General features: G+C 38.7%; 1 protein-coding gene and 1 non-coding gene across 2 annotated transcripts; both read right to left on the bottom strand.

The window, feature by feature from the left end:
* Window positions 1-19,717: 19,717 nt before the first annotated feature.
* LOC127206746 (small nucleolar RNA SNORA17) lies at window positions 19,718-19,854 on the bottom strand. Its single transcript, XR_007832846.1, has one exon. It is a non-coding gene; the product is annotated as a small nucleolar RNA SNORA17 (small nucleolar RNA).
* A 52,385-nt stretch (window positions 19,855-72,239) lies between these two features.
* On the bottom strand, window positions 72,240-176,461 carry Plppr5 (phospholipid phosphatase related 5). Its single transcript, XM_051165673.1, has 6 exons — window positions 175,200-176,461; window positions 132,696-132,828; window positions 128,940-129,190; window positions 100,114-100,290; window positions 91,038-91,172; window positions 72,240-73,076 (listed from the first exon to the last, which is right to left on the bottom strand). Exons 1-6 carry the CDS (start codon window positions 175,434-175,436, stop codon window positions 73,044-73,046), a joined length of 966 nt encoding a protein of 321 aa, XP_051021630.1. The 5' UTR covers window positions 175,437-176,461; the 3' UTR covers window positions 72,240-73,043.
* Between the last annotated feature and the right edge of the window lie 111,897 nt (window positions 176,462-288,358).

Here is a 288,358-nt window from a genome sequence, read left to right as displayed (position 1 = left end):
ATAGTCATAAAATGGAATGTGAATATCAAGAGAGTTCACTGGCAGAGTTCCATGTCAAGTCAGCTAGAGCGGAAAGAGTATGAAGATGAAATCCGCATAAACTCCACAACACAGAGGCAAGCCAACATCTTGTGAGGATCAGCTTAATAATTAGTACAGTGAACAGAAATAAAGACTTAGAAAATTAGCTCAAGTTCAGTGCTAATCAAGGACTACAGAAGGCCTGTCGAGCTACTCAGTCACCACGGTTTTAAAATGATCCACTGTTAAAAATTCTGTGTTCAAGTACTCATTCTGAAACAAGAAAAATAAAAGAGATGATGAGAAAATATCTGTGGAGTGGCAGTTCTAAATTTGAAAAAAAAATCAATATTTATAATCAATATTTGGTCTGTTGCACCCATATTCCAGAGGGAAGATAAACTCTAGGAAGTGTGTTTCCAAACTAGGAGACATTTGGACATTCCCAATAAGTCTCATCCAGTTGCTGTCTTCAACGGAATACTAAGATTTGTATTAGTTTAGTCTTTTCTGTTTTAATAAAAAGCTATCCCATGTACACTATTTAGAAAGTGATTAGAAGATGTGCTATCTTTATATAAAATACCTTTGAAGAGAACCGCTACTCCGGCATCATCTACCATTCTGCATCTGAAAACCTGCCACCTGGAGCTGCTGCAGCAATGCTTTCAGTGAATGATGCTGGCACCTTTGAAGAGATTGGAGGAATCCACCTTAGAGGGAAATGATCCAGTTTAGATGTGTTAGACCTGACAGCGTTTTTTATCATGTGGAAGCAACTCTTCCTATCTTATAAAATGGTAGTGTCCAGACCTTATGAGAGACAATCTAGAGCCCGGGTCCTCTGGAACTGAGGGACAAGACTCTCCTTGGGCTGTGTTGGATACCTAGAACACATTCCAGTTGGGGATTGAGGTAAAGCTAGATAGAGAACTTTTTCAGCAATAGATAACATTGTAAGACACCAGCAACATCCTCAGGATCTCAGATCAAGATCTGCCCATCATCATAAAGGTCTTATCTTTTCTTCTAGGTTTTATTTTCTTTATCCATGCTTTTCACTTTTTCACACTGGGAAATGCATGGAATAGTAATCTGTAAGTGATTTTGACAAAAATGTATTCTCTCTCTCTCTCTCTCTCTCTCTCTCTCTCTCTCTCTCTCTCTCTCTCTCACACACACACACACACACACACACACACACACTAAATAAATAAATAAACCCAACACAAACAAACAAACAAAAAAACCCATAATAATTACTGGATTTGTGGATATGAATTGGGAACTGTCTGATAAAACAAAGTCTGCATCTGAAAAGTGTAAAACTATCCTTGATGCTTTAAGCATGACCACTATTTTATTCTCCATCCTCACTAATGATCTTTTCATCTTTCAATCTATAACCTAACTGCTATTTAATATAGAAACCTGTCAGGATGGTCCTGGAAAAAGACATCTTGTGTTTCATACCCAGATTCCCTATGTGAATTTGATGATCACTTATGAAGTATTACTAGATTGAATTCAGTAGGGTTTCTTGCTGCCAGATACAGTTATGAATTTTCCCAGCATATATTAGAAGGTCCTGAGACCTTCTAATTGCACCTAAGAGCAAATTTTCCATTGGACTTTTCACAAGAGTTATAATAATGAACTGCAGGAGAAGATATATAACTGCTCATCATTCACTTCTTCTTAGGTGGTCTTGGTTTCTATATCAAGAGGCCCTATATTTCTATTTTGGGAAATGTACATCCTTTTTTCCTGCATCTGTGATGGTTCAAATCATTTAATATAGCTTAGTTTACACAGGACTTTTCCTAAAAGTTCCCACAATATTTCTTCTAATCAGTGGTCAAGGTGATTAACAATACAAATTGCTACCTATTGATATAGAATACAATACGCTGCTTTCTACTTAAGGTCCCATTAGACTCCGGGAACATTTTTGGTGTCAGTGGCATGTCGTGTCTTTACTTTAAAGGTAGAAATACAATGCTGACCCTGTTGAGTAGGCACCATGAGCCAAGACTATCTCCTGAACAGACAAAAATCTTGAACAAAAAGTTATCATATACAAACGATGTAGACAATGAACTCATGATTTCTCTGGATATATGTGCCCAATCTTCGTTAAGCTGGAATTAAAATCTAGGCCATTTCCAACCCTCTGCTTTATTACTATATCTGGTGAGGCCAGCAACTCAGTTTAGCTTCCAACTGCACTAGCATTTTCTAGTTGCTGAGGATTTGAATTTTGTATAGTTTAGGTGGAGTGTTTTCATCCAATGTGATGATAATCTTCATAAATAATCATATAAGGTAGACTCCTAAGTTATGGCATAATGAACAGAGACTTCTCTCCAAGAATCACTAGTAATCAAACCACACATATCAATTCATTATTTTTTTAATTTATTTGTTTTAATATATTTTATTAATTTATTCATATTACATCTAAATTGTTATCCCATCCCTTGTATCCTCCCATTCCTCCCTCCCTCCCATTTTCCCCTTACTCCCCTCTCCTATGACTGTGACTGAAGGGGACCTCCTCCCCCTGTATATGCTCATAGGGTATCAAATGCAAAAAAAAAATCTGGAATAGTAGTAAAATCGTATTGTTTGCCCATTGCTTTGTGATTCCAGGAGCTAGTCTTTACATAATTATCTTCTGAGTAACACACTTCATTTCTAAGAATTCTGGAGTCTACTCACTCTACTCCAAGGGTGGCATTTTGGTTTACAGATGTTTTGAGACATCAATGCATCAGCAAATTCATATTGGTAGGAGACATGAATATTTCAAGATCATATTCAGATTGTCTTGGGGGGAAATTGTAATCTGGATCCCACAGCTGTTGCTAAGAGAACCAGTGGGGTTGTTTTTCCTCTGGCTAAACCAGCAGGGGGTTCCCAAAGCCTGTCTCTACTGCAAGATACTCTCTGTATTTTTATTACTTGCTGTAACTTCAACAACTGTGTTTGCAAATGCATGCGTTTTAAAATCCACTTATAAATTATTTATGTTTTCATCAACTGGGAGTCATGCTCATTCATAGGTTCTGTGGGAGGAAAAAATGGAGGATTTGGATGAAATCAGCTTTTTAAAATAATTTTTCAAGAGATGTTGTCAAATGGGATAACTTTTCTAAATAGCTTGAGAGTGTTTGGGGTGGTTTCATAACATGCACCATGCAAATATGCTCCTGAGGGTTAGAACAGGATTCCCACTTTTACCTACTTCACTTCTTTTGCACAGCACTCCTTCAACATCTGACTCCAGACCTCAAGGACGACAGGCTCTATGGTTCTGAGTAGTTGTAATCTATGAAACAATGACTGCATCACATTTCCCGGGAGAGGATTTTCTAAAAGTAGATAGGGAACAAGTGGCAACTCTGTGTGCTGAGTCATCACTCTACACCTGCTAACAAACCAGTTATTTGCATGTAATTGAGTCTCTGCAGACATCTGCCAGACTCTTAGAATCTTTGCTTTTTGTTTTGAGGAATTCCTTTGGTTTGTTTGTTTATTCTGATTTTGGACCACAAGTAAGTACACATCAAGGTATATTATCAATATATAGTTTTACATTATTAAGACACCCACCTCTGGATGTACCAGCTGCTCTGGTTTTCATAGAACCTGATTTGGGAAGAAATAGAAACATCAAGCTTTGCCCTAATAATAGTCTTCAGAGGAGGCATTGGATCTTTCAGCCACACTCTTATAAATTTGGCTATTATCTGGTGTGTGTGTGTGTGTGTGTGTGTGTGTGTGTGTGTGTGTGTGTGTCCATATGTGACGAGAGGCCAAATGTCAATTAACTCATTGTCACATGTCTTGTTGTATGGCGTCATAGTTTAGTTTTTGAAACAGTCTCTTATTGAATCGAAAGCTCACTGATTGGCTAAACTAACTCGTCACCAAGCCTCAGGCATCTTTCCTTCTCCATCTTCTTAGTGATAGGGTTTCGAGAGAATGCCTTAATGCTTGGCTTTGTACGTGGGGCCTGGGGATTTGGACTGAGGTCCCCATGCTTACAGCACAGCACTTTATCAAGTGAGCCTTTTCCATCTGTAGTTCTGATGACCTCTTGCTCCTAAAATGCACATAGTCTCATTTTTCTGTTGCCTAATGGTACAAGAATGAGTTAATGGTTAAAACTTGCCTGTGGTCTAGTAGGCTGGGTGCTATGGTTTAAGTGCAAGGAGTGGAGCTGATATAGATAATGAGTCATTTATTTCAGTAGCAGTGTCCTTCCTTTGCCAAGTTCTGAATGTGTTTATGAAGAGGATGTGAAAGAGGAGCTAAGAGAGAGCATGGCAGTCGTTCCATACTCTCCAAACGCTGCTGTGGACATGTGCTGCCATCTCCCCAACATTTCTGCTGTTTTAATTCAGATTAGACTGGGCTCTTATCAGATTAATAACAGACTGAAGGCAATTGCAATAGTACACACTGTAACATCTTATCCAGACCATCTTATCTCTTCTCTGCCTGCAATAAGACTGGGACAGGACTCCATGAGACAGTAATCACAGGGCCGATGAACCAGGGACAAATGGATGCTCTGCTGTGAGATGTTCTGTTCCTGAGAAAGATGCAATCAGCTCAAGCTGCTTTGAAGTAATGTTTCAGATTCTGGTCTTGTAAACGGGCCAGAAAATAGCCAGTTTTGTTTTTTTTTTTTTTTTTTTTCCTCTCTCTCTAAGACTGTAAATTCCTGTAATTAAGATATGCTTGAAAAATTAACCCTAAAAGACTAAGGATTAGACGATGGAATAGCCTTCTGTGCTGAATTACTAGTGGGAGGAACGGAGCACTCTGTTCTTAGGAGGAAGCAGGTCATTAGAAGAACCACATCTAAATGCCGTGTGTCAGAAATGAGGGGAAAATGGAGTTTCCTTGGTGCCGAAGAACCATATAATTACCCGGGACAACAAGCATTGATATTTATTGTAGTGGGACGCAAGGAAAATACTGAAAAACAAGACTCCTGGTGTCTCTGCTCCACATCTGCCCAATTAATTTGGGGGTAATTTTATCATTTTAATCTACATGAAGCTCCTCCTGGGTTGCTAAAGTACCTCAGCGTATACCAGATGTCAGGCATTTAATGAGGCCTCTGAGCCTCAGGGAGGGTTTGAGTGCAGGTGTTTAATGCCTGCCAGGCCTCTGGACAAACCCACAAGAGAATGGATGTTTCCTGGTTTGCTAGGGATACAGAAGACTCCAGCCCTCAGTAAATGTTAAGGGCAACTCTTGCCACTAGGAGGCGCTGAAGGCTACTCCATTCTCTGGTTGACTTCACCTGAGGCTGGTACGTAAGAGGAAACAAATTGAAGTACTGGGAGACTGGGGAATTAGAATTCCGAAGATGGAATTAAGCTCCCTTCCTTATGACAAAGTAGGGCCAGTGATTTGCTTAAAGGGGGATGACTAGGTATTACTGTTGGACAAATTAACAAATATCTACTAAGTTTTGTTTTCCCCACCTTTGGCATTCAAATAATATCACTGATTGTTCTTAAGTTTTATGAAAATAGAGGCAAAATAATCCACAATGCCTGGCTTTGTTCATGAGTGGTGGGTATTTGAACTCAGGTCCTGAAGCTTTCAGCACAACCATTTTATCAGGTGATCATGCCCCCCCCCCCCATTAGTTGCTAATTCTTGTTCCTAGAACATGTTGCTTCAGCTCTCTCTTGAATAATGACACAATGGTGAACTAAGTTAAAAAGTTAGTTTCATACCTAGTATAGCATTAAAACTGTCCTATTTGTGTATGTATGTGTATAACTGTGTGCATATGTGTGTGTGCAACTAAACAAGGTTCAAATTATACACACATCAGATTGTGTGTGTGTGTGTGTGTATAATCTGAACTTTGTTTAGTTATATACCCTGTCTCATAGTCTCCCCTCATGCATGTCTTCCAGGAATTAGAGCTCATGTGCTTATTCTTGGACATTGCTTGTCCTTGGAGAAGCAGTTTGGTGCAGCATTTGAAGCACTGGGCTGGAGTTTTACAGACCTGTCATAGACACTTGATTCTATCATCTAAAAATGCTGGGACCTTGAAAAGTTTACTTAACTTCATCACTCTCCATCTTCATAATCCTCCAGTGAGTAAACCACTGTCTTTCAAGCACGTTTATTTTAATTTTTTGTCTGTTTCCTACATGTATGTAATGTATTGTGATCATACTCACATCCTGCATCTATGCTGTGTCCTGATGATGCTCCCTCTTCTTTCCATTTGTCTTTTTATCACATAGTTGTTACTCAAGTGAGCGACTGACAGTGAGTAGTGTAAATCAGGGATTGCTAGCTTTGCTACTGCTAATCTCAAAACACCACAGTAAAGCTTTGTATTTTCTCTTCTTTTAATTTTAGACTTTCAGAAGTTCAAATTTTATTATGGGACAAGCAAAACACTTCCCCTGAGCCCATACTTGCCCTTTTAGTCAGATCATCAGCCAACAGCAGTCATTTAATTATTAACTGTCTGCTGTAAACACATGATCTTCAACATCTTGTTCTTATGCCTTACTTTTGTGGGACACACACACACACACACACACACATACACACACACATACATACACACACACACACACACATTTGTGCATACCAAGCCCAAGGACATGATAGATTTTGCACTGTATGGAAAAATATTTAGCATCAATTTTCTTCTCATTCACATGAAAATAAACAATATCACTAATGTCACTGTTTGTTCTCTCTTGTTTTTTATTTTGATACAGGATTCTGCTTAACCCAGTCTATCCTCAAAGTGATTATGCAGCTGTGGATGTCCTCAAACTCCTAAATATAGACTAGTGCCACCAGGATGTTGTGTTTTAAAACGAGCCTCTAGGGAAACCACATTGCCTAGCATAAGGTTTGCCTTCAGGGTGTGCTGGATCTTCAGAAAGTAGGGGGTGAAACTTTACCTAACCATAACCCTTTTCTTCCTCCCTAGCCCCAGCCCAGTCCCTTTGTTCTTGCTCAGCCTTAGTATCTCCACATTCTGTGTTATGAGAGTGAAGCCACAAATACACCAGATATCACATATGGAATATAAATCAATGCTCTCTGTGTATGGTGCTTTAGTATTTTCACTGCTGATAGGAAACACTCATCCATTGCCAAATGCATTGATTAAAATCAAACATAAAGACACTATCATACTAACAGTGAAAACTATGGCCCATTTATTATAGATGATAAAAGTCCAAAAGAAAATCAGCAGCCAGCAGAAAGGTGCCTGGCCATCTGTGTGAAAAGACTCTGGAACAACTGCTGTGCATTAAAGGTATAGTGTCATCTCATGCTGGTTTCTTCCTAGAAATCCTTTCATAGATGATTTGTCTTAAAGTTTGGTTTTTGCTCATTTGAAATGAAATTTTGTATAAAAGTTGAAGAGAAAAAAAAAAAAAAAACGGCAAAACAAAAAGCCTCTTGTCTCTTCTGAGAGATCAGAGCATTTTGTCAGCAGGTGGCAACCACTTTGAGACTGGTCAGTTGACCGGTGCCTGAAGTCTGCAATGAAAGCTGAAAGGCAGAGCTGATAAGCCAGCACTGTCTAGTTAGAAGAGGACATTACCCCTTAACTCTAAAGCCGTGGTTCTCAACCTCCCTAGTGTGATTTCTAGTGCAGACCCTCTTGTTGTGGTCACCCTCAATCATAAAATTTTTATTGCTAATTCATAACTGTAACTTTGCTAATTTCATAGCATAAATTTGTTGTGAATCATAATATGACTATATATGTTTTCTGATGGTCTTAGGCAACTCCTACAAAAGGGTCATTTGAGCCCACAAAGGGGCTGCCATCTATAGAATGAGAATCATTGTTTCCTCTGTTTCACATATAGAAGATGATCAATGATTACATGTGAAATGAACTCACATTTCTTCTTAAAATTTTACCTGAAATGGGTCACTCAGTTGGAAACTCTCTTTGCTAAAAGGTCTTCAGTTTAGCAAATGGTGGAGGCTGGAAATAGGAACATGTTAACCAACTTGAAAATAACTCTGAGTGACTCTGGAAGTCATTTCCTGTTAGTTCACCAGGCCCCTTTCCTTTGGTATTTTCTCACAGCTATTGTAACTCTGGGTCACATCTGCTTATGTAGGGACAAATATAGAGTAAATAACACAGAATTTAATGAAAAAAATATATTCTACTGTCTAAAATATTAACAGTATCAACTATGTTGCATGCTATGGGAAAACAAGTAAATGAGAAATGGAGCCAATTTACAAGGGCATTTCCATTTATAAAAGATACTAGGGATTAATACACAGCAATTAAAAATTAAAGATTCTCTGATGATTGTCCTGAACAAAGGAGAAGAAATTATTTTCATCTTAAGGTTTTGGACACATATCAGAGTAAATATTGTAACACATGGAATGGGTGTTAAAATACAAATAATGGGATGAGAATGTAGTTGAATAGTACAGTATTTATGTAGCATGGTGAGAGTCCTAGAAATCTTGGAACCCTGACAAAGAAAGAGAGAAGGAGAGAGGGAGGGAGAGAAGGAGGGAGAGAGGGAGGGAGGGGAAGAAGAATGAAAAAAAAGAAAGAAAGAAAGAACAAACACAAAGAAAGGAGGAGCAATTGTCTAGTTTCCTTTATGATTGTTTTTAACTTCAAAGGTTAAAACACATGATTAATCTGTAAATGACAGCCCTGTATAAAGTATGTCTAATATCTCCTCCTGGAAGGATAATAAAGGTCTCACTAAGTTCTTCTGCTGCATAATTTTGTCAAGAAGGTAGGGAGGGGATTCCCTGGGACTCCAAGAGAAGGGAACAGGTGGAAGAGTCTAGATGGACCCCTTTGAAACATAGGGTAGCACCTAAAAAGTATGAAGTTGGGTCTTCATTTGCTGGTTTGGCAATTTTTTTTTTCAATTTCCATTGTCCTGTGTACGGCTATCATTAATTCTTCATGGTTCATGCTGGTTCTACTATGAGTCTGTCACTCAACTGCACGCTCCGTACATTCCAGTGTACTGTTTTATTTATTTTGTTGTCTTCCTTTCATGGAAGGGAGCATGTCAGTCATGTATGATCAGCCCTATTGCTTTTTAAGGCTGTGTAATCCCCATTTGTGAAGTGTTATCTTGGAAATCTTGACGTTTTCTTAAGATTTCTGGCCATATCATTCATCTCCCTCTCCAACAAATACTCTAAGGCAATTGTTACTTGGCCAAAGCTGGGGAGATTTTTCAAGCAAATTGCGACTGGAATTATAAATTTCTGGCAATCATTTGGTCAAACATGCATCCCAATAATAGATAAATAATCATAACTGAATGCTTTTTTTTGTTGTTGTGAAACCTCTGGAGAAGATATTAAAGCCTTGCCTTGTGATCTCTAACGTCATGCCTTCTGTTGGCAATGTGACCTTTTGTTATCATATTAGTTCAGTTCGTTTTATAGATATACCATCTAAATCTATTTAATGGAATTTTCCTACTAAATGATATTAACATGGGTAGACAGACAGGGAGAGCAGGGATGGTCCATTCTGGGATGCCCCAGTGCTCTTATTTTTCATTATATGTGTTCCATGCCTTTGGTGGTCCAGTAACTCCATGGCAATCAATTCATAGACAATGACTATAAGCAAATCTAGCTGTAACAATTGCTTTTTTACAAACTGATAATGAAGGACTAGCCTTCTGTCCAAATCAATTCTTACACTAACAAAGGATTGGCTTATTGGATTGGGAGTTGGGATGCTGCTTGGCGTACACAGAGAAGCAAAAAGCAGAAAACTTTGAGAATTGATTTTACTGATCCAAAATAAGGGCTTATGGAGATGTTTTGCAACTGGTCTCACCTTTCCAGTGGGTAGTGACATAAGTGTGATATTTCGTGGAAGTGTTGAAGAATTGCTACCAGACACATTCTCTGCATCACATATTTCTATGGCTTGTGAAGACACATCCACTGTTCTTAACACTCTTTATGAAAGTTTTCATCACCCTGTATTGGAAGTTACCTCTTGTCACTTCCACAGTACTGAATATAGATATCACCACCCACTGACAGGAGTGTAAGAGCTTAGGACCAGATACACAGGTGATGGCCATTTTTGTACATATAACCAATCATATCCCGCCCTCTGGTCACAACAATTCACACTGCACTGAAAAGCAACTTATATCCATCTTTGCCATCAGGCTTCTATCCCTCATCCCCTACAGCATCTGCCTCAAATCAAGTATGAGATCATTTAGATCAGGAGGATGCATTGAGGAGGTGGTTCCACAGTATGCCTTCTTCCTATAGTCCCTCTGGTCTAAAGACATGAGAACCAATGGAGACAAATCACCTGTGTCCTTAGTGTCCCAGCTTCAATATACAACTCTAAAACAGATAAAACATCTGCTGAAAAACATAAGGGGCATGATGCAAACTTTTCACTGCTTCCTAGCAATTCCAAAATCCAGGGAGGCACAGTTTGCTAATTATTCATCCACCTACAACGTCTCTTATTCTCTGGTAGTAGGGCACAGTGTCTTTGGGGTCTATCATCTGGTCTTTTCCTTTTGCAGAAGAACATGTATGTGGTTTCAGTCAGGAAAATTCACCAGCCCGCTTCATGCATAAACAAGTTTTGGGTGCCATGGCTTCTTGTGCTTTGTCTTGCCTCTGTCCCTTTCCATTTTTCTTTTTTTTTTTTTTTTTTTTTTTCTTTTTTTTTTTTTTTTTTTTTTTTTTTGTAGTTTCATTTATTTGGAATATTCTTTTGTATCTTTTTTGCAATATGGTATTGTTTATTCTTGGTGAGGTATGTTTTTTGGAAACTTCAAAATAATGGATTTTGTTTTTTAATCCAATCTGCTAATCTATCATTTTATTGGGTGATTGAGACCATTAATATTTAAAGTTATAATTTACACATATGTGTTTATTCCTGCCTTTTGTTTATTTGATTTTGTTTCCTTTTTTTTTATTTTTTATTTTTTTATTAATTTATTCTTGTTACATCTCAATGTTTATCCCATCCCTTGTATCCTCCCATTCCTTCCCCCCCCCATTTTCCCATTATTCCCCTCCCCTATGACTGTTCCTGGGGGGGATTACCTCCCCCTGTATATTCTCATAGGGTATCAAGTCTCTTCTTGGCTACCTGCTGTCCTTCCTCTGAGTGCCACCAGGCCTCCCCCTCTAGGGGAAGTCAGCCTTTCCATTTTTCAAGGCTGTGCCAAAATGATTTTCTTAAAAATGGTGACCCACTTCCCTGTGAGTCTCATTAAGGCTCACTCTAATACTCAATCAGGAGTTGTTACTAAGAATGGCCCTGTTCCATCGTCAGCTCCATGTCCAGCAACTAAAAGACAAAGTCTTGTAGATTCCTACAAGCCCTGTATTTGGAACCGAGAGTCTACTAGACACTCCCTTAGGATTTTGGAAGTATCTTCTATTTAAGCGTATTTATTTCTGAAGCACTGTAGTAAAAATTCCTGAAGTCCCAACAAAGAAGTTTACCTGGCTTTGAACTTTGGCATTATAATTTAATACAAATATCACTTGCCACCTGCAGAAACTGTGTGTCGGGTCCCAGCCTGGGGGAAAAAATCGAATCAGGGTTCACCTGAAAGAGGAAGTGGAGATTGAAAGTAGGATACAGAGATGCGAGAAATAACAAATCAAGTCAGGAAATTTCTGATCAAGATTCACTTTATTGCCGACTAGCAGGAACATATATAGGGCAAGGTCAATAGGGTCTATTCTTATCCCACTCACTCTAGCCCCTGGGCAAGAATACAATAGCCTAAATCGCTCCCTGTAGAACTTTCTAGTTCTCTGAGTAGTTCCTTGTAAGAACTTCCTAGATCCTCTGGGTGGTTCCAAGTTGAGACTTCTCTACTTCTTTCAAAGGTAAATAGTCCAAGGATAGCCTAGAACACAAGATCTCATGAGGTAAAGGTCAGCAACTCGAAAGTTACAACATACAGCCTAAGCACAGGATTTCTGACATGGCAGAATTTGGTATGGGTTCCTACAACTGGGGATGAGAAATGATTTCGTTTTCAAGTCTTGTTAAGTCTTAACTCCTAAACACAAAAGAAGGCAGGAAGCAATTTTAATCTTATGCCTGGAAATCTCATCTGAAACAAGGCATCCATCCAGGAAGCCCACTGTTTATTTTTCACCTTATAGTAGGTAACAGTATTACCGAGCTTTCAGTTTCTGCCTAACAGTGAACAAGGCCTATAGCCCTCTGTAATATCGTTATAGCTTCTATGGAAGCCTCTACTACTAACCTGTGGGTTGTGGAGACCCTATTTGCAACATCATTGAGTTGCTTCAAGATTTTCCTAACAGATTTAAGCTCCATCCAGCTTCAGAGACTGCTATACCTTTCACACCAATACCACACACTTTAGGTTTTGATTTAGACAGGGCCAATCTTTAGTATCACGTGATAGAACAGATGCACCTTGTCACCTAACAAATCATGGAGCTTAAAAAACAAAAACAAAAACAAAACAAAACAAAACAAAACAAAAAAAACCAACCAAAGATTCATTTTGTTTGTAACATGAAATGTGGGAAGAGGTAACTCATCTCACTCATCTCTCCACTTCATATGCCATACGGAACAGTTGTAATGTTTTCCTCAATGAGGCTGAAGCTCAGTCTGCAGAGTCATTAGTTTGTGGCCTTGCATTTTCCCAGAGGATCTTGGCACTGGCTGCTTGGACTTCCTCAAAACATGGCGGCTATGCTCTGAGACTAAGGATTCCTAGAAAGTGGGTGTTAGTGGGTGGTGGTTTCTAATCTGTATCCAGCTATCATTGTGCTAACATTTGAGTTGAAATCATTGGCTGTGGAGTCTCAGGATCAAAAGGTAGAGAGACTGTCAGATACTGTTACAGCTGCATTTGGGAAACATTCCTGCTTCAGATAGTGTTTCTTACAAACGTTCCCTGTCAGCAAGCCATTTACGAATTACTTGGGCATATGTATTGTATACCTTCAAAATTTTTCTTTTAGGAAAATTTTATAGATATGTACTTATGCTTTGTATATAGAAATTATTAATTTTCTGCTTATCATTTGTGTTGCCAATACTTCCCACCAGAAATTTTCTTTATACGTGGATTCCCATAGCTTTTCAAAAGAACCACTCTAAGGCAGCTATCTCCACACTGTGAGGCAGGGCTTTAGTTTACAGATATTTCAGATCCTTTCAGTTCTCATTTGTTACACATGTGAACATTAATAATTTATGAACTAAAATAAGAACATTATACTTGCCCTGTGGCATAAGAAGCAATTTTATTCTAATGAGATATTTAAAGAGATAATTTTCTAAGAATAAGTCATTAACATATTTCTTTTTGCAAAAATTAAATAGTGCCTGGTATGCAGTCAGTACTTGTCTAATGGAGAGTTTCCTTTCTCTTTCAACACTAGTAGTCTTCATTTGGCATTTCCCAAAAGATGATGTGGCCATGAGTAGTTTGAGAAGTTTTTCTACAAGGTAGAATGGAATACTGGGAAAGAAGGAGACAGAGATGTGGTTTGACTTGAGGGCCAAAGTGGGCAAGTGGAACTTTATCCTTTGAGGCTCTTTTAAGTGCTCTACAGGTCACGCTTTCAGAATATCCTAATCAATATGTGAGGAAGCTGGGGTGTCCAACCATTAATTCTAGCCCCACACTTATTGAATGATCTTCCTGAAAGGAGGAAGCACCTGAAACATCCAGATATTCCTAAACACAGGTATTTGGCAGAGTCTTTGTCATGCATGGCTAGCACTTACCCAGCTGTGGTGACTTCCATGGAGGGCAAAGATGTATGGGTGGGACCAAGAAGAATCTTCTGAAATGATATATGAAATGAAGAGGAAAGTTAGAGAAACACTGCAATGATCAGAAAACAGAAACAAAGCTAGGAAAAAGATACCCTTTGATGGAAGAAAAATTAATTTTCTTAATGATTTTCAAATTATATAAAATCAACATCTGCTGCTATTTTGATTTTTAAGCATCATAATAACTGAGTTAAGAGTTTAAAAATACTTAATACTTAAGGTGAAATGAATGTGTGAAGAAGGACATTCCTGATTCAAAGTAATAAAACTTCACCTAAGAAATATCTTGTGACAAGCAACTTCTTAAAATGAAATAGAAAAGGCACTTGTTTACTGGGGATAATTTCAAGAATTTATTCTAACCAAGTGAAATCACAAAAGGCAATGAAAACCCTTCCTCCCCTTTCTCCCTCCTTTTGCTCTTTCCCTCCCTCTCTTCCTTTCCCTTATCCATGCCTTCCTTTCTTTCTCTCCATCAAGAAAATGTATTGAGGTTCTAAAATGTTTTTTTTTTTTTAAATCTAGGTTGTGAAGGATAAGGAAGACTTTTCTTGCCTTCCTTCATCTTCCTAACAATGTACAATATGAAGAATGCTAGCATAGATGACCAAACGCAGGCAGCCTCTGCCACAACTCTTCCTTCTATTTGTTATGTTATCCTGGTATCTCTAATGTTAATGACTTTCTTCTGATTGTTGTCTGTCATTTCATCTCTATTTGACCTTTAGAAGCAACAGATATACTCTTATATTAGCTACAAGCTGCCATGAGTTAATATCCCATTCAGTATGGGTTTCCCTGTGAATGATAATAAAATTAGCTTAACAAACATACAGAGTAAAACGAAATGTCAACTTTTAGGATGTACTTTACCTCCATCTGCTAGAGTGATTTTTAAATGCCACCTTTAAAAAGCGAAGATGTACCAGCCGGCCTTTCAGTAGGACTTGCACACTACACAGGGCTGCCTGAGGCATGTGGATTTTGGGTTCTACACAGTGGCTCAGAGGACTGCAACTCTGGTCTGGCGGTGGCTTTGGACTGCATATGGCAGTAATCCCTGGTCCATCTGTGTCTTTTCTCTGCCTAGGATAAGCTGTTCAACTATTATGGTTGAGCAGCTCTGTTCTGTCCTTCTTCTTTGAAAAGTTTCTTGGATGTTGAATCTGGTACCCTGTTGGCAGACATTCCACTTCTCAGGAGAATGCTGCCTTACCTCTCTTCTTTCTGTACTGCTGTGCTCTTGATTTTGAGCCAGTAGTGCATCACAAATTTGGGATGTGGGGGCAATTGTTTGATGAAATATGGATGTTTGTGAGCTATCTCAAAAGCATCTCAAGAATTTCTTATTTTTCAATTTTATTTTTAAAATTTATTTTATGCAATATGTTTGGGGAATAGTCTTTCTCCCTCTCTCCCTCAACTCCTCCCAAATTCATGCCCACTATGTTTCCTATTTTTCTCTCTAAAACAAATAAACAAGGATAACAAAACACACACACACACACACACACACACACACACACACACACACACACACACACACCCCAAACCAAAAAGGGGAAAAACCCTGGAGTCTGTTTTGTCTTAGCATACAGCCTATCCTGGTGTGTGGTTAATATTCCTAGTGCCACTCCATATAAGGAAAACAGATTTCCCCTTTCTCAGCAGCTGTCAACTGCTAATAACATTCAGGAATAATTGCAAGTAACATTCCTGAATAAGTCAAACAACTTGATGTGGGGTATCAGCAACCCATAGATCAGAAGTCAGGACTTCAGTCAGAGCCATGGCAGTCATTTTTTTCATATCATTCATTAATAATTGCTTAATGTGCATTTTCTCCACATTTCCCCCATATACTCTCATTAGTATCTGAGGCTTAAGAAGGCAAGGAATCTGTTTTGGTTTTTTGGTTTGGTTTGGCTTTTTTGTTGTTGTTGTTGTTGTTTGGGTTTTTTTTTTTTTTTTTTTTGATTTGTTTTGTTTTTTGTTTTTTTGGTCCAAAGACACTTGTAGCGTTTTAGATCACAGCAAGTTCCCAATAAGAACTCTTGAATAATTGAAGCAATGTCATCTTACTACTTGTTGATACCTCCTACACACTATAAAAGGTATCTAGGCTGAAGTCAATAAAGTGGTATGGTGGTTTGGGCAGCAATGGACCCCATAGACTTGTGTATTTTGAATGACTGGCTCATACGGAGTGGCACTCTTAGTAGGTGAGGCTTTGTTGGAGTAGCTATGGCCTTATTGGAGGAAGTGTGTCACTGTTGGAGGCTGGCTTTAAGGGCTCATATATGCTCAAGTCTGGTCAGTGTCACACAGTCTCCTGTTGCCTGTGGATCAAGACATAGAGCTCCCATCTCTTTCTCCATCACCATCTCTTCCTGCACACTCTCATGCTTCTTGCCATGATGATAATGGACAAAGCTTCTGAACTATAAGCCAGACCCAATTAAATGTTTTATTTTACAAGACTGTCCATGGTCATGGTGTCTCTTCAGAGCAACAGAAACCTCAACTAAGACAAAAGGATAAGAACAGTGCCCACATCCCTAAGAAAGCTGATCAAGCATTGTCACTGAAAATTTCCCTGAGCAGTTCTTACTTTTCCACTGTAGCATCTGGTGAGATTAGTCCATGAACAAATCACCACCTGCAGAAAGACAAGTACAGTTCTAGAAGACAGCACCCAAATTCCCCTGAGTTTGAGGAAGTAAGACACCAGATCCTGTGCCTGCATTTCACAGCTGGCAAGTGAATAATCCAAAATATAGTTTCACAGGCTCCAAAAACTATCAATATGGCTACAGAGACAGAAATATTGAAAGAGAACGTATCCTGAATCAGGAGCTGTGAGAATGGAAGAAAGAATGGTCAAAGGTCCATGGGAGATGTTGCAGAAGTTTTCAGCTTCCAGAAGGCATGTTGAACTGCACATTGATTTATTTGGTCACAACAGAGAGCAAGAAGTGAGTAATGTGGGTCTATAGAGAAGGTTCAGTGAGTTAAAGCATTCTCCACACAGTGTGAGGACCAGAGTCTGGATGTCCAACACCCTCATAAATGCTAAGCAGGGGTAATAACCTGCATGTATCCCAGCCTTGGAAGCCAGAGACAGGAGTTCCCCTGCGCAAGCTGCAGAAAGAGAGACTAACACAAATAACACAACCTGTGAGCAATTGGTGAGCTATGGGGTCAAGTGAGAGATCCTGCCTGAATATATAAGCTGAAGAGTAAGCAAGGGAGGCACTGTATATCAACCTCCAGATTCTTCAATGGCACATGGGCACACACACACACACACACACACACACACACACACACACACACACACACGGAGAGAGGGGGGGGGCGGGGTGATGTCCATATTCTTCCTGCCATTGGAATATCTTGGCTATTTTGGTACTGTGATGACATACAAAAACAACTGAAAGAAGGAGAAATTTACTGTGACTCACAGCTTAAGGGTCACAGTCCATCAGTTGAGGAAGGAATAATGGTGAGAGAAGCTCCGGGCTGTGTTATGGGAGGCTGCCTCCTTCCATCTTGGCAAATCAATAAACAGATCTCATAAGCCATAACTCATAAGCTCTGCCTACAGCCATATGTCTGCTACCCAGGTCCCATGTCTAAAAGGCTCCATAACTTCCCCAAAACTAGGAACCACCTGTTCCAACATATGAGAATTCCAACATATGGAAATTTGCATCCAAACTATACAAGAAACTTTAATCAGACTTCCCAGAAGCCTTGGAGAGATGAACCATTCCACCTTGTATAATAACTTCCTCCAGAGCAATGTAGCTTTCTTTTGGACACTGTTCCAACCCTTGTCAAGCATATGATGCTAGCTGCAATACTCCTGGAGTGTTCAAATAAGAGTCAAATTTGTTTGTATACAATGCTGGTTTTGCAGAACTTAAACTACACACATTCCTTTATGATTTTCTTTACTGTTTATTTCTTCTTTGTGAATTTCACATTATGCACCCCAATCCCACTCACCTACCCATCCCCTCATACCCACCCTCCACCCTTACAACCTTCCCTGCAACAGACCAAAAAAAAAAAAAAAGTCTTGTTGTGGAAGCTACAGTGGGTCACAGTGTGTTCCACAGTATTCTTTTTTTGTTCACATTTCTTTGCTTGCAATGACTTGGTGAGGTATGAGGCCTCTGGCTTCTGCTATTCTATTGTTACTAGAACCTCAGGAGTTCTCTCATACATGTTTCTGTGCTGTGTCATGAGGTAGGTATTGGGGTGAGCCAATTTGAAGGCCTAGATTTGGGCTTGAGAGGTCTCTGAGCTGGGCAGCTCACAGATTTTCCTGCTCTCACACTCTCAGGTGGTTCACCAGCAACCCCCACTACCAGGTCCAGCTCTAGGCTGATACCCAGGAGAGCTGCAGGGTCTGCTCTCCGAGCCTTGAAACCAGGGAGGGGCGTGACTTCCACTCTCATGACTCTGAGTATTGAGAAGGGAGGAGGTAGTCACCACCCAGCAGACAAAAGGCAGGGTCAGCTCCCCTACACCCATGTCCTCATGGAAGACTCACCTGCAACCCTCCCCCTGCCCAACACACACATCCAAGGTCAGCTCTATTGTGCTTTCCAGATGAGGTTCAGGGCCTGCTCCCTTGAGTGCTATAGCAGGTAAGAGTCAGGATCAGCTCTCCCCATCTGATGATCTCAGGCCAGCTCTCCTGCTTGCTGTAGGTGGCAAAAGCAAGAGAGAGAACCATCTCCTCCACTCCCATGTCACCATAAGGCAGGCAAGTTCCTGGGACATTTCTCCTAAGCTTACAGCTTTGGACTGTCTCACCTGTGACCCCATCATCAGGGTCAGATCTAGTGTGAGGCCCAGGTGAGGTACAGGGCCTGCTCTCCCAAGTGGTGCAGCAAGTGAGGGGCAGGATCAGCTCTCCTGCTCTCATAACCCCAGAGGTAAGTCTCCCACCTGCAGCAGGTGGTGATGGGCCAGGTAAAAGAGTGTATCTCTCCCTGGTCCATACCACTTCACAGGAAACACATAGTAGGGCCAGCTCTCCTGTTCTTGTATCTTGTGGGTGGAGGGCTCACCCACAGCTCCCACAAAGTGGAGGGGCTGCTCTTCTGAGTATTACAGCTGGCCAAGGGTTGGGTCATCTCTCCTGCTCTTATGCCTTTAGGGCCAGCTCTTCTAGGATGCCCAGGTGAGGGTTGAGACCAGTTCTACTCATCCCTCAGTCATCAATATGTCCCCAGGAGGCAGCCCAGACTAGGAACATCCACCTAGCCTTTGGTGGTAATAGACACCTGCTGCCTCAGGGCCATAGACCCAGATGGCAGCACAGGCCAGGACTCCAACACGGTCTCAAGTGGCATCACCGGCTACTCAGATCAGGTTGCTTTTCACTACTGTAGGGTCTCCAGTTCTGCCTCACCTCATTGTGCCTACATCCATATATTTCTTGTTCTCTTCTATTTTTCTACCACTTATTTGCCCAGGGTCTCTGAGTGTCTGGGGTTGTCTCATGAGTGGTCTCAGGGATACTATGCCCACTCGTGAATTATGGCATAGGGAAGGGGTCACCTTGGACATGGTCTGCTCCACCAGGCCTGAGTGGCACCCACCTGATAGTCATCTCAGGCTAACTCCCTGTTTTAGCCCCATGGCGCTAGCCTGTTGGTCATCTCATGCCCAGCTTACATGAGTGACCCCATGCAAGGGTCATCTAAGCAGCTGGGGCACTCAATCCCAAGGGAGGTTTTTCTAAGTCTCTGGCCTTAGGGCTCTCTGGGCCTGCACAGAGCCAGACTGGTGGTAGTCTCAGGCTAGCTTTTTTCAGGGACTGTTAGGCTACCTAACCATTCAGATGTTCATAGGTCAATGACAACTGAGTTTAGACTTAACCTCTCTCCTCTTTACCACCTGCTGACACACATGTGACACAGCAGCCATCTTTTGGTTTTAATTATTTAGGGAATGATGGAACAGATCTTGTCACTCTTATACATTACTAATTTCTCAAAATTCTAGCAGACTGTCAGCATTTCCTGTTTGGTGAGAGAAATTAACTATGGTGGCTATATAAAGCAATCTCTAATGTCTCCAGGGTCTGAGAATCATGAGAACTTATTTAATCCTAAAATTTTAGAATTCTTTTCTGATACTTATGTCTACTCTCTCTGAAACATGAAAACTTCAGAATCAATTTACCAGAGGGAGAAAAAAAGAGCCAGAAACAAAATGTAACCATCAGTTACTTGCCCTTAAAGTGGCACACATTTCAGAGTTCTGGCTATAACCTAACTGGAAAGGACTGTGGGAAATTTGGAAGATTACTTGAATATCTGATTAGCTCTGAGTGCACTGTCCACTACATGGTTCCCTCATTTCTTTTTAATAGTAGTTTCCAATTGACTAGGTTTCTCAGAGCCTTAAGATATTTAATTTGTCATTATTTGTTATAGTAAAGAATGACATTTGACCATGTCCCCTGGAGGGGGAGACCTGGTGGCACTCAGAGGAAGGACAGCAAGTAGCCAAGAAGAGACTTGATACCCTATAAGAATATATAGGGGGACGTAATCCCCCTCAGGAACAGTCATAGGGGAGGGGAATAATGGGAAAATGGAGGGGGGGGGAGGAATGGGAGGATACAAGGGATGGGATAAACATTGAGATGTAACAAGAATAAATTAATAAAAAAAAAAAAAAAGAATGACAAATACTGTCTCATTGCCCAATCTCTTTCTTATGTGTGCCATTTGGCTAAAGCTCTGGCCTGTAGTGCCATTTTCACTGCACACCATTGTACTCAAGCATTTCCCATTATAAAATCGAGAGGCGAGGGGATAGGTAAATAGGATATTAGAGTAGTGCAAGAAGAGTGTGAAATGATGGGGGAAAGTCTAGGCACACACAGCAGGAACACTCAGCTGCAGTCCCCTGAATGAAGCCATATCTATGTTGGGGTTATTAAGATCTTGGGGGTTAATTAGAGTTAGTCAAGTAGAAGAAGAAATGGGTCTGGGTATATGAAGGCGGAGGGAAAGGCATGCCTCTTACCTGAGACTTTGACTTTAATAACAACCATATTCATTAATTTATTAAGCAAGAAGATAAAGGGACTGCGATGTGGATAGGTAAGATTCAGACTAGACCAGAAAGGAGTTTATTCTAAGGCAGGAGAATCAATTATGTGACCATCATAGCTATGCCATTGTGAATATACAGAGTTGGCTATGAGAAGAAAGAACAAAACTGAGGGCACTAGAGAGATGCTCAGTGACTAAGGGCAAGCTCTACTCCAGAGGAACAGCTGAATCTGGTTCCAAGAACCCACACTAGGTGTCTCACAACTGCTTATAACTCTGGTGGCAGAATCCATGGCCTCAGCAGGCACTGGGACCCATGTCCACATACCCACAAAGACATACAGATGCACACACATAATTAAAAATCAAATGAAATCTTCATAGGAAAATGCATAGTACAGTACTTTTAATATATATAATTTCATTATTAAAATTACATAGCAACTGTATGTATTTATGGAGTGCGTTATGAATTCCAAATGTCTATACGATGTACAGTGATGACCTCGGGTATCTGCTATTTTTTTGTGTTTGGAAATCTTTTTTTTTTCTTTTAAAAATATGTATTTATTTAATGTATATGGGTATTTTGTCTATGGATTCCATGCAACTACATTTATAGAAGGTTGTGAGCTGACATGTGGGTGCTGGGAATTGGACTCAGAACATCAGGAAGAGCACCAGCTCTTAACCACTGAGCCATCTCTCCAGCCCACTGTATCATCTTTTATACAGGAAGGTAACCATATTTTGATGGTGTGTTTTTAAACATTTCTTTTCATGTATATGTGGGGTGTGTGTGTGTGTGTGTGTGTGTGTGTTCATGTGCAAGCATGTGAAGGACAGAGATTGATGTCCAGTGTCTTCCTCAACTACTCTGCTTACTGAGGCAAGATCTTTTGTGCAAAACAGAGCTTGCCAATTTGGCTAGTCTTCCTAACTGGCTTGCCACAGCATCATGAATCTAGGTTCCAAACACTGGGATCACCAGTGGGCTGCCATACCTGCCAGCATCCAAACTCTTTTCCTCAAATGGTCAGAACAGTCTCCACACTTGAGTGGAGAGTGGGATATGACTTTCTCACGTACTCTGGTGCCTCACATTTGACCATGTCCCCTGGAGTGGGAGACCTGGTGGCACTCACAGGAAGGACAACAGGTTACCAGGAAGAGACTTGATACCCTATGAGCACATACAGGGGGAGGTAATCCCCCTCAGGAACAGTCATAGGGGAGGGGAATAACGGGAAAAGGGGAGGGAGGGAAGAATGGGAGGACACAAGGAATGGGATAACCATTGAGATGTAACAAGAATAAATTAATAATAAAAAATTAAAAAAGAAAGAAAGAAAAGACAAACAACCCTGTCCTGAAAAAGAAAAAAAGAAAGAAAAGAAAAGCAGCATCCAAACTACGACAGCCTCGGGTGGACAAAAATATTGCTGGGCCTGGAACTGTACCTCAGTGGCCGTGCACTTGCCACTCATACATGAGGCCCTGGGTTCAGCCCAATAACTGAAGAAAGGGGGGTACAGTTGAGAATGTGACTCAGTAGGTAAAGTGCTGGTTGTGTTTGGAAATCTTAAAGCCTCTCCTGCTTTCGCCAGCCTAGCAGGGATAGTACTTTTTGACATGAGTAGGGAAGCCTCATGATTCCTGTGTACAGGAGGAAACAGTCAGTAAATGGATGTGTTCTGTACGTGGTAGCTTCTCCTACACACAGATCTGCAGATAAGTTACATTGGCCATTTGCTCCCAAGAGGAGCCATGTCGTGCTTGCATAGTTAACACTGATCACACAGTCCTGGCAAAGAAATGAGAGTCTCTGTGGGAGCTGAGTGCTGCCACTGTGTTGAAATTCTCGTTAAATTAAGGTTATCCAGACGCACTGAGGAGGAAAAGCCATTTACATATTCACACCCCGAGATCTTAATTTTCTAGACAAACCTTAATAATATTTTATACCAGGAAGCAAAACTATTTATTGCAACCATTTCTCTTCCTTTTCTACTGATATTATATAAAATCCAACACAGTAACAACTGATATTCTTAACAGATTTTAATTTTCTTTTTTTTTTTATAAGGAAACCTACTACTTTATATACAAACTTTTTAAAATTAATTCTTTTATTACATACACATTTACCTTATTACACACACACACACACACAAACACACACACACATATATATATGTATATATAAAATTACATACAGCAAGAATAACCACAAAACAGCCAGGAATTATTTTATAAATGTTACATTCATAGTGCTTTGGCTATTTGTATTTGGAAACTTTGAAGAAAACATTTTTCCTATCTTGGTGCATCTAAAACTCTGAATGTAAATCAATATCTATCATATCTCATCTCTATCAACTTAAAACGTCTATCTAGACCTAAAAACATCTTAACACCCTAAACAACTTAGTTTAATTGTAAAACTAAACTATCTGGTCTTCAACCCCATCAGAGACTTGAGAAGGAATAAAATTAATTACTTGAGTAAACAGAAAGTGCAGGTTAGCAGCTTCCAGGGTGAAAAAGAATGGCAGAGACAGTACGCTGCCTGAACAGTCACCCAAAACCCTGTATAATGTTGGAGCATCTTCTTCAGACTTCTGGCCCAGTATATTTGACAAACATATTTGTTAGGCAGGAACTATTGAGGACTTGCTTACTATGTCTTGGAAGAGTTTGGCTGTCTACTCTGCCAGCACCCAAGCTTGCCCATTTTTAGGCAGAATTTTGTCTGTGACAGAAATGAGAACATTTTGCCCAGTGGCTGTTTTGCCACATTTGAAGCCATCTCCATAAGGAGGTTCTTTGATGCTTAGCATCTTCTTTAAGGTAGGCTGGATGTTGCCAGGAGTTAACCTGTCTTATTGTCAAAGAATCTTTAAAATAATAAAAAAAAAAAATCTTTAAATGCCATATTCTGTAGGACTCTGAGGTTTTTGAAGACCTTGTCTAAATATTTTACTTTATCTATCTATAGAATCATATCTATGTGTCAAACCTAGGATGTGCATTCTTGTGAAAAAATAAACTAGTAATTGACATTACCATGATTTGATCAACTAACAATTGTATAACTTACTTATCCTAAACTTCAAAGTATTAGAGGTAAACCTTGTATTTTACTTGAGTTTATGGGTATAAAACCCCATATTAAAGTAGAAATACATATAATGTGTGTGAAGAATAATCTTAAATTTGTATTCTATGACATTGTATCAAAATTAAATTTATTTTGCATCAATATACAAAATCCTATAGCAATGAATTAAAAATAATCTTGTGAGTAACAGTTAAGGCCTTAAGTTGAGGAGTAGATTCACTAATCTACTTTTTGTCCTATCATTCCTATATATTTCTACACTCCTCCTTCTTCCTTTTCAACCTCTAACTCCAAACCTAAGAAAGAAATATAAAGGAAAACTGATATATTGTTGAGTTCAACCTCATTTTCTGAATAAGACCAATAATAACATAACCAACTCCCAATGAAAACAAACATCTATAACCCAAGAAATCAACCAAAAACCTACCCAAGCCCTCTTAAGGGAGATGGAGTGTAATTCTCTTAAGGTTTCTTCCAGTTGAGTGTTTTAGATTGAAGACATTTAGCTTTGGAAAAACAAGGGTATAAGTAACAGTTTGGGGGCATGCAAATATGTACAAAAAATACTCAAGTGTGAGAACAAAAGTAACTAATATTTTCTATGATGTCTACCAGACAGTTCTCATAGTAAATATTAATCTTATGATGTTAGTATTCCCGGCTTATATAAAAAAGTATGAGAAACCTTTACTTTTGGAACATTACCGAATTCAATATAAACCATATATTTTATATAAATAAATGTTTAGTAAATCCCTCATTTGTTTGGTATTTTAAGAAAACATGTTCAAAGAACATGTTACTTGTATTTTTAAAAAATAGTAATTCAAAATGTAAAAGTCCTCTTCATTTTGAGTTTTGAAGAAATGGGTTCAGGGAATGTTAGCCTGCCTGTTTGTTTTTTGTTTTGGGTTTGGGTTTTGTTTGTTTATTTGTTTGTTTGTTTGTTTTTGCGTTTTGCTAGTTGACAAACTAACAATGTTTATCTTTGTTCTATGTGAGACATTTTCAAGCATTTCATTGTGGTTGTTTTTTGTTTCATTTGTTTTTAATGATCACAAAAATACTTTATGTGGAAGATATTCCTTTGATCTTCACATGATCTGAGCTTGTGTTGCAATATTTACACTCGGGGATTTGCAAGAACAAGAATGTGCTATTTGTAGTTTTGGGTTGTTAGTGGAGAAAAGTCCCACTTCTACATGACAAGCAAGCATTGAAAATTCCGCCTGACTGGGTCTCTGAGCCAGCAGTCATGCATCAAGGACTGAGATGCTAATTGGCATTCACTCTGTACTTTGGTTTGCATACAAGAAAAACACAAATTAAACAAAACAACCTTCATCGAAAAAAATGATAAACATGAAAACTGTATGAAATCTCAAGGAAGTGGACATGAAAGCATTAATTGGAGTGAATTTTAAATAAAATTATAAATACACATAGACAAAGATTATAAATTAAAACATGACACATCCAAATAATTCACTAAGATTTAAGATTACGTCACCATTTTTCTGTTCATAAAGTTCTATTCAAATTTCCCATAGGATTGTCTTTTCCGTCTTTATTTGTGGCAACAGTACAGTCTAGTGCTGCTTGTCAGGAAGATCATCCCGGCAATGGGAAGAAGTATCCAGGGAGGTCTTTGCAAAATGGCTGCATTGCCTCTGGCATAGCTGCAGTGACTGTTCTCTAATACAGACTTTCTCTTCACACTAGCTCTGCTCACTTGCTCAGCAGCAGACTCTTCACTTGTATCATGACCAAACTATTAAGTGTATGTAAAATTAATTTTATATCTAGAAAGAAACATTAAACCGTGTGTAATAGGTATTCGGGAAAGATTTCAAACAAAATAAATATTATCAGTGAGAAGGAAGAAGAAATTGAGGTAGACATACCAACTACTGCTAGTACAAATGAACTAAACACCCTGCAGGATATTTTGAACTGTTTTTAGAAGTTCTTTTCTGAGAAGTATTTTTAATTTCAAAGATTCCATGTTAAAATATTATCACCTGTACAGGCATAAATCATGTCTCATGCTAATAACACTCATGACACAAGGTTCTCAGGATGTCCACCACCGCTGATTTGCAACTGCGAAAACATTAGTAATTTACAATTATTTTATTTCATGAGAGGATCAAAAGTTCTTCTCCTTGAATCACATTTTCCTAAAACAATAGGTAATAATATTTTTGAGAAGCAAACACAAGTGGTATACACAAAATGTCCTGTTCATTTTTCAGCTTTGTTATCTAGATATGAATCTTTCATTTTAAGAAACACGGTAGTCAAGTTAAAAACTACAATGCCAGCTCTCACTGTTGGGCAAAAGTTTGATAAACATCTTCCTACCAAAAATAAGAAACTGAGGGCTGAAGAGGTGGCTCAGAGATAGGAGCACATAGTGGTCTTCTAAAAGACCCACGTTCAGTTCCTAACACCAGGAGACTCATAACCACTTTTACTCTAGTTCCAGGGGACCTTATACTATTATACCTTCTTTTATCCTCTGCAGACACTCATGTCAACATACAGAGAGCTAAACACCTGCTGCACACACACACACACACACACACACACACACACACACACACACACACACCTAAATTAAAAAATAAATTTCTTCTTCATTTCATCCAACCAAGTAACTCACATATATTATACTTTCTGGGGATGAGAAAAAGAAATCAGTGCTTAAGACTATGCACTGCTCTTGCCTAGGAGCATAGTAAGCTTTCTAGGAGCAATGTTGAGAAGTTTACAATTGCTTGTAACACTAACTCTAGGAAAATCTGGTGTTTCTGGCCTCAGCAGGCAACAGCACTCCCCTATTTGTTTAATGTACAAACACTCACACACCAAAATAAATATAAAAATAAAAATCAATCTTTAAACATTTTTCTGTTGGTAACAAAATAGTGGACATGATAAGTAGTTACAAAATGAACAAAGCAAAAAGAAGACCAAATTTGATCTATAAGTGATGAACCTGGAGACACTAGGTCCTAAAAAGAATAGCTCTTTTATGAAACACACCAACATACACACATATGCACACACATGCAAATGCACGCACACACACACACACACACACACACACGTGTGTGTGCCAGAACTACTCAGAAGGCAATGTTGACATTATTAAATACACAAGGGGGGGGGGGGCGATCAGCTCATATAACAGTAAGCATCCGAATAACATTGGGCACATAAAAGATTTAGAAAGGAGGCAAATCACTGTTCTGGAACGAGCAGTCAATAATATGACAACTATAAAAGGGCCATTTGGAATTCAGAGATCAAAAAACAGTTGTAGTCTTTGCAGCCCCATTAGGAATCAGTGTGCAACTACTTCCTTCTTTATGACAGCATTCAACTGTGCGCTTTAGATCTCCCAATTGAAAGCATAATGAGCCTCCACAGGGCCACGTTACCTGCCAAGAAGATAATCCGTCCTCCAGCAGCCCAGTGACAATATTCCTCAATGCTCGCTGGAGAAAAAAAAAAAAGTGTAGAAGTGTTGTCATTCAAAAGCGCCCCCCCCCCCGGTCCCCCGCCCCCATTACAATCCTCACTGGCAACCCTGAGGAAGCTAATGAGGGAAAGGCTGAAGCACACAAAAGAATCCTCATCTCCAAATTCAGAAAAAGAAAAGAATTAAAATAAAAAGATGATAAGTCAGCAAATCAATAACTACCTGTCAAAAATGACCTTCACGAAGTGCAAACAATGCCTCTTGTGGCTTCTCAAGTAAGCCAAGCAGGAGAGCTGAGAAATCAGCAAGAGAGACATGGGGCTTTGACTCATTGCCCAGTTAATGCCCAATCTGTCCTTGCGGTGATTACTGCCGGTGCATTTCTGAGATACACTTATGACTAAATAATCTCCTACCCATGGAGTGAATAAATCTGATAATTAGAGCAATAGCAAAAAAAAAAAAAAAAAAAAAAAAAAAAAAGCAGGGTTTTTGTTCTGTCTCTTTTTTCATCTTATTTATCTCTTTCACTAGCTATGTTTTTTCCTTCTATTTTATAAAATTTATATGTGCGTGAAGGTCAAAGGGTAATCTGTGGGAGTCAGTTCTCTTCTTCCACTAAGTAGGCTCCAGGGATCAAACTTAGATTTTCAGGCTTGGCAGGAAGGACTCTTGCCAACTAAAGTATCCCACTAGCCAGTCTTTATTTTTTTTCATCAGACATTAATGTTATTTTTACATTTAGACCACAAATATTTTAAATTTCTCTCAGGAACATCTGAAAATCAATGTATATGACACCAAAAAGGAACAGTATACCAAAAAAAAAAAAAAAAAAAAAAAAAGCTTATGGTAATGAGCAAAGCTTCATATTTTCCCTAAAATAATTTATACTATACTTTTCACATATATCATGTCCCAGTTGTTTTCTTTTTAATCATGTTGACATAAGCTAGCATTTGCTGAGAAGTAGAAAACATAAACAAAAAAACATTGCCATAAGATTGGCCCATAGGCAAGATTGTGAGGTATTTTCTTAATTAGTGGTTAATATGGGAAGGAACGGGCCATCGTGAGCAGTGCCACCTTGGGCAGATGGTGCTGTGTGTATAAAACAAAACAAACAAACAACAACAACAACAAAAGCAAACCAGACCGAGCAGGCCATGAAGAGCAAGGCATTAAACAACGCTCCCCATGGCTTCTGCTTCCATTTCTGAGTCTAAGTTCCTGTCTTGAGTTCCTGGCCTGGCTTCCATTGATGATGGACTGTATGTGGAAGTGGAAGTGAAATAAACTTTTTTCTTCCCCAAACTGCTTATATCTATGGTGTTTTATCACAGCAATAGAAACATTAACTAAGACAGATGTGTACATTTTAAAAATATTTATTTTTATTTTAAATTTTATGTGTCTGTGTGTCTTTGTGTGGGTATGTACATGGATGAATGTTATTCCCTAAGAATTCCAGAGGAGGGCAATAGATCTTGAGTTGGAGTTACAAGCAATTGTGAGCTGCCCAATGTGGGTTCTGGAGACCAAACTCAGTACTTCCAAAGTACTGATATTAAGCTCTGCCCTAACACCTGGGCCATCTCTCCACCCCCATGTATAATAGAATTAGTGAAATATAAAGTTCACTAATAATAACTAATAGAATTAGTTAAATATAAAATTAACAAGAAAATATAAGAATAGAGCAGTATTGCTTGGAAAAAGTAGTATTAATAGAACATTATAGTAAACAACTGTAGAATACCATTTTTTTCTATAATTACATATGGAATGTTCCTGAGAATAGACCATAGCTGTACCATAAAAATAAATATCAAATTATTTAAATATTTGAAGATGTTTTATTTGGTCTCAATGGAGTTAAATTAAAACTAACTATGAAAAGCTACCCAGAAATGTCCTCAATTTGGCAATGTTGGTGAGAAACACAGTTCTCACTTCAAGGGAAGTAAGAGAATTTGTTAGAGGCCAAGTAAGTACACATGACCCTGGCACACAGAATGAGCTTGCCCAAATCACTATATTTCAAGGTGGGAACAGTTTCATGAGGCTTAGTAATTATTGAACAAAAGAAAACTGGGATCAAGACACTTTTTCCGATATGTCGGTTCACACAAAGCAGTGAAAAGATCTCTACTGGAAGTGTTCCATGCTGTCTAATGACACCTTTCCTTTTGACTAGGGTGTCACATGATAGTCATAAGGATGTAATTTTAAAAAAAACATCAAAAACAACTTAAAAGGAAAAGATGTACAATTCCAGCTCACTGCCCATCATTGTGTAGGACTCAAAACCAGCCAGTCACATCGCATTCCCAGGGAGCTAAGTATTCCTGTATCAAGTAACTTAATTATGACAATCTCATCAATGCATACCCACATGCCAAACCAGCGCAGACCATCCTCCTTGAGACTCTCTTCCCAGATAACTCCAGTGTCACCCTGACAATTCAACGAACCCTCACTGTCAACCTGAAATCATCACACTCTTAGAAATTGCTTTAGGTTCAGTTCCCCCTAGAGAGCCCTGCCTAGCATATCTGCGATAGGACGTGAGTGATTTTTTTTCCTTGTTTTGACATGATACAAGCTCGACTACATTTAAAGTGAGTGGAAAATATATTGCGAGACTTAAATTTTACCTGGAAGTTGGGAATTGCTTTATTTTGCATATTTGCTTAACCCCTCAAAAGTTTCAATTAGTAGCTCCATCAATTGAGTAACTAGAATGGGTGGTCAGGATTAGAGAGGAATTTAGTCCAAAAAAAATGTTCTTTATGGCTCTTTTGGGATGGAATTGTGAATTGGCCAAGTCCTTCCATGTTGGAGAAGAATGAAGGGAAAGAATTCTTTGTGTTTCCTAATCTCAAATAACTGAAGTTCTTTTTACATTCTTTGCAGAATCCATTCACATCTCAGTCAGTCTTCATTCATTTCTCTTGTGAGCCAGGGATAGTTGCTTAAACCAGTATAGTTTGACTCTAGTTTTACAATATCAGGTAAAATCAAGGCCTTTCTACAGGAAACAAAGAAACTCTGAAGCTCTGAGAGGTGGCTCCTTACTACCAAGGATGTTTGTTAGTGGACAGAGGGCCAGATGGTTTAATGCCTGCTTGACATGATTAAGAGGAAAATACTAAAATCAGAGACATTTTGGCATGGTTTCTTTTGACTTTGCAAATTCCCCTCTCAGAAGAGAACATGGGCTGACGGTCGTGGAAATAAATGTTTCAGATGTGCATTTATCATGCGGTCAGTAGTGACAACTGAGCCCCCAAGATAGAAGAGTCTATACGCCTAGGCTTTATATGGAACTTTACTATTGATTTTGGAATGGCATTTAGAATATGTTTATTTGCAGTCACCTGGCTTCTTTCATGAAAGATGAATCTTAGAGTAGAATAACAAATTTATTTCTCCAGTTCTCTGGGCTTCATATGATAATCCATTTAGTAAATATGAATTCATACTACTTTAATGCACAAGGGGAAATCAATAAAACTCTAAATGGCTCTTCTTGAACTCATTTTTCACATATGTCTCTTGGCTTAGCTGGAAAGTAATGGTTTTTGCACTGCCAATGTGCAAGGAAAACATTACTTTATGATTGGGTGAAAAAGTTAATGAGATGACATGTACAAAAACCAATCATCTGTGAAGGATTGCCTGTTCTCAGTAGTAAGTGGCTTGCTTTCACTATTTATTTAATTTTTTCTGCTGTGATTGAAAGTGTCTCTCTCATAACCCAACATCAGGACACTACATGAGACTACCAGGACTGTCTACTGGTTTTAACATTGAGCTGAGTTTCCATATAATCTTAAAAAGTGTGGTTACAGTGATTGCCTCACTATTTGCTCCTGGATAGACTCTCATTTCTGTACCCTAACTGGAGAGTCTCTGGGACCTTTTGACTGCTGGTCTATCTCTAGCCTGAAGGAAATGACCCTTACCTCTCAAGGTCATCGAACTAGAGTCATTGAGTACTAGAGCAATAGAGAGAATAGTTGTCCAACCCAAACTTTGTTCCCATCTCTAGTAATGGGGAGTTGTAGTGTAAATGGTTTCACCATAGTCATACACTGTGTATAACTCCCTAAACTCAGCAACAAATTTCTTTCTACCACACCTTTTATGTTTTATAAGAATTAAAAGGAGGCCAGGCTGTGGTAGTGCGCTTCTTTAATCCCAGCACTCGGGAGGCAGAGACAGACAGATCACTGCGCATTCAAGTCCTGGTCTCGATAGCCTGTCTACTGAGCAAGTCTAGAACAGCCAAGGATACACAGAGATTCCCTGTCTTGAAAGACCAAAAAAAAAAAAAAAAAAAAAAAAAAAAAAAAAGAATTAAAAGGAAAACTGGGAAGGTGGTGACTATTATAAAATTATTATAATAATCTCCATACTGTTTTATGTTTGTGACTTCTACTTCTATAGCATGAAAGTTATAAAATTTTTGTTCTGTTTCTTTTCTTGACAATGAGCAGAAGTTTTATTTTGGAAATTGTGGTGGCTTAACTAGGAATGGCCTCTAGAGATTCATGTGTTTGAACGCTTGGCCACAGGGAGCGGCACCAGCGGGAAGTGTGGCCTTGTTGGAGGAGGTAGAAGCCCAAGCTCCTCAAGCTCTGCCCAGTGTGACACACAGTCTCCTTTTGCTGTCTGCAGACCAAGGTGTAGAGCTCGCAGCTCCTTTCCAAAACCACCTGTACCCGGACACTGCCATAGTTCCTACCATGATGATATTGGACTAAACCTCTGAAACTTAAGCCAGCACCAATGAAATGTTTTCTTTTATAAGGGTTGTTTTGTTCATAGTATTTTTTCCACCAGTGAAATTCCTAACTAAGACAGGAATGTAAAATTCGTTCTTGTAATTTATCATGTAGACTTATCATCTAGTATTTTGTTGTTGGTAATAAGACCTTCCTTTCTTACCATGAAGTGTTAACCTTGCATTAAATGTTTAGGGTCACATTGGTAGATTATAACTTGATTTCCTGTACCTACAACATTTGAAATGCTTTAGATTTAGTTGTATAAAAGAGAACTATTTTTATGAAATCCTACTAACCTCGTTTGATTTAGCAACCATTTCATGGACATTTGCAAATCCTGTTCCCAGTAAGTGCCTCACACTGGGACTAATTTTGCTATGTTCATTCTCATGGTTTATTTTGATACTATACTTTTATACTAAATTTCAATGTTAAAATTTTTATTCAAAGAATTCTAATGAAATAATTAAGTAGCTTTAGATTTTTAAATGCTGCTTAATGTTATGAGCTTCTGTATTAAAATAATGAAGAAAATTTTGATTTTAGGTATTATATGGCTATAAGCCTTCATAATATTTGCTCATAAAATTACAGATGCCTTATTTTTGTATTTTTGTAGTCATAATAAAACACAATTCTCAACTCAAAAGGAATAGGAGTTTATTTTGAAGCCAAATATTACTTACAGTGACCCAGAATAACCCCAAATCCCAAAGTTGACGTGATTTCATGTTTTATAGGAAAGGAACAAAGTCATAAACCAAGACGCATTCCAAATACATTCATAGAAACATTATGTAAGTGTCAAAGTAAAGCAGAGAGTCCTGTGCTACAGGCCACAGATGCTCCTCAGTAAAAACAAAACAAATAAACACCAACAACAATCTACAACAACAGCAACAACAACCAACAACAACAAAAACCTATGAAGTCAATGTACTCCAAAAGGTTTTTGTCTGTTAGTTGTAGAATGTTAGGTAAGACACAGGTAGGCAAGAAATGGCAACATAGGGGCTAAATATAGCACAGAATAAATTGTCATTACATTCTAGACTTGCAGCAGTTCAACTTCCCCATACTCATGACTTCTTAGAAGTTATTCAGCCTTTTTAGATGACTTAGCAGAAGGTACAGCTTCCTTCTAGGAAAATGTTCTTTTTTAAATTGTGAGGGGGCAGGCTCTCAAGTGTCCAAGGCTAGTCTTGAACTTGCTATGTAGTGTAAGATAACCTTGAACTTCAGAAGGGCAAGCTTATAAGTTGATCAGCCTTTCAGATGATTCAGTGGATGGTACGGTACAGCTTGTTTCTAGGAAAACTTCCATTAACATTACACAGATTTTTAAAAATTGGGTGAGGGGATAGAGCCCCGGTGTATTCAGGGCTAGGAATGAAACTCAGGGCTAAATTCTCAACAGGTAAGCACCCTCCCAACTGCACTACACCCCCCGGTATTCACAGAATACAGTTTTAAGGAGCATCAGTAAAGCAGCTCTTGAGTCATAGCAAATGTTTTCCACATGGTGGTTTCTTTACTTATTAATCGCCATAGTTTAAAAGAAACAATGCTACTTGCTTAAATTTTATGTGCTAAAAAAAGTCATCTAGGAAACAAGAGGAAGCCTGCACTTCTGTTAAAAAAAAAAAATGTAACTATCAGCTGAGTATGTAACGCAAATGACAGAGTGTTTGCTTAGTTTGAACAATGAATGCTCTGGGCTCTGACTCTGAATGGTATAATCTGGTGTGGTGCTGCATGCCTCTAATCACAGCACAGGGGAACTGGAGGCAAAAGGATTTGAAGTTCAAAGTCAGCCTCAGCTACAGAGTAAGCTTGAGGGTAGTTTTGGATATATAGACCCTAACTCAGAACAAAGAAACAAATATCATAATGTAATAACGTTAATACAAGGAATTACTTTAGTTTTAAGTGGGATGCAGTCGGTTTAATTATTCTAGAAAGACATTTTCTGCTGGTTCTCCTTTGTCATGGAATAGTTAGATTTAGGAAATTAATGCTGATGGTGGTATATTTTCTTCTGATAGCTTCTGAATTCTTCCCATGGGCATGGGATCACCTACAAAGCCATTTGGCTGTGCCTATTAATTCTTAGAAAATGCATCCATATCCTGGCAGCTTTCTCACAAATCTGTAAACCATGTACTGCATCTCAATGAACACCATTTTTAGCAATGAAATGTTGAACTCTGTATACAAAAGAAAGCTGTTCAGTAGCCACTGCTGACCTAGCTAGTCTTAGGAAAAGGTCTTCCAGAAGTCACGTGGTGCTACTAAACGTTCAGCTTGCTTTTAACAATCTTCTGTCAAGCAAACTAATGAAAATTGTAAAACTCAGCCATGCCTGATAACTTCAGATGCTCATGGCTGCACCAAGCAACTCTCTGCAGTTTTATGTTCAGCCCTCACCTGTTATGCTTGAGTAGAAGTGGAACTTTGCAAAAACATTTTAGCAATAATCTGAAATTCTATTGAAAGACTATTCTGAAATCCTTCATTACTAACCATACTCTGAAATAGGGCTTAATAAAATGGCCCCTTCCCTATTTCTCCCCACAGCAGGCAACATTGTATGCTTCATTTGAGAGCAGTGGTAGCCTTTTAAAAAGTGTGTGTGTGTGTGTGTGTGTGTGTGTGTGTGTGTGTGTGTGTGTGTGTGTGTAAGAGAGAGGAGAGAGGAGAGACAGAGACAGAGATAGGGTAGGCATCTGATGCACTAGAGCTACAGTTACATGCAAGTGTTAGGTGCCAAGCAGTAGTGCTTGGAACAGAACTGGGTTCCTCAGGAAGAACAGCAAACATGTTTTATCACTGGATCATCTATTTATCCCCCAGACAGTAGTTTTGAAAGTGGTCCAGAACTCTTGAGTTCCAATTTGGAGCTATGAGAATAGGGGCTAGTGAATGTGAGTGTAGCTCTATGATCAATTACAACTCCTCCTTGCACAGTTAATGGGTGGTAGGAATCTGTAGAACCAGGGACAGAATTTCATGTTCCTTTTGCATCCTTATTAAATAATCATATCAGTAGGTACATGAGCCAAAGCAGTTCAACTCCTCCAGACTTGAACTTTTTTTTTTAAATCAAATGGTCTTTTATTGAAATATTTTTATCTTGTTGCTTATTAACTAGCTGAGCATTCCACTACACCATTGCTGATGTCATCTATGATGTCATTGGGTGGCCACGCACCATTTGCAGGGAATGGCATATGAGTGCTTCACTGATGGAACTCCATGTGGCAAGTCCCACAGAAGCCCCTTCCCACTTGTCAAGGACCTCTGGTGAACTTTGGTGACCTCTACGCTTGTTGCCTAGGTTGTTTTTGTTACAAGCTCTCCTCCCTTTGCTATGCTGTTTATGCTCATGGCAATAGTTTGTTTCACTTCATCAGTCACAGACAAGGCAAGGATCATGCTCAAAACTTTTTCTAGGGTAAAGCCCCCATTCACCCTTCAGTTACCTCTTTTGATCCTCCATATGTGACCATTAACTATGGGTATTTTGAGCCACATAACAATGTCTCTAGATAAATAGCAACAGTCACACTAAGTAAGTGTGTGTGTAGCAGTGTGGAGGGCAGTGAGTACTGCTTGCTTAACTGTTTTACAGAGGTTGTGTCTGATCAAGAGAGACTTAAAACATGGTTTTTGGAAAGATGGTATCAAGAATTGATGAATTCATGTTTATCAAGAAAGGTTGTTTGGTATAATGAGCATGTCTCTGTCTGCAATTAAAAATATATGACAATGGGGTGCTATGTGATAACTGGAAATATATCCACAAATGGTTAGTCTGCCTCTAGCCTTGCATAACTGTGTAACTGCATTGGCTGCCAGCTGTGTATATGCTCATGTCCACAAGACATGCCTGGCTAAATATTTATTGTTGGCTTGCCAAAATTGTGCTTTGTAGTACAAAACAGTTAGAGGGTGTTGACCCAGCAGAATTGGGAAGGAGGAAGGGAAACTGTTAGGGGCTTTTGCAATGATGGAAAGTCTATAATGCTGATTTTATCATTTCTTCAAAAAGAAAAATAATAACACCGCTCAGGCAAGGAGGCTTGTGATTGTATAAATAGGTGGCTCGAGGTCTTTGGGGGATCAGTTGCTTAAACACCAGCTGGTGGTCAGTGTCTTCACTTTGGTGACATGTGACCCATCAATCCTCATTTCAGAACCCTGCTGTAGCACTGGCTGCTGTCTTTTAACGCTCTTCTGCTCCTTTCTGTTCTTGATGTCTCCTTGAGAGCTCTGATGATCAGGGCAGAGGCAGACAGCACCACCTCCTTCTTGGTCTGTGTGTCCTCTGTTGTCAGTTTCACTGTAATCGTCAGAACTTGCCAGTCACCAGTTGCCTTGGCAATGGCACCACCAACTTTTTATTTATTTATTTATTTGTTTATTTATTTATTTATTTATTTATTTTGAAACAGATCCAGAAGACTGGTATTGGGGTCCAAGGCAGATGTGGGCTGACCTCTCCTTGGTGTGCCTCAAGTACATGACTTTAGTCTAGTTGGAATTGACCATGGGCACTGTGGTGGAGGTGGCTGGTGTACCGTGAACTTGGATTCAGAATGACCACAAGAGTTACAAAGTTATATTGTCGCCTCCTCTGGGCTGAAAGCCAAAAAGCTGGATTTGAACTTTTAGAATATAGGCATGCCTCCTCCTCCTCCTTCCTCTTCTACCTCCACTTTCTTCTCCCCCTCTTCTTCTTCCTCATCCTCTCCTCCTTCTGCCTCTTTTCTTCTTCTTTCTTATATATTAGTTTTTAAGTATTTTATTCCTATTCTAACTCATTCTTATTCTTCTCTCCCCTTGTCCTTGTTCTCACTATTTCATCTTTCTTCTGTTGCCTAGAAGAAGAAGGGAGGCCCTAGAGATTTCAGAGTCACACTGAATGAAGTAAAGCTGTGCTATCTGTGCAAGAACCATCATCCTAGACACTTGCTTAGGAAATTAACTCTTATTAGTGTGCCCATGTGAATTGGATAGTTTCTTTGCTACCTAACAGCAATAGATTCACTCATTTTATGTGTTTCCCAAGAAGAGTAGATGACTTTCTCATTTTTAAAGACATCTTACTTTTCTAGTTTACCCTAGTGTATGCCATGATATTTGTAGTTACCTATTCTTTGAGAGTTTATTTCCTTTTATTTATTTATTACTTACTTACTATTTCCTTTCTACCATCATTCATTGGTCAGTGGCTCCTTCACTCCATTATTCTTTTTTATCCTTTTCCCTATTCCAACAAATTCCGTTTTTTTCAAATTCCCCTCCTACTTTTATCTTTGTGTATGTGTGTGACCCACAATGTTTAATTAAGGTTGCCTGTGTAATTTCTTCTTGTGCTAACTTAACTGCCTATACCGCTTCTGGGAGTGGTGGAAGCTTATGAATTTCTCCTTCCATGTTAGGATGTTGATGGACCTGTTTTTTGTTTTGTTTTGTTTTTGTTTTTTGAGGTATCTTAGAAGCTTCTCTGAGCAAGACTGAGAGTGGCAGCAAGAGGGAGGGAGGAATGGGAGGGTGCAAGTGATGGGATAACAATTGAGTTATAATCTGAATAAATTAAAAAAAATAACTTTAAAAAAAAAAGACTGAGAGTGGCACTGAGGTATAGGTATAAACCCAAATACTTAGAAGGCAATATGAAACCATGTGTATTTACCCAAATAAGCATAGTGGGTTCTACCATAGGTCCTATGACCTCCCTAGCAAAGGTTTTGATCAGGTTTACAGTACCCAGCATATGTTCCTCCTGTGGAATGAGCTTAACATCCATTAGGATAGCATCTGTTTACCCTGATAACCTCCACACCATTGCAGCGCCAGTAGACATATCTTCCCTGATTGGCATTATAGTCTATAGGGTTCACAGCTAGAGAAGACTGCTGAAGATTTTTCTCCACAAATCATGCCTAGCATCTCCAGCACTATGGAAACTAGCCATAATGAAGGAAGATTCCAATTTGATTTCTCTATATCTTGCAGGAAAATTACATGATGTTTCTAGTAACAGAGTCTTATGCTCTAGTTCTGGTGGTAACCAAGAGAAAGCCAATAATCAACAAGTGATAATTAATCTATTGTTCCATCCTGTGCTATGACAATCATCATGTTAAGAGATTTTTTTTTTTATGTTTTATGTAGTCATGCTTATAACATAGCAGGATGGTGCCACAAGAACTGAAGAAGTCTGTTCTCAAATCTCCCTGAATGTGGAGACATTAAGTCACTTTCTCAAGGTCAAGAAGTTAGTAAGTTCATAATGTTTGATTTCAAATATTTTTCTCATGCTAAACTAAATTGTATTTCAAATGCCAGTTATTAAGATATTTTTCTGGATCAGCTTTGTATTTTGTGCAAATCATTTCATTTAATCCTCCAGGGACCATTTGCACAAAGTATTCAATCACAGCTTGTACATGCATATCAGCGTCCTTAAGTAATTGCATTGTAAGGAGGATTATGACATTTGAAACTTGGAGAAAAAAAATTGCAATTTTATAAAATGGGTAGGTGGCCAAACACTAATAAAAAGCCAAGTTATAAGTGTTATCTGTGATTGGAGTATTGGCTAGTTATTTCCTGATTTGTGGCCTCCTATTTGAATAATTGAAATAAAGAGTCACAGGGATTTCAAAGTAGCAAGGAAAATTCATTCAAAACAAAGAAACAGAAGAGGTCAGAAAAAAATGTGCTTTTAAAATTGGCATTGGGCCACATGACGGAAGGTACGCAAGGGTATAATTATTGCTACAACGGTTTGCTTTTACGGAGCTTGTCTTAGTTTGGGTTATGTTGCTATCATAAACACCATGACAAGAATCAACTTATGGAGGAAAGAATTTATTGGACTTACACATCTATATGATAGCCCAGCACTAAGGGAAGTCAGGATAGAATCTCCAGTGGGAACAAAGACAGGGACCACATGGTGAAGCTGCCTGCTGGCTGGCTTAGTCTGCTTTTTCACACAACCCAGGGGAGGCATAGCTCACAGTGGACTGGTCCATGCCATATCGATTAATAATCAAGAAAATGCTCCCAAAGGCATGCCTGAGGGCCAATCTCAGGGAGCAATTTATCAGTTGAGATTTCCTTTTCCCATGTGACCCCAGTTTGTGGTAAGTCGAGAAAGGCTAATCAATACCTTGTCAACTTGAAACACAAACTCATCATTGTTCAATCATAAACTTTCAGTTCCTATCTGTCCCTAGATCTCATGAAAATATTAGTGCTGCGATATAAAACACTGCCCAACTTTTAAAAGTCCCACATTGAATAAAATTCCACCACTTAGAAGTTCAACGTCCCCAGCTAGAGATAAGGCTCAACAGTTTAGCATAGCATAGCGTAGCGTAGCGTGGCATGGAGTAGCGTGGCGTGGCATAGCGTGGCGTGGCGTGGCGTGGCGTGGCGTGGCATAGCGTGGCGTGTGCGTGGCATAGCATGGCGTGGCATAGCATAGCATAAGATAGGATAGCATAATATGATATAACGTAATATTACATACCATAGCATTTGCTGCTCTGTTTAAGACCGGAGTTCAGAGCACTTATGTCCAGAAGCTCACAATCATTTGTAATTCCATCTCCAAGGGATCAAACACTCTTCTGCTATCCATGGACACCTGCCCTCACGTGCATACAGCCACACACCGACCCACATGAAATTAAAGTAATACATTTACTAATTAAAAGTAATAAAATTAAATACTGGAAGGTCAAAGTCTCTTTGAAATACCCAGTCTCCTACTGTGACCTATAAAATACAAAATGCATTACATAAAGTTTTATCTCAAAATGGAAAAACCAGGGAACAGTTATAATCAGGCTAATACAAAACCAAAATGCAACAGTATCAATAGTTGTATGATTGTATGATTGATGCCTTGGACTCACTTATGAAACTTCTGAGATCCAAAGGGCTTGAGTAGTCGCAGTTCTCTTATTTCACCACCCACAGAAAATGCATGTTGTCTCGTAGACTCAGATCAATTCTACTCCACATGTGCTGTCTTTGGTGGCTGTCACTTTGATCTCTGCCTTCCTTACAGGGCTTCTTTAGAAATGTGAGTCCGTCTCTTAATTTCCCCTTTTACTAAGAAAGTCAGCCATACTTGATTAAATCCTATGCTAATGACTTCCTTTTAACTTGATTTCCTTTCCAAGAACACTTGTAACTAAATTCAAGTTTTGAGGTATTTCTGGCTAGGAATTCATTATATTTGTTTGATGAGGTGAGGATGCAAACCCATCAATATTTGTGCTTGTTGAACACTCAACATCCAAATCCCCACTGGATTTGTTGCCAGTAGGGCATTGTTTTAATGGAAAAAAAGCAATGAACAAAATAGGTAAAATCTCATTCAGGAGAAATGAAAACATATTACCATTCATAGCTTCCATTTGTTTTGCTTTCTGCAATTGTCAAACCTGGGTCCCCACCTTTCAGAAGTACTTCCTAATGCCTGAAGTCTTAGATGAGTGTCCACTGCTGCCTGTGTCTCTAGTGTGGTATTCACTTCAGTCCCATCACTCACCATCACTGACCATCATTCAGGAAAGTTGCAACTTCTTTCCCTGTTCTGCTGTGCAACAAACTTCTTCAAGATGAGAGCTACATCTTTTTCATCATGTAGACCTAGTGGGAGAACATGAAGGGACTTGCTTGTCAAGAGAGAAAATTTAGAAGAATAAACCTGTCATCTAGTTGTTTTTCTAATAATTCTTTCTTCTGTTATATGCAACACACAATAGAAAATGAAGCATTGGTAAGAAAAATGAACAAGGGATTTCTTGTCACTACTCTGTCGCTCACAGTTGGATGGTTCTTCAAACACAAATGTAAAAGAATAATTGTCTTTTCCACCTCACTGGTTGCTTGGTGTGTTGATTGCAGTGAGAGATGACAGCAACAGCAGAAACCATGAAGTAAATGAACCCACCAACCAGACAGGGAAATGAGCAAGAAACTAACATGCTTTTTCTGGGACCTTTTCACATCTCAGCTGCCCATTTAGGCCTTCCTAATAATTCTCTGAAATGCCCACTGAGAGATATGGCTGTTCTTTGATTCTGGATGAAAACGAGTTGACAATTCTCTTTGGTTACCTTAGGATTCATCACATCCCAGTTGGCATTTTCAGGAGTATTAGACAATCGCCTGCTCCAGGTTCTTGGTTTCTCATTTAACTGTCATGAACTGTCTCATAATTTCTTTGGATACCTTTTTCTCTCAAAGGAGGAGAAATTGAGTTGGTTGGGTGATTAAGAAATAGCTTCAAAGGAAGAAAGAGAAAGAGATGATCAAAGGAGAGGAGAGGAGAGAGAGAGAGAGGGAGGGAGAGAGAGACAGAGATAGAAGGAGAGAGAGAGAGGAGAGGGAGAGAGAGAGAGATGAGAGAGAGAGAGAGAGAGAGAGAGAGAGAGAGAGAGAGAGAGAGAGAGAGAGAGAGAGAGAGAGAGAGACCTTGCTCACCACACAGGCTCATCAAAAGGCATGAAGTCTTCTGGTTGTCAGTGATGCGGCAGTGTGGCTGTGGGGTTGGCTGAGGGTGCAGGAGATTCAGAGCGAGTCTCCTCTCAGCTCCACATGAAGTGTTGAGACTGAGTAGACAGCATCCTCAGCAGCCAGAAAAGCAGACTCTCTCCTGGGCTATTTTTAGACAAAGAGTGTTCTGTCATCAGGAACACATTTGAAGCTCGGCTTTTTCCTGAGACTATCCCTGTCCTCTGATTCTTCTCTGGGTGACTGCTTTTCTTCCCAAACTTGTACTTTATAAACATCTACTTCCGAGCCCAGAAGTAATGTGAAATCATCTTCATCCTATTGTCTTTCCTAGACTTTTCTCTTCCTTTCCCAAGTTCTATACATTATATGTTAATTCCATGTTGTCAGATCCCCAGTTATAACAACCTTAGAGCTGAGCATGTTATGCCTGGTTTGTTATCACTCAAACCTTCCTTACTTCTACTTTAACCTGTTACTGCAAGACTTGCCAACACTCATAGAAGTTACTTTTTTTAAAATTTTTTTATTTTTATTTTTATTAACTTATTCTTGTTACATCTCAATGTTTATCCCATCCCTTGTATCCTCCTATTCCTCCCCCCCCCCATTTTCCCATTATTCCCTCCCCTATGACTGTTCCTGAGGGGGATTACGTCCCCCTATATATTCTCATAGGATATCAAGTCTCTTCTTGGCTACTTGCTGTCCTTCCTCTGAGTGCCACCAGGTCTCCCCCTCCAGGGGACATGGTCAAATGTGAGGCACCAGAGTACGTGAGATAGTCGTATCACACTCTCCACTCAACTGTGGAGAATATTCTGACCATTGACTAGATCTGGGAAGGGGTTTAAAGTTTACCTCCTGTATTGTCCTTGGCTGGTGCCTTAGTTTGAGCGGGACCCCTGGGCCCAAATCTGCCTATCATATTGTTCAAATCCTAACATTTGTTTCATTATCCCCAAACTATTTCTGACACTCATTCCATTTTAGTTAAAAAATGGCAACAATGGAAATCGCTCCACAAGCCTAAATCCTATCATGCTTGTTTCTGATAGTATCCCTTACCTTCTCTGTGCCCTCCTACTAAGGTTGCCACTTGTTGGTTCAACTTGTTTATGAATTGAAAACCTATAATTCTAATTACTCACCTTGATTCCTTTCTTCCCTACAATTCCACTGCCAATCTTATTGACTCCCTTCTATTGCATGTGTGTCAATGCTCCAATCCTGGCATAGCTAACTCTCTGCCTACTTCTACTTGTGCCTGCTCAGGTGAACATTTTTTGAGAAAGCCAATTACCTGAGTTTACTCACACATTCATAATTAATAACCTTAACTGGGCTGCTAATGGCATCCAACCCAAACACTCTGTTTTTCTACTCCATTCAGTCCCCTATTTTCTCAAATGATGACATCTTACCTCCTCTTCTCTCCTGAACCGTCAGACTTCTAATTCCCTTTCACTATCTTCATTCTCAGCCTGATTAATCAATCAGAAAAGAATTTCTCAAGTTCCTTTCTTTTGCAAACACTATATGTTTCAACAGGGCTGCCTGTTGTATGAGTAAGGACAACCCCTCTTTATGTTTTTGTTGTTGTTGTTGTTGTGTTCTTGCACCCTTTGCTACTCACAGACACCTTTCAACCAATCATCTGCCATCATCTATGAGTTGTTAGTTGTTTTTTAAATTAGGCTTTCTTCATTGTTGTATTCAAATGCTATTATTTCTCCACCTTGAAAACTACTTTTAATCCAACCTCCCTTATCAGATACTAGCCTATTTCTACTTCTCTTCGTTAGGAATTGTTTTTGGTAAATCAAGATAGTTGTCGGAACAACGTTTTCTCAATCTTTCTTCTCTATAGCTTATTGCAGTTACGCTTGTACCCTCCAATTTCACCATAACTGGGATTTTTCCATTCAAAAGTTGACATGAGCTAAATCAATGGCCAATTACAGTTTTTAATCTACGGGACCTATAAGCAGACTTGGCAATGCTGTTCTTTCTGCTTCTTGAAGTGTCACTTGACATCTCAAGCACCACATGCTTTGTCCTACTAACTCACTGTCCAGCAGAAAACAATTATACAAGAAGGTACTATAACAGTCGAGTGAAATTGAGGGCTTTTACATCCTTTTAGTACTTTTTTATTATTTTAAGCACTATGAAGTTGTCTTATCCAGTTACATATTTTTAAGATTTTTGTAATCCACCTGGTGAGCTAACATTTTGGCAAACACAAATTGGACTCCATGCTTTATTGTTGTTGCTGGTGTTTTGTGTTTGCTTTTTTGCTTTTGTTTTTAAGAGAGAGAGAGAGAACATGAGGTTGGGTGAACAGAAAAGGGAGAGGATCTGGGAGGAGTTGAAATAGAAAGAATATGATTGTTAGGGTTCAGGAACAGCCACACAATGACCACTCAAACTCCAGACTCAGACTGACAGAAGTTTCTTTGAACGCTGCGCTAAAACTGAACAAAACTGAACATAAACTGGACACAAGCTCAATATAAATTGACTGGTCAGGGCCACAGTCTGAGCTCAGGAGCCAGGCTATGATGTTGGTCTGCTTCTAAAGCAGGCTATTTATAAGGAAAACTGTAACCAAGTAGCAAGCAGGTAGCAAAACTAGATAAAAACAAACAAACAAACAAACAAAAAACCCAAAAAAAGCAGGTATTAACCAGCTAACAAAATCAAAACCACAGCTAGATAACAACCAGGTTTCCATGTGTAGGGAGCAACATTGCATCATTTTGACTAGCTAGGCAAAGCATTTGTAACTGACCTTTAATTTGATCGAGGTAACAAAATATACAAAATTTAGGGAAAAAACATAGAGACATAATCATTGGAAGGCGGAGCCTCGAAACTTAGAGTTAAGTTCACCTTATAATCAAGTATATCACTTCTGATATGCTAAGGGAAATATCTAGAGTTAGCAGAGGAAGCACAGTTATGCTAGGAACTGTAATAGGTCTCAATGGAGGGCTATAGAGTTTAAGCAGGTTATAACAATGATCAAAATATACTATATGAAGTTCTCAAACAATAAATGTGAACATAAAAAGAGCACATACAGTATTGGGGGGCAGAATTATTGGAAGGGGTGAAATAAAAAAGAATTTGATCAAAGTACATAATAAATATTTAATAAATTCTCAAACAAATAACCACTCCTTGTCTATGTAGTCTGTTTGATGGATCTCAATTCAGACACATTAAAATTGTGATTTAAACTTATGGTATACCACCTCCTATTGTTTTATTTCAGCATAACTATATCTTTATAAATAACATTTATTTGAGACTATGTTTTTTAGTCTGACAGTCAATGCCCTTTAAATAAAGTAATTTAATAACTTTTGGTTTATTGTAACTACTGCTGTAAATGGGTTTGCATTTCTTACAAGTCTCAGGTGGCCTTCATTCTTTTATTATTCAAATAAACATATTCCTAGGACATTGTGAAAATGATCTTTACTATTCAGTGTCCTGCACACAATCCCAGGCAGGTACAGGCTTTTATCTATGAACATTTTCCTTCATCCTAAAACTTTCCTCTTATTGTGTAGCTTCTTTGCTGATATTGAATTTACTAAGCACCTATTTGTCTGGAAGGTCTTCATTTTGCCTACTTTTGTTGTTGTTTTGTTGTTGTTGTGTGTGTGTGTGTGTGTGTGTGTGTGTGTGTGTCTGTCTGTCTGTGTGTGTCTGTGTTAGAGAGAAAGAGAGAGAGAGAGAGAGAGAGAGAGAGAGGAAGAAAGAGAGAGAGAGAGGAAGAAAGAGAGAGAGAGAGAGAGAGAGAGAGAGAGAGAGAGAGAGAGAGAGAGAGAGAGAGAGAGAGAGGCATTCACAAACCTGTTCTGGTGTATTTAGGGCTATGGAAAACATCAGAAAGTTTTCCTCAATCACTTCTTAGCCTTACTTTTTAAAAAAGGGTTTCTCACTGAACCTGAACCAAGGTTAATATGACTGGCCTGCAAGTTCCAGGAATCAATACAGGGGGTGAAAGATACACATCACCACACATGGCTCCCTATAACATTTTCCTGTGCCTTTGTATTCAACTCTCTTCACTCTCATCTCCATGAAACTATTGATATGCTTTCTGTGACAAAAAAAAAGTATATTGTGTTTTCTATAATCTGACATAAATAAAATGTAGAGGATGACTTATTTCTACTTGATTTCTTTCACTGAGCATAATGGTTTTCATATTAATTGGAGCTGTGTGTCTTGACAATACTTTTCAATGTTGAATTACCATCCACTGAATAGATCTACAACTGCTTTTTATATGCTTTGGTTTTATTGCTTCATCTAACATCTAACTGTTGATAGTCATTTGGAATGTATCAAGGTTTGGACTATGACAAATAGAGCCCCATAAACATTCTCACTAACCTTGGAAAGAGCATCTTTATCCTAGTGTTCCTTTAGTAAACCTTGCGGATGGAATAGATAGATAGATAGAAGGTAGGTGCATATTTAAATTTTTAGAAACTACTGAACTGTTGGCCAAAGTAACATAGCATTTTTTTCTCAACAGTGATCAGTAACTACTTATTCTACATACTGAGTGAAATATCATTTTGTTAGGCTTTTTTTTTTTTTTTTTACTTTAGTATAAAGTTATTCTAATGAGTGTTTATGGTGTCTCATTGTGGTTTTAATTTGCATTTCCAGAATTTCTTTCATGAGGAGCTGTAACATTTCTTTCTGTGCTGATTTGCTATTCTTAGTTCTTCTTTGATTACTTAAATGTCTATTCAAACCACTTGTAGATTTTAATTGGGTTGCTTGTATCATTCAGCTATATTGAGTCTGTCTTATATTTTACGTGGAAGACTTTTTCTTAGATAAATTTCTTAAAGATTTTCTTCCAGCTCTGTATTGACTCTTCATTTTATTAATGCCACTTTTCAAAAAGTAACTAGAGGAACAGAAACCAAGATTCATGTATGTCTTGCTTGAAATTACCCAGCTAATATATGTCAGGTCTGGGATTTAAATCTATGTCTATTTGCCTTTTTCCCAGAGCTCTTAGTTATTATGCTATTTTCTAAAAGAAGCATGAAATAATTAATTTATATTAAGACATAATGTTAATGACTGTCTACTCCTTTGTAGTTTCAGTTCTTGAGAACATAGACTAATGTACAAAACTTGGCCTCTGTGCACCCTCAATCAAAGACAAATCTAGGGAGAAAAGAAAAACAGAGAAAGATGTAGTAAGTATAACAATGAATATGAATAGGACAGAACAGGCAAGGACTTAAAATACAGAGTCATTGAAAAGTTGATCAAATTAAACAGGTGTTTGGTCAGAATCTGAAAAGATATAAGTCAAGAGATGAGAAAAATTAATCCTCTTCAGAATGAACCTGATACCCAAAAAGGTGTGAGAATAATTAGGGGGCTGGCTAGTTTTATGTCAACTTGGCATAGTTTTGAGTTATATCAGAGGAGGACATAGCTGCGAAAATGCCTGCATAAGATCAGGCTGTAAAAAAAGCCTGTAGGATGTTTTATTAGTTATTGATATGGGAAGACCCAGCCTATGGTGCATGGGACCATCAACTGGACGGTGGTCCATGATGCTTTAAGTAAGCTGATAGAGCAAGCCATGTAGAGCAAGCCATAAAGCAGCATCCCTCCTAAAACTCTCCATCAGTTCTTGCCTATGTTCATGCCTACTTTGAGTTCGTGGCTTGGTTTCCCTCAGTGGATTGTGATTCAGGATATGTAATCCACACAAATGAGAGAAACAATAACTATGACCCCAACTCTAATTCTGCATAACTGGAGCAAATGTTACATTGCTGGGAAAGTAGTAAAGTTTCCATTTTTTATATGTGCTGAGCCCTGTTGGCATATTTTCTTATCTATTTTATTTGGATTTTTATACCTCTACCTCCTTTTCAATTCTTATTCCACCTTAAATCCTTACAACTCCTAACAATAGGTAGGAGAAAAAAAATAGCTTAGAGGGAAAAGTAGGTATAGACATCTATAGACATTACTTCTTGCTGATTAGGGGCACTGGGTTCCTTGGGGGCAAATCCAGTCTTCTTCTTCAGAATATCTATCATCACAGCAGACCAGCCGACCAGTGAACCAGAAAAGGCAAATGCAACAGCAAATGCAGCAGCAGGACAAACCAGAAGCAGCAAGGAGCAACAGCTGCTCCTTAGAAGTGCCCCAAAGCCCCTCTCTGGGCTCTGGCATTTATACCTTCTCAAAATCCCACAATTAAACTATTTGCAACTGACACAAACCATACTCCTGACAGAGCCCAAGACACATTATATTTAGCTGCTGTAGACAATCTAAAGCAGTCCCATATCCCTCACCTGAGATTAAAACAAAACATATTCACATAACATAATTGGGATTTTTAAAGAAACCAACATTTTCACTACAGATCCCTAATCATTTGTGAAATTCTTTACAAAGACTTTATTTTATAGACAACTAACTATGAATAGTTATCTCAGTCAGTATAATAAAGCTATGGTTTAAAAATATTTATTTGGATAGCTGTGACAGTTATTGAAAATGCTTATAAGATTTGAGGTCAACTTACTATAATTGAAGAATGGGAATTAAACTGACAGAAACTGATACACTAGAGTGAAAGAGCTTGATTTATGAGATAATTTTTAAAAAATAACTGGTAATTCAAATATAGAATAAACAACATGCTATTCAAGTACAGTGAGTAAGGCAAAGCAAAGTGATCTATGAGGTTATTAGCTGAAGAACTGCAAAGGAAAAAAATGAAACACTCTACACAGTGTGTATCTGGGAATCATTATCTGATAATATGCCTCAGGTATATAAGTGGCTCAAAGGCCACAAGCTGAAAAGAAATCATGGGCTTTAATAATGAAAAGCATAGAAAACTCCAATATTAAAAAATATGTATATGACTCACAGAAAAGCAAGGTTATTCTAACATTATACAACATTTTAAATTGTCATGACTGCCTTAGGCATTATATGAGCCATAAGTAGAGGCTATCATCACTATTAATCAGATGCCACATGACAAGCTGTCTAACCCACGCTGGCTGGTAAACTGTGTGTTCTAACCTAGAGAGTCAAAAGCCTTAAACAGCCAAAGGCTACATGTGTCTTGAGAAGAGGATCATCTTAGTGTTGGAAGCCAATGCTTGAACATGACATTGGGTACACAAAATTAACTTATGTAACCTAAAACAATTTGTAAAATCCAGGTCAAGAAGAAATTAAGAATCTGTCCATCACAATAGAGATTTCTTGATTCTGTGGTCATAGGACATAACTCAACAGCTCAATATTAGCAGTCTAGCATGCCCATATACTCTATTCATCATTGAAGTAATATTTACATGAAGGTCGATGAACTGCTCCTACTTCTCATCTTCTGACTCTTGTATTTAAATTTATAATGAGTAGCTTACTTGGGAAGTGAAGTTCCAAGTTCCAGGATACTCTATAGCTTTGTCTTATAGAGATAAAATTAGACCCTTAAGAGAAAGGGAAATAAATGTTTTTAAATACATATTGAGGTTCTTTGAGAAATGTTATCATTATGAAGATTGACCACCTAAAAATAGATTCAACTGCATTAGATAAGTAGACTTCCTAAAGATATCCTATTGAAAATTGAAAAGTGGCTATATTTCTTTAGTTCAAAAAGGCAATCTTTTTCATATGCTTCCTTTTGTCTTACCAACATTCTATAACAACAGATTCTCTATGTTTTCTGATGCTTCTTCAAGATATACATGTGTGTATTTGTAAATATTTAATAAAATATTTTTACTTGCTTAAAACAACGTTATTTTATACTTATCCTTGGCTCTAGTATAGGATGCTGTTAAATGTTTGGGATTTTGATCTATCCATGTATCCTATCCTATCAACAAATGTGAAAATTGCTATAGAAACAGATCTGAGAAGACCTTTCTCAACAGTGAATTAAACTCAATGATAAGAAGATATCATAAGAGTGGTCTCCTTGGACAATGGACATAGCAAGTGTGAAGGCAGAAAAGACTTTGGCACACATGCTTGAATCAGAACTAAAGGCAGTAAGGCACAGGGTAGCGAATGCTGGGGACATAGTTCGCACATATATGGCTTACTTCTCATCTCATGTTCCATATATAAAAATAAAGAAAATAACATCTTTTCCACTGGGCAAACATTAATTATTATTGAGAAATATATAGTGACCAGGAAGAGTCACTTCTAAGGGACTGTGGCTCTTATTGGGAAAAAGAACAAAAACCCTGTGTCACACAGGAGCAAAATGTCTCAACATCCAGCATATTTGATAGCTTCTTGAAAAGCCTTTCATGTTGAATGGGCATTTATTTTTCTCCTTGTGTGATTTCCTCTGACTAATGTAGCAGTAATTATTAAGTACCTAGGTTATACACAGGAGCAATCTTTTCTACTAGTTTGAAAAAAAAAATGAATCAAGTCTAATTTGTGCATCCAGCATATCCTTAGATATGGGGCATTCCATGGGAGCACAGTCCACTTACCAAGGATTGTGTGCTTTTTCCTTTTAATTTTATTTTCTGAGACTTTCATACATGAGCACAGTAAGAGTAATGGTTCTCTAAAATAACAGAACTTATATTAAGAGGATATTACTAGATTGACTGATAGAAAATACAGTCTAGGTAGCCCCACTATCACTGTCTCACAAGGGAAAGGCTGAGACCCCAGCAGTTCTTTTCAGTCTATACAACTGGCTATCTCTACAGTGCCAAGCTGGCTCTACAGTCCAGGAGGACTCCAGGAGACCTGCTTGTTTTCATGTATATTAGAATCCTGAAGAAGTTGGAGTAATACTGGCTGCATCAACAAGGTGGATGAACTTGCCTATGAGAGAGGGAGCAAGAAGGCATTATGCTTTTAAGAGGTATGGGGTTTCAAAAAGGCCCTAATACAAAGTCAGTCTAGAGCATTTTTTAAAGAATAACTTATAATACACCCCTCCCTCCAAGGTGCCATAACATTTTTGAAGAGGAAGAAAGATGATAAGAGCCAGAGATCTAATAGGACTGCAACAAAATAGTATCTTCTGAACATGACTGGATATTTGCACTCACAAACTTAAAACTTCTGTTGTTTCCCCACACAAGACCTGAACAAGGTGAAGCCAGTAAACATTCTGATATGGATAAGGGAGGGGAACATGAGTCTTCTCCCTTACCTAAGGTCGGAGACGGAGAGATCAGAGATGTGGTCTCTCATATATTGACAATGTTCCAGTGGATAGAGCACAACTTATGGATACATAGGTAGCACTAATGGACTCAATGAACTATTAAAAATAAGAAGGAAAATATGGGTGAACATGACCAAATCATATATGAATAAAATGCATATATGTATGAAACTATCAAGTAATAAATAAAAATATTATTTAAGAAAGAATAATTGATAACAGATTATATATGAATTTATAGTCTCAGGAATAGCAATATTGACTTCAAGGCTATCTTCTGCCTGCGATATTGGGTATTTCAATAAAGAAGGTCCATTGACCAATCTCCAAGAAAAATTTTTAATATTCTAATATGCACATTAAATTCAACTTTATATTAGCATCATTTCATATTTTCAAAAACACTTGTAAATATATGCTGCATGCAGTGGCTCATGCCCATGATCCAAAACTGAAAGAATATGGTAGAAGGATTACTGCAAATTTGAGTCCAGCCTGGGCCTCATGGTGCGTTCAAGCCAGCTGAAACTACACTGACACTCTGTCATACCTAAAGAGAAGGAAGTGCTACTCTGACATCTCTAGTTGGAGTATCTGCCAGAAATGAGCCTATTCTGTGAGAAACATTGGTTTCATTGACTGCAAATTGCCAAATGGTTCCAATTTTCCTTGATATTTGGCTACTGGAAAATATAGACTCTTTAATTTCAATTTTAGCTATTAATACTTATTCTCATATCACCCATGATACATCATACAGCAAATCTCTGTCTGTGGATATGTGTGTGTTATGTCATATTTCATAACATATATTCATGATAGAGTAGTCACTAAAGGGAAAAAGAGGTTGGCATGAATTTCAAATTTAAAGAAACCTTACTGAACCAATGAACATCAGAGGCTCAGGACTGAGAAGTGTAAGAGAGTCTATGTGTACAGGTGGAGTAGCAAACCCTGTTGGAGAGTTGCTGGACACACTATCAATGACTCAAGTTCCAGAGTCTAAAGTTGGGGTCAACCTCAGGGTTGAATTAAACTGTGCATATGAAGTGCAGGACCTTAGAGACCCTAGAGGCAAAGTGAGGGGCCAGGACCTGCTGTTAGCAGTGGGGCCCCAACTGAGCTTAAGCCTCTAGGACAGTCAGGAACTCTCTGCCTGTCCATTTCTTGATGGTCGCACTGACTGGTAATCAGATGACTGGTTGATTGTTTTTCCCATCAGAATACTACATTAAGTGACCTCCTTATGGCATCCAAGAGAGAGTTTTTACCCTTTCTTAGTCTGATGTGTTCGATTTATTTTCCTTTGTGGTTTTTCCAGACATGCTTGAAATACAAACATATGCTTATATTTCCAAATCTACTTTGATTAGTATATAGATGCACAATGCCTTATAACTGATAAATTAACTATCAGTCTGTTCTTTATAGATCACGGGGTTTGCATGCACAATTATTAACAGTCATCCTGTCTCTGTATACACATGAAAAATTGAGACAAATGGTGCTTGTAACACGAAGCTTCTAACGACAGCGAGGCACATCCTGAAGCCACTGTTTTACATAATATGGAATGACTAAAGTCAGGGCCCAGCCTGATTTCCACATTGCCTAAATTATTCAGAATTAAGCTGCACAATTTGTCTATTTTCCCTGTATTTTTACTTAGCTATCATTTATTTCTGTCTGTGCGGGATCATCAGCTTTAATTTTAAATTTGGAATCACATTACCACACCATGTTATTTACTTTCATCTTCAAATTGTTCTAACTTTGGCAACATCCCACGTGACTTGGATATACTTCCATCATGTGTGATGGCATTTAGAATATATGACCTATGAGCATATAAAGGGGAGGAGGCCCCCTCAGGAACAGACATAGGGGAGGGGAGTAAGGGGAAAATGGGAGGGAGGGAGGAATGGGAGGATACAAGGGATGGGATAACCACTGAGATGTAATAAGAATAAGTTAATGAAATAAACTTAAAAAGTTAAAAAAAAAAAAAAAAAAAAAGAATATACGACCCACAACATGGCCTTATCATTTGGGAAAACAGCAAAAGCAGAAAGATGTCTTCCCTGATCCTTCACTTTTCCCCTGAAACAGATCTTAGATACTCATTCAAAGACATTTTCTATAATCAAAGAAAGAACCACTTTCACCTTTGCACCCATGAAGACTGTAGTAAGAAACTCAGGAGATGGACTTTGGCCCACTTCCCTTGGCTTCTTACCATAAGATCATATCCCTTGCACAGCTGTGTTGCTCCAAAACTCAATAATCTCTCTTAAACCTACCCATAAAAACACAATGTTTTCTGCTTTTAATAGCTCCCATATCACAGGATGCTCAGCTTGCATGCTTCTCTCTCATCAATCTGCTCTGTGTTCTAGGAACCTCCAGCAAAGAAGCCTGTCAATGGGGGTGGGTAGCATTTTCTTCCTCCAAGTATGTTTGCCATTTATTTCTGTCTGAATATTTCCTGCCTAGAGTCAACCATTTCTCTCAGAATGTGTATCTAAGAAGAGAATGTTACTGAATATTATAAAAAACACGTAGGCTTTGATTTTCCTTGCAGCAATTGGGGTATAGCGGCTATATGCTATTTTCCTTAGTCACTAATTAGCTCTGTATATATTAATCTTTGTAATTCTCATGGAGAAATGGATAGGTAGTATGCCACTTGGCATGAGTGAGGAGGGTGCTATGAAATTAAGAATACTGGGCAAAATATCAGGGCTGGGAAGTAACCTAAGGGGGAGGTGTTCAAACTTGTTTTTAAACTCTATTTTATATGTGGTATTGAAGCCTCTACCTCCCTTCCACCAACCCCCTACTCCTGGATAAGAGAGAAAGAAGGATAGGGAGCAAGGGCACACAGACCCCTTTACTTCTCCAGCTGTTTAGGGTCAGTTGGGTTCTTTGGGGGAAATACCTATCTTCATCAACAGCAAATGTAGCAAGCAGTCTCCTTCTAGCCACTGTGTTCTCTCTGTCTGCCACACCATGGTCTCTAGTTTCACCAAACTGCTACACACTGCACCCCACCACTGCATGCCACACTTTCTCTCTCCAGGCTCGCCTATTGTCTCCCTCAGAGACCTAGACTACACCCCTCTCCATGCTCCACAAGGCAGACCATTAGCACCTGGCAAAGACCATGCACCTTCCTCAGGAGGCAGTTATCAACAGTGGACATACTAAAGCCCAAATTAAAAGCCCAAACTTGAGATTAAAATAAAAGCATATTTACATAACGTAACTGAATTTACAAAGAAACCAAAACTCCCATTATAAGGAGCACAGATAGCCACCCAAGGATCCTGGGCATGTTTGTAGCTAAAGTGAATGACTGAAGAAATGCAAGACATACACAGCTCTAGGCAACAGACAACAGAAACTAGGTCTCCATACTTTGAGCTAGCACCTAGGCCCACATCCAGGTCTTTGAGTTGGCTCACCTGTACATCTGCTCCATCTATGAACTGCTCGAACACATAGCAGGGCCAGTCATGCAGATGCAAAGCTGAAGCAGGGCCTCTATGAAACAGGGCAATGGCAGGCTATTCAAGAAGAGTCCCAGTGAGAATCTAGTACTGACCGTGTAGCAGAAGGCAGAGGTCTCGAACCAGACCCATGACTCACTGCAATGAACATTTGCAAGTAAAGATATGTGGACAAAACTGTATACTGTGTGACATATCATGGCACACTGTAGCTCCCATGATGAGATTTTTAAATTCTTTTTTTTTTTTTTAACCGTTTTTTGCTTTCTTTCTAGGGGGCAGGTTGCAAGGGAAGAGGTATGATATGAAGGGACAGAAAGATGAGTGGGATTGGGGTACATGATGTGGAATTCACAAAGAGTAAGTAAAAATGTTGAAAAAAATAGTAAGAGGAGAATCTGCCCACCATTGGAAGCCACGATGATGAAAGAATATGTGATGGAAAGATGAGAAAGATGGGAAAATCAGACTAGAATGCGTTATGCGGTGAGAGGCAGAATGAGAAACAAGACAGTGTTGAGTTCCAAGTTGTTGTGAGTAGCCTGTGCTGCCACCTGAGGCCATGTTGATGCCCTGATCCATGCTGCTCAAGGCCATGTCTGGGTCCAAGGTCCTACTGCAGCCAGGGATCTGTGTTTATGTCTGTGGCCTGTGTTGCCCCTGAGGGCCATGTAGATGCCTGTGGTCTGTGCTGCAGCCTGAAGCCATGTTGATATTTGTGGGCCATGAAGCCTCCACAGGTCATGTGGGTGTGAGTGGCCTGTATTGCTACCTGATGATGTCGTGGTGATATCTGAGACTCAGGTTGCCTGGGGTGTTCATGGTCTGTGCTGGTGTCAGAAACCATAGAGAAGCCCTACTGCTCCTACTGATTGTAAAAAGCAAGGAAGCTGCTTTCACAGACATATTGATGGTTGTAGATGCGTAGTAGGGAAAGAGGGACATGGAAGGCTTTTGTGACAAACCCTAACCCCACCTGGACTTCCATCTCCCCAGAACATACCAGCCTAAATAGGAAGGCATCTAAGATAACTCTTAAGAAGGGTTATAAGGTTGCTAAAGTTAGCTCTCCACAATTGATGCTTTCTGGAGGGCAGTGCAAAGAGGGGAAAGACTCAGGTCCGGTTAAGGGGCAGGTCACTGAATGAATATATATATATATATATTCTTACAAATTGCACTTGTTATTTACTTAGTTACTTACTTATTTACTTATTTACTTATTTGTGTGGGGTGGGCAGACAGGGAAGGTGTGGAAAATGTGTGTGATAATATAAAATTTGTCCCAAAATCAATAAAAATATGTTTATAAAAGAAAAAACAGTAAGATGACTTTATTTTATTTTGTTTTAGCTTTCATTATATCTCTGAGGAGACATGAAAAATTAAAATAGAAAAATAAATTATAGCTATAAGCTATTGGTAACTGTCTCTCCATTTATTCACTTTCTTTCATAATTACTTTCAGGAGATATTTTCAAAAATATTGTTGTGGTAATGTTTATATATAGCTTCTTCATGTTTCTTTTATATTTTTAATTTTCAAATAAACTTTGTTATAGAAAACCTTACAAACACATAAAAACATGACTCTTCTTTCCTCTCTTGTTCTTTTTTTTCTCCTTTTCTTCTCCTTCCATAAAAACTACCAAGTTTTGTCTCCCATTTTTTCTCTCAAAACAATTCTGTGCAGTTGGGTAAAAACCTACAAAGCTTCATTTTACAATCAGGCAAGTTGTCGCACACACAGGATTTACATAACTAGCTAAATGTCATCTTTCCTAATGGTGGAAAGAATGCTACAAGCTAGGTTTCTTTGCTGAGGAGCTCACAAATCACCCCAGGTTTTCTTCAGCATTCGTGTTCTTGTCAGGTTGTTTCAGACAGTTCATTGGGAGTTAACCAGGATCTGTCCAGCACATGGTAGGATATTCAGTGGCAGTACCCTTGACTTCTTAACACTGGATGCCTTGAGGCACACTTGCCTGTTCCCGAGTTGTGACAAGGATATTTGTTGTCAGATGTCCCCTAGGGATATATGATTTGTATCTGAAAAGCCTCAACCCTTAACAAAGTAACTGAGAAATCATGTAGGATAAATAATCTTCTCTGGGAAGAATACACCAATTAGTTATCCAATATCAAATGGTCACTCTTAAAAACACACACACAAGTACCTTTATATGGACTGAGAAGATTATATATGAGTAAAAATGTACACAACACACACACACACACACACACACACACACACACACACACACACCAAGAATCAATGAATAAAACAGGCCATGGAATTGAAAGAATACAGAAAACAGTGTATGGAAATGTTTAGATGGAGGAAAGAGAAGGGACCTTTTAGAATTATATTATAACCTCAAGAATAAAAGAGTCACAAGGGTATAACCAATGTACCTAAAAGTTTAAGGTTCCCATTTTAATATAATAAATGAAAAATATTTTAAGGCTGAATATGTCAGTACCGAAATTTCAGTGTTCATACATTTGTTTAAGACAGAAATCATTTTTGAATATGGCAATTACATAGGTGGATTTTTTTAGGAACATAAATTACTACAGAATAAAGTCAGTTAAATTAGGCCAAGCGTGAATTAGGATTTCAAATAAGATAAAATAGATTTGATGGAGAGCCTTATTTTCCATGGCTCTCTTAGTTATAGTTGTGAATTCATCACAGAATACTATAAAAATATATCTTAAACATTTGCTAGAGGTAAAAAAAAAATCATTAAAATGTATGTTTTAATTACTACAAATTAGTACATGCTACATTTCACATTTTTACATTCTTTTTAATCTCATGCTTTTACATACATGATTTTTACATAATAGTAATCACAGGGTATAATTTGCCTCTTTTCAATTTAAATTATGTCATAAACAGTTTTCTCATTGCTACATAATGTATATAATTATAATTTAATGTCTACATAGTATTCTGTATAATTGGTAAGCCATAATCTATTTAATCACTCCCCCATTGCCATATATTTAGATGTTTCTGCTGTCATAAATAACACTGCAACAATCATCTCTTTGATTATTAAATTATATTAATTTTGGAGCCAGACTCACAGAAATGAAATTATGGAGTGAAGGCTATGAGCATTTTCATGGTTTATGAAATGTGGTGCCAAACTGCATTCCAGCAAAAATACAGGTCTGCACTAGTTAACACTACATCCTTTCCACAATTGGGAATTTTAATCTTTTTTTCTCCTGTGTTTCAGAGTCAAATTGTTGAAATAGTCACTATGAGTCTCCTCTCATTTATGCTAATGTTAATGTTGCCTGGAGTACAGGGAAAATTAAAGGGCATTTCTGAGGCACTTACATGTACAATCACTAGGCTAGGAGATTTGCAATCATTGCCTAGAATACCCACCTTACCTCTGCCTTCCTGATCTCTGCTTTACTCTTTCTTCACAGTGCTTATGAGTATCTCAATTCATATTGTGCATTTATGTTTCTTTTAGTTTTTCTGAGCATTGCTTTATATACTGCTGTTTGGCACTTACATCTGTGAGAGTGCCTGGCCTATGATAGGGATTGGATAAACATTGTTGAATGAGAAATTTGATTAATCAGTTTCTATTTATTAATGCATCAGTTCTGCCAGATGATCGCTGGGACTATTTGAATATGCATGGTCTCTCCATTCCTACCCCAACACTACTGCTTCTTAGCATGGCCACAGAAGTTTACTTTGTTCAGTAAAAGCTTAGTAGAAATGATATGTTTTGAGGCAGAGTATATAATCATAGCATTCATCAATTTAGCCGCTCTGCTTGCCACAGCTAGTACCTGTGTTCCAAATGGGATCTACTCTGATAGACTGATACCATTGTAAAACAGCTGTTTATATACCAGTGCTTCCAAATGAAATTTGAGGAACATGTACTAAGAATCCAAGATAATGATCATTCCTGGAGCCTGAGATTTGTACTCACTATGCTATAGTCTACAGTAACCTGAATGTGGCAAGATCAGGTAGCATAAGCTCAATCACAGAACTAGGAACTAGCAGTAAGGATGCCAAGACACACACTTGAGGCTTATGCCTTTCCCACTATCCTAGATTATCTTGGAGGCAAACAGTTGCATTAGATTACTAGGGCTGAGTACCACAAACTAGTGGAAGTATATTGTCCCATAGGTCTAGAGGATGCTCCAAACTCACTTGTGGGCTGAGTATATTATCCTACCAATCCCTTCAATCCTTGCACTAGGAAGCCAGAGGTCCAAAGATGACCTGAGCCCTAGAACGTGAAACCAACTTGGAAAACAAAAGAGACACTTTCTAAAAATGAATTAAATCAAGTTGTCATCATATTGGTTCCTTCTGAGGCTATGAGAGAGTATCTTTCTGTCGCCTACCTTCTGATCATCCAGTACTGGCTTTCGTAGGAATGATTGTCATTATTGTTGTCTCTGATCTCATCTTTATATCTCTCTCCCTCAGTGTGTATATGTAAATTCCCCATCTTTATAAAGATACCAATCATACTGGACTAGAAATATATCGTACTACAGATTGGTCTTGTTTTACTCTCAGTTTAATCGTTTAAACAGTTTACATCTGATCTACCTACCCTATTTTCAAGAAAATGTCACATCACACTTTTGAAATGATAATTACAACTTGCAATCAATGTCAAAAGCACAATGTTCACCATGTAGCAGGAGAAACAAAAGTGCTTGATTGACCAGTTGGCCAAAATTGTGTGCGTGTGTTTACATAACTCTATCTAATACGTACATGTGCACACCTGTATATATAAACACAAGTGACAGGTGTTTTATGAATATGTATGTGTTAAAAATTATCTGAAATGGGGGAACTTCAATTGAGAAAGTGCTTCCATAATACATGGCTATAGGGCATTTTCTTAATTAGTTATTGATGAGAGACAACACAGCCCACTGTGCGCGGTGCCATCCCTGGGCTGGTGTTCCTAGGTTCCATAAGAAAGCATACTGAACAAGGCATGAGAAGCAAGCCAGTAAGCAGCACCCCTTTATGACCTCTGTGTCGGTCCTTTCTCCAGGTTCCTGCCATGTTTCAGTTCCTATGCTGGCTTCCTTCAATGATGAACAGTGATATGGAAATACAAGCCTAAATAAACTCTTTCCTCCCTAGCTTGCCTTCGGTCATGGTATTTCATCATAGCACTAGCAACCCTAATAATACAAATATAGACAGTGCACTGAAATTATGTGATAAAATATAGATTAAACTGCCTAAAAGATAATTAGCTCCATGTTGTTTCTGTTATCAACACAATTTTTCTGGAAATTTATTGAATTCAGAAGAGCTAGAAATAATGAAAAAATGGGAATCAAAATACAGTAATGCTATTTTTAAATATATATTGTTAAAAAGAACAGTGTTAAACTTTCAATTAATGATATACCAGCTGTCATGTCCATATGTCTTCAGTATTTTATGATTAGCACCAAGTATTCAGAATAAATACAAAGACATCTGAAATGGAATGGCTATGATCCCAGGAGCCTTCACCATATGTTATGAATTTCCCATTTAAAAAAGAAGACCAATTTCACTTGACTTATAATACACAAGTTGTTTTCCTATAATAGAATACACTGAAATCTACTTGAATATCACAAGTAGAGCTAGCTAACTGTGATGGTTAATAGTGATTGTCAACTTGATGCCATCAAGCCTTGCCTGAGAGACAATCCTCCAGGCCTCTGGGTATATCTGTAAGAGTATTTAGATTAGGCAAGCCTCTGAGAATGTCTCTGAGAGATTGTCTTGCTAGGTTAATTGAGGTAGGAAGACATGGCATAGAGAGAATAGCACCGTTTCCTTGCCTTGGACCCTGACTCACACAAAAAGGAGGAAGCTAACTGAGCATTCAGCATCCATTGAGTTCATCTTACTTTTTTTCCCAAAATTCTCTTAATTAGGTATTGTTTTGGTGTTGAGTACTTTATTTATTTTTGACATTTTAAATTGTGTTTCTTTTTATCATATATATTTATTTTATCACATGGATAAAATAAACTACACACAGCAAGAAGAACCATGAGACAATCAGGAATTATACAAATGTTACATTCATAGTGATTTGGCTATTTGTATTTGGCAAACTTGAAGTAAACATCTTTCCTATCTTGTTGGGTCTAAATTTCTAATGAAAATCAATATCATATCTAATCTCTATTAATTTAAAGTATCTATTTTGATCTAAAATCATCTTAACCCCTAACCAACTAAGCTTAATTGTAAGACTAAACAATCTGGTCTTCAACCCCATCAGAGACTTGAGAAGGAATAAAACTCAAATACCTGAGTAAACCAGAAGTGCAGGTTAGCAGCTTCCAAAATGAAAAAAAAAAAAAAAAATGACAGAGACAGTTTGCTGCCTGAACAGTTACTCAACAGTCTTTATGATGTTGAAGCATCATCTTCAGGCTTCTGGCTCAATATATCTGACAGACATATTTGTGAAGCAGAAACTATTGAGGACTTGCTTACCCTGTCTTGGCAGAGTTTAGTCATCGACTCTACCTGCATCCAAGCTTGCCCATTTTTAGGCAGAATTCTGCCTGTGGAAGAAATGAGGGCATTTTATCCAGTGGCTGCTTTGCCACATCTGAAGCTAACCCCTGGCAGTGTGGCCTTCCCAGGCAACAGAGGAAGAGGATACAGGAAATACAGAGGACGCTGGATAAGCTCAGGTCAGAGATTAGGGGAGGAGGGCTCCCTTTTCTAAGGACTAGGGGACAGAGACAAAGGGGATGACGGAGGGAATGGGATCAAGAGGTAATGAGGGAGCAGGTGGGATCAGGAGGTGATGACAGAGGGGGCTACAACTGGGATGTAAAAAATTAGAACTGCTGAACAAGCAGGTAATTTATATTGCTAATCCCAGTACATGGGATTAGCTCTAAGACTGGCTGAGATATAAATGTTATGCATATGGTCAAAGATTCTCTGTGACTTATAATTAGAGGCCATTCTTAATATGGCTTGAGTTCATCTTTCTAAGTATGCAGTGTAGCCAGCTATTTCAAGGCAGGTCATCTTGACTCCCCTACAATGATGGAGTATAAGATAGAACTATGAGCCAAAACAAACCCTTTTTTTCTAAGGAAAAGAATTGCTATCTGAGCAAGAACTTGAAATGACCTTGAAATTTCCATAACACTGATATTTCACATCCCAAAGGTTTAAAATTGTAAAAAAAAAAAAAACCAGTCTTAACACATAGCCAATCATTTGATACCTATTAGGTTTCTTACAAACGTCATGGCATCTATAAATCTATTTCATTTCTTTTGTTTTCACTTTTACTACTTGTAAGAAAGAAAATAACCTACTGTAAGATATACCAATTTATAATAAGTATATAATCATTGCCCTACATGATTTAATTTGCATCTTAGGAGACACCTGAAGTACCACACATAAGCTAAATTAACACCAGAGAAAGCACTTATCACAAGCCCCAACCACAATATTTTATAAGAAGAATAGAGTCTATGTTATCATACCTGGCTTAAGTCTATATGGTTATATGGCATCTGGGATGCCAGCTTTGATTGTTCACTTTACCAATGTAGAATCAGTTGTGTAGAGAAAATTCCATAGGAAATTGTCCAGATTGGATTGCCTTGTGGACATGTCTGTAGGGAGACAGTATTTAGTGCATTTGTTGAAGTGGGAAGATGCATGCACTGTGGGCAGTGCCATTGCTTGGACAGAGCATCCTGGACTATATAAAAAGGCGACCACTAGCTGAGCACTGGCATGCAAACATTTATCTCTTTGTTCTTGACTGAAGACATGACTAGCTGCTTCCAGTCCCTGCCTCCTTGACTCCCTGCAGTGATGGACTTTAAACTGAAATTGTAAGCAAAGATAAACTCTTTCTCCCTTAAGTTGCTTTGTTGTTGTTGTTGTTCGAATATTTTATCACAGCACCATAACTGAAATCACAGTAGCCTTCTTCCATTTTCCTATGGGCTATAATCATAGGATGAAATTTTGTAACAGTGGAGAGCTGCCGTAACATCTACCCAAATTCATGTGCTGCAACCTTAATCCCAAATGTAACTGTGCTTAGAGACAGGGAGTTGGGTGGCATTGAGTGGGGACACAAATGTGAGGCCTTCATCTCATATTATCAGTGTTCTTATTAGAGGAAGAAACTAGTGATTTCTTCTTCTGTGGTAGCTGCCCTGCCTGAGAGACAGAGCAAGAGGATGTTCTTCTCTTTAAGGTTACCTGGCAGGAGGAGATGTTAAACATTATCAGACAAAAAAGAGATACCAAAACTGTTAATTCTATGTTAAATATTTGATGTGTGTATCCTCGATCTCTCCTTTAAGATAACAGAAGCTGTAAAGCTTCAGCAGTATGTTTGCTTTATTGAAAACTGCTAGTCTCTTCTGCCATGAAGGGTTACAAGAGTAGTTTTCTCTGACTGAAACCATGGAATTACCTCAGGGCAGGCAGAGATGAAGACTGTCGCTGTCGCCTTCATTCCTGATTGTTGAGATCTTAATTGATGTTCTCTCACTTTGGATGACCTACATGGGGTAAAGTGGTGATTGCAACTTCCACTCACCATTTTCCGAGATGTCCAGAGAGCTGTCAGTCACCCATTCCTTCTTGCACAGTTATTCCATCTGTTCTGAAATCCTCTTGACTGCCAAGGGGAGATTGCACAGCAGATATAAAGGAAGCCAAACTAGCTCTTGTTAGGGAACCACAAAAACTGAGGTGCCACCTAGAGCCATGACAACTTTGAATGATACTTAGATGACCCTCAATATAGGTCAAGCCCACCTTCAGCTTCTCTGGATGTAACTATAGCATATTCTAGCCTAGTCTTAAAGAGTGTGTCAGCACCCATGGCAGTTATGCACAGGCTTACCTAGCTTGGTGAACACACTCCAGCCACACTGGGGCAGTCGTCAGAGAGACCTTCTCCATTTGTGCTGGGGCCCACTGCAAGACTGGCCCCAGCATAAGCACATCCTGAGCCTTTGGTCTTTAGGTTTGTCTTTTTTATCCCTGACACAGTGGACTGAGCTAGTGGCATAACAAGCCAGGAAACATACAAAATAATCAGCCCTGGGCATATCGAGCAGTAGCTAAAGGACCAAAGAAGAGTTCAGGAGAGCAGCGGGGAGCAGGGACTGCTGGGAGGCAAAGGGTGGTGAAGAGTTGAGAGCAAGAAGGTAAGAAATTACAAGAAAGAGAGAGCTGAAAATGGAAGGGTTAAAAATGCTGGATCCAGGAGTGTTCCAGAAAGCCACCCACAGCTTGTAACTTCAGCTGCCAAGAAACAGTCCAGATCAGTAACAGCATTCTAACCTCCCAGGTACATACCTGCAGCATCAGCTGCTATCTTCTGGGTTCCTGATCCCCAGAACACAGAGCTACTGTCACAGCACAAGCTATAGTTCACCTTTTGTGATTTCCATCCAAATGCAGAGATACTCCTCAGCCAGTGAGAAACACGAATCCTTTGAAATCAAACCTTTCTATTGACAGAACATTGAAAATAATAATAACACTTTTTAGTTGCTTTCAACATTCTCTTATGGCAGACAGTGATAATTTAGCAGAAGACTGTAGGCATGGGGGAGAGATCAGAGGAGGTGGTTTTAAAGACAAGAAATAATGAGAATTAACAGCAGAGGGCAGAGAACTCCAGAAAAAAGCAAATAGGAAGGAGGATGGTCAAATAAGCAACCAGAGCATCTGAGATTCTTTACATCAGGACAATGAGCTCTCTGACTCGCGACACTTTCCAAGAGTTTTGTTTTATTAGAGCATAGGGCAGAGTGATTCATGGTCAAAAGCTAAACCAGAAAGTGAGCAATATAATCATAAAAGATTGCTAAATACAATAAGCCCAAGATATTCAGGGACGATCTATTTCTCTGATTCCTCTTCCCCTCCCTGGCAATGAATCGTCTGGACAGCTGGTTCACTGCTAATTCACATACTTCTTGACCATTGGTAAGGCTATTATTGCTTGATTTGACTTTAGAAAAGAAATTAACAAGCAAAGATTCACAATAAAATTAACACGAGAAAGAAATTTTGCTTCTATATGTTAATATAAAATATATGTAATATTTTAAAGGCTCTATGTAGGAGTATTTATATGTGTCTTATGCACTTAACATTTGGATGTGTGATTTTACACATGATAATACCCAGATACATATCTTCCTATTTCTGTATATATATATATATATATATATATGTGTGTGTGTGTGTGTGTGTGTGTGTGTGTGTGTGTGTGTGTGTATACACATGCATTCATACATATATTTATACAGAAAGACAGGTATCCCTCACTTTATATAATAGTATGGCCATAAGAGTGAACATACAAGCTGAATAAACACAAAGTAATCTCTGTGAGCAAAGGAGAAAACTGGAGCTATTCTGTTATGTTTAAAAAAATCATACTCAATACATTGAAAGTCTTATATTTTTGAATGTATTGGAGAATTGTTCTTTGAATTGTGTCAGTGTTTTTTATTAAATATTTTTTATTTTTTACATATACATTTATATTATTACACATATATACAATAAACTACCTACAGCAACAAGAACTATGACATAGTCAGGAAGTATATAAATGTTTTGGTTATTTGTATTTGGAAGGCTTGAAGAAAATATCTTTCCTATCTCGGTGCCTCTAAAATTCTAAATGTAAACCAATATCTATCATATCCCATCACTATCTACTTGAAACATCTATCTAGACATAAAAACATCTTAACTCCTAAAAAGCTAAGCTGAATTGTAAAACTAAACTATCTGATCTTGAACCCTATCAGAGACTTGAGAAGGAATAAAATTGATTACCTGAGTATACCAGAGAGCAGGTTAATATAGCTTTCTAAATGAGAATGTGACAAAGACAGTTTGCTACCTGAGCAGTCACCCAAAACTCTCTTTAATGTTGGAGCATCTTCTTCAGCCCTCTGGCCCAATGTATCTGACAGACATATTTGTGAAGCAGGAACTATTGAGGACTTGCTTACCGTGTCTTGGCACAGTTTGGCTTTCAGCTCTGCCTGCATCCAAGCTTGCCCTTTTCTAGACAGAATTCTGTCTGTGGTAGAAACAAGGTCATTTTGCCTAGTGGCTTGTTTGCTACATTTGAAGCCATCAAGTATACAAGCCACTGGGCATGGTCCCACATACCTTTAGCCCCATCATTCATGAAGCAGGGGTAGGTGGATCTCAGTGAATCTGTTGCCAGCCTGGTCTCTACAGTGAGTTCCAGGACATTCAGAGTTACATAATGAGACCCTGTCTATGATAGGTAGATAGAAACATTGAGAAAGAAATGTTCCAGCTTAGCTTGTTCATTTGTTTAGTTTAGTTTTTTGTTTGTCTTTTTTTGTTTGTTTTGTTTTTGTTTGTTTTTTGCTTTATAAAAATAACATTGAGTAGTTCTGTCAAGGACAATGTGTTCATTCCCCCTTCCACCTATTCACATGCCAATATTCCTGTCCCCACTGTGATATAACACGGAATTGGGACCTTGGGGAGGTCATGAGAGTGGGACCCTTCTCCTGGGATGTACTAGTGTCTCTCTAAGAAGCAAAGGGGAGCAGAGCAAAACTTTCCTCCTCTGTGGAAATATTCTCTCTCTCCCATTTTCTCTACTTCCTACCTCTCTCTCTTCTTTATGTTACTACACTGAGAAGGCAGCTTCAGCAGAAATTGATAATGTCAACCAGTAAACTGATTTCATAACACAGCAGCTGTAATTACGATAAATGAATGTGTATATTTTGGGTTTTTTTTTGGGGGGGGGTTGGTTTTTCGAGACAGGGTTTCTCTGTGTAGCCTTGGCTGTCCTGGACTTACTTTGTAGACCAAGCTGGCCTGGAACTCACAGTGATCTACCTGCCTCTGCCTCCCGAGTGCTGGGATTAAAGGCATGCGCCACCACACCTGGCTTGTTTATCTTTTAAAACATCTCTCTCTCTCTCTCTCTCTCTCTCTCTCTCTCTCTCTCTCTCTCTCTCTCTCTCTCTCTCTCTCTCTCTCTTTCTCAATCCCCTGTATGGTGTGTGTGTGTGTGTGTGTGTTATATTTGCATGTGGGATAATTGAAAGAGAGTCTTTCATGAGCCTGATGCCAGGAAATGCAGTTATCTTCCTGTTTCCCTTCCAGGTGGTGCCAAGGGTGCATGGCTGTGATGGCACACCCAGTCTTTTACAGAGAGGCTGGGGATTTAAATTGGGATCAGAATGCATGTGCAGCAAGTCCAAAGGTCTGTTTCTAAACAACTTAGACTATGCCATTTGGACACAAGTCCAAGATAAGTTAGAATAGGTTTTACAGTTTGTTCTTTGTGTCATTTAACTTAGCCTAGGTCTTTCCTACAACTTACGACTTTTTTTTTTTTTTTTTTTTTTTTTCTGTTCCTAAGTTTGGATTGGCTATCAGCATTTTATCTTTTTCGGTGTTACACGGTATTTCAGAGAGTTTCAGTATTCAGAAAGTTTTTGTAAGAAACACTATCTATAGGGCTCTTTTTTTGTTGTTTTTAAAGGCAGGGTCTCAGATATCTCAGATTGACCTCAAATTCACAGTGTATCTGCAGATAAGTTTCAGTTTCTAATCTTCCCACTCCAGAGCATTGAAATAATGGGCTTGCACAGCCACATCTAGTTTATGTGTGGTTAGAAACTGAAAGCAAGGACTCTCCCAATGGAGATCCCTTTCTCAGCCTCAGGGACAAATTCATCCTTTCCATCCTGATCGACTTTCTTATTTATGCCCACAAGCTCACATCAACTGAGTGTCTGTGGCCACAGTTTTTAAATCTCTTAGTGCTCCACCATTAATACGAACACTTACATTTCTTGTGTCTCTAAACATGCCCTATTTCAACCCCATTATCTGTTCTGCCCTTGCTTTTCTTTGCTTGGTTTCATTCTCATTGGTCAAATCCTCTTTCAATTACACACTTCGTAAAATGTCATAAGAATATCTCACTCATGTGAGACAAAGATTCCACCAGTTGCCTTTCTATGCTTTGTGTGTGAACAGAATAACAAATGCTCAGTGATCGATCTGAAAGGAGTGATGTGATTGGTCACTGGCTGTGATGGTTAATGTTAATTTTCAATGTGACAAAATATATAATCCCCTGGAATATTGGTCTTCAGGCATGCCTCTGAAGAACAAGCTGGATTATATGTATTTGATGTGGTTAATTTGAGGGGCAGGGACATGTCCAGAACAGGGGCTATATACATATATCTGTATATATTCCCTATATATAAATGTTTATACCAATACATCTCACATATATAATACTATATTACACACCTCCCAAAAGATTTTATAAGATGAGGAAATCCATTGATCATTAGCAGTTATTTATTGTGCTCTGTTTTCTAAGTGTGGATTCCATATGACAGCCAGTCTCTTGCTCCTGCCACCATGCCTTCCCTGCTCTTCCCGTGCCTTCCTCTCCATGATGGGTGAATGATATCCCTCTAAAACTGTAAGCCAAAAAAGAAACCTTTCGGTGCTTAAGTTTCTTTGTTGGTATTTTATCACATTGATGATAAAGTAACTAAGACATCTGTCCTCTATGCTTCTAGTACCTGGAGGGCTGAAGATACATATAATCAATGCATCCTACCTATCTATGTATCGTCTGTCTGTCTGTCTGTCAGTCTATGGTGTGAGTCACTAACCTTACCTTTTGCATGCTGGGTAAGCATACTTAACTTACCACCGAGCTGTATCTTCAGCCCTCACTATAGTCTTATACTTCTCTTTGTTTGGATACAAAATTATGTCTTCTTGCTTTATTATTGCTTACAAGGATGATGTAAAATGTTTCCCTCTAAATTAAAGCCTCATCAAGTTTTCTGATGTGTTAAGTACTAGAATGAATGTTTCCCTAAGGAGTCTGACCATCTGTAGATGTAACTGGTACCTGGTGGAGGGGCTATCCTTTTTCAGTTATCGCAGCTTTTGTTTGTCATTGTCCTGTGTGGGGGCTTCGTGCTTAACAGAGTCCTTGAAAGTGGCGAGGAATTCAAATCAGGAAGACAGTACTTGAACATTTAGAAGCAATAGAAGTTTGCTCCAAATATAATGCAAAACATCCATCTCAGCATCCACTCCATTATAAGTCCCTTCTTAAAACTGGTCCTGGGTCTCTTGAACGGGAAGGGCCACACTGATGAGGCCTTCTGGTCCCTGATAAAGTTTTAAGGACTACATGGAGAAGGTGTCATTTTCTCAAACCATTGAGTACCAGCATATAATCTGATAACTTACATGTACAGGAGAAAGGCTGTGTATACCTTTTTAACTATCATTTAGTCAGTACATGTGAATCATTTGATCACAGAATCAATCACTAAAATGCTGGATGGATGAAGGCTTGATTTTGTTCACAAGGGACAATATCTCCAAGGAAGCATGACCAAAATGAAAATTTACCGTTCGATTTAGAGGAACATTTCTCTCTTTAAAAATGATTCAATTTAAATATATTTTATCTTTCTTCTCAAAAGGAAAAAAATTGCTACCGGTTTTTAACTAATGACAATTTTGTAAGTAAGAATGCGATATAACTGCATATGATTTGCATTTTGTGAAAGTGTTGTCAGTATCACCTTTCTAATGAATGGCACAGATTTCAATTCTTGTCTGAACAGTGGAAGTCACTGTGTGCTCATTCATCTATGTTTTCCTGCTTGAAAATATTTGGGTAAAATGTGAAGGATAGCAGTATGAATTTAAAATTAAGATCCTATGAATCAGTCAGAACATAGGAATGATGATTTGGGGAAACAGACATTTTATCACTTAATCAACCATATCCTATGGATTCCTTAAACTGAAAAAAATAAAACAACAAAAAACAAAAAACAAAAAAACAGCTGTACTCTAAATTGAAAGTGACAAGAAAGAAAAATTTTCTTCTTTTTCTTAACTTGAGATGTGGTCATTTGTTATCTGCAATAAAATGCCTTGATTTGTGTTTTTGTATTTTTAAAAACATAATTTATAACATTTGCACATAAAAAAGGCAATCTTAAGGCAAATTGTGAGGTCCCTGTTTTCACAAATAGAATCATTTGCCACATGTTGAGGGGAATCTTTCAGAGCACACAATGAGACTTTAATAGATGATGCCAGCGGGGATAGGATGAAGGTTGACATTTGCTTCTTAGATCCTTGTCATTCACAAAAGAAGACTAGCTATAAGTTACACACTTGGCGTGCACACATTTGGTGTCCAAACTAGTTTCAGGACGTTTATGGCTTGTAACAATGGAGCTTTATCAGATCTCAGGATGGTTCATGAGATGTAGGGACCATTTATCTGGTGTAGAAATCATATAAAACAGCCAATTTGGGCATTTTAAAGCGCTCTTCAGACAGTATGCGCACCCAATTCCATGCAAATTGAAAAATTATTTTTATTCCTCGACCCCAATAAAGACCAATTCATGAGGAAAAAGAAAAATTTTTAATTTACTTTTCTGATTTTATTTGAAAAATACAATACACAGCAGAGAATTATCTCCTCCCCCACTGTTCTTTCACAAAGGAAACTATGAGAAATGTAACCGAGATATTTGGCTAGGATAGATCCTGAGAAAAAGAGAGGCCCAGTTAGAAGTTGGATAGACACACTCTGTCAAAGAAGGTTCACCTCTCTTTTAACATAAAAGAGCCTTTTAAGTTACCTTAGGCATCAGATACGACTTGTGCAGAATTTCTGCCATGCAAAACAAACACTACTGAAGTTTTCAGTTTGAACAATTTACAGTGACCTGGGCCCCAAGGAAGTAGAATAAAATTGAAAGTCTCTATCAGAAAGGTGTGTGATTGCCTGCTTTTACTAGACTGTGTATGTACATATTTATATTAGTGGTTTCTTTCACAGGTCCTCAGGATGGCACCCAGGCCCTGTGCATGCTAGGTAAGTGCTGTACCACTGAACTCCAGCCCCAGCCATCGTTCTGACATCTTCTTAATGGTTATTCTCAGTAACAGCATCACGATTAAGTGTTCTCTGCTGGGGTCGGTTTATTCACATGCATCTTCATTTTTTCCTGGACTTTATCATTGCACAATCTTGGGTTCAGTATGCTTAAATATGATATCAGAAGTGGGTTCACTCTCATCCTGGTTTGTTCATTATAACTAACTCCTTTACTCCAACCAGGTTAAAGAAGATGAAAAAATTCATCGCTGACTTTGACATCTTTAAATAATGTTAAGGCCTTGGAGGGGAAAAGCAATCCTGCTTGGGTCCTTCTAAAGTGGATATAGAGCAGGTAGACTTCAGCAATTGTAAAGGCCTGACCAGCCACACTGCTTTTGCTTGACCTTATGTTCATACCGTTTTTTTCAGTTCTATGAAGCAAATTGGCCATTGCTAATGCTTTCTAATAACTGTCCTTAAAGATGGCCAAGACATGCAAAAGTTTTCTTTAAATTTACAAAACAATTAAATTGCTATGGAGATCTGCAATTTTTAGACATGAGAATTTTTTTATTTGGCTTTTGTAGAAATGTTTTGACTCCAGCAGGACTGAAATTGGACAAATGAAATCCCTTCGGAAGTAATGGAAAAGTCTTTGGCTTTGATTATTTGTTGAGTTCTTTTAAAATTAGAAGGTACATTACATTAAACGTTTATTTTCAACTATCTTTCAAGACTAAAAAAACTTTAAAAAAATTAATTTCTGCACATTTAAGTCAAAGTATATTGTGTTAGCTTTAGAGGCTGCAAAGTGACTCATTATTTCATCCTCCTTATTGTGTGGAGATCTTTTTCATGTTTAACCCCATGGTTACCATAAAGTGCATCTACCAGCCCCTTCCTGTATATCAGCTGAGGTGCAGAGCTGAAACACTTGATTTGGATTGCTCTTTTATGAAGAACCTCACATCTATATGGTGGAACTTCATGATTATTAAATAGAATCCTAGATAGCTTTGTATTTGAAAAATATGTTTTATGTTCATTCATATAAGGTAAACATTTAAAATACTGCAGACCTTCTGTAACCATATTTTGGCAGTTCTTCTTCTTTTTTTAAACATAGGTAGTTGCTCAGGACTCTAATGGCCTCATAATGGCCTCAGTGTCATGAATGTTGAGGCAGCTGTGGCATATTTGAGAAAAATGCAAGCTTCAGAGTAAGTCTGAACTTCCGATTTAAATTTCCTCTTGACTAGTGGTATGAGATTAGGAGTGTTATCAGTCTTGGCCCTTATTTTTCTCATGAATAAATAAAGCCACATTTCAATATCTATAGTGATTTCTGTGAGGATAAATAAAATAAATATAAATACATTTTAAATTAAAGTAATAGACAATTACAGAAATACATTTATCATCTTTCTGGCGTCTTCATGAAAGTTTTCTAAGTTGTGGTCCTTTCCAATTTAAATAATTTGAATTCTTGACCAGTAAGAAAGCTAAAGAATGGCTACAGCCATTCCTGAGACACTGTAAATGAAGAGGAGTTACTCAATAACAGGGCATCATGGCCGGATTTACCTCAGTCTGTTCTAAATACTGCCTGCATTCAAAAACTGCAACTTGACCATTAAACCACAACTGTCGAAGAAAAAGTCCAAATAAATAACTTTAATTATGATACATTACTCAATGACAGTAAAAATTGGCATTTTCCCCTTTAAAAGCAGAAGCACCAGTCTTAGAATGTGTAGTGTGAATGGGTTTTTTTTTTTAGGTGAAATATAGCATAATATAATGAGCAAACAATTTAGTGTAGGACATACATTCTAAAAGTAAAAGGGTTTTTTTCACACACTGAAATCTGTTAGGATGGAAATAATGTCATGCTGCATAATAAAAAGCCCCCATGACTTTCAAAATCCACTTCAAATTAAATGTGCTGAACTGCTGAATAGATACATGAAAAATTAAAAAGGCTTAACTAGCCCAAAATAGAGTGTTTCTTTTATACAAATATAACCCACGTGGAGGTTTCTTTCCACATAGTCACAGAGATTCTTTTGAGAAACTAAAGCGACCATTTTATTTGAGAATTAACTGTTCATTTCTATCATCGCGTTTTTAGTGAACACCCACACTTTGGGCTGGGTGCTGGGGATACAGGAGAGAAAGCCATGGTCCTGCTCTTGAGGAGCTCACAGTCTAGTGGGGGGCGGGTGGGGAGGGGCGCAGAGAGGGTGCTATTGGGTTTTAAAATTATAAAAAGTCTCAGACAACTTTATAAATTTCCCATGTAATCAAATAAGCTTGGTTATGAATGGATGGTAAAAAGGGATGACGTCCAGTGCAGGGAAAATCCGTCTGCTTCGACATCATGTGACTTCCGCAAAGGCAGCGATGTGGTTCTGCAAGAGAAGAGGGGGTCCCGAAGTCAGAGCCTTGGGCAAACTGATTCCGTGAAGTGTTCAGCATTTTCGATGAGCAATTATTAAGTTAACATAGAACTGTGGCCCACATGTTTGTTGCCAAAACACATGCTTGTCAGTTCTGTTGTCATAATGTTTGCTAATTATATCCTTTATTCGGTGCGCTTAATTAACTGAATAGATTACAGCGTTATACCTGCTTTGTTCAAAATTAGCACTAAAATTTGGGTACATAAAAACAGCAAAGGCAGCTGTGTTAATAATATTCTCTTCCCTGATAATGGAATTTCGATGTGCGTTCTGTAGTTTCAGACTAATTGCTCCCTGTGAGACAGACGGTGTAGAATGAGGTGGGCAAATGCACAGACTGAAATAGCATTCTTTGGTCTAAAGGGATCAGCACAAACACTTCATTTCTGAGGTATGAATTCAGACTGTTCGCTACAGTCTGTGGTTGTGGTTGTTGTTGCTGTTTTCTTTTGCTCCAACCACAGCACTCTTTACAGCCCCTCCCCTTTTGCTTCCTCTCTTAAAAGGCCATCAATTAAATTACAGAGAAACAAACTTTTTAGAATGACTAATACTGAAACAGATTCAGGCATGCAGTGTGCTATGTCATAGATGCTGAGATATTGTCGTAAAAATTTGGCAGTATGTGATTAATGCTGACAAACCTGGCATTATGTAACATTACAAAAAGGGCCCCCCTCATCACACAACCCATTCAGAGTGACTGTGTTCAGAATTACACAGAGAAATTGGGTGTGACTATGACAGAGATTAAGGCCAAGGTGCAGAACAGAATTTGCTAACTATCTATTAGCAAGTGTTCTTTCTAATCCACAGCACACCAACAGGCAAAAATACCGAGGCTTGTCCTTGAGTGCAGGGGTCCCCTCGGGGAACAGTCACTATAAGTCATTTCACATGCTGAAATTTAGAAAATTTAAGACAAGTTTTTTACTTTCTACATGTCTGAGCTGCCCAGACATAGGAGCTGGAACCCAAACTAGGCACTCTAGTAGAGTAATAATTGTCTCAACCACTGAGCCATCTCTCCAGTCCAATTTGGTCAATTTTAATGCTCCAAATTCCACATGAAAAACTCCATTTTTACTATTTATTTCTCTATTTATACAGATTATCCTGTGCAAAATAATCAGAATGTCATGAAAGCCAAGACATGGTGATGGCTTGCTATTTGACGAGATCTGCCACTAAGCAAATTCCTTTTTAAGAAATCAGATACATGTAAAAGAACGTGCCAGAAAAGTATTCAGAATCAAACGATTTCACAAAATTAATTTTTAAAAATATTGTCTATTTCATTAAGGAATGTTACATTTCCTCTGAGAAAAAATAAGTAGCTAAGTGGTGAGGTGCAGACCCCTGCCCTGCGGTTGTGCTGGGAACCTGCGCAGAAGGACAGAGTTCTCTGTATTTGCTCTAGCTTTCCAACTCAGTTCCAACACCAGTGCGCTAATGCGCACATACGTTTATTGCCTTAATTGAAGGTGTTCGCAGTGGCTAATCCCCACCATCCAGCCGAAGAGCCTGGCGAGGCAGTCTTTAAAGGACCTCCCCTGTGAAGTTTCTTCTGGGTCATCTTCAGTGCATTGATTTTGGAATGCCTACAAAACGTGTTTTACATATGATTTAAATTTTAGCTTCTTTGCTTCAGTGAAGTTGCTTCAAAGTTCTGGGTTGTTACATTGTTAGATTACACCCAATGTTTAAATAAGGATATTAAAGGCATCCTAAAAGGACAGTGAGTCTGTGACCCTTGCTAACTTGTCCTGTGACAATTTTTTTTTTCCAAATAATAGGATGCTGAGTCTTAACAAGAAGCTATACAGTCAGCTTTAGTTATTAAGACAAATGAGATACTTGTGTTTCATTCACTGACTTGGGTATTAGCCCTCTTGGGCAGGAGACTCTGCAGGAAGATGGGTTGAATGTCAAGTGTTTACATGTGGGCTCCATCAAAAAGGGAAATTGCCAAGCAATTTGACCATCAAAAAAAAAAAAAAAATCCAGCTTTCTCCCCTACAAAATACAATATACTTACTTGAACAGATTTTTATTAATGTGAAATGACATATACATAATCTTTCTTGTGCCCATTCCAACCATATATTTGTGATATATCTGCCATTTATTTGTGGTTAGTAAATTCAAAGAGCTAAAAATAAACATTTCAGAGAATTAAAAAGGAAAAGGAAGGAAAGAAAAACAGAATTAAAAATAACTAATCAGTAGTTTACAATTAAAATCCACTGTTTGTCTTTCTATCATAAAATTTACAGTTCAGAAAGCACACAACTGTAATATCTAAACCAACCTTAAAGTCTCAGCATTTTTTACAGGAAGGATACGAATTCATTTGATGGCAGAAACATAATTAATGATAGAAGACAATCTATGTTCTGTGTTTTGTTACATAAGCAAAAGTCTTTGATTACATAGTTATCCACATCTCATGACTGCGTGTGTAACAGGATACATAGTTTTATAAAAATTCAAAATATTTCATAACCTGAAAGACATCTGGTACCAATAATTCTGAGTAAGGCATTGTAGACCTACTGTTAAATTTACCAGTGAGTCCACTGTTAGGCGAATGCTGCCTACATTTTGCCAGAGAAAGTGAGAGTGGATGTCGTAATCAAAAATATGACCGTACTTCACATCCCATTTCTTTCTTGTTTCATTCATTGTCTGAGTTGAGACAGAAAGCATGAACAGAAGAGAGAAAAGAAAATGCCTGATGCAGGGGCCCACGCTTATAATCCCAGGAAAAAGACAGGATACAGAGTTCAAGGGCAGATGTTACTACGTTGTGAACTCAGGACCACCCTGTGCTACCGAGACTCTTCCTGGAGGAACAAGATAAGCAACAGAAGCAGCACCCCAATGTCACCCAAAGTCTTCCTCCTGATGATTTGAAAAAGGAGCGAGATGATTTAGTAAAAAGAAACTGTTTTTAATAATGAACACATGGTGAGAGAAATTCAGACATGGGCTGTGGAATTGGTTATAAAATTCAAAGTAAGCAATTGTTTTGTTTAAAGAAACTGGGAATAAAGCAAAATAAAACTCAGACAAGCTTCATTGGACTGGATGACCTTTTTTTTTTTTTTTTTTTTTTTTTTTGACAGTTTCTCTCTACAGTGCCTTTGTTTCATGCAGGTTTTTGTATTAATCCAGAGTTTTGCCTGGAGAGATAGCTCAGAGGTTAAGAGCACTGACTGTCCTTCCAGAGGTCCTGAGTTCAATTCCCAGCAAGCACATGGTGGCTCATAACCATCTATAACGTGATCTGATGCCCTCTTCTGATGTGCAGGTGTACATGCAGGCAGAGCACTGTATACATGATAATAAATAAATAAATCTTTAAAAATATATATTCACGGTTTTCTTCCCATTCAAGAATTTCCTTTTTTTTTTTCTTTGTGTGTGTGTGTGTGTGTGTGTGTGTGTGTGTGTGTGTGTGCAGTTAAAGGGGGAGGAACTAAAATCTAATTTTTGAGAGACTCTTGTCTTCCTAAGACGGGGTCTCTGGATGGCTTTCTTTACCAAGTTAAATGAGAGACAGGTCTAGGTTCTACTGAAGCTTGAGAGTGCTTGAGAGGCTCAGTAGCCAGAAAAGCTGCAGTTCCCAGCCCAGATCTTAAGTTACACTGGTGTTCATCCTGAGCTTCAGGTAGGAGTTTCAGTAAATATAGCCACAACCCCAGAGGCTTGGATTTAATTGGCTCACGGTCTCTCTCAGCCACCGGAATGCTGAAAGCTCTCCAATTGATCCTAGTGTGCAGCCATTATTGAGAGCAGCTACAACAGAAAATCAGCTGACACATTTACATGGAAGCCAAGTTCAGGTTTAATAGCCAAATCACCCAGGAAGCCTGCTGTGTAGCCATGTCAATCTCCAGACTGAAGCCAGTGCCCATTGCAGGAGAATCCCTGGGCTTGCAGCCCAGAAATTTGACATTTTGAAAGTGCTATAAAAGGTGGCCCCTGGTGGATATAGGTATCCAAATACTTTGTCCTCTAAGTTTCTAAGGCTCAGCTCTTTCCAGTCTATTACACCATTAGTCCACAGTTTTGCCTGTGTCCCCAGAAACATATCATGTTTGGAATATAAACTCCTAGTTTCCCTTGTCTGAGCACAGAGTTTGACCATGTGGACGTTTCTTGACTGCTAGTTTCTACATCCACCCCAGTTTTAGGTTCTTCTTTTTCACTCATCTGAAGCCCATGGTTGATCTCACAATGGTTAACAACATCTTCAAGCCGTTTATGCCCATGCACACACTTTACCTGTTGGCAAAGGATTCTTCCTGTCTCTTAGGAGATGCTGTGACATGTACGTGGGTGTCCCCTGCACGTCCTCATCTACCACCGCTCTCTGCACTGTTCTCTGTGTGTGCTTATGACACAAACTCTCTCATCACTATATTGCAATACCACAGGGCCTGGGAAATCTACTACATGGGCCTTTGCCTTGATATTCATGCAAGTTTCATTTTTTTCATTTTATTACACATGTATAAGACAAACTACATACAGCAGGGAGAACCATGTGACAATCATGAGAATAACGAGTTCTATACATGTTACATTCATAGTGACTTGGCCATCTGCATTCGTCTTGTTTGAAGTAAGTGTTTTTCCTGTCTTGTTGGGTCTAGATTTCCGAATGAGATTCAATATTTATCCTATCTCAACTCTAATAGCTTAACTTCTTTATCTTGATCTAAAATGATCTTGTCCCCTAACCAACTAAGCTTGGTTATAAAACTATACTACCTTGTCTTCAATGCCCCTCAGAGACTTGAGAAGGAATAAACTTAAATTCCTGAGTGAACCAGCAGTGTGGGTTAGCAGCTTCCAAAATGTACAAATTGACTGAAGACAGTTTACTGCCTGACCAGTCACCCAATACACTTTATAACATTGGAGCCTCATCTTCAGCTTTCTGGCCTAATATCTCTGCCAGACTTGTTCGCAGGGCAGGAACAATTGAGAATTGGCTTACCCTGACTTGGCAGAGTGCAGCCGTTGACTCTGCCTTCATCTAAGTTGCCCATTTTTAGGCAGGTTCTGTTTGTGGCAGGAATGAGGACATTTTGCCCAGTGGCTATTTTGCCACCTTTGGAGCCATGACCATAAGGAGGCTCTTTGATGCTCATCATCTTCTCTGAGGTCAGCTGGGTGTTGTCAGGAGTTAACTTGCCTTGTTGTCGAAGAAATTTAGGATTGTAAGAACAGCTTTAAATGCCATATTCTGTGTGTCTCTGAGGCTTTTGAAGATCTTATTCAACTATTTTACCTCATGTATTGAGTCATATTTTTTTAAACCCCTAATAGAAATCACATTGATGTTCTTAGTAACTGAACGTTAGCCATACGTTGTTTTCATGCTTCCTTCACGTTAATTTAACTTAACTAGCTGCAACCTTGTTTGTTTACCTCTTCTTCAACCTTTGAAAAATGCTTTGGGTTGGTTGCATAAGCAGACAGCAATCCCCAACAAAAATGAATCTGAGGACATAGATAAAGATGCAGGTGCTTAATAAACTCCTCTGTAACCAGTTGCTGATTACCATCAAGAAGCTTGTCTGTTTCCACAAAACTGCACTAGTCAGTAAAAATCCAGATGGCCCACTTTCCTTTCCAGGTGTGTGTGTGTGTCTGTGTGTCTATAATCTATGAATGAATAAAAATGTTTATTCATACAAAATCCTCTTCATTAATATTTATATCAGCTGCATTCATAATTTCCTTCAATGACATTCAACCCAAATGCCCTCCAGTCGGCTGATGGGAAAAGGAGCTGTGATACATTCACACAACAGAATGCCTCTCATCAATTAAAAAAAAAAGAAGGGTGGAAATCCCACTGACATGTCCCCAAAGATTCTAGATTCAGTTCCCGCACACTGCATCAGCCCATTCATGACACCCTGGGAAAGGCAGAATTACAGGGGCAGAAGACAGATAAGTGGTTACCAGGGTTAGGTGTTAGAGGTAGGCTGACTATTAAAAAAAAAAAAAAAAAAAAAAGGAGCTGTTATGGGTGCATCAAAAATTCTATAGCTTAATATTCTTGATGGTTACATGAAAGCCTGCATTTGTCAGAACTCATAAATGTTGAGAATTTTAGAGAATGGGGAGGTATCCCCATATGTTAAGTGCTTGCTCTGCAAGATTGAGGACCCAGGCCTCATCTGCAGAGCTCACTTCAAAAACATCAAGCGTTATGACACACGTTTATAACCCTAATGCTGGACAAGTAGAGGCAGACAGAGAACCCGGGGCTTACGAGCTAGCCAGCCTAACTCTGTTAGTTCCATGGTGCTCAGAGATCCTGTCTCAAACACAAGGCATATGACATCTAAGAAAGATACCCAAGGCTGACTTCTAAACTCCACATATACATGTACATATTCATATATACCTGCACACACGTAAGCATGCACACACACAAAGGCAATTTTACAAGATATAAATTGTTTTCTTATTATATCTAAATTAAAAAAAAAAATAGGACTAACAGCCATGAGCTGTCCAAAACCAAGGTATTAATGTCTAGAATTTGGGTATTCAGATGTGGAATCATTATTTCAACTTCTACTTGTTTTATTTACAGAAGAAAATACAATAAATGTATTGGAAAATATTCTAATAATACATTTAAAATGAGCTACCATATTTGTTTGTGTCTATTGAGCTGATGAAAGTCTCAAGAACAGTTTTACACTGTCCCAAGCACATAGATTTATTAATTAAACCCAAAGTATTCACTTTCTATTCAATATTTCCATTCCTATGAACTTAAATCATTACTTGACCTTCCAAGAACATTTATTTATAATGTTTGCCTTAGTATTGTTAGTAATTGTCCGAAGTTGGGCCATAATACAAAAAGAGGAGAGAGCAAAGAGGGGAGGAAATTCTCTCTCTCTCTCTCTCTCTCTCTCTCTCTCTCTCTCTCTCTCTCTCTCTCTCTCTCTCCCTATACATATGTATATGTTGGGGTATGTATAAGTATTTGTGTGATTATGTACACATAAGAATAGAAATGTAAAGAGAGAGAGAGGGAATTTCAAGTTATCATTATAATTAGATTTATAATTGTATATGGGCACTTTCTGTTCATTTGTTGTTTTTTTAATCTGAATACTTTTTTCCTTCCATCTCTCCTCTCCTCCCCCCTTTGCTCTCTCCTCTTTCATTCCCATTTATTTATTTATTCAATCAATCATTCATTCATTCATATGGCATATCCAGCCATATCCAGGATTTCAAGCATAGTAGGCAAATCAACTAGTAAATGTCAACCTCATCCCTGCATTTTAACTTTTAAAATGAGACATTCAAATATCTGACTTTTGCTTTTTGACTACTTCTTTACCAAAAACAATAAATTAAAAAACAAAGGATTAGTTCCATAAGACAAGGGGCCTGATTTACTGTTTATTCTCCTAGTTGTAGGGTTTTTATAAAAAATATATTTTCTATGCTGAAAGTTTTCATCATTCTTAGATGTTCCGCACTGAGGAGAGGTTGGTGGCTCTGAACACCTGCCTGTGTATAAACACATGTGCGGCTGAGATGAGATTGTTCCTCCACCATCCCACAACTGCTCATTCTTTGCTAACTAATGGCTGAGTGACTCATATCCTCTTAAGCTATACTCATCAACCACCATGCCATTGAAAAGTAATTCTCAGAAAGAAGCTTTTACAAAAGGCTCGTGGATAATGGGGTTGGGGGTGTCTGCCTCTTATTCTTTATCTTGTATAGTATGATTCATATATGGTGTGGAAAAGTCAATCCTGACTATGCAGATGGAAATAGCAAAAACAATAATCTGAAACTGTGACACAAGTTGCTTGTCTATCTAGTGTGTAGTTAGTCTAAAAGATGTTAATGGCTGCAATTGTTATTTCTTTGCTTGAAGTTTTTTTTTTTTCATATAATATATTTTGATCATATTTTCCTTTCCCCCAACTCCTCTCAGATCCTCCTTACTCCCCATGTACATAATTTAATCTATCTATCTATCTATCTATCTACCTATCTATCATATTGTATGTATGTATGTATGTATGTATGTATGTTTGTTTGTTTGTACTTATCTCTGTCTCAAATCAAAAACAAAAATAAAACCTGGAAAAACACACATAAAATTTTTTTTTAAAGATGAAAATCAAAACAAGTAAATAAAAGCATCCCAGGAGTAGATGTCTGTTGCATATTGCTGGTTTCTGTTTTCAATTTGGGTTCTAAAGCAAAATAAAATGCATGGGAAGAGCATGAAAATTTGTATTTCTTGTTATTACTTTTCATCTATGCTCAGAACTAGCCCTGAGCAAATAAAGCATGAGTCAATTTGTTCCCACTAGCTACTGCGATGTCTAATTACTACTAAAACTGTCTTGTGTGATCCTATAGAACATTACATACCATTTACTAGTTCCATGGAACAAAGATTTACTTATAGAAAAGCAGTTGAATCTTACCTAGATGGCCGGTTACTCATGACAATGGCCTAAACCTTCAAAAGGATTTCTACCAGGGGACATGGCAGTGTATAACCATGCTTGTCTTAGCAAGAAAACACACATGGTATACTGGGTTTAAAGTACAGAGAAACTGGACTTCAAGGCTGGAATTTCAATGTTGAAAATTAGCTCCCCCCTTTCTCTCCCACACAGACACACAGACATATAGACGCCCACAGACAACATTATGAACAAATTTTGGCTCCTATCTCTTCTTGACTCCTGTCATCCTATAATCTGCTATCAAGAAAATGGGAAGGTCAGTGCACAGGCTTTCCTGATCATTGGGAATTCTTTTAGACTGTTTCTATTTATATCATTTGCTTCTGCAGTTACTATGATATTATACATGGTGATTTTCATTCACAATGGTGCATATCTTTGGGACACCTGGAAATTTCTGGAACCGTAGCTACTGCTCACCACTTTTCATTCAACTGATGGTTTGGTTAATCAGAGTGTTCACATACATGGCATATTTCATTGACTAGCATAGGTCTGTGATAAGCCATTTATCCTAAGATGTCTACCTGTAAAATATTTCTGCCAGTACCTTTCTTTTCTTGTTGGCAAAATCAAATTCTTTTCCTCAATTAATTTCTTATCATCTAAAGAGAAAATTATATTTATAGCTCACTATCTACTTTATCTTTCTTTGGTTCCTCAATATGCAGACAGCCTTTATAGGTCCACCCATTTCCAATCTAATAAATTCTGCTTTATGTTAGACAACACACACGCACACACACACACACACACACACACACACACACACACGCACACACACAGACATGCACACACACACTGCATGGGTTTCCTTCCGTGTAAGTTCTAATGTTGGTTTCAGTCCCACCATGTCACTACCTGTGTTCATTCAGTGGCTTCTAATCACATGGGTTATAGTTTATCTTCCATCTCACGTGTTCTGTTTAATTTCCTGTACTGTAGAAAGGAGATGCTTTTGAAAATGAATGTAGGTCCATTCCTTATGATGTGCATGTGTTGGGGGGGGGGGTTTACAGTGTTTGTGCAAATGCGTGCTTAGTATGTGCAGGTACAAGGACACTTGATAGCATGTGCACAGGCCAAAAACCAACACAGAGTGACTTCTTCAATCCCTTTCCACCTTATTTTTAGACAGGTTGCTCCCTGGAAGTAGTGATCCCCAAGTGGTTAAAATAGCTTCTGTTTTTGCCTTCCTAGTACTGGGGTTTTAGACATACATGACAGTACCATATGTGCACAACAGAGACCTAACTTAGCTTGATGCTTGTGGAGCAAGCTCTTTACCAATTGTAGCAACATGCCCCCCTTAAAAGGTTTACATTTTCTTTCATATTTGCCACAAAGTCATTTTAATGGATCTAAGTTCATGTCCTGATTATTCCTACTTGAAGTAAAGTAGATTTAACTCAGCTCAATTTCCTAAAATGTGTGAAGAAAGATACATGAACAATCAAAACATTCCCATTGGTAGCCATGGGATCTTCAACCTCTGAGTGAAAGAACTGAAAGATGTCGTTTTCTGTCTTCGTTTAGATGGGCTGTGAGGAGACCCAGGTGGGCATTGTAGAAAGATGACATTATTTCTATATAGTTGTATTCTGTGTTTGTTGACCCACTACACACCACAGTTCTGTGGACCTTAAGTTCTACTTCATAAAGTAGATGGAATGCTTGAAGGCAATTGTTTCTCTTGCTTTTTATTTGCTTGGTCATTTTTAAAGATATACGTGTTTTTATTTATGTGTTTGAATGCTTTGTGTTCAGCTGCATATGTATATCATGCATGTGCCTGGTATTCAAAGAATCTAAAAGATTGTATGTGTCTAATTTTGTGAAACTGGAGCTGCAGATAGTTGTGAGCTGCCAAGCAGGTACTGAGAACCAACCCTAGGTTTTCTGGAAGAGCATACAATTCTCCTAACCACTGAGCCATCTTATCAGCTGATTGTTTAATTTACATTTATTGTTTTGAATAAAAATAGTTACCTACTTAATTTGGAATGCTTATCTACTTTAGAAAAGGCACCTTTATCTGGCATGAATCAGCAACAGAATTTGGGTTGGGGAGGAATTTCCCTCAGCGTGGATTTATTTATGCTGTATCTAGTAGAAATTCCTAACATTTTGCTATAATTCGCACTCTGATAATCAGCTATTATGAAACCAGGGCCTTCTTTATTCTTTCTAACATAGGATATAAAAGATAATAGAACTATAAACGGTTGCTTCTCCATTTCCTAGAAGAAAACACAGATCCTTGATTCTTAGATTCCCAGGGGAAATTAATAGTGCCTTTAAGTTTCTGGAAACATCCCAAAGCCAGCAACACTGCCAGTTCGGCTGGAAATGAGCCTTGAAGGAGGAAGCAAACAGAATGAGCTTGGGAAAAGGGGTGATGTGACATCTGAAGAAAGCTGACTCCCTTGGAGTGAGATGGTAGGGACTTCAAGATAGTCTGCAAAGGAAAGACATTGCAGATGCAAAAGCCATAGCCTCTGTACTGAAAGAACTTAAGGTGGCTGCAGGTAGACCAAGGAAATCTGAATCCTGAACTTAACACTTGGGAACTACAAGCAAGATTTCCATATTCAATTTGGCAGAGAAAAATAAACAGAGGTCTTTCAAAAGGATTATGTAGATCACAAGGTAATAGCACAGAGATGTAAATTATACTGGAGAAATCCCACTGACCCCCTAGGGAATTTTGGTCAGTCTGAACATATCATTGTGAGTCTAATAAGAAAGCATCACCAGAACCTTCTAAAAATCAGCTTAAGAAAATGAAATATTTAAAACTGTAATTATCTTTAGCCATGCATTTATTCATGAGCAGCATAGTATCTGATTATAGAGAGAAAGAGGGAGGAAGTGAAGAGAGGGAAACAGAGGGAGCCAGAAATAGAGACAAAGAGAAAGAGGTGGGGAAGAACTAGAGGCAGAGAAGAAAGAGCATAAGGAGAGTCTGGAAGTGGGCATAAAGTCTTGTTTTAATCACAGTTTCTCTTAAGGTTTGAGAATGACTGCATTTATTCTCTCTGTGTTTCTATTTCTCTGTGTCTCTGCCTCTGTTTTGTCTCTCTGTCTCTGACTTTCTGTCTCTCATGTGTGTGTCTCTCCCTCACTTCATTGCCCTCACTCCTCTCTAGATATGAAGGAATATCTTGTGTAGTATTTTGAATAACTGCCTTCACTATGCACGTGCACAAGATTTTGTATACACAACTTTTCTTTTGAGTCAAATGTGGTGGTAGATCCCTACAATACCAGAACTTAGGTGAAGGCACAGAATTAGGCATTTGAGGCTTTCCTAGGCTATATGAAAAATTTGAACCCAGCCTGGGTAACACGAGGCCCTGTTGTAAACAACCTAACCACTAAAAAAAGTTTATTCTTAAAACAATTTGCAATAAATATATCCTTCCTCTTGATGTACATGCTCCATTTTGCTGCCGTAATGATAAGAATTAGCTGTTGTTGGGTTTCCTAGGTTCCAGACATTTTTAAGGAACTCCCAGAAATAAACAGTTTATACAACAACAACAAACAAGAAAATAAATAAGAATACAATGTTTAGCAATGTTGGCAAGATTTGGACGAAGCTAGGAGATACTTCCCTGAGGGTACCTTCCCCAGAGGGTTTACTGAGAACTGAAGGCAGAGGGCATCATCCTACAACCTGCCCTGGACTATCATAAAGGAAAAGGGGAGAAAGTTAAAAGGAAAGCAGCTTTCACCTTTCTCTGCTTCCTGACTATAGAAGCAATGTGGAAAGACACCTCACCCTCCTGCCATTTCTTCCTTGCCATGGTGAATTTCACCTTTGAACTATGGCCAAAATAAACCCTTCCTCTTTTAAGGTCCTTCCTGTCAAATATTTGGTCACAGCAAAACAAAAAGTGATTAATTCACTAGTCCCTGATCTCAAGTAAGTTGGCTAAGGAAAATGTTTCCAAAATTCCCAGCCACACTCCTTGGAGGTCCACAAGCAGAAGCATTATCTTGTGTGGTTTCTATCATGGGGCTATGCACCACTGATTTAATAATCCTCCATAATTGCGCATTCAAGCTCTTCATTACTTAATATGATAAAACCTATGAACAGAGTTATTGGCCGCTTCAATGTTTAGTGCACATTGGACTCTGATTAGACAGTTTCCACAAATGAATCATTCTTCCATAAAGTGGGGTGCATGTTCAGACATCTTTACTTAATTAGCTTTTGAGAGAACCTATGACTTTCCTTCATAAATGATGGTATTTCCCCATATGACAAACTCCCTACAATTAAAAGATAAATCCCTAGCATAGGAATGAAGTGTGCATGGGTGTTATAATTACACTGACTGTAGGTTAGAGTTCATCAAATGTGTACTTTAAACACAAGGGGCTTTCAATTTTACATAACTTTCAGAAAAAACACACAAACATGAAAATAAAACAATGACATGGCATGATGTGAAACCTATTGTCCCTGCCTACCCACCAAATGTTAACAAAGTCTCTTTTCTCTTATGAGAGGACCACTGTGAAGGAACAAATGGCATCCTCCAAATATCAGTTATCAAAATCAAAGTACGAGGGAAACTTTGCATGCCCCCTTCTTTGTTTTCTGCAATGTAAACCATAAAGAAAAGCAATGTACTTATTCCACACAGCCCTTAATGAAAAGAAGAAAGAAAGAAAGAAAGAAAGAAAGAAAGAAAGAAAGAAAGAAAGAAAGAAAAAGACCTCTTGAAGCTTCCTTCATGTGACTGCCCTCTAGTTCTTGTTGAGGAGCAGAGAGAGGTACATGGCCCTATGACAGTGAAGCGTCAAAGAAAAAGATGGAATCTGCTTCTAGTATATTCCTATCATTCTTGCTATGATCGTCCCATTGTGTGTTCAGAGACATAGGTCATGTTCAGTGGAGAAAGCATTTTGATTGGGAACAGAAATAAAAAGAACAGATAGAAGGCAGTCTCTGTTTATCCCATCAAGCAAGGAGGCACAAAGCCTGCTTCATCTCAGTCTGAGTAGAACAATATGATAGGCAGATTTGGGCCCAGGGGTCCCGCTCAAACTAAGGCACCAGCCAAGGACAATACAGGAGGTAAACTTTAAACCCCTTCCCAGATCTAGCCAATGGTCAGAATATTCTCCACAGTTGAGTGGAGAGTGTGATACGACTTTCTCACGTACTCTGGTGCCTCACATTTGACCATGTCCCCTGGAGGGGGAGACCTGGTAGCACTCAGAGGAAGGACAGCAAGTAGCCAAGAAGAGACTTGATACCCTATGAGAATATATAGGGGGACGTAATCCCCCTCAGGAACAGTCATAGGGGAGGGGAATAATGGGAAAATGGGGGGGGGGGGGAGGAATGGGAGGATACAAGGGATGGGATAAACATTGAGATGTAACAAGAATAAATAAATAAATAAATAAATTAATTAATTAAAAAAAAAGACACAAAGCACTTGTGATTTTTATAGGAAACAAAATTAATAAAAGTTTAAAAACATTGCTCTCTACCAATTTATAGATTCTCATGGAAAATTCAGCTCATTCAAGAAAATATTGTAAAAAAAAAGTATAACATAAGCAATAGGAATTTTGAATACAGAAAACCTAGTAAAGAATATAAGAACATAGTATAATGCTATGGAGACAATAGATGCTACCTGACATCTCATGGAAACAAGGAGGCAAAATGTAGACGCCTGCTTGCCACCATCAGTTATCTTTGCTACTACAAAATTTGCTTTATAAGTTGTTGTGGGGAATGAAAACATACGTGTAGAGAGTAGAACTGCTTTTGTGGAATACACAGAAATTATCATCGCATAAGCCTGAAGCCACTGTTAGTACTTTGTGTCGTTAATTATTCATTAGTATTCCCAGGCTTACCTCAGTTCCCTCCACAGTATCTTACACAGTGGATTTCATATCAATTTAGGAATTCCTATAGTGAAATAAAATAATCTCTCTTATATTCTTATACCTACATTCTCTTATTTTGTCCCATGTCTGACCTTAGCATTTCTATAGAGCACATTTCATTCCTGCCTTTCATATAATTGATACAATAGTCTCTCAGACACTTACGGGAAGGTCTTGCTTCTTCATGAGTTCTTTTTCTCTAAGCATTTCTTATTCCCCCAATAACCTTCATGAATCCACATTTCACACAGGGCCAACTTCCTGCCCCATCTAAATCATATCAATAAAGCCAGGCAGGGTGGCTCAAGATAGTTAGCCTGCATGCGGAAGTCTGCAAGAGGAGGATTTCTGTGATTTCAAGGGCAGCCTGCGTTACATAGTGAGATTTAGGACATGTGAATTTCTATACACTGACTGAAAAAAACAAAAGCGTACCACCAACAAAAAGCACAGTAGACCCTAAAGCCAATCAGGAGAGTGACTGGTTACCATTATAAACAATGTTGCGACTATTGCGCTTGTGGGAGCTCTGCCTGGCCAATTGGTATTATAGCTTATCTGGCCTATTGTCAAATAATACCGCTGATACGCTTTCCCCCCAGAAGACTGCATAGTGCCTTATAGTACTATGAAAATTAGCCAGGAAAGAGAGAGTTTCCAGGTCAGTTCAAGGCTGATATTCCTATGTTTAGCAGGCAAAATGAGTGGCATCTTCAGCAATAGAGCTTTGGCCTCTAGCTTTAAAGAGAAACCATTCAATGGCAATAGCCTGCATTATTTTGGATGTCTCTGATGCTTCCTGAACAATCACTCATAAAGCTTTCCCTTGGTTCCTCGGTTTTCCATCCTCATCAGTCATCTACCCAATAGAACCCTTCTATCCCCATCCTTGCTCCTCTTTACTTTCATTTCACCTACATGCTACTATTTCAGCTCCCTGAGTTCATTCATTTTTGTGACAGTGGCTTGTTTCTAGTTTCTGGGATTCCACATACACTCCAGGTTAAAAAATGTTTGAAGCTGGAATCCACATATGAGAGAAAGCATTTGGTTTTCTTCTTTAGGGACTTGAGTCCCCTCAACAAGTATAGTTTTTTTCTATTTCTATGCATTTTTTTTCTGAAAATTCAATTACTTTAGTTTTTATAGTTGACTATATTTCTCTGTGTGTGTGGGTTTGAGGTCTGTTCCACAGGAGGAAATTCATGCCTGGTATTGTAAGCATGGTCAAAACTCATGGCTAAGGCAGTCACTAGATTTAGGGAAACACTTACTGATGCTGTTTTCTAAATGATTATGTTGTCAAACTAGCTTCTAAAAAAATCTATGGCTACATCAGTCAACTTGTGTTGCTTCCAGCCTTCATCATGGATGCTTCTTATTGCAGGGGGAATCAGTTAATTCAGAGGCTCATTACTGTTCAAAATGGAAGAATAAACATTTGTAAGTGCTCCGCCATAGGCCGGTTATCTGTTATCAACTCTTTCCTGAATAAATCTCAGGGAACAGCATGGAGGATGGAGTGGAATGTCAGAGCCAGAGTATGGAAAGAAATATAAAGTGCTGTCATGCAGCCACGATATGGCTGTTGTATACATGAACTCAAGGTAGCACTGAAAACCTGCACAAGATCAAGCCCGTTAAAATTTCAAGAATTGGACAGACCAAAGCTCCGTAGGTCCCATCCATAGGTGAGGAGCCATGAGTCATTGATTTCTGCTGAGGGAGAGAGTCACCATTTTTAATGGAGTGGTCAACAGTAAGTTAGTTGTGCCTTGGTAGATTCCACAATTCCACAACCATTGCATAGAGGAAGCACAAATTGGATTCAGTTGGTTTTTTTTTTTTTTCCAAAAGTAACTTTTAAAGGAGGACATGAAGTTGAGAGAGATGTAATAGGGATACTAGAAAGTGTTGGAGTAGAAGAGTGAGGAATGGATATGACCAATGTCCAAACAGGATTCATCTGATCATATGTGAACACATAGGATCCCTCACCAAGAATACTGTTTTCCATAAGTAGAACAAATCATGTTGGTACCTGTGTTATGCTGTGACACATGCTTAACAGTGCTTTCCTGACCCCATGAGCCTTAAAATGTGATAGGTAACAATGTACCCTACCCTACACATTATTCCAAGAGAAAATGTTTGCTTTCTCTACAGTCAAGTGTATCTTATGATTGTCTTGTAAGAAGTTTTATTCTGAAGGAAATAAGGCAGAGTGGGGGACTGTCTGAGAAAAGGAAGATAAACAGCTGGTGGACAGTCAGAAGAAAGCAATCGGGGGCGGGGGGGAGTACAAATGAGAACAAAGTGTAAACACACACGTGGCGATTTCATGACGAAACCCTATGTTTTCTATGCTAATTATTCTTCACACTGTCTACAGACCTGTTTAGCATCTGACTGCAATCCTCATGGGAGACACTGATCAAACCATGGTTTAAACAAATTATATTTATATATTTAAATGTGTGTGTGTGTGTGTATGTGTGTGTGTAACAGCAATTAAGAAAAAGAGGCATGAATTTGAGAGACAGTTCATAGGAAAGGAGGAAGGGTGAAGAAGAAAGAAAAAGGGAAATGACATAATTATATTTTAATTAAATGCTTAAAACATATCAAAATATGTGGGCACAAGGCTCGAGAGAAGCTGTGAGCTAGCCCTTGAGTAAGCATTTAATTACAATGGTAAAGAACAGTAGCAACATTTAGAAAACATTCCCCCTATCTGGCTCAAAGAAGTGGCAAGGACAATTTTTGTAAAGTGCTTGACTTCTTTCTCTGTGCAACAGTCATTGAGGGCTGGACATGCTGCTTAGAGCATTGTCTGTAGACAAGTTCTGACCACCCTGACTGGCAGGACCCCTTCCACCAAGAAAGCCCAGCTGGTGTTTGCATGCTGCCTGCTCTTTGGGCACTGAGACTCAGTGTGTGGCTCTTTCACACTAATTGTATGATGACAGCTCATGAAGCACTTTCTCATGGACAGAGACCATGGGAGAAACGGAGTATACTTTGTGAATAAAGATTTGTGTATTTGGAAATACACACACACACACACACACACACACACACACACACACACATAGATGATAGATAGATAGATAGATAGATAGATAGATAGATAGATAGATAGACAGACAGATAGATTGTGTGTGAGGCCATTGAACAGTATTTCTTAGATACTCTAGTAAAGTGCTGGATGAGTTCCATACATAGTTACCAGGTTTCCAGCTTGAATGGCATCCGTGGGTACTTTATATGAGATATGCATTGTATAAAATGGCCTTTCCAGTGGTAAATTGTTGCTGAATGACATCTTAGATTCTGAGATTGAGTAATCAAAAAGCAAATGGGCATTCTCTAAATACACAAACAAAATAACCATTGAATTCAGTCTAAATGATGGTTGTGTTTTAGGATTGAAGCTATGAATCACCTGCATAGATGTTACCTTTTCCAAAGGGCTTTCTACTCGAGGAATGTTGATCATCGGCATCCGGGCCACATTGTCCCTGTGCATGTGCCCATTTTCTGGTTGTCTTCCTTTGAAATTATTTACCACACACACAACCTAAAATTTTAGGAAACAATTGCAGTTAAGTTATGCATCCTACAACTGTCAAATTATCTAAATGGTACATGAGTAAAACTCTACACCCAGACTTAACATGAATAAATTTGAATAGTTATTCGATAGGTTTAAGAAAATTCACCAAAGAACAATATGATAGGCAGATTTGGGCCCAGGGGTCCCACTCAAACTAAGGCACCATCCAAGGACAATACAGGAGGTAAACTTTAAACCCCTTCCCAGATCTAGCCAATGGTCAGAATATTCTCCACAGTTGAGTGGAGAGTGTGATACGACTTTCTCACATACTCTGGTGCCTCACATTTGACCATGTCCCCTGGAGGGGGAGACCTGGTGGCACTCAGAGGAAGGACAGCAAGTAGCCAAGAAGAGACTTGATACCCTATGAGAATATATAGGGGGACGTAATCCCCCTCAGGAACAGTCATAGGGGAGGGGAATAATGGGAAAATGGGGGGGGGGAGGAATGGGAGGATAGAAGGGATGGGATAAACATTGAGATGTAACAAGAATAACAATACCAATAAGCGTAGCTGAGTGAATAATTTCAAAATGCTCATTAATGTATAGACAGTGTTCAAACCAATCAAAAATTAACAGCACAACCTTTTAAAAATTCACAGCAAGCTAACCTCTTCCCAATGTGACCAACCTACAACTTAATTCTCATGCTCATTATTTCCCACTGTTTCAAAATTATTATATTCACACTAATCCTTGACAGTTGGCAGTCTCTAATTTATTAACATCCCTTTAATTATACTAGTTTGCTTTCTATTGTGTCATATATATTTATATCTATATATGTATGTAAGATTTGAACAATAGATTACCAGAGTTACCACAGAAATAGAAGACCCCTCACATAAAGGGAATTGATCCTTATTTCAACTGATTACATCCCAGAAGTGAAGTAATGTGAACTGAACCATGCATATAAATTAAGTTCCTGTAATGTTAAAAATACACATGTCTCATCCATCTCTTAAAGTTTCTGATTTAGTATGCAAAGAATAAAGTATGAAAGATGGAACTTTTAAATCTATTCCAGAAGTTCCTGGTGCAGGATACTTAAGAAATAATGATTTAAGCAATGCAGAAAAATTATTTCCTATAGTGAGTTTATATTAACCACTGGATAACATGTTATTTCTTTTCCTGGGCTTTATATTCTAGAACAAATAATACTCACTTATAGTTTCAACTTAATACTTATTTTTGACTAAGTAATTTCTTATTCAATAATGATATATTTAAATTATATATATTTACAAATTCATCATCAAAAGTTCTTTTGTTAAACTCACTACTGAATATTAATTTTATTTTTAATTTTAAAAATATTTATTTTATATTATGTGTATGAGTGTTTTGCATGCATTTACATATGTGTATCATGTGTGTGCCTGGTGCCAGAGGAGGTCTTAAGAGGAAGTCAGATATCCTAGAAATAGAGTTAGAGATGGTTGTGATCCAATATGTAGGTACTGGGAACAAAATTTGGGTCTTCTGAAAAAGCAGCCATCTCCCAAAGCTCCATAATTATTAAATAATTTTACATACCAATTAAAACTTGATTACCCATTCTTGAATAAAATGTACAAGTGTATGAAATAATAACATATAAAATGATACTTTATATCACAAAATTATTTACATTTTTTCTTTAACCTTCCTATATCCTAGCAGAATGTCCCCTGGAGGGGGAGACCTGGTGGCACTCAGAGGAAGGACAGCAAGTAGCCAAGAAGAGACTTGATACCCTATGAGAATATATAGGGGGACGTAATCCCCCTCAGGAACAGTCATAGGGGAGGGGAATAATGGGAAAATGGGGGGGGGGAGGAATGGGAGGATACAAGGGATGGGATAAACATTGAGAAGTAACAAGAATAAATTAATAAAAAAAAATAGGGAAAAAAAAAAAAACCATAGATCAAACCCCGATGACACAATACCACAGTTTTTCCTGCACCATGATCTTTAAGTAAAGATGGTAAGAGCTTGGAGGTAGCTATTCAGGGCTTTTCCTATCTTATGAAGTTGTCACTTTATGAACCCACTAAGGAGGAAAAGAAATTGATTGCTCAAGCAATAGAGGCACAGTGTTTTATCTTTTAAAGGAAGCTATTAAGCAATATAGTAAATGTTATTGTTGTTTTTGTTGTTGGGCCATAGTCGCTGACAACTATTCAAGTCTTTTGAGAGGGAAAGATGTGATCTCACAGGAGAAGAGGCATGTTCAGACTCTGATAAGGTTCTCTCACTAAAGCAGGCAGCAGTCAAATTCGGTCTGCAGGCTGCACTTCATGAATGAGCACTATTCTCACATAGAAAGGATAGATCTCATGACTTTAGGTAATAATTGCAATGAAACAATGTTTCACATCCATATCAGAGCATACACACACTTAGATATTTTCATTAGTATTAAAGTTATTAGAAAATTGGGTATTTGAAGAGAATTGCTAAAATATTTGAAGTAACATAGGTAACTGTATACTTAGACATATGGAGTTCAGTGAGCACCAGTGTGGGCTTCTGAAATTAATGGAATAACTTTACTATTTATTTATTTTGTATTTAGAAGTTTCAGATTTAAGTGTTATATATATATATATATATATATATATATTGTCCAAATATTATATATATGTATATGTTTGTATGTATATTTGGCATTGTATAGTCATAGACAATGACAGCTACTCAACTATTACTTTTTGAAGGGAAAGCAGCAATTTTGTCATAGGAAAAGAGGCATGCTACCTTCCAATGAACTTCCCTTAACACACTAGGCATCAGGTCAAATTCAGTCTACAGGCTACATATATCTATTTTTCATGTATGGTTGTGAATGTGTGTGTGTGTGTGCATGCATGTATGTGTGTGTGTGCATGCATGTATGTCTGTTGGGGGTTTGGGGTGTTTAGAAAACTCTCTGAGAGCATCTTGGTTATCTCTTTGTTTCAGTGAAAATTCAGGTTGACATAGAAGCAACTAGAATTTATCTGTGAAAGGCTTAAACACCTAACCCATAATAGATACATACAGAATGCTATTTATTAGCATAATTATTAACCTTAAATTTTTTTCTTTCAACTACAAGGGAAAAACTAAATTTTCTTTAGTTGCTTAATCAAATAAATAAAAGTTTTGTCTGCTAATTTCAAAAATCTAGAGTTAATGTCCCACTAGCAAATAACTAAAAGCAAGAAGCATGTGTGTGCATGCACGTGTGTGTGTATGTGTGTGTGTGTGTGTGTGTGTGTGTGTGTGTGCAGGCATGTATGCACATGTGCCTAGGTTAGAGGTTGACATCAGATATCTTCCTAAAAGCTCAGAGTTCACCAAACCCCCTAGTCTAGCTAACGAGCTTGTCCCAGAGGTGTTCTTTTTCAGCTTCTGAAGTGCTACAACTACAGCCAGGCCATATTTCTCACCCAGCAGCTTTAGAGATTATGGGCATCTGAACTCTTCACGTATGTGCAACAAGCACGTCATCTCCTGGCCATGTCATGGAAGTCTCCCTTGAGCCCTCAGCTAGGAAAGCACCAGTCTCAGTGTGACATTTCATACTGGATAAGGACATAACTTTGATTTGTGTCTTTTCTAAGATTCTACATTGCACAAATCAGGAACCATCTCAAGTTTTCTCCTCTGTAGCCACTGTCACTGAGAGTGAAATAATTCATGAATGAGCACACTAATGAGTAAGCATATATTCAGGTTACAAATTTTATGGTATATGTCTATAATTTATAGTTAATTTCCACTCAAACTGTAGATTTAGATCAATGGTTTCCACTCATGTAAATCTATATTCTCCTATAAAGTTTACACCTATATTCCACCATGGCACACATTTTTGTTTCTTTATGTAGCATTAATAATAAATTTATTTACTTATTATCTTTTCTTCTTCCTATAACTATTGCATTATGAACCCTGAGAAGTCAAACAGTATTGACTCTTAACTTCGGAATCTTGTATATACTAACTTTATAAGCAAAGATCATGGTCAAGCTATTCGATGTGACTAAATCTTACTTTTAATCTGCAAATTGAGGGCAATATATCTCAATAAAATGCTACAATGATTTTTACTCTCATGTAAGATAACATGACAAGCTATTATTGGGATCGATAAAGCTGAACACTTCTGCTTAACAACACTATGTATCACATTTGGAAGACTTTCTAAGTCATCTACTTTTATAACAATAATAATCAATCAACAACTAGTGCTCAAGAACTATTTGCTTTGCATTTTGCTAAGCATGATGATTCCTTTCTTTACCCTTGAGCAAAATGTGTAGGGATGAGTGACAGATTTAGAGCACAATGTAATTCCTCGCAGGATGCTAACAGTCCAGACTGATGTGTGGTATAAATTAATGGGAGAACAAGAGAGCTAAATGATCAGCATCACTGCCTAGGAAACATGGGGCTTGTCTGAACAACATCTCAGCTATGTAGAGGATGTGAGTATAGTTGTAAGGGGTGGGCATGATAACCAATGCAACAAGGCTATGCTTACTACACAAGGAATTTCACTGAGTCTTAAAGAACTCGGGGCAGCAAATTAAAGTTATTTATTTATTCTGCCCATATACCAGACCCTATTCCAGATACTTGCAAAGATAAGCAGTGAACAAAATGAACAGATAGTTTTCTCTACAGAGGTTTATATGCAAGGGACGGATTGTGAAACAGAAACACAGGTGTGGTATCTAGGAGTTGTAGTGTGTTATGGAGAAACACAAATAATTAAATAGAGGAGATGTTCTGAATATAACTAGGGGAAGGTCTCACTGAGGAATAGTGAGATGTTAAGTGACAACGGCAGGGTCAGATGTCTCCTTTTCTCACTTGCAACTGAAATACACAAAAGAAAGGGAATTCCCACAGAAGAAATGTATAGAAGCCCAGGGATTGTTTGTGATAAAGAAAGGAAGCTGATTCAGATTCTAAATGAAAAGGGAATGATACCTTTCACTGGGAAGTAAACAGAACATTGTGGGCCCTGGAAGTGTCTGCAGTTGATTTATCAGATGCTTTGCTTGTTACTGGCAACATATCACTACAATATAGACAGAACCAGCAAGGTGGTCATATGAAGGATGTCTGAAGCAAAGGATCAGCAAGGAACTCTCGCTGTACATGAGATAAGAACAGGGCAGCTGTGGTCAGAAGGACTGATATAAGACACAAAAAGAATAGTCTGGGTAGCAGAAATGAAGCTGAAGTAGATGAGCACTGGCTGTGGGGGGATGAACCGGAGGATGAGTCAGAGGCAAATGCTACATATGGATAACGGTGATGGGAGCAGCTGTGCTTCAGCCAAGACAGCGGCTTGGAGCAGACCGATGTTAATTTTATTTTTGGGATCATTTTAGAATCCTGAAAACACGGCAAGGTAATTGCAGGACATGGCAGAGTTGGAGTCACTGCACAAAATAAATGCTCTACTGGGCCACCTAAATGCGGAATCTGGGAGTCATCGCAGGTTGTTTCCTGTACTTCATCCAAATCTTGTGTTCCACGGCTCTCTTTCCTCCCCCTTTTTTTCCAAAGGCTCTCTCTTCTTTCCATGTCTTTATGGTCCAATTTACACTGTCTTATTTCCCTGGTTCTTCATAACATGTCTTCTCTATCTTCACCAGCAGTTTAATTCTAGAGTATATTTTTAAAGCACAAATTTCATAGGGTAAAAGGTAACGAGTGGAAATGAACCATCATTTATGGAGTTGTACTTCAGTCGCTCCTGTGGCCATTCACTAAGCATGTACTATTCTGTTTAAGCTTCTGTAAGTTCTAGAATGAGTCCTTAGGGAGGATGTCATTACCCTCATTTAAGGAGAAATCTGGGAGCACAGAAAAGCTAGTAATGTACTCAATGGGGAAAAAAATTGAATGCACTAAGAAGCTGGGACTCAAACAAGCTTGTTAGATTTCTACTCATTTGAAGGCAGTAACTCCTAATTCACCTACATTTTTTTTTAAAGTCCACGTTATTCTCCAGACTCACAAAACCTTTCCACACCTGCTGTCATTCATGATAAAGTGCCATTCCAGGATGCTATGCTTCCTCATGCATAAGCTATGTCATGTCATGGCCTGTACTATAGGAAGGGCTCCATGCGTGCTGCCATTGTGCAGCCTTTCACATTTGTTCTGTGGTCCTTGATTTGTTCTCCTTCCTTACACAGAGTTCAGACCTATCTACTTTATCAGCTGTCCAAGCTGATACATCACTTCCCCTTCCTGACTGGTGCAGCATCCCAATAAAGTTAACATCTCCACACTCATTGGTAAACTGTATTTAATCCACTATAAAGCTCCTCATCTGTTTTCCTTTTGAATTGTAATGGATTTAAGTATCTGAATTCTCTTTTTTTCAGATATCTATTCACATCACACAGCACAGCACTTGTATTAGAGGACAGCCTGGGCAGCATTCTATTTTATGATGGAAGAGAGGGAAGGAGAATTTAAGGGAATAAGCTAATCTACACACACACACACCAAAAAAAAAAAAAAAAAAAAAAAAAAACCAGAAAACCTAATTACCACTGGAGATGGGCCATACTTACATGAACTTCCTTGACTCACCAATTGTTATCAATCAGCATTCATACTCAGAAGCTATCACTGACAAACACATAATTCATATTTAGTTCATGGATGAAGTACTGTTTTGGTGTGACCTTTTCATGGAGTCACATGTCGTACTATTAAAAGGAAAATCTTAGGGTGTGCATAATATGCATTCTGTGATTGAATATGCACACTCGAGGGGCTGGAGCCACAGGATAGCTCTTCATTTATCAAGTTCTCAGGGATGGGTCTGACAAGTCTCTAGGGCTCTGGTTTTAAAGGACCATGCTAAGGCACTGTGATGCTTTCTGAAAGAACAGGAAGATTTCAGTAGCCAGCAGAAGACCAGCAGGAGGCTGATGAGGAGCCAGGGACGATAATCTACACCTAAAGAACTGAGTGGTGTGGGCATCATAATTTCCATTAAATTTTGTTTTGTTTTGTTCCTTTTAAACATTAACCAGTTTCAACTGTGGCGAGTAAAAGCAGGGAAAGTTTGGGATCGTGCTTTGTCCTGAGTTTCCTGAGAAAGAAGGGAATTCAAAGAGGCAGAGCTGGTAAATGATAATTTTAGCCCAAGTCTGATGCTATAGTTGGATGATGAAATTTAGCCAGACGTGCCTGCAAGACTCAACAGTAAACAATCTGTATCCTATCTAGGTGTACATCTGTAACCAAGCAACTGAATCCCAGCCATTCACAGTAGCTCGATCTTTAGCCAATCAGAAGACATGAGCTGCCAGAATGCTACCATAAAAGGCAAACGCTGGCTGTAGGGGATCAGATTACTTTGCTTCTTCTGACTCTAAATGAAAACTCAATCTGTGATAGGGAGGGATATTCTGAACTTACTACTCAAATCCATCATAGAATTTATTTTTTAAAGCTTTCAATTCTGAGTCTCCCGGTAACCTTGAGAATCACAGTGAATGACATTACAAGAAAGAAAAAGGAAATGAAGTTCAGGATGTGGGGTAGACATGAGGTTATGCCTATGAATTTCCTATAGAAGGTTTTAGAGGAAACATTTTATTTCAAATTCCAGGTACATAAATTGTACTCAAACATAAACAAAAGGTTCATACACATTTTTTTGCCTACTCATCATTAGCTAGAGAAAGGAGTGTAAAGAAGGAACGAACAGAGTGAGAACAACTCAAATTGAATCACAATGAAAGTAAAGCATATCTTTAATTATGTGTCTCTGTAAAAGCCTTTTGATTCATAAACTATACACTCGGTCATCAAGGTAATTTGGTATAAAGACCCACAAATAGTGGTCTGATAAACTTGAAACTCAGACTGAAATATTCTAACAAACAAAATTATATACACATTACAAATAGATTTTTTTTTAGCAGGCATACAGGCGGCAGTCCATTAGAATGTCCTTGCATGCTCTTCACTGTGTGGAAGACAAGACTAAGATGGTAGTCTCTGTCACTGTCTCTCACTATTTAATTTCTGTGGTGAAGTGATGCATTTTACAGTCCTGTGCTGTGGGAGCATTTGTGGCACAGCTCTCTTGGAGAGCATGGATTAAAGGTATGAGGCACTAGGGTCCGTGAGGATGTTTTAATAAACAAGAGGAAAACTATCCTGAGGAATCTTGTAAATATACCAACAACCCAATATACAGTACTAATTGAGGAGGGACATGTGAGTGGCTTAGTGGATAAAGGTATTTGAATGCCTGAGTATAACCTTCAGTCCTCACAGGTTGGTTTTTGTTTTTGTTTGTTTGTTTGTTTTTTGGACCTTCATATGCATGCCATGGCGCAAGAACTCACACAGACACACACGGACACACACACACACCACACACACACATGGACACATACACAGACACACACACACACAGACACATGGACACACACACGGACATACACACAGACACACACATATGGACACACATGAACACACACACACATACACACACAAATAAATGTAAAATATACTATTTGAGGAAGACTATGTGTAGCTCTTCTCCATTTTATATAAAAGTATTTTAAGTGTAGAATTCACTTACTATTCTGCCACAAGCCTCATATTAAGAACAATAAATGAGCAAGGAAGAAGAAATGAGTAGTCAAAAACATACATATTATTGGTGTGTATATATATGTATATATATCACAAGTAGTAAATCACCCTTGCATTTTCTTAGAGATGATTTACTGAAAGTTTATTAAAAAACAAATGCATTCTCAAAAAAAAAAAAAAAAAAAAAAAAAAAGCAAATACATTCTCTGGTCTACAAAGTCTCGAAAACAAAAACAAAACAAAACAAAAAGCCCACATTCTTTAAAATTATACTTACCAGAAATACTGCTATAGATATTCCAACTAGAAATCCTGCTATAACATCTGACCAATGATTTCTATATTCTGCTACTCTGTTGAGTCCAGTAAGGAAGGCCAAACACATTAATCCCAAGCATAGAACAGGCTTAGCAAGTCTGGTTCCTTTGGCTTTGATGGTGTTGGTAATGTACATCTGAAATAGCAAATAAAACAAGACTTTTCACCAAGGCAATTTCTTAAGATACACATGAAATACATTTTGTATAAATTACAAAAACATATTTACTAACTATATATATGTTTATATGGCTTCAACAATCAACTACTGTTTATGATTTTTGTAGTTTAAATACACTGTTTGCTGTTGAGTGATGTAGCCCAGGCTGGCTTCCAAGTCCCTTTGTAGCTGGGGATGAACTCAAATGCTGGGTAATAAGGCTACCACATCACACTTGGAATGAAATTGTTGATAGTGATTTTCTATTTTTATTATATATATTATTAATTTATTCATATTACATCTCAATTGTTATCCCATCTTTTGTACCCTCCCGTTCCTTTCTCCCTCCCATTTTCCCCTTATTCCACTCCCCTATGACTGTGACTGAGGGGAACCTCCTCCCCTGTATATGCTCATAGGGTATCAAGTCTCTTGGTAGCCTGCTATCCTTCCTCTGAGTGCCACCAGGGCCACCCCATCCAGGGGACGTGGTTAAATATGGTTTAATTTGCCTTGTCTATTCTGGCTATATTTTACTAATGACCATGTGTGCACATGAATGCAGGGAGTGGTCAGATCTCCCGGAGCTGGAGTTATAGGAAGTTGTGAGCTGTGAATGTGGGTGCTGGGAGTCAATGCTGGGAGTCTACAACAGCAGTATGTGCACTTAAATGCTGAGCCATTTCTTTAGTGTTATCTAGGAGTATGAGCTCAGTTATCCTACATACCCTCCATCCTCCACCTCACAATCAATTTGAATGCACTTTATTTCACCGGAATGTATGTGTTATATCGCTCTCAAGCACTATGGTTAGAAGGGATGTGCTGGTGACGCAGCAGTGTTTCCATCTGGATGTGCTGTATGGATAGGGTATAGACCTGATCAAATCAGAATTTTAAAACTAACTAGAAAATATTAAGTTGCGATTTGTACCAAATTGACATGACTATAAAGAAGGTAATCTAGGAAGTGCAAAAGCAAGTCTGGCTTCGTATGTTCTTACCGGAAAATGTGAGATTACATGCCAATAAAGAACACAGAATGTCAATTGGATATGCTAAAGGAATTATATTCTAGTAGTGAGCCAGCATGCTCAGGAATAATTTGGTTCTTTGCCCATCTCATTTATTTTATAGCTTCGTCGCCCATAATTTAAATCACATATTATTCTATTAGCAAACCTATTGGCTTCAGGTGGATAGTGTCAGTTAATGTTCAACTATACAGAAATTATGAAAGAGGTGGGTTGAAAGTACAACTAGATTGTATGATGCTAATATCAGTAAAGGTCTGGTACTGGCCATGCACTTAGAACAATACTTATAGATGGATATAACCTATCTATTATATTCTATAATCTTGATTATTATCTTGAGACAATTGAAAATACATTTCCTTATGAGAATAAACCTAAAGAGCAGTGTCCCAGTTTTTTATTTATAATGACAACTTTAGAATACTATGAAATCCAGTAATTATCATCTTTGCTTTCTTTCTCCCCCCACCTCCCAGCCAGAAGCTGTATGCACACGCAAACAGTTGAAACAATTCTTATCTTCTCAGTAGCCTTTGGTACTCTGTTCTAGCCTTTGGTAATCTGTCTCTGGATGAACTATAAAAAAAAGGAAGACAGATTGTTTCAGTTGGCCAATGACATTTGGAGCAAGTTCTGCAGATTCTAAGCCTGTGTTCAAGCTCTTTAATCATTTCAGTTATAGGGAACAAGAATACTCAGGGAGCGATGAGAAAGAGTAAAGGATGTGTTTGCCCTTGTGACACAGAGTGTTAAAGAACTCTGCCCACAGGAATAACAAACACATCAGCCCTGGGAGGCTTTGCAGTGTTGATGCTAAAAGGGTACTCCCTCTTCTAAATGGTGTGAGGAATTTGGGTCCTCATGAGATTTTCTTTAACACAGACAGAAGGTTGGTTGATAATTCTCCATTCATTCATATCGTCCCATCTGTAAAGCTCAAAGGTAACCTAACCTTATTAAAATAAATCTCTGAGTTAACTGATAATATGAATCCTGCTAATATTTATTATTATTGAGCATGTGGTTCTTGCCCAAGGCAATGTTTTTAAGACTTTATCTCACTAAATCTTTAAAATAAAGAAAAAAATGCATCAAGACAAGGCTTACTGTGGACCACACAACTTTATTTTTAAGGTGGCACCATTGACAATAAATGGAAAGGGACTGTGAACAAAGAACTTAAGTATTTCCTGATCACAGGCTTTAGTGTGTTTTACTTGCACTGATTTTTTTCCCGCTGAGTCTTTTTTTTGGGGGGAGGGGAGGGGGTGAGGGGAGGATGGCCATGATATTTAAACAGAGTATCAGACAATGCAAAAGAGCTGTAACTGAAAGCAAGAAAAAGATACCACCATAGCATTCTAAGAGTGACAAGACAGCCTGCTCCATCATTAGGAGGAATATGAAGAAGGACAAAAATCCTGATGTCATCTCTGTGGACTTGGGCAATGCTTGCCATCATTCCCCAAAGGCCATCTCAGATACAAGTTAACTCTTCACTTTGCCAGTTCGAGTCTAGACAAATTATTGGCTTGGACCAATCCTGCTTAAAGTACAAATGATAACTCATTTCCTAAATTATCTATTGGCTCAAGAAGGCTCACAAAGAGCCCCCAATCATGCTAACCAGTATGCAAACTAATGAAAAAGTGCTTCTATTATAAAATAATCAAGTTCAGTTTTACTTCTATTATATTCAAGACCACAGATTTCCAGCGATATGAGAATTACAAAGGTTACAAGATTTTAAAAGCCATAGACATAACATTAACATTGATCATAGCAATGCCTTATAAAGTACACGTTTTGTTGAACCATAATCACCATAAATATCAAAAAGACAAAGTAGAGAATTTTTCATTTGAATTCAGAAACTCTCTAGTGCTTTATGAAAACAGGTGCCTTTTAAACATTCTATTTGTGTTATCTTGCAGAAAGACTATTACAGCTATTCTGCAGAAGGGGAAATCATAGCGTAATGACCTACCAAGGAAGCTGGATATAGAACAGGAATTGATTATTTATGCTTTCTTGGTTTCTAATTCACTTATGAAACCATCTATGATAATCGGATGTGAAAAATGTAGCTAAAATAAATGCAAACAGAAGGAGGGTGTGATTTGAGCAGAATAGTTTCCTCCATCCTCAAGGGTCTGTGGATGCTTACAGACAGCTCATTTAGATGTATTATCAGTCCTAATTTACCTATTACACACATGCCTGGTAGTAACACGATGCAGAGGGCCAAAGTTCATCATTTGATCCATTAATATTCCAGTATACATTCTTTCATGATTCTCCATGCATATTTAAATATATACAATAACTATTGCATATATGCAGGAGCTTGGCTACCTGGCTAAGTGTTTCCTAAAAGATAGAAACAATACTCTATTATTCTGTAATGTGAGTGATCTTACTTGTCACAGTAAACATCTTTTTTTTAAGTCAAATTATAAGACATACTTTTTATAAAAAGAAGTCTTATAGCCAATAAAGTTAAGAAAATGTACACATGTTTATTAAAAATACACTATGTGTCAAAGGCTGCATTAAATTTCTCCAAATAGGAAACATGTAAGGGTTGACCCAGAAGGACATACATGGGAAATCCAGGGAAGGGGAAAGTGTTGTGGGGAGCTAGCCTAGATACAGGAGCCAACCCATGTAACCCAGCCATGTGCTCTCAAAGAACCCTGCCCATCTTCTTGGGAACTCTTGTCACTATATCTTGTCTGTCTTGTTTCCTTTACTCCAGGGAAGACATAGAAATCAAGACCAGTACTTCCCTGTAAACTCTGGGCTTGGCATGTTGTCCAACTTCTACGGAGCTCTCAGTAAAACTAGGAAGAATAAAGAGAAGACTGACTGAGGGGCAGATGCTGAGCTATGAGCCAGAGCACACAAAGTACTGTAGAATAATGTATATAATATTAGGCTTCTCTCTATTAGAATATTCCAGTATAATGTAGCCTTTGTCTAGTCACTGCTATATCTGAAATGCACAGAAGGCTTTTTACTCTACAGGCATTCAAAATTACTGCATGTAGGAAGCATGAAAGGCATGGTTAGGGAAAGGTAAACTGAATTCTCATTAAAAGTACATCACTACTTAAAATTATCTTGAATATGTATTTGTTTACTAGCCTGTCTTTCTCTATTTATTTACTTATTTATTAGTTTTAGTTTCTTATAATTTATTCAGATCACATCCCTCACTTGTATCTTCCTGTTCCAACCCTCTCTCCTTTTTCCACCTATTCCCTTCCCCTAACCTCTAACAGAAAAGAACCTCTTCCCCCACCATATGACCACAGCCTATCAGGTTTCATCAGGATAGCCTGCTTCCCCTTCTTCTGAGAGTTTCCAGGCTGCCCACTATGGGGAAGTGATACATTGACACAATGAAAAACTACTCAGCTATTAAAAACAAGGAAATCTTGAAATTTGCAGGCAAATGGGTGGAACTAGAAATGATCATCTTGAAAGAGATAACCCAGACCCAGAAAGACACGCATGGTATATTCTCATAAGTGGATATTAGCCCAACATAGATGTCCATTTAGAGACTCCACCCAATGGAGGATCAGGACAGATGCTGGACTCAAGGTGAGAGTGGTATGGAAGAATGGGTCAGTGGAAGGACACAGAGGGGTCAGGAGCCCAGCCTGTGGATCTGGACCCGGGGCAGGGCATGGGGGGTGGGCTGCACAAACTGATGTACCAAACAAGGACAACGCATGCAGCAAATTTAGATCCCTGTTCAGCTCTAGCCAATGGGACAGCTCATTCTCCAAGGTTGTGAGGAGAGTGGGAACAGACTCTTCCATGAACTCTGGTGTCCCCGATTTGATCACTTTCTCCATTTATTATGTCTTGTATTTCCAGGAGCAATGTCTGGTGTGGAGTAGTCACTTGTGACGAGAAGAATACGAGCCCCCAAAGAAAATCTATGACTCTTTGGTCCCTTGCTATTTATTGTGAATATGGCACATAATCACATGAGTCTTTAAAAATAAAGTGTTCCCTTTTTGTAGCCAGAGAGAAAGATTCTGTGAAGCCATGGCTGGAAGGAACACAGCTAATACTCTGAGAAAGCTAGGAAAGGTAAGGGACTAATTTTCTACTGGAATGTCCTCAGGATTGGCAAGCCGATGACAAGTTCACTTTCCACCAAAGAGACCCATATTTGACTTCTGACCTATAAAATTCTAAGATAATACACTTGATTATTCTAAGTTGCCATATTTGTGGCATTTCCCAAGATGAATAGAAAACGAGTATAATCAGACAGTATCTGTTTAATGTATGAATAATTAAATCTGGGATTTGTAAAATGTTCTATGGGGTAAAATAAGTGTGACACAACAATTAGAACATGCACTTTGGCGCAAGAAAAAAAGGAGGGAGTAGTGGAATTCCAACTCTGACACTTGCATAAGTCAAGCTGTGGCTGTTTGAACAAGAATGGCTCCCATAGGCTCAGTCATTTGAATGGAGGTACCTAGTTGCTAGAGCTGTTGCAGAAGTGTTAGAAGGGTGTAGCCTTGTTGGAGGAGATGTGTCACTGGAGGGGGGCATTGAGGCTTCAAAAGTTCTTGTCATTGCCAGTGAGCATGTAACCACGGCCTGGCAGCCTCACGCTAGAGTAGATAATCTAAGGAGAGGCACTTGTGTTCCTCCCTTTGGCTTACGGATTATTGAAAGGCTAGACTCCAAAGAATGTTTTAAAATCACCAGGAATTTTACACTGTACAATTTCACACTATTAGGTGTGGCCTTGCTGAAGGGCATACTTTCCTCCAAAAAGGCCACACCTCATGATAGTGCACCCCTTATGAGCCTATGAGGACAATTTTCTTCCAAACCACCAGAATCATGCCTTTAGCCTGGGGAGGAACTTGCCTCGCAGGAACCGATTTCATACAGTCCTGAGTTTGTCTTTGTCAAGTTATCCTATGTGTTAGTTACTTCCTTGCTGCTATAAGAAAAATGCAATGACTTATAGAAGGACTGGTTTATTTGGCCTAAATTTCAAGAGGTATCTGAATCTGTCATGGTGTGGAAGCAATGATTTGAGCCATAAGCACACAAAAAGGATAGCACACTGGAAAGGACAAGAATCTTTTACCTCTCAAAGCCCTTCTTCAGGGATGTACCCTACAATCCAGCCACACTGCCTAGGCCTCCCAAACAGGAATTCCTGAGGATGTTCCTGAAACATCTTGTCATTTAAGCATCGTGCCATATGAATATCTGTTGGCTCTTTCTTCTTCTCTCTCTACTAAATTCTACACACTGCTACAGAAAAGATTTTTTTTTAAATGCAATCTTTTCCTCCTGGGTTCACACAAACTCAAAAAAAAAAAAAAAAAAAAAAACCCAATATATTTTCATTTTACAATTTCTGATTCCTAGTCATTTAAGATATGTAAAGTCTGTAAAGCAACTTTCCAAATTTAAGTGCCCAGTTAATGCACCCACTCACTGTTCAACCTAAGGCACAGTGTGGCTCTTCTAGACGGCAAGCTATCAGCCCAAATCAGTAGTCCCTATTTGGTAATTAGATCAGGGTTGGAATATCTTTAAATGTCTTAATTTTTAACAGCTTTGATTAATACAATCTAATAAAATCCTGGGGTTTATTTCATAGTCTCATAACATTAATGATCATATTATTCTGTCTGTGGTCAACTGAATCATCTATGAATGAAGATTAAAAAGTCTTTATTACAGACATCTAGAAGTTTCTCAAAGTAACATTTACCCTTGTCAAAACTTCCTTAAACTTTTATCCTGCCATTTATGATACTAGCTCTTCATTAGTTTCTAGTTAGCTAAAGGAAGTCCCTCAAATGACAAACATCCAAGATGGAGCATTGTTTGCAAAACAGCCTGGCAACTTTAGTGCAAACAAACCTGAGCTCAGGTTTGAGTCCTGGAAGTCTTATTATAGCTATAATTTTACTTCATATTATTACCAGAATTAATAAATTTGGCCAAATAGTAAAGTAAAGGAACCTGAGAATATATTCAGAATAAATATAAGAGAATGTTGCAATGGTGGGTTTACCAAGGGTTTTACAAGACAAATCTGTATTCCAGTAATCAGTCACTGAGGGCTCTAATAAGGGTATAGTAAAACAAGAAACAGTGATATGTTGAAGTGTAGAAATTCAAATGATGATTCCCAAGTGTCTCAAGTTAGGGTTTTATTGCTGGGAAGAGACCTCATGAGAACATCAATTCTTATAAAGGAAATCATTTAATTGGGGATGGTGTATAGTTCATAGGTATTATTATGGCGGGAAGTATGGTGCTACACAGGTAGACATATTACTGGAGAGGCAGATGAAATTTCTTTTTTTTTTTTTTTATTAATTATCTTGTTTAATCTCAATGTTTTTCCTCATCCCTTGTATCCTCCCATTCCTCCCCGCCCCATTTTCCCATTATTCCCTCCCCTATGGACTGTTCCTGCGGGGGATTATCTCCCCTTGTAATTCTCATAGGGAAATTTCTTTTTTTTTTTTTTTATTAATTTATTCTTGTTACATCTCAATGTTTATCCCATCCCTTGTATCCTCCCATTCCTCCCCCGCCCCCATTTTCCCATTATTCCCCTCCCCTATGACTGTTCCTGAGGGGGATTATCTCCCCCTGTATATTCTCATAGGGTATCAAGTCTCTTCTTGGCAACCTGCTGTCCTTCCTCTGAGTGCCATCAGGTCTCCCCCTCCAGGGGACATGGTCAAATGTGAGGCACCAGAGTACGTGAGAAAGTCATATCACACTCTCCACTCAACTGTGGAGAATATTCTGACCATTGGCTAGATCTGGGAAGGGGTTTAAAGTTTACCTCCTGTATTGTCCTTGGCTGCATCTGGATCCACAGGCAGCAGGAGCAGACAGTGAGATGCACTGGCCCTGGCTTGAGCTTCTGAGACTTCAAAGCCAGCCCTGGAGACATACTTCCTCTAAGAAGGCCACACCTCCTAACAGTGCCACTCTCTATAAGCCTATGAGGGCCATTTTCTTTCAAACCACCATACGAAGTCAAGAATATTTGACACGTTGATTGGAAGTAAAGCTATTAGAATGTCTCAGAAACAAAATTAGTCCCTTTTTATTCTGCCCCTGTGTCTTATCTCTTTTTCTCACCCAAAGGAAGCCATAAAACCCAAAACTTCTATTTCCCAAGACCTAAAAAGAGATCATACCTCATGTTCTGAGATTCACTTGGTCCATTTAAATTCACAAACAATGAGCATCTTTCCATCTTCAGCACATCTTTTTTTCTAGTCCCAAGGTTCTAATTGTAACAACCTCATCCATTGTGCTATTTCCTATGAATATGTTACCTAATCACACAAGTCCTTATAAATAGACAATATTCCCTGGTGGTAGTCAGAGGGAGTCCCATGATTCCATGACCCTCTGTTTGAATTGTAGAAGGAACACATATAATCTAGACAATACTGGAAAAAGTAAGGGCTGGCTGTCATCACCCATCAACAGCTTTGCTATTGCAGGCTCGCATGGCAGCTATCTTACTGGCTCTTATTGGCTACCCACCTTCTGGTATCAGAGGCTATTTAAGTTAGGTGTTCTCCCAGTTCAATCCAGAAATCAAGTACAAGTCCCTCCATTCTTTCTTATCCAGGAACAATTTTATTCTCTGATGGGGCCTAACTTAAAGACACACACACACACACACACACACACACACACACACACACACACACACACACACTCACACTCACATTCAACTGCAGAAGACAGCATTTGGTTCTTCTGCTCCTCAAACAACCTCCCCACCCCACAGGGGAGCAATACTCTCTTTCCCATATATTAATTATGCTCTGCATTCTCTCTCCTATTGGCTTAAGTAAAATCTTTAGATCTCCCAGTTTTGCTTCAGATATGCACAAATTAGGTTTGAGATTTAGAAATGTCTGTTCTTTTGGCAGCCACAGACTAACTTAACTATGAACTAAGCATTGGCTTCTTTTTCTGATTGGCATTGAATCCCCTTTTAAAGCCTGCCCTTCTCTGGGGCACTGAATTCAATATAGAACCTGTAGATATTGCAGCTAATGACTCCTTCCACTGTGCCTGGTTTGACTACGTGACCAAATCTTTTCTTCTACTTAATTAAATTAAATATAATTGAATTAAACTAATCTCAAAACTATTACTTGATTGAGCTATCAGGCAGTTTTAAAGTATGTTTAGAACTAGTTGGGTATGCAAACTTATATTCTACACTCTGAATTCCATGTAATCTAAATGTGGAGCAAATATTTAAGATGAAGACTCAATATCTGAATTAATATGTCAAATATGTGCTGGCTTTAAAAAAAAACAAAAAAAGAATAAAAGACACATATAATTAAATTTATATTGTTACATGTTAAATGAATATTTTAGATATACTGACAAATGTTTTCAGAATATCACAAGTTTTATTTCCTTTTTAAAATTTTTTTGAAATATATTTTATTAATTTATTCATATTACATTTAAATTGTTATTCCATCCCTTGTACCCTCCCGTTCCTCCCTCCTTCCCATTTTCTCCTTACTCCCCTCCCCTGTGGCTGTGACTGAGGGGGACTTCCTCCCCCTGTATATGCTCATAGGGTATCAAGTCTCTTCTTGGTAGCCTGCTATCCTTCCTCTGAGTGCCACCAGGCCTCCAAGTTTTATTTCCGTAAGTGTGACTATTAGAAAATTTAAATGTCATAGCTCACTTTATATTTTGTGTGTGTATGCATGCATGTATGTATACCTCAAGTGTCTTCCTCAGTCTCTCTCCACCATAATTTTTAGTCACAGCTGAACCTGGAACTCAGCAATTAGGCTAGCCTGGCTTACCCACCAGCCTCAGGGGTCATGCCACCATCACCTCCCAGATTACTGAGGTGTGGACTTTTTTGCCTAGAACTGGGGCTTCTGGTCTTTATATTTTGCGACATACACTCAAGTATCAATTGAGATGTCTCTTCAACCCCTCACTTTATATTTCTATTAGATAGTGCTGACCTGTCAAAAACACCATAATTTAAGAAAAAGAAAAACTATCTTTGAATTATCCTAGAAGTTTACAATTGTTCCATCATTTATTGTTACTATGTATTATTTTACTTATTGCATTGGTTGGTGATTACTACTAAATTTAAAGCCATTCTTCATATCACCTTTAGTTCATTAGACAACAATTCTACATATCTTCTATGATGTTAATAGTGAAAATTTCAAATACCACACACTCTATTAAAATGCAATTGTGAAATTATTTGCTCTAAGTTAAACTTACACAGCCTATTTTTCATATTTTAATTGTCATAATAGCTACTAAAATTCTTGCTTCAGTGAAAGTTAATGAACTGTTTTATATTTTATGAATTTAATAATCTAGGCAAAGTCAATCTACCACTGATTAGCTCTTTGACCTTAAACAAATTACTAGCCCTCTCTGAGCACTGCTGTATCATTGACAGGTGAAAATGTTAATGCAATTTGTAGGATATAGCAGTTATCACATAAGGAGGGTTTTTATTATTATCATGAGCACCTGAACACCTGTTTACTTTGAGACTAGAATAAAGAATTTAATTGATATACCAAAACTTTACAGCATTAGTAACAATTTTAATTATATAACTTTGGCAGGCAGGCTAGCGCAATAGTAAAGGCATTTGCCATTAAGCCTGATGATCCGACTTTGATCCCTGAAACCTCCACCTATAAACCATGGCACATGAGTTTGTACAAACATATAAAATAAATAAATAAATTCACACGAAAATTTGCTTGCATAATTTGTAGGCACAGGGCAAAGGCTTTCTATAATATCTTAGAACTCAGAGTTTAGCGTCCTTTACTCTTGAATAGCTTTAGTGGACCTCTAACAAAGATTACATCATCCCAAATGCAGGACTCATCCTGTCATTGACATCCTTGAATGGGTAACATTAACGAGTCTCAAATGTGAAGTAAGCAACAACCACCTCAGTGTTCAGGACCAGCTGGTACATGCAGTTACGGTTAGAATACGCTCAGCAACTCAGCTGCCCCTGGCACAATAGGTAATTGATGGCCACACTGTGAACAACAGCCTCTTCATCACTGCCTCGGTCACCTTATCCCTGAAGCGCAGCAATGGCTGCCTTCTCATGGAGACCATTTCTCTCGCATGTGACCCCTCCCAGTAAATATAACGTACACATACTCATTCACCCATCAGATAGAGTAACAGAAACACTCATTGTCATCTCTGAAATCAATATCACATATGCTCATCTTACATACATTTGTTTCCCATTTACCAAATAAAAAGCAAGGTAAAATTTTCCATCACCTTTCCCTCACTTCCTTTCTCTTATCCTCCTTCCTCCTCCTTCTCTGTCCTTTCCTTCCCCTCCCATGCCCCTTCTTGTGGGGACATTTCTCTCTCTCTTGGATCTAGGTATGAAAACAGCAAAATCTGTCTTGCTGACCCAAAAACCCTATTACTCTGATATAAAAGAGACTTGTACATAAACAGATTCATTACTAGGTAGGAGCAATAGCAGCAGGCGACCTGGGCTATATAACAACAAAATCCTGTCTCAAAAGAAAACAAAACATTAGAAAAAAAAAACATAATCGTTAAGAGTAATTGAAGTGAGCACAAATGATAAATAGAATCTGCAGAAGATAGAATTCAGAGAGATCAATAGTCTATTCTAGGCCCTCAGCATAAAAGTAACACCTGTTCTTACTGAAAGGGGGGGAGGGCGGGGTAAGAGGCTTGCAGTAGCACCTAACAATTCAGAGGAGGGAGAGCTAAGCAAAACCTCTCCTGTAGGTTCCTGTAACAAGAAGTTGAAAGATGAGGGCACAGGAGAAGGTAGAGGTGGGGAGGACTTCAGGCGGAGGAAAATACCTTCAGAGAATCTTAAAGAGACAGTTACAAATTCACTTACCTTAAGGGCATGTCAGGTAATACAAATGGGCCCAGCAGTCCAAACCCAGAAACAGCCAACAGTAAAAAAAAAAATCGCAGAACATGACTTAAGGGACCCCAGCACCATGCCGTGGGAAACAAGTGATGGCTGAGGCCAAGGAGAACTAGCCTCTCCTAGTGGACAAAGATGCCCTCAGCTCTCACTAGTCAACACTGCTAGGGAATATGCATGACTCTCATTTCAAGAATAAGTTAAATGAGAGCTCTGACACTAAATGCATTGACTTTAAAGCTGGCTTAACGAGTACAATTTAATAGTGTATTATCTACTAAACAACCTTGCTGGTTCCCCTTGGTGGGCGCCATTAATTCATCTCCTTAAGTGGTGCTCAAGAGTAGGGGAAACTCCCTGAAGGGTTTACGACAAGTAATTGTATAGCATGCAGTCTACAATGAGGTCTAGTTCTAAGGAGGATGTAAAGGTACCTCTGATGTCACCTTTAGTGTTTCTGTAGCCTTATCTCTGCTCTCATTACCCAGGGTCTACACTTTTACCACCCTGAACTGCTGGTGGTGCATTCCAAGACATGCATGTACTACCGTTTCCTGCCTTTCCATCTCATCCCCCTCGCTCCTTGTATCAGTTGAAAGTGTCTCCGTGAAAAGATATGATAAAATCTTAATCTCTGGAACATGTAAATATCTACTCATTGGGGAAGAAAAACCATCTTGGCATATGTAATTAAATTAAGGATTTCAGGATGATATCAACCTGGATTTTGGCTGGACTCTACATTCCAGAGGAATTGTGTTTGAAAGAAAAGAAGATATAGACAGAAGAAAAGAATATGTAGAAAAAGCTCCTGTGCATGTGGCTTTGTGGAGACAGACTGAGAATTGGGCTATGAATGTGTTTATTAATTATTTTATTTGTAGCATTGGATGTTCACTCTCATCTACGCCTGGGTGCTGATCTACCTCACATCAAAGACTGGGGCTCTTGTCTGTAATGCCTTTGATCGCCTACATGCTCAATAGCTGTTTGTTAAACTGACTAATCTATTAATGACTCAATGGCCATTTCTTGTACTTTAAAGTTAACCAATTTATAATGGCGTGGTTTTATTTTTTTTTTTTTATTTTACTGTGTGTGTGTGTGTGTGTGTGTGTGTGTGTGTGTGTGTGTGTGTGTGTGTGTGTGTGCATGAGTGCAGGTGGGTGCTAATGTATCATGGACAATCTCCAGGAGTTGTTTATGTCCTGTGCCATGTGGGTTCCGGGAATTGAATTCAGGTCACTGGTCTTGGCAGTAAGCACTTTTATCTGTTGAGTCATTTCACCAGCCCTAATTTTATCACGTACTATGTTCTACATATGGTGTGATCGCTGTAAGTTGACATTAAAACAGAGTGAAGTAAAAGTCTATATATTACAAAGCCTTCTCAAAATCTCTATTCAGACATTAAGATTAGTGATTGTGAGAATGAGTAAAACCAGCAATCATTCTCTGTGATTTTAAAAGAAACGGTAAAGGTTTCTGCTTAAGAAATAATTCAGGAAATGGTGTAGAGACCACCCAATTAATAAGACAGCAGCCTGATATGATGTGCCTGATAAAGCCAGCAAGCAATAGTCTAACAGATAAGAAGCAAGCAAACAAACAAAAACTAAAGCTGTACTTGGCTTAATTTGGGCATGTCTCTGTAAACATTAGACCCTTCCTTGACTTATTTTGATGGTTTTATTTGTAAGTTGTATAATCTAAGAAATAAAAGGAACTTTACAGAAAATTCACCTGCTTCTAAACCATGGTCCAGAATCTTTCTGAAATTTATCGAAGGACTCCAGACTCTCCGGGTGTACAGATGTTTAGAGTGGTATGCCTGTGATTGTATGTAGCTATAGAACTAGTTTCATCATTGGGAGGGCCAAATATACAGTGACAATGAGGGACATCATGTTAAACTCATTAAGGACTGAAAGACAAAGGTAAATTCAGCCTGGGTACTTCTGAGCATAGGCACAGAGTGAATCCAGTTTACACACATTTCCAGCTGGCTTGGTGTGTGAAAATTACTTGAACTTCTGAAAGCTACTTGAACAATTGCATAAAGAATGAATAGATCACACCTGGCACAAGTAGACACTATGTAGAATTTTTATTAGTAACTCAATCTAGCAATGATGGGGCCTCAACTAAGGCTGCACAAATGGGAATGACGTTTTATCCCCCTAGAGAAGTATTTTATTGAACAGTTTGCCTTTACTATTTAATTTTGTCACTTTAATTATATTTGTAATAATCCCAAACTTCTAGGCAGAACTACCACAGAGTGTAGAAAATTAAAGGTGTTCAGTAAGAAAATGGTGTGGGATAAGGCAAACCAATTATAAGGCAAAGTGAAAAGCCCTTTGTGGTTATGTTAAAAATAAAGCAGCTGAATGAGAGGCCACTGAGAACATTTACATATATTATCTGTGCTTGCATGCATGTGTGTGCGTGTGTGTGTGTGTGTGTGTGTGTGTGTGTGTGTACTTTCTTTCATGGTGTTTGTCTAGTGGGCTCACTGTGATGTCTTGCTCAATCCTTTCGAAGAAGGCACCTTTTACTAGAGGGTCCAAGAGAAGGAATCAGGAATTCTACACTGCATGAACCCTAAGGCATGTCCTTTTAGTTTGCTGACTGCATAGGGCATGCAGTAGGATAGGGTCACTTAAAGAGTATACTTGGAGAGCATGCTGGTTTAGATCCTGGCTCCAGTATGTACTGGCTGTGTGACTTGGGTCAGTTGCTGAGTTCCTCTGAGCCTCGGTTTTCTCATCTTTAATTTAGGAATTATGGGAGCACTCTAGTTTGATTTACTACTACTGTGATGAAACACTGACCAAAGGGAACTTAGGGAGGAAAAGTTTTCTCTCGATTTACAAATTCTAGATCACAATCTACTTTTACGGGATGTCAAGGCAATAGCTGTAGGTGGGAACCTGGTGGCAAGACCTTAAATGATGATGGATAAACTCCTCTTTCTGGCTTGCCACCCATGGCTTACTCAGTTACCTTCATTATATAGCACACATAGTATACGTAAATTATTTATTATTCAGCTGATCATAAAAATACAGTGTATTCTTTTTCTAAACTAAGGATCAGAAAGTGGCAAGTGTTAGGTCTTCTCTAGAGTATAAAAGGATTCTTCTGTATTTCTCCTCCACCCAAGGAGTTCAAAGCTGAGCTCTACAGAATGTTGGGGACATGGCCAAAAGAACCCAGAGAGTCATCCAGGGGCAAGGACCTGCCCACCAGCCAGCATCTCTAAATCAAACTCATCTGTGTCCTCAGTCACTAGGGGTACCTAGGCTTGTCCTTGAGACAGGCATAAGTCCCCCTCAGGCAGAATACGTAACTATGAGACTGACTAAAAGTGCTCTAAGATAAAGAGATGAAGCTATTATCAGGCAGATGTTGGGGGCCATGCATCAGTGTCAAGGTGTATTGCATTTACTTCTCACGGGTCTGATAGAATTGGCAGGAAAATGTAAGTACTTGATTCATTTAAGGACCAGGAGCTATTTATTCAGAACCATCAATCCAGAGTTTCATGAAGTTTCTTTTCTCCATTAGTATACTTTGAGATGATAGATACATATATGTGTTAGAGGAAAATGCAGCTATTTAAAACTCAGAGCTCCAAATAATAAGCACTTAATAGATGGTTGCAGCTGTTTGAGCCAATCAATATGTTCTCCTATGTCTCAATTATATCCAAGGCATGATTACCATCAGGGTACCTCTAAAATAACGTTCTGTAGCCTCAGGCAATTTGTAATTTATATGAGGTAAGAATATACAAACAGCTATAAACAGTTCATCTTAAGCCTTATTAAGTGCTATATGGCAGGCCTTTGGAGACTAAAATATACACAGGGACATGTTATGAAAAGGATCCATCCCAAGTGCAGCTAGTAAAAGTTTGCACAAATAAACCTTGCTGAATATCTGTCTGGTCTTTTATTGTTTCCATGCACTGGGTATTCTAAATATTACCTATGAGAACACATCCCTGCCCTCCAAGGACTTTCAATGTCAAAGATCTGGATCAAGGTGGTTTTATTGTTTTGTTTTGTTTTTGTTTGTTTTTGCTGTGTATGTGTGTGTGTGCGCGCGTGTGCATGTGCATGCGTGTGTGTGTGTGTGTGTGTGTGTGTGTGTGTGTGTGTGTGTTTTGTTTTGTTATGTCTTTTGAGTCAGGATCTTTTTGTGTAGACCTGAGCAGCCTGGAACTCATTATGGAGAAGATGCTGGTCCCAAACTCCCAAGTGCCAGGATTAAAGGTGTTGCACACCACCTGGCTATGGATAGTATTTTTAAAGGTTACGATAGTTCCCTGTGCTCATGCCTAGCTACATTCCTGCTGAAGGAAGCATCCAGCACTACTTATTCAGGGAATACGCAGAGACTTGTGACTTGCTTAAACAAATGTAGCTAATATAACAGTATGAACTCTTAAAAAACAGATGAGGGTCTTGAGTGAAGACTCAGAAAAATGCTTGCTATACACCGTGAGCATCTGTGGTCAGATCTCAAGCATCCACATAAAAAAACACAGTGACGATGAATGCCTGTAGTATACAGGCTGGGAACCTTCTGGCACATCTGTGCCCAGGTCTTGTAGGCAGAAAGACCCTATCTTCTGCACCACTATGGGGAAGTTGAAGCAGATGGGTTATGTAATTGATCTCTGTCTCCATCTCTCCCATCCAAAGCAAATAGGGAGATGGACAATCTTCTGTTGATTCTAAACCCTGACTACAGAATCCTGTCATCTTGTCTCTATTCTGAGCCTTAGATGCAGTAGAAACCAGAAACAGTGTGAACAAGACAGGACCACATTGTGCCTTTTCCAATTATCTGACCTACAAAGTTTGTGAGTGTGATAAATGGTTGTTCTTTGACAGCTTTGGGGTGATTAGTTATATGGAGTGGTATTAAGCAGAATGTTACTTTAGGGTGAAAAAATTATTGTACTTCTTCCTGCATGGTGATATGTGTAGGTTTCAATTAGCACATTTTATTCCATAATTGTGAATACATACTGTATTGTACCTTGAAGTTAATTCAAAGAATGCCCAGCAACCCATTTATCCCTGGCATGTGGACTCATCTATTCAAATCTGTCTGGAAAACAGGCTGGGAAAAAGGCTGGGAATCTTCCAAATGCTTAACAGTGACATTTAATGTTCTCAGGCCCCAGGGTTTCCATTTAAATGGCAGGTTTAATGGGAAGGAAAGCACCAGTGTGTTAGCATGACTATTAAAAATGAAAAGGGACAATTTGTGTAATTCAAGTCTTCCAATCTATGTGATTACTTAGAGTACTTAGTTATAGCTAAAATTCAAAACAATGAAAAAACAAGAATACACAACATAGTATGTTCTGTTGGACAAGTGCAAATTTCAGTTCATATGTGAATTAAAGTACTAATACTCCTTTACAGTTAAATATATTTGTATTTTTGTATAATCAAAATATAACATGTATTCACGTTTTTATTTAATACTTTGGTTTTCAAATATTTTAAATAGGCACATGTATATTTGTGAGTGTATATATGAGTTTTGCGTTGGAGTGAATGCTTGTGTGGCAGAGATAAACATATAATGTTTTTCTCTATCACTCTTCTGCTTAAATTTTTTTGAGACTAAGTTTTTCACCAAACTTCCAGCTTGCTAATTTGGCTACATTGGCTGTCCAATAAGCTCCAGGAATCATCCTTTTTCTACTAGCCCACATCTGAAACTGCAGGTAAATATTACTGCAGCCTGACCTGGATGCTGAGGACTGAACTCAGGCCCTCATCTTACCCATTGAGCAATTCCCCAGTCCCATTTATATTTTTATATACTCTTGATTTTATAACGTAAAAATATACATGATGTAGATTTCTAGGACCCTCTGTATCCTAAGTAGAACAATATGATAGGCAGATTTGGGCCCAGGGGTCCCGCTCAAACTAAGGCACCAGCCAAGGACAATACAGGAGGTAAACTTTAAACCCCTACCCAGATCTAGCCAATGGTCAGAACATTCTCCACAGTTGAGTGGAGAGTGGGATACGACTTTCTCACGTACTCTGGTGCCTCACATTTGACCATGTCCCCTGGAGGGGGAGACCTGGTGGCACTCAGAGGAAGGACAGCAGGTTACCGAGAAGAGACTTGATATCCTATGAGCATATACAGGAGGAGGTAATCCCCCTCAGGAACAGTCATAGGGGAGGAGAATAATGGGAAAATGGGGGGGGGGGGGGAGGAATGGGAGGATACAAGGGATGGGATAAACATTGAGATGTAACAAGAATAAATTAATAAAAAAAAAGAAAGAAAAAATATACATAATGATCAATAATCAATAATCATTATCACCATTACATGGCTATTATTTAAAAGTAGTTTTTTTATCTAGAAAGGATGCTAAAAATGACCTACTTTAAATGTAAAATATGTTGATATACTACCAAGAACAAAAAGATTACTTCCAATCAGATGAGATAGATCTTCAAAAGGAAGCTTAATTTTGATAGAGATTAAGATTTTTCCCATAACATAGCATCTTGCTGGGATTATAACATTTCTTTCATGCATGTAGCCTTATAGATGGGAAGCAATTATCTACCACCAGAACAAACATCACCTGAGTATGGCCTTCCTAGGTGCCCCAGCAGACAGGCGTCTGACACCTGGTGCATACTCAGTTGTTACTGTGCTAGACATGGAGCGGACATGGAGAAGCATCCACCTCCTTGGGAAGCCTGATAGTAACAGGGCAGGTAGAGGCATTGATTATGGAGAGTTGCAGTGCCAGTGTGGTAGAGTCACAGCACTATGCTTTATTTCACTTGCTGGCTACTACCTAAGGTCCAGTGGGTCCCACTAATTCCGGAGCCTCACTTGTCAGCCTGTCCTTTTACATTATTTTCCTTGGCTCACTCTCAGTCATTTGTAATGCACAACACAGACCAGAACATAAAGTTGAATGGAATTTTAGCAGATTATAAAGGCAATGGAAATATCATGGGCTGAGTGAATCTGAAAGTAAGAGGATACAAAGGGAAAAAAGCACTATACTTAGCAGATGGTAGAAATGTCCACCCAGAACAGAATTCACATGAATTAAGAAATGAGCTCATGGACAACCATGAAATAGAGGAGGTACCCTAGTTGGTCCGATCACTCACAACAAAAATGACAAAGATTGGTTGGCTTAAACTACAAAAATGGTTTTCACAATTCAGGAATAGTATTGATGCATCCTTTCAGGGTACAGAGAGACAAGAAGGAAGCACTGCAGTAATTTTTCTTACAAAGGCATTAATTCTATCTTGAAGGTCTACTTTCATGACCACACTAGGTGCCTGGAGTAGCATGAGTTTTAAGTACATCTCTGTTTGTATAAAAATTCTCTGAAGCTGGCCCAATAGTTTATGGTGTATTCAAGGCCCTTTTGAATATAGCTGAAGGCTTTTCAAAAAGCCTTCCTGCAACATTGGTTGAACTGTGTCCTCTCTCCCATCTCTGATTCCTACATTGCTGTTCTATCCCACAATGTGATCATATTTCCAGATGTAGCCTTTGAAGGTGATTAAGATAGGCTGGGATGGGAGAGAGTCATAAAGTACAGGATAACCACGATACAAAACACAGACCCAAAGAAGCTAAGTAATAAGAAGGGCCCAAGAAGAACACTTGAATCTCACTGAAAAGGAGTGGGTGGACAGTGGGGACTGGGTTGGGGAGGCATTGAATGGAGAGAGTGGAGTAGGTGAAGAAGAGGTGGGGATAAGAACAGGATGGATGAGTTTGAGGGGGGACAGAGGGAAAGAGTACTGGGAGAGACAATTGGATTGGGGGGTGGCATATCTGGGACAAGTTAGAAACCTAGGACAATGGAAACATCCGGGAGTCTATCTATGAAGGTAACTATAGCTAAGACTCCTTGCAATGAGGCATATGGATCCTGATCTGGACATCTCCTCTAGCCAAGCAAGACTTCCAATGGAAGAACTGAGACACCAACCCAGCCACAAAACCTTAGATTCACAATTTTTCCTCCCTCCCTACCAAGATGTGTAAGATTAAAAGATGGAGCAGAATTTGAGAGAAGGCCCAACCAATGACTGGTCCATGTTGAGACCCATGCCATGAGATGGAGTCCACCCCTGACACTATTAATGATAATCTGCTCTACTTGCAGATTGGAGCCTAGCATAACTGTAATCAGAGAGGCTTCGCCCAGCAACTGATGAAAATTGATGCGAGGACCCACAAGCAAATATTAAGTGGATCTTCAGAAGAGGGAGAGGGAGGATCCAGAAGGGGGCCAATGACACCACAAGAAAGGTTATAGAATCAACTAACTGGTTCCATATGGGTTCATAGAGATTGAAGTGCCACCTGAGAGCATGCGTGGGATGGACCCCAGGCCCTTGGTACATAGGTAACAGCTGTGTAGTTAGGTACTTATGTCAGACTCTTAAACCAAGAGCAGGGCTGTCTCTGACTACATAGCTGCCTTTGGATTCTTCTCCTCTAACTGGGCCACCTTGTCTAACCTCACTAGAAGAATATGTGCCTAGTCTTGTAGAAATTTTAAAAAATCAACTAAAAAAAAAAAGCCTTGGATGCATCATATAAGATTGTGAGGGGGTGGTAAGCGATAGCTCCAGAAATTTTCTATACAAACAGGGGTGAACGTAAAACTCATGCTACTCCCAGCACCTAGTGTCGGGTACATTGGTGGAGGAAAGCTGTGTGAAGAATCTTTTTAAACAAGAACCTAAAAGGCCAGCAATCCAAAGACACTGAATTAAAACAGTAGGAACACATGGGGGAGGGGAAGGAAAAAAAATCTGGAATCCAGAGATAGTTCAAAGGTGGAAGCAACAGAATTAGTCAGACATCTGGATGTGGGGGTGTAGGAGAAGGAGGAGTTGAGAATGACTCAGAGTTTAGAAGTGGATAATTGGGAGGGGAAGAATGCCAATCACCAAGTTGGAAGACACAGAGAGCTAACTTGGTATAATTCGGGTTTGGGGAAATTTTAGGTAGAAGGAGGTGATGGGACACTACCTACATCGATATTTTTAGGACCAGAGCTCAGGAAAGAGACAAAGGCCAATGGGAGACTTTAGGGGTTCATTAGAAATGACATCGAAATGGGGGAGGGATGAGTTACCCTTGGAGAGCATCAAGCACCTGCTCTTTGATGGGGATAGATGGGTTCCTGACCCTTCACTAAGGCATTTGAATAAGAGAGGAAACACACTTGGAGAGTATAATGTTTTTAATGCCTTAAAGAGAGAGAAGCTAATACAGAGGAATGATGAAACGCACCCATGCTCCTGAGTGTAAGACAGGAGCAGGAGGTTCACAGAAAAGAAAGCTGAGACCAGCCATCTTTCAGAATGAGCTTTATTAGGAGAGAAGCTCATGACCTTGCAAGGCGCTGTGATCTGGCCTTGAGATGGAAGAGCAATTAGGATAGATAAAACATCCTCTCAGAAACAAGACAGGTGCCTAAAGGCAAAAAGAGGCTTCCCTTTAAAACCTGGAGAGGAGCTTCATCATGAGAGATAGCTTATGGTGAAGGGGTAAGAGAGAGAGAGCCACCATGGACAGCGCAGGGTGGGAACAAAAGGAGAGGAGGAGAAGGAAGAGAGATGGGGGCAGGGCAACACCTATGATCCAACATGGTCATGAAGTGAGGAAGTGTGAGTTTGTCTCTCTAGAGCTTTCTTTATAGATGTATAGTTACTGAAATTAGCAAGTTAATTATGATTGCTAGTTGTTTGTTTTGATAGAAGAGATTTTTAAAGAGATATATTTCTCTGCATTGCCCATAATCTAACAATGCTAAGTACCGATGTAGAGGGAGAAAACCTGTGTGGAAAATGCTCTGCATGGTAAGCACTTGATAATAATAATAATAATTTTATGCCTTAGATTGCTATACTATTATATAGGAGAATTTCTATGTGTTACTTGGAGCCCTTCATTCCTCTTCCAAGATTTTCCTAAAATGGCATAAACAAATAGCTCACAGTAGTCTGTGTTCATAATAACACTACCTTGAAAGTAATAAAACAGCAGAAGTACTGAGAAACTACCTCCATTTGAACTATATTTTTGGCTCAGTTTGACATGAAATGAAAGTGCTAGAAACTGTCTTTGGATATTAAGCCACTCAAATGCAAATACATTTGATGTAGGGTGACTCTCATAAGATTGAACTTCCTGCTGGGAATCCTTTGCTGGGCAGTACCTTACAAAGTACCCATAAAGAAGCTACACACGTGGTAGCTTCCCGGTATGTGCAGTTGGGAGACTCAGGTTGGAACTCAATCAGGAGAGCTGACTTCTATAGTGTGTCTGATGAGCAGTGGCATGGTTGATGAACAATGGTATCTCCTGGTGATAGTTGAAGAATCCCAAGGTGCACTCTGTGTACTTCTCCAATTGTTGACCTGACATCTTGTTCCTAGAATCTAGAATGATAGTTCAAGAATCTCTAACAACTCTAACCTTTATCACTGTGTGTTCGAGGCCAACCTGGTCTACAGAGTGATTTCCAGGTTAGTGACGGTTACAAAGAGAGACTCTGTCTTTAAAAATTAAAAATAAAATGTCCCTTTCATAGTAATCCTGTCAGAACATATAATTTTTAAGATTTATAAGGTAAAAGAGTCCCAAGAAGGCACCACACTCAGCTCCTACAACTGTCATCACACAACCCTCACTGCTTTGCCTCTTTCTTAATAAGAATGTGCAGCTTGTTACACTCAACACTGCTTTGTTAACTCCTAAGAAAGCCCAAAATATGAATGCCTATGACATGCTTTTCAATATTTGAAAATTTGTAGATAGCATCGTATCCACTGATAATAAGCCCACGTGTGCTAACTAAAATGTCACTGTTCTTTGCTTTTAGGCAGAAATAACTCAGGTGGCAGCACTGCGGAGCCCAGACTGCTCAGAGGTTCTGAAACACTGTTGACAATGCAGAGACTTCTGGGATATGAGTCAAAAGCTGGATACAATTAAAAATTCCACATGTCAATCACAGAGCATACAAATGTAGTTCTTATTTCTGGAAGGCAGAAAAAAAAAAAAACCAAAAATGTGAAGAAGCATACGCAATATGTGTGTCTTTAATCATTACTTAGCTGTTTATCACCATCCCACCCATTTTTTTTGTAATTTTATGTGTGCAATTTCAAAACTGCATCATTATGTATTTATTGTTATGAGTAACTGTTTAATATCTCTGCCCAAGGTAGTGTGAGAAACTGTGCATTAGACAGAGAAGTATTAAAGCACCAGCTTCCAGGAAGAGAGTGGGAAAAGGGATACAACGTGACTAAAAGGACCCATGACAGTAAATACATTGAAACACAGAAGGTATTGCATAGGCTGCTGATGTCTTTTTTCTCGCCCCACACAATAACACTTAGCTGAGAGCTGACAAGAGAAGTGTCAGCCGACTAATAATGGCAGTTGAGACACCAGTTATCCAAGTCATGGTACGGCATTGAATTGATGGTGTGCCAAGAAATATTTTTGATATATGACTGGGCAGACACTTGATCAAATTTGCTCCTGTGAAATATGAAGCATAGGGACCTTATACATTTTAAGATTAAGTTACTCTTATGCACAGCAGTTTAGATGACAGCTTTGCAATGGCAGTCGGGGCTCACCAGACAATGGAAATGAATACAAATGGAATCCCAGAGTTGTTGTTCTTTCTTTTTTTTTTTTTTTTTTTACATTTTATTTATTTATTTTTAAATAATTTATTCAGATTACATCCTAATTGTTATCCCCTCACTTGTATCTTCCCGTTTAAATCCACCTGATTTTCCCCCTTAAACATGATTTCAGATCTGTCTTATGAAGCTAACGAGTGAGTTCTTCTAATCCTTGTCTCAGCATCATGTGATCTGAAGTTAGTATACATGCTGCAGGATGCTGTGAGATCACTACAACAGATGATTGTTCATGAAGTGACAGGAATTGACCACTCACACAAAGGACAGAGGAAAGCAGTGCTTTTCCTTCCACTGTTAAGAGAAAAATTGGTAAATGTGTAATGACTGCTAATTCCTCCTACGGAATTATAGCCATCTTTTACATCTACTTGGATAACTCTTCTGTATACAGGTAGTCTGTGCTTTGCCTGGATAGGTAGAACACTGTGATGAAATGCCAAGGGAACCAGGAACATCAGTCTCTTAATACTTTACATCTCAGGGCTTTAACCTTTTGGAAGACTGTTCTGAGATATCCAGCAAGTTGACCTACAAGAAAGACTTCATAAGAATGAGACGAGCCATTTATTCCAGTCATACCAACTGAGACACACCTAGATGACTGGTGAGCTGAACTTGACCCGGAAGAGAAGCTGTGACTGTCTTGTAGCTTTAGAGTGGGTCAACATGGAAGTCTACACAATGGAAAGCAAGGTCCACAAACGTAGTAGTGACTCTGGCTTGTTATTACTTATTTTCAAGTTCTTAAATTTTTATTTTATGCATTCAGGTGTTTTGCCTCATGCTTGTAGAGGCCAGAAGAGGGCATCAGGATCGCCTGGAGCTTGTGTGGCAGATGGTTGTGAGTCACTGTGTGGGTGCTGGGAATTAAACACAGATTCTCTGTAGAAATAGGCAGTGCTCTTAACCACTGAGACATCTTTCCAGGATGATGATGATGATGATGATGATGATGATGATGATGATGATGATGATAAAATATTATTTACAAATAATTATAAATAATAATTGTTATTATCATTATTAACTTTTTTATTGAAAGAAAAATTAAGGTTAGATTTGAAAGTGACCAAAAGTTTTGAGGGCATGTTTTATGTTTCAAAATTTTATGGGATTAACTGGAAATTTACCAAACATGGTCTTTCATTCTCAACTATAAAGTTTTTTTTTCTTGCTTCTTTTTAATTTGAAAACTCATTAGTCAGTGTGTATGAAAATACCAGAAAGCTAAATTGAAATATTATTCTAATATGATTTAACACTGAATTAGAAATTTGAGAATTGAGGGTTAAATAACTTTTAGATTATCCCTTCAACCAAGGTAACTAATAGCATTTGTAAAATAGGATTAGGGATTTTTCCCCTTAAACTTCTCAGTAAAGGAAAAGAAATATCTACAATCAAATTATCCCATAATTAAAGACAGATTCTGAGAGAGTTCAATTCCTTGGGTTTATGCTAAGTCACACAGAGAAGCGTCAAACAAATATTCCTCAGTTAATTTTCAAATACTTCATGTTGGCACCTCTTTATTCTTTGGAAGTCACATATGACTTACCATCATGTAATATCTCTACTCATGATCATGAGATTATTTACATAAAGAATACTGTTTGAGAGGCCATTCTTTACTTCTGGGAATCTGTCTAGGAGACTGAAATACTTTGACACAGCCAACCTTTCTATTATGAAGTTTTCCCAAGGTGTCACTAGTGAATCTAGGGCAAAATACATTTGTACATAAGTTCAAATATAATGGCAAAACCTGACAGGAAATCCTGTATTTGCAGCAGGAGTTATATTCAGAGTTGCCATAGCAGCCACCCACGTTCTCTCTCTCTCACACACACACAAAGGAGTGGTGAGGAAAGAGGAGAAAGCAGTCAGCAGGGAACAGAATCTATTGTTGAAAAGACAGAGGTACCCATCAATGTAATTACAAGCAGGGATCCCAATTCTTAGTCTGAATGGCACTTAATGATAGAAGATTTCTCAGTACAGGCCTGCTCTCTAATCTTCTCACCATCTGTACTGGATTATGAAGTAATGTAGGAGGAAGGGAGTTTGGGCTAACCATGAACACATAAGAACTAGCAAAATCTAATGTTTCCCTATCCAAAACTTTGTGTGAAAAACATCATCACCAGGAAAATCTGTGGTTCAGTAGATCTGAACAAAGTACTTTGCTTTCTCAGTATCTCTAACTATAAACAGATTCAATGAGCACATACAGCCATAAAATGGTATACACTTTCAAATAAACTATTACACATGATGAATTACTAAAGACAAATAATCATAAATATATGGTAACATTTAATAATGTAAAAAATAAGTTAAGTAATGAGTTAGTAAAAGTGAAGCCTGAACCACAGTAAGTGCTCAATAAATGTTTGCTAAGGTCATTATAATTAATTATTTTTAATAAAGGATCTAAATTTTTATTATGCCTAGAAGAGTGTGGTATGCAACACATGAGTTTCTAAAAGCAATGGCTGCAGGTGGTCAGCAGAGCAGAGGAATAAGATGTGACTATTCTTCCAGAACACCAGAGGCTAATGCCCAGTCCCATGGCAATGTCTTTGAAGGACAATTTAAGATAATAAATTGGCTAAGTATTTTATTCTAGTTGCATGTTCATCACCATCGACAAAGGATGGAGACACAGCAGAATCTAACATCTATTAGTGCTGAAAGAGGGTACAGTATCTGGCTTCAGAAAGCGCTCTGCAATTTTCCTCCCATCGTTTGTTTGATCACCTATTCATGTGCAGATATATTTAGAGTCCCTACATAGATACCAAAAGTCAACATCAGATTTAGATGAAGGCAATACACAAAAAAACTTCCTTATGCTTTCTGATTCACTCATTTAAAATCTTCCCTGTAAGACTGAGTGCTGCATATTCTAGCAGAGGAAAAGCCTGAAGTCAAGCAACTTGGTGAATAGGAAAGAATATGTGTGTTAGCACATTTCATTCAGTGATGAAAGGTACCTTATAATGTATACAAGAATGCAGAGCGGATAGGCTAAAGAAACTAGGGAATTTGAAAAAAAAAAATACTAGGGAAGTTGAGTGAGAAAGCGAGAAGGGAATTGTAATAAATATTTTACAGCAGTCAGCAGGAGGTGGCATAAAAAATGACAGGATAAGATTGAATCCCAAATGCTATACAAATTTTCTTGATAACAATTTTTAAAAAACAGGCAGTGATGGGTGCAATTTTCATGGCTTATGATAAAGACTTGGACCAACATTTGAGCTGTTAAAATGGCCTGATTGACACAAGTCTGAGGCCAGCTTAGTCTGCACAGTAGGTCCTAAAACAATCTGAACAACAAGCAAAATGCTATGTTAAAAAAAAAATGAACAACATCAATCTAAAAAATTTATGTACTCTGTGACCTCTAAATTTATCTTGCACTGGAAATATTATGCACATTGGTATTTTTTTCCTCGTTAAGTTTTCTACTTGATAATCCTTATTTCCAGTCTTAGGGAGACATATCACTGGGTAACTCTGGGGATTCTCTGTGCTTTAGTGCTAGCACGACATGATTACATCAGAAACACTCTCATCATCAAAGAGCTTCTGGAGTACAAAAATAATTCTGAGCTTTTCCAAGTCATTAGAAATAATCAAATTTCTTGTCAAGCTGGGCCAGGTTTTTATTCTAATTTTTTGGGGGGAGCGGGGGAATATTTTTTTCATTTCTTTCTTTTTTCATTTAAAAAAATATTATAATTTATACATAATATATTCCAATTTTTATTCCTCTCACTTGTATCTTCCTGTTCCCACCTTCCCTCTTTTTTCCACCTTATTCTCCTCCTCTAGACATCTGACAGGGGTCTTTCCTCCCCCACCATCTCACTGTAGCTTATGAAAAAGATAACAAAAAAAAAAAAAAAAAAAACCCTTTCCTTGATACACTGAAATCATAAGGGAATAAATAATGGAACCACTAAGAAAAAGAAGCCCCCCCCCAAAAAAAACTTCTACATCTTCTGACCTTCTCACTACAATTAATGAAAAAAAGCCCACAGAGAACAAGCTTGAAGTTCAAAACCCACAGCTGCACCCGTCCTGATGAGATGGCGGGACCGCTGAAGACATGAAAGCCATGGTCTAGAACTGCCTGCCAAGGCTCTCTCCCCTTTTCCCATCCCTGCTGTCAGTAACACAGTAGGCTGTGATCACTTATCCTTGCTTGAGGGTCTTAGGATGCCTACACTCAGAGCTTGGATCCTACAACCAAAAGGATGGCAAATGTTCAAGAAAAAAAAAGGAAAACATAGTTTCTAAAGATTTTTTTTTTGTTAGTTCTATGGGAAAATATCAAAATACCAATGGGAATGTTACGACAATGTACTTATATCAAAACAAAACAGCCCTCTACAGTGAGAGTCCCTTCTCCACCAGCACCATTGAATCTAAGAGTTTGTGTAGGCAGACGGGAGAGCAGACAGTTCTCTAAGTTATACTATTACAACTTTGTGGGGAGTGTTAAAGAAGAAACTTGTTTCCATTAAGTTGTATTTAATATAAAGGCAAACATATCTACAAACAGAAATTTCGGTGGCAATATTTTTTATGTCATCAGCTACCCAGACACAACCTCAAAAGAGACAGCTGAGTTAACATTATCACAGGACAACCAGCAATCATAAGAAATAAATGGAATGGCCCACAAAAAAAAAAAAAAAAAAAAAAAAACTATTAGTGTTCTATATATGACTCTCATTATGGTGGAGAAGAGGATTTCACACCTGGAAGAAAGAGTGTGTATTATTGATCATTACTTACCGTCAGATACATGGCAGCATAGACACTGAGAGCAGCTTCTTTGGACGGGAAGGTTTTCCTTGCTCTCATGATTAGGTCTGGGTTGCCTGTGCAAGCTTCCTCCCCACTGATGAACTGCGTGAACTGCTGGCACCCCAGCGCTGTGTAGTTGGGCTTACACAAGGCCAGAAAGTGTGGAGCCAGGTTTCCTGTAACCACTTGCCCAGCATTGACAAAGATATCTGTAGCAAACAGTCCAAATGCATAAATTCCTGAGGAGGAAAAAACAAACAAACAAACAGTATTAGCTTTCTTTTTCCTTTAAAATAGTTCATTCTATAGTGGACCAATATGGGAATATTTTAGAAACTGTACTGCATTTCATAGGTACATATATTCCATTTTCTTCATTTTGCCCCTTCCCAGGTTCTCCCTTGGCTTTCTGGAGTAGCTAAAGGTATTAAATTATTTAACATATTGAGCTGTTTACCACTGGCTACACTTTCATGCATCGCAGGCTTGTAAGGCATAAGATAAAAGAAGATGATATATTTCTGAGATTCTGTTTGGGTGACACAGGCTTCCAAATGCAAAGACAGATCCATCCCCTGAGAAGATGCAGTTGAGCATGTTTTCCTAACATTAGCAATCTCCTTTCCTTTTCCTATTTTTGACATTTATTTTAAATCACATGAACATGAAGCAAACACAGTGGTATCTCTTTGATTATGCACCTTAAGCCCACTCGGATGGCTAATAGCTCTACTGGAGGCGCCAGCTGACAGTAAAACCCAGTGTCATCCGTTTACGCTTAAATATCATGCAGAAAGCCTAAGCAAAACGTTCTTGGACTAAATTTCTACATCGCCTTCAGAAACACATTTTTCTTTCTTTTTTTTTTTTTTTTCAGAAACACATTTTTCAAAGGCACAGAACAGCTACCACGTGGTCCAACTTTGTCTTTCATAGGTTTGCTTTCTAGTTATCTGTTTTGGAACAAGCTAGGAAACAAGTAAGCAATCAATGTTCTAATTCTTGACTGTCTCTACAGCATTAATGCTTCTTTACTGTGGTGACCTGGAAGTACATATTTAAATACACAGACTCATTTTCTCTTTTGTACTTAACTTAGATTTGCTTGAATACCAAAAGTAGGTTCTAACTTCAAGGCCACTGACCACTTATTACATGAAAGCTACAAAAGGCTAAATAAATTTCGAATATTAGATTATGGATGTTCTTTCCATTTTCAAAACATTATACAAGATTTGTTTATGGAAAAAATTATTTTTTTTACCTCAGTAAAACTACTTTTGTCAATAATATCAATGATATGCATAAAATATAACCTTCAAAGGAATGGTTCTGATGTGAAGAAATCTACTGGATTCTAATCTGAGGTAATAAAACCCAAGAGGATTTTAATTTTATTTTTATTGTTTCAAGATTTATTTATTTATTTCATATTACATGTATATGTGTGCACCTGAGTGTATATTTGTGGAATACATCTGTACAGGTTCTCACAGAGGTCAGAAGAGAGCACTTCAGATGCTCTGGAGCTGGGGTTACAGGTGGTGGAGAGCCATTCCATGACTTTTTATTAGGAATAAAACCCAAGGCCACTGTAAAAACAGGATTTGCTTCTAACTGCCGAGCCATTTCTCCATCTCTAAGGATTTTTAAACCTATAGAAAAATAATATTTCCTCAAAGATTTAGCCTATTAAAAACTCATGTTAATTTTATGTATAAAATGAGGTTTTTTTCTTAGTTATATTTCAGAACTGTTTATTTTTCTAAGCCTTCTGTGACTGACTGTTGGATTGGGAAATTGTCATGAAAGTTGCAAAGGATCAAACAACTCTCTGGTCTTAGATGTTCTTTTAATTTTCAAGTTATTATGTAAGATTTCTCTGTGCACAAACTCCTACATGTAACAAAACTCTTAAGCATCCAAATGTCAAGGTGATAGAAACACTGATTTTTTTTTTCTATTTTAAATTCTGAAAGAAAACAGAAAAAAAAAAGACCCTTTTGGCATCTTAAGAGTGGCCAAGAATCATAACAATGAAAGGCTATAAAAGCAGAAAAGCAGGAAAGCCAAAGAATTGGGAGCAAACGAAGGCCAGTTAGATGTTAATGCACAAAAGTCCCTGCACTTTAGTCCTTCGGAAATTTTGAGGCTAGAAACAAGCATCTAAAACACCTGTGCTCCTTGAAATGTAGGCTAAGATGTGCTCACCTTCTTAACTAAACTGTTCTTTTTTATCTCGTGTAATAGGTCTCCTTGTCTAAAATAGAAATATTTGAGGAGAGTATTGAAATGTCTCTTGATACTTTAAAAGTTCCCAAATACGTCTTAGAACAAAAATGTCAGTGTATCTGGTCCAGAGCCTGTATTGCTGTTGATGGCACAGATAACTTTCCAAGTGGGATCATGTAGGCATAGCCACTCTTTTGACCCAACTGTCCCTATGAAAAGTGCAATCTTTTTACACAATGTTGCTTCAGTCACAAGCTTTTATTTTATTACAACAGACACGAAACCTCAGGTCACCACGATGAAGCAGAAATGAAAGTAAGTTTATATAATCAGTAAGGAACGTGGCACATGATGGGCGTGGTTCTCATTGGGGCATGTGTTATTTACAAACACACGGGCAAATGCAGAGAATGTTTTACCTCAGCAACACAGGTAGGCTTAACAGTACTTAAGAAGTATTGAACTCAAGTACTTTTCGTTTCACAAAGGTTACTTGTTAAATGGCTTACATTCAAACTGAAATGAATCAACAGTACATTACTTGTACAAAGAAAAATAACTTTTTAAAGATTTTGTATATAAATAAATTCTTCAAAAGATACCTGGCGGCCTTGGAGATATCTAACTTGACGATAATGCGAAGTTCAGTGTTCTAAATAAAGACTATTAGTCTTCAAAAAAAACCCACAGTCCTGATCCTTCTGCTAGCTATAGAATAATTCACTATTTCCAAAGTCCTCTTCAGCTGCATAACTTGAGACACACTCTGAAAAGCTGCAGGCTCCTTGATTTGTTTATCAAAAATCATCTTACATGCTTTTTAACATGCACAGCTCTGTTTGCTTTAATCTAACAAACCAGGAAATAATAATTCACATTAAACTTCAATTTTCTAATGAAATCTGTTTATCTGGATTTCTATTGAATTACAAGAGTACTTCGTAATCTGACCTTCTGGTCAGTTCTATCCATGTGAAAGCTAAAGCATGGGTGTCTCTTGTTACCGAACAAAACTATCAATGTAACCTAGCTTCCATGAAAACCATCTCAGGACTAGTCCAAGGAATATGAGCTGTATTTATCTTTTTGCCAAGTTATCACTCTTGAATTACCTTCTCAGGGTATAATTTCTTACTATGCATTCCTTTGGAAAATCTGTATACCTACAAAGTCATTTATTTTAATTATGTACGTTTTAGATTCTTAAAAAATACTATTCGTGGGTGATATCCTTTGTTTCTTTCTTCCTTCTTTCTTTCTCTCTTTTACAAGACAGAGTTTCTCTGTGTAGCCTTGCCTGTCCTAGACTCACTTTGTAGACCAGGCTGGCCTCAAATTTGCAGTGATCCACCTGCCTCTGCTTCCCAAGTGCTGGGATTAAAGGTGTGCGCCACCATGCCCAGCTACTCTTTCTTTCTTAATGTGGAAATTATATCCTGGGTCATCTTGAAAGTTGCCTTATATATGAAAACTGTTATTTAAAAGAATAAAAATAAGACAATGGATACATACCAAGAAATCGGACAGTTCGGCGTACCAATGGATTTATATAGCAACAATCTCCGGTTATGATAGTTTTTTCCTGGTTTTCAAAATCCCTTGTGGCTAATTGTAGGCAAAACACTGCGGTTTCTCCAACTATTATCTTGCAAAAAAATAAAAGATTAAAGAATGTTAGAGTTTCACTAGTATGAAAGTTATTTTTAGTTAAAAGGTGGTAACTATCTCAATATAAAAAGTAAAGCACAATTGCTAAGTAGACCCTTTGATTTTAATTTTCTCTGCATACATAAGTCATACTTCTCTCTATTTTAGGGAATAGTCAAGTGATAAGTTTTTAAATAAAAGTAGACTGTAATACTTGATATACACAAAAGTTCTTAAGGAAATTCTCAGTTACTTTAGCATGTAATTTTCATGTTTTAAAAACTGGCTTTACCTTGCTTAAGTCTGTCTCTTTTCTAAAATTCAAAACAGTTTTCCTATGATCAATAAATCATATACAGGGGGAAAGGGCACGATGAGTCCATCTTTTTGTACAGTAAGTACTTATGAAGAATTGCCATGACAAAAGCTGATAACAAAATATTTTCTAGAAATATTTTGGAGAGATCTTATATAGACATGCTGATTTGAAAACATAACAATATAATACCTTTTATGAGAAAAAAATCAGTTCATGGATGTTTAACCTTGTGATGTTTCTATTCTGAGACATTATCAAGATGTTTTTAATAATTAGTCTATTCTTCCACCTTACTACAAATGCATTGTTTTTATCTTCATAAGGCATGCGAAGAAGAATATTACATATGCCTTTACAAGTGAAGGAACTGAGAGCTCACTAAAGAACTAGTTACGAGGGCTAGACATTGGCCTGGCTTTGCTGTTCTTGCTTACAAGGGCCTGGCTGTGTTCGACCCATCTTTGTACCCAGCTGCAGTGGTTTTCATACATGTCCTCGGCGAGGTATTAGAGTGAGAATTATTTCATTTCACAGATCAGGACATGGAAAGTTAGGGAGTTTAAATATTTAGTTCTCTTCCAGGCTAATAAGAATTCAAGCAAAAAATTCTGAGTTAACCTCAGACCTCAGATTCCATTTAATACCACAGACAAAGCATAAGATATAAAGTTAATGAAGAAGACTGTTCAGCAGGGTGACTCAGTATGGAAAAGCTGTATAAGGCAAGCCAGGCTACATTGGATCCCCAGAACTCATGCAAAAGAGGAAAGAAAGAATTGACTCCCCAAAGTCATTTCTCATTTCCACATACACACCATGACATGGATGCCCTGGCAATAGCGGCGCACACCTGTAATCAATCCCAGCACGTGGAAAGCAGATGCAGGCAAAGTGAGTTTGAGCCCTGCCTGGTCTACAAAGCAAGTTCCAGGACAGCCAGAGATACACACGGAGAAACCCTGCCTCAAAAAGAAAAACAAAACAAAATTAAAATAAATTAAGTGAAAAAAGAAACCAGAGCCAATCATTTGTCTGCTAGTTTGTCATTGTTAGTTTTGGTCTACCTTTTTATTAAGAAGCTCTAAGGAGTCCCTGACATTTCCTAGGTGCTAGTTGGCTTGTGACCCCCAGAATTCATACGTTGGAAATGCATTCACCCAAGCGATGTGTGTGTGTGTGCCCTCCCTTTGGTTATCAGACTATTAAAAAGAAACAAAGCTGTTCCAAGTAAACTAGACATTTCCCTCCAGGCCACAGAGGGAACTTGTCTCCAGGAAAGGGATTGCACACAGTTGTGACAAGTTGTCAAACCACTTGGCAAGAGAGACTGGAGCCCAGACAGTGAGGATTAGTAAGACCATACCCCAATGACAGACGATTGCTGAGTTGTGTGTATTGGTTGCTCTCTATTTAAACCTGAATCTGTGATCTAAAATAGTGCCTCTATGGATAAGAACATTTACTAGGGTGGCTAACAATTTCTTGTAAAACTAACTCCAAGGAATTCAACTTCCTCTATTGACCTCCGTGGGCATCTTATCCCCTCCCCTTCACACACACATGATAAAAAATAAATACATCTTAAAAATATAAAAGAATAAGAAATCTTAACTTCATGTAGGCCCCCAAAGATAAACACGAATGGTCAATAGACCTCTTTCTTTGCTTCTCTTCCAAATGTGGTCATACAGAATAAGTCCCTTTCTGTTTTTCACAATTACTTCTCTGTATGATGGGACTGCTGAGGATGGATGGCCAAGCCTAGGTTGTTACATCTTTGACCCCGAAAACTTCACTAACAACCCTGTCTCTCATATTTTGTTATAGTAATGGAAAAATAACTAGAGCACCAAAAAGTTTTGGAGGCTCTAAAAAAAGTGATATCTTTGCTAATAAAATGTTTTAAAATAGTAAATGAAACAGCTTGGATATCATATCCTTCTTTCTTCATCTGTTTCCTTTTGTCATTACATCCTTTTTCTTATCCAAGACAGTAGGTGAACTGTATTTAAGTCTAGTCTTCTCTGTGTAGAGAGGCTGGGTTGAATTTGAAAAGATTAAAACTTCCAACTTCCTCCTGCATTTTAACTTTGGCTTTAGGGAAGTAGAAAAGCTGTGTGATAAAGTAGTTCTTCTAGGGGAAGGAGACACAGAACTGTTTCTCATGGGTACATCACACATCACCAGGGCCTTAGGAGAAGTTAGACAGATCATCACTGTGTTTGCTATTCCTCCAATATCCCATCTTCTTGACGGCTTCTCAGAAAAAATAACTATGTGATGCTTTCTGGGAAAAAATAATTTTGACTGTTTTGCCACAAAATACTCCATATTCTAACAGTGTATCATCTATTCCACTTCATGACTTCTCAGTCCCCCCCCCCTGCCCCCGATACACACACAATTGCTGTATTTGTTCTCTTTGCCACAGCCTCAAGGATGATCTTGCCTCGCTTGACTTTGAGCCCGCCTCTTAGGCTGTGAACACATACACTCCTTATAATACTATGGATAGCCAATGATGCCTCCTGAACACGTGAATGAATCCCACCCTCAGTACAGGATATCTTCAGTAAATCAAGATGTTCTGGTCCATGTTTTACCTTTCACTTGACTTAAAATACCAACTTCTTCCTTGTTCTTATGGGGAAGGTCTAATGCCCTGTTTCCCTTAACCAGATCTTGGTAAATCCCTTAGTCACCAAATGGCCTCCAGACTAACCAATGTATTTTGGGGGCTGCTTGTCCTAGGGCTACTCTTTCAAGTATCTCCCTAACACTGTCTTTTTGCTTGCTTCCATTTGAGCCTATTTCACATTTCTGAGTCCCCTATTTCTGCACTGCAGAGACTAGTCAATGCCATTTGGCTGCTGTGATAAGAAGCTCAAAGTCAAAATAGATTAAGCATAGAAAAATAGTTCTCAGTCTGGAGAGATATCTCAAAAACTAATTGGGGGATGGTTAGAGATTAAATGAAAACACACATCTCTCATTGTCATTTCTCCTCTTTCCATGGAGTCACACCGTCTCCTATCATGGGTGCTTTATGAATAGCTACCTTGTTATCACTCCTCTGAAAGCCAGACCTGCATTATTTGGTTTCTCTAAAAATATATAAGAACTTTATCTTGAACTTGAGAGATAAGTTCAAAGAAACAGCCCACATAACAAATTAAGGGGCTAGAGAGATGGCTGAAAACCTAAGGACATATATTGCTCTTTCATAAGAGTCAAATTCAGTTCCCCTCATGCATCTTAGGCAGCTCATAACAATCCAGATCCGGAGGATCTGACATCCTTTTTTGACCTCTGAGGGACACTGCACACCCATGCTCAATCATATCCAACCAGCACTGTAGTCAAATATGGCTGTGTTTAGGTAAACAGTCTTCTGTGTTAAAGACATAGTGATACACTGATGATCAAGGAAGGGATTGGAATGCAATTGGATGGTCAGAAGCAAAATAACTGACAGCAGTGCAGGATTTCACAAGCTGATCTTTTTTGCCTGATTTAGAAAATATGTGCCAGTAGGACGCTCGGGAAATAGTGTCATGAGTCACTGACAGCATCTGTGATGACTTGTAGATAGATGACCCCAGCTGTAAGGGGCTCACCTCTGTGTAAATATTGATTCTTCCTAGCCAATGAGTGATTATGGTGGAACACTAAGGTGTACATTCAAATAATAATTGTGTTATAAAGACTTCTCTTAGCTGGGCCGTGGTGGCACATGTCTTTAATCCTAACTCTCGGGAGGCAGAGGCAGTAATACAGAGCAAGTTCCAGAACAGCCAGGACTATACAGAGAGACTGTGACACAGGAAAAAAACAAAAAACAAAAAAACAACCAGACTTCCTGTGAACCTGAACAAATTACTATTTTTCACTGTTCTCTAATCTGTGGTCTTGGTGAACCAATTTTTCTTCCTCTTTTCCTGAAATGAGGTTGACGCCCATCAATCCAGAGGCTCTTCTCCCGCTTCTCTGGTTTAATTTCTAACCCTCATCTTTTACCTATGTTTCTTCTAACTCATTTCTTTGTATCTCACTTCATCTCATTTTTTCACCTGCATCTGGGAAACATAAACTATTATAAGATCAAAAATGACAAAGTGTGATCCTCACTACATTTAAAAGAAAGGCTGTAACTTCTTCACAAGTCTGGAGGATTTGCAAACAACCTCAACCAGAAAGAAAGTGTTAGGAGGGGGAAGAAGAAGTTTTTTTATGTTGACTTCAGCAAAGGCAGAGTTGGTCTTGGAGGCTGATAGAAAAATGTTAGCTATTAATATAGGCAACAGTACCGTTCAAAAGAGTAATAATGGTATGTATGTCAAAAGCATTAGCTTCAGTCAAATATATATATATAATTATATATAAATATATAATTGATGATATTTTATAAATAACAATCTATATTCTTAAACAAAACAGTACTTGTTCAAAACAGGAACTTCTCGATTTGATACATTCCTCCTATTTTGCACCCTCCTCTGACTGATTCAATGTTAGGTTATATTAAATCTTAATGTATCCGTTTCTTTTTTATCTTGAATTTGAATTCAAGTCTCTGGCCAGTAAATTGCAGACCCAAAGTCTATGTTTCCCAGTATTTTAGTTTGTTTCTTTTGCCCTTCCTTTCAGGAGCCTTATTCAGTGAACTTTATTTACCTTAAGGCTTTAACAACCTCTGCTCACCTAAGGAATCCTAAGCACTTATGTCTCCTCTGAATTCTGGATGCAAAGCTCCCATTGAAGTGGAATAACTGAAGAGTCTCAGGTCCGTAACTGAGATGCTCAAAGCTCTCACATTCACAGTGGATCCGCGGGCCCCACTCCGAGCCTCCCATTCTTCCATGTTATCCTGTCAGTGAACCCACTAACCCTCCACTACACTCAAGCTAAAGCACTCGCCCGTCGCACTGGCCCCTCTGTTTGTCTAACATGGTTCTCTCCATCAGTGGCTTTTCTTTATATTATTTTAACAAAAACTGTGTATATTAAGGTTAGGATGTTCAATTGATGCCTTAAAACACGCACACATTTTGAGATGACAAGGAATTGCTCTCTTACTGTTTCACATGTCTTCTTTGGGGTAAGATCACTTAACAGCTCTGATCTTATCAAACTTTGAGGTATATAATACATTGTTGTTATTGTTGTTATCATTATTATTTGCTATAGTATTCATATTGTTTATGAGATCACTGGACCTCTTTCTTCCTAAACTACCTGCTAACGTCTTCTAAATCCTGATTAAATTATATCTTACTTCTATTTTTAAAATATCCACTTCTCCTATTATTTCTATTTTAATTTCTAATCCCCTGTCACTTCATTCCTGCATTATAATATGCCTGAGACTCACCTCTGATTTTCAAACTGTCTGCTACCAGATTACTCAATTGAAACCAAATTCCATGTAATCTAAACTTCTTGCTTACAATTTCAGTGTGAACTCACAGCCTGTAGATTAACAGGAATTGTTATAAGAAGTTTTTATTGCTGAACTTAAACCTGCCCTTCTCAGCTTCTGCAATTCCTGCAAAGCCTTGTGACACGCTACGTTGATGTCACAACCAAACAATTTCATTCCAGAGCATATCAGCTATTTCCATGCTCCTGTGCTTTTATTCAGGGCTTAATATGGCCTGATGTGCAGGGCATTGAGACATGATTTAAATATTGCCTGCTCATTGCAAGTTTATTCTATGCTGCTGTAATCTATCCTTCCTTCTTGTGTTTCAATGGCACTTTGTACATTTATTATGGTGATTCCATACGGCTTTTATAACTGTCAGTAACATCTGTCTACTGCATTCAATTGACAGCTTCTCTGAGGCAGGGATTGTTCAATGTTTATACCTCCAGTTTTAACGTTCAATGACTGACAGTAAATGTGATCGCCATCTGGACAAATGAAATCTGGCTCTGTCTACTCATTAATAGACAAGAAACCTATTCAAAGAGAAATTGAAGGATCAAGCATGCCTGAGTCACAGGGTTATTGGTATGACCCAGATCTGAATCTAAGTTCAAAGGCATTTTTATTTCAGCCTCTGCCTAGGAACCTGCAAGTTCCAAGTTTTTCAGAGTTAAAGCAATGGACCCTTGCTTTGGAATATAGGCTGTGCCTTGGAGTTTCACCTCAATCCTAGCAAGAGTACTATCTAAAAGAGATGTTGGGCACATAGCATCTCACTGGGACTCTCATAACTCCATAGATAACTGTAAGGCAATTGAATTAAAAAAAAAAAAAAGACTTTCTCAATCCCGTTGTGATACATTCCAGTTTTCTAATAGAAACTGAGGGAGCATCCCACCACAACTCTGTTATTGCTGTTGTAGATTCTCTTTTCAGGGAACTCACTTGTTGTCTTCTCCATATAGCTCTTATGAGAACCTGAAGACCTTGTGTATTGGGCATCATCTCACTATTTTAAAAAGAGTTCACAATTCTGGTATCATTGGCTATATTTCTCATTAGCTGTGCAAAGCAGCCCCTGGGCAAAGAACATAACTGGTTTGATTCCCTGGGAGTTTTGAGAGAAGGAAGCATAACAGTATAGGCACAAAAGCCAGATAGAGGCATGGTAGGAGCATCTTTACTGCAGAATTGTGCTTGTAACATTTGTTTTCTTTCATGAGCTGACAAAGTCGTGAACAAGAACATATGAGATCAAGAACATGTCCCCCACCTGCTTGCCATTGGCAACAGCTGTTCACAAGAGTAAGAAAGGAACAAAAGTTCCAGAGGGACAGTTGTGGCTCTTGCGGGAGCATTAGCCAGTTTCTCACAGGCCAGCCTCTCACAGGCACTTTTATTGCTCCTCGGCACACACCCTCCACTCATTGGGACAAGAAAGCAATGAGAGAAAATTAAACTCTAGCTGAGGGCTAAATGTAGCTGACACAGTAACCACAGGCTGTCCCCGCCTTGTTTTCAAATTCTCTTCCCCTGAGTTCTTTCTCATCTCTCTTCTTCTCTGTCAACAGAAGCAAACTCCTTCCTGGGACTTTGCTCTAGAGGACATCCTCAGGCAAAGTCTTTGGAAGACATATGCCTGTTCATTGTCTTTGGCAGTCCAGTGTGGGATGTGGTGAGAGGCCTTCCAGTGGTTTATAAGCTATATCATAAAGGGCTGCAGGTTCAATCTATCCACCCATGGCTAGGTCTGGGCAAACATATTGTTCCTTGAAAGACGACCCTTTCTCCATTGAAACTGACAGTGTCCTTGGAGGCAAACTCTTCTCCTGAGCCCACAGAAGCCCTGAATCCCATGCACAGATCTCCCAGAACTTGTGTTATCCCACATTGCACATACATAGCTTCCACCTGGCTCACTACCTTCTGCTTTATTGAGCATTATGGAATACTTAAACCATGTCTTGCCTACCAACATGGACCTACACTGTACTTTCCCAGTGATTCATCTATCTCTCCATGCGTTTTTTGGAGAACGGATACACTATCTTGTCCTTTCTTAACTATTATTCATTTGCCAGTGATTAAAAAGCCATGTATGGCTGGCAAATAGTAACTTACAGAAATATATTGATGAATCATGCATCTCCAGATATAACTACAGAAACATCTCCAATGACAGAACTTTGTTCTTATGCCTCAACACCAAGAAGGTGAGTCTTGGTTATCTAAACTCCTTAATGGCAAAATAATGAAGTAACCTTTTCAAAATAGATGCAATTATGATAAATTTTCTCCAGTGACAAAGTCTAAATATTTTCATGTTTTTATTCATAAGCAACCAGTAAGAAAGTTTCCTCAAACATAGCCATGCACTACTGATTAGAAACTAGAAAATTATTCTGGAGGTATTACGGTAACCGAAGCCACACAGTCAGTTGTGATAGTACTCAGAACGACTGACTAATTTAAGACATGAAGTGAAATAATATCTGAAAAAACACAGGTAATCTGGAAAAGTATAGTCACAGAAGATACTTGAGTTTTTAAATGTTTCTATTTAGATCATCAAACTCAATGTAGTCAAGGAAGTTATAAGCTCAATTGAGGCAAACTGTTGCCAGGGACAGTGTTTCACTAGCTCTGTGTCCTGATGCAGACCAACCACATCCTGTATTTCTCCATCACTGATGATGATGTAGTGGTTGGCATCTCTTAACATGATTTCCTAGGATAACCTACAAGGTTGGTATAGGAGGGAACGAACTGAACTGGAGAACTGAAATAGCTGGTGCTACAATCAGAATGCAACCTCTCCCAGGATTTATGAAGTATTATAATATCTTCATATTTTGGGTCCTGAAACCTTGTGCTTACACTCTCTTTTTGTATTAGTTCATTCATTTATATTTAATTGTCGATAGGTGTATTCATTTTTCAAATACAAAACAATGCTTTGAAATATGTACATTTTGTTGGCTAGCTACACACAATGACCTACACACAAGCTCGCATGATACATATCCACATTCATACTGTAAAGTTTTTGAGTGGAGTGGCTACTAATCTGGGCAATATTCTCTGCACACTTGCATCTAGAAAGATTTTCACAAAACAAATGTTGGAATATGTATTAATTTTAGGTCAAAACATAAAAATTCAGGAGTGATTTTTACATGTTCTCTTCCCTGAAGTACTGGAACAGACCTTGGGGTCCAGTGGTTATTGGTGGGACAAATGGCAGAGTCCTTAGTCTTAGGACTATACTAATTTGCCAGTAGATTAGAATTGTAGGTACAGGGTCTGTAGCAGAAAATAATAACCATCTAAAATTGAAAAAAAAAAACTATATTGGTTTTCATTGTGTTTTATGGTTGCTGTCTATTTATTTATAGTACCTTCTATTTATTTATATTTATTTATATTATAGTGCCTTCTATTTATTTATAGTACTGATATAAAAATATCCTTCTATAAAATTAGTTTGTGGGGCTGGGAGTTGTGCCTCAGTGGAAATGAGGCTCAGGTTTAATCTCTAGCACCAGTGTTTGTTTCTTTGTTTTTTAAAAAAGACAGTTGAGTTATGTGGTGGTTTGAATGAAAACAGCTCACAGAAGACTCATAGAGTGCACTATTAGGTAGGTGTGGCCTTGTTGAAAAAAGTATGTCACTGGGGATGGGCTTTAGGAGTTTCAGAAGCTCAGGTCAGTCTCAGTGTCCCTCTCTCTTCCTGTTTCCTGTCTATCCCTATGTAGACCTCTAAGTTACTCTCAGAACTCTAAGCCAGCCCTAAATGTTTTCCTTTAACTGAATTGTGGTGGTCACGGTGTCTCTTCCCAGCAATAAAACCCTAACTACACCAAGTGGCACACTGTCATGATGGCCATCCTGGAAGTAACTGAATACACATCGAAAGCTCATCTGTGTGGCTTTTATCAGGTTCTAACGGCTTTATAAACATTTGCCAACTTAATCCACAAAGCACCGCCCCTCCAAAATTGAGCACTGTCATTTACATTCAGTGACAAATGATGAAAAGAAAGATAGCACAGAGGAAGCGATCTTTGTAGTCCTAAAAGTAGTCAGGATTATGGGCTGATATAAGGTAACAGGATTCCCAGAGCCTAGGAAGATGGCAGATTTTTAAAACTGTTGGGTCAAAAGGCAGCCAAGTGGATATGAGGCCAAAAATTGAACTAATTCTCTTGCATCAAGATTTGCAGTCTTCAGTTGACCCATACTCAATGTTTTAGCAAGGTCTAAAATACTGGAAGCTGTCACCAATCCACTGAGTACCAGAAGCTTGCCAACATATACTTTAGTTGCAAAAGTTCCCATCCATTTTGACAGCTCAGTGGGTAGTGGTACTCAAGGTGATGCTAGCAGCAGCAACAGTGCCCAGTACAGTTCTGACACAGAAACTATGGGTTTTGCATCTAGGCATCTGTTTTATCACACGCACCCTGGAGAGTTCAAACTGTTTGAAACTCTCACTTACATTTTTTTTTAAACTTGTCATGAGTATTTTAAGAGGAAATTTTCATTATCTATATAAACAAATGATGATTATGTCCTTGAGCTGACTATTTCCAAGCATTGTAATTAAAGGTGGGTTTATACAAAGAATTTGATGACTGCTAAAGTTAAAAGAAATTCAGCACTCACACTTTTGGATTGTGTGTGTGTGTGTGTGTGTGTGTGTGTGTGTGTGTGCGCGCGCGCGCGCGCGTGCGAGCACATGAGTATGGGGGGGGGATATACCAGGCATGTGCCTGTGGAAGCCAGACAACAGATCTGTGTGTCATTCCTCAGGCACTCTCTACATGTTGTATGAGGCAGAGCCTCTCACTGGCTTGACACTAGTCTAATAAACTAAACTGGGTGGCCAGTGAGCTCAGACCTCTCTGTGGTGCTGGGATAACAGGTATGCACAAGCATACTCAGCTTTACTTTTGAAACATGTTTTGATACTCACATAATAAGCACATTACTGGCTGGATTATCTCCCCAGCTCCCCTGTCCAGATACTTCAAGTGAGACTCAAGATCGAGTATCCTAACAAGGCAGACTCAGGTCCTCAGGGGTCCACACCTCCTTCATTCACATTCACTCAGTCCATCTAGTGTGGAAGCCATCAATGCCTCATGCCTACAGCACACTTACCTGTGTAATTATGCATGCAAACAGTACTGGAGAATGAAACAGAAGAAATGAGACTGAAGTTCAGTGAAGACTGAGAATTGGGAATACTTAAGTGACCACCTTTGCACACAATGAAGCCTGGTCTACCTTTCTATGCTCTTTGTGAGGAGGATTCCAATTTCTCCAACCCCATCTAAGCAGTGTTGTCAGCAATAGCCCCACAGAGCCGGCAGACCTGAGACTATGGGACAGAAAAGCTCTGTTCCAAGCACTGAGAAGGGATGCCCATCACTCAAACAGTACACTAAATATGAGGTCTGGAGCAAGGCTGTGTGGCCAAGCACTGGTCTTGGGCCATTCTAGCTGAATGGCTATGGGAATTTATATAAATACTCCGCACCTATGTATCTCCATGTGTAAAAGGAAGATAATAAGAATGATGAGGCCATCCTGGGTCTGCTTCAGTAATTAAATTCTTAAAGGAAGGGAAACCACATAATTCACTTTACAAATTCTAGCTGTCCCTAAAGGGCAATGGGAAATGTTCTGTCTAACTCACATCTCTGATAATACTGCCTAAAGTAAGAAAGTAATGGAGTAAGAGAGCCTGCGACAGACACTTGATGGGACATTTGCGTACTCTGATGATATGGGATATTGTAGAAATGCTTGCACTAATCATCTTTCAGTCCGTGTGTGTGTGTGTGTGTGTGTGTGTGTGTGTGTCTGTGTCTGTGTGTGTGTGTGTGTGTGCACGCGTGTGTGTGCTTGTAGATAGCACTATGAGTCAAATATTTTCCACTCAATCATGAACACCTGACTTCAGAGCCCCACATAAAAGGCCTGGTGGCTGTGGGCCTCTGTCTGGTACCACAGCACAGAGCAATGAAGACAGGTGGATCCCCTTTGGCTCTCATCTCTTCCCATCTTTAAACTGACTGCCAGGACAAATGCCTTCCAGGCCACATATTTTTATTGGGGGGAAAAAGAAAGGCTAGACATTTGGAAGATTTTCCTTTTAAGATGTTTTTACGGGGTACTAAATGATGATTGCGTAGGAAATCCTTATACTGCATTGAGCTATTAAAAATGCTTGATGAGGATCACAAAGAAAAGCATGATTGAAACCCAAAAATAAATAAATGAGCCGAATCCTGGAACATGAACTAATTTTGCAGCCTGGCCTCATTTGCAATTGGTACAAGGGCAACATTCTGGATTACCGCTCATGGTGATTCAGGAAGCGGTATAATTACAATTCAGATGTGAAACCCTAACAGCTCTAAAGCAATTGAGTGTTTTAAGCAAGCCAATTTAAAGGCTTCCATTACATAATTGGAAATGCATTCAAATACATTAGCACAAATACCTTTAATTTCAGCTCATGAAGTATATATACACACTCATCCTATAAATTCATAGAATATATACATACATATTATTTTTATTATAATTTTAAAAAGTGACATAGCACTTTACCCTGAACAAAAAAATATACAAATGCTGTCCTAACATCTGACATGTGTCCATGTGAGTTAGTCCTCCCAAAAATCCTATGAGGCATTCCTTCATTTATAATGGTACTCACTGAGATAATCTAAGAAATTTTCCCAAGGCCTCAGATGTAGTAAAAATGGCAGGCCTGAGAGCCAAATGCAGGCATTCTGTCTCTGTTTTTAACTATACTCTTCATGTGGATTTCTGTAGTTATGGCATCAAAGCACATGGTTATTTACAAGTCTCCCTCATTCATCACTCACTGCTGAACTTGCCATTATGATATTTCATTGTTTTGTTTTATCTAGAAAGGTTAAATATTTAAACTTCTGAATTCATAGGGACCTTTTCTTCCAGTTATGTATTTTTGCACACATCACAAGCATAGAGACCTGTTCATTAAAAATATCAATAAATGCAGCCAAATATGTTCTAATAATTACATTTATCCAAACAGAAGGAAAGATAGGACTTTTTTTTTTTTTTTTTTTGGCCTGGCAAGCTGCGTGAAGATTAGTAATGGCAGTTTCTGCAATCTATTCATAGACTACTGCACCATCTTTTGAAAATCAACCTGAAATTCTGAAATACCTTTTGGGATGAGTTAAGTTTCAAACCTAGGGCAAACAGTGGAGGAGGTGCCTACTAAGCATATGAAAGTGTACCTGGCTGCCCGGTTCTCTCAACATCCCTCTGTCCCTACCTGCCATAGAAGAAGGCAGCATACCCTAACCCCTACCCTGAACTTTAACTCTCCAGCCCAGGGGCTGAGGGGCCCTAACCCCAGTGGGTTTTCTCTACAATATCCAGACATTTTTGCTACTCTCCTCCTCCCCATACTCCTCTTTCCACATGGCGCAGCTCAGTCTGGTCATGGCCACACTAGACTCTTCCAGATGTGCCTGCCTCTGTCTATGCTTTCACACTTACCTATAATAAATGTTCTCTTCCACCACACCTAGGAATAGTTGTGTCCTTTCCTTCCCTTCAGAATACAGTTTGGGAGAGGTGAATGAAGTGGCATTTTAGTAGGGATGGGGAAATATAACAAGGCCCCACTGCTAGATGAGGAGCTACAGGCCATCGGTGGCTGATCAGAATGAATCAGTCTTCTTTAGGGATGAGTCCGCAGGTAGTTTATCCAACCCCAAGTGGCCAGTATGAAATACATATGCATATGATCATCCTTAAATGGACTCAGTGGGTGGCATTTATATATACATATGTGTTTTTATATATGTAAGAATAATAATTAAGAGGTTATGAATCTGAGAGGAAACCAGAGAAGTTGGAGGAGGGAGTAGACAGAGTGGAAATGATGCAAATACACTAGTGTGCATGAAATTCTCAAGAAATAAATGCAAAGGAAAAAAGTAAAAACAAATTTAGAAAAGTTATAAAGTAATACTATCCTCAAAGAAAACTCTCATTGTTTGCTTACATGTGTTCAACAGCATAGGAGAAGTGCACAGAACAGATAGAAAGTGATTTCTGTTTATTAGACTGCTGATGGAATAAATGCATGAATTTGAAGTTTATTGCCTCTTCCAAGTTTACAGAGTTTCTAAGATATTTCCCCACTTCTCCATCATTCAGGGTTCTGGCTCACATCCCCAGAATTTGAACACTCATGAGAAAAAATACTATGAAATCATATCTGCTGACTCTTCCGTAAGCCTTTTCAATCTTCCAGAACACTTGATTATACATACTCTTAGGGCCTGCTTGTCTGGCAAGTTCTGTTGACAGCTGTCAAAATATTTAGAGCCATGATATCTTAGCTCTTAGCCAGTGTGAATGTTAAGTTTGCATCTCCAGGCCCTCTGGCTCCCTAGTACCTAACTGCACAGCATGCCCAAGGATGGTTAGAGACGAAATTTCCTCTGACTCTACTTTCTAATTCCTTTAGAAACAAAAACTGTTTCTAATATTTTATTGTGTGAGTGTAACTACTTCTGGTTTCTTCTCATGATGACACAAAGAGTGCTGAATCTCTAATATCTCTTGTTAGGGGCCATCTGTGCCATTGCCTGTGACTGTACAAGAGAAGACTCCCCTGGCCCCTGTCTGCAGACCATGGCATTAACTGTTGTGCAAGAGTCCAACAACCTCTTCCAGTTCCCTGCTTTCACATTTGTGCTGACATTGGAGGGTCTTGCATAGTGTGATGTCTCAACCTACATAGGAGAAAGTGCTCCTCCCAGACGTAAGAACACTCCCATTTGGTAAGCTCCTCTGAGAACTACAGGACATTGCAAAAATTAGTTTTCTGACCTATTGCTTATCCCATTTTACAGTTGGCAGACACTAGAATTCTGTGGTTCAATACCAAACGATAGTTATAACAGAAACTTGAAATCATGCAAACACTTGAGTCCTGGGACTAAAATACTTGGCAAAGTTATCCCTCAAAACTCACTGGGAAAGATTCCATGTAATGAGCAATTCTGAGCATAGATTGCTGGCCAGCAATTTTAGATGCATATTGAAATCCCAAGCAAGTTTTCTTTCAAAATCTAAATATTAATTTCTCCACATTAACTTAATATTAACTTAAAGTGCTACTAAACTGAAGTTGTTATTTGCAGTATACCATTAGAATAGTGAGGTAAATTAAAATTTTTCAAAATTCTTCAAAATTTATAAAACTAATCATACATTAAGCCCAAAGTTGCCTATAGATAATATTATTCTTTTCACAAAAAAAATGGCATTTATCTCTCCTCTTCAAAAAGCCTTAGTTTTGTTCAGTTGTCATAGCTCTCAGGAAGAAATGATCTCCAGTGAGCTAGGACTACCTCAGCCCCAAAGTATAAATATTTTGTCAACCCCACGGGCCTGTCTACTCAACTGGCAGTTTCTAAGATTTGAGTTGTAAAGAACTCTGGGTCAATGAAGCAGAAGATGCCTCCTGTGGGTGGGTGCTTCTAAAACAGGGCTTCTTGCTTTTAAAACATCCTGCATCCAGGAAATGTGAGTTCCACTGGGTATCATCGGGGTTTAGTTTGATTTCTAGGATACCCTATTGTTCAATCGCGAAGAATACCGCTTGTGAAACAGTAGGTACATAACGGCTCAGAGATGGCGTACCTGAGCCACTACTCTGATGGGCAACACTGAATTAATCATCACAGAGACACATTGACTCAATTATGTGTGACATAAACAGCTTCATTGTTCCTTAAGTGGTTAAGATAGGCTTTTCTAATATTTACAAATGAAACCAATTTAATTAAAACAAAGACTAAGGCCCTAACCTTGTAATGTGCCATAAAGATTAAATCTAACACATATACTTTATATAAATGTTAATATAAATACAGACAACTGTATTATCTGTAGATACAAAATCCATGCATTTTGGTAGATATAGAGATTAACAGCAAGAACAGAATGCATTACACTGATGACAGGAGTGTGAGTAGGGAGGGGGAAAAGTATTATGAAAGTCCATATTTCTCATGGTCTGACTTGAAAGAATAAAGCTGTGTTTACAAGAATAGTTTAAGTGCAGTGATGACTGGGTGCTATATAGCTCAGCCCCCTGAGCATAACAGCAGCCATCATCATCAGATCAGCTGTGCCTGCATGCAGGAGTCAATCAGGAGCAGGCCTGTGGACCACTGACATTCCTTCAAAAAAAAAAAAAAAAAAAAAAAAAAGAAGAAGAAAAGGAGAGTTATTGATGCCTCACTTGGCATTCCAGCCACTCAGTTGCCATTTGTATGTCACTTTGCCCAAATTGCACATGGCTTTGGGGCCTTGGGGGGAACTTTAAAGGACATAAGTGGGGAAACACTACAGAAAGATACTGCATCTGTATCAGAGATTCTCAACCTGAGGGTAACAACCCCTTTAAAGGCCAAACAACTCTTTCACATGCCTAAGACCATCAGAAAATGCAGATGTTTACATTACAACAGTAGCAAAATTACAATTTTGAAGTATTGAAGAAAATAAATTCATGGGTGTTGGTCACCACAGCAGGAGGAACCGTCACAGAATTAGGATGTTTGAGAACCATTGATGTGTATAGTCCTGGGGAAGTTGTCATCCATATTGGATATGAATCATCCAGTACAGCTGTTTTGGTGTAGCCAACGCCCCAACCCATAACCCCTCACCCATATACTTTAAGGCCAATCAACTTCTTGGTTCCCAGGGTGAACTGGGGTAGAACAACTTTGTTGTGCTGTTGAGACTTTGTAAGAAGGGAATAAACACCATTTATATCTCCTGGGGAAGGAATTTTTCATAGCACCGTGGAAAAGGATTAAGAAGAGAAACAGGAATTGAGAAGGAACAGCCTACTAGATAGGGTGAAAATATAGTTTACCACCCAAATCACTGTGTTGTTGAATGTGAGACGTGAAGCTTAGAATACTGAAACCAAGATAATAGATAAGATATTAGATAGGCAATAGATAAGAACAAACAGATAAGTCAGAACCTGTAGCTATCACATAGCACAAAGAAGAACATAGTCTTTAAGGAGAAGACATAAAGGACCTTAAGAAGATAGATAGTTGACTCTGGCTGCCATATAGACTATTTGTGGGGGCCTAAAATGAGATGGGCTTATTGAGATTCTCGTGAGAAACTGGGACTTAATGTTCATCGCAGTGAAAAGCCATGAGTGCCGGTGAAGATCCATATCTCAGAACATGCACGGGGAGAGGAGGAAGGGCGCGAGAGAAAAGTAAAACCTCAATTACTGCAGTAACTCTTTTCCAGTAATAAACCAGTGTCACGGATATGGAAAAGCAAAGGAGTTTGAGTAAATAATGGCAGCAAAAGGAGAGAGGGGTGAGAGTCATTTTGAGGTATAACCTACATTTGGGGAGCGCTAAATAAAACAAGGACAAAGACTCCCACACAGAAATGTCACTGCGATGGAGAACAATGGGACTGGTAGGCAGACTTTCAAAAGGCGGCAACCATGACCAGCCACACTCAGTGTTGCAAGAATATGGCCGAACTGAACATTCATGAATAAAGGTTGCTGTGTTTGTTGATCTGCTTGACATTGTGAGAGCAGAAAGCTTTTCACACTGCCTTTGAAATTCAGAAAGCTTTTACTCTGTGAGCCAATGAAGTAACTCCCAGAACCAACCAGAATGACCTCAAAGGACCTGAGGACGGGTTTGAGTTGAATAATGGAGCCAATTAAGTAAGGAGTAGGAGGGAAAGAATCTGAAACGGGTTGCAGGGGTTTCATCCTACTTCATTCTTAGCTTCGCACCGCCCATCTCTACCCTCCTCACAAAAAGATGAATGCATAAAATACATTAATTTCTCCTTCATCAAAGTATGTTCTGTCTTTCCTGAATATCTCAGAGCTCTGAGCTTTAGGAGGGGGGAGGGTGTTGCATACTCTTTGCTAGCTGTGACCTTCAGTTTCCAGTCTCCGAGTTCAAGTGGAACAATCTGACCAATATTTGGAAACCAAACCTATGTATTGTTTCTGAAATGCAACCTCTGTTTTGTACTTAACTTCTGTTGCCTGATCCTCACTCCTGGGTTTCTGCTGTGATCACCTTAGTTCTTCGTCTTTTAAGATCATCATTGTTACTTCCTATCTACTACCCAGACACTAATGGCTTGCTCCTGATCTGTGTGGTGACTAAGTCAATAGTCTTTCATTTATCATAGGCTTTCCAAATAATTCCAAATCTTGAATTACCGGTAGCTATATTCCATTGTCTTTCAGCGTGTTCCATTATTGTCGATAAAGCTTCTCTGTAGCAGATTTTCTCCTAAAATGCTTTTCTCCTGCAACTATTCCTTCCAGAGACCATATTTTGTTCAAAGATCAGATATACAGAAAGTCCACGTCGGGAGTATATACATTCTACCTTTTCACCGTGTCTACTCTTCAAACGTGTCATACCCAGGCTCCTTCTGATTTAATCCATGGCACCAAGTTTCTTAATGAGATCCCACCTCATCTTGTTCAGATGCATGATGGATTTTGATCCAACTCAGTCTTTGCAGAAAAGCATCCAGACAAGAGAAAATACTTGCAAATAGGAACTAAAGAAAGACAGGCCTTTTACCTTGTCTCCTCCATTGACAAACATTACAATATGTGATCCATGCTCTTGCATATGAACAGGAAGCAGTGAGAAGTGTGAACTCATGCATATAAATGAACTGGAGCCATTTAAGGTTGCAGGAATGTATTTTTTTTTTTTTTTTTTTTTTTTTACCAATGCTTTCATTCTGCATAAAGTTGTCCACAAAGTCACATTGGTGATAGTACCTTAATTATAGCAAGATGTGTGCCTGTGTTTGGATATGGTAAAATACTGACTACGCCTACCACCCATCCGATGGGAAGTTATACTTCTGTTATTTGAGTACAATTGCAGACACAAACTCCTGAAAGAGTTAGTTGTATAGGAAATGGAGAAAATGGAACTTGTAGATGCTAACAGGAACAAAAACCTGTAATAAAATGCAAATAACTTGGACCACTAAAACACAGTGGTGGACAACATATATGAAGATGTGTAGTTTCCTTACTCAACTCTCCCACCACATTGTGAAGATTCTCATTCTTTCATAGTTTGTGATATATCTGGCATGCCATGTGCAGATATAGCTTTATATTAAATGACTCTTACATAGCCAAACCAGAGGAGATCCATAAAATATACACACCTGCAGTCTTCAGGAAACTCATTGGCATGATGCATGCTAGAGGTGAGATAAGCCCCCTTAAATGGACAAAAATCAAGAATGTCTAATTTATTCGATGAGTAACCTTTACTCATAACTTCTGTAATGCACAGAACAGGCAAAAAGAAGAGGATGGAAGAAGCTAAACACATAAGTGAATCTTTTCCTCTCATAGAAAGACATGTGGAAGGAAAATGTATAGTGTCCATTTCTACAAGTTTAAGTGACAAAGATGTTCAGGTGTGTGTATGTGGCGGAGGAGGGGGCTGATGAATGTACATATGTATATATTTTAAGTATTTTTTAAAGATGCTTAAAATGGGTAGAGTATTGTTCCATTAAAAATATATCCTGGTATCTTCTGAAAAGCAGCATTAAGATTTCAAGCCATTGCACGCTTCAGTTTTAATGCTAAAGATTATAAAATGTCAGGGCTCCATAATGGGGGAGGGGTTCACAGCACAAAGGGAGGAAAGAACACAGTAGAGTGGTTGTTTTCTATCTCTGAGATGGTTTCTTTCTCTGTTCTATACTTTTAATTCCTTTGTTCATGCAATGTTTGCAGATATCACATGTATGTAAAATGTGGTTATAATTAGGAAAATATGGAGAAAATTATCATTTTAGAGACTTAACTTTTCAGTGTTATTCTGTTAATAAATGTCATTCTGGTCCAACAGTTTTTGTTCGATTCTATGACTATAATAGAAATGTAACCCAAAATGATAGACGGAAAACTAGGTAAAGACCTTCCACCAGCTCATTTCATGGCATTTTAGTCAACTCTCTTCTCTCTCTTCCTGATGTCTTCCTCTCTTCCTTACCCTTCCCCATCAGGTTAATACAATTTATTTACCTGACTTCAAATAAAACTATAAAATTGGTCAATTTGAAAGAAATACAGATGAATATCATGTGTCATAGTTAAGTAGTATTTTGAATCACTTCCCCTGAACTTACATTAAAACTAAATCAGTGAACCACTGAGATTTTAAAACAAAAGAGGGAACAATCTAGAGGATGCTAACAATGTAACTGTTGGTAGCCTTGAGCACCCAGCTACCAAGCACTGTGTTACAGCAAGGCCTGGTACAAATTGAAATGTCCCAAAGAGTAATGAAATTGTAAGTGGATTTTGAAGACTCAAAGCCCCTGCACCATACACATACAAAAGGATAAAAAGGGACCAATTACTGTACTTTTACATTGATTACACTTTGTAATTATGGTTGGGATATATTTAGTAATAATATTTAAGTTAATTTATTAGTTTTTATTTTTGCTAGTAAAAAATTTAAGTATGATTTGCATTAGACTTCTATTTGGGCTCAAGGTCTGGATTCTATGATCATATCTTCTGGTCTGTCTAAAGCTGTGAATAATGACATAGTAACCATAATAACTAAAACTGTCCAAAGTTTTAGAAGAAGGCAGGTCTCGGGAGATGGTTGCACTGATGTCATGGGTAAACCTTTTGAGGCTTTATTTAGCTTGCATATCTGATCAATTTTCTAAGAATGTATAAATAGAAAAGTAAATATAGAGAAAGCTTTGAGAAAGCTATCCATTATGTGTCCTTATTCTAATGTCTTGATGTTTAAAAGGTGGAATGATTCCCTGGTGGAGAGTTCGTGAAGCTATTGGGCACAGATCTATAGACAGATAAAACAAATGTGCAAGAAACTAGAGGTGTCAGATGGGGGTTCTAATGCACTCTATTGACATCACTCATGTTCCTGAACTAGATCCTATGCTCACATGTCAATCACCCTTCATGTCTAATCTGTAACAATCAATTTATTATTCATTACTTTTACATAGTTTCAAGTCAGCTTACAGAATTTGTACTTTGAGCTGGATTTTAATACCTTTCTTCCTAAAGCCAATGTTACCAATATTTCTTTTAGCATGTATTAGTGTTTCTAGAATTTCTAACCTATTTTATCTTAACTATAATTTTCTCCATCACAGAGAATTCATAAATGACCTTTTTATGCCCACAAACTATCTGAATGAAGAAAGTTCAATAAATTCTTTCCTATGAGTCATTTCCTTTTGCATAGCTCTTCATCCTGACATAATTTAAACATACCTTGTTTCTGGTAGGTTTTTAACCAGTTTATTTTCCCTATAAGGCTTTTGTTTATCTGTGATATTTGCTTGGGAGGAAAATTTACCATCTTGTTTATAGTGAACCTATTAATAAAGGTTCATACATGCACATACATGGGCACATGCACATCAGTGTAGAGCATTAGGGAAGGTGTTGTAAAACAGTCATACAAATCAGTCACCAAAGAAAAGAAATCATAAAAGCATGAAGAGCAATCAAGAACACGTTTTCAAAAAATCCCACCTTTAATAATATAGCCATGAAATAGAACAGTAATGTGACTTTACATAAAACTTATAAAATCTCTAGATTACTCCAACCTTGGTCTGTCAATAGTTTTGATTCCAATAAAAATATTCACACCAACTATAACTCAAATATGATTTTCTTATGTTTAAGTTTTAATTTTTGCATCACTAGAACTCTCACCCTTTCCTGGCATGGAAGTGGCATTCATAAAGTAACTCCTGAAGAGAAAGAGAAAGCAAAGACAGAAGAAAGAAAAGAGGAAGAGAAAGAGGGAGAAATAAAGGAGGGAAGAGAGATGATGGAGGGGGAGAGGAAGAACAGAAGGTGAGAAGGTGGGAGAGAAACAAAAGAGAACGGGGGAAGGAGGAAGGAAGGAGGATGATATAAGAGGAATGAAAACCAATTCACAAATTGTATCATCAGATGTGCTGCATAGAAGATCTAACCAGGACATTTTATATTGGTACCATTTCCATCTGATATATGGTAAAACACCACTGACAGTCCCTTATTGTTGTTTCACACATTCATATCCAGACTAGATGTATGGCTCAGGAGTCATGCCCTCAGCAGTACTTTGAAACATTTTCCACCCTAGCTACCCAGGCACAGGGCAGCCTCTTCTTTCATAGAAAGGTTAACATCCACAAGTCCTAAAATTTTCAATATTTATTATTTCTACTCACTTGACATCCAACATAAATTGAGACTAATTTATAAATATCTAAATTAACAAAAAATATACAAACTAATATTTAAATATGAACACGTCTAAGGTAACGCTCTGGAGAGGCGTTACCGGCCAACTTTTCTATTATCCCTATTCTATTTAATGTTCTTAATTTTCTCCTAGTTCAAAACTTCCTAGCATATAAACTAGTCTGGTTGTTTATTTCGTCTCAATGTTGTAATGGCTTATTCGTTGAGAATGTTTATATCTGTAGATGTAGTACCTTTTACTTTGCAAGTGCCACACCATCTATTGGCATCTCAGGCATTTGATTTTTGTTTAGGATATTGATTCCTTGTTGTAATATTTTCCACTATTGCTGGTTTGAGGTTCCTTGGGACTCACTTCAAATACACATGAATCACCACTCTCTTTGCTTGTCTGAGACTCTTCTCATACAAACTTCACAAAATACCACATTTAAATGGGCTGAGTAGAACACACACACACACTTTCCTTTCAAATCCCCCAGTAGATCCCAGAATGCATCCCCTTTTCATGGGGAAAAATGAGACCAATATCTTATGGTTCAAATTACTTATCATTGTGCAAATTACTTAGTGGTTGGGTTGCAGGTTTTTCTGCAAGAAAAGAATACCAGTAAAAATCAAAAACAAAAACAAAAACAAAAAGATATAGCTGTTATGAAAAAATTAAATCCCCTCCTTCGTTAATACCTTCCAAAGTACAAGCTCTTCTACCATGAATGCCCACCATAAGGAAGCAAGAAAAAGAGGTTAATGACTGACCACTGCCTATTACAAAGATTAATACAAGAGGCAATGTCAAATCCAGCCATGACTGATTTTAAAATCTACCTTAACAAATATTAGTTCTCAACCAAATCAAAACACACCCAACAAAGTAACCTGAAAGATCCTCTTGTTAAGTGGATGTCTTCCTGGGCCACCACAGCACTTCCTTTGGTATTTATTAAAGGGAGACAGGGGGCATCCTGGTTGCTCTCCTTGGTACTGAAATAAAGTTTGGGAATTCTGTCTCTTTGTGAGGTTATATGTAAATCCATCTTGACACTTAGCATGAATTGTTAGCTTTCTTGGAGTGAAAAAAAAAAAAAAAATCCGTTCCACCTTTCCTTACTTACAGCTAAATACCTGACACAGGTTTAAAATTCCAGATGCAAGTTTCCATTTAAGCTTTACTACTACTTTGGCGACATGACTGGACAACTAAGGTTTTCTCCGCCACGATTTCATCATCTATAAATGACTGTGATATCTATTTCACAGAATCATTGAGCTAGTCTCTGAGTAATAGAATGCCATGAAAATGGGATGACCTGGGGCTGGCATGATAGCTCATCTATTAGAAGGGAAAGCAGGCTACCCGGATGAGACCAGATAGGCTGTGGTCATATGGTGGGGGAGGAGGTCCCTTTCTGTCACAGGCCTAGGGGAGGGGAATAGGTTGAAAGAGGGAGGGGAGGGAGGGGGAATGGGAAGATACAAGTGAGGGGATAATGATTGAGATGTAATCTGAATAAAAAGAAGTGTTCTTGAAGAGTACCAGAGTTAAATCCCCAAATCCCCCATCAGGTGGATCACAACCAGCCACCAGTAACTCGAGGTCTACAAGATATAGTGCCTTGTTCTGGCCTCTGTGGATACTCTATGCGTGTGTACATACTAACACACACACACACACACACACACACACACACACACGCACACGCACACGCACACACACACACACACACACACACACACACACACCTTTAAAGTGTCAAGTTTTAAAAAGGGAGAGTCTTTGTTATTGGTGTTCTCATTATCACATTGTCATATTCTATATGAATGCCAGGATAAATGATAACGAAGCTTCTGAAGGAGAAAATGCAAGTTCAGAAGGTTATATCCATATAAAAACCTACTTCGTTCAACGATATTATATTTGCAATTTAAACTCTACCTGGATTACATTCCAACCCCTAGGTTGCAGAGTACTATCTCCCAGGATAGCTTCTGGTCCATGATGGCTGATGATCCAGGTGTGAGCTACCACATCCTGTATCCCAGAATGTGTGCTTGGAGCCTCATCTCACAATCTATCACTCTCCCCTTCTTCAACTCCCATTCTGATCAACCTTTCCTTTTATTTTTTTATTAACTTCTTTAAAAATTCACTTTACATCCCCCTCTCCTCCCAGTCCTGCCCTCCCTCTCTCTTCTCCTCCCCCATCCCCTACTCCTCAGACAAGGAAAGCCCCCAACAACAACAACCCACTACCCACTAGAGCACGTCAAGTCTCCTCAGGACTGAGTCCATCCTTTTCCTCTGTGATGCAGACAGGAGTCTAGATCAACCTTTTCTTTTCATATATACACATTGTATTATATTTATTTACATTACATCTAGATTGTAATCCTCTCACTCTTATCTTTCAGGTCCCATCCTCCCTCCCTTTTCTGCCCTATTCCCCTCCCCTAGACCTCTGACAGGTGGGGTCCTCCTCTTTTCTTATTCCAGATACTGCTTCCATTTCCCAGCTCTTTACATCCTCCATGTGCTCTGCTCTTCCTCTCAGGGTTCCATTTCCAGCTCCCATCCCTTCTTTAGGCCTGGATCAGCACTAATATCTTATATTTGGGTGACTTCGTGTTAGAGTTGCTTCCCAGAAGCGCACCTGGCCAAGCAGCCAAGCTTGATTTGTTGGTCCACCTGCTCCCTAGTACACCAGAGGTTCCCTCTGCTTCTCTGATCAAACCCATCCCAGGCATCAGAACTGCTAAGTGCCTCTTTTGTTACAAAAATCACCCAAATCTTGTGTTCTGTCTGCATCATCCATCTATTTCCTCCCATGTTCAGCTTTTTGGCTTGCACTATTGATAGTGCCAAAGCATTTTGCTGCTTCAGCTCCCTGTGGTCTGTTCTTATCACCATGCCACGAACCTGGCTGCTTTTATGTGCATCCTTTGCAAACTCTTATGTTTCCCCTTTCCAATTCCTTTTAGATTTCCCTTCTAAGAGAAAGAAACCAAGATGCCAGGACATTCCCACCATAAAGTCTATGCAAATCCAATGAATCCAATCAAAGCGTGTTCATTAAAAGCTGGTTTTCATGTGCTCTCTGAAGCCATTTCTCGTGAATAGGAATCTCAATTAGATGACCAAATTTAGAAGGGTAATGTATCTTGACAAAAAGCCAGACACAGACACTTAATCCTTGATAGTTTAAGCTGATAGAATCTGCATTTCACCTACACAGGATACTACAGTTGTATTTCTTCTGAAAAGAACTTTAGCATTAGACTTCAAGTTGCTAGAGCAGTATAGAAATGTGTACAGTTAACTTTAATTTTCAATTTATAATGAGATGATAGAAGACAGTTAATACACAGATGAACACACTTTTCTGCAATTTGGAAAAATTTGATTTGAGATGAATTCATAATTACAAAGCAAAGCAGCAATAGCAATAAAATAACCATACCAATTTAAAATTTAATTGTTCATTCTCAGCCTGGCCTTGAAGGCTGTACAAATATTTATCTTTTAGCTTTAGCATTGTTGATGTTGAAAAATTAATTGAAAATTAAGTAGTATATACAAAATATATTATTTATGAAACACCTTTGGCAGCCAAGACCCATGTGCTAAGGGTTTTCCTAGATTCCTTAAGACTCTAAACCAATATTTTTATCTTTCTTAACAGTTCACTAAATTAAATCATCCACAGACATGGAATTAGTTTTGGGTGGCAGTTAGTCCTAGAAGACCAAGTGAGGCTGGGAGACAAGGTGTATAGTATATACTTAACTCTTCAAGCTAGTAGTGGACTGTGGACTTCAAGCATCACATGTAACTGAAACAGAACCCACTAAAGCCTGTTCTGTACTCAGGCCATTAGCACTGTATATACTTTCCTACTCTAGTCTTGCATCGTTCCCTTGGTCTGACAAACTCTCCTTTGCCTGAATGACTATGCCCACTGTCTTCTTGGAGTCTCTCTCCTTCATGCTCTTGACTAGCTATCCTAGCCTCTGGTTTAATGGCTCCCTCTTCCACTCTCCTCATCTCCTCATCGTTCTACACTCTTATGTGGTGCCTCTGTCAAGATCAGTTCAAATGGATTAGGCTGTGGATCCTGCCTTCTATGTTTGAGCATTTAAAACCTACTCACCACACATAAAACACCTGTATCCAGAGAAGAACCCAGTAGTTATTCTTTCAGTGAACATAGGAGGGAACACATCTGAGTACACCGTGTGTCCTAGGACAGGATGCTAGCCAGCTGTTTCATGTGCACCTGTTTGGGAAGGTGGAGAGCTAAGTGCCACATACTTGGTATTTCAGTCTAACTGGGAAGTCCTGAGTTTCAGTGAAAGGATCCATAAACAATAAGATGCTAATCTCATGTTCCCAGCTCTGCCTGAGTTAATTGACATTGTGAGCGATTTGCTTGCCCTGCAACATTGAATCCTTCAGTCCTCATTATTGTCATTCTCTAAAGCACCACTAATTTTCTTATTACCCTCTAAGGAAAGTAATTCTTCTCAAAAATAGTTCTATGTATTGAGCCTAGTGTTTAATCTTAATATATGATCACTCATAAAAATGCACAAAGCATGATTCAGAGATCCTGTGTGACTATAAAATACTGACTCATCTCATGTAGAAAGTCCGCCAGCTATCCGAATGCAACATCAGTACACTATCATAAAGTTTTCTAGGGGATGTGGGGATGACTCAGTCAGCAAAATACTTGCTGCCCAAGGACAAAGATCTGAGTTCAAATATGTAGCACTCACATAAAACAATGTGGGTGCAACAATGCACGCCTGTGATATCAGAGCTAGAAAGGCAGAGAAACAAAGACTCTTAGAGCTTGCTGGCCAGTGAGTATAGCTGAATTGATGAACCCTGGTTCCAAGAGAGACTTAATCTCAAAAGTTAAGATAGAAACTGATTGAGAAAGACACCTGACATCAATCTGTGACCTCCACATTCATATACATGCCATATTTATGTGCACAGACACACAAATTTTTCTAATTTCACCATACATAAAAACCCCAGATATAGAATGAATTGATGATTTAATCAATGAACGTAGAAGATAATGATGTGATCTTAGGTAGCCTGGTGAGTGTGAGTGTGTGTGTGTGTGTGTGTGTGTGTGTGTGTGTGCGCGCGCATACCCACATGCTAGAAATCTAACACAAATGTGATAATACAAGCACTATCCAGGTAGCCTGGTGACTGTGAGTGTGAGTGTGTGTGTGTGTGTGTGTGTGTGTGTGTGTGTGTGTGTGTGTGTGTGCGCGCGCATACCCACATGCTAGAAATCTAACACAAATGTGATAATACAAGCACTATCCAGGTAGCCTGGTGACTGTGAGTGTGAGTGTGTGTGTGTGTGTGTGTGTGTGTGTGTGTGTGTGTGTGCGCGCGCGCATACCCACATGCTAGAAATCTAACACAAATGTGATAATACAAGCACATATTATTGAGCAATATTTCTAGCACCTCTGGTTTAGGAAAAAAAAAAAAAAAAAAAAACCAAAACCCTTGAGTGCGTTAAAATTCATAAAATGTCACACTTGTTTTTTAAAAAAAGATAGCTACTACAAAAACTCTCTTATAGTGACAATTTAAGCTTCTAAAAGTATGTGCTAGGCATAATGTATAACATAAAATATTGAAATAGTGATTATAGACCATAATGAAGCTAAAGATGTAAATGAAAAATTGAAAGTATTAGAAATATTCTCCACTGAAAGGAAATAAGGTTTACTTTTGGAGTACATTCTGTATAACTTTTATTAAATGAGAAGTTAAATGAATACCTATAGGAAAAACATTTATAATTAATGACTGTAAAATAAAGTAATACATTAACTATCTGCAGCTTGGGAAAATAATTTGGGCTTGACGACCTAAGTACCTATAAATGGATACTGCACTTAAATACATTTTATCAGAATATGGCATGCACTCAATAAAATAGATAATAAAATTAATCAAGAATGCTTAAGCCGGGCGTGGTGGCGCACGCCTTTAATCCCAGCACTCGGGAGGCAGAGGCAGGCAGATCGCTGTGAGTTCGAGGCCAGCCTGGTCTACAAAGTGAGTCCAGGATGGCCAAGGCTACACAGAGAAACCCTGTCTGGAAAAAACCAAAAAAAAAAAAAAAATGCTTGATAGCTAATAAAGGGGTTTACAGTTGACCCAAGTTCAGGGTATGACTGACTTGAAGTTCTTTTTGGGGGCAGGAAGTGTTTCAACAAATTTCTTCTTTTAAATTTCTTACTTTACACGTTCACATACATACATACATACATACATACATACATACATACATACATGCACATGTACTTTGGTGGATGGAACAAACTCCAAGTAGTGAGTTCCAACAATCATATACACATACACACACACACACACACACACACACACACACACACACACACACACACACATCTTTGTGGATGGAAAAAGATTCCAACAACTTTATTTCTCCCACAGCTTATATATCCCAGCAAGATATTCCAAGCACTTTAAGTGAGACATCTATATCACCACACCCCTAAGGCTCAGGACACATGCAAAAGAAGTAGAAAGAAGGCTTTTAAGAAACAGAAAATTTGAGAACATCTAGAAATCACTGTCATAGGATCATGACAGAGCCACAGCATAAGATAAAACTAGTCAACATTCCACAATGAAAATGGAGGGACATCCAAGATCCCACCCATAGATGATGAACAAGTGTCCGATAAGGGCTATTAATTATTTTTCTTTGGAGGTAACGCCCCTACCTAGTTCTACATACAGAATGTCCTCAACCCCTATAAACATACAAGCAGCAATAACTGGACTCAATTGGGCACAAAAAAAAGGGGGGGGTATGAAATAACTAAAGTTGGGAAGAGGATTTGTTGGGAGTGTCTGAAAGGAACTGGGCATGTGGGGATAGATATTACATTGTATCTGTAATTATAATACATTGTATTTGTCTATGAAATTATTAAATAGCTAAAACTGGAATAAAACAAAAAAAATTCTAATTTCTATTAATTCTATTACTTCAAATACACAAATAATTATTTATAGCTTTCATTTGAACAGTTGCTAAGTGGTGAGCAAGAAACAAATATTTACAACACATATTTGTTATGAGTAGGAATTTATAACCTTTTGACAGCCAACAAGTTTTTATGTGATTAACTCCATGTGTAACCATGTGGTCATGTAATATATTGTATATCCAATTAAGCATTTTAGTAGACATGTGCTTCCAAGATGTCAAATTTAATTAGGAGGGTTTGCCTGAGGCTCAAGCTGAAAGTGTGGGAAGCCAAGAAGTCAGTCTATGGGGGAGATACTGAATCCATTCCTGTTATAAATGATGTAGCCAACCGTATGTAGTGTCTATGGCTATATAAGGCTAATTGATTAATGAACAAGGTAGTGTGAACAGAAAAAAAATTTATGTTCTATTTGCCTAGAGATGAAAGTACTCCTGAGATACACTGTTGATGCTAAACATAAGAACACACAACATCTCAAGCACCATCAATTGTGGGGACCCACTAGAACACTATAGCACATTTAAATCCATGGCTCTGTGAGGACAGTTCTCAGGTTTCTGAAACGCAGGCAAACTGAGAATTGACTTCAAATATTGGAAAGCCAAGGAAGCACGTCCATTTGTCTTCAAAGGGCTTCAAAAGGCCAGGGAGCAGAGGATTCATAGAGACACACTACCTCATCTTAAGATGGGATGTCCTCGTAGTCAGCCTTGCTCTATACATTAAACAGCTGCCTGAGGTGGCAAGAATTCAGTCTTGTGCCCCAGTGGGAGCTCAAGCCTTTCCAAACAAGATAGCTGGTGATGCGTAGGCCAGAAAAAAATGACTTGATCTCAGGGTACCAAAGATGGTCAGCAGCAGAACAAGTAGGAGAGTGAGATAACCATGCGTCAGCCAACAAATAGCTCTTTTTGCTACATCCTGTTTTCTCCCAAGCAACCCATTAGGCCCTTTATCTTTAATAAAGAATCTATAAAACAAAAAAATAATCATGATTTTAAAAGGAAATGATAGAAACAACAGATCGAAGTTGCCTACAAGCATCAAGAAAGGAGGTATCAAAGAGAGGACCCTAAAGCTGCCTGAATTAAGGACAAGGACATGTAAATATATAAAAATAAAGAGCAGGGAGAATGTCATAAGCACAGTGGTGTAGAGAACTGCCTTCAAGTGTCAGCTGGATCGCAAGAAAGGCCAATAAGACTAGAAGAAAATTACATCTATTATTCACAGACTAGCACTAAGAGTTTAATATATATAATATCTATGCTTTTCCCTAAATATGTTTATAGCCTTGAAATAATATTTCCATCCTCTTGTTCCAAACCTGATTGTAAAGACAATCTCATGGTTTTATCTGGTATTCTCTGTGATAGGAAGACTGCCTTTTATGTTAAAACCACAGCATAAGAGTTTAAAATGTGTGCACCAAAATTGAATGGATGGTTATTTGATGACCCGTTAAACTCCAAATGTGGCTTTACTTTTGGGCTGAAAATAGTTGATGTTGAAAAGAAAGAAAGAAAGAAAAAAAGAAAGAAAGAAAGAAAGAAAGAAAGAAAGAAAGGAAGAAAGAAAGAAGTATCATAGAATCGTAGAGCCTATATAATTTTGGCTTCAAACTTATTCATTCATTCATTCAGTCAGTATGTATGTACAAGTATGTGCATTCATTCATTTAGTGTGTATGAGTGTGTGTGTGTGTGTGTGTGTGTGTGTGTGTGTGTGTGTGGTATGTGAGTATGCATGCTTGTTTAAAGAAGTGTGCTCAACCACGTGTGAAGGTCAGAGACTGGTCTCAGATTTTTCTTCTATTGCTTTCTACCTTGGTTTTTGAGCCAGGATGTCTCATGAAACCTGGAGCTTGCTGTATTGCTTATGCTAGCTGATTAGGAGCCCCTGGGATCTGCTTATATCCATCCCACGGCACTGGGGTCGCAGGCCCACCCACCCACATGCCAAATAATTTTACATGCTTCGGATCTGAATTCAGCTATGTGTACAGCTAGCATGTCACACTTAGAACAATCTCCCTAGCCCCTTTTAAAGCTCTTTTTTTCCCAGCCTTTGTTGCCTCTTCAAGATCCTAATTAAGTGTTAACTATAAACACACTATTAAGTAGGATCTTTTATGTCAACAGTATAACTCATGAGAAAAAAAAATTATCATTATAAATACCCACTGTCCACTTCTCTTTCCCAAATAACACTGGTAAGAGATATTCACAACAGGATAAAGGCTTCACCCTTCAAGAGAACTCAAAACGAGGCCAGGAGAAGCATCTGTTCGAGGCGTACCACTTCCATGCTGTGTGTCATAGGATAGTTACTGACCCTTTCTGAGCCTTGATGTTCTCATCTATAAGCTGAGAAACAACAGGGTCAACCACAGTGTTGAGAAGGCTAAATTAGTATGTGCCTAGCTCTTGCGACAACGCTCCATAAGCATTAAATGTTCTAAACATTAGTTACCTCTGCAATCTTCTCATAAGCTGAGTGGCCTTGAACATGTCACATCATCTCTCTGGCAACTCATTAGAAAATTAAGAGACAAAAGTAAAAGGATTCCTAAGTTCTTCTTTCATAACTGAAGAGGACTAGCTATGAGGATGCATGTCCTATTTCACACTGAAACCCCCAGCAGTTTCCAAAAATTGCAGTGCCAGAAAGAGATTGATTGTGTAGCTCAAATAAAGCATCTTCTAGAATCTGATATCTGTATTCCAGACTTCACCCAGAAAAACAAGGGGACCCCAAGTAACCATGTAATGAGAAACCAGAATGAAGAAGAAACAAACATGCCTTTGTGAAAGACCAAGAGGGTGTCACGTGATTATGGTGATTATGACTAAGTCTCTTCATTCATTTTAGTAACTGAGCAAATACTGCCCAGGCACATGGAAAGGAAGAGGTCATTGTCACCAACCCAAAGATTCTGCTTTTTCATTTCAATTGAAATGTCAAGAGTTCATTTAAAATTCCAAGATGAATCCCCAGGTGCAGCATCTCTCTGAGATGGCTGAGCTTCAGTGTCTGTGAGATCATGACACTCAGCTTTGATGAGGTCTCTGGAAATACAAGATGCTTCTATGTACCCCAGCTGAGAGGGCACTAAGTCTAAAATGGAGATTTCAACAAAGTACAGTTTCTGCTGTCAATACTGATTGCATGAGAATCACACAGAGGTTTGGGTTCTACTAAAACTGACTTCTATGAGCAGGGCAAAACCACAGGTTATTTCAGTAATATGCAGATATATCAGTGATGTGTATACTTCACTACCCTATAATATTTCAAATATTTCCAAAATTGCTTTTGAATACAATAAGCAGGACTTTAGTCCCAGGCTTTGCTATTTGAAGCAAATAATTTAACCTCTCCAGGCCTTCATTTCAAAGTATGCTGCCCATGAAAGCTATTCACCAGATATTTGTTCAGAGCAAGAAAATCTGAGAGTAGAGAGGAAAGCTCACAAGTGGTTGAATAAAGAGAATTTGTCACAGCCCTGCTTTCTGTTAGCCCATTTGCACTTGATTTACGTCTCCTCCTACCGTGCCAAACATGAAGTGCATTCTCAGAAAATGAATGAGCATTTCATGGGCTAACAAAATAAGAAAGTGGCTATCAGACAAATACAATCATGCGCTCGACCATTTATGGAGGGCATCTTGTGTATATGTGTGAGAAGTAATGTGTTAAAGAAGAACCAGTTCCTATGTTAAGGCATCGGCAATTGAGCTTAGGATGATGTGTGTGATTTGTATAAGTACATATAAGCTTACTGATGCTCTGCTTCCAGGGATAGCCACATAAAATGTTAGCAAAGTCCAAAGAAAGCACAGTTTAGGCTGTGGTTTTGTTCAGGATTACCCCCTGAAGATCATATGTTGAGGATTTTGGTCATGAATGCAACAGTGTGCAGATCTGGGACCTGTAGGACATGATTAGATTATGAGGGCTTTGAGCTCACTGGAAGATTAATCTGTTGATGAAGCAATAACCTAATGGCTTTTGCGGGTAGGGCTTTGTTATAAATGCAAGCACTCTTCGTTGCTGCCTGGCCAATGTGAGGTAAATTGCTTTGTCCCTTCATGTACTTGCACTTTGATGCATAGCCTCCTCTTGTCCCCCAGGCCCAGAAACCAAGTGACTATAGACTAAAAATTATACAGCAAGCTAAACCCTTCTTTGCTTTATGCTATTCATCTCAGGTATGTTGTCACAGTGACAGAAAATTAAAGCAGGTCTAACTATTTCCAAGAAGTTGCCAAAAGCCTCTTTGTTATCTGTATGTTAATTAATGACTGACTTAATTAGCAATGAGGATAGAAAAAATGCATTTTCTATATTGATGAAAAGAGAGACTTTTAATTATCATGATGAATTGCTAAAAATGTACCTTTGCTGGTGAAAGGAAAAAAAAAAAAAAAAACTCAAGCAATGTGAATGGGCTTATATTCCCATACCTAAATGAGCAAGGATTAAGTGTCAGGTGTAGTCTGTACCCTATTCCCTAATAATTTAACCTTGGTGAATCCAGAAGAACCCAAGTATTGTTAGTTTGGACTAGGTCAATCTAATGACACAAATCCCACCTTGACTGTGCTGACCCTTCAGACATATTTCATTAATCTACGCCATCTCTAAGGACAAAGAGCAGAGGCTTCGTGAAACTTACAAGTTATTTGGACATTTTAGCCTGCTATAATGGAAAGCTATTAAGTAACTGAATGCTCAGCAGAATTTGGCCCAGTCGTTAAATTAAAATTCATTATAACTTCACCACTGCAACTTCAGTGAGTGTCTTGGTAGCTTATTTATCAAAAACGGTCTAGATACTCAGCAAAACAAGACTGGCAGAAGTCAACTTACAAGATTCTGTCTGACTTGGAAATGATAAGATCTAATGATGGAAATATAAATAATAGTGTATTAAAACCCACAGCCAAAGTTATTTGAATGTCATAATTCATATCCAACTTGTAGAGTCGAAGAGATCTAAACCAGGGGATTACTGCTTGAACTGCAAAAAATGTTCTAGGAAGCTGGTTTGGAGTGGGAAAAATGTATCAGAGAGGTAAGATACAGGAGAGATAAAACTTAATTAAAAAAAAACTTCACACACACATGCATTCATGTTCTTTCTATGTAAAATATGTTTCACAAAATCTGTCTTAAATTTTTTTAATGTCTTAAAATTTTTTAATGTTTTTATCCCTTCAAAAATGGTAATTTTGCTGACAGTGATTCTCAAACTACATCTGTCATAATAAGACTAAAGGAGTAACCAGCCTGCTGAATGAAGACTGGCATTCTCAAAAACAGTTTGAAAAGTGCTGATATAACTCCATTTCACATATTTTAAAATATCTTCCATACAAATAATATTCCATGGGTTTCCCGAGGCTGTTAAAAAGGATCTTCTAACTACAGCTAGTCATTGTTCGGACATCACAGCCTACCCAGCCTTGTGAATGGATGAGATTGTAGAGTTGACAAAATCAAGTCTTACTGGCTATTATGATTTTAGATATGAAGAGAGTTTATATTTTTGAACATAAATTTTAAACTCCCTTTTCCAAAGTTGAGCTTTTTCATTTTTCATTAACTGAGACTCTACATAAACGGGCATGTGGCAAAATAACACATTGATATTAATTCAATATGCTTTAACTCCTCTTTACTGTTAGGGATGCAATCATTGATACTATGAATCAAATTAGTGGCCAACTCTATGTAGCTCCCAGAGCACTGGACTTGAAGTAATAGGCTTGGCTCTTCAATGTGTCATTTACCGACAGAAACAAATTGCTAAAGCTCTCTAGAGGTGCCGTGGCACACACTATCTGAAAGAATTTAATGTGAACAGTAAATGGCTTACCTCATTCATTCAAAAATGATTATGCGTGATATCATTTTACTCAGTGCTATCAATAAGACTAACTGCCATTTATAGTAGAAAAGCAGCTACTACCAACTGAACACTTAGCACAGACCTGCTTTTAACTCATGTAAGAGATTATGTTAGGCATTCCTATTTCTGTTTTATAAACGAGAGAATTGAGGCTTAGGGGTGTAAGTTTTCCTCATATGGCCTGAATTGTTGAAGAATGGAAGTTACTCCTTACTATTTTTCAAGGCCTTGTAAATAGCACTATATCTAGTATGTGGTAGATACCTTGCATTCAAAATCCTACATATTTCTGCTTGATGGAGTAAAAACCTAATGCTTCATGTGGCATGACATATACTTAACAAAGGTATGCCTATACTCCCCCAAACTATATCTACTTAAAATTAAAGAAACGACCAAGAGAATTCTTAATAATAATCTTGAAAATACTTAAAGTGGTTGAAATATTCTAGACAAGAACACTATACACTAGAGCAATAGTCTGTAATGATAACTCTTTACCTACCGCATTCTTCATATAGGAAAATCAGGAGAACGGGTGTAAAAGTCATCTCCACTATTCTGTATCACAATATGCATGCATAAGTCTGTCAAAATAAAGCTACAGATAATGCCACCGTGGCCAACAACTGGATAGCTATACATCCTGTGTGACGTGTTCACTCTGTTCTTCACTGTGTTTAGGAAGTGAACATTGTTCATTTTCTTTCTCATCCATTTCTTACTCATAAAAACTTGGAAAGACGGGGAGGAGTAAGTCCACATATTTCAGTTAAGACAACTGTCTCAAAGAAGTGACAAGGATGGTTTGAGCAGGACAGGCACAGGGAGGGGGGAGAGAAGAAAAGAGGCGAGGACGGTGGAATAAAACGAAGAAGCAGAAGGAACCTAGCCTTGGTTTCGCTTCCTGCCACCACCTCCTCATCAGGATGAAAAGAAGTGGTAATGAATGAAAACCAAAGAGGGACAAAGAAAAAAAATTAAAAAGCAGAAAGAGAATGGAGAGGGAGAAAGAAAACGGAAAGGGGGAATGTGATGGATGGATATGAGTGGGAATTTCCAAGGGAAAATAAAGGGCATTAGGAGAGCTTCTTCAAACAGACCCACAGACCCTCCCCCAGAGAGTAGTCCATGTAGGAAATCTGCAAAAATACATCTTAAGCTTGTGTATGTGTACACCTGCATCTAGTTCCCATGCCTTCATGGCATCACAGAGTCATGTGTTGTCTCCCTTATTTTAAGAAGTGTGCCTTAGAGAGGGAATCTCAGCTCCAGCAGCACAGACTGCAAAGCTACGGGGCTGGATCTCCACACATGTGGGTGCCGGCAGCCCCTGCTCAGTGTGTGCTGCTGAGATAATAGCCATCCTTCACAGCAGAACAGCACAACTCTCAGTCCCTTCTGCTGCCACCCACCTCTCTGCTCCACTTCCAAGCTGTGCAGGAAACATAGCCATACCCTACATCACGCATGGAAACCATTCACTACAGCGGGGCACACAAGAAGACTGAAATCCGGGACAAAAGGCTTGAGGGAAAATGTTGACTTCCTGGGATTGAGTCACTATGACTAAAATATCTTAGTGGACTAGCTAGCATGTCAGCGGTAAAGGAGGTAAATACACAGGCTTTGGACTCTGCACGGCTCTGTCTAACCTCCCTATGTCTCAGTCACTTTCATAGTTGTAGTATGGAAAATTAACTGTATTAAGGAATTTAAATAATCACATTCAGACAAAATGACCCCTCACCGAACATCCTATATGCTGCTAATAAAATGGCTCTGAGTACTGATGTGTGTCTACGGAGCGCTCTCTCACACTGGCACTGGATAAAGTAAATCATGAGGTAGACGGCAGCTACTCTGATATGTATGAACATCAACTAACTTTACATTCACAATAAACCCCACAAGGCCAATTCCTCACATCACCTCCATTTAATCATTGAAGAGATACAGGCAGAGAGACACTGGAAAATGGTCGACTAGACCGTAACCCAAGCAGAAGAACTCCAAATCTGAACCTCTGCATGTGTTGCCTCTCCAGGACTCAGATGTTGGTTTGGCTTAATTTGGTTTGGTTTGGTTTCTTTTTCTTTTTCTTTCTTTCTTTTCTTTTCTTTTTTTTTCTAATTTTAGTTTAGATAGGATCTCACTAGGTATCCTGGACTGACCTGCTACATAGACCATTACGTTGACAAGGCTGGCCTGGAACTCACAGAGATTCACCTGCCTTTTGGGGGATGACAGCTATAAGCCGCCTTGCCCAGACAAAAATTACAGGGCTTTTGAAATAAGAAATTTTGTTCAAGGCAGCTGGCTAATTAGTATGAGAAACCAGACTAAGAGTATAGAGTCAAGTAACACCCTTATCTGTGCTGTCTCCTGCAGCAAAGCACAAAAGTGGTTTTCCAAGGCAAGGCTTTATACAGGGAAGAACCCTGAGTGGAAAATTATTGTCTGTCATCATCTGCCTCCACCACACTTGGAACAAATCTGTGGGCACATCCCTCGAATCCAAGTCTCCAGGGACAGTGATACTGCCCTAGGAATAGAGTTCTCAAACATCCCCAATGCACATCAACCTTCAAACCAACTCTGCGCCTTGTTGTGAGGTGCACTGGTTAGTGCCTGATTTTTTGTTGTTGTTGTTGTTCTCTTGTTTGTTTTAAATCTTGATTCTGACACCATGAAGATAGATAGTGTTCAATCATCTCTGCTCCATCGTCTATGTTGCTCAAAAGAAGGATAGGTCTTGGTGACCACCAAGTCCAAATTTGGGGAGCAAAGGCCATTTCAGCCACCAATTCTTTTAATTAGCAAGTTTATATCTATATGTATTTCACAGTCTGCTTTGAAAAGTGATTAAAGATCAATCTATACATCATCATTTTCAAGGAGTTTATACGCCATATCATTTTTGTGAAAAAGGTGAAGTTGTGCTGTTTTTCTTAAAATGTTCTCAGCAATGCGGCAGCCATTTTCATGAAGTCTTACTTCAGCCCTCCAAAAGAAAGTGATTTTGTCCATCTCTGTGTCAACAGAGGTCTTTGTGGTATATACACACAAATATGCAAATATCTTCATAAGAAAACAGCTTCATATATAGGAAGTTTTATACAAATATATAGCTATATATGAAGATATATGTATATATTTTGAAGTTATATAAATATACCTATATATAGGAATATATATATATGAAGTTATTTTTTTTTCAGTGACAAAGACTACACTTGTGACCTTGAACATACTAAGCAAATAAAATCTGCAACTCTACTATATCCCTAACCATTTTGCTTGCTTTTGTTTTCTGGATACAAGCTCTCATTATGTAGCCAAGACCATCTTCAACTCACTATGTAGTTCAGGTTAGCCTGACGTTGATGATCCTCCTGCCTCAGCCTAAGAATGCCACGATTACAGGTCTGTACCACCACACCCAGCCAAGCATTTTCTTAATCATTGTGGTCACTAGTCTATTTGTCTAATTTCTCAAATTACACTGTAAACTATGTAGATCAGCAACTGTAGTTTAAAACTACCCTTAGAGCAATTACTCTAACAGACGGATGTTTAGACAATTATTTTATTAATAATGATGCAGGGCTAGGAGCACACTTACTCAGTCTGTTGGTTCAATCCCCAGCACCACAAAAATACAACATACATGTGAAGGACCTGTGAGAGAGTATGGAACATGGGCCAAGAAGAGTATTTGCATATTATAAACTATTTAATATGCAGAACCCTGTGACTGAGAGAACGGATGATTAATAAGCTTAAATAAATTGTTCAAGGTTTCACAACAAGTGACATTTTCAATCTGAAAATCCAGCCAGGTAAAGTCATGTATGTGGAATCTGAAGATGAAAGATTACAAGTCTCACACTACTTTCTATATATAAAAATATCCTGTGTTACTGCCCATGAATAAATAGCTAAATAAATAAATGTAATGTGATCAAAAAGGTACAGGCTTTTGGATATTTAAATAAATAAAAAGGAATCCACAGATTGAAATATTGAGGAGACTAACTTTCCAAATATCACCCTCCAAGTTAGAAACACATATAAAAAGTTTAGTAAACAATAAGTAAATATAAACTATAATGTTCAAAATACATTAAATATGACGCAAGGGAAAGGTTTGAAACACTTAATTAGAATAATGATTTATGCATAGATTGAATTTATGTATTATAACAGAAAAGGTACAAGCTTAGAACACTGGTAGACTAGGGTTAAAATCATTAGAGAAACCTTTTTAACTTTGGTCCTTGGATTTAGCTCCTACTTCCCAAAATGTTTTTATGAAATGCCAAGCAAGGTGGCTGTGTGGTTAAGAATATTGCCTTCTCTTCAAGAGGATCTGGGTTCAATTCCCAGCACCCTCGTGGCAGCTCACAATTGTTTGTAATTCCAGTTCCTGGGATCCCATACTTTTTTCTTCCTTCCATGGTCACCAGGCATAAATGTAGTACACAGGAATATATGCAGGCAAAACACCCATAAACAGCCAGCTGCTGTGGTGCACACCTGCAATCCCAGCACTTTGGAAGACAGAGGCAGGCAGATCTCTATGAGTTCAAGGCCAGTATTGTCTACAAAGTGAGTCCAGGACAGCCAAGGCTTCACAGAGAAACCCTCTCTCAAACACAGACACACACATAACAAAATAAACAAAACAAAACACATAAATATAAATAATAAAATTAAATAAAAAACAAAATCCTTCATGATGGGTCTCAGAGATGATACAAACATCAGTGGACAACATACTAAAGTATCCAAAGACAAAGTCCTAACTCCCCTGTGGTTGGCTATGGCTGATATTGTTGTGGTTCTCCTGGGAAGAGGGTACGCCTCCCACCATGCTCTCGAGAAGAATGGAGAAGAGCTGCTGCCATTGCTGTTTTGGCTCATCATGTGGTAACAGGATGTACTATTCCTATGAGCAAAAAGGGAAACAGAGTCCAGCCATCCAGAACTCAACACTTCCTTCTCTTCACATTGATTCTTGCATCTATTCATTCATAGCTGAGAACTAAAGGTCAAAACAAGAAAGCAAAGTTGGAGCCTCCCTTTCACAAATCTCTCGTTTTCCTGTCTCTCCATGCCAGCCCCAGCAGCAGGCTCCTATCTTTCAGACATGCTCTTTGAAAGCAGCCTGATCATGGCACTTGTCCCTGGTCCTCTGGCTATATGGTTGAGCTACCATTTGCTGTCATTTTAAGATACTTCAAGTCAAGTTTTCTCTAATGTATAGAGAGTAAGAGCTCTTGGAAGACTGTTCCTTAAATGCACTTGATTACAGCAGTTCAGCCCCACTCAGTCATGATGACTTCCTTGTACCCCATTTAGGTTCTCCCTGGGTCACCTCTAAGTGAGGAGTCACCAAAATCTTGGAGCAATGTACTCTCATCTCTAAACTGAAACCTGCCTCTAAGGACGGAGGTTGAAGACTGACAAGTGCTATCTCACTGAAGACGCTGAATGCCCATTACAGAGATAAGAGGCGCAGACAATATTGATTATGGACGCAAGTAAATCCATGACCCGAAAGCAACTTGCATTTTCCTTTAAAAAATTTTTGCTCTAAAAAAAAAAATCTATGAGCTATTTGGTCTCCTAGAAAACAGGTGCCTGAAAACCCAGAATCTGCAAAGTCAAAAAGTCCCCAGAAACCAGGCCAGCTTTTGCTCTGGCAACTTTTCAAACTGGGAGAGAGAACAAGAGCTTGAAACTGAGCTTGCACTAGAGCTTGAGGATTTCTGACACATTTTAGCAAATGCAAAGTCAAGCACAAAAACAAAGACTTTCTGAGACAAGGACATCTTAACACATCCCCAATCACTAGAGCTGAAGTCATCATCATCTGGGGGTGGTGGGGCGGTGTGATAAACGGAGTGGCTTTGAAACTAGCAAGAACTTGCTTGCTTTCTTTGTACTATTCCGGTTTTGTGACAAGAGCTCTTCGTTTTGAAAATTCTTAAAACAGTTCCCCAGAGACCAGAGAAAATATTTTTTTTAAAGGGGATGCAGCAGATATCCTTATTCACAATCGCAATTCACAAGTTAACCTATGGAAAATAAAAGCCCAAGTTCTCTTATCTTCTCATTCTCTGACTTCTTATTCCTTGTGTGGGAAGAGGGAGGGGGAGGTGAAAGGGGAGAGGGAGCATTATGGGAAGGAAGGGAAGGAAGCCGCAGATAGTTTGTCAATGTAAATGAACCCTAAGGAACCATAGTGAGATTGGTGTCCAAAAAAACATCACTCATCTCCTACCAAAAAAAAACAAAAACAAAAAACAAAAAAACAAAAAACAAAAACAAAAAAACAAAAAAACCACATAACTTTGTATTGTGTTCATATATGCAAATCATGCTGTAATTATTAGCTCAAGAGTTACGTATTGTGTGTTTGTGTGTGTGAGAGAGATAGATGCATCTCTATACACGGCAGAGAAAGAGAGAGAGGGAGGGAGGGGAGAGAGAGAGAGAGAGAGAGAGAGAGAGAGAGAGAGAGAGAGAGAGAGAGAGAGAAAGAGTCAGAGTCTACCCAGGCAGAGAGAAGCACCAGAGCTGTCCAGCAAGAAGATAGCCTTTAAATAAATCTAAAGAGCTCTCATGATGCAGGCTCCTTCCACTCCTGCTTTTCAGTAAAGCCCTGTTGCTGAGGCCTCTTCATTTACAGATGCCAAAAGACATTTTTAGATACTTGTGAGCCAATTTCCAGCTCGGCACACCTGGCTCTTTCATCCAGAAGGAAGGAGAGAGATAAAACAGGAGCGGAGCGTGCTCCCCTGACCCAACTGGCAGGGGTCCCTTTCCCATGACAGCATCAGACTCCTCTACTCCACCCCAGGCTGCTGGTCCCCTTCCTACCAAAATCCAGGAGAAGGCCAACCAGTGAGACAGGGCCACAGACTGGATTAAGTCTATCTGCTTCAGAGACTCACCCCCTTCCTATTCTGCCACCCACCCAACACCTTCTGCAGGTCTCTTCCCTGTCTTTGAGCCACCCAGCCCTGCAGGCTCAGCAGAGGGTGCAGGGGTGGTGTGGAGAGAGACAGAGGTGCTTCCTTCTCACCCACCCCCATGCTCCCCAGAAGAATGTCCTTTGGGGGGAAGAGGGCTGCCACCAAGTTGGAGCAACTTAGATGGGAAAGGCTGGTGGAGCCTGGTCCTCCTGGTGGAGCCTTAACCTGCAGAAGGCAAGAGAAGGCTAGCAGCCTGGGGCTTACCACAAGCACCGGGACGCCAGCGGCCAGCGAGTAGAGGAGCACCGGGGGCACCGCGCTGCTGTCCTCTGGGCCCGGGTAGGGCTTGCGGTAGGCGCTGTCGTGGCAGAAGAAGCCCTGCACGTTCACAGAGAACGTGTCGGTGTATTCGAAGTAGTACGCCAGCATCACCGTCCCTGCCATGATCACCATCTGGAAATAGAGCATGCTGCTGATGAGCGCCGCGGGCAGCAGGGGCATGCACGCCTCCGGCCAAGCCAAGCCGAGCGGGCGGCCGACGCGCCACAGGCCCCCTCCGGGCTCCGCCAAGGCACAGTCACCGGGGGGCGCGGCGGCGGAGGCGGCCTGAGGCCGAGGTGGCGCGAGGCAGAGGCTGGCGGCAGCCGCTGGAGGCAGAGGCGGAGGATGCGGCCAGGCTCCGGGATGCGCGGGCAGGATGCAGAGGAGGTGGCTACCCCCGGACGAGTCTGGGCTGCCCTGCCCGCCCCCTGCCCGCCGCAAACGACGCCCGCCCGATTGCGGGGTCGCGCGCTAGGGCGGGGAGTCCCCGGCCCTGGCACAGGAGCATCCGAGACACCGCGGCTTTGGGGTCAAGCCCTCGGGCCGGCCCGCGGCAAGCGGCGTCGGTGGCACCGCGTCCCCTCGGAGGGCGGGTAGATGCTGTGGAGCTGCAGCAGCTCCCTGGCGGGGGGGGATAATTCCAAATCTGAAAAGGAGGGGAGGCAGCAGAGATGGAGCTTCTAGAAACTCCCTTTCGAGGCACCAGCTGGGCTGTTTCAGACCTCCCGCACAGCGCCTGGGAAGATGGTGCGGGGACAAGTCTTCAGAGCGCAAAGTGTCAGGGTGGCGCCTGTGAGTTGCAGCCTCTGTGCTAACAGTGCTCTGTGACCCCAGCGCTGGACAGCAGGAGGGCGATGTGGCTTCCAAAGTGATGACAGAAATTACCTCAGAGGATTTTTAGATTTTGGGTGGCTTTGCCTCCCCTCCAGTTTCCCAAGGCTTTGTAAATAAAACCACAGAATCAATGCTATTAGCTTCAGAGGCATCATCTTGGGTAACACGGCTCTTTCCTGGTTGGTTCCATGTAAATCCTTTCTCATCTTCTCAGTCTCCTCTGATTAGCTGCTTGAGAGATGAGGCATTGCAGATTCTCGGGACCCAGGGGTACCAGTCACCAGGGAAGGGGCAAAGAGCTACGTGCCTCATGTTGCTATTCCCAGATTTCAGGGAATTTAGGGATTCCTCTGAGGTCAGGAACCCCACGCAGAGTCACCACAGCACAAGCATACAAAATGCAGTCTTACATAGGTATCCCAGCGTGTGCGTGGATATTTAAATAGTTTAGAAGCTATATGTATGCAGAGAACCAGTCCTGCAATGCCTTGTGAGCTCTGCACACAAGCAATGCCTTCAAGTCACCCTGGCCCTGCTCACACTACCAAATCCACTGGACAGTGTTAAAAGCGTGTGCATGAAGCAAGGGGAAAGAAATGTCCTTAAGAGCTCTGCTCTTTTCATGAGAATGTGGAATCACTTACCAGATTTTGGGGGTGTTCGTTCACTTTAAGAGGTTGTATCTTGGTGGCTTTCAGAGGTGGGCCGTTATCGTCAAGAAAATACAGTCCAAGGCAAAACCACCAGCAGCTTGAATTTGGCAAATCACTGAGTTTGAGGATTGGGTGGTAAGAACATTGAGTGTCTTGAATATTAAATAGATGTGCGATGGACCACCATGTAATCACAAAGATCATTCAACAACTAATTATTTGAGAGCACGCTTCTTGAGAGATCGCCCTAAGTGATGGGTGAGACAGGCAGTCTTGGCACGTGGAAGTAAGACGTCCCTAACGTTTAGACACCCGAGTGACTTGCCGTTTGATGAAAATAGGACCATTCTAAAGATGCAAGATGTAAGACTGTATTCAGAAATTCACTCCGAGGCTATAGAGAGGTTTAAACTTCTCCTCTGGTCCCCCAATTAGGAAACTCACCAACCTTACCAACTCAGTTGAGTTTTTGTAAGAATGTTAACTGTTAAGAGTTAACGGAGGGTGGGGCTGTGCATTATTTTCAAAACTAAGATATTTTGTGATGACCCTAGGGTAAATTGATTGCCTGTGCTTCACCTCCAGCAAAGCCCTTGTTCTCTTTCCCACTCTGTTGGTAGCATGACACACTGTGGGTTGTTAATATTTTTAAAATATATTAATGTTTTCACTTCCCTACCAAACACATAGAATAGCCTTACATGTCTAATAGCTAAACTGGTTAAGAGGTAGGACTCAAGGTCTTTATGCCCATATTCGGTCGTGGTCACATGACACAGAAAGAGTAAAATGAGCAGCAAATGTACCCTACCCCCACCCCAGGCCTGTGCTCAGATGTGAGCTCTGCCAGCGAACTGTACTAGAAACCTGGACAAGAAGCATGGCTTCTTTGGGCTTCATGTTCCCATAACCTCCTCCCCATCCCCCACGCAGACTCTACTCCCTAGTTCACTGCATAATCCATACAAAGCCCTTAAACTATTTTTATTTTTGTCTAAAAGTAAATATATTTGATATACTTAAAGTAACTCAGGTTAGTCCAGTTTGTGACCAGTCACCTGGTGCCCTTGGCAGGCGAGCTTCGGTAACGCCCCGGGTTTCTCTTGAAGCATGGACTGTGCACAGTGCCTAGATGTACGCACTTTCTGTCTGCTCCTTTAGATTCTTTCTCTCCTTGTCAGAACCAAAGGTACCCTCCCCTTCCAGAATCTTAATACACTAATCACTAGTTGTCCGTTTTAGATGTTCAAGGAGTGCTGCTGGCTGCTTCATGGCTAGCTAGCCATCCAATGTTAAAAATCCACGTTAGTGTTAAGTCTTCTCTTGCATTATACGGGCATCAACATGACAGTTACCTTCCGTGAATATTTCAGCAGCACCTGGTTCTTGTGGATGAGGGCGTGTGTTCTGTGTCCCTGGGCTCTGTTTCACCTTCCTACACCTAAGCTGCTTTGGGGATAAAGTGGGCAGATTTTTCTTACCTCCAAGAGAATATTGGCAATAGTGAGAATATTTACATTACCTTCTTCAAACAGTATACTTATTTGAGTTTATTTTTTTGTACTTTATTTTCTATTAAATTGTTTAATCAATCTTTTCCAAAAATAAATCTTCTCAATTACAAAGGATTTTTTGAAGTCCTGCCTTAATATTTTGTCTAGACTAGGCTAGGCTAAAAATAGAAATAACAATGTTTAATCTTTAGGAATCAGGACTAAATTTGTAATTTATTTTAACTCTTAATCATACCTTAATTATATCTTTGTGCTTGCAAACAGTGCAGTAATCAACTTCTCTTTACAAAGTAGTCTTCTGTCCTTCAAACGTCCCCATATCAGCTCTCACCCAGGAACTCCACATGATTCAATGTGAAAATGTGAAAATTTAATGTATTTTGTTTTCAGCTGAAAGTAATATGTATTATATACTGCTGCGCATGCCTTAGCAAGCAGCTCATACGCATATTTTGTCACAATAAACCTCTGAGACAAACCTCAGGGAAGTATTGATCAATTCTGGTATCTTCCCTGCCTTCAGGTAATCTGCATGCGATCCGCGAGGAAACAGAAAGGTACCACAACAGCGTGGGAAGATGATGTGGGAAGATGTGGTCCTTCCCCATGTGATTGTCCTCCTGCAGACTGAAGACAGATGTGCCAAAAGTGAAGAGAGAGAAGATCTGTGTTGATACTAAGTACAAGGGCAAACAGAATAGCCAAGGGCAGGCCAACAGTGAATATTGTGAGTAACTAGGTAAAAGTGAAAAGTGAATGAATGTGTTCTCTCCATTGAACTTTGAGAACACAAGGTACTTGCTGGAAAGATACAGAATATCTAATTTTGGCTCATTAAGATAATTACCAACTGACTTCTCTGTTACTGAAATATTTTTTCTAAAGAGCAAGGGCTGAAACCTAATTAATCAAATGAATTTATTTTGAGGACCAAGCATAGTTACGAATTCAGTTTATTGAAGAAAGAGGGTTATGATGGGGGAGAGGGTAAGACTGAGGATTGTGGGTATTTCCAAAGAAGATAAAAATATATGGAATAGTAAATGCTTACTTCCATGTATTTCCAATAGCTAAAATGCAGTCCAGATTTATTCCAGAGATGGTTGGCATCATGCATAGAAATAAAAGTGCAAAAACAATCAGGAAATCCAGAAAATAACTTTTGCATACATAGCTGGGATGGTGGAATGTGAAGGATATAAAGGTTTCATATGAGGCTAAGTAGGGACAACTCTCAAAAATAAAGTATCCCTCCTTTAAACAAACAAACAAGCAAGCAAACAAAAATCCATATTTATGTTGCCGAGACTGAGATAGTGACACTGTTTGAGGAGACTCAGGACTGAAAAGCTAGATGACTTTGCACTAATGAGGAATTTTAAATATTAGCATATAGATTGGTGGAAGCTCTCCTGAGACTAGAGTGGAAATAGAATAAGAAAAGGAATGCTTAAAAAAAAAAAAAAAAAACAGACCACATAACTGCTTTTAGAACCAGGGCACCCAGTGATCCATTCTAAAATTATTGAATGTGCTCACAACCAGACAGTATATAGATACTAATTATTGGGTTGGATGAGGAGAACGAATACATATATTAGTGTACTAAGTCCCTGACTACTTGATATATGAATCACCCCTGAAGCATGAATTAGAAATGAGACCATGATACATTATCCTTAAAAACCCATATAAGACCCCAAAATATGACATCATGAAAGACACATTGAAAAGGTCCGAGCATTTTTAATTACACCCTTGACTTCTCATGACTGACATCACGGAGGACTGCATCCTCACAAACTGAGGTCCAGTGCTTGTCAGGGGGTTAGGTCCTTTCTCAAGAGAAGATGCTAGAACGGTGATTTGTGTGTCTTCTTTGACGTTCCAGCTTCAGCATGATTTTTATTTCCAAAGGCAGATTCTTCTGACTTGACGAATAGTTATCTCCAACTGAGCCCACCAAGATGTCTTTAAAGTGCCTTACTCTGTGACTGTATTGTAAGTATTCAATTTTTCTGCATTTCCAGTATCACAAATCTATACTTTCGACATGATTACCACAAACAATACATATGCTTTATAGCTGAAGCCACCTTTTCCTTGACAGTGCATACATAAGATAAGCAGACTTGTCCAAAAGAAGCAAATAGTTTATAAAATAGAAATTCTGGGAAAGAATAGAAATAGTTAATACATCCTGAACTGAATCCTTCTGTGTTCTGGAAATTCAAATTATTGAGTTGGCACATGTTAACTGAGACATGCTGGTCCCTGACAATTTCTGAGCTTCTCTGAATCCATTTGCTCTTCTATAAAATTCAGCTTACAAATCACAAGTGCACAGATGTTGAAAGGCTTATGTTTACTAAATGCTTCATAAATATTAAAGTCTTGGGAAAACCTGAATTCGAAAACATAATCAGTTGTCCAGACTGCCTCCTCTTAGTCAGTACTAGGTGCTTTCCATCCCTGGCTTCCAATCACAATTACTCAGATGAATTCTGGCTGCACTGCTGTATGTATTGGATAATGCTATAAAGCATTAAAATACCCATTGTTATGTTAGGTATAAATCTATAGATCTATGATGCCACGGGTCATTTCAAGGCACTCAGATTCCCTGAGAATAGCTCAAAACATCTAGAAGAAAATGGACATAGGGATGTGACAATTTGAAGCGTCAACACTTTAGCCCAAGAATCAGAGCACTGCCAATCTGTGTTGGTATCTTTGCTCTGTAAAGTCATGAGTACAGGGTCCTTGGCCATGTCATTTCAATAAGTTTCTGCAGAATCCTAAAATGTTAATAACCTTTCCTGTTTCACCTAAATGTAATGCAGAGCCAAGGCCATTCATGACAATTAGAGGTCATCACCACCACTGTGACTCTTCACCACACCAGTATAATCCTGCCATGGTGACATCAGCAAAATCTTCATTGATCCATTTGGGAGAAAGACAGCATGAAAACCTTGCTGAGCTGTCTATAGCTTTGTGTTCCTTGAGAATACCTGAAAGTCAGTATGTGTGCTGTGGTAAATGAAGACCATCCAAAATTAAATCAGAAACCCTTCAAATACTTGGAGAAACAGAGGGTCTTTAACAGTGAGGTAAAGCATGTGGGGCAACTTGAGTTGCTGATATTTGCAAGTCCATGCTCAAAAATAAAGATGTGAATGCTAATTGGCACTCGTTTGCTTGTCCTTGTATGTGCTGGGAAAATGATTGACATAAAAGCCTAGCAGATGGTAGACGTTTAAAACGATTCCTTCTTTCATATCTGGACTATATCAACTCCTAACATTTTTAAAATTTGGAATTAAGAGCAAATGAACAAATCAAGGTTTATAACCTCGACTAGTTAAAGCTCTGACTTAGTTATAACCAGACTTTGCACATACTGAAGCCTCATGTAGGAAGAGGCATTTTAACACAAACAATTTTCACACAGTTTTTTCAGAAGAGAGGCAAACTCATCGTGGCACTATTATGCCACTTCACTGAACTGGGGTAGTTAGAGGATTAATGATACATGAATAGAACATTTTTCTGGGTCTCTGGGAAGTAGTACTCACTAGCTAATATTATCATAGTTACTGGGGCATGGGGGGGGGGGCAGAATCAAGATTTTTTTTGAAGAAAACCCCATCCAGTTTTGGTTGTTTTAGCAAACTATCCAGCATTTATTTTAGTGTCAGTCCTAACAAAAATCGGTTTTCTGAACTGATAAAATGGCTCAGTGGGTAAAGCCACTTGCTCACAAATCTGGCAACATAAGGTCAATGCCTTGAACCCACCTAAAAAGATATACTGACTGCAGAGCCACACCTCTGTAATTCCAGAAACCCTGCAGTGAGATGGGAGACAGACAGGAGAAGCCCCAGGAAGTTCCCTGACCAGCTAGGCTGCTGTACGATATGGCAGAAGCAAGAGACCTTTCCTCAAAAATGAGATTGAAAGATAAAACCATTCCTGAAATGTCCTCTTACTGCCACACACATGTCATCACCAATTCTGCCCACACACATCCCACGACACATACAAACACACACACACACACGCACACACACATATACACCCCACATAAATACACACCACGCATATTCTCTCTCTCTCTCTCTCTCTCTCTCTCTCTCTCTCTCTCTCTCTCTCTCTCTCTCTCTCTCTCTCCCACACACACACACACACACACACACACACACACACACACACACATGCACATACATGCACACAAACCTTTTAAAAAATCTGTTATACCTCGGACCACTATAATAACAAACAGTAAGAACTGAGCCCTAAACCAGAGACCCTTTACTATGTCACCAGAGCAAAAGCACATGCTTTGCTAGCAAATTCAGTGTTCTAACGAAATATGTGGAAGGTTTGTAACCCAGGTCCCCCAGGAAACCCTAGTTTATGAAGTTAATTAAGGCTTGACGATTCATGTTCTATTTTTATTGGAGATCTACATGACTCAAAAAAGTATTAAAGCAAAACACCAATGGGTGAAAACAAGCTAAAATATTTTGTTCTCATTGACAGAATTACATTGAAGATGCCATTACACACTGCAACATTTACTATAATGATGGTGAGACATGATAATAAAATATGATTAACAATACTGATTTAATAATACAGCGAAAATCAGAAAAGCAAACAGAAGGATATGCAGAAGTTCTCTCAACAATTCCTCCAACTTTCTTTCAAAATGATTTTGTTAACACTGATACAGTGTATAAATGTTCATATTCCTAAGGATAAAGTTTTAAACTACTTAATGTTTTCTGACTTAACAATTAAATTATTTATAATTTATTTCCTTAACTAAAAATTCTTTTGCTTATCAATGTAAATTTTAGGAGGAAGTAGGAGAAAAGCCAAATTGTTTATTATTTACTGTGTGTGTGTGTGTGTGTGTGTGTGTGTGTGTGTGTGTGTGTAAGTTTGCAAATGTGTGCAAGTGAGTGAAGAGGTTAAATTGTCTTGCTCTATCAGTCTCCACGTTATTCCCTCAAACCTTTATTCACAGAAACTGAAGATTTGCTAGTCAACTAGCTTCTGGGTTCTCCCTGCCCTGACCTCCTAATACTGGCATTACAGCGTGTGTAGCCACAACTGACTTTTTATAATGTTGAATCTGGGGATTTGAACTCAAGTCTTCATGCTTGTGCAAACACTCTTACTCCCTGAGCAGTCACCCCTGTCCCTCTTGAACCATCTCTCCAGTTTCTATGTAATAACACACTCACACTCAACAGGCATCTCAAATGAACAGAGAGATCAGCCCAGAGCTTTTGCACTCTCACTGAAATGGAACCCAAGAAAAATCACTTTCGTGGAAAGGTTCTCCAGAAACACTGATAATTTTCTTGTCTTTGCATTCCTCCTGTGATGCAGATGATAAGCAAGGTAGACAGTTTGGTTCATGAAGAAATCCTGTTTTCCCTATGGCCGGTATTGGACTGAAAGATGGCAAGTAGCAGAGATCTCCCATTTGAGAGGCTCCTATGGTATCTGAATACAATTCAGCTTACACAAAGAAACCCAATCCCAAGTGGTCACCTGTCTATGGAACAAAGAAGAGAAACTCACTCAGTTTTCTGGCTTCCCAGGCATTTTACTCCTTTTCTTCCCTCCCCCCGCCCCCCACCCCCACCTCGCTGCGATGATATGATTTGTCACAATCACTCAGCTTACTTTTTTTTTTTTTTTTTTATCAGAGTGTGTATCTCTTATCCTAAAATCTGAATGACTGTATGGGAGCAGACTCCAGGCAAGTCACAATCCACCCTCTCTGACTCTCAGTGTAGATGCTGTTCTTCTTCTGCAGTGCTGTGCCTCCTTACACGTTCACCAGGTTCAAACCAGGATAAATGTTAAAGAACCTGACGCTTTGTGGCAAAGGTTTTGTTTGCATAACGAGCCTGCTAATCATGTGGTTTGGGTTGAAAGAGATAGATGAGTAGGCCAATCGAACCTTCCTCAGAAGTGTGAAACATGCGGGGAGATTCACTTCTGGCTTGATAACCTTAAAGAAACAAATATCTGATTTCTGGCACTGCAACGGTGCCTTTGGGGCAGAATGAGCATCCACAGGCTGTCACATCATAGAGACCTTAGTTTAGAGCTTGAGTCTTCAGACTTTTAAACACTATTTATCTGCCACACTGATTCAGTGTAAGTCAGCGAAGAAGACACTCTGAATGGCAGTGAACCTTTTTACCTTTGCCTTTGGTGGACCTGGGGACAAGGCCACAGGTACAAAGCGTAGTCACTTCTTTCTATATCTCTTTAATTATTGATAGACACGCTTTGTCATGGAGATCAGAATGCAGGAGCCTAAAACACTTTGTTCAGGATTCAAATAAATTATCACAGTAGCTGAATGATAGGAATCTCTCTTTTCACAGTGATGAATATGGAAAGGTCAGTAGCTTCAGTGGAAGCCTTTCTTGATGGTCTGTATATTACTGGCCATGTACATATCTGCATGTGTCCTCAGATGACCTCTCCTCTGAGCCTACATATACAGACAAAGTCCAGTGTGTCCTTTTCTTACTGGACACCGACCTTACCTGATTAGAACCTCACATCTATTTCTTCATTCATCTTCAGTGATCTCTCTGAAGGTCATATCTCTAAATGTAACTGTATTGGGTCAGTATTTTAACATAGATTTGAGAGGCAAGGGGATAAATTTCTGTCCATAATAGCTCCTATTGTCTTTCCAATTCAATATATCTACATAGATAGATATAAATAAATATAGATTATATATATGTGGTGTGTGTGTGTGTGTGTGTGTGTGTGTGTGTGTGTGTGTGTAGAAATTAGATAGGTGATATGTATATATAGGGTAGACATTATCAAGTTAAGCCATAGGGAAACTCCATTTTTAGAGGTGAAAAACAGCTGTTTGTTAGAAACATGAAATAGCTCAACCCTTGCAAGGTCACTGCTGGGTTTCTTTCTTGCTGGAATATCTAGTTGATGATGGCATGAGTTATATCACTTGGGAATAACAAATTACATTTATTCATTCTTAATGATGCCTAAGCTTCCCAATCCAATGGATATGTGGTTGAACTCTTTAAAGTAACGTTAGAGAACAAGTTAATTTTTATGACCTCATTGTAAATGTCAGAAAACCTGAGTTAAAACTGAATCAATGGCACATATTTTAACATCTTGATGGTACCACCTCACTGTAGCCCACCTCACCATGATTTTCATACCATAATCACTGGCATCTGAAGGGCATTTTCTCTACTCATGTAGCTAGGAGTATGTCATGAATAAAACATGGAGTATTGGGGATAAGCAAATATATATATATATATGATCTAGGAGTCATAAATTTAATTTTTTATCTTATTAATCCTGATAAAGAAACTACTCACTACACTCAAAAAAAATTTTTTTTGATCATAACAACATTTATTGAAATTTTATAAGTTATATTTATCTGAAAGTATGTTTCTGATATTATCTCCCTAAAATTATGAGTGTACTATCTTTAATTGCTTAAGAACAGATTTTTTTTCTTTTAAGGCATTATTTATTTTAGACAGGTTCTCACACTGTAGTCTGAAGTGGCCTGTAACACATAATCTTTAGGTATCAGCTCGCCCCTTGTAGAGATTTCAGGGCATATGCCATACTCTTAGAGAAACCAAGTTTTCTGATATCAGTTTCACTAAACCATTAAAAGAAAATATCAGAAATAACAGGGTGACATTTCTTTAAATGTCTCAATTCAAATTTATTTTATTTTTTTTTAATTTATTCTTGTTACATCTCAATGGTTATCCCATCCCTTGTATCCTCCCATTCTTCCCTCCCTCCCATTTTCCCATTATTCCCCTCCCCTATGACTGTTCCTGAGGGGGATTTCCTCCCCCTGTATATGCTCATAGGGTATCAAGTCTCTTCTTGGTAACCTGCTGTCCTTCCTCTGAGTGCCACCAGGTCTCCCCCTCTTCGGGACATGGTCAAGCATGAGGCACCAGAGTACGTTACACTCAGAAATTGCAACTAATCAATTAGTGACAGGTGATGGAGTCCAGTGTGAGGGAAAATAAGGATAGTTAGAAGTCAGTTGTAACACACGTCTTTCCTAATCTTGTTTGAACCAGCAGAGCCTTTTCAAAAATCTAAATTCTGCCTTCTTTTCTCCAGCTGGAGATAACTGCATAATGAGAACCAGGAGAATTATGAACCTGTCACACTGTCATCACATGGCGTGCAGGTCCCAGTTCTCCTCAGACAGTTAAAGAAAAGCTTACAGACCCCTTTCCCTACTGACCTACTGACTAACATAATCTTGTGTCAGGAAAATGCACAAACTAGTACTTTGCAATTTTTTTGAATAAAATCCTTTAAGAACTTATAATACTATGCAACGATCCACATCAGACACTGTACAACAGATTATCTTCCATCTGCTAACAAAACCAACTATTTAAAAACTAAGACCTATGCATTTCCACAGTCAAAGAAAGATATTCAGCTGCATTTTTTCTAAAACTATGTCCTATGCTATTGATTTACTGACATAAGGAAAGAGACACATTTGACTATTTACTATATTCAGACATATAATTCATATGTGTCAAGGCTACAAGATTCTTCATAAAAGTCTATGAAACAAAGATCATTGTCCACTTTGTTCAGAACCTTGTCAACTTGCTCATAATTAAGGACTAGAAGAAGTGATGTTTGACCCATGAACTAGCTATTTTTGAGACAGTCCCAACATACTGTAATATACTGTATAAGTTCTACAAATATTTCTATGTGGATTAAAGGAATGTTTTGATTACCTAAGTTGTTGCATCAACATACTAGAAAATATATACAATACTAAACATAAGCAAACTCAATACATCAGCTAGCAAAAGCACCTTTACTTAGTAAAGGAATTTACTTAGTAAATATATTCCAAAAAGGAACTTCACAAAGGCGTTCACTATAGCAATATGATGGGTGATATCAGCATCATACTAGGACTTACAGTGTTTTGTAGTTTTAACCTTACATAGATGATGCCTTCTGTAGATCAGTTGTCCCTTTGTGGATAGGTCCATTTATATCCTGATGTACATCGTGATGCTAAATGATAACAGGGAGTGATACACAGCAGTCTTTTACATCTTATTTGCACCTGTTTTATTCTAAGGACTCCTGTGCACCTCTCAGGCCACTGACCAATGTATTAAGAGGAAGATCATATTGAAGAGTTAGGCAGAGTTGGGGTTTTGTTCTCTCTATCCCATTATAAATGGCTACAGGGGTTGGTACACTGTCTTAGTTGTCAGGGAAGTGGAGCAATCCTGTGGAGAGATAGCTTATTCTCTAAGAGATGGCATGGAAGGAAAAAGTAATTTGTTTCAACTGAGGCAAATAAATAAAATAAATAGAGTTAAATGGAGTTTGGAATGGGTTGGAGTATAATAAAAATGAGATGTCACAGGTCAGTCTGGTAAAAGTTGACAGTAGCTTACCATCAAACTACAATTACCAGCCATGGCCACTCACCAAACCTCAACGCGATACTTAGAGCAAACTTAGGAACCTGAATAACAGTTACTGGGGAAAGAAAGAGTTAGCTCTTTAAGCGGTTGACTTGTAGCTTTTACCAAGTTATTGAACCTTTTCAAGAATTTGGACATATAAAATGAGTGGACATGCTTGAGAAGGGTCCTATAAACGATGAGACACCACAGAAATGTTTGTTGCTGCTAGCTTTGAAGCTGGGAACCTGACTCAGCAGACTATCAAAACTACGGAATGAACATCTCCCAGGTCACCAAAATTCCAAATTCTCCATCTTTTGAAGAGCTGAGGTATTCATTTCAGGTGAATAGGAATCAGGCGTGCTTGCATATTGTGCAGTGTAGTCATACTGAACAGTAATAAACACAGATAAATGAGCTGAGGAACACGAATAACTCAGTAAAACCGTAGCAGTCCATCTTGATGAGACTATTACCCTTTCAGGAAGAAAACCATTAAAATGCAAATATGCTAAATAAATCAAATATGGGAGGTCAACTTTGCCAGAGACATCCAGTCTGCCAGCAATACCACATCTCTGTGGAATTTCCATCTGAATTGCTCTGATGGTGTGCGCATTGGGAGTGGAATGAAAGAAATGTTTTTTGAGACTATGGGCTTCAGATTCAGCAGATGCTATGTATTCTGATAACTACACCAAAATGAGATGAATAAAATTCTTTGCACACATTTTTGCATATTGCCAGAAGAAAGATAGCTTTGAAATAAGCATTTCACAGAGGAAATAAGAAAGTACATGCAAAATGGCATAATTCATACAGATCAAACATTAAATAAATTGACAACGTTACATTGACACCTTTTACAAGGCATGCTGGGAAAAGACTTGAGTTGGGTTTCAACAATAATTTTCTCAGGAAGAATACCTCTCCTATCCAAGTCACCTATGGCTTCCAGGATGCTACATTTCCTGCTTCTGTGGTTGACAGGCTTCTGAAATGTAACTTAGATTTAGACTGTGGTAATAATACTTCTTGGTTTATCATCAGTGTCTCCTTTGCTAAATTCTTGGTCTTATGCTTGTGAAATCACCCCCACAGAAACTATTTCCAAAGCCACTGGCAGGGGTGACTGTGGAAGAAAAGACTATCAGACTCTCTACATGCTATATTATGGCCTTTCTATATTCTTCACAAAACTAACATTCCTCCTTGTTTTCTGAGAGGCCCTTTCCCTTTATTCTGACACATACTATGGATATCATGAGTATTTATAGCATACATGAATGAACTTGGTCTCAGAGGCCAAACATGTGTTTCTCTAATCAGAAGGCTGGGGCAGGAAGATCTTTGCAGGAAGGTAAACTTTGTAACAAGTGAAAGCAATCTTAGTGGCCTTTGCCCTTGGACACACTACGGATACTCCCTGAGATTAATCTTGAGATAGACTGGGTGGAGCCATCCTGGGCCTGGAATTCAAGAAGTGGACTGGGGACTCCACCTGGATTATTGAGTTTCTAATCAACCCTTGATGGGAGGAGAAGACCCGCCCTTGCGCGTGAGAGACAGACAGGCAGAGAGGAGAGAGGAGCAGCAGGTTCAGGATGAGCTCAAGCGCACATGGATCAGGAAAAGGATCAGCAAACAGGCCGGACGAGTGCACAGGCCAGAGACACCTGGAGATCTGTCCCATGGAATGGATACCAGAAGGTTCACTCTTGTTTCCCTTTAACCTTTTTTCCTGCATGTGTAAGATAGTTGGGTTATATAATAAAGTTTAATTGTTAAGAAACAGAGCCAACAGATCTTAAGTTTGAGACCTGCATGGGTTACATACTGAGTTTCAAGCAAGGTTAAACTGCATAATGAGAACTTGACAAAAATAAAGAAAAAAAAAAAAAGGAAGAGAAGGAGAGAGAGAGAGAAGAAAGAAACAAAGAAAGAACTTCAGAATCAGGTCTTCTACCTATGGGGTACACTTGCATCCAGTTCAAAACAATTTTCCCAATGCTAGAGAAGTGATCATGTCACTTATGTACACTCAAGACAAAACAATGCCACCATAGCTTTTGTTTTAAAAACACAGAAAATATATACAACAATAAAGATTGGTGCTAATGAGATTGTTCTGAAATGAATATTGTTCAATACTATCTGAAGTTCAAGTTTGTTGGAAAGCGATTAGGTGATGAGTAACAATAATTGGACAACTGAGCTAGTAGCTGTATATTTCTGAGTCTCTCATAAGAAAACAGTGAGGCTTAATAAAAGAAATTATGGTTTCACTGCATTATTTACACCCATGGTGAAGTGAGAAAATATCCAGCAACAAGGTACAGAGGAAGAAATTATGGGAGAACATTATACCAGTCTATGAAGAAGCAAATAAATGTATTACTGAAGAATTTAAAAGAGAAATCTCATGATTGGATTTGCTCTCATATTCTGCTGTGGTCCCTTTTCCTTGTCTCTGTGTTCTGAATTTTCACAAAAAAAGGGCATCACGGTCACCACATCAGAACAAAACAAAATTGGTATTATTTAAAGAGGTTCATCATCTAAGTAGATATAGTAAGTCAGGATAATGGTACCTAAAATTGGAAGGTAAATCCCATCCCCACAAAGAAACTACCCCTGTAAGATTCTTTCTTATCATAATTACCTGTGTGATGATAGAGCATAGTGAATATGAGACTATTTAATTCTCTAGCATTGTTAGTGAGCAGTCTTTAAAGCTAGTAGGATTTGAGTGGAGCTCAAATACATTTACTTTTTAGTAAAAGAAAAGGTTATACCATAGATTCCAAGCCTCGGTTTTTAAAAAGAGAAAGGCAAAAGTGGCAGGTGTGCTTGGGAACCTGGGAAAAGACTCTTTTAGTCAAGTGGGGCTGACTTTGAGTGAGAAAAGGTAAGCTAATTTAGGAAGTACATTGAGTCCACATGGAATGATGATGATGATGATGATGATGATGATGATGGCTAACATTTATCCTAAAAGTAATGAGAAGCCATCTACACTCTCTGAGAAATAAGGAGGTTTCAAACTGCACAGCATAGGGATTCTCGGGATCCTGATTTGTACAATCCACATGGTGCAGGGAAAGAAGGCATACACTCGCATGGGCAGCAGAGGAAGCCAACACCAAAATCAAGGCAATCCTTGCAAAGTGTAAACTGATGTCTCCCTACTATTGAAACATTTCAATACCTTCTTGCGCTCCTGTGCAAGCAAGACTCCTTACCATCATCCAATAGGCCCTACTTGTCATCTGCTAACCTTTCTGGCTTCCACAGTTCCCAAACTAGCTCAATGCAGCTTATCACTGTGCTACCTCCAATCATAAGACATGTGTATTGTTCTGTGCTACCTGGAATCTTCCTGCTTTCCCATCTAGCTAGTAATGACTCATTGCTTATGTTTCAATTCTAGTGTCACTTCCTGAGGAAGTCATCTCCAACTTTCCTACCCCTTCTATTTAGGCTCACATAATACAAAGTGAGTTAGAGTCTCTACAGTTGTCACTATTGAGATTATATGTTTGAGTATAACTCTCTTCTTCCTGTTCTAAGCAGCAGCCCACTCCACCTCGACTGCCAAAAGATAAACAGATGCTTTGCGTTCATATTGCCGCTGACTAAAACTCCATGTACTTAAGCAAAGTCATTAAACAAGTGCATAATAAATAAGATGTGTATGGGTGCAGGGTATAAATTACAAAGAAAGGATGAATATGAAAGAATTTTTAAAGAAGAACCACTAGGAAGAAAGAAAAAAAAAAACATGCTAAAGGTCATGTAAGTGACCATAATAGAGGAGAATGTAGAGTAATAGTGTGCGCCTGGTGTGCATCTCCTTTAAGCTCAAGTGGAGGCAGTAAAACCAGACTGTGCAACAGTGACATTCCTTAGCTCAGAGTTTCCACCAGGAACGTTGTATCCACCTATAACACTGAAGCAGCTGGAGCTCCACTTCCTCTTTTGAAGAGGGGAGTGGGGCAGCTATTCTGAGTAACTGTTTCCTGGAATAGCTTCTTTTCAGCCTCAGAGTCTGTGATTATCAAGGAGACAGAAAACTGCAGCTCTCCTCTATAGCCAAGGATCTATGTAAACAATTAATATGTGTCTACACACTGGTGTTCTATCTGCCTTTTTTCCCCACTTAGTTCCAAATGACACAGAGGAATTAAATGACATAGATTTTGTCCCTTTGAGCCTGATATTTTACAGAGTTTTGTAGAGAAAAGTATATGATGAAGAAGAACCAAGCACCAGTGAAAAAAGAGTCGTTCCACCCACTTGCAGATAACAAGTCTTTCTTGGTCAAGGACACTAAAAGGTATGTTCACAGTAAGACGGGAATGGCCCAGAGACATGATCTTCCAATCAAATAAGGACAGTATGATAAAGTCTGGGCCACTAGACATGGTGATGACATACCTAGTCAAACATAAAACCCTCATGGAAGTTGAAGAGAACACTCCATTCAGAAGACAGTAAGAGAACAGACTAGGCGTTTGACTCCAGTTCCTTACATAATTTTGAGGATCGATAATGCAGTACAATAGAAAAGTGCCTGGAAAATATAATGGAGTAAAGACCTTTTGTATTCCTTTTGCTTTCTCAAGAGAACAGCTCTCTGTACCCTTGATCATCAAAAGTCCAAAGAGGTACCCATAGCAGGGATGAGCGTACTAGAGGAGGACAAATTATTCGTGGGAGATGGGGTCAGTTTCTTTCCTTCTCATGTTTTAAAAAAAGTTTTGAGAATTTTACACACTGCATTTTAATACATAATATCCATCCCTTCAGTCAACTCATTCTAAGTATACAACATGGTGTTCTTTACTCCACCCCATCAAGTCTATTGGTGCTGCCCTTTTATTTCGAGGAACATGGCCTTTCATTGGAGCAGAGTCAACCTACTAGGGGTTAAATTCTAAAAACATATCTTTCATCTTTTTTTTTTTTTTTTTACAAGCAACTATTATTAACAAATAGTACCTCATACAGGGGGTGGGATTTCGTGAAATTCCCCTCCATGCTGGGACTTTGTCTGACTTAAGGTTGTGCATGGTTTCACAATTCCTGTCAGCCTGTATGTGCAACTGCCCTGCTGTGTATGGAAAACATTGCTTCCTAGTAGTTATCTACTTGCTCTTAAAGTCTTTCTGCCTCCTCTTCTATAATGACCCATGAGCCTTGTGAGGATGGGATATAATGTAAAGGTTTCAGTTAGGGTTAGAATTCTGCACTCTCTTATCTGCACCTTTGACTACTTGTGGGTCTCTTTGTTAATCATCACCAACTGAAAATAGATGCTTCTCTGGTAAATGCATTAGCCTGTGGGTTGAAAAATACGTCATTAGGAGTTAGTTTAATACTATATCTACTTAGCAGAATAATAGTTGTAGGTTCCCCCAAGTGCCTATAATCTGTCTTGCCACAGATTCTTTGCTCCATAATGGTGCCAGGTATGGGTTTCATCTTGTGGAGTATGCCTTAAAGCCAAGGAAAAAATGGCTGAATATCACCTCTTATTGGGTCAAGTTCTTTTTCTTCCATTTATTAATTTATTTAATTACTTTACAACCTCATCCCAGTCCTCTCTCTCCTCTCCTCCTAGTCCCACCCTCATGTCCCTCCCCTCAGTGTGTTATGAACCCAGGCTAGCACATCAACTCACAGCAAGACTAAGGCCTTCATCTCCCTTTGAGGCCCAACAAGGCACCCCAGCTAAGGGAAAGGGATCCAAAGACAGGCAACAGAGTCAGAGACTACTCATATTTTTAAGAGACCCTCAGGATGACCAAGCTGTATAACCATCACATATGTATAGGGGGTCTAGGTTCAGCCCATGCGTGCTTTTTGGTTGATGGTTCAGTCTCTGTGAGTCCTCATGGGCCCAGGTTAATTAACTCTGTAAATCTTCTTGTCATGTCTTTGACCTCTATTTCTCCTTCAATCCTTTCTCCCACTCTTCCATAAAATTCGCTGAGCTCAGCCCATTGTTTGGTTGTGTCTCTGCATCTGTTTCCATCAGCTGTTGGATGAGGTCTGTCAAAATACAGTTATGCTAGGCTACTGTCTACAAGCATAGTTTCATTAAGTGTCAGGGGTTGGCTCTCTCCTATGGGAGGGTCTCAAGTTGGGCCAGTCATCGGTTTGCCATTCCCTCAATCTTTATTCCATCTTTATCCATACACTTTTTGTGGGCACATCAAACTTTGAGTCGAAGGTTTTAGGAGAGAGTTGGTATTGCTCTCCCTCCACTGGAAGTCCCACATGGCTACAGAACTTCAAGCTCCACATACTCCCACTGTCTACTGCTAGAGTCACCCTACAGACTCCCTGCAGCCTCCTCTATACCACAAATGCCCCCACTGATTGGTTTCAGTTCTCTCTTCCAGTCTTCCCTCCCATCTTAACCCTACTCTCCCTAAACATAATCCTTACCACTCTTATCCTCCCCATACTTTTTCCCATCCAATTGCCTGGCTCCATCTACTTCAGATGACTATTTTATTTTCCTTTCTGAGTGAGATTCAAGCATCCTGCCTTGGGCACTCCTTGGCTTCTTTGGGTCTGTGGATTGTAGCTTTAGGGGATCAGTTTTAAAGGTGATCACCAAGGATAATAAGATAATCTGTGGTATTAGCTTCCTTCACTGAGAAAAAGAGAGCTCTGGCAACTCATGAGATAGACTGGACTGTGAGCATAGGTAGTACTCTACCAAGGCACTCCTGAAAGAAAAGGACTAGGGAGCAAGTGGATCATTCCCAACAGAGTGCTCTGAAGAAGGCAGACAACTTTCAGTGCATCAGAAAACAAGAAGTGCTTTCTCTTTAATTTAGCTATGACATTAAAGTCTCTCTTTCAGACTGTAGAGTAAGAAGTGTCCCAAAATAAAACAAACTAACCCAATTCAAAAGCAAGGTTTTTGAAGGATTTATAGGGTGTGTGTGTGTGTGTGTGTGTGTGTGTGTGTGTGAGAGAGAGAGAGAGAGAGAGAGAGAGAGAGAGAGAGAGAGAGAGAGAGAGAGAGAGAGAGAGACCCATGCATTCTAGTTTAAAAACCAAAAAACCCATGAGAACAAAGTTTCATCCTGAAGTTCAAAGGCAGATTCAGAAAACGTGTCCTCCATTCGCTTGATGCCATTTTTCCACAGCCCTCCCCCCCACCTTCCTTTTCCCTCACTTTTGGAAAAGAGCAAAGACACAAACACTCTTATTTTTCTTTTAGAAAGAAAAATTTGAATATGGCATCTTTGTGAAGAATCCTATATCAGAACAACTCAAGTTCTGCCAAATCCAACGACTGATCCAGTGCCATGCTTTGAAACAACAGAGCAAGAAATGATTCTCACAGGGGTTCCCATGTGAAACTCCAGAGCTGGAACTTGCCTTGAAAATAAGTACTGTGTGGTGCCTCTGCCCATTTCTTTTTATGAGAGAGATGAAATCAGTTCAAATATAGCATTAAAAAGTTCATTGTTGAAACTAGAATATAAAAGAGATGCAAGTGTTTAAAAAGGTGGTTAAAAAAAAGTATAATTCTTTCTTAACTGATAATAAATTATGAAAAGAATTATTTTAAATAGTTTTTTGTACACATGAAATTTTAGCATTTATTAGAAACAATACAAAATGTATTTACTAAGGAGATAGATATGCTTATCTATTTTTACATAAAAAAATTTATCTTGGCTGGGTATTTGATACTCCAAGACCCAGAGTACCTTCAACATTCTACAGAGTAGACCAATATTTTATTGCATGATTATTAAAGTAGAGAAGGCAGCTTCACATAAACATGTAATATAAAATTGCAGAGATATATTTGGGGCTATTTCATAAATTGTGGGGAATCTGTCCTAATCTCAAGTCAACTGCATTTAATAAAATCATTGTATATTGGTTGAGAATTTTATGCAAAGGTACAATGTGTTTTGATCAAATTTATCCTTGTAGTCCATCCTCTAGAATTCCTCTCATAGCCCTTTCCACCACTTTCCCCCAACTTCTTGTGTTGTATTTTATATCTATCTATCTATCTATCTATCTATCTATCTATCTATCTATCTATCTATTTATCTACCTATTCACTTTACATCCCAATTGTAGCCACCTTCAGCCTCTCTTCTAAGTCCCACCCTCCCTTCCTCTTCTGCCTATCCTCCCTCCCCTACCCCTCCGAGAAGGGGAGCCCCAACTACAACTAACCAGGACCCAAAGGGGCTTGCTGAGACTTAAGCACCAAGCAAAGACAGTGCATGGATTCATCCTAGGCTCCCTACACATATGTAGCCAGTGGGCAGCTTGGTCTTCTTGTGAGTCCCCAAGAAAGGGGACAGGGGGCTGTCTCTGACATGGACTCTTTTGCTTACTTTTCAATCTCTTCACCCTGGTTGGGCTGCCTTGCCAGCCACAGGGGAAGAAGATGCTATCAGTCCTGGTGATATATTTTCTTAAATCCACTGAGGTGACTTTAAACTATCTATATGTATATCAGTTTAAGACTATATACTTGGGGCATGAGTATTTCATGTTTCCCATCCCTAACAAAATCTGACTCTCCCTGGCCTAGCAGTTCCCAGTTCCCAGTAGCTCATCAGCTTGACATAGACGTCATGTTTCTATGCTTTGGTTTTACCTGGTTTTAGTTTATGCAGGTCTCGACATGGTGACACAACTGTTGTGAATTTGTACGTGCAACTTCCCTGCTTTATCTGGAAAACAGTCTCACTGTAATCATTCACCACCTCTGGATTTTATAATCTTAAAATCATACCTTTTAATAATGATTTTTCCATAAGCAACTTGAGAAATAAATAAGTAATGTTTAAGTATCAACTTATTTTTTCTATTCCAAAACTATGGAAATCAAGACACAATAAGAATAAGGTATTTTCTGAGAATGTAGGAGTTAATATGCCAATAAATAAGTCAGCTAGGTCATATATTATCTCATCACTCATCTTTGAAGGAGACTGAGGAACCATTTTACTTTTTGAAACTGGCAAGTGAAGAGAACCTGTCAAGAATTTGACTGAGGTTTCCATACTGGCTCTGTCTGCCCTTGCTGTGTAATAATACAACTTAATCTCTCTGGAACTCTGTTTTTCTAATCTCTAAAATGACCAATTTACAAAAAAAAAAAAAAAAAAAAAAAAAAAAAAACCCAACTCATGCAGATTCAATGATGCAGTGCTTACAGCAGAGTTCTCAGAACTAGTAATACAAAAAATACTTTAAGAAGCACAAGCTGTTATTGTTGGCATTTATATCAATAGAGAATTAATGAAGGTAAAGTGAGGACATGACTAGACTCCAGGCAAAACAGATTTGTCAACAGAGACATTGATGCAAGAAAAGCTTAATTGATGGCAGAATAAATAGGTCTCCAAGTGGCTCCCCGACTTAGACCAAGAGCTTTGTCCCAGGAGGCAATTCTCAATTGAGGCTGTCAGTGCTGGCGGAGAGACTCCATACAGGAAACTGGGGCACACATGGGGCAGTTCTCAGAAATGTGCCTTTGACATGAATATATGTGAAGTTACAGAACTCTCTTAGGAAAGCTAGAAGTAGAGGTGCAGCATTGTGGTCTGAAAGCTTCCTGCTCCCAAAGCATCCTGATGTTCTCTCCTGACTCAGAGTGAGACCGTATCTGGAAATAGGATCTTAAGACAATTTAAGATGAGGACATCATCTAGGTTGCTTCCAGATTCTGGCTGTTATGAATAAAGCTGTTATGAACATAGTTGAGCAAATGTCCTTGTGGAATGCGAGAGCATCTTTAGAGTATATGCCCATGAGTGGTATAGCTGAGACTTGAGGTAGCACTATTACTAATTTTCTGAGAAGGCACCAGATTGATTTCCAAAGTGGTTGTACAAGTTTTCACTCCTACCATCAAGGGAGGAGTGTTCCCCTTTCTCCACACCCTTGCCATTATGTGCTGTCTCTTCAGTATTTGATCTTAGCCGTTCAGAAAGGTGTAAGATGGAATCTCAGAGTTGTTTTGATTTACATTTCCCTGATCTTACCCATTCAGATAGGTGTAAGATAGAATCTCAGATTTGCATTTCCCTAATGACTAAGGATGTTGTGCATTTCTTTAAGTGTTTCTCAGCCTTTCTGTTGCAAATTCTCTGTTTAGCTCTGTACCCCATTTTTTAATTGGATTATTTGGTTTGGTGGTGTTTAATTTCTTGAGTTCTTTATATATTTTAGATATTAGCCCTTTGTTGGTTTTAGGGTTGATGAAGAACTTTTCTCGGTCTGTTCACTGTCATTTTGTTCTGTTGACAGTGTCATTTACAGAAACTTTTTAGTTTTTTGAGGTCCCGTTTATTAATTGTTAATCATAGAGCCTGAGCTGTTGGTGTTCTGTTCAGGAAGTTGTCTCCTATGCCAATGAGTTCAAAGCTTTCCCCCACTTTTTCTTCTAATGGATTTAGTGTGTCTGGTTTTTTGTTGAGGTCTTTAATCGACTTAGACTTTGTCCCTCAACAGAAGAATGGGCAAAGAAAAGCTGGTACATTTACACAATGAAATACTACTCAGCTATTAAAAACAAGGACATCTTGAAATTTGCAGGCAAATGGGTGGAACTAGAAATGATAATCTGAGTAAGGTAACCCAGACCCAGGCAGACACAAATGGTATATACCCACCTATAAGTGAATATTATCCCAACACAGATGGCCTCTTAGAGACTCCTCCCAGTGGGGGATAAAGACAGTTGCTGGGACTCACTGCTGGACTCTGGGTAAGAATGGTGTGGAAGAATAGGGGAATGAATGGACCCAGGGTGTTCAAGAGCCCCACAAGGAGACCATCATGGCTGGCAGATTGAGACCTGGAGGATCTTGCACAAACTGTTTCACCAACTAAGGACAATGCATGCAGTAAACCTAGACATCTTATTCAGATATAGTAAATGGACAGCTCATTCTTCATGGTTGTGTAGAGAGCGGCAACTGCCTCTGACATGAACTCTGATGCCCCAGATTTGATCATTTCCCCTTGGTAAGGAGGTCTGGCATGCCCACAGAGGAAGGGAAAGCAGGCTATCTAGATGAGACCTGATAGGCTGTGGTCATATGGTGGGGGAAGAGGTGATCTTCTATCAGAAGTCTACAGGAGGGGAATAGAGCATGAGAGGGAGGGAAGGTGGGAATGGGAAGATAAAATTCAGATAATATTAAGGCTGTAATCAGAATAAATTATAATAAATTAAAAATAAAAACATCAAGACATGAGGGTGAATTGTAATTCAATATAATCACTGCTTTTTTAAGCAGAAGAAATTTGGACACAAGCATAGAAATTCACAGATAAAGATGATGTAGAGGTAAACAAAGAGAATAGAGACATGTGGCTGCAGTGATTAGACCATCAGCCAAAGAAAGTTCAGAATTATTTTTGCCAGGGAGGCTTAATAAAGCAGAGGCATCTTTCCTGAATGGTACAAGAAAACCCCACTCTGACCATATGTTGACTGATATGAATACTGGGACCAGAACTCAGATATTCTCCAAGGTCAGCAAGTGCTCTTGACCACTTAGACAATCTCTCCACCCCTCAATGTCAATTTTTAACTGATGTAATTTTATGCATTCATGATATATGCGGCCTTCCGATATACATATTTGTGTTAGAGTGACTAACTCAACATAATTTTCATATATTTCATATTTATTATTTAGTTGCCATTTTTCCATTGAGAAAATTCCAAAGCATCTGTTGGCAATTTTTAAAGAACACAATGTTATTAACTATAATCACCACGTTCTACAGTATCTTTCCCGAGCTGATTTCCCTTGTCTGATTCAAATCTATCCTTTGACCAACAGTCCCAAATCTTGTCCCATTCTAGAGGCTCTAGTAATCATTATGGTATGTTCAAGATAAGTAATTCTAGCATTCCACATTCACTCCTGAATATCCTATGGACTGTGCACTAACAGTGTGCATTGATGAGGTCAAGACACTTTACCTGGGATCACAAAACTAGGAAAACGCAGGGTCTACACTACCTGACTCAGTGCAACACAGCTTCCATGGGGCGCATAGTGTCAGTCTGGATTGTGGAGCGCACACACAGAAGAACCCTTTTGTATTGTACTGTATCAACAAATGAACAAAATAAGTGCTTATAATGAGTTCTGTGATCAGGGTTCTTCCTTCCCAAGAGAGGCCATAGAGCCTCCGTAGCATGCGCACCTGTTTCAGAGCATTGTGATTTTGCTTCACTTCCCCGGAATTCACTGTGGGCATTGTTGTTTGCGTAGGACATAGCTAACGTACAGGCAGCTCATTTAGAAGTGAAATAAATCCAGAGTTACGTGATTGGTTGTTTTTCCTGAATCACATGCTTAAGGTTAGCTTTGCTCGTAATTTGATAGGAAAAAAACAAACAACAACAATAAAATTAGAAATTGAGTGGATGGTTTGAAATACATGTTGCTGCCTACTTCATTGACTCCCACTTGGTAATCACTCAAAATGAAAAAATAGGCACACATATCAAAAGGCGGCCCTGAAATCTACCCCAGAAACTATTTACAATCTCCAGCTCGGAGTATTTTCTTTTTTTTTTTTTTTTTTTTTTTAGATTCTTTTTTTTTATTAATTTATTCTTGTTACATCTCAATGTTTATCCCATCCCTTGTATCCTCCCATTCCTCCCCCCCCCATTTTCCCATTATTCCCCTCCCCTATGACTGTTCCTGAGGGGGATTACGTCCCCCTATATATTCTCATAGGGTATCAAGTCTCTTCTTGGCTACTTGCTGTCCTTCCTCTGAGTGCCACCAGGTCTCCCCCTCCAGGGGACATGGTCAAATGTGAGGCACCAGAGTACGTGAGAAAGTCGTATCACACTCTCCACTCAACTGTGGAGAATATTGAATCTATAAATATAAATGGCTACATAAATTCTCACATTTGGTTAAAAAAAAAAATTAGTTACCTTCCACACCATGAAACAATATTTCAGTATTTTCTATGTTTTAAATTATCTCAGTTCTATTCTTTGTTTATAAACCTGACACTAATTTTTACAGGAATTAACGCTGAGGAAGTTCTGACCCCTGGGAGAATTCAGTCGATCCAAATAAAATTGTTTCATTTGGTCAAGACCATGTATATTAGGTACATGTTATACAGCAATGCTCTTAATGCACCTTAGTGCTGACAGTTCATCAACTTATTGATAGAGAATGTTGAAGGAAAGAAAAATAGTGACAGTGTTATGAAAGGTATTCAAATCAATAGAAGCGCAGATAAAAATAACTCTTCCAATATAAGTCAATGTAATTAGATTTCCTTGTGTTTGATTTACATGTAACTGTTTATAAAGTTGTCTAATGAATAAAAGGCTTATATACACCACATTAATTACAGTCAACGGCGCTTTCAGACTCTGCCTCTTGGTTGTATACTTCTCAAACTAATTTCTAAAGTTGCAAAAAGATACTTCTGTCTAATAAAAATAGCCCTTTTTTTGTTGTTTTTATACAAAAATAGTTGTGTGAACCTGGTAAACCCTACCTACACTGCCAGCCTCCAGAGGCGTTTCTGCTGAATCAGATCATCCAACTCAAACCTGTTTTTCTCTCTAGATGCTTTCTAGCAGACAGTCCTGTTTCTCTAACAGCAAAGAGAACACAGTATTTAATCATTAAAAAACACAGTGTGTATTCTTCTAAAACAGTCTTACAGATACCAACCATAACTGGGCTTGTTACCTTGCCAAGTGATGAAAATAAATTCTTAGCCCTTTAATGCTTCCCAAACATTACATAGATTTCAATTCTTTCCCCCACTAGTATCTATTTAAACTTTCATTAATGTGCATGCATTCTACATGCCAATGTGTCCCTGTGATATTTAACATATGCATATAATGCAATCTCCCTTTAACTAATCTCCTGCTTTGCTTTCTCACTTTTCAGGACACTGTTCTACATACAGCTCAACTTACTTGGTTTCCACATATGAAAGAGAACAGGTGGCTCTTGCCCTCTTCTGCTTCACTTAGCATAAAGTATCCCAGTTCTATCGTTTTCCTGCAGATGATCTCTTTATAGTTGGATATCATTCTATCATATATATTACATATACTACTGTTCTTTGTGTTTAAATAATATTCATTTGTGTATATGTCTTATATTTTATTATTCCTCTCATCCATTGATGGCCGCTGAGGCTGACTCTGTATCTTAGCTACTGTAAACAGTAGCATATGGAGCATGAGTGCTTATCTCTTTAGTATGCTGATTAAAGCCACAATATCAAGCCAGCTCCAACCTTTGCCTTACTAGATAAAAACCTGCATTTCTTTTTTTTCTAAATGGAGGTTGTATTTCCTATAATCATTATTTTAGGAGTCTTTGTATTGCTTTTATTTATTTTCTGCATTAAGTCTACAGATAAGCATTATTTCCTTCAATGTTTCTGTAATATCTTCTTATTTTATCAAAACTTCCATTAAGCATCTACAATGGAAAGCCTGAATCTATGGATTTAAAATCTCCATAGATATGAAGCTCTGTTCCTTTCCTGTGTGTAAGGGACTTTTTAGATTGGGTTGCTAGGAGTAGGGAGGCTCACCTTAAATATATGCAACACTATTCCATAGGCTAAGGCAGACTAAAAGAAAGGAAGAAGGCAAGTCAAGCAACCGAATTCCTGCCTCTGCTTTCTGACTGCGGATAAGTGACCAGCTGCCTCAAGCTTCTGACATCATCAATCCCTGGGACGATGGGACACCCAAAGTGAGCCCTTCCTTCTTTCATTTGCTGTTGTCATATATTTTGTCACTGAAACAAGAAAGTAACTGATACAGATAGTGTCGTGTACCTGCCACTGATCTAGACCAGCGATTAAACAATTCAAATCAAGCAGAGACCAAAGGAGTTTATATACCATAGGGGAGACACAAACGATCAGTAAAAATGAAACAGTATGGAAAGTCCCAGAATGATGGGGAGAAGTGCAGGGTGGGGCTAGTGCTGTACTCTGAACCATCCTTTGCTCCTTGAGTGACAAAGTATCCCTGAGTACTTGTCTTCATCTACTTGAATTGCTACATTCACTTCAGCTCAAGGCTAACTTTTCTCCTGAACATTTTGTTTCTAATTTAGTATCTGCAGAGTCTTTTTCTCTAAACTTCTATATGAACTCTGGAAACCAGCAATTTAGTTCTCTGTGTCCTAATACACATTACTCTAATTATTGTATTTTAATCTGCAACCCTCATCCACTGGCCACTAGGCAGTGACATCCAGGGCTGCCACCAGGGCTGTAGCTGTCTCCTAAACGAAGACATGAAGTTATGCAATGTTCTTTTAAACATCCCTGAGCTCTGCAACAAAGGCTCCGTAAAGGCAGTCTACTGCTTGCAAACTCTTTTGCTTGTGTGATTTGTTGTTACTGCTGTTGTTTTTATTCCCTTTAAAAACAGATACATGGGAAGCACTTCCCCCACCCCCAGTCTCTCAGTTGTAAATCTCCCTGTTCCAAAGAAGCCATGGAATCCAGCAGAGCTGGAGACCTTCAAACGTTTGGTCTCTTTTGCACAAATTGTCTATCAGTAAATAATTTTCAGGCCTACATCAGGTATCTCCATGGACACACACAACCACAAACATGAACCTCAGAGAATATCACTGTGTTTTTTATTATAATTTATTCACTTTACATCACAATTGTATTCCCCTCTCTCTTATCTTCTTGTTTGCCTCCTCTAGACCTCTGACAGGTGGGGTCCTCCTCCCCCACCACCATAGCCTATCAGGTCTCATCTGGACAGCCTGCATCACCTTCCTCTGCATTCCCACAGGGCCTCTCCACCAAGGGACAGTGATGAAATCGCAGAGGTACTAGAGTTCCTGTCAAAGGAAGACCCCGACTCCCCCCACCTCTTCCCCATGTGGAGAATGGAGCTGTCCATCTGCTACATCTAAACAGGAGGTCCAGGTTCTTGCTCTGCTTGCAAAGTCCATGGTTATTGCATCACTTTGTGAAAGTCCATACTCCCTCCCGTACAGATCTGGCAGCCTTGATAGTCTTCTTCTGGGGTGTCTGACAACATACCCTGTCCCTATATCTCCCATCTATTCCATATAAATCGCAGATTTTGCCCAGAGGTTAGCTTCAGGTCCCAGTATCTGCTCCAATCCACCAATGGGTGGAGTCTCTCTGAGGACATCTATTTTAGGCTAATATCCACTTATAAGTGAGTATTTACCATGCATGTCTGTCGGGGTCTGGATTACCTCACTCAGGATACTTTCTAGTACCATCTCTTTGCCTGAAAATTTCAAGATTTCCTTGTATTTGATACCAAAATAGTATTATATTGTATAAATGTACCACAGTTTTCTTTATCCATTCTTTGATTGAGGGACATTTACATTGTTTCCAAATTCTGGCTATTATGAATAAGGTTGCTATGAACCTAGTTGAGCAAATGTCCTTGTGGTATACTGGGGCGACTTTCGGGTATATTCCAATGAGTGGTATAACTAGGTCTAGAGGTAGCACTATTCCTAAGTTTCTGAGAAAGTGCCAGATTGATTTCCAAAGTGGTTGTATAAGTTTGCACTCTCACCATCAATGAAGGAGTCTTCCCCTTTCTCCACACCCTTGCCATTATGTGTTGTCACTTCAGTTTTTGATCTTAGCCATTCTGATAGGTGTGATATGGAATCCCAGAGTCATTTTAATTTGCATTTTCCAGATGACTAAGGACCTGGAGCATTCAATATTCCTCTGTTGAGAATGCTGTTTAACTCTGTACACCATTTTTAATTGGAGTTTTTGATTTGGTATTATTTTATTTCTTGAGTTTTTATATATTTTGGATATTAACCCTTTGGAGGGTGAAGATCTTTTTCCAGTCTGTAGGCTCTCATTTTGTTTGATTGACAGTATCTCTTTCCTTACCAAAGCTTTTCAGTTTCATAAGGTTCCATTTATTAGAGCCTGAGCTTTTGGTGTTCTCTTCAGGCATTTGTCTCCTATGCCATTGAGTTCAAGGGTCTTCCTCACTTTTTCTTCTGATAGATTTAGAGTGTCTGGCTTTATGTTGAAGTCGTCAATCTACTTGGACTTTAGTTTTGTGCAGCATGATAAATATGGATCTATTTGTATTTTTCTACATGTAAACCTCCATTTAGACCAGCATCATTTGTTGAAGATGCTATTTTTTTCCCTTGAATGATTTTAAGTTCTTTCATGAAAATCAAGTGTCCATGGGTGTGTGGGTTTAATTCTGGGTCTTCAATTCCATTTCATTGATCAACCAGCCTATTTCTATGCTAGTATCATGCTGTTTTTATTACTGTTGCTCTATAGTACAGCTTGAGATCTGGAATAGAGATTTCTCTGGAAGATCTTTTATTGTACAGGATTGTTTTAGCTATTCTGGATTTTTTGCCATACAAAGTTGAGAATTGATCTTTCAAGGTCTGTAAAGAATTGTGTAGGTATTTTGATGGGAATTGCACTGAATCTATAGATTGTTTTTGGTAAAATGGCCATTTTTTACTGTGTTAATTCTCCCAATCTGCGAGCGTGGAGGGCCTTCTCATCTTCTGAAATCTTCAATTTCTTTCTTCAGAGACTTAAAGTTCTTTTGTTTTTGTTTTTCATACAAGCATTTTTCACTTTCTTGGTTGGAGATATACCAAGATACTTTATATTATCTGTGAGTATTATGAAAGGTGTAGTTTCCCTAATTTCTTTTTCATCCCATTTGTCATTTGAATACATGAGGGCTACTGCTTTTTTTAAAATTGGTTTTGTATCCGTCCACTTTGCTGAAGGTATTTATCAGCTGTAGGAGTTCCTTGGTAGAATTTTGGGAGTCACTTATATATACTATCATAGCGTCCATAAATAGTGATCATTTGACTTTTTCCTTTCCAATTTATATTCCCTTGATCTCCTTTTGTTGTCTTATTGCTTTAGATAGGATTTCAAGTACTAATTTGAAGAGATACAAAGAGAGTGAACAGCCATTCTTGTGCCTGATTTCAGTGGAATTGATTTAAGTTTCTCTCTGTTTAATGTGATGTTGGCTATAGGCTTGCTGTATATTGCCTTTACTATGTTTAGGCTTCAGCCTTGTATCCCTGCTCTCCAATACTTTAATATGAATGGGTGTCGGATTTTGTCAAATGCTTTTTCAGCATCTAAGAAGATGATCAAGTGACTTTTTTTCTTTTAGCTTATTTATGTGATGAATTACATTGATGGATTTCTGTATATTGAACCACACCTGCATGCCTGTGATGAAGAATACTTGGTCCCGGTGAATGATTTTTTTGCTGTATTATTGGATTTTGTTTGTGAGTATTTTATTGAGTGTTTTTGTATTAATATTCATAAGAGTAATTGGTCTGAAATTCTCTTTCTTTATTGGGTCTTTGTGAGGTTTAGGTATCAAGGTGACTATGGCCTTATAGAATGAGTTTGGTAATATTTCTTCTGCTTTTATTTTGTGGAATAGTTTGAAGATAATTTAGTATTAGCTTTTCTTTGAAGGTCTGGTAGAATTCTGTGCTGAATCCATCTGGCCCTGGGCTTTTTTTTTTTTCTTGGTTGGGAGACTTTTGGTGACTAGCTCTAATATAAGATGCAAGGAATTATTTCAATCTTCTTGGATCTGGGGTTTGCTTTGTGACCAAATATATGGTCAATTTTGGAGAAGGTGCTGAGAAGCTGTATTCTTTTATGTTTGGGTGAAATGTTCTATAGATATCAGTTAGGTCTATTTGATTAATGACATATCTTAGTTTCATTATTTTTGTATTTAGTTTCTGTCTTGATCTGTCTCTTGGGGAGAATAGGTGTTGAAGTCTCCCACTAGTAGTGTCAGTTTGATGTGTGATTTAACTTTTGTAATGTTTCTTTTATGAATATGGATGCTCCTACATTTGAGGCATAGATATTCAGAATGGAGACATCATCTTGGTATATTTTTGATGACTACTAAGTGTCCTTCCCTATCTATTTTGATTAGTTTTGGTTGAAAGTCTGTTTTATTAGATACTAGAATGGCTACTCCATCTTGCTTCTTGGGTCCCTATGCTTGGAATACCTTTTTCCAGCCCTTTACTCTGAGATAATGTCTATCTTTATTGCTGAGGAGTGTTCCTTGTATGCAACAGAATGATGGGTCCTGTTTTCGCATCCATTTTGTTAGCCAGTGTCTTTTTATTGGGGAGTTGAAACCATAGATGTTGAGAGATATTGAGTGATTATTGGTTCCTGTTTTGTTTGTTTGTTTGTTTTTAGCATTACATCTCTGTTTAAATCCTTGAAAATTATTTTTCCATTGTTTACTCATACATACATTACACATACATAAAATAAGCTACATACAGTAAGAAAACCCACAGAACAATCAAGAATTATATTCATGTTACATTCATAGTCGGTGTTGTTGTTTGTTTGTTTGTTTTGTTGTGGTAGTGGTAGAGTGTGTGTCTCCATTTTTTTAATAGATGTGGATTTATTTATTTCCTTTGTTTTTCTAGGTAAAGTTAGCCTCCTTGGGTTGGAGTTTTCCATCTAATATTTTCTGTAGGGCTGGGTTTGTGCCTGGGTACTGTTTAAACTTGGTTTTGTTGTGGAGTATCTTGTTTTCTCCATCTTTGGTGGTTGAAAGTTTGGCTGGGTATAGTAGTCTGGCATCCATGGTCTCTTAGTGTCTGTATAACACCTGTCCAGGCCCTGCTGGCTCTCAAAGTCTCTGTTGCAAAGTGAGGTGTAATTCTGATATGTTTGCCTTTGTATGTAACTTGGCCTTTTTCTCTTGCAGCTTTTAATATTCTTTCTTTTTTTTTTTCTATACATTTAGTGTTTTGATTATTATGTGGCAGGAGGATTTTCTTTTCTGGTCCAATCTTTTGGAGTTCTGTAAGCTTCTTCTATATTTATGGACATTTATTTCTTTACGTTAGGGAAGCTTTCTTCTATGATTTTGTTGAAAATATTTTCTGTGTCTTGGAGTCTCTTTTTCTTCTATTCATATTATTCTTTCCGTAGTGTCCCAGATTTCTTGAATATTGTGCTTCAGGAACTTTTTAGATTTAACATTTTCTTTGACCGTTGTAGTGATTTCTTCAATCATATCTTCTTGTATTCTGTTGGTGATACTTGTGTCTGTGGTTCCTGGCCTGTTCCCTAGATTTTCCATTTCCAGGATTGTCTCAGATTGTGTTTTCTTCATTACTTCTATCTCCATTTTTAGATCTTGAATCCTTTTATTCATTTCCTTCTCCTGCTTTATTGTAGTTTCCTGTCTTTCACCAATTTATTTAAGCGCTTTGTTCAATTCTTTCATCTCCTTCTTTGTGCATTCCTGTTCTAGTTGAGGGATTTATTTTCTTCATTAAGACCTCTATCATTTTCATAACATCATATTTGAAATATTTCTTTTATGTGTCAGGTGTGATAGGGCTTGTTGTGGTGGTGGGACTGCTGTTTTCTGGTCATACCAAATAGCCCTGGGAATTGTTTGTGTTCTTACTGGGACCTCTTCCCATTGTGATGTCTCTGATGTTAGCAAGTTTGGTGATCTCTGATAGTTAGAGTTTGAGGTAGATATAGACAATGGGGCTTCAGTCCTGTGCCCTACTCGCTTTTGATGAATTCACTGTCTCTTTTGGCTCCCTCTTTGTGATGCAGGTAGGTCAGACAGCTTGGAAGCAGGCAAAAAGATATCTGAGCAGAGAGCTGCTCTGGTGGACCTGCTGGCCTCCTCAGGGAGGAAAATGGATGATGCAGGTGTTTTTGTAGCCCACATTTCCCTCTGAGCCCTGGAGGTCAGAAACTGCACACCCAACCAGTTGTTTGGCTAGTCCTTGGAGCCAGCACCCTTGCCTTCAGGGACCCAGGGACTTTTCTATGCATTTACTGGGTGGCCTGAGGCCAGTATGCTCCATACAGTTTGGACTCCTCTCATCAGGGCATCTCCAGCACTGGTGTTTTGTAGTTCTCAGTTTGGTCCTTAGGTTATTATGCAAACACTGCTATCCTGCTGATTAAACAAGGTGTGTGTTCGGCACTGCCATCTTGGATCCTGCTTTTTAGTCATCTCCTAGGTTCTGGCTCATTCCATGTTGTGTTTCTTGGTCCTTTCCATGTTCAGTCCTCCACATCACTCTATTTTGTCTATTGCCTTTCATTGACTGTTTTAAGTTCCTTCAATTCTGGGGAGCATTCTATACCGCAGAGTTTTATGGAAACTATTAAGACACATTATTCTATCCATTTGCCTACAATTTTCAAGATTTCTTTTTCTTCAAAATAGCTAGGTAGTATTCCATTGTGTAAATGTACCAACGTTTCTTTATCCATTATTTGGTTGAGGGACATCTAGGTTATTTCCAGATTCTGGCTATTACAAATAAACCTTCTATGAACATAGTTGAGCAAATGTCCTGGTTGTATGGTGGAGCATCTTTCGGGCATATGCCTACGAGTGGTATAGACATGCATGATATATATTCACTTACAAGTGGATATTATTCCAACATAGATGCCCTATGAGAGATTCCACCCAACAGAGGATTGAGACAGATGCCCAGAGTCACTGCTGAACTCTGGGTAGAGCATTGAGAGTGGAATGAAATAATGGGGGGGGGGCATGGAAGGACTCAGAGAGTTCAGGAGCCATACAAGGAGATAATCAAGATCAGGAGATCTGGAACCGGGGTGGGGGTGAGGCTGCACAAACTGTTATGCAGACCACAGACAATACACTCAGTAAATCCAGACCCACTGTTCAGATCTAGCCAATGGTCAGCCCATTCTCCATGGTTGTGGGGAGAGAGGAGACTGCCTCCGATCTGAACTCTGATGCCCCTGATTTGATCACTTCTCCTTGGTGTTGGTGCCAGGCATGCACACAAAGAAAGGGAAAGCACGCTATCCAGATGAGACCTGATAGGCTGTGTGGGTGGGGAAGGAGGTCCTCCTCCTGTCAGAGGTCTAGGGGAAGGGAATAGGGTGGAAAAGGGAGTTAGGGTTGGAATAGGAAAATACAAGTTAGGAGATTAGGAGATTCAGATGTAATCTGAATAAATTATAATAATTAAAAAATTTTAAAACACATTTTTATCCATACCCAGATTCATGTAATAGTTTCCACATCAAAAATCCCTAAAATAAATCTGATGACATTTTCTCAACTCTTGTTATTCAGTCTATCATTTCTGACACTTCTGTGTAGTCAAGAGTTATGCCAATGGCTGTTTGGTTGTCAAGAAACATGGTGGCAGCTCAATTTCCATCCTCTCTGCTTTCCTGAACCAAGAGAGAAAAGCATGTAATGATAACAGTGCCCTCCAGCTGGAAGCATGAGGCCTGCTTATCACCTTTGTTCTGACTCTAAGTGAACCAGCTTTGCCTGGTGTGTAGGAAGAATGAGAATGACCTCAGCACAAGCATCACTAATCATCCAGCATCTTACCAGGAGCATCACTAATCATCCAGCATCTTACCAGGAGCATCACTAATCATCCAGTATCTTACCAGGAGCATCACTAATCGTCCAGCATCTTACCAGGAGCATCACTAATCGTCCAGCATCTTACCAGGAGCATCACTAATCGTCCAGCATCTTACCAGGAGCATCACTAATCGTCCAGCATCTTACCAGGAGCATCACTAATCGTCCAGCATCTTACCAGGAGCATCACTAATCGTCCAGCATCTTACCAGGAGCATCACTAATCATCCAGCATCTTATCAGGAGCATCACTAATCGTCCAGCATCTTACCAGGAGCATCACTAATCGTCCAGCATCTTACCAGGATCATCATTAATCATCCAGCATCTTACCAGGAGCATCACTAATCATCCAGCATCTTACCAGGAGCATCACTAATCATCCAGCATCTTACCAGGAGCATCACTAATCGTCCAGCATCTTACCAGGAGCATCACTAATCGTCCAGCATCTTACCAGGAGCATCACTAATCGTCCAGCATCTTACCAGGAGCATCACTAATCGTCCAGCATCTTACCAGGAGCATCACTAATCGTCCGGCATCTTACCAGGAGCATCACTAATCGTCCAGCATCTTACCAGGAGCATCACTAATCGTCCAGCATCTTACCAGGAGCATCACTAATCGTCCAGCATCTTACCAGGAGCATCACTAATCGTCCAGCATCTTACCAGGAGCATCACTAATCATCCAGCATCTTACCAGGAGCATCACTAATCGTCCAGCATCTTACCAGGAGCATCACTAATCATCCAGCATCTTACCAGGAGCATCACTAATCGTCTGGCATCTTACCAGGAGCATCACTAATCATCTGGCCTCTTACCAGGAGCATCACTAATTGTCCGGCATCTTACCAGGAGCATCACTAATCGTCCGGCATCTTACCAGGAGCATCACTAATCATCCAGCATCTTACCAGGAGCATCACTAATCATCAAGCATCTTACCAGGAGCATCACTAATCGTCCAGCATCTTACCAGGAGCATCACTAATCGTCCAGCATCTTACCAGGAGCATCACTAATCATCCAGCATCTTACCAGGAGCATCACTAATCGTCCAGCATCTTACCAGGAGCATCACTAATCATCCAACATCTTACCAGGAGCATCACTAATCATCAAGCATCTTACCAGGAGCATCACTAATCATCCAGCATCTTACCAGGAGCATCACTAATCGTCCAGCATCTTACCAGGAGCATCACTAATCGTCCGGCATCTTACCAGGAGCATCACTAATCTTCTGGCCTCTTACCAGGAGCATCACTAATCATCCAGCATCTTACCAGGAGCATCACTAATCATCAAGCATCTTACCAGGAGCATCACTAATCGTCCAGCATCTTACCAGGAGCATCACTAATCGTCCAGCATCTTACCAGGAGCATCACTAATCATCCAGCATCTTACCAGGAGCATCACTAATCATCCAGCATCTTACCAGGAGCATCACTAATCATCCAGCATCTTACCAGGAGCATCACTAATCATCAAGCATCTTACCAGGAGCATCACTAATCATCCAGCATCTTACCAGGAGCATCACTAATCGTCCAGCATCTTACCAGGAGCATCACTAATCGTCCGGCATCTTACCAGGAGCATCACTAATCATCTGGCCTCTTACCAGGAGCATCACTAATTGTCCGGCATCTTACCAGGAGCATCACTAATCGTCCGGCATCTTACCAGGAGCATCACTAATCATCCAGCATCTTACCAGGAGCATCACTAATCATCCAGCATCTTACCAGGAGCATCACTAATCGTCCAGCATCTTACCAGGAACAAGTCCTGGAGAAGCAAATGTCAAGAGAATGAATGAGTAAATGAATGAGCGCTATTGGTTTTTTATTCCATGTTTCCATAATGAATGCACTTATGCTTATTGCTTTAGGTATATAGGCATACTTAATGTCCAGTAACCACACAAAGTGAGGACAATATTTTGAAACATTTGTCACCTAAGATGCTTTGAATAAAACCCAGTTTAGGGAGCGGGGAATAATCTCAGAACCAAAGTCTGTGCAGAAAGTGAAAGCATAATCTGAAAAGAACTACATCATACCATATGTGACACCCAGGACACAGCTAGAGAAGAATACAGTAAATGGAATAAAAGAGGCATGAGAAAGCATGTGGGTCATTGTATGGCATGTGAATTAGAGCCCAATAAGCCTGCTTTTTACTAGGGGAGAAACTCATGAAATCCAGAAACAGCATTAGATAAATTAGATTTTTGGTCAGATTAAAGCAATTTTTTTAACTAAGAAAGGACAATTTTATACAATAAGATGTCCACAGAGTCTCAGGCATTTGGATACTTAATCCTCTCTTGATAGTTGCATGGGGAAGGGTTGGACAATATGGCCTTGATGCCTTGAGGTATGTGACTGGAGCCAGGATCTGAGGTTTCAAAAGACCAGCACTACTTTGAGTGTACTCTGCCTGCTCCTCTTTGCGGTTCCACATGTGAGATCTCATCTGTCTGACACCATGCCTTAGCTCATCCATCATAGACCTGAAGCCTCTGGAACTGTAAATCCAAAATAAAACTAAACCCTTCCTTCTATAAATTGCCTTAGTCAGGATGTCTGATCAAAGAACTAGAAAGGCAACCAAGACACACGCAGTTAAACAATTATCCTGATTTACCCAGATTCTACTATTATCTGTTTGAATATTCTCTGCCCCACGCTGATTACACCTAGGAATCCTTTCCCTCTGTCTTTTCATACATAAATCCTGTCTGTCCCTCAATACAGTTTCAGTAGAATTTTTCCATAATGATTCTTCATAGTTCTCTAACTGGAAATACTTTATAAAATTTTAGACGTTTGGTTAAGATATTTGTCATAATGACAGCAAATGGAAAGTCACTTGTATGTGTCCTAGGTAAACAGTCAAAAGTAGGCCACTGGGCTACACTTTTCACAGGCCTCCAAGGTGATCTGACAAGGGAGAGCCAACAAGCCAGCACACAATCACAACAGTGCTTTCACACTTTTACACACTTTCTCCATTAGTCTTAGATGACTCTGCCTGAATGGCTTTAACTGAAACAGAGGCAGAGGACAACAGAAGTGTAAAAGTGTCGTTTCTTTCCCTAGAGCAGTTCCAACAAGAGCAAACTTCAGCCTAAAGATTGGGACATGATGCCTGAACTGAAGGAGCTGTTTTCCTGATGTGAGTACAGCACAGTGCTGAGTCAGGTGGGACTTTACTTTTAACTAAAGAGATTCAATATCCTTATCTAGAAATTGATGTTCTGTTAGTAGAATTGATGTTTTCACAGAGAAGATATGAGTCATTTAATGTAAATCTTATGGTAATACTTTGTATATATTTTAATCACAATTAAGTTTGGCTTAAATATCTGATGATAGTCTCAAGCAAATCATTTGGAAAATTAAGCACAATATTTTAACTAAATAGAAAGTTCAACTTTTATCAATTTTAAAAATAACTAATTGAGTTGTTCATTTATTTAATTGCACTTACGTGTGTGTGTGTGTGTGTATATGTGTGTGTGTGTGTGTGTGTGTGTGTGTGTGTGTGTGTATATGTGTGTGTGTGTGTGTGTGTGTGTGTGTGTGTGATATGAGTATACTTGCCCATGTGGGTATATGTGGAAGCTAGAGACTGATGTCAGATGTTTACTCGATCACTTCCCTACATTTTTTCAGAGATGTGCTCTCTCATTGAATCTGGTGTTTGACCTTCAGCTAAACTGGCTAGCTAGCAAGCCCCTTTGGTACCTGTCTCCATCTCTACCACCAGGCCACACATATAAATATGAGGCAATTCTGGATTTTGTACCTAGGCTTTATTCTGGGCACCCAAAATAAAGGCTTTATGCTTGTACAGCCAACATTTAAGTTATTAACCCATCCTCCCAGTCCTTCATCATCAAGTCTTTGGGAGGATGTTTGCTATGCAGGGGATTCTGCAAGGCTCATTGTCCACTAAAGCACATAGAAACTACCTCTATCCATATAAAATTTAGAGCCTCATGAGAGACAAATTAAATAAGTAAATAAACAATTAAGAATGCAAAAAGTACTGAACGAAAATAAACATGATTGTTTAGCTGAAAATACAAAGAGAATAATGACTTTAATCTAAGTAGTAAGAGAGAGATATCTAAGAAAGGGTCATTTTAAAAGGTTTGAAAGATTTGCTTCAGGGTCTGAGAAAGAACATTCTAGACAGAGGTAAGATCACCAGCTAAGTTGCAATGAAGTGGCACGAGAGTCGTGGTCAGCTGTGAGAGAGGAAGAAACCAGCCTAAGCCAAGCAGTAAGGAATTCAATTTCTTTGTAAACACAATATCACGATATTAGTTTTTCCTTTGTCTGCTCTGGTTTGTATTTATAGTAACTTACACTAGCTGAAAATGTTTCTAAATGGCAGAAATAAAACCTGATGCAGGAATGTGGATGTCTGGACCAATGTTGCCACAATAGACACAGGGAGAAATTTCTAGATCTTGTAAAGCTATTCACAAAGTTATAGAAATCCGTGATGTATAGTTTTACAGGGTCCAGAAATGATTAGAGAAGAAAAGCCAGGGTGATTCTTAGGTATGATAGAAACAGTCCTAGGATGCTGTAGCCATCACCCACAATCAGCAAGATGAGACGAGGTAAAGGCTAAGGGTGGGGTTCAGAGTGCTGTTCTATCCCCAGCAGCACATAGCGGGAAGGAGAAAGAGGCTGAGACTTTGTAATGTCCAACCCCCTCCACTGTTAGACCTTCCTGCTTACTCTGTGGCTTCTGAAGCAACAGCACCTCCCATGTGATGGCTTCTCTCTGAATGAAGTAAGAGCATCTAGAAAAGTCACAGAAAGGGCCTGCTAAGGCAGATATATACATTTTTGTAATTTTTTGTATTATATCTGTGAAAATTAGAAAAACAAAGCCTTTATTGAGATGCTATGGAACTGTGGTATAGAATGTAATAGAAAAATACTGGTGTAAAAATAATTAGGTAAATATGAGGAAAAGTTAAAAGTTGAGTTACTGGGGAAAAAAGATCAATGAACCAAAACCTAAATTCAAATTTTTGTGTACTGCATTCACCCTTACTTTTCCCAAAAATGCTTCTAAAATTAGAAACTTCAGTGTCTCCCTCAGCTATTTCAGCTGTGTGTTTTTCTAGCCTTTCATACCCAGTAGTTTAGGCAAATCCATTATCTCGTGGAACTTTAAGTGTGTTTTTGTTAATGAATGTGTGTTTTCATTAGTGAATGTAGAAGAAAATAAAGGCAAATGGGAAAATAGTTCTCGCCAAGTAGTTAACTCGACCGCAATTTCTATAGACCTAAGTTTCAAAGGGATATATGTGATGCTTAGATTTAATTGATCTGATACTTAATTTAATGAAATTTCCAGAAGATAACAGAAGCTGAATTAAGTTATATAAAATCAAACTCAAACATCAAGTAATAGGAAAAGGAAATTAGTAGGATGGGATTGGTGAACTGTATCAGGATCAGCATCTTTCACATTTATGGTTTTATTATAGAATTTATAAAGTAAAGGTATTGTAGTCATCATCACAGAGTTGGTACAAAGGACAACACTGATGATACATGCTGATGAAGCATTGAGCACCAATGGTTTCCCCAAAGAAAATATGCCATGCTAATATACAGAACAAAACCAAGTATATGTATTACATACATAATTTAAATAAGTCATGATAAACTATATGGTGGACTATTGTGACTATGATATTATTTTTTATCCCAAAATATTTTAGAGCAGTTGCATTAAAAGTACAACTCAGAATGCTAGAAATAGAAAAATACACAATGCCACTTGCCGTTTATTATATTACATAAATACACAATGCCACTTGCCGTTTATTATATTACATACACCAGCAGAAGATCAAAAACAAAACATACGAAGCTTATGTGCTAAAAACTGGTACATAGAAAAGTAGAAACATGGTAGTTGGTGAAGGCTTTTCATTTTATTTTATTACTGAAAATAAGTTATTTTCATACACTATATTCTGACCATGGTTCCCCCTCTCATCTCCAACAAGCTCCTTCTCATACTCCCAACTTCATGCCTTTTTTTTTTTTCATCTCTCTTAAGAAACAAAAACATAACTAAAAGACAAACAAAGATGAAACAAAATAAAACAAACTAATAAACAGTAAAAAGGGAAAGTAATAAACAGCATGGGAAATGGATACACACAGAGTAACATGCACACACACAAAACATAATAACTCAAAATCTGAAGCCATAATAGGCAAACAAAAGACCAGTAAGATTTAAAAGATAAAAAATCCTCAAACAAAGCAAAACGAGACAAAAAATTCATCAAAAAATGTGTTTTAGTTCAGTTTGTGTTGAGGGCAGATGAGTAGCAGCAGATGACTTATGTTTTAGAAATGTCACTCAGACCTCATGGGTGGAGCTCCTGAAGGAAATAAGTCATGAAGTGGAGGCACTAACTAGTTCCAGTAAAATATGATACTTGTTTAAAACAAGACAATGGCAAACAAGTGGTGAGAAGTTATTAGTGTTGGGAACAGATAAAAGAATGTGTCTTAAGTACTGCCATTTTCAGTTCAGACTCCACTTTATCTACAGAATGAAAGTTTAAGTTTCCAGGCCTCAAGGGAGCTAGAGACTTTCCAGAGACTGACCAAGCTCCTCTCTAAGAACAGCAATCCTCTAAAACATAATGCCTGTTCCTAACAGCAAACAGAAAGAACAAATGATTTTGATTGGTTTGGCAAAAGGCTTACATCCAATGTCAGTTGACAGTGATAGGACACCTGGGGAAAGTCCCTAACCCTGAGTTCTGATTGGAGAACATTAAAACTGTAACCTAGTTCAGATGCTTGAGATTTTTATGCTTATAAACCCTGCTTCAGCCCATACTCGAGGCTCCCAGAAGAAGCAAGGTTCCTCAATCCATGTCTGGTGGCCCTCATCAATCAGCTACTCCACTTATGTGGTGTGAATAATAAAAGATTTTTCTATTTCACAAGCCCACTGATGTATTCTTTCCACTGTAAAAAGTACTTATATTCGCCTGTTTCAATTGTTGTCTGGGAGGCTTGCTGTCTCTTTCTGCTAACCGAGGCCTAGTCCTGGAAGCTTCTAGCCTCCACACAATCTATCCTAGGTCCAGAATGTTTTCTACTTCTGAGACCTAACTGCTTAATAAACTCACCCTTTCTTGTTCTTTCTCAGCTCTGGGCTGGCTAGTTCAATTCAGCTTTTATGGCTCAAGCTCCTCTCCCAGCTAAGTATTGAATCTGGCTTTTCTCTCTGCTTCTCAGTTGCTCTGCTTGGCCTCAAACTAACTCCAGCAGTCTTTTTTTTTTTTTTTTTTTAATCTTCTGACTCCTTCTCATTCTCTATCTCCTTTGGTCTTCACCTCTCTCTCTCTCTCTCTCTCTCTCTCTCTGCAGCTGTCTCTCTAATACTGTTTCAGTAAACTGTTCACCATGCCCTTTCTCTGCATTGCCCCATAAGTAGCTTCCTTTCCCTCTCTCTTCTTGTGAGACTTGGACATATCCTAGTCTGTCAAATCTTTCTCTGATTTGTCACTTTTTCTGCTACTTAATAGACATCACTTTCAAACATGGGTACGTCCTTCTACAAAATAACTTTACTTTCATTGGGATGAAATTCGTGTACCACCATGCCTAAATCTAATCTTTTCTTTACCTTAACTTTGTTCTATTCCAGGCTGGTTTCGAACTCTGATCTGCTTGCCTCTGTCTCCATGATTAAAGGCATGTTTGTATTCTAGCCAATCACCTAGATCTAGAAAGATCTATATCTTGGATAAGATATCTTGCCTATACAACCCACAGTATAACAATTAGAACATGGACAAAGATAAAACAACTGACTTTCTGATCGATCTCTTGGAATAAAGAGTGGGAGGAGTGGAATGGTGACTATGAATGTAGATGCTCATCTTAAGGCTTTGCTGTGAAGATGGGAAGTAAACAAGGAACTAGTCCATGCCTCAAGATGGGAGGTGAAGAAGGAGGTTTTTAATAAATGGAATATAATATAGCATATTGTTATGCTGATAAAAATTATCTAGTGAACAGGAGGACAATCTGTGATGTTAGACAATACAGAAACAACAAGGGTAATACCCTGAAGGAAGATGAGCAAAACTTTTTCACAAAAGTATGGTTTGTTGTTCCATAGAGCCCCACACTATCAATTTGTCATTGTTATGGGAAAGACAGCTGGGTACATGAAGGCTGAGCTGTACCAATGCTTGTGAGTACTAATTTGGGAGCAAATGCATGAAGAAGTATGTTTGTAGCACCCCTTTTCTCAATGACAAAAGAATAAAGTATGTCAAAGGAGTATAGGGATAGAGATATGAGAGTTTTGTAAGCTTAAAGAAAATATGAATTATTACACCAAGTGAATAAGAAAATGAATTAACCAAAGAAATGTGGTAAAATTACAGGCAACTTTGGGTAGGTGGTGATGAATTTGGAATGACACTGGTTGATCTGTTTCCCCTAGGCCTGTGCAGCTACTTGCTACAGAAGAAAAGAACACAAAACATTGACTAAAATAATGCTGATGTTTTGGCAGTGGTTTCATATGGAAAGACTGCAAGTCTAATTGGAAGAATCAAAGAAGGGTTTTTTGATGGGAAGGGAATTTAAAGTGGGTCATGCATTTACATAGACTTTGAATGACCACATTAAAGTAAAAGGTATAATAGATTAAAGAACTTGAGATTCACAAATACAGGGGTCTTATTGATCACTATGTTATGCAGAGACCTTTTATCAGGAAGGGAAATGTGGGTGGTGATGAAATATAAGAAAAAGGAAGAAATATTTTCTCATAAAAAAGCTGAATTTTAGTTAACTTTTGATCTAAGCCTTACCTAATACTATCTGGATGACTTTGGACTACCATCTTATATAACACATAAAAGAATAATGAACTCTCCATTGGATAAAATATCCTGTTGCTGCTACGCCCTACCCATAGTTCCATGCTGTTGTCAGTACTTATCATGCTGGGCCTGGTTGTATCTCCTGTGTTCAATTCAAAACATGTGCCTGGAATTGAAAATTTGCACAGAAATTAAGGAGTCAACCAAGATAGAAAACAACAAAACAAAACACAACACAAAACAAAACTACAATGTTTATGGTACCTGAAAGTAGTAACATGAGTCAGTAGAAAATGAGGTTGATTGGCCTACAAATGAATGCTTTCAGTAATATTTTTCTAATGTTTTGAAAGTAGGCACTTCTTTTATACTTGTCCTGATACTATCCAATGCAGAAGAAATACTAGCTTATTCTATATAATAAAAAATGTTATATTCTCATTAAGATGAAAAAATAAACTGTATTTATTTGTGAATTATTTTTTTAAAAAGACTTTTAAATAATGATTAGAAATAATATTCTGAATAAGCACACAAAATTATTACCTAAATGCCTCAGTATGGCCACCATAATAATAGAGGAAGAGACAACTAATAAGAAATATGTGCTAAGAGAAATCTAATATCATACAGGGAACATATCATATATGCCTGTTTCTTTTTCTTTTGTTGCAACAAAATATTCTGACAAATGCAATTTAGGGGAGAAATTGTTTATTTTTAGATAATAGGTCAAGGCAGAGCCTATCTTGACTAGAAAGTCAAGTCAAGGCAGGAAGCATTTGAAGTAGTTGATCACATGACATCCACACTCAGAAGGAGAGAGCCACAAATGTATGCCTGCTAGATAGTGCTCAGCTCAGTTTTTACCACTTTATGCAGTACAGGAGCCACTGCCTAGGGAATGATCCTCTCTATAATGGGCAGATCTTCCCATCTCAATGAACACAATCAAGATAATCCCTTACAGACACAACCAGAAGTCCATTCTCTAGCCAATTCTAACTTCTGTCTAGTTCACAATAAAAATAATCCTCATAGTAAGTCAGGGATAAGTTGAAACTTCATGTTGTTGTTTAAACCATGAGGCATTACTCCTATCCCAATACTATCTATAAAGAAATTCAGTCTCTTTCCATAATCTGGCTACTATGAATAAGGCTGCTATGAACATGGTTGAGCAAATTTTCTTGTTGTGTGCTGGAGCATCTTCTGGGTATATTCCAAGGAGTGGAATAGCTGGGTCTTGAGGAAGCCCTATTCCCAGTGTTCTGAGATAGCACCAGATAGATTTCCAAAGTAGCTGTGCTAGTTTGCATTTCCACCAGCAATGAAGGAGTGTTCCTCCCTCTCCACATCCTCGCCTGCATTTGGTGTTACTTGAATTTTTTATCTTAGCCATTTTGATGGGTGTAAGATGGAATCTCAGAGTCATTTTGATTTGCATTTCTCTGATGACTAAGGAGGTTGAGCATTTCTTTAAGTGTTTCTCAGCCATTTGATATTCCTCTGTTGAGAATTCTCTGTTTAGGACCAAGCCCCATTTATCAATTGGGTTATTTGGTTTGGTGTCAGTAGAAGAATGAATAAATAAACTGTGGTACATTTACACTATGGAATACTACTCAGCTATTAAAAACAAGAAATTCCAGAAATTTGTGGATAAATGGATTGAACTAGAAATTATCATAATGAGTGAGTTAACCCAGAAGCAGAAAGAATCAAATGTTATATACTCACTTATATCTGCATACTAGCCCAAGGGGCATGTCCCATGAAAGTCTTCACTTACCAGGAAACTGGGACAGAGGGGAGGACATCCTATTGGGACTCTAGATGAGAGAAGCATGGGAGAATAGCAAAGTAGAAGGATCCAGAGGGTCATAGAAACCTACAAGAAGAACATTATGATAGGCAGATTTGGGCCCAGGGGGCCCGCTCAAACTATGGCACCAGCTATGGACAATACAGGCTGTAAACTTCAAACCCCTACCCAGATCTAGCCAATGGACAGGACATTCTCCACAGTTGAGTGGAGAGTGAGATCTGACTTTCACATGTACTCTGGTGCCTCATATTTGACCATGTCCCCTGGAGGGGGAGACCTGGTGGCACTCAGATGAAGGATAGCAGGCTACCAGGAAGAAACTTGATACCCTATGAGCATATACAGGGGGAGGAAGTCCCCCTCAGTCACAGTCATAGGGGAGGGGAGTAAGGGGAAAATGGGAGGGAGGGAGGAATGGGAGGATACAAGGGATGGGATAACCATTGAGATGTAATAAGAATAGATTAATAAAATTAAAATAATTCAGTCTCAGTTACATAAAACATTTTCCAATATTCACAGGAATACAGAAAACAATTAGATGACTATCTATATAACCACATTCAATCATGCCTACTTGAGCTGTTACAATTCAAAATTTATGGAAAATACTTTTAATAAAAATGGTTTATAATGAAATGTTTTCATACTATAGCTCAATCTTCATTATTTACTAACAGTTAATGCATTGAAAAACTTAGCTATCTGAACATCAGCATCCCTTATGAGCAGGGGAGTCTGCTGCTATCTTTTGCTGCTTATGTAACAATTTTGGTTTTTGGAATTTCACTTTAATTGAGTAGAAAACAAGACTTCCTGGGTAAAATCTCATGTAGATATCCACCATATGCTTGGAAGTAATAAAAGAAAGAACCAGGGAAGAACACAGGGACAAGCAGTGGGAGGGAGGACCAGGAGTAGAACAAGAGTCTGCACCAGGGAAGACAGGAGGCAGCTAGGGTGTGATGACTAGAAAACTCCTTGAAGAACTTCAGATGTTGACAGTTATTGGAGGTGGCCCTGCATTGAGTTAGCACTGGGATCATGGTAATCATTCAAATCAGAAGAGTATCAGTAGTCCTTCAACTGTGGGCATGAATGGCACGGACCACGTGGCAACCACTGTTGCTTGACAAAGTTCCAGCATATGGACATCACAAATCATACTTCCAGTGTCATTTTGTATTCATCTTTGATTATTCCCACTATGCATTATGGGAATTTCCTTATATTATTTTCCTTTGGGAAATTTTGTGTGGGCTTTGTAGAGGATGTGAATATATCCAAATGACAGGCTCTTTAAAGAAATTAATTCTATGGTAAAAAAAAAAATCTTCACCACCATGGAACCATGTAGTGTGATAACTCTGCCTACTCCTAAACAAGAATTTCTTTTGTGCTTCTCTTGTCCACACCAACAATAGAGAAGTTAAAGATTTATTAACTTAAAGATGGTTCCAGAAACTCTTAGACACTGACACCCAATCCCAAGAATGAAAACACACAATCAATAGAAACAATGGGCCCAGACCCAGAGTCTGAGGCTTTGGCAATTGGCGGCAACAGTTCAGTTAATAATTATAGACTAGTGGCCATGATTGATTCTGTTGGGTACATGATAAACAGGATGAATGGCAAGACCTGGTATGCCCCACAAGAACAGATTCTGTTAAGAAGTTAGACTGAGTAGTATTCAATAGTGTATATGTACCACAGTTTCTTTATCCACTCTTCTACTGAGGGACACTTAGGCTGTTTCCATGTTCTGGCTATTATGAATAAGGCTGCTATGAACATGGTTGAGCAAATTTTCTTGTTGTGTGCTGGAGCATCTTCTGGGTATATTCCAAGGAGTGGAATAGCTGGGTCTTGAGGAAGCCCTATTCCCATTTTTCTGAGATCGAAATTTGTGGATAAATGGATTGAGCTAGAAATGATCATAATGAGTGAGTTAACCCAGAAGCAGAAAGAATCAAATGGTATATACTCACTTATATCTGCATACTAGCCCAAGGGGCATGTCCCACGAAAGCCTTCACTTACCAGGAAACTGGGACAGAGGGGAAGGCATCCTATTGGGACTCTAAATGAGAGACGCATGGGAGAATAGCAAAATAAAAGGATCCAGAGGGTCCTAGAAATCTACAAGTAGAACAATATGATAGGCAGATTTGGGCCCAGGGGTCCCGCTCAAACTAAGGCACCAGCCAAGGACAATACAGGAGGTAAACTTTAAACCCCTTCCCAGATCTAGCCAATGGTCAGAATATTCTCCACAGTTGAGTGGAGAGTGTGATACGACTTTCTCACATACTCTGGTGCCTCACATTTGACCATGTCCCCTGGAGGGGGAGACCTGGTGGCACTCAGAGGAAGGACAGCAAGTAGCCAAGAAGAGACTTGATACCCTATGAGAATATATAGGGGGACGTAATCCCCCTCAGGAACAGTCATAGGGGAGGGGAATAATGGGAAAATGGGGGGGGGGGAGGAATGGGAGGATACAAGGGATGGGATAAACATTGAGATGTAACAAGAATAAATTAAAAAAAAAAAAAAAAAAAAAAAAAAAAAAAAAGAAGTTAGACTGGCTTGGTCTCACTCTGTTATATACAGGAGCACACACTGAAAGAATTGGGGTGAAATGGCATATTGGGAAAAGAGTAAGATATCAGGACCTTCCCATTGGGAAGCATATGAGGAGAACAGGCCCATATTGCAAGACTAAGGTACAAAGGGAAACAATTAGGAAGCAGTTCAATACTCATTTGCTACATGGTACAAACATTTCATCATACCTCTTGAATGAAAATTGCTCTTATGGGTTTGTTCCTCTGGATGCACTGTCTAGCACCTCCTGACCACAAAGGCTAAGAGTGTACAGGAGGAAATGTAAATGGGCACCTGGTGGGGTTGCTGAACCTTAGAAAGCAATAGAGACTTAGATGCTTGCTGAAATTATTGTTTTTTTCCTCAAATAGAAATAGCGTAATAAAGCTGATTCCCTATTTCATTCTGGATGCTGGAAAACAGGGCTAAAATAAGTTCAAAACAATCTTCAAAAAGATCCTATGTTTCTTGAAATCATTAAGTCTGTTTTTAATATTCCTATGATTAAGTTACTATGCAAGTATAGAGTATAAGTGTAGCCTTTTTCTCATTTATTTATTTAATCATTTTATAGCCTGATTCCAGCCTTCTCCCTCCTCTCCTCCCAGTCCAACTCTCCCATCCCCCTCTCTCAGTCCCCCTCTTCTTTTCTCAGAGAAGGGGAGGCTCCCACCATGCCTACCAATTTACCCTGGCACCTCAAGTCGCAGCAGGACTAAGCACATCCTCTCCCACTGAGGTCTAACAAGGCAGCCCAGCTCTGGGAAATGGATCTAAAGGCAGTCAACAGAGTCAGAGACAGGCTCTACTGCATTGCTAGGGGACCCACATGTTGAGCAGGCTGGACATCTGCTACAGGTGTGTAGCAGACCTGGGTCCAGCCCATGCATGCTCTTTGGTTGGTGGTTCAGTCTCTGTGAGCCCCCAGGGGCCCAAGTTAGTTTACTCTGTAGATCTTCTTGTGGTGTCCTTAACCTCTCTGGCTCTTCCAATCCTTTCTCCCCACTCTTCAGAAAACTCTCCAAGGTTGGCCCATTGTTTGGCTATGGATCCCTGCATCTGTTTCCATCAGCTGCTGGATGAAGCCTCTCAGAAGACAGTTATGCTGATTTACCCTCAGACCCTGTCACTCTCTTTCCCTCACCAACTCCTCACCTCCTCTTTGGGACCTGGACCCCATTGGAGATGGACTCTGGCACATGAAATTCCCAAACATATCACCATCCCAAGACTGTCTTGGACTGTCTTGAAAGTAATCTTTCTCATACCTCCCATTGACTTTTTGGTCCAAAATCCGTATGGAGTTCCACATATTGTTAGGAACAGGAAATGTAGATGAAGACACAGCTAAATTTCAGCTGGAGGACCTTTTCTGCTACAAAGCTAGGCCCATGACACTAAAGAAATTAGAAATTAGTTATCATATTGAAGATTATAACACAGAGGTCATCATATTTTCACATATCTGATTTATTTTTAATTTTGTGTTCGCGTTTTTAATATTTACTTTATTCTCTGAGCTTTTCATATATGTATATAATGAAGTATGATCATATCAGCCCTCATTTCCACCTCCAATTCCTCCCATATCTGACTTATCCCTGACTTATCCCATCCCAACTTCATCATCTTCTTTTGAAACAAGGTACTGAGTCCAAGCTCTCGAGCTGAATGATTTCCTTATGGTGTGTTCAATGATGAAATTATCTGGCTAAGATATTTTCTCTGAGAAATGCTGTGTGATTGTGCTGTGATTTTTAAATTTTGTCATTTTAGAAGTTTTGACACATACAGGAAATGAAACAGCTGCAGCTGTATCACCCAAAAGCTGTCAGTCTCTAGTTTATAGGTCTGAGGATGCATCTCCACAACTGAATTGTTTAAAAGTCTATCTCATTCACTGTATCTTCTCATCCACTTAAGAGATCAGCATCTTTGTATAACTTATACATACTATGTCTTCTAAGTATTTTGTCTCTCTCTTCATTCTCCTTCCTCCTCTTCCCCAACCTTTTCTATATCTCTTTTGGTATATTGCAGGAATCTAAGGTTTTACTGTATGAAGAATTTTTTTCAGTCTTGTTTTTTCCTCAATAATGTTTACTGTGTTCTTTTTCTATTCCATATCTCCCTGTAAACAAGTTTGACCAATTTGAATTCAACATTGTGCTGTCAACTCCTAAAAGACACAGAGTGCGATTTTCCTTCTTTCATCTTAGCATCTATATATGATGGTTGCCTAGATTGTTTTCATAATACTTGCACTGGGAGGTACAGAATCTTTTTTTTTTATTATTATTATTCCTTCTTCATTTATTAGCTCTAAACTGCCATAAAGAGAGCTAGGAGTGGAACAATGGGTACATCTTTCTGTGAAACTGAGAGGACTTGTGTTCAAATGTCCAGATCTCTTGTGAAGGTACGCAGAGTGATATATGCTCATCATTCCAGTGATGCTAAGGTGAAATATCAAGTGGATACTGGAGAATCCCTGGAAGTTCTGAGACCATCTAGCCTGACGTATGTGGCATAGCAACAGCAGAAACCTTGTCTCAGACAAGACGGATCACAAGAACCAGTGATGGGAGGTTCCCTCTGACTTCCGTTGTACACTGTAGCATGCATGTGCTCACATGCCTTAATATACCATAAACATATTCACATGGGCTTGCACATGGAAGGACATCTATAAAATAAGTTTTCCATGAAGAGACATTTCCACTCGTATCTACGATTTTTGAGGTGTAAATTTTATGAGAAAAGAAAGATATATAATTCCTGTTTTCGTTAGTAGGGGTTTTTTTTTTTCCAACATAATAGTTGGAATTTTCATAGGAACCTAAGGACTTGGAGGAGGCAGTATGGAGAAACATAGATGCGCTTATTCTCATGAATTTGCAGATTCGAGTTTCTTTGTTGAATTTCTAGATAGAGAACTACTATTCTTTTTTTAAAATAGTTTATTAATTTATTCATATTACATCTCAATGGTTATCCCATCCCTTGTATCCTCCCATTCTTCCCTCCCCCCCCCATTTTCCCCTTACTCCCCTCCCCTATGACTGTTCCTGAAGGGGATTACGTCCCCCTGTATATGCTCATAGGGTATCAAGTCTCTTCTTGGTAACCTGCTGTCCTTCCTCTGAGTGCCACCAGGTCTCCCCCTCCAGGGGACATGGTCATATATTATTCTTATAAGTGCCCCCAGACTCCCTTTCTTGTCCAGTGAAAGCGTCTTCCCATTCATTCTGGGTTCATTCTGATAGGAAACTTATGAACCCTGAGTACTTCCCTATTTTCTGCATGACAGATGTTCATAATTCATAGGTATTTCCTTACACAGACCTAAAATCGGCTTCCTTCCCCAGTGGTTATAAAAATGGAAAGTGACAGAAAAGTGACATGACTGAAATGCTGGGGATGTACCTCACAAGTTCCCATACAAACTTATTGTCACTATTTTCTATATAATGTGTGATTATTATTTTAATTACTTGTTTGGCCCAGTGTATATTTTTTAAACCTTTCCAAGTTAGTCAAATGAGGTTTTCAGATTATCAATTTTTTTTTGTTTGGTTGTTGTATTTATAACCAAAAGCACATTCAACACTATTAACGGTTAACAGGTTTGGGTTAAGGCCTGAAATTATAACTGTTCTTTATCTTGTCATGGTCTCTGACTGTCTCAGCTACATGACTTATTTTAATTAGTTAGTTTTTATTCTAGTTTATCTAGAATAAGATCATACGCCCCACACAGGCAGTTTTTTTTTTTTTCTTTCCTCCCACTCATTTTCCTAAGATCTGGGCCTGTTTGTATCATAAGTACACAGATACGAATTATAGAATAGAACATTACTCATCACAAACACCTCAGGCTGTATGATTTGTGAGGTTTGGGGAGAGATCTCTAATTTGTGGTGGAAGCTTGCACTGGCGAGCTCTACATTTGGATCCTTCTTACCTGTAATATTTTCTAATGCTTGTAAAACATTTCTAAGATAATGAGATTATTTTCTTTCTATTTACATCATATGCACTGTCACTGCGCCAGATGGATAGTGAGCCTGGGTGAGTGGAGCCTAAGAACGAGGCTGACTAAAGTCTCATGCAGTAGCCAACTTGATTCAGAGCATCAGACACTTTATATTCTGGGGGTATTCTAAGTATTAACCAAGGTCAAATGAGCAAAGGTCACATGCATTTAGGCTGCAACAGTCAAGGGCAACCTCATCTGACTGTTAATGAAGTAATCCCACCCCAAATTACTATGGCTTGGAGGGACAAGAAAACACATTCTAAGAATAAGCCACATTATGAAGGAATGGAGGCCACAGACTTTTATTTTCTTGGAATTTTCTCAGAAGCTCTCAGGTTCTTGCTCACATGGCTTCTTTCCTGGGCTGTGTTCTGACAGTGGACCTTATAGATTCTGTGGAACTTACTATGCATGCTCAAAGAAATTAAAGTTTCTACAGCCATACCAAGGTAGAGATAAGATATTTGCAGGGAAATGTTTACCCACAGAAATCATGCCATCTTGGATGAATTTCATCTACACTTAAAACCTTAGGACTCTTCCATAGTTTCCAAAATCAGAGTCTCTGTTTTTCTGTCCTTTTTCTTTCACTCAAGGTGGTATTTCATGAGCCTATGGCAAAATTTTCTTATTTCTAGGAAATTTCAGTCAGATATGTAGTTACCCATATTTTGTTACCTCTTTAAGGATTACAGACACTCTGTGGTAGAACCTCCGATGTACTCTTATGAATCTGATAACTTTAACCACCACGTTATAGTTATAACCACACAATTTCTCCTGAGAAATATTTTAAGCCCAAGGGCATAAAGATTATGGACATGGGAAATGATTAGCTTTCAAGATTTGGGGGAAGTGCACACGTGCTCACTGCATGAGTGTGAAGGGTAGATATGTGTAATGCATACGAATGTGTGTGTGGGCGTGTGTGCCTCTGCATGTGTGTGCAGAGGCTAGAGGAGAAGGAGGAGGTGGGGTATTTTCTTCTATAACTCTCCGGCTTAGTGTTTTCAGATAGAATCTTTCACTGAACTGTATGTTTGCCTTTTCAGCTTGGCTGGATAGCCAGTGAGCTCTTGGAATCCATCTGGTTCTCCCTTTCACAGTGGGGTTTGGCTTTTCACATGGGCACTGGGGATTTAAACTCAGGTCTTCCTGCTTTCAGAACAAGCAACTTACTCACTGAGAAAACTCTCCAGGTCCTTCTGATGACTTTTTCAAAACTGTCTATTTGGGGATCACAAAAGTAGGCTCTCATAAGCTAGTAGTAACCAATTCATCTTAATAACCAAGTAGGGTATCCTTAAGGCATCTTGAACTATAGATTTAAATTGACAATCAATCAAAATATCACTGCCTCAGCCTTCAGAAAAAAAGAATATGCTATGTTTTAAAGATACATTTGTTATGTAGACACAGGATTATAAAATCCTAGAGTCTAGGAGCTTAATATTTATCTACCACATACAAGAATCACTGGATATTTCTCTTCACTGTTACCACTGAGATGTAACAATAATAAATTAATAAAAAAAATTTTAAAAAAAGAAAAAAGAAACACTTCCTATGCTGTTCCATAAAACTAAGTACCAATTTGAAAATTGAATGGAAGTATTAGTTTCATAAATCATGTGATCATTTTTACAATATCCAATCAGTGTTTTGAATGTAGTTTTATGAGTGTTAGTGCAAAAGACATTTATTAAGACACCGTGCACAGTATCTTCCAGGAAACCTTACTAAAGTCCTCACAGGCTGTGCCCAGTGAGCATGCAACCTAATTAGACTGACAGACCTAATGGCAATGCTAGAAACTCACAGGACATTAACAGGCCAGTTAAACGCTTTTAAAACTGGGCCAACAATGCTAAAAAAAAAATCTCCTGCGGTTCATTATGCGTTAGTGCAAACTGGATGCCTCTAAAATTGCAAATGACTTGGGAAATTAATTGCTGGCCACAACTTTTATATTATAATCCCCACCCCAATATGTTCTCCCCAGAGAAAGGATAGCTCTCGGCTATACACGTTCACTTCAGCAGCTAAGTCAGCATCCATCAAGTAGCTATGTGTTATGCTTGATGGGTAACAACTTCAGTAGTCTGGTCCTAAGCGTCTAACAGAGCAAGGCACTTGTTACATTGAAAAGTACCAAGAATAGGATGTCCTCCCCTCTGTCCCACTTTCCTGGTAAGTGAAGACTTTCATGGGACATGCCCCTTGGGCTAGTATGCAGATATAAGTGAGTATATAACATTTGACTCTTTCTTCTTCTGGGTTAACTCACTCATTATGATCATTTCTAGTTCAATCCATTTATCCACAAATTTCTGGAATTCTTGTTTTTAATAGCTGAGTAGTATTCCATAGTATAAATGTACCACAGTTTCTTTATCCATTGTTCCATTGAGAAGGATCCAGAGGGTCCTAGACACCTACAAGAAGAACATTATGACGGGCAGATCTGGGCACAGTGGTCCTGCTCAAACTATGGCACCAACCAAGGACAATACATGCAGTAAACTTTGAACCCCTACCCAGATCTAGCCAATGGACAGGACATTCTCCACAGTTGAGTGGAGAGTAGGGTCTGACTTTCACAGGAACTCTGGTTCCCCACATTTGACCACTAGATGGGGAGACCTGGTGGCACTCAGAGGAAGGATAGCAGGCTACCAAGAAGAGACTTGATACCCTATGAACATATACAGGAGGAGGAGATCCCCCTCAGTCACAGTCATAGGGGAGGGAAGTAAAGGGAAAATGGGAGGGAGGGAGGAATGAGAGGATACAAGGGATGGGATAGCAATTGAGATGTAATATGAATAAATTAATAAAATATATTAAAAAATAAAAGTACCAAGATAACTCAGACATTCCCCAGCACCACCTGGAAAACAGAGTTTGTTTTGTACTAAAGCATAGACACACGTATCTACAGCAGCACATGGTAGTAATGAGATAGACAGGTCTATCAGTTGCTATATAAAATATGCCACCTTGAAGAGATTTCACAACTCAAAAACTGTTCTCCTGGATGCCCACCCTGAGCAGCCAGAAGGAATGCATTCAAGAGTTAGTGCAAAGACATTTACTATCATGTAATGCAATAGGATTTCAAGTCAAAGTTTCTTTGCAGGAAACTTTCAAGTTGTTATAACTCTTGTATGCCACAGAAATATCTTGGGAAGATATTATATACCTTTGGGGTGCTGTGGATAGATCCCACCTCTCATAAATGCCAGAGGTTCCACTGAGGTCTGACAGGGACTGGCCACCTCATAGTCAAATGGAGCCAAGGAAAATGCTCTGAAACTATACCCAACACTTCTTACAACAAATAGGTGAGGGGTAAGTTGAGTCATGAAGAGAAAAATCTCTAGATAAAACCAAAGATGGAATGAATTCCCAGCAACACACTTTAGCATGGTATGCCAGCAGACTCAAGGCCACACATGGAGCTCACTGTTCCCTCCTCTCCTGCCAATTATGTGCCTCTCCCCATCTTACACCAGGACACTTCTTTGGATGTAGGGAAAGACAGATGATTTGAAGGATGAAAATTTTATCTATGACTGGCATCTAAAGAAAAAATTTAAATTGCTGTATCAACATCAATTACTCTTTCTCTTACTTCAGCATTACTGGTAAGAAGAACTCTGGGACATATACAAGAAATATTACATCTATTTTTAAAATATAACATTTTATGTATTTTCTCCTAAAGAGCTGATTTCAGTGTTTCTCTGGGTAGATGGGAATTGGCTAAAATTCATGTTTGCAGTTTTTTAGAATGCTTATGTAGGAAAATTTTTAGAGTAAATAAAATTTGATAAAGTCTTGTAGTATAAATCATGGTTTGTTGGTCTATATATTAACATTTTCAAAGGTACTAGAAAACAATACAGAAATAGAAATATTACTTCAATAATAAAAAGTAAGATATATCTTCCATGTGTTGAATTTGAAACTCATTTGTATGCACAAATACTGATTTAACATACAACTGAGAAGTCATGTTTTTGGCTTCAATTGCTATGGTAAATGTTGCCACCATCATAACAGTCAAGATAAAAATCAAAGGGATGGGATAGCCATTGAGATGTAACAAGAATAAATTAATAAAAAATAAAAATAAAAAGAGAAACCAAAAAAAAAAAAAATCAAACTATCAGCAAGGCGTGGTAAGTGCACTTCTGCAATCCCAGTATTTTAAAGACTGAGGAAGGAAAATCAGTAAGTCAAGTTAGCTTCTCAGCACTGAGAGTTTGAGGCCAGCCTTGGTTAGAAGAGTGCAGGACTTACATGCCTATTCTTTTTTAAAGTGGTATCCATTGTTGCTTCATGGCTCTGGAAGATGTGGGGTTAAGCATATGAATTTTTAGGGATGATATGCTCCCCGCCCTGAAGGATCTATCCTTTAATCATTATAAAATGTCTTTCATGTAGTCTAAGGTGGTTTCAAGAAAGCTCTATAACATTTGAACAGTTCTTAATTTTATAATAAATATCAACGGATACCTGAGGCAGCTCAATGCATCATAAGCTATTTGCTTATTAGTTATGAAGGCACCAATTCTTTTTTTGTTGTTGTTCAATAATGTTTCTCCAGATCTTACAACACAACCTAGGATACAATCAAATCTCGATAAATACTTACTGATTGAGTGAACTGATATATGGATGAATTAAGAATAAAATATGTATATTAAAATCTGGAAAACAAGAGATCAAATAAAACATATGAACACTGTGAATCAGACTCATAAGCTAGCTATGGTACGTGGTGCTAGATTGATCATCAATTTCAAATAAAGATATAAAAGAATTAGTGTCTACCTATTTATAACCATTTTTTCTTCTTGGGCACTCAATTCCTTTGCTTTGTTTATTGTTTTTCTTTTTGCTCCTAATTTGTGGCTTTAAAATACAAGAGCTGAGTTGAAGCTCCAAAACCCAACGGTTTTGTTGCACATTAAGCCTAAAATAAATTGTTTTCTTGAAAGCATAAAATGTTCTTGTTTGTAATGTCATCCATGAGATAATTTCTTTCTTTGACTATTGGTGTTTTAGCAAGGAACTGAATAGTAATTACATAGAAAAAGTTTTGACCCAAACCAAAAAATATATGTAAAAAACAAGTCCAAATTATTATGTTCTTGTGAAAATAGACAGTGTTTCTATTGTTATATTATTTTCAATTCTTTACATTTAGGAATACATACTTTTCTGAACAACAGTTCTAGAATGTTCAAGGAAACATTGAACAACAGAAAAAAACACAGGGATCTAGGAAACAGGTCACAGTCAAGCTAGTTCTAAATTGTTTTCAGAATTTGTTCTTGTTCCTTTTTTAATGTGTCTGGGTGTTTTGCCTGCATGTGTGTGCACCATGACCATCCAGTGCCCATGGAGGACAGAATGGGCGGTAGATCCCATGGAACTGGAGTTACAGACTATTAAAAGCTGACATGTGACTGCTGGGAACTCAACCTTTGAAAGAGCACTGGGTGCTTCTACCTCTGAGCCATCTCTCCAGTTCTCCTTTTTGGAAGTTAGACCACTCCGAAGTTCAAATAAAACCAAGATGAGGAGTATCATGACCTCGACTTTCTTTGTGTATTTTTTTTTGTTTGTTTTGCTTTTATTTTTTTCTTACACATTTATATCATTACATATATATACAATAAACTATCTACAGCAAGAAGAAGCAAGAAACAATCAAGGATTATATAAATGTTACATACATACTGTTTTGGCTATTTGTATTTGGCAACCTTGAAGAAAATATCTTTCCTATCTTGGTGCACCTGAAATTCTGAATGTAAATCAATATCTATCAATATCTATCATATCTCATTTTTATCAACTTAAAATATCTATCTAGACCAAAAAATATCTTCACTCTTAAACAACTAAGCTTAATTGTAAAACTAAACTATCTGGTTTTCAATCTCATCAGAGATATGAGACGGAATAAAACTAATTATCTGAGTAGACTGGAAGTGCAGGTTAGCAATAGGGGTCCCTTCCACTGAGAATGTCCTGGTTTTTAATACATCTCCAAAATATTAGGGATATGATAGACTTGTTGATCTCCTCAGTTCTTTTCAGCTATAATGGGAAAATACAAAATGTATACACACATGCACTTACCATAGCACAGAGCTTAATAATTGAAATCAGAACTAAGCTAAATGATCTGTTTGCAGGAAACTCTATTTAAACGGTCTGTGCACTGGATCCTTTCATAAAATTAAAAGTAAACATGACAACAAAGATGGTCAGCAATTTTAACTTATTAAAAGAAAAACACATTCTCACTACTTAGCAACCTTCTAGAACGAACACATCATTTATGCTTTATAAAATATTTTATATTTCATATGAACAAGAAAGAAGTTATCTCCAAACTATTAACAGTGATTTTAAAAATAAATCACTGGTAGTTTTTTTTCACATTCTTTTCTTGGTTAAATACTTTCTGATTCTTTTTATCATGACCTGCTTTATATTCAGAAATTATTTTATATTATAAAATAATTTTGAATTTATACTATAACTACATTTCTCCCTTCTCTATCTTCCCTCCAAACTCTCCCATATACTTCTCTCTGTTCTCTTTCAGATTCATGGATTCTTTTTCATTAATTGTTATCACATACATTTACGTACAGACATAAATCTTACTAAATAGAACTTGCTCAGTCTAGATGATGTTATTCATATGCATGATTTCAGGAGTGGACATTTGGGGTTGGGAAAAAAATGGTGTACTCTTCTCTAGGGAAGACTATTTGCCCCGCTATCAGCATACCTTTGTTGCCTGTGAAGGGTCAAGGCTTTGCAGTCTTTCCCCAGTCCACTTTGGCACGTCTATTGGTGTCATCTTGATTAGTCCCTGTCTAGACAGTCATGCTGGTAAGATTCTGTGGATGTAGCTTCTGACAATATTAGAGGACAAAATTTTATAGCAACCTCCACAATCCTCTGGCTATTGTAATCTTTCTGCTCCTGCTTTAGAACTTTTAAATGGAATTTTTAAAATCCTTAATATGTATAAATAACACAACGGTAAAGTCCCAGTATCATAGAACAGAACAACAACAAAACACTCGCATATCGAATAGGAGCAATTTATCATACTCTTCATGCTGTGGGATTGGGCATATAAATGTATAAAATGAATTGATCAACATAGTCTCCTTCCACCAGGAATGTTCACATCCCAGACTTAACATCATGAGCTTGGCTACTATTGTACAACAGAATTACCACCTTTGCCCTATCATATCTGTAGGGGTAAAGTAACTCTCTTGCAGTTTCTCAAGCAAAAGTTGTGGATTTAGTAATGAAAGGTTGCACATTACATCATTTAGTACTTTTGGAAACTCAGTAGTTAGGATACTGACCACAAGGACACATAGCCTTTCTCCTGTGAAATGAGCACTTTATGAAACCACTTCTACCAGTCTTTGTTCTTTTCCATTGCAGGGGGAGTGTTTGTTGAAATGAGAAGTTGCCGTGTATCATGTTTTGTGTATTCATCAGAGACAAGGACTTCCCACCACCGTGGACAGAAGGTAACTCACCATTTTCCTCTCTCTCTCATCTCTTTTATATTTCTTTTAAAGTTCTTAGCTCCTTAGCCTCGTTATTCCTCATGTCCTCATCTATAATTAGGAACTAATTGTACCTACCTTTTAATCTCTTGGCTAAGGACACAGTGTCCAATAAGAGCTCTGAATGGAGTGGAGAAGATAATTTAAAAAATTTTGGAAAAACTTGTAACTTCAGCTGGGCCTTGGTAACAGGAAAGAGAGTAGAAGAAAGGAATATCCCAGGAACAAATGGAGAAATTCATGGGAAAAGAACACAAAGCAAATTTAAAATGCCACAGGAGGAAATCAGGTTGAAGTTCTGCCGTCTCTAAGGAAGGCAGCATTGGACAACAGGCCCATAGGAAATAAATAGTTAGCCCCTTTTGATCCACCAAAAGCATAAACCTTGGAAAAATCAATAGCAGTGAGTTAATTAAGCTCAGATCATATGCAGCTGTGGCAAATGTGGAGAAAAAAAATCCCCCTAAGATACTAGATTCATAAACCTTGGTAATTCTGGAACAAGAGGTAAGAGCACCAGGCCAAGTGGCACATTGTTTAAAATGCCTTTAGGTGTTTTGAACTTAAAAAAGAACAGGAGATTGATATGGTGAGGAATGCAAAGCAATCGCTCTGGAGAGTGAGCTCTTTGACTATTAGAGTAGGTCGTTCTGAAGGGGAGTCAGGGATGTATCCCCAGGCAGCCTGCTCACTCCTTCCCATCTGCATGTGTCAGAATCATCAGGCTCAGAAAAGATGTGGAGAAGAAGGGGAATGAATGAGAAGTGAAAGGAGAGTGTCTCAGAACCGGCTTGGAGGCCAGGAAAGCCATCAAAACACATTTCTGGTTTTTACAAAATAGGGGGAAAAATGTATGGAAGTGCCGTCACAAGTGACCTCTTAACAGAGACTTTCTCATATGAAATGATGTTCCAGGTTAACGACTCAGTGTAACCTGACCTAGCTTTATCAGGCTTCCTGGCAATGGTGGAATCCGCACGTTTTTCTCCTTCTGCTATGGCTCGGTGATGGTAAATATGAACAGCGATAATTGCTGTGGGGGAACTGAAATTATCTTGTCTGTTCTATATAGAGCAAGCGAAGGCTGCAGCTGAGCTTATCTTGGATATCATATTCGCTTTCTGGATTCTTTGGTGACATTTCACGCGGGAAGAGACTGGAAATTGACTAAATTGACATAGGTGCGATTAAGATCTGAAGTTGATGTACTCAGTTTTTTAAGACCGTGGTCAAGGTGCTTCTAAAAGGATGCAGATTTGATATGAGTGAAAATGTTGCCAATATATTTTTATTTTAAATTCACTATGATTTAATGATTGTGAATCAGAATTTGTTTTGAGTCTCTGCCCAAGAATTGAACAATAGGAGGACCCAAGTTCATCATGTTGAGACCCATTAGAAAGTCCTATTGTATCATTGGTGTACTCTCATTTCGTGTTAGAGTTTGATTTTCTAAACATTTTTATTTAAGTAATTTATTCAGATTACATCTCATTTGTTATCCCCTCACTTGTATCTTCCTGTTCCCCTCCGTCCTGCTTTCATTCTATTCCCCTCCCCTAGGTCTGTGACAGAGAAGACCTTGTCCTCCACTATACAATCACAATCTATCAGGTCTCCTGCTTCTTGCTGGCCAGCTAGCCTAACCTACTGGGCTAAGTTTTAAGCCAGTGAAAATCCATGCCTTAAACAAACAAAATAACAACAATGGCAAAAAAGGTGGACAGTGACTGAGGAATGACCCCTGAAGTTGTTTTCTGGCCTCTGTGTATATACACAACCCCCAACACACACACACACACACACACACACAACACACACACACACACACACACACTTATACCTGAGCATGCACACACATATATGCATACATATAAATAAACAATACACAGGTCTTTAGTCACAAAGGAATCCAGTATATCCTCATAAACATAGTAGAATTATTACTAATGCTCTTAAATCAATGGCTCTTGTGGCAACTCAAATGAGAAATGTCCCCCACGTGGTCATATATTTCAACACTTGGTTCCTAATTGTTGGCATTGTTTGGGGGAGGCTGTTGAACCTTTAGAAAGTACAGCCTGCTTGAGGAAGTAGGTCATTAGGAGTGTGCTCTCAGAGTTCAATAGCCTAGCGCCACTTCTAGTGCACTCTCTGATTTCTAGTTGTAGATAAAGATGTAATCTCTCAGCTCCCTGTTCCTGTTGCCTGTCCCCTTACCTTCTCCACCACTATGAACTCTCCCTGTGAAACAATATGCTGAAGTAAATTCATGATTCTTTAAGTTGACCTTTCATCATGGTATTTTATCACAGAAACAGAAAAATCACTAACACAGAAGTAGATACCAGACAGTGAGCTGCTGTAAAGAGCCTGATCATATTGGGTTTTGGAGGAATGTGGAAGAATTCAGAACTTTATTGGGTCCAAGTATTCAAATACCTGAGCCTATGGAGGACATTTTTCACTCAAATGACTACAGCCTTCATACACTTTATATAATCAAAGAGATGGATGTTTCTGGAACTCTGCTAATCATGGCACTGTATCAAAAGGCCAATTAGTTCAACTGAGAGCTATGATTACAGTAGCTTAAGATTGGACTTGCAGCTATGCTTTTGGGAACAACCCTGACCCAGAAAATCAGCAGTGGTAAAGGTCCGATAGGCCTGTTCAATTCCCTTGTGCATGTGTGTCAAATCTAGTTTGCATTTCTCTAATAGAATCCAGCATGCACACAGCAACTAACAACCATCTGTAACTCCAGCTCCAGAGGGTCCAGTGGCTTTTTCTGGCTACTGTATTCATTGCATACATGTGATACATAGGCAGAACATTCAAATATAAAATATAAATAAATAAAAATTTAAAGAAATCAAAATAATGTGGGCTGTCTCTGACATAGATTCTGTTGCTTGCTTTTTTATTACTCCCCTCTGGTGAAGCTGCCTCACCAGGCTACAGGGGGAAGAGGATGTGTTCAATCCTGATATGACTTGATGAGCTGGTGTGGGTTGGTGGTGGGAGAGGGCTCTCCTTCTCTGAAGAAGAGGGGATGGGTAATGGGGAAAAAGAGAAGGGATGATGGGACCTGGAGAAGAGGAAGGGGACTACGATTGGGATGTAATGTGAATAAATAGGAGGCCCCCTTCTGTCACAAGTCTAGAAGAGGGGAATAGAGTGAAAGAGGGAGGAGGGACAAGAAGATACAAGTGAGGGTATAGCAATCAGGATGTAATCTCAATAAATTATTTAAAAAATAAAAATAAATAAAAATAACACTTGATATCTTGGGTTCAAGAAGTTCTCAAAATTCTGGACAGGGATTTCTTTGGATGAGGGTCTTGAAATGACTGGGCAATCTAGAAAAAAAATAAGTGCAGGATTAGGGTACTCAGAGTAGATGTGAGGTAGAAGCTTAAGCAGTGGGCAGAAGCTGCCCCCTTAGTGAGAAGACTACAGTGTTCAGGGTTCCTTCTTTGTCTTAAGAGAAACCATGGACACTTCTGAGGACAGCACTGGCACGTACTTATTTACTTTAAAAGGTCAATTGACAGCTGCCTGACAGGAAGCTTGTAGATCTCCCTGAAAGGTGGGCATTAGTGAAACATCATGGTAGCTTGGATTAGAAGCTGGCAGAAGATGTGGGGGAAATGGGTGGATTCAGGAACCGTTCTGGAGGGAAAATGCTGAAAATTGAAGATGGAGTAGATGTGGAGACAGACAGTCACAAACTCTGGTGCCCCATATTTGACCATGTCCCTTGGATGGGGACGCCTGGTGGCACTCAGAGGAAAGATAATACGTCACCAAGAAGAGACTCGATACCCTATGAGCATATACAGGGGAAGGAGGTCCCCCTCAGTCACAGACATAGGGGAGGGGAATAGAAGGGGAAGCGGGAGGGAGGGAGGAATGGGAGGATACAAGGGATGGGCTAACAACTGAGATGTAATTTGAATAAATTAATAATAAAAAAGAGGGGAAAAAAGAAAATGTTTGCCAACAACAGAAAAACGTCTTTTGCTATAGCATGACTCCCACAGCTCTACACTGGTGGAACAGCCTGAGTCCTCCCCTGACAAGGCAGCAAGTGTTCATTCCCTCACTGCAGGGCAATGCTGGGGCATCAGGTGGAAAACTGAAGTTCCACCGCCTTTAAAGAGTGCTTCAGTTCTCTGTTTGCACCTGGCCACTGACTTTCCTGCTACCTCATCCTGCCTGTTGTAAGGACATGGTTCCATGAGCTGAGCTTCACCACACACGTGACAAAGGAGGGTAGACTTAAAAGTAACAGGTGTCAACAATGAGCAACGAGAGAGAGAGAGACAGAGACAGAGACAGAGACAGAGACACAGAGACAGAGAAAGAGAGAGAGAGAAGGTGAGGGAGGGAGACAGAGACAGAGAAAAACAGAGAGACAAAGAAAGAGAGACAGAGAAAGACAGACAGAGACAGAGATAGAGAAAGAAAGACAGAAACAGAGAGATGCACAGGCAGAGACTGAGAGTCCTGTTTGTACTCTTCAATGACTAGATGGTAGATATTCCTTCTTCAAAAAACAAGAAAAATGATAATATCAAGTGTATTTAAGTTATAATATAAAAGCACATATATCTATTTTGTCAAATGCCAGGAAAATGATATTATTAAGAAATAGCTTGGATGGAAATGATTTTTTTTTTTTTTGATGCTTCATTGATGCCCTGTCTGATAGTGCCCTCTCTCTCCCCACTTTAATCTCTTTCTCTTCTTTCTCCTCCTTCTCCCCTTCTCTTCCTCCTCCACCTTCTCTTCTTTCTCCTTCTCTTCTTTTCTTTGCCACAACCCCTCTCTTCTTTAATCTATTCATTTTATACTCTTTCCTCAGTCCCATGACTTGTTCTGGAAATACATAAACAAATGTCTCCTTACTTCACAAAAAGCATCAAGGACAGATCAAAGAAACAATTCCTACCAAGTCTAGCCTGGTAACCTACAAGCTTTTGGTGTTGTTCATAGGATTGTGAGTGAGGAGTTGTTTATAGGACCAAGGGCAATGTTTCAAATTCATCTAGTTGTACCACTGAAAAGCGTGAAAGCTTCATCTCTAGACCTGCCCTGTGAGAATTGCAAGCAGCTCTACAAGTCATAGATTCTCCCTTCCCACCAAATATTTATCATTTATATAACAGGTCTCTGTGAATATTGCTAGTTTGAGGAACTTCCTGAGGTTTGGGAGTTTTCTTTACTTCCTGTTCTCTGTTAGTTGAGAAGTTTCAATTCTTGAGATGCTGTTACACAAGACTGACTGTTCACCAATACCTTGGAATAGGTCCTAAGAATACAGAGAGAAATGAAACATCATCTACTCCACTGGCTTAGAAACAATACACATGCAATTAGCTTACTCTTTCTAGAATTTTTTCTCTTAATGTTATGAACAAAGGAAGTAGACAGAAGATGTACTAAGATCCATTTTCAACATTTTTTCTTGTTATCTAATCTTATCCTCACTATTGACATATGAAGCAGAAAAACCATGTGTAAGCATGTTGATACATTCTAGAAATGCTCATCATAGTTAAAAATTTTGTCTCTGAGGTATTCAAAAACAGTCTAGACATCCATCTGCTATACATGCTGGAGTAAAGCCCTGAGGGATGCTGTACCCTTTGGCTCAATGAAGTTGTCAGCTTCTGTCTATTTCTGTATTTCTGAAATCCTATGACCAGATGGAATAACTTTGAACTCTTGCGCTAGTCTCAAATAATTCAAGTGTGATAATTTTTCCAAAGGAAGAAACCAATGTTTTACTATATCTTTTTACAAAAACTTCCATGCCATACTCCCTAGGGTGATGGTGTCTCGGCTCATGACAGGGCTAAGTTCCAAAGGAGTAATTTTAGTTGCTTTGCCTAAGTTCCCTGCAGATTTCAGAGGCTTAAATTATTATTTCATTCTGGTCTTCAGTGTACAGCTGTATTGATCACATTTATACATAGGTTTGAATGGAGGAATTAGTGTGTGTGTGTGTGTGTGTGTGTGTGTGTGTGTGTGTGTGTGTGTATTCTAAACTATATATAAAATTGAATCATCTTTCTCATAGCCACATTACTCACATCAAACAAAATAGAATTTGAAAGAATCCCAGGTCCTGTAATGGCTGGCTGGCTCCCTGTCTATGGAAGTCCTAACAGAAAAGACAATGTTATTAAAGGATTCCTTGAGTGTGTCTCAGACATGGAAAGGATCACAGAGGACAATTTCTGGGCTTTGGCTCCCTTGGTGCTGCCTCTCTAAAAGAGCATGTTTTTGCTCTCCTTGCCAGATGTTTACTAATCAGAAGTAGTATTCCTGTGCAAAATCAACTATACTTTTTGTTTATTGTTCATTGGCTTTGCCACGTGGAATTCAAAACATCATAGAACAGATTATAGATACCATGTAGTGGAAATGAATTCAGATCCTGAGTTTCTAGGGGAACCTATGCTGTCACTGAGCTGTATTATTCTGAAACAAGTGCCTTCACCTCCATAGTTATTTGTTGCCTCAAGAATCACTGGGTAAAGAAAGAGATTCTATGTATAGTGGAATAGTATTCTGAGTCTAGAGCCCATAGGTGGCCAAGTGAACAAAGAATGTCTTGTTAAAAAAAAAAAAAAAAGCAAACAACAAAAAAAACTTCATGGTATGTTGAGGCTCAATGGGGCAGAATGCCAGGAATCATTTGTAAGTTACAAACAAATCACTTGAAACCCTGTGGGTTTCTGAAATTGAAATCAGCCACCTGAGGCTCTGTCTGGAAGCATCAAATTGACTGTCAGATGACGCACGTGCACAATGATGCTAAAGGGAGAAAATAACTTTCCATTAACAAAAAGCATCAACTCGTAGACTTCTTCCTAAACCATGGTAATGAGGTAATGAGGTACCAGAATCTTTCCTCATGTGTGAAATCGTCTGTTCATTCAGAATGCCAAATATCACACAATCTAGAAATGTTTACGCAGAAAATCTGAAAGGAAATGCTAATTTATGTAGTTTCTATAAATCTTAAGATATTCAAGTATTAAATGCAGTGAGGTCATACTTCACAATGTGTGTGTGTGTGTGTGTGTGTGTGTGTGTGTGTGTGTGTGTGTGTGTGTATGTGCGTGTGTATGTGTGCTCACTCGTGCATGCAAGGGGAGACCAGAGACTGATGTGTGGCTTTCAGATTTTGTTTCCCTGCTCACTATCACACAATTAGCCCATGGTGGTGACTGGTGGGTCCTAAGAGGATGAAGTGAGGCAGAAGACTGGGAGTAAAAGAGACTTCAGGTGGCTGTGAGCAAGGTGAGAAACAGACATCTTGGGAGACAGTATTCAGTGAGACAGATTGCTTAATTGGGGTGAGCAAAGGCTACTTAAACCTTCAGGGGGTGAGTAGGGGCTTTTAGGATGAGTGTACATCAGTGGCTGGGGCCAGGATGCTGGAGATACCTTATTTGCATGAGAAGAAATTCTAGGTTATGCTGGACATGACCTTATAAGGGGAGAGGAAGTTTAGCCTGGCTACCAGACTATATGACTTCCTCCAGGAGGGCAAAGGTGTGGTATAGGGCTACCTGTGCCAAAACACGTAGACCCAGGACAAATGGGAAGCAATCTCTGGATGAAAATTCTGGGACTTTGACACAATTCAATTCCCACTCTTGCTTCTATTGGCTTTTCAAGTCCCATAGCTCCCTGGTCCCACAGATGTGGGCTATTTATCTTCCCCATCAAACTCTATCATATATTTTGAGACAAGATCCTCACTAAATCTAACACTGGTTCATTGGCTAGACTGTCTGCCCAGCAGGTGTCAAGGATCTTCCTGCTCTACCTTTCTTATTCTGTACTAGGGTTAGAGATAAATACAGCCATGTGTTTCTGGTGGAGTTGATCTCAGGTCTTTGTGCTTGTGTGCCAGGTACTTTATCTCCCCACCCTGCACAATATTTTAATAGGTGGTACATATTATAACCTGCTCAAAACTCACAGAATGTAATAGAGAGAATTTAATAGAAACTATGGTAACAAAGTATCAATGCAGGATCATCAATTACAGCAATATTCTGCCACATGAAAATGCTATAATGAAGAAGGTATACAATTTTGCTGCCAGGAACGATATGGGAGATTTATCACAGTCTATTACAGTTTGCTGTAAATGATACCTGCAACAAAAATAAAATTTCTACCCAAACATTAAAGCACCATTAAGGCATAAGAGTGTAAACTCCATGAAAGAAAAATACAATTTATTTTCCATTGCCTTTACTTAGGTCCAGAGAAATCATGGATATGTCTTACGGAGTAGTGAATAATTAAAAACATGCACCTATGCACGTTTGCACATATAAACACAAGGCACTGGTGCTTAGAATTCAGCTGAGACTAAAATCAAAATCAATACAGTCACTGTCCACATTCTCTTGGAAGTTTGGACATGAACAATTCTGTTACAGTTACTTTTGTAAAACTGTGTTTCTTTCTCGGTTTCTCTCTTAAGTCGGCTATCACGCAAATATTTGAGACTCCATTGTATTACTTAAACAAGCTTCACAGCACAAGAACTGAACAGGTATTAGTCTAAGCTTAACCCTCTAAGCTAATTTGGACTCCTCACATCATACACCCCAGGGAATACTTGTCCTTTGTGACTTCCCTTGCTCAGCGCTCTCTCTCTCTCTCTCTCTCTCTCTCTCTCTCTCTCTCTCTCTCTCTCTCTCTCTCTCTGTCTGTCTGTCTCTTTCTGTCTCTCTCTCTCTCCTTGCCCTCCTGGACATCTGCCTATGACTGAATCCCCTATTTCTTTCTTTAATTCCTCCTCCCCTGGCTGCCGGGAAGTCCAGCCCTAGTCTCTCCCCGGCTCAGCAACTGGTTGTAAGCCATTTTATTGGCATACCAGGAAGCAATTAAGAAGAAGTGTTTATACAACATGGAGACAGGAGATTCTCATAACAAAGACTGCAACCAGATATGAGGGGTACAGAAATCAGCATTTGAATTACACAGCAACCTTATGCCTAAGCAAGTCCATTCTTTTTCTGGGACTATCAGCTTTGTAGAGGCACACTGTATATATGTGCTCATGTGCACATGAGTGTATGCATTTGGGTAAGACAAAATAACTTTTGAGGCAAGTATGAGGCACGGAGGGGTTCCTAAACTTTCAGGAAACATCACATACAGGAATGGGATTGCATAAAATAGGGGGAGGGGCTGGTTATAGTTCAGAATAGCTAACAGAGGTTGCTAAGATGAAAAGCACGGTTCTTTTATAGCTAGCACATCTAGCATTCTGGTGATTGGTATTTCTGGGAACAATTTGAAACTGTTGTCTTGGAGATTAATCATGTCTGGCCCATGCTGTCAAAGACAGAATAACATCCAAATTAGTGTAAGTGACCATAACACGGTCAAACACTGCCTGAGAAAAATTTGTATCTATATAAAGAACCCCAAGTGGCATGGTGAAGAGATGTCAAGCTTTATCTAAATGGTATACATGTGTATTATTCTTCTTACTTCACTGATTTGATTATTTTCATTAACTTAAATATTTCATTTTACATAATTCCATTTTTTAAAACAATTGAATGAATAATGTTCTATATTATTTTTCAGCTTCAACAGAAAGCAGAATATATTCTGATTTGTTTGTTTCACACAACCAAAGCATTCCAAAATACATTGATCTAACATGTAATTCCCTAGCAAGTTCAATTTCTAAACATCACCATATTGTTCTTCACTTTTCTCCTGACAGTGATATTATTAGCTTTATTTGATCAGCCAAGGAAGCTAAGATGAAGACTGACTCAGCAGGAAAAAGACCAAGTATCACACTCAGCAAGAAACCTGACTTGTAATAATGTTAAAATTGACAGACTCTTTGACCGCAGGAAATATGTCACTTTAAAAAAATCTCCACATTTTATAGCACTGTGCTCCCAATTTAATTGACTTGAGCAAACCAACAGATAACACTATTCTCAGAAGGGAGTAAATTACACTGATCTGGACATTTGTGATAAATTGTGATAAATGGATTGCTGAGCTTAATCTCTCTGGGAGTCATAAATACCAATAAAACAATAAATATGACTTAAAACAGTTTAAATTGTTCATGCTGTTCTGATTGAATAGAAACATTTCAGAAAATTTGTCAAGCTGGTTTCACAAAATACTGCGTATAGGTCTAGGACACTTATCAATTAAGGAGTCAACCTCCAAAGATATTCGTAATGTTTGTGAGAGTTTCGAGGGCATTCCAACTCTCATTTAATTATCGTATTGTTCTCTAAATTGGGTTTAGCTATGCTTGATTATATGCAGTCACCTAGTATATAGACATTTTAGATCGTTAGGTATAAGGTACAACCAAGTGTAGACCTCAAAGATGCCTTATCTGAGATTGCAGTCCAGCTGCCATAAACAAACTACAACAGCAAGGAAGTATGAGGTTCTATATAACACTTTTCTTCACTCCCAATGCCAGAATCTATGAAGATGCTTCATTCCTGTGCTTCATTCCTTTATTACTGTACATCAAAAATACTTCTGGGCACTGAAAATACAGTTGGATACATACAAACACACAAAATGTTTGAGTTGCTACCTCCCATGAGGCTCATGGTCTCATGGGGAGGAAAGTAAAAATGCATAAACAGAAATGGATGAGTGACTGCAGATGTTGATAATGAAGAGGAGAATTAAAAGGAAAGTAAAGGAATTATGTGGATAAAGTGTGAATTAGAAAAGATTATAAGGACTACCCCCTGCAGATGATTTCAGCTGAGTGACTAGGTGAACTCTATAAAAATCTAGAAATAGCACCAGAAGACAGGAAGAACAGCAAGGGCAAAAACCTTTAGGTAGGATCTTTTTAGTCATGATAATTAAGAAGAAATGTCAGGAGCGTAACCTAACAAGTGGCAGAGTCCATATCCTACCATACTCTGAGGTGGCCAAGAGCAAAGCAGTATAGTGACTGAAAATTCACTTTTCATAAAGAGACGCCTTTGAAGGTTTTATCCAGAGGATAATTTGTTCATGTGTTATGCACATAGGAGAACTGGGGAGCAGTTATTTAGTTGTTGGGGAATTGTCAGGAAAATAGTGGTGTTGGTGGTGTAATGAAGATGAGGGATGGTGGTGGCAATGTTGAAGTAAAGGTGAAAAATGAAGGTGACGGTGTTAGACTGAGGGTGGGAAATGATGGTGGTGACGGTGAGTGATGATGGGGAGTGACAGTGATGATGCTGACATATAGATGTGAGAAGTGGTTGGGATTACCACTAAAATTTATGACAAAAGTGATTCATGATGCTTATATTTCTGGAGATGGATTTTCTACTTTGAGCCCATACTTCTAAATAACTCACTCTGTTTGTCAAAAGGCATAAAATTTATCTACACCATTATTTCAGCTACGGGAGAAGCCACATTAAATAATACATTGATAGAATATAGAAACACACATTTCAAAAAGGAGACGAGAAACTCTTTCTAAGATAATCAAGTAAAAATCCAGGTGTGCTCTACGGAGCGAGTGGAAAGAAGCGAAAGTGGTTTTGTCACTAATAACATCATACATTTGTTAATGAAAGATCTTAGCTGCAAATGAGAGAAACTGATACTGACTCATTAAGTAAAATGAACACACAGTTTACTTGCGATAAAGTCCTTTGTATGGCTTAAAAGTCAGATTCATAAAAAGTATATGAGAGAGAAACTTAGTCATTAACAAGAAGCTTAGGCAGTTAGCCCAGATGAGTCTCTTAGAGACGCAATTGATGCTAATGCTGTCACCACTGGTTTCTGAATGACACATTTATCAGTGATGCCACTGTCACAATGGTCCTTGTGGAAGCACTTATTTCCTTTTGGATCTACTGTCCTTTTGCTTTTGAGGCTGTAGTGCTGTTTCTACTGGTGCTACCCATGCCTTCATATCTGCTTTCATCCGTCACCAGCTACTGTTGGAGTACCTGTGAAATGTGATGGTTTAAACCTGATGTTGAAGATTGTTTTTCTTTTGCTGCAATAAAATACTCTGACCAGAACCAGCCTGGAGAAGGGTTTATTTGGCTACACTTCCAGCTCTCAATCTATTCTTGAGAGAAGTCAGGGCAGGAACTGAAGGGAAAAACTGAAGCAGAAACCAGGGATGAATGATGCTTGCTGGCTCATTCTTTGATTTTTCACAGGCTCATGTTCAGATAGCTATCTTACACAGCCCAGGCTCACCTGCAAATGGATAGTGCTGGCCATAGTGGGCCCTTCCATATCAATCATCAATCAAGATGACCTGAGATGACTGTGACTAAGACACCTAGTCGTTGCCTGTATCCGTGGTTCATGAGTCTAGGAGAATGAGTACCTCTGATACATCCTTATAGTAGCCCTAGCAAGCTAATAAAAGAAAGAGTCAGATTTTAGCCTCTTGTTATGGTTAGTGTTAATTATCATTTAACAGACTCTAGAATCACTTGGGAGATAGGCATCTGGACTTACCTGTGAGAAACTATTTTATTGAGGTGGAAGACGCACCCACTGAGGGTGGCACATTTCCCTAGCTCATCCTAGACTATATAAGTAGAGAAAGGGAACTTAGTAGCACCATTACTCCATCTCTGATTCCCAGGTACAATATGACCAGCTGCTTCAAGCTCTTGCTGCCTCTACTTCCCCACTGTAAGGGTCTACACCCTTGAATCATGAACCAAAAATAAATCCTTTATCCAGTAAGTTATTTTTGTCATATATTTTATTCCATACAAGCAACAAGAATAGAAGTTAAGACCCCTCTGATGCAAACACAGAGCATGTGAAACTTCACCTTGTGAGTGAATGGACACACTGATAATCAAGCATGCCTTCCTTCATGTTGAACCCTATCTTGACTTCGGGTTTCTCTCAGCACAATAGTCCATTCAGCTCCCATTAATACACTGTTAGTGAGTTGGCTAAAAGGTCACCTGTTTCTACAACAGAGTACTATTTCACAAAGACATCTACCCCCACCCCACCCCAGAAGTAGTTTAATTATGTCCAAGTCTTCTAGTATATTGATGAGATCTTGAGGTGAGTAGTTTCCCTATGTCAGAGATGTATTCCGTAGTAACACCAGCTGATTACAGCAATCAAGAGTCCCACTGCTTCCCTAGGATGCCCCAGTAACTAAGTAATTGTGTTTAGACAATTTTATTTTAAAAATTCTCCCTGTTAAGAGAGATGGCAGTTATTTTGCACTAGCAAACGTCTTGTTACTTTTACTAAGTATTCAAAAATCATAGTGTTTTCTGAGTAACAGGGTTGGAATATTCTGGGGCTAAAGAGATCACTCATCTGTTAAGAGCACACATTGCTCATGCAGATGACCAAAGTTGAGTTCCCAATACCCACGTCATCAGTTGACTGTAATTCCAGCCCTAGACAATGTGATGCTCTCCTGCCTCTGCTGGTACCCGAATGACACATTCAAAACTACAGTAAATCATAAATAAAAAATAAAATATAGAAATATACATATATATATATATATATATATATATATATATATATATATATAAATAATATCAGGCTGAGTTTGTAGCTCTGTTGTAGAGCACTTGCATGGGATGTGGAAAAGCCATGGGTTTGATTTTCAGCACTGAATAAAAAAAGATAGAATATCTTAAATTTCTCAATAACTATAAGATGTAAACCTAAAATACTATAGTCTTTTTGACCTTTCTGTATTTTTAGAAATGTGCTCTCCATTACACAGATTTTACTTTATTATATTTGTTTGTATGTTTAGCATCTGAAAACCCTATGTTTCACATCCTTTTATTCCATTCTTTTGATAGCCACTGTATTAAGGTCCTAGAGCTTTAGGGGAAATGATTTTCCCCAGAGTTGATCTTTTCCAAAGTGCTATGAGTTGCAGATAGAAAAGAGTCATCTCTGAGTAATAGTTCTAAAGATAAATGATTGTGGCAGGTAGATGGAGTACAGGAGTTGCAAATGACAGGCTCTGGACATGTCGGCAAAATGTCACCAGAGATTTAATAATCACACTGACAAGTCATCAAGAAAAGGTTTCTTTTTCTCAATCACCGAAGTCCTCATATTGACTATATGAAGACAAGATTAGCCTAAAACTGTGCACATTTTGGTAGCATGAGAAGTCACAGGTCTCTTGTATCACACCTTATTAGAATTAATTCAGAATATTTGCTACATCTATGTTGTCAAATTAAAAATTTATACATCGAGACTCTGAGAACTTCAAAGGAATTTTCTGTCACCACACACACAACATAAAGCATGTCCACATCCAGAAGATTTCCCTCCCGTGACGCTGTTTAGCAAGAAAGTGTCCTTATTCTAACTTCTAGCGAGCTTTGTTGTTTCCTACCCCAGTGGTTTAATTTTTCAGAATGACATACAAATGTAGTCACTTTGTGTTTAATCTGTGGAGAGTGCTCACCCACATCTGACATTTCACTGTGTTGTTTTGTGGAACAGTTGTTTTTATTGCCATGTGGCATTCCTTCACATGACAGATTACCAGCCAAGAATCTAAAATAAAGCTAGGCTGCACGGCCATGGTTGGTTCACGGCATCAGGACAAGGGCTGTGCATTCCACTCGTTGTTTCTATGATCAGCAATGAGGAGGAGGACCTTGGTGTTCTGTCTTTATTCATGATTATTCAAAAAACGTGTCATTTAAAGTGTCTATCTAAAAAAGGGCAAAGAAAGTTATTACATATAACCACAAAAAATAGACAATCTTGTTAATGAGGCATGATTAATTAAGTAAATTCTTCCTTTATTCACTCTATTAGCATTTGAATTAATTTTTAATTTAAAGTACACATGTTTTATAGATAAAAACATAGATTTAAGTAGAGATAACTGTACTCTACTTACATAGCTGTAAGTAGAGATAGGTAGTTATTAACCCTCCAAAAATATTTTAGCATGTTGTCAATGACAATACTCTTATTTCCGTTCTTGCCAAGGACACCACAGAATTATCAAACATTACTCCGGTGTAAATTGATATGTATTGGTCTACTTGAAAATATCAAAATGTCCAAGTACTTTACATGAAAAAAAAGTGACAATTTTTTCTTTGTTAAAAACTTTTCTTACATTTTTACTGAACATGTTTATAATATACAATTTTAGCAACCTAGAGATAGGTACATCTATAAAAATCGCCATTATTAAAACAATGAGCAAATCCATCAACCCAAAAATTTCCCCAGGCTGGTTATACTGTTTATAACCAGTGGATGGGGTTGAATGAAAGTGCTGGCCATAGGCTCAGTTATTTGACTACTCCATCCCCAGTTGTTTACACTATTTGGAGAGGATCAGGTGGTAGAGCCTTGCTGGAGGAGGTACCCTACAGGGATAGGCTTTGAGATAAAAACAGCTTTAAGTTTTCCCTTCCTGCTTCTTAACTTGCACTTGAGTTGGAAGATATGAGCTCTCAACTTCCTGCTCCTGCCTTCTTGTCTGCCGCCTGCTGCCAGGCTCTCCCTTTGTCATGGAACTGCAAGCTTAAATAAACTCTTTCTGGTGTAAGTTGCCTTGGTCATGGTATTTCATCATAGTAACAGCAACAACAATAACAACAACAACAACAACAACATCCTGAACAGCAGTTAAACATTGTTGTGATCTTTAGGTTGTTTCAAAGGAGAGAATAGATGCAGTTCTTACTCCTGCCATGAAACTTCATATAAGCACTTGAAGTGAAATCATAACACTTCCTAGGAGAGTGAACAGTCTGTCAAATATTTCTGAAAGGACGTTTATTTTTTTTTTCTTCCTGGGGAAGAGCCTTCTGAGGGTAAAGCCATTCAGATCTCTGCCACAGGGAACACTGTGTCCTCAGTGGGCTCATCTGCAGTGGGTAGCTTTTGCTCATTTTTCCTTTGCTATCAATGTTTATGTTTTCAGAAATTAAATCTACAAGAAAACTACACACTTTTGGAACTCAATATTATGCAAAAGGCTATATTTAGATAGAATTGGCTTTAATTTTTAGAAAGTCTCCTCCCTATTACTTAAAAGGATTTACATGTGGTTTTAGAGTTCTAATTTTGTAATTAACTAAAGTTAGAATGCCAAACATTTAATAATCACTGGATTACCCCAAGATAATTTGCATATTTTACAAATAATTAGTGTAAAGTATCTCCTTGAACATTTTTTCAGAAAGCCAGTATGTATTAGTTATGTAAGGCATAAAATTTAAGTAATTAATGAATAGTAAAGTCTATACCCCATGCAAAGAGGATAGAAAGCTCTACTCGAGGCACTGTGAGGACACACAGGATTGAAGCAGGAGTTTCTACTTTTTTGATAATAAATCTTACTTCCAAATTACAGCGTTGATGAACTTTGACAATTCCTACTCTGAGAAGCCCCATGTTGCCTAAAGGTAACCTGAGACTGTGTTTCCAGAAGGAGGGTTGGAACCTGAAATTCTCACATGCCGCACTGTCTGAGTAGGACCCTCAGTGGGTGATGCTTTCCCACTTGGATTCAATTCAGTATTTACCTTTCTTTTCCTAAATGAACCCCTCGTTTCTATGACTAACAGTCAATTTCTATGACTTTGTTTTCACATCTGCAAATTTGCCATTATCAAATTACCTATCTCAGTTAAACTATGGCATTTTCATTATCATAATGAAATATAATACAATTAAAATATATTATTATTGTCATTACTATTAGCATTATTACTATTGAAGCAGGTCATTACGCTATAGCCCAGCAGGCCTGAAACTCAGAGCATACCCCCTGCCTCAACCTTCCATGTGTGGCATGAGCAGCCCCTTCTGGCTTGGCGCTTTTACTTAGGTGGGAGAAATGAAAACCCAGGACATTAAAACAAGAAAACTAATTGGGATTTGTATATGACCCACAGACAGAAAGTAAAGGTTAAAGGTGAAATGACACCAAAAGTTTGAAATGTTCTCAAAACCAAACCAGTTACATTGGTTTGGGTCACCTTCCCCTAAGGATGTGCATGTGCATGTTAAGCTTGGTCCTCACTCGGTGGTGCTACTGCAGACTATGGAAACAAGAAGTGGAATCTAACAGAACATGGTCGCATTTACCACGGACCTGTGCTGACACAGAACAGCACCGCAGGCAGAGCAGTGTGGGACAAAGCTACTCAGGTCATGGCATCCAGGAGGCAGAGCAGGCTCTGCTAACTTAAATAACGTTGACAGTGATGGCGTGAGTAGAAACACCAGAATCAAGGAGCCTCAAACGCACAGCAACTGGTTCTTCACCATTGTTTTCATTATTTTTCACTTAAAAATGAACCAAGTAAGACAAGATTTAACACTCATCAGAATGCACATGGCCACTGAAACAGAAATTAACTGACTGATAATTGATAATTGACCTTTACCTCAGTGTATTTTGTAATGAGGTGGACCGTAATTGCCTTTCACCAGGCAGTATAGATGGGAGTTTTGCTGGGCATTTGGTTTTTTTAATTGTTCATAATTATCCCGTCCTGGCAGAGTCTTAATCATTGACTCTTCAAAACACTTCTGCTCATATTATTGTGGAAAATTAACAATAACAACCACCAAGTCCTCTCACCATAAATAATTTTTTAAAAAGTTAACAGCAGGGTATTCTTAAGTCTAAGAGTTAAGATGGGAGTTAAGACTGGATGGGAGGCCAGTCTTCTGTTATCTCAGCACAAGACTCTATAGTGATGACAAAGCAACAAGCCTGCTGTGGAAGAGGCCTTTGTGTTGTCTGAATGCTACCTGAAGGGAGGGAGAGTAAACTGCCAGGTTACCAAAGCACTGAAACCAGCAAGTGGAAAAGTGTGCAGGGGGCAATGCACTGTTTGTTCTTTTATGAGTAACTCTCAGAAACGTGTTTATCCAGTGATTAAAAAAAAAAAAAAAGAAAGAAAGAAAGAAAGATGAGAGAGAGAGAGAAAGGAGTCAGAAATGATCAAAGATCACAAATCATTTTTGAGCTCTAACTAAATCTGTATTGGATGGGATATGAATGAGGTGGGCATGCTACTTAGTAAAGTAGAAAACTACATTTGTAGCAGATATGGAGCAATGTTTGCTCCAATCAACAAGAACAGAAGAAAACACGAGATAAATTTGTACACACAAAAATAAATGATGAAAAGTGCTGCTTCACATTCCTATTAGTTCCTTCCACGTTCCTCTTTCCTAAAAGTACTAGAGAATTAAGCTGCTTGATATTATGGGCAAGTTTTCTTGTTATTGTGTAGTATTTTTAAATTAATTGTTTTATTCTTTGAGATGTTATTGTGTGTTTGTGTGTGTGTGTACATATATAGTGTATTTTGGTTTTTATCTATTTCTACTCTTCCTCTACCTCTCCTCCAAGACCCTGCCACAAATCCCCTCCTACTTTCATGTCTGAGACTTTTCTTTCTAATAGCCCACTGAATCCATGTACGTGAGTGTAAGGCCATCCACTGGGTGCAGTATAGGTAACATATTGTCATAATGTGCTAAATAAAATGTATATGCCTGGAAAACTTCCACCATGAACCACTGCGTCGTTGATGCAATTAATTCACTAAAAAGAATATCTGTAATGGTTCCTATCATCTTTTAAATTCATTAATGCTTGAAATGCATACTCTCCAGAAGGAATTGTTAATAAACTACATGGATTGCTTTCTTCATTTTCTTTCCTTAGCTATTAAACACTCTGCCCTGGCCTCTGAGTTGCTGAAACTGGCTAGAATGACCCTTCTTTTCTCCTGCCAACACAGTCTACAAAGCCTTAGGGAGACTCTTCATAAACCCCCAGGAGTCCACATTCACATGATAATCCTTCTTCCAACTCCTGTTTACATAAATACACTGACAGCATTACAAGAGATTTATAAACAATTGGCCGGTGGGATAATTTTCAGTGTTAGGACAGGACTCCTACTTGCTTTGAGGGCCTCAGAGTTTGTCATTGTGCTGTGCTGGGTATAATTTTAAGAATACTTTTATACAGAGCATGAGGAATCAGAGATGAGATTTTTTCCTGATTTGTTCTTAATAAAATTTAGAGTTGAATATAAATATACTTAAACTATTAATTATAATGACCACAATAATATCTGAGAGAAAAAAATGTTTTAATAAAATAGCCAAGTATGAAAGAAAACATAAAAGTTAACATCAGAATGATTTTTGGGATGTAGTAAGATTTTTATGAGAGAAATAAACAGTGTAGTGCTTTGAGTTTAATGTCATAACAGAGAAGATGAAAATTGTATTTTTCACTTGTATATATTGATACTTTTGTTCTTAAGACAATTCTCCCTCTTAACATGTGAAGGCTGCTAAGTCATAAAGTACAATGGAAGGAGGACTAGAGTAGATCACAAGGGAACACGCCATTAATATCTCTTCAAATATTATTTGTTTATTGACTCAAACTCACAGAAATTACTTTAATCACTTGTAATGAGTACTTAGAATAATGTCAGGAAGCTCTAGAGCGCAGTACTGAAACAGAACTAGCCACCGTGGTGATACTGGTCCTGGGAATTGAGCTCCAGCCCTCTAGGAGAGCAGCTAGAACTCTTAACTCCTGAGCCTTCTACCCGGCTCCTGTTTCTTGATTTTAAATGGGATACATATTTGAATGTTGTTCAATGCTGGAAAGAAATTGAAAGAGAATGTGTGCTGGAGAGATGGCCCAGTGGTTAAGAGCACTGCCTGCTCTTCCAGAGGTCCTGAGTTCAATTCCCAGCAACCACAAGGTGGCTCACAAACATCTATGCTGTAATCTGGTGTCCTCTTCTGCAGATTTACATATAGGCAGAGCGCTGTATACATAATGAATAAATAAATCTTTTTTTAAAAATGTTTTAAAAAAAGAGAATGAGAGAATATCTAGGTATAACAATAAAATGTAAAAAGTGACAAGAACACAGTAGCAGAAAAAAATTTATGTAAACTCTTTCCTAAAATGCAAAAATACTCTATTTCTAAACTGAGGGGAGACTGGTCAAAGAGCGATGACCAAAGCATAGGAGTTCAGGTCTTATATACAAAAATAAAAATTATTACTATTTTCTTTATGAAGTGCTTCCCTATGTCACCCTGGCTGGCCTGCAGCTTACTCTGTAGACCAGGCTAGCCTCAAACTACAGAAATCATCCTAACTTTGCTGCCAAAGTGATGTAATTAAAGATATCAACCATCATGCCTAAATGGTTCCACTTTTTTAAGATTCAATTAGGAAGTTAGTGGGCAAAAAAGAGGTACTCTTTCAGAATGAGAAAAAAAAGAAAGAGTTAAATATATAATTGTAAACATATCAATTATAGTAAATAAATTATAAATATATTAACGTATAGTGTTGAATATTTATCCTGTGTGTTCGTACATGGAAGAGGGATATCTTCTCCACTTATGTGCTGTGATATGCAGGGCTCCAACAATCAAACCCTAAGTTCCAGATAGAGAAAAAAGGAAATCCTATTTTAATAATTTTAATATTTAGAATATGCCCTCAGAAGTAAATAATGTGGTTGCCAGAATTGAATGACCCATCTAAGAGCACTAAACAGTGAGTAAAATATATCTAAACTGAGATATTTGTTTTTAAAATGTTATACCATCAGTCCTAAGGAATACTTTAAAAGCTCTTGAGACTCAGAATATCATCTGAATTAAAGAATAAAGTGCTGGCTATAAGAGAATAGTGTTATATATTATAGTTTGTGAGTGGAATTATCAACCTAGAATTCTATATACAGCAAATTCATCAATTAGATGCTCATGTGCCATAAAAGCTTCCAGACATATTTTCTAGGTATTCCATGGCGGGCAAAAACAATGAACCTTTCACACATACTTATCATGTCCTCAGCACTTGAATCTATATACATTACTTTAAAAGAAAAGAAACTTGAAAAGTAGATATGAAGTAAAATTTACCATCAGTCTGGCCTTTCAGCAGAGATATTATCCTAGGTGGCTCAGGTGGGACCAGTGTAAGATGGGATAGCAAGGTGTTTCCACAAGTTAAGCCAGCAGTTGTGGGTGGAGAACTCATGACATATCACTCTGATAACCTTTCTTGCCTCAATATTTATTCACTAATTTGTGTGTGTGTGTCTATGTGCCTGAATCCACAAATACCACAGTATATGTTTGAGGGCCAAAGGGTAGATTTAGGAGTGTGGTATTGGGGGCTAGTTATCTTCTTCTTTATGCAGGCAGGCTTTGCTGGCTTTGCAGATCTGAGGCTGTGCAGCTAACCAAGAAATGTCAACAGGCTTTTGAAAGTGAAGCTAAGAGAGTTTCTCTCCCTGACTTCTAGAAATAAAGACAGTCCTACATACATTTATTTTAGACCAATGACATCTAAGCCAGAACTCTAGCCTTGAGAACTACAAGGTAATAAGTTTATGTTTTTTAAAACCCAAATGTTACAGTAATTTGTTATTAGCACTGAAAAAATGAATCTATATGGTTTCGAGCATCTTCTAGAAGATTGTCTCTACTGAAGTAAAAGAATATGCCAAGAAACAGGAGACCTGGAATAGGAGGAAGCATATCACAGCAGAATAAATAGCCAAGGTGCTGACTTTCATGATGGCAGCAAAGGAAACTCAGATAGCTGTTGTCGTCCACACCTAAAGACAAAAGGATGAACAACTGGAAGGGACTCAGAAGAAAAAAACAATGAACAAGCTGTCAAACCATGCCAAGAATTACATATATTATTTTTAAAAAGGCGAATAAAATGGATAACCAAGCCATTATTAACTGAAAGAAAAGTAAAAGGGTATATATAAACCTTAAATGTATCCCCTTACTTGTAGAATCTATATGATTACAAGAATAACAGAAACATGGAACCAATTCTGCTAAAAGTGGTGGTCAGTTTATTATGCAATTCTCCATAACCGTTGGGAGGTTGATGAGTAGCTACTATAAAAGCAGATGTCTTCATCACTTTTAAAATTGCCAATAAATAATAACTAAATTTATCAATCAATACACAGTACTCCTTCTCTCAAAAACACACACTTTCTTCACAGAGGTAGATAAAATGGTACTTTACAAGAGGGAAACAAATAATTAGTTGTCTGCAGTTTTTCTATTTTAAACACCTTTGACCTTTCAAACTCTATCCATGTCATATTAAGTTAAAACTAAAATGAGGTTAGAGAAATGAAACTATGGTGATTTATATGTTAAAATATTCACAAAATTAACACCCGTGGTAACATTATCAGAAAAAAATTATGAGATAGTGCTTCTGTTAGCACGCTACCCATTGTCCAGTTACACTCTGTCTTCCTTTTCTACAAAAGTTAATGTTCCAAATGTTCCATTCTCTTATCTAGCTTTTGAGAATGTAGCATCTAAGAAGACAATTATAATGTACTTTTATTACCATCATATCCCTAAAAACTAAAGTAATATCTTCTACACAGTAGGCATTCAGGTAATGAGAACAAATACATGAAAACTTTGAAACCTTCCTTAATATTTTTCTTGAACTTAGTAGTCATTATCATTTTAGATTTTGAACAAGGAGTCCACACACAGTTATTATCATCATAAAGAAAAATCAAAGGATCTGCCTGTTGAGAAAGCAGGAAAGTGCAATAATGGTCCAGCTTGGAAGGCTGGTTGTGTCATGTCCTGAGAGATTAGGCCATGCAAAGCACAGTATACATGCTAAGAAAGCTGCCCTGGGGCTTGCTGGACTCTAGGAGTTGAGCAAGAAGGAAAAGGTGCAGGAAAGAGCCAAACAATCTCCTTCTACTCTGCCCCAGCTAATTAAATGAAATCGTTTTAATCCTGGATACATATGTGCATAAATCATTCATTCAGCCAGCAAGGCATTTAAGGTGTTTTTCAGGAAACACTTACAGAGTACACTCATGGTAGGCTTGAAGCCAGTGTTGCAAAAATAAACAACCCAGGAATGATCAGGTCCTGTTGTCACTGTCCTTTGATCATCCCAATTTAACCCCTCCCCCTGGGCAGCAGTTAATTCCCCCATGGGAGACGCCTGTGACCTGGGAAAAGATATGTAATTGTGCACACTAAAAAGACCCTCTTCCATATCCAGTCAGCACATTGCTCCCAGGCTCCCTTCAGTAAGTCCTCTTGCCATCAACCCATTAGGGAAGAAGAGCTAAGGTTATAACTCCTGGCTTCCTTGCTGTCACAACCTAAAGCAAAGTGTTTTCTTTTCATAGAAAAAGCGGTGCCATAGGACTGGCTATTGTACACTTGGGGCAGGTGGTCCTTGCTCAGTATCCAACATAGAGAGTGGATGGGGTAGGTGAGACGGTGAGGAAAGCACATGCCTGTTTATTATTTTTTATTTTTTCACTTTTTTAGATTATAATAAAATTACGTCACTTCCCCATTCCCCTTTCCACCCTCCAAATTCTCCCATACACCTCACCTTGTTCTGTTTGAAATTCATGGCCTCTCTTTTTCATTATGTTACATGCATTTATGTAATACATATATATTCTATATACAACCTCACATGTCTGTTTCCATCTTTCTTTAGCTGAGCACAGTTATATGAATTTGAGACTGCTGTGACAATGTTTTTTAAAGTAGTCTCACTTTACTGGGCTCTCATGCATCAGTTACTATCACTCAAGTAAGCTGATCATCTAACGACCTCTGTTCATATGTCAACATCCGCCAAAATACCATCTAAACTAATTCTTCCTCTTCTCATTTTTAAGAATTTCATACATGTGTGTAATGTATTTTGATCAAACTTTTCCTCTACTTCTCATCCAGTTCGTATGCTATTGTCCCCAACGTGTTTCCTTCCAACTTCATGTGCTCACATGATTCTGTTTGCTGCTTTTTGGTCCCAACCTTTTTCTTTGTTCACTCATCCACTGAACTTCCTGGATTTCTTCTGCCGATGCTAACAGTGGGTATCCCAGCTCACCCTAGGCTTTCTTTCATGGTTGGATTTCTCCTACAGAGCACCTACTGTGCTTGCTTGTCAGCCCTACTCTGCTATGCAGGAGCACCCACTTACCTGTTTCACTTCGTTTCTAACTGTGATTTCAAAGCCTCCCTTTACAACAACCTCTGCTTTTCACGTCATAAAATAAAGACTGGTGGCTTTAGCACAAGAAATTTGTTTTCACCCAGCTATAGAGAACTGTCCACATTCTGTCCTTTGCTGCTGTCTTTGGTATATGCTACCCATCTTAGGGCTGTAGTCCTCTCCCAGTTTGACTAAACTTTCCATTTTTGCTCAAGTTTAAAAAAAAAAAAAACTTAATTTCTCATCAGTCTTGAACATTGTGCTTTTACAGCATTCAAATGTATTTTTAAAGTATCTAAAACATTAAAACCCAGGTGACTTCATTTTTTCCATCTCAACATCCTGATATTCTTGCCTCCCACTGCATTAGATTGCCCTAGGTCATTTATCTTAAAAAATACACAGTAATCAAAGAGAAGGAAGACTCCAAGAAAGTAATTGTGATGTCTAAGCCTAAGCTATAATCATATTAATGGCATCATGGAGAGAAGCTACTATCAGTCCAGCATTTCTGCCTTAATAAAAATGTAATATAATTCATTATAGCAAAGGAATTACATGAATATCACTGTAAGATATATTACAATGTGTTCAATATTATCTTTATACATATGCACAAATACAGATTCATAATAAGAGGAAACATATAGTAACAGTTTGAACTGGCTGAAGGTATCTATGTCATTAATAACCTGCTATTAACATGTGAGTCATACAAAATGATCTAGAAAGGCCAACTTTAGTGGTGGTTAATCTCAACTTCAATTTATGATAGACATGATGAGAGTAACAAAAGAGAAAGCTGGAGTGCCTAGAATCTGTCATGGTGCAGGGGGATGAGTGTAAGAGAAGTGAAATGAAGCTGTGGGAACTAAAACAGAACTGTGAGCAAAGGCAACCCTCACCACAGGGCTCCTGACTGATCTGGGGTCAAGCGTAGTTATCCTAACCAATCAAGTCAGGTCACACTCTGACCTTCTAGAATGAGACTGACAAGTCCTGGGTTATGAACAAGCTTATAAAAAGAGGAGTAGATGGAGACAGGAAGAAAGCAATATGTCAATGAGGAGACAAAAACGCAACTCTAGAGCTAATAAGGCATTTATGCATGGTGCTAGTGTGACATCAGTGTTCACAACCACCTTAATGATGAGAGAGTTCACCTGAAAGTGACCTATACTACAGCAGGGCTCTACAATTATGTCTCAGTGTATCAAGCAGAAGGTACATGGAGTCAGTATGGAAGGAACTGTTGGTTGCCTCTGACTTTTCTTTAGAAAAGCACACGCTCCAGAAGTGAATGAATGTTCAGCGAGTGTACTCACCTCTACAAAGATGAAGCAAGGGAAGATTGTGTTGCTTCTAAACTCTTGGCCTTCGTGATTAGGAAACATATTTTCCTGTTGGCGTAGAGGAAAGAATACAAAACCCGTGAGATCCACTGTGTACATAACATGCTCTGTGGATGCTCAATAAATTCTCATGACAAAGCTAGCCTTGTCTTACCAGGAACTGGTAAGACATCACACACCATCAGTTACTGCCTGCAGAGTCAGAACATTAATATCTTCCACTTGCCTTGCACTCAGCATCCCGACAGATGCTTCCTTCCTAAGCATGGCCCCTGGTTTGTGAGATCATCAAGTATTTCCACTTTCATCTACGGACCATCATGTTAAGTGACATTGGGCTAGATCTGTTGGTGAGATGGCCAACAAGTAAGCACTTGTTCCTCCATACCTGCCCCCCACCACGTGTTTACAGTATCAATCTTGTTCTTATAAGGCCTCTCACACGGGAACCTGTCCACACTCCCACTGTAACATGTGCTCCTGTCTCTAAGAAAGTGGGGCAGGAGGAAGCTGAGCTCAGTGCCAGCTTATGGCCTAAGGGAAGGCCCCATCATTGCTGCTACACTGTTTGGAATTTTCAAAATAAAATGTGCTTGATATGAAAAACAAAACCTAATGGGACATACGTGGGTTGAGAAAGTGAATTATTTGTACAGAATGATGAGGAAATGTTTTGATTATGTTCTCATGATGGGAAACACAGGTCAACACCTCTGATAGCAACTAGATAAAAATCTTAAAAATCTTTCAAAAATCTAAATTAGTTATTTATATGGAATCATGAAAGTGATACAAGAAATAGGTAGTTTACTTTGTCTGCCTGGCAATATTTACAATCACCCTAGGAGAAACACCTTAGGCATGTCTGGTTGGGAATTTACAGAGAGATTTAACTGGTGTGGGAAGATCCAGCCTGCATGGGTCCCAGACTGAATAAAAGGGAAACGGTGAGCTGAGGGCCAGCGTCCATCGTTCTGTTTCCTAACTGCCTATGTGACATGACCAGCCACCTCACACTCCTGTGACCATGCCTTCCCACCATGATGGACAGAACCCTCCAAACTGTGAAGCAAAACAAATTCTTCCTTAAGTTGCTTTCTGTCAGATATTTTTGTCATGGCAACATGTATACTTATAATCCATCAAAACAGAAAGGAAATCTAAATTCCCCCATACATAAAAGTGCCAAAGTTATGGTGTGTCTTATTCTAAGTCCTATTTCTGTAGATATTGGTGGTCAGCCTCTTTAGGGAGGCAGAAAAACAGAATGCGTAACTTTAGGCCTATGTGGAAATTACATTAGAAAATTATGTTGCCCTAATGGCTTGGACCTATTATTGACATTTAAAGGTGGTGGCATAGGTTCTGCAATGCTGTAGACAGTTCTCCACATTGTAGAGATTTCTTGAAGACTGCTCTGCTTTTAATGTCCCACTCAGTTACACTCTCCATAGTACGTGGGCTGTATAATATGGAGTTCAGTTCTAAGAAGAAGAAGAAAACCTACAAGAAATGACATAAGCATTCTAGTAATTTGAGAGAAAGATATTATGGATAGAAACACTTAACTTGAGCAAAGATTGCTTCACAACCGCAAAACCTTTATTTACAGTGGATATTGTTTCACTAAACACCATTTTCCCACCACATATTTAGTTTTAAAGTTTTGCAATGATTAGTCCTGTGATGTGGTTACCGTGACTACACAATGCTGTTGTAATCATCGAAACCTTAATCTTTACATTTAGTTTGATGCTAGCTTTAATAAATGAACAAACGTGTAACTCACACAAATTTGAAAAAGAAGCCAGGAATGTAGATTTTCTTTTGCCCACAGGAGGTTAGATTTCCTGTGAATACTTGAGTCTTGCCTTTGCCAATCATTATGGGAATTTATTTTTGTAATTCAGCTTCATGATTCATATTTTTCGTCAACTTCTTGGGAGTTTGAATCACCTAAGGGACAACTCCTCCCCATCCTCTCTGGGTGTGTGTGTGGAGGGATCATTTCCTGGGTTTCGACTTCCAGAGTGGAAGACCCACTCTGAATACAGCAGTGACATTCCATGGGTTGTCAATCTGGAATAATAAAACAATGAGAAAGCAAGTTGGATGCCAGCACTGACTGACATAGTTGCTTTCTGACTACAGATGAAGTGAGACCAGACACGTCATACTCCGTGTCTTCATGGCCATGCAGTATGACCAGCTAACTCAAACTCCTGTTGCCATGAGTCCATGGCCATGCAGTATGACCAGCTAACAAACTCCTGTTGCCATGAGTCCATGGCCATGCAGTATGACCAGCTAACAAACTCCTGTTGCCATGAGTCCATGGCCATGCAGTATGACCAGCTAACAAACTCCTGTTGCCATGAGTCCATGGCCATGCAGTGTGGGCAGGTACCTATTACTCCTCCTGCCAGAGCGTCATTGCCATGATGGATTACACACTCAGTGAGCAAACTAAGCCCCTTGTCCTTAAGTTCTTTTTGTCAAGTATTTGGTCACTGCAATGAGAAAAATGACTGATAATTATCTACCAAGTAAGCACATTTTAGGGTCTCAACTAAACTGTTAGGTCTGACCTTTAAAAGTAGCAGCTCCAAACAGACTCGAGGTGTGGGATATGATCATCTAGAATTCCAACCTCACTGAAACAGATGCGCTATATCCCTTACTCTACTGAAACTATTTGCGACCTCTCCATGTTAGAAAAAGGACACTATACTTCCTAGATATTGTGGGGGGATAGCTAGTGCATCCCCTAAATTCATATGTTGAAATTTTAAACCCCAGTGTATTTGATTCCCAGTCCTTGGAAAGAAAACCTTTACAGTGACGATTAAGGGAAAATGAAGCCATTTTCTGTTGGTTCTAATCCAATCCATCTAGTGTTGTTACATGAAGTCATTAGAATCCTCACATCATGGAAATTAAAGAAGCTGACCATCTATAACCAACAAAATAGTTCTTGAAAAAATTCAATCCTACTGACACTTTTGCTTGTGACATCTGGCTTAGAATGGTGGGTGGAATGTGGATGACAAGACATTTTCTGTTCTTTAAGACATCCAATATTTGGTACTTGGTCACAGCCGCCTTCACAAACAAATACGGTGGCTGATACCAATCAAGAAATGATGATCTCAAATGATGTTTTATATTTATTGATCGTTTAATTTTGTGTAGGAACAGCTGTAAAATGAGTAAAAAAAGTATTTGCAAGAAAATATTATTGAAGGGAGGTCTTGTGAAGCATTAATGGCTACATAATTTTGGCGACACTTTCCCATGTTATAATTGGATTTTTCCTCCCTCTACTCAGGGGAAATTTAGGGTTTTTGTTTTGTTTTGTTTTGTTTTGTTTTGTTTTGTTTTGCATGGGAAGTAATATACACAGAAAAACTACTTAATTTGCCTATGGCTTTACTGTGACAAATTTAAATTCTAAAGTCATTTTCATTATGAACACAAATGGAATACTAATTAATGTTACTATTAGTCTCAGAAAAACATAATTATGAGGTAAAATTGGTACATTTTCTATTCCTCAAACTAAAGAATGCATCCCATTTGAAATGACTTAAGGACATCAGGAACTTTAATTTCACAACATCTAGTCATCCTAAGTCCTTAGTGCAAAATAATAATAATAAAGACAATAATAAAAGAGACTGGACATTATTACTACTTTTGTAATGGTCATTATGTTTTCAAAAGCGGACATTAGCCCAAAGGATTTTCAAGAGGAAATTCATGTAATTGTATTGTATCAGTACTATACTGTTATTACCAAAGAGTCATACAATTTTCTACATTTTATTAGTATTTGCACTTTTTTACCCTATTCTGTATTGATTGGTTTCCATTCATTGTTTCTCTGGACCTCAAGTACTGCATAAACATGAACAAGGTGTCCACGCAAATATAACTGTGTTGACTATTGATGGCAATTCTATTAAAAAATGTCACAAAATGGTTGAAACCTTCAATAGCTCCAATAACCTTCTATGCTTGAGAGTATTGTCACAATGGGCTATGTACAACTGCATGTGCTTGGAGGGAAAGAAGGAGAGGAGGGAGGGAGGGATAGAAAGAGGGGGGACGGGAAGACTTAAATTTTATTTTCAGTAAGCTCTCATCCTGATTTTTAAATCATACAGTTTCTTGAGGTTCCAAATGACAAACAAGTGTTCTCCACAAGAGCAAGAAGAAGCATATAGACCACTGTCAATTTAATGGTTAGTCATTAAAAAGGAAAGACACGTTCAAATGGACTATCCCAGGGAGAGGCAATCCCATTATTACTCTTTCAATTTGAAAACAGATATACTTGATTTAAGATTTTTCCCCAGCTGTCATATTTGATGACTAAAACTGCATTAAGAAAAGAGAGCTGTAAATCCCACTGAAGTAACAGACCATGTGAAGTGGCCTAACAATACGGTTCTTGGTCTTCCCCAAGTGTCTCTCCTTTGTCATCTAGTATGTCCATTCTCACTGTTTTTTTGTTTAGAGGAAAGGAAGACAAAAAGGGTTGGTAGGAGAATATATATTCCCTGTTTAAGGAAATGTACACATCATTCCATTTGCTAGAACATAACCCAGAGGCCAGAGGGAGCTGCGTGGGAAGTTTGGACGTGTGCCCCGCTGGCTTCTATTTATAGGTGGAAGACGTCTAGAAGATGAGCAAGCTCTGCTACTGGAAGGAATAGACAGATTTGTTTTCCTTTCACAAATCTTAACTCAGACTCTGGAAACTCACCAAGTGCCATCTTTGGGCTGCCTGTGATATTTTTCTGTCCAGGCCTGTGGTTGATGGTTGATCATCAGTGCACACAAGTAGGGTGCTTTACAGTGAGTCCAAATGTCCAAATGTCTTCGCTTTCAGACCTGTGGCTACACGAAGACTGACACAGCTTTTTTCTTTTTCTTTTTCTTTTTTTTTTTTTTTTTTTTTTTTTTTTTTTTTTTGTCAATAGCAACATAAATTGTAACATAAGTTTAGATTAGCTCTTTTGGCAAAGAGCATAAAGGCACTGTGGACTGTTAGTGATCCTTTTAGCTTTCTGAGGTCTCACATGAACAAGCCCCAATTGTTAAGGAAAAGTGTTCATTATATCTTCAAAAATCTAGTGTAATGAATCTAGTTCTAATTCCTATCATTTAAAAAAAAAGGTGTCCCATATTTGACCACATTCCCTGGATGGGGAGACCTGGTGGCACTCAGAGGAAGGATAGCAGGCTACCAAGAAGAGACTTGATACCCTATGCGCATATACAGGGGGAGGAGGTCCCCCTCAGTCACAGTCATAGGGGAGGGGAGTAAGGGGAAAATGGGAGGGAGGGAGGAATGGTAGGGTACAAGGGATGGAATAACAATTTAGATGTAATATGAATAAATTAATAAAATATAATAAAAAATTTTAAATGCCTTCTGTTTTCTAAATCTGAAAGTACTCAAGTCTGTGTATAAATAAGTATAAAGATGAAAGTAAAAAATACTGCCTCGCTTATCCAGAATGCCTCACCATGTGTTATCTCAAGCACAGTTTCTTAGGCAACTAGTGTCACTTAGAGGCTCAAGGGGAACTCAAAGTCCAGTGATGTGAGATCTTCTAGACATAGGTACATGAGCTTTCTTGGTTCTTTTTCCTAATTATCCTATAGACTTCCCCTACCTCATGGCTGCCTGTGACCTTGATTTCAGAACACTTTAAACTTTTACGGTCTTGCCTATGTGTTTCTGATGAGCTCAATCCATGCAAAGATTTTTCTCTCTCAACATTCTGGCTTGTAGTGACTAATAAAGGACTCTGTGACGAGACAATTCTTTCTCCCTTGGATTCTGAGTGTTTTCTGTTGGTCTGCTCTCCTGGCCACTGAGATGCAATATACATATTATCTGTACAGCACCAGACTCCCAGTCAGACTCAAGAAAAGCAGAGAAGATGACTCCCTTCCTTTCAACAGGAAAGCCACTTCTCTCCAGGGACCTCACTGCAGACATCTCCATGTGGTTAAAGGTAAAGCTTTGTCTTTGTCCTGTACACCCTTGAAGCTGTGTTTTTGTCTCATTCAGTATTTTTGTAGTATAAAATCATCCCATTGAAAGCCTAGCATATAAGTTATAACACTTCTTATCTACAAAGATGCTGAGAATTAGAAATACAACTTTCCAAAGAAACACTAATTTGTCTCCATCAATCCTTAGTGATTATCTCCCACACCCAGAGAAACTATTGCAGTGAGGACTAAGACCCAGCCTTCACTGTAGTGAGATGAATTTGATTTAATAAATTATTACCGAGTAACTATAAGCAGGCTAAAATTACTTGAAAATGCCAGAATACTTAAAATGAAATATCAACAGTTTAAAATCACAGTCAAGGTCATAAATAGCAGAACTGAAGCTGCAAAAAAGACAACTGTAATGCTGAGGGGAAATTGGCAAGCTCTTCTAAGAAAACAGAAATAACAAAAGATTGGAGATAAAATAGATATATGCAGCTGAAAATGGAGGAGTGAAACATTTATTGAAGGGTTTTTTCCCCATAGGAGAAATACATTAAACTTCAAGACCCAAATCTCCCATTTTAGATGTAATGTTTTCCTAAAAGATGATACAGAAATAAATCCAGCACTGTTGCTCCTCAGAGTAAAATACAGCTGTTACTGTTTTCTGACTCCATTTCATTGTTTATTATTCTAGAATTTTGTTATTTTTTCCTAATGTGGAATGGAGATCAGGGAGGCCCCTGGGTAACTGCGTAGGCAGCCCCGGGAGAGATGTTCACAGTAGCTCCACACAGCAGTGACACTGATGCTTTTCTTTCACATGGGTGTATTTGTGTGCCATATCCATCCTTGCATCTTAGGAAAGACACATCTTAGAAAAGATGCAAGGTCTGGGGAGAGCAATCCAAGCCACTGCCTTGTCAGAAGAATGTCCTTTGGAGGCAGAGATATATTTTTTTCTAGGTGGTACTCCTCCCGCAATTTAAAACTCCAGAGTCCAATTTGCTAGAGTAGTTTATAACTATTTGTTTATATGTACATTTACATGTTTGTGCTCCTACGCATGTATGCACATGCTACTGTATGGGTGTGGAGGTCAGAGGACAATGTGCAAGATCAGCTCTCTCCTCTTCTATGAGTCTCAAGGGATTGAACTTGAGTTGTCAGGCCCAGTGGCACAATAACTGTTTCAAGAATTACATTGCCAATGTAGTTCTCTACAAATTGTCTGTCAATAATACCTTCAGGGTTTTGAGAGGCTGTTGGACCCCAAGTGCATGTATCTAAACCCTTGGTCTTCTTTGATGACTCTATGGTATTAAATGCCCTTTTCCTTTCTTTCTTTCCTTCTTTCTTATCCTTTTTTTTGGGGGGGGGGATGGTGAGGGGATGGTATTGCTTTGTTGTTGTTGTTTGGTTGTTTCTGTTTCTGGTTTTGTTTTGTTTTGTTTGTCGTGATCTCATAGACCCTAGGCTGGCTTCAAACTTCAAACTTATTAGGTATCAAATAGCTTGGCCTTGACGTTGAGCTACGGATCCTTCTGCCCTATCTGCAATGGGGTAGGATTACTGCCTTGTGTCACCAGACATACTTTATGAAATTCTAGGCATAGAACTTAGCATTTTACCATGGTGGGCAAGTACTCTACCAAAAAAGCTACCTATCCCAATGCCATATCTGCCCTTTTAAAACGCACACATTTTACTTGTCCATCGAACCTTATTGTCAATTAAGCCTTACTAAGTCTGTAAAATAAAATTGAACTGTATATTTAAATGAGAGAAATTTTTAAAAATTAAAAAATACTAGGATAAAACATCAAGATCACCAAATAACTCAGTTCTAAGAGATGAGTCTACTAAATATTTTGTCATTCTCTGTTATATATTATAGCTGTTTTAATTTTTTAATTACACACATAACCAAACAAATATGTTTTTTACTTAGTTCTGTGATTAGAAATATTATGCTTGAAGATAAGAACATAGCATAGCTGCCCTCTGAATGGCTCCACCTAGCAGCTGATGGAATACAGAGAGCCACAACCAAACATTGTGTGGAGTGTGGAGCATCTTGGGAAAGGCTGGGCACGGGGAAGCCTGTGGAGACTGAAGCTCTAACCAAGGACCATGCTTGAACTAGACCTAGGCCCCTTATACAGATGCAACTTATAGGCAGCTCAGTCCTGATGTGGGTCCCCTAGTAAGGGAATTAGGGGGGCTGACTCTGACATGGACTCTGCTGTCTTTTTTTTTTTTTTTTTTTTTTTTTTAATCACTTTCCCTTGGCAGGGCTACTGTGCTAGACCACAGAGGAAGAAGATGGCCCCAGTCCTTGACATGCTGGTGTGTGTGAGGGTGGCTCCCCTTCTCTGAGGAGTAGGGGAAAGTGGATAGGAGAAACAGGAAGGGAGGGAGGGACCAGGAGGAGAGGAGGGTGGAGGCTATGACCCGGATGTAAAGTGAATAATTAATACAAATAATAAATAATGTATCTAGCCTTTGCTTTCCAAACATTTCTATCATGGAGTATGACGACTGCAGTGTACTAGATGTCTGTGTGTTTGTTCTTGGATTAAAATTATTTCTTAATTATAAGGAGTACATTTATAAGCAAAATATTAGATAGAATGTATCTTTGTAGAAGCATTTATTACCCAGAATAATTACCATGTACACCCTTCCTGAAGTTGAGAAGCATTGACTTTAGACTCTAATAATGATAATTTCTTATATTTATAATCAAATCAACTGAATTCACAAATTTAGTGCTTTAATCAATAAAAGCGCGAAATTTAAAAAAAAAAGAAGTTGTAGCTGAACATAGTTAAGATAATATTTGAAGATCCATTGTAAACATAATATATAATATTCTTGATTACAATTCACAACAATATTTAACATGATGCTGAATTAATAATTAATGAAGGCCTAAAATAAATCATTTATCTAAAGTCAAATTTGCACTGTGACACTGTGGGAGAATACAGTTTTGTCTTTCACGAGTGGAATTTAATGCTGTAAAACCTGCAAACTTTATTATTGAAAATGGATTCTTTTCCCATATTCTTTATCCTGATTATAGTTTCTTCTCCATCTACCCCTCCCAGCCCCTCCCCACCTACCCTCTGCTCTGTATCCACTACCTTTATTTCTCTCATTAGAAGAAAACAGGCTTCTAACACATAACAATCAAACCTGACAAAATAAAATAAATATAAGATGAAACAAAAAGTATCATCTTGAAGTTGGACATGGCAACCCAACAGGAAGAAAACAGTCTCAAGAGCAGGCAACAGAGTTAGAGACCCACTCGTTCTCACAGTCAAGAGTCTCATAACAAATACTAAGCTAATAGCTATAATGCAAACAACCTAGTGCAGAGCCATGTAGTCCCTGTGCTTGTTGCTTCAATCTCTGTGAGTTTATATGCTACCTTGCTTAGTTGATTCAGAGGACTATGCTCTCCTGGCATGTACTAGGTCCTCTGCCTCATAAATTCTTTCCACCTCCTCCTTTGAGAGTTTCCTGAGCCAACATAGAGGGAAGAGATTTGATGGAGACCTCCATTTAGACTCTCTCCTCACATAACATCTGTTGTGGGTCTCTGCATCTGTTCCCATCTGCTGCTGAAAGAAGCTCCTCTGATACTGAAAGTGTTAATTAGGCAAAGTTGTTATTAGTATTTAGTTCATTTTACAGGTGTAGGAGGTGTGTCTCTGGATAACTTTCCTGGAGTAAAACTTTGAGAATTTGATCTGATGCTTAAAGGTGTACATTGTCATTTGTAATATCAGAACATGTTTATACTTTTTTTTTTCTGTAGAAAAGAATCTATATAATGGTTGTTTATGCTAAGTTAACCTTCATTCTAGAGATCATTGAAAATATTCCAGAGGAATGCAGGATTTATCCTTGGATTTTATGAGCTCTCCTCTGATGAAGAGAGAAGAAGAGAGGAGAGAAGATGAGAGGAGCAGAAAGGAGGGGAGAGGAGAGGAGAGGAGAAAGGAGAGGGAAGGGAAAGAGGAGGGAAGAAAAAAATGAAACAAAAACTTCAGTCTCACAATCTCATAGATAAGAGAGCCTATGTCCAGAGGCTCAATACTAAATTTGAAATGTCTGACTACCTTTAGTGTCTTTCCCTATATATTCTGCTGGCTGAAGATGAGATGGAAGACAGATCATTAGGATGCTAATTCACTGTGATTTCAGATTGTTGGCACTGGCCAATTGCTGTGTGTGAATTTAAAAGGCTGTGTATGTGAGACTATATCATCATATCTCACAATTACAACTCAATATGGCAAATGCTATATGTAAGTATGCCTAGAGAAGTGAGATCTCAAACAGGGCAGGAAGTTTAAGTCATGAATTAGAATGTCAGTGAAATCCATTAAATGTGCAAACTGTATTTCTGTTTCCAGTGTAGGGTCTGCCCCAATTGATAAAAGAAGGAAGCATGATATTTTTAAAACTCAGAACTGTATTCAGAAAATATAATCCTATAACCACAAGATAAATTCCAACTTTTAGAAGCTCAACACTCATTTTAGAGACTCAGCCTTCTGTGGATGTCTCTCTTTCCACAGAGACACTAGGGATGAGGGAAAAGAATGAGGTTAAGATGACAGTGTATAAGATGAAAGTGTAATTATTATTCAAGAAAACTAGTTCCTTTAGTGTAACGTAGTGGCCCTGTTTGTATACTGTAAGATTTTCTTTCTTCTTCTTTTTTTTTTAAAGAATCAAACACTACCAGATTGAGCAAGAAAATTTACAGGGCATGATTAAAGGCTAGCTGCCTAGTTCAGAGAGATAAGGATCCTGTCAACAGATAGAAGTTTTCTGCAGTCATTGCAAGGTCAAAATCAGGAGTGGATTAAGTCCTTTGCTCCCTCCCACTTACAATTTCACCCCTCTGAGGTCTTAGTGTGTTGTTGACCCAAATAACTCTACAAGAGATTTCTTCTTACTTTTTTCCTTTGTGTCATATATTGTTTGGTTTTGTTTGCTTCAATGAATCATATTTTCATATTGAAATTGGATGTTATAAACAGTCAAATATCCCCAATTTTTTATTCCATCCCACAAGTGTTTACATACATAAGAGCTTATTTTATTTTTTTCTATTGTAGTCACCCAGCTGGCTTTTCTAGTGAGGGAAAAGAAATTTTATTGTGTACTTTTTTGGGGCTGAGTAAATGCAAATCATGAAGAGGGAATTCAAGGGGTTAAATGTAGGTGGTGAGCTGATATGCCTCTTTCAGTCTCAGCTGACCCACTCAGAAGGCCCTTTCATTCCTCCAGGTGCAGAATACTGAAATGAAGGCCAGTGCTGATCTGTAGTGCTCTATTGTATAATGGGTGTCTATGAAGTCATTTCTTTTCTGTAAGAATTAACAGTCAGCCATTGTCTGGTATCCTTCGTAGACAAAGTCTTGCTCTTCTTCTGATTTTTCACTAATTATAATTATTTGGTACCACACTTTAGTACTTCATCATCCTTGGTTAAGTTTCCACATCTTCCTCAATTTTTGTTGAAACAAACATGATTTAAAAAAAAAAAAAAACAACAAAAATAAATAAATAAATAAACAAACAAACCACGCATGTTTGCTCCTGTAGAACACAGAAGTGTTGTTGAAGACAATGCCTATCATAAACACAGCCCATACAGGAAGCTTTCCATGAGCATTGGTTGAAATAAACAGATTAGATTAATCAAAACTTCCAGTTTTCTTTTTGTTCTTTTTGCCCATCTACGCCCTGTGTCTTCAGAACTTAGCCTCTTGAAAATTCTGTTCTGGCAAAATCCTCACAGTTGTTAATTTATCTTCTTAACACCCTTTGATAGCCACCTTAATGGAGAAATGACATTAATATTTATCAGGCACCTACCAATGTCAGGCACCAAGCCAAGTAATTTTCACAAGCTATATTTAAATCCACATGAAATTTCTCCCATTTGGAAATAATAAATAGTAGCGCAGAATGGTGAAGGTAAGATTTTTCTCAGGATATAGAAGATCACAAGAGATTAATGTTTCTAAAAACAAAAAACAAAAGAAAACTAGACTCCAAAAATGTGGGGTTCTTTTATACTTATCATAAGTGAATGGTGCATTGAAATGCTAAGTTTCAGAGTTCTTCAAGCTCCTTCTTGCATCTCTTGTACACTCACCCATAAGACAATGGAAAGACAAGCAAGCCAAAGGTAGATGATGGAACGGAGAGGATCAGAAGATACTACTCATCCTTTTAAAGACACAAAGTAGCATTGTAGATTAAACTTTGGAGGATTTTATTTTTCATAAAAAGAAGAGAGACACTGATGGAATAATGAAAAGGTGAAGAGGAAATTTAGAACAAAAACCTTTAACATTAAAACTTTTTAGTTTCCACATTTTCTAACATTCAAAAAAATCATAAATGAACCATAGAAACCAGAGCTTAAACAAATAATTTTCCCTATCCATTGGCTAGATCTGGGTAGGGGTTTGAAGTTTACTGCACATATTGTCCTTGGCTGGTGCCATAGTTTGAGCAAGATCCCTGGGCCCAGATCTGCCAATCATAATGTTCTTCTTGTAGGTTTCTAGGACCCTCTGGATCCTTCTATTTCCCCATTCTCCCATGCTTCTCTCACCTAAAGTCCCAATAGGATGTCCTCACATCTGTCCCACTTTCCTGGTAAGTGAAGAAGGAGAGCAGGCTACCAAGAAGAGACTTGATACCCTATGAGCATTTACAGGGGGAGGAAGTCCCCCTCAGTCACAGTCATAGGGGAGGGGAGTAAGGGGAAAATGGGAGGGAGGGAGGAACAGGAGGATTCAAGGAACAGGATAACAGTTTAGATGTAATATGAATAAATTAATAAAATATATTTTGAAAAATAACGTTCCCAAAGTTAAGATTTTAGGAAGTATAAGTTCTTTCTAGACTATAAGGACTCCAATCTTTGTATAGGCAAAACATAACACAAAAAGGTAAAATAGGTCTCCAAGTGATCATTACTGAATAGAAATAGCTGCTCAGCCGATTGCCAGCACCGCAAGATAAAGGTGCAACAAGTGGCACTTATATGCTGGTGGTGTCTTAACTATAGAAGGGAATCCACTATCACCCTTTTAATAAGCCAGTATAAATCCTTCCTACGTTCTAAGTCTTATTCTTATGCCTACAGATAAGTGTAGCTACCGTCCTTCATCAGAGAAGCAAGCCCCTCTTTCTATCAAACACAGACCATTACAGAACACCACAAGTGGACACAATGATGAAGTCAACACATCCCGAGAAGCCTAGCCCCAACAGATATATCTACGTCACAGAATCTGCATCTATGACTCAAGAAACATTGTGGAAGAGGGGGCAGAAAGAAGACAAGAATCCGAAGAACAGGAAGCCAGCTGTAAAAGGTCTTTCCTAAACATGGCTGCATAAACAAGGCTAGGACAACAGCAAACCAATGGACATGTTAACATGGAAGTGAGAAATCTCAGTGGATTCCACAATTATGTGAAGAAACACTGGCAACTCATGACTGCCGAGAATCAAGAGTTAGCTTTACCAGATGAGCACCCTTAGTGGTTGTCCAGAGAGGAGTGGTCAGCCTTGAAATCATACACAGGCAAACATGACCTGAAAAGGTGGTTAGACTGACGTATTTGTGATATATAAGTGTATGTGTTTGTAAAACAACAATAATCAAAGAAAAGAGACCATTCACTTAAGAGAGGAGCTGGGCTGACCCGGAGGGTGGAGTTCAGTCTTTCATGCCTCCTCATTTTCATTAGAGTATCTACTCAGTTGCTTCCTACTAGGCAGGTCCCAATCTAGATCACAAAGTGCTTAGGGACAAGTTCCGTGTCCTCTAAATCAGTTCTCTTTTATTTAACCCCGCATTGAAAAAAAAAAAAACACTACATATATGATGTCAAAATTAAGTCAAGTTCATACCAACATTCAGTTGATGTGTAACTGTGTGTAGCTTCAAAGACAAAGACCACATATATGTGTTATTTGGAGCCTGGGAAATATATCTGGCTGAACTGTAGTCTTACTGCTCTTAGATTCTTTCATTTTTCCCTCAGAGACTCAATATTGACTAATTTCCATTTTCTTTGTTGTAATAGAAATATTAAAAATTGAATACTTTCTATGGCCAGGGGGAGAAACTAGCCATATAAAGAAATGCAGCCTGAATGGAAATATGATAATCCAGGAAGACAAATTGAATATGTAAAAATCTGTACTAAAGCCATGCCAAAATATGTTAAAATTTAAATATAACATTTTGTCAATCATCTGTCTAATATTTTGCTAAAATATGCCCCTTATACCACTTCTAAAATAAGCCTGGGCCATCTGCCACTCACTGGCCAGCTCTGGAGGCAACAGCTAAAGGGAAGAAAACAGGTTCATGTAATGGCCAAATGCCAACATTTTCTACAAGTTAATGTTGACTTTAATCTATGTACTTGGGGTTACTTGGTGGGTGAAAGTAAAGTTTAAGGAGGAACAGTACAGAGGTTTCTGGATGTTCTGAATTCTGAAAATCTAAAGAGGGATTTAACTATTAACACCCTAACTATTTAGAATTTAGAATGCCAAGTTAGAAGGAAGGCACACAACATGACTAGTTAATCATAATAACCTGTCAGAAGAGTGAAAGGACTATCTCTCTCAATCATAGTTCAAGAGGCATGGCCAGTTAGTTCTACAGAACAAAACAAATGTACTTAAAGTTCAGACTTTGGTGGCAGGACTCATGGACCACACTGTTTCACAGCCATTCAAAGCAAAGAGCAGTAATCCAAGTACTTGCTGCCTATACTTAGATAATGAGGAGATGCATATTGATTGCTTTGACATGTTCCTGATGCACAGTGGATTCTACATAACCATTATCTATTGTTAGTTATTAGTAAGCTATATCTATTCAGAGGTATTTATTTTATTTTATTTACTTACTTATTGGTGATTTTTCATTCAATAACTTAGAAAAACCCCTCAGCTTCTATAAAGAGTTTTTTTAAAACAAAGCATACAGTTAAAAATAAATCAAATATCAAAGGGCTTATTATAATGCAAAAGAGCAACCCTTCATCTGGCCAGTTTAAATTTCTAGGACCTTCTTTTGGTAATATGCTAATGTTTTTTCTCTTCTTTTTTTATGACACAGCTTTTAAATGTATTATTAATATAATGCAAACTTATTGTTTCTCAGTTAAATTTTAACTAGATGTGACAATTTAGACTTATAGTTGCATACATATACTATATATTGTAATATATATGATATAAATTATATATGACATATATGCTAGTGTGGAGAATACTGGATTTGTGACTACAAAATATGTCTTCCTGTCCTAAGAATCATTTTGAACTGATTATATTCATAGATAACAGAAGCCCCCCAAATGGAGGATATTCTTTACAGTAAAGGAAATGTTCATTTGCAATGCCTTGCTCTCTGAACCAGCAAGACAAGGAGGACCAAGTCACAGAAACTGCAGCAATGAAAACAGAACTAACCGTTCCATCTCGCTCTGGTTTTGCGATACCTTTGCTTGTTAAGTCCCCAGAACTAGACTTCCGGGGGACTACCTTTCCTCCTTCTAGAGAATAAAATGATATTAAATCCAGATTCTCAACCACTTCTTTACCTCATAGTGTCCATATATAAGTGAAATAGACATGTGCTAATATGTTCTTTTTAATAAAATGAGCCAGACACTAACTTAGAAATTATAAATATATAATTATTTTCTTCTTTAGAAGTATATATAAAGCACCATTGTGTGTGTGTAGCAGGGTGAAGATGTGTGTACGACGAGACCAGAAACTGATATCAGATGTTTCTTGCACTGCCCTTTACCTTACTTTTTAACTATTTACTCGTTTTTATTTTATATGTATAAATGTTTTCCCCGAGTGTATTTCCTGGTGCCTGTGGGAAGAGTTGTCAGGTCCCTTAGAACTGGAGTTCCAGACAATTTTGGGCTGTCGTGTAGGTGCTGGAAACTAACTCCATGTCTTCCTCAAGAGTAGCCAGTGCTCTTAACCTTTGAGCCATTTCTTTAGTCCTCTCCACTTCATTTTAAAGAGAAGATCTCACCTTCAACCTGGAGCTTAGCCAGGGAGCTCTGAGCACCCACCTGTCTCTGCTCCCTCTCACAGCACTGGAGTTAGTGACACACACTGGGGTGTCTGGCTTTTATTTGGGTACTGGGGATTCGAACTCAGATCCTCATGCTTACACAGAAAACTCTTTACTCACTGAGTTATCACCATGGCCCTGATTTGTACTTTTGAATCACTGGTAATGAATGATAGCCCACTATTCAATAATGCCCTCTAAACTGTTATTTCATATTCACAAAGAGATGAAAATTTTGTTACTTTCACAATTATTTTTCTACAAAAATATACTTTTGTGAGTTCTTATAGAACACCAATTACAAATTTCTAGATCTTTTCTCAGACTCTTCTTTCTCAAAACAACTGCATTCTACTACAAACATTTAAATGTGATAATGACAAATATTCATCTGGAACTGACCAATGAAAGGGAAATGAAATTGGCTTATTGTTTATTTTATGCTACTTTATCCATTTGTTATGTTAATAAATTGTAGGTGACAGAGTAAATCTGCTGGCTGCTGTTTCTGTTTCCACAAGTCTATTTATATGCACCATATAAATGTTTTATTGGTAAATTTCCCATCACATTTTGACTTAGAGTAATAGTTTAAAAAAAAATGATAATACTTTGCTGAAGGACATCCTCATGTGATCATAGTCTTCTGATCACTTTAAAATAATGAATTTAAATTTGCACAGCACCATAAAACAATGTTCTTTCTTTTCCTAAAGGAAGAAACTAAGGAAGGGAGGGGAGGGGAGGAGAAGGGAGGGGAGGGGAGGGGAGGGGAGGGGAAGGAAAGGGGGGAAAAGGGCATGAAGTGGGAGAAAAATTATTGGAGGATGTCTTAAGGGAATAAGAGGAGGCAGTTGCAGTGTATTTGATCAAGGTACATTGCATACATGTATGAAATTGTCAAAGAATAAAGGAAAGATATTATAAATGTAAATAAATAAATTAAAAAGAAGGCCTTGCTTTTGTTCTTGTGAAGCTGACCTAATAGTCTCAAGACCACTAGGTAAACTTTCTGACACATACGCTTGACATGGTTATCTATCTGGAGACTGACAAAGAATGGACCCATCACCTCATTCAGATTTCCTCTAGGAATTCAATAGGCACCTTCCCAATCCACAATTAGTTTGCCAGACTTTTTCTAGCTCGGATGATATAATGCCCCCACCAGTGTAGTCACCACATACCATTTATGATTGTCTTTGTTGTCTTGAAAAGTTGTTACAACTTCTTTTTCCCAAGATTATACTTTCTGCGTATTTTCAACCTATATTTTCAGTCCTAGATCACATTTGGCTCAAAATAACTTACTTTCTTAATTTCTTTTGAAACGATCACTATTTTTGTGCTTAAAAATTATTTTAAACAATGAATAATTACATAAAAATGATTTACTTTCCATTGCAATAAATATGGTAAAGCAGAACCAATGGTACCTATTTAATTTGTTCCCTTTTTGGACATACACTGTAGATCATGATGTCAGGAACCATACAGACTTAAAAGCGAGAGATCACAGTTCCTCTGTTATGAGCCTTAACTAGAGAGGTCTAGGAAGAGTGGTTATTGAACGTAGGCTCCCTCAGCAGCATAGTCAAAGCTTCTCAGAGAACTTTCTATTTTATGTAAATATAAAAGAATAAGAATAAAAGTGATGTGGCTGAGAGAGAGGGGTGGGGAAAGGCAATCTAAAAAAGAACACCATTTTTTAAATGCCTGATATAAATATTTCTGGGGGAAAATCATTGTGTTGATCATTTAACAAAGCTAGGAGCTGTTAAGTATGTAATTCAAAAGTGAAAATGAGTATTTCCTAAGCCTCTATGAACAAAGTCTGGAAGTTAAAGAACAAATTACCAATAAGTAAATAGGTGCTATGCCCATAGTTGTATTTGAATTTTATACCACGTCTGTTGTGTCATGTCATGATACCACCTAATGATTATTTTTCAGTTAGAGAAACCACCAGGTGTCTGGTAAATGCCAAGTCATTAGCATTGTATGACGTCACCTGCCCTTTTAGAAGCAGAAAGTTATCCATGGCCTCAGAAACAAAGTGCTCTAGTTCCAACCAGAATTTTTGAAATGTAGACAAATCCTGTCCTCAGCTTTACAAAGAAGCAAGGACTTTTAATGCAATTCAAGTGTTTTCAGATTTTGCTAGTGTTTGACGAACTACAGACCATGTGGGTAGTTTGCTGCAGGTGTTTTGAGATTATGATTTAAGCCTAAAACTCTACCCATGACTTTTAATGACAGCAGTCTGAACCTACAGCTTTAAACCTTAAGGATCAAGCAGGCCAAGTAGGCAGAATTTTGACCTTAGTACATCATAGTGGATTCCAGGATTCCAGGACTTACCCAGATGCAAATGGATGCTTTTATATAGGGATGCTTCCTGGCCATAAACAAATGGCTTCTACAATTGGTCCCATTTTCCACCAAGGGACAGCTTGACCTAGCCTTGCATGGGAGAACAACATAGAACTTAATTGTTTCTTTAGGCCTTGGTTGACAGCAAAATAGATATTACTTTTCATTTTAAGGCAGCTCATGCCTATATGAACTAGTAATTTTTGGGTTTAAACAGTCAGTGTTGGAGCTAGGGATATAGTCCAGTGATATTATAATCTCTTGAATGTGTAGCACCCTAGATGTCAATTTTTATTTTGCAGTGATGACTTCATAAAGGGATGAATCTTGGACTTGTGTGCCTGGTCCAGAGTCTCCAGAGGGATGCCCTGCCACATGGCCTCAAATTGATCTGACTTAGTTAATTACACCAGACCTGACCTTGGCTGTAGCTTCCTGATTCCAATGCGATTACAGTGCAATAAGAACATGGCAGGGGCACTGGCCTTTCATAAGCCCTAGAGACACAACTTCAGAACCATCACTGAAGCTGTGATTTTAAAGTCTGAGAAAAGTAGCTTTTCCCATGTGAGAACAATTAAGGGATGAGGAGAAAACCTTCAAAGGAGAAAGGATGTTTATAGATTAAAAGCAAGCCCCTCCAAAAGACAGGAGCAAGAAGCAGGAGAACAAAGGACATCTAAATCCTACTAAGAAGACTGTGAGGATGAGCCAGCATCAGATTCATCATGGGGATGCTGAACCTCAGTGCTTAAAGGCAAACATAAGCTAATAGACTCTTATGTAGCATAGCAGAGGGATGCTTTTTCTAGATGTAAGGATTTTTGTAACATCATAATTAACTTCATTCAAGGAGATTTCTCCTTAACAAAGTGGCAGTCCGCTGGCCTTAGTTCTGTGTGGTAGAGAATAATGCTGTCATTGTAAGTTCTGTTTATTTGACCCCTTTACAGCTGTGCATACCAAGGGAGACACCATTGAAGAAAATTCATCTTTCCTCTGTGAGCCGTTATCATTTGGATTTAGCTTCTGGGGTGGGAATGGGGGCTTGTGTCCACTTCCTCTCTCAGCACTGGAAAACCACACATTTTAGGTCCTGTGCATATTGCCACAGTCTCTGTGAGTTCATAAGTGTGCCAGTCTAGTTGTATCTATGAGGCACTGTTTGGTTGGCATTTTCCATCCCCATTGGCTCTTACAATTTTTCTGCCTCCTCTCACACAGGGTTTCCTGAGAAGTTATCAGCTGGAGATTGGTCCTCCATGGTTGTTTGGTACACAGGCAGGCAGGCAGGCAGGCAGGCAGAAAGACAGACAGACAAACAGACAGATAACATGTAATCCTTTTATGCTTAAAAATTAAGGGAAAGACACATTGGATAGAGTGCAGAGAGATAGAGACCATTAAACACTCAGTCCTAAGTGGGATGTCTCCATCAAATCCCTCCCCACAAGGCCTCAGGTAACTCTTGCTGAAGAGGGAGTGGAAAGACTGGAAAGCCAGGGGGGATGAACAGCACCAAGGAAGCAAGGCCTTAGCCAATGTACATGCGAACTCACAGAGACTGTGGCAGCAAGTTCTAATGCCTTCAGAAAACATAACCTCTAGGGCCATTTGTCCCATGTTTGCTGGGAGAGACATCTACACTAAAATGAAACAACCGCATGTGTCATGACTGCTTTCCTTGTCTTCAAACCCTGTCCACAAATGATCAGTTCTTTAACAGCTATCTAGGCCGGGAAAATCAGATTTCTTCTCCAGGAATGTAAATATTTTTTAAAAAAAATAAATATATATCCTAAGTTTAAGTAACATTGCTGTTCAATTTTTTTCCTAAATTGCCCAAAGTATTCTGTCACAGATTTCTTCCTTTAATATTTTTTGTACGAAACACAACAGACTCCTTTCTTGCAACTCAAAGAAATGTCTATAGCTAGATACACCTATCAGTATATTGCAGATGTATATTTTGAAATACATCTTCTTAACATCAATATCAAATGTTACTTAAAATACACATTTTTTTTACTGGAACTATACTTTCATATAACCTTATTTCTCTTCCTCCTTTTATACAAGAGCAAACAAGTCATGATCACAATACCAAACCAGACCCTCACTGAAGCCTTCCATTGTATAGATGGAGACAATAAGTAAAGAACCAGGAAAACCAGTGAAAAAGTAGCCTCTTGTATGGAGGGAGCACCTATTTGACAGCATTCCCCAACACAAGAATCTTGCTTTCCTTTCATCATATTTTTTCTCCTCAGACTTTAGCTACTGTCACCCAACAAATGCCATTTTGTGCATTTAGAACGTTTCACAATGTTTGCCTCTATCAACTTCCAAAATATTTTTATCTCTCCCCAAAGAACGCCCCACACCCATGAAGTAATTATTCTGAAATATGGTGGACTCTGAGTTTAAAGTTCTCAATGACTGGATTTAAACTAATTACTCAAAATAAGTTCATCAAAATTTATTACATGAGTATAAAAGCTATCTATCTTTTTTTCCTTTTCTTCTGTTCTTGCATCCCCTAACACATACAAAATATGCAGTTAATATTATTGAGCAATTTTTCAATATTTAAAATAATTTGAAGATTATGAGATTTATATTTGTGTATAATTAGAATATATTAGTTTGATCTGAAATTAATTTCATGCTGGCGAGGCTTGCAAATTTTATGCAGCAAAATTATTTTTCACGTTGTAAAGTATATTATAATTTCATGTTTAAAAGTGATAAAAAATATGTTATCAATAGAAAGCAAATTATTGAATACTAGGGGTTGGAGAACAGGAGGAATAATTACTTGATGAGTATTGAGTGCTCTTTGGGGGAGATAAAATATTTTGGAGCTTGATAGAGATAGGCCATGTCTCATTATACATACTTAGTACACAAATACAAAATGGCATTTGTTGGGTGACAGTAACTAAAGCCTGGGGAGAAAAGAAATCACATATTTTCTTGCAGCCTCTGTAGACACTGCACACATGTGGTATGAAGACAAAACACTCATAACCATAACACAAAAACCCAAATAGAATCCTTTCTCTCTTAAAATGTCTTTTTTACATTATTTTATCACAGCAACAGAAAAAAAAAAAACCCCAGAAAATAATATTCTTACCTAGTTTGGAAGTTCCTTAGCGATATAGCTTCCCTATTCCTCAGTTTTATGCAAAGTGAATAACACAGCCTTTACTTAGTAACTACCTCTTAGTCAACTGATAACTCTTGTTATGCTATGATGCTAAGACAACACTGTGGCTATGACATTTTTCCATAACTCTAGGTCTATGTGATGCTTACATATAGCTATTTAATATAAATTTCATGCCAAACATACCTCCTCCCAATAATTCCTGATTACTCTTCCTTTATACAATGCCCTCCCTTAGTTTTGGCTTTTTTTTTTTTTTTTTTTTTTTTTTTTTTTTAAGATTCCACTGCACAGTGACTGACATGGTCCTTTAAAAACAGTATCTGCTTAAACCCTACTCAGATTAAAATCCTTGAATGGCTTCCTGCCAGGGAAAAAGTAACACATACACCTGTTTTGTGAAGGGAACACTATTATTACTAAGAGATCAGAAAAACACAATTGGTTCCCACCAAAGACTCTTTGGAAGCTTGGTGCTAACATCCCAAACAGAAAAATGTCACTGCAGCCAGACAGCTAACTGAGAAGGGCAGTGTCTGGACACCACAGAGCTGCTGCCTTGCCCTACCTCTTGCCTTGCCCTCTACCCAGGACCAAATTTTGATTAACGGTGGCTACCTTTCTTCACATAATTTGCATTGCCCTTATTTGCATACTGGCAATGGCATAACTGGGAAGCTCATAGTAAGCTTCTAGGACTGTATGCCAGCCAATCTGGACTGTTATTATTCTCACAGCAGGAGTTATGTACTGGGGGGAAAGCACACCTACTCATTCAAGCAAAAACGGACTTTGGAGATTCCCAGGGTTTATGGCTCCATGCTGCATGCAGTTACTGCCCAGCCCCCTACCTCTTGCCCTCTTGCAGTATGATCAATTTGTTTTCTTTCTTCTTTGTCCTAAGAGGTAAATTCATTTATTGACCCTAATACACACACACACACACACACACACACACACACACACACACACACACACACACTTATTGTAAACCAAAAATTCTTCCACGGCCTAACCCTTGCTTGCCATCCTGACATTATCTGAAACCGTGGTCCTTCCTTTTCCAGCATTGTGAATAGCATTACAAGCCAAAGCTGTCACTTCCGTTCCCACTTGAGTACTTTGGCACCAATTCTCTTTTGCCTAGAACATTCCTCTGGTTTGCATTTGCCTGAATTTCTTTGTCACTCGTTTTTAGCTAAAGATTCAAATGCACGGAGATGCCCTTCATGGACAACTCAACTTAAGGATGTAAATATCCAATCTGCAGAAACAAAATTGAGGTCCAGGATGAGAACAGGCTGGTAAGGTGGAGGTAGACGAAGGATTGTCCAAATTAGGGAGTTCAAGGAAGACTTCGACATGAAGCTTCATAGTTGTAGCCAGTTAGCTAGCTGGAGAGTGAGCATTCAAGCTGATGGAAGCAGACATGGAAGGACTGTGAGGCAAAAGTGGGTGTGCTGAGGATGCATGGAGATCATGGTGCTGGATCTCAGCAAACAAGAACGCGAGAGAGTGGCAGGCAATGAAATCAGTTAGCAGCATCTTAATCCTCATAGGACTCGTAAGGGCCTTCATATGGATTTGTGACTGATACAGAGAGACAGCAGTCCTTTGAAGGTTATGAAGACCAACATTATACTACCAAGTTCACTTTTTAACACTGAATAAAGGAACAAAACATAAAAAGATGTTCTAAAGCGCATGCTCTAATGTTTCCTATAGATCTGGAGAGAGCAAGTCTTTTTGTTAGCGCCCTTCTAGTACTACCCTAGCGTCAACTTGGATCTTGAAGTTTGACTGACCAGTACATTCAAGTAGACCCTGTCTTATACTGCCTTCCTTGATCTCCTTTCCTTATACTAACAATAACCTAATAGCTCTGAGTGTTTCCTTGATCTTATTCTGTGTATTTTATAATTTCCTTCTTCCACTAGAGGACTGGGTAATTAAAAGTGAACCTCTTTGTCTTGCCCAGTGCTGTGTCTCAATCTGTGCTTTATACAGGGTGTGAACCCATAAATGCTGAGAGAAGAAATGAACAATTCCAGTGTTCAGCACATCTGACCCAGAATTTATGTCTCTACAATGAGAGCTGTGATTACCTACAATGAGATGTAGCCAGTTCCAGCCACCTCCAGTGGTCCAGAAAACACCAACATAAGGAGGCCTTCTCTCCAGAAAGTTCCTTAACATCCTCATAGTTCTCTCCAGAAAGTTCCGTAACATCCTTAACATTCCTCTTCAAGACAAAAGATGATCTCTCTCTCTTTCAGATTCCAAAAAAATCAGCTGAGAAAATGCATTGTGTACATGAGGAACTCCTGTTATAAGAATAAATGTCAACTGTGCTTTGGAATATAGAATATATTTATCACTCTCAAAGTCCTAAAATAATAACAATATGGACAATTTGTTAGGTAACTTATTTTCTCAATGTGTTCTCTATTCGTGAATTTTTTTAGGCTGCAACATAAGGCCAAGATACATTTTATTGAGCATATCATCTGTTTTTAAGTGAAATACAGAATACCGTTAAGCAATTCCCTACTGTGGAAAAAGAAAAAGGCTAGAGAGAATGCTTATCCCACGAAAGTACACCTGTAATTACTACTCACATTTCCTTAGACTGAAAGAATAACAGGACAGGAAAAAAATCTATCTCTCCTCTGGAAGTAGGAAATATATAAAACAGACATGTTTAGAGGCATTTTCTTAGAATTTAGAGCACATAATTGAAATATGTGGGTTTCCCCCCCAAGATTATTCATGACTCTGAAACTGTAATTTCTGGCAGAGATCACAGAATCAATACAGTGCATAATTCCTATGTTGATTGAGAGAAATTCCTGTAGTGTGTCGTCTTTACACAATGCTTCAAGTTATAGGATTTATTATTTTTTACCATTCCACAGATGTACACCATTCATAATGACCACACTCACCTCCAACCTCCAACCCTTCTACCACCATGCCCACCCTCCTCTCTTTCCACAAATCATTTCTTAACATATAGTGTTTATTCATTTTGTTTTATGACCCATCAGGATGAACCAGGGCCATCTGTGTGACTGTGAGTTTGGATCTATCCACTGGAGCCTGGTAGATTCAGCAGAGTGCACAAAACAAGACAATTACTCCCTCTCTCCCAGAATCTACCATAGCCAGTAGTTCAGAGATGTAGAATTTTTTTTAATTGTCACTGATAATACAAGAAAATAGGCCAAAGTTAGTGATAAAATATAACGGATACATTGAAAGCAAGATACAGGAAGGAAAGAATGTACTGATCATTGTGATATTAACACTTAACTCTATGGGTGATAACTGATCATTAAAATAGTCCAGAAATGCTGAAAAGCAGGCAAATCATCCCAATCTAGTGTCATTGTTTATGATTATGTATTCTTACATTTGGTGAAGAAGTATCAGTGTTCTTGAGAATATGTGAAAGTCTGACTTTGGTCAGCAGATCTGGAGAATTTCAGGAGGGTTCTTCATTCCAAACCCAAGTACTAGGTGAGGCTGCTGGAAAGAGCATCATGCAGTACATTCATTGTGTAGTAGGTTCATTGTGAATCTACCTATATGGTGACAATAACAAAGAAAAAAAACCAAAACTAATGCATCTCTATCATCTATTGCTGGATATGGGTCACATCAAAATGCAAATCAAGGAGAGGTTGCATTTGAACATAGAAACCTCCCATGGGTCACCCTCTCTTAGTTGTTGCCTGTCACCATGCTCCCACCACGATGATAATGGACTAACCTTCTGAAACTATAAGCAAGTCCCCAAGTTGAATGCTTTCTTTTGAAAAAGTTGCCTTGGTCATGATGTCCCTTCAAAGAAACAGAAAAGTAACTAATACACACCCCAAGTTTTCAATGTAGGGTTGTAATTCTGATATTGGTGGGGCATTGTTACTAATATAAATTGCTAGCTTTACATTTACATGTTTTTATTGTTTTGCTCATTTGCCTGTTTGTCTTCTAAAGAAAGAGAAAGAAAGCGTGAAATTGGGTGGGTGGGGAGGTGAGGAGGAGCTGGGAGGAGCTGGGGGAGGGGAAACCACAGTCAGAATATATTGCATGGAAAAATATTTTCATAAAATTCCTCTGAAACATTTAATGTCCATTTAAATATAAATTTCTAAGAGATGGGGGTTGAGGAAAGTCATTACTTCATGAGTCCAGTAGCTAGAGGGTCCTGGTGGCTTCTCCTGGGTATGGAAATGAAGGAGAAGAAACTAAACTGCAAGGAACCTTAGAAGTCAAATCAACAGGCTCTGTGCAGATGCTAAAACAGGCTATTGATTGTCTTGAACAAGACTGCAGTCTTTGTAGTATAGGCTAGTGAATAATCCTCCTGTCATCCACACATGTGAAATCCTAGTTTTATTATACACATTATATGATATTATCCCATCTGTACTTGGTTTTGTCACTTGTGTCTGGTCCTGTCTATTGACCCAGTACTACAGTCTTTTTTTATCACAACAGATCATTTTATTACTAAGCCCCTTGCTCTGCTTTTCCAGGAGAATATGAACTGGTTTACTGTAGCCCCAAACAAGTGACATTTCTTTGAATATTCAGATTAATGGAGTGTCTTAGTTAGGGTTTCTATTGCTGTGAAGAGACAACATGATGGCAGCGGCTCTTATAAAGGCAAACATTTAATTAGGGCTGGTTTACAGGTCAGAGGGTTAGTTTATTACAGGCACATCAAGAAACATAGCAGCACACAGGCAGACAGGGTGCTGGAGAGGTAGATGAGAGCTCTACATTTGGAACTACAGGCAGCAGAAAGACAAGTAGGCCACTAGGCCTGGCTTGACCTTCTGAGATTGCAAAGGCCTCCCCCAATGACACACTTCCTCCAATAATGCCACACCTACTCCAACAAGGCCACACCTCCAAATAGTGCCACTTCCTACGAGCCTATGGGGGCCATTTTCTTTCAAACCACTACATGTAGTGAACTAGTCTTTCTTTTTAGGGGTGATTCCATTGCTCATATTATAAACATTGAAGATATAATACTATACTACATTAACAGTTAGGAAAAAATGCCATCATTTTTTCTAAAGTTCATTTAAATTTTTTTTTAATGTAACCATTATCAGATTCCAAATTGTGTACAATTCTCACTGTACACAATCATTGGAAAGGTTTACTTTGGTTTCAGAATTTAGGCATTATTTAAATGCACTGATACTTAAGGCCGAAAACGACCCAGATTTATAGTTTCCCATGAGACTATCTTCCCATGAAGATCTCCCAACTTCCTTAATGTTTTCAGTTGTTGGACTCTAGATGGGAGTCTTTGCTTCAGACAAATCATGTAATTTATACTTCATCTGTAATGCCATTGTGTCTTGAATTTCACATATTATCTCGTGTCTAGGGAAGAAGAGGTTCTCTGAGCTTCTTCTGTGGTATCTCAAGTAACTAGATTTTCTACTATTAATGTGAAGTGTCAGCACTGTTTCTCCCTCCTCTGATTATTAAATTCATCGTTGCTCTGGCTGTTGCTCTAGCAGCTGTTGCTGCCGCTGCTTTCCAGGATCCACCCCTGGAGAACTTGTGATTCACACCACTTCTTCCTCTTGTTCTAAAACTCACTGATACCCTTATTAATTAGCCCTGCTGCCTGCCTGTGTATCCTTTGTGATCTTCCTTGCCTACTTGGCTTGGAAATTTAATTAGCTGGCTGTAATTCTTTCATGGTTTCCAGTAAAGCCATTTAGGACAACCCAGGCTTCTCAATGTGTGTCTCTGGCTTCCTCTTCCTTCTCAGTCCACGGTTCACTCCTACAAATTCACACATGTTTTAGCTACATCTAGGTGA

This window comes from Acomys russatus, chromosome 23 (assembly GCF_903995435.1).
Source record: "Acomys russatus chromosome 23, mAcoRus1.1, whole genome shotgun sequence".
Lineage (NCBI taxonomy): Eukaryota > Metazoa > Chordata > Mammalia > Rodentia > Muridae > Acomys > Acomys russatus.
Note: the sequence above shows the minus strand (reverse complement) of the source record. Positions and strands in the feature narration are given on the sequence as shown.

What these genes read in the sequence shown, in the direction of transcription:
- Plppr5 (XM_051165673.1), bottom strand. Translation starts at nt 175,436, where the DNA reads ATGCCCCTGCTGCCCGCGGCGCTCATCAGCAGCATGCTCTATTTCCAG. An exon ending in CCGAACTGTCCGATTTCTTG is followed by an intron (nt 129,191 to 132,695) that starts GTATGTATCCAT and finishes TTTCCTCCTCAG; the next exon opens with GAATTTATGCATTTGGACTG. An exon ending in AAAAGGTAACATCTATGCAG is followed by an intron (nt 73,077 to 91,037) that starts GTGATTCATAGC and finishes CTTCTCTTGCAG; the next exon opens with AACCACATCGCTGCCTTTGC.